We start from the raw sequence: 285,782 nt of genomic DNA, 5'->3' as shown, positions 1-285,782 counted from the left end.
GGGGACCTTGCACAGGACGTACCGGACTGGGGAGGCGCATTGGAGGCCAGATGCGTGAAGCCGGCACAGGCTCCACCAGACTGCTGACAGGCTCTTTAGGTCGAATGTTGAGCAGAACACACTTGACCAACATTTCTCTTCTCTCTCTCTCTCTTCCCCAACTTCTCCATCGCCTTCCTGGCGGGCTCTGGCTCTTCCCTCTGCTCAGCCGCCAGCTCCATGTGCCCCCCCCCAAAAAAAAATATCTTGGGGTTTCTGTGGCAGAGGCCCCCGGAGTCGTCGCTGTCCTTCCTGATCTTTATGCGAGTCCCGCCAAGGAAGGGTCTCGCATCCACTCCTGATCTCCTCCCAGGTCCAACTCACCTTCTCCTCCATGGCACGCTGCTTGGTGGGATATTCTGTCATGGTCATGTGGAAAGACGGACCAAGGCGAAGCGTGATTTGAGTTCCACATATTTATTTAAAGTGAAACTTCTAAACAAAACTATAAACAAACACCGACCGTGAACAAACGTAATGCTACATGCACTCACTCAAAACAATTTCCCACAAAGCAGGTGGGAGAAAGGGCTTCCTAAATATGATACCCAATTAGAGGCAACAATTACCAGCTGCCTCTAATTGGGAACCATACAAACCAGCCACATAGAAAATAAATTACTAGAACACCCCCCTAGAACACCCCCCTTTTCACGCTCTGACCTAAACACTCTGACCTAAACAGAACCGAGGGCTCTCTATGGTCAGGGCGTGACAGTCTGTGCCTCCACAATTTGCGGCTCCCAAGTTGCACAGCAGTCTAAGGCACTGCATCTAGAGGTGTCACTACACTCTGATTCGATTCCAGGCTGTCTCATAACCGGCCATGATTGGTAGTCCCATAGGGCGGCGCGCAATTGGCCCAGCGTTGTCCAGGTTTGGTCGGGATAGGCCGTCATTGTAAATAAGAATTTGTTCTTAACTGATTTGCCTAGCTAAATAAAGGTTAAATAAAAATAAAATAAATAAACATTTCAGGAGGCTGTGGAAGAGGAAGGAGAGGCCCTGAGGATCCTAGAGGTTCCCAACATCCCAGAGGTACCCAACGTCCTAGAGGTGCCCAACGTCCCAGAGATGCCCAATATGCTACCAGTGTGACACACTAGGACAAGGGCTAACATAAGTATGCCACTGTGTTATGGGGACTATTTCCCTTATGAGGTGGATAATGACATTTTTTATTTTATAAAAATTCAAAATATTTTTACAAAATGATAATGTACTGGTATTAAAATGGTATGAAGTGATCGAGCTAATTATATATGAAAAGGAAGATGTTAAGATAATGGGCATAATGCCAATCCAACACCTTTCTAGGATGTATGAACAGGTGCATTAGGAGTGTCTGATTAGAATGTGGTAACCTGTAACATGTAACAGCTGAGTTAAGGATTATGCTTCTATTTTACCAAACTCTCCGACGGAAGTTATTCACATACATATAATAACAGTTGGGTCTAATAGTGTTGCTGTCCTGGGGCTCTTTGTGGTCTGTTTGTGTTTGTGAACAGAGCCCTAGGACCAGCTTGCTTCGGGGCTCTTCTCCAGGTTAATTCCTCTGTAGGTGATGGCTTTGTAATGGAAGGTTTGGGAATCGCTTCCTTTTACATGGTTGGAGAATTTAACGGCTCTTTTTTTGGATTTAGATCATTCGCGGGTATCGGCCTAATTCTGCTCTGCGTGCATTATCTTTCTCTCTCTCTCTCTCTCTCTCTCTCTCTCTCTCTCTCTCTCTCTCTCTCTCTCTCTCTCTCTCTCTCTCTCTCTCTCTCTCTCTCTCTCTCTCTCTCTCTCTCTCTCTGCCCTCTGGTGGTGAGCGGTTTGTGCCTATGTTCATAGGTCAACGCTCTCTTTCAGCACGCGGGTCCCTTCAGGAGTGACAACTGGATGCGGGACTGGCGCAGGGGGGGAAACTGATAAATATGTGTTGGTAACAGGGGCTGCCGCTTTTCGCGCTGAGTGCGTTTTCGAGACTAGAGAGGTACTAGCCATTGTACCAGGATCCGTGGTCGGGAATGCTCGTGAAGATGCTGTGGAATTGGAAGATCCTCGTTTCGCACGTGTACTGCGCCAGCTTCCTTCTCTTCTGGATTATACTGGGCACGGCAGTGGTGGAAGTGATAGGGTCCCAGCAAGGGATTCCTCTCTCAGTGTGAGTGGAGGATGTCATATCTTAACATTTTAGTTACTCAATAGTTACACCACATGTTGTTGAGTTTTTCAGTTATATTTCCTGAAGTGTGTAAGCAGTAGATTTGTTACAGTAAAAATGATAAACAAGCCGAAAACATCAGCATGTAATAACAATGTAACAACAACTGCATAATACTAGTAATAAATCGTTTTTGTTATTTATTTATTAGTGTTGGTGTCCAAAAATAGACTTCTCTACACTAACCCCAAGTCTATTGCTGCTATAGATAGATCATATCTGGCATAAGAACAACAAATCAATCATATATCATCATATATGACATGTACACACTATTTAAATGTACACATGTCTTTATTTTAAACTGATTGTTGTCCTTCTTTTAATCAAAATACAGATATGTCCTAAATAACTACTATACAAAACCATGTTCATTTGTCGATGTTAACCCAGAGTGCTGTACTTTGGTCTGCATAGAGACACCACAGTCTACAATGTACAGTTTAAGGAAGGCTTTAGGCAAAAGTTTGCATCAACTTTAGCTTCATAAACTATCAATTTATAACACATCATAAACACCAAACAAACATGAATAAACCGCTACATTGAATGATATCACTTATCTACAATGTAGGTCTAGTGTATTTGACATATTGTTGATGGAGGCAAATTCAACACACCTCAAAACAATGTATTTCTTATATGAGGGTCTTGTGTTTTTTTAAGAACAGGAGTATCTTCAAGAAAATAGTTTATACTCACACCAGCTATATAACACACAAACAACTTCTAGATATCCATGGATCTATCATTTAATTTTTAGACATTTGTTTAGACATTTCTGGTGCAGTTTGTGTTTTCTTGTTATCTCAGCTGTACGTTATTAAAATGTGTGTAATGTCACAGAATGTCCAGTGTTCACCTGAACTGGTATAATAACAATATAGAAATGTTCTGTTGGTTTCCAGGGTGAAGTTATGGGCCTCAGCGTTTGGTGGAGAAATTAAATCAATTTCCGCAAAATACTCTGGATCCCAGCTGCTGCAGAAGGTATCTCTTTCTTTCCTCAATCTTAATCTCATTCCTATACACGCACACAGACACACACACAGTGTATGGTGTAATGCTGCATTTCCATCTAATGGCTGCTGACACATTTCTGTGTCCCAGCTGAATACTGATGTGTTGTGTATGAAAGGACTCAGGTGTGTGGATCAGAGGCCCATCTCTCCATCTGTGTGTGTGGGGGTGTACTGGACACAGCCCATTAACCACAGCACGGTTTCTTCTCTCATCTCATCTCCAGTTCACTCTCTGGAGTAAAGAGTTTCAACCCCAGGATATAAATGTGACAAGGAGACAAATTGAATAAGAGTGTGTTGAGTGTGATGGGCTGTGATGGGTTGGGATGGGGCGGGATGGGCTGGAGGCAATGGGTGGGGTAGAGAGAGAGTGGGGAGAAGAGAGAGAGAAAGAGAGATGGGTTTGCAGAAAAAAGCCCCTAAGTGAAAGTAAATGACCACTTGGCAGCAGCCATGTGCTCCTCAGTGTGTACAGAGGTTATGGTTTGAACACTACAGCACCTGTCTTCCAAGTGGAGACAATGTACTATACTGTATGTTGGATAGGGTTGCAAAAATGTGTAATCTTTCCAAAAATTCCCAGGTTTTCCAGAAATCCTGGTTGGAAGATTCGCAGAATCAGAAGGGAATAAGCAGAAAATTGTGAATCCTCCAACCAGGATTTCTGGAATCTTGCAAACCTAATGCTGGACCCAGAGCACTGGCTACAGTACTGTAAAAGTACAGAGTTTGTGTTATCTTGGCAATATGGGCATTTTGAAGTTTAAGCACTATTTGTACTGTAGTGAACTCACAGCATCAGAACTGAGCACTAATGTGCATACGTTATGGGAAAGTCTGAGTTAAGCAGATGGATTGATTTAAAACTTGGCCATATGGCCCTATGTGCTTACACCTGAATGTTGACAGTCATATTATTCCAACAGATTTTATGCTCCTTTTCCTTCAATTGAGCTTTAATTTTTATTTTTTTTATTTTTTATTTCACCTTTATTTAACCAGGTAGGCTAGTTGAGAACAAGTTCTCATTTGCAACTGCGACCTGGCCAAGATAAAGCATAGCAGTGTGAGCAGACAACACAGAGTTACACATGGAATAAACAATTAACAAGTCAATAACACAGTAGAAAACAAAGGGGGGAGTCTATATACAATGTGTGCAAAAGGCATGAGGAGGTAGGCAAATAATTACAATTTTGCAGATTAACACTGGAGTGATAAATGAATTAAACGCTGCATTTAAATAAAAAATTATTGCAGACTTGCAGCATTATGAAATAAGTTTGATTGAAAACCAGAGATTGTCGATGACCACAGAGAGAGGAAAACATGGGTCATAATCATTAGTGCACACCGTAATAAACTGTAGCAAAACATTTTGCAACAAAAAATATTTGGCTATGAAAATAGAGTTTTTTATTTGGACAAGTTCAGGTAGTCCCTCCCTGTTTCAGTCCGTTTGGTTCCTAGTGAATACGACCCGGATATGTTACATTCACACAGTACATATTGTACTGTATGTAAGTGGTCGGTTGTGTAATGTGATTGAGTGTGAAGTCAGTGGTGATGAGGAGATACATATCCCCATTTAGCTCTGTTCATCAGTCTCTCATTTTCTGATAATGTGGAGCTTAGCTCAGCACCAGGCTGCTGCTGCAATACTCTAACATCCAACACTGTAGCAGTATACGGGTAGTGTGTGTGCTTGTGTTTATGTGTTGGATGGGAGTGTCTGCCTACCTTTTGACTGTCTAACGTCCCCAGCTGATCTTGTGTGAGAACAGAACACTCAGAGGTAAAATGTCCCCAGCAGTTGTTTTTCTTTCTGTGTATGTAAGCACTTTCCTCATGTTCCCGTTCACAGATGCATGACTGGTGTAGGACACCTTTCATCTAATCAGCAGGCCTCTAGACCTACAGGGGCCAGTGAGGCGAGGTGTAGAGAGAGAGGCACGGCTGGATGGTTTTAGGGCTGATCATTAAGGATGATCATTAGGTGCTTTATTATGGGGAATTAGTAGATTTCCACACAGAGCTGAGCTGCTGTATGGACAACAGAACAGGAATACGGATACAGACAGGAGGCTGTGTGTGTATGTCTGTGTGACTCCTCCTCAGGCTTGGGTTCGGTCAGGCCTCATCTACACATCAGTCATTACCTTAATCAATAAACATAACCAGTTCTGTTGATGGATGGGGTTTAACCTCTCCCTGATGACTGGGGAGGGGTGGGGGGCAGGGGGAGGAAGGGAGGACAGGCGTGAAATGAACTGTTCCGAGCCACTGCCGGCCCACACTCTTCCCTTCCCTGGGTCAATTTCCCCCCATGTACTGGGATTTGTGTATGTATGTGTGTGTTCTGCTCATACATTCTCATTTCGACGCTAAACCCACCACTGGTGTGTGTGGCCAAAGAGCTCTATTTTCATGTAAACTGACCAAGGCACCGGTTCCAATCCAAGTGCAAATGCCATTTAGCAAAGACATTTATATCTGTTGGATGACATGAAAATAGAGGTCTTTGGTCACGCACATCAGTGGTGGGGTTGGTGTCGAAATGAGAATGAATGAGCAGAAAAGAACTCCAAACCTACTGTAAAATATGGTCGTGGATCTTTGATGTTATGGGGCTATTTTGCTTCCACTGGTCCTGGGGACCTTGTTACGGTCAACAGCATCATGAACTTTACCCAGTGGCCAAAACGCTGGTTGCCTCTGTCAGGAGGTTGAAACTTGGCTGCAAATGGATCTTCCACCAAGACAGTAACCCCAAGCATACATCAGAATCCACAAATCAACTCTCCGAGTAGTCTCGTCAGGTATCCCACACGTCGGCTTCTATAGCGCCGTCTCCTCCTCCTCTGACTTATTGAAGTAGAAGTCCTTGTCCAAATCAAGGTTAGTGATAGCTGTTCTGATTTCAAGAAGCTCTTTTCGTCATAGGAAACGATGGCGGAAAAATGATGTACGAAACAAGTTAGGATCAGCACAAATAAATACACAAAATAGCACCATCCCTCCAGCCCCATTCTCTCACACAGGAGGGTGCCAACTGTCAGTGACCATAGCAACAAAATAAACAAACATTATTGACATGCAAAAAATGATAACTTTCACACCATATGCATGCATAAAAATGTATTTACATGCAACAGAAATTATTTATCAAAAAATCTATTAGAAAATATTTATTTTTAATAGTTAGACATGACTCTGTTAACTGCCAGCTAGCTAGCTGGAGTGGGCAAATTGGACATTCTTGCTGAAGTACCACCACGCAGGCCACGTTTTCAACTGTGATTGGTCAACAACTACAGCGCTGCTTGAATAATAGAGCAGAATTATATTTTCTATGGCTCGGTTTAACAGCTTCCACAGGCACGAACACCGCCGAAGGGAGCAAGTAGTAGAGGTTAATGGTTCACTGTCTCAGGCAAAACCAATGAGTTGTGGCGTACTGCAGGGGAGCGTGCTTGGGCCTCTGCTGTTTTTATTGTATATTAACGTTATGAAAGGTGCTTGTTCTTGCCGTCTTTTTCTTTATGCGGATGACTCTACACTTCTGGTGTCTCACAAAGTAAAACTATGTTGGAGAGCATAGCTTAGCACAGAGCTTACTAACATTAGCAAATGGTTTGGAGATAATAAGCTATCTCTGCACTCTGAAAACTGAAGCAATTATTTCTGGATCCAGACCTAAGATGGAAGATGGCGCCAGAGGAGATGGGCGCCGTTTTAAGGTCTCCTAACCAATTGTGCTATTATGTGTTTTTTTCCGCGATATTTATAAATTATTTTGTACGTAATGTTTCTGAAACCGTATCTTACATCAGAAAAGAGCTTCTGGATATCAGGACAGTGATCACTCACCTCGGATTAGACAAAGATTTCTTCAACAACAACAACAACAACAGCAGCAAGCAGGACTCACATGATATTCTCCAAACAACCCACAGGGCAGACATCCCAATTATTTGCGAGAGGAAGCGACGCAGAGGAAGTAGAGCTGGATTGTAACGGTTTTCTTGAGTCGAAGGAGAGGCGGACCAAAATGCAGCGTGGTTTCTATTCATGGTTCTTTAATAAAGACTCTACACATGAACAAACTAACAAAACAAGAAACGTGAAAACCCAAAACAGCCCTATCTGGTGCAAACACAGAGACAGGAACAATCACCCACAAACATACAGTGAAACCCAGGCTACCTAAGTATGATTCTCAATCAGAGACAACTAATGACACCTGCCTCTGATTGAGAACCATACTAGGCCGAAACATAGAAATACCCAAATCATAGAAAAACAAACATAGACTGCCCACCCCAACTCATGCCCTGACCATACTAAATAATGACAAAACAAAGGAAATAAAGGTCAGAACATGACAGTACCTCTCCCCCCCCAAAGGTGCGGACTCCGACCGCAAAACTTTAACCTATAGGGGAGGGTCTGGGTGGGCGTCTGTCCGCGGTGGCGGCTCTGGCGCGGGACGCGGACCCCACTTCACCATCATCTTAGTCCACCTTATTGTCCGCCCCCGTGGCTTCCTAACCATGGCGACCCTTCTAAATGACCCCACTGGACAGAGGGGCAGCTCGGGACTGAGGGGCGGAAGCTCTGGACAGAGGGGCGGAAGCTCTGGACAGAGGGGTGGAAGCTCGGGACAGAGGGGCGGAAGCTCGGGACAGAGGGGCAGCTCGGGACCTGGGCTGAGGGGATCTGGCGCCTCTGGGCTGAGGGGCTCTGGCGCCTCTGGGCTGAGGGGCTCTGGCGCCTCTGGGCTGAGGGGCACTGGCAGATCCTGGCTGACTGGCGGCACTGGCAGATCCTGGCTGACTGGTGGCACTGGCAGATCCTGGCTGACTGGCGGCACTGACAGATCCTGGCTGACTGGCGGCACTGGCAGATCCTGGCTGACTGGCGGCACTGGCGGCTCCTGGCAGACTGGCGGCACAAAACAAAGGAAATAAAGGTCAGAACATGACATGGATGCCTCGTCCGGACCCGCAGAAGACAACTAGGAAAGCTGCCGTTACTGTCAATATTACTCGCCAACGTGCAATCATTGGACAATAAACTAGACGAGGTAAGATCACGAATATCCTACCAACGGGACATAAAAAACTGTAATATCCTATGTTTCACGGAATCATGGCTGAATGGATACACGCTGCACCGGCAGGATAGAACAGCACAATCTGGTAAGACGAGGGGGGGGGGCGGTCTGTGCATATTTGTAAACAACAGCTGGTGCACGAAATCTAAGGAAGTCTCTAGATTTTGCTCGCCTGAAGTTGAGTATATTGTGATAAACTGCAGGCCACACTACTTGCCTAGAGAGTTCTCAGCTATACTGTTCATGGCTGTTTATTTACCACCACAGACAGATGCTGGCACTAAGACCGCACTCAGTCAACTGTATAAGGAAATAAGCAAACAGGAAACCACTTAACCCAGAGGAGGCGCCCCTAGTGGTCGGAGACTTTAATGCAGGGAGACTTAAATCAGTTCTACCAAATCTCTATCAGCATGTTAAATGTGCAACCAGAGGGAAAAAAAATTCTAGATCACCTGTACTCCACACACAGAGACGCGTACAAAGCTCTCCTTCGCCCTCCATTTGGTAAATCCGACCACAACTCTATCCTCCTGATTCCTGCTAACAAGCCAAAATTAAAGCAGGAAGCACCAGTGACTCGGTCTATAAAAAAATGGCCAGATGAAGCAGATGCTAAACTACAGGACTGATTTGCTATCACAGACTGGAACATGTTCCGGGATTCTTCCGATGACATTAAGGAATACATCACATCAGTCACTGGCTTTATCAATAAGTGCATTGAGGACATCGTCCCCACGGTGACTGTACGTACATACCCCAACCAGAATCCGTGGATTACAGGCAACATTCGCACTGAGCTAAAGGGTAGAGCTGCCGCTTTCAAGGTGCGGGACTCTAACCCGGAAGCTTACAAGAAATCCTGCTATGCCCTGAGACAAACCATCAAACAGGTAAAGCGTCAATACAGGGCCAAGATTGAATCATACTACACCGGCTCCGATGCTCGTCGGATGTGGCAGGGCTTGCAAACTATTACAGACAACAAAGGGAAGCACAGCCGCAAGCTGCCCAGTGACACGAGCCTACCAGACGAGCTAAATCACTTCTATGCTCGCTTCGAGTCAAGTAACACTGAGGCATGCATGAGAGCATCAGCTGTTCTGGACAACTGTGTGATCACGCTCTCCGTAGCCGACGTGAGTATGACCTTCAAACAGGTCAACATACAGAAGGCTGCGGGGCCAGACGGATTACCAGGACATGTGCTCCGGGCATGTGCTGACCACCTGGCAGGTATCTTCACTGACATTTTCAACATGTCCCTGATTGAGTCTGTAATACCAACATGCTTCAAGTAGACCACCATAGTCCCTGTGCCCAAGAACTTAAAGGCAACCTGCCTAAATGACTACAGACCCGTAGCACTCACGTCCGTAGCCATGAAGTGCTTTGAAAGGCTGGTAATGGCTCACATCAACACCATTATCCCAGAAACCCTAGACCCACTCCAATTTGCATACCGTCCAAACAGATCCACAGATGACGCAATCTCTATTGCACTCCACACTGCCCTTTCCCACCTGGACCAAAGGAACACCTATGTGAGAATGCTGTTCATTGACTACAGCTCAGCGTTCAACACCATAGTACCCTCAAAGCTCATCACCAAGCTAAGGATCCTGGGACTAAACACCTCCCTCTGCAACTGGATCCTGGACTTCCTGACAGGCCGCTCCCAGGTGGTGAGGGTAGGTAGCAACACATCTGCCACGCTGATCCTCAACACTGGAGCTCCACAGGGGTGCGTGCTCAGTCCCCTCCTGTACTCCCTGTTCACCCACGACTGCATGGCCAGGCACGACTCCAACACCATCATTAAGTTTGCTGACGACACAACAGTGGTAGGCCTGATCACCGACAACGACGAGACAGCCTATGGGGAGGAGGTCAGAGACCTGGCCGGGTGGTGCCAGAATAACAACCCATCCTTCAATGTAACCAAGACTAAGGAGATGATTGTGGACTACAGGAAAAGGAGCACCGAGCACGTCCCCATTCTCATCGACAGGGCTGTATTAGAGCAGGTTGAGAGCTTCAAATTCCTTGGTGTCCACATCAACAACAAACTAGATTGGTCCAAACACACCAAGACAGTTGTGAAGAGGCCACGACAAAGCCTATTCCCCCTCAGGAAACTAAAAAGATTTAGCATGGGTCCTGAGATCCTCAAAAGGTTCTATAGCTGCAATATCGAGAACATCCTGACAGGTTGCATCACTGCCTGGTAAGGCAATTGCTCGCCCTCCGACCGCAAGGCACTTCAGAGGGTAGTGAGTACGGCCCAGTACATCACTGGGGCAAAGCTGCCTGCCATCCAGGACCTCTACACCAGGCGGTGTCAGAGGAAGGCCCTAAATATTGTCAAAGACCCCAGCCACCCCAGTCATAGACTGTTCTCTCTACTACCGCATGACAAGCGGTACCAGAGTGCCAAGTCTAGGACAAAAAGGCTTCTTAACAGTTTTGACCCCCAAGCCATAAGACTCCTGAAAAGGTAACCAATGGTTACCCGGACTATTTGCATTGTGTGCCCCCCAACCCCTCTTTTACTCTGCTGCTACTCTCTGTTTATCTTATATGCTTAATCACTTTAACTATAGATTCATGTACATACTACCTAAATTGGCCCGACCAACCAGTGCTCCCGCACATTGGCTAACCGGGCTATCTGCATTGTGTCCCACCACCCACCAACCCCTCTTTTTACGCTTCTGCTACTCTCTGTTCACGATATATGCACAGTCACTTTAACGATACCTACATGTACATACTACCCATATAGGCCTGACTACAGAATATAGCCTTGCTACTCTTTTTTCAAATGTCTTTCTACTGTTGTTTTATTTATTTACTTACCTACACACACACACACACACACGCACGCACGCACACACACACACGCACGCACGCACGCACGCACGCACGCACACACACACACCACACACACACACACACACACACACACACACACACACACACACACATACCTTTTTTTGCACCATTGGTTAGAGCCTGTAAGTAAGCATTTCACTGTAAGGTTTACACCTGTTGTATTAAGCGCATGTGACAAATCAACTTTGATTTGATTTGATTTGAAATGGTGTAGGGGAAGCTCCAGATAGCCCAGAATAAGCTGAACATGGTAGTATTGAAGGTGAGTCCACATACTCACATAGGCAGGAGCTGCTTTCAGGAACTAAACTGGCTGCCTGTTGAGGCTAGGGTGTCCCAGATTAGACTAGGTTTGGTTTACAGGAGTATTTATGGTCCTGCGTCCAGATATCTAAGTGATTACTTTCCTCGTGTTAGGGATGCACACAGTCACAGCACCAGATCAGGTGTTGCTGATGTGTGCTTATACAGGTTCAGGAGTAATGCTGGGAAAGGTACTTTCTTGTATACTGGAGCCTCAGAATGGAATGAGTTGCCTCTGCCTATAAAAACAACGTCCTCTCTGGGCAGCTTTAAACATAAAGTAAATATATGTTTGATGTCTTCTGTGCCCATATGAATAACCCCTATGATGTAACTGGAATGATGAGATAGATGTTCTTCTCTGTTTTTGTTTTATTATTTCACTGCCATACTGTGTTTAACTGTGTTCCATCTTGTCCAGCCATCTTGTGTCAAGAGGACCACAATGGAAATAAGTCCCAGACTTTATTGTGTGTTATCCTAGATTATTTTATTCATGATGATTTTATTCATATTCATGTATGGCTTTTAAGTTTTATGTGTGCTTGTTTTTTTAAATGGTCGAATTAATAAATTAAACTAAAGACCCCTCCATCTGGGTAGAATCTCACCCCCGCCTAGGCTTCATCGAAACTTAATGGGCCACCCCGGTCGCCGCATGCTGTCTGTTGGTGCCTTTATCCTCAAGGTGAGGTTTTGAAAAGTATTTAAAACAGGGCTGTCAATACTTTTTCACCCATACCTTTTTGAGAAAAACTATTGTTATTTGTTAACCAAAACTCTCTCTGAGCAATTGTATTAGTATGAAATAATATAATTTCCCTATTTTGTAGCATACATTTATTTAGCATACATTGCGCAGTATTTTAATTATTTATTTTATACAGTCATTTTTGCTCATCTTTATCAAGGGGAACCCCAGTGTGTGTCTGCGTGCGTGTGCGCGTGTGTGCGTGTGCGTGTGTGTGTGTGTGTGGGACGTGAGAGACATGCAGGTTATATTCGGATTATTATTTTGTGTGACTCTGTGTGTTTTTTGTTGTTGTGTATGTTATGTTCTATTCTCTTTGTGTGTTCTGTTGGGCTTTGTTCTGTCAGTGCAGGTGCAGTGTATCCTGCAGGCTCAGCATTATGTGAAGTGTAGTTCATTATCCAGAAGCGCCCAAGCCTGACACGTTATTATCTTTCTCCCATGCTTTGACTGCATTTCAATTACCCTCTAACCATGCGTGGCCTTCACTTCCAGGCCCGCCCACAGCCCACCCAGCAGCCAATCAGAGCCAGAGCCACAGCTTGTCAGCCAAGATAAAGCCTATCAATCATATAATAAAACAGGATACGTTTTATCATCCAATCATCTGAGGGTTGTCAGCCCTCCTCAGATACACGGGAGGGAGTGTTACACTCTGCTGGTTCCAGAGGTGCAGGGATATGAAAGCTAAGGGATTTTTCTGTGTGTGTGTGGAATTAACAGATAGAACAAAGGTTCACCTTCTCTGTTACTAAAACACAGAGCTCATTGACTTAACCCACCCAATAAAACCCATTGACATGAGATGTGTATTCGAAGTGTTCGTGTGATCCTTTGTGACACACACTCACTCTGAATTTCTCAAACACCAGCTGATGATTAATTCAGTATCAAAGTATTAGAGAGTTAAAACGTATTTTCTCTTTCATTTACAGAAATATAAAGAATTGGAAAAGTCTGTCCGAGTGGAAGAAATTGATGGCATGAAAGTGGTCAAAAATCTATCGAAGAAGATGGAGGAGATGTTCCGGAAGAAAAAGGAGGCCATTCGGGTACAAATATCGTCGTATCTTTCCTTTTGTCTCCCCTTCATTAGGCTGTGATTTCTGGAAGTAGGCCTAATTTAGACTACTGACAAGAGGAGACTTTAAATATCTAAAAATTATCAACAAAATATCTATATGTAGTATTATAATTAGTATTATCACATTTAGGAGCATATTTAGCATTTTCCTTAGGCCTATCCATGACCATGAATGAAGCTGTTATAACCAATTGTAAGCTGGTGGCCATATATATCAACGGTCAGAAATGTATATTTCGTTTATATTCCTCAAGCTTTCTGCTTGGTGTGCATTTCTATTCATAGCACAGGTTTAAATTTAAAGTTTGTCATGGATGACAATTACACTGTCGCATTTTATCCAGCAGCGGTATGCTATTTACTACGATCCCTCTCCTGCGACAGCATTCTCAAGAGACAAATATAGCCGTTGGACATTTGTATTTGGCCCGAGAGGAGAGGTGCAAGTAGCCTATTTTAATAGTTAAGCTGGTGTGAGATGATAGCGTTTATCTCGCACGGCCAGATCTCACTGCGCTGTACGGTATTACCTGCATGGTTGTAATTCTACTGTGTGGGCCCATTTGCTTGTATCAATCTCTATTTATTAGGCAGTATTTCAATGTATATTATTACAGTGCTGTAAATTGAAAAAAGGGTTTCGGTGTGAACAAATTAAAATTATTTGAAAGCGCTGCATTTCCTAGGCTTATTTCGTCAGATGCAAATGATAAAAATCCCATTCGTTGACTTATTTTGTTATTGCTTAGCCTAAAGAAAATAACTGATATCTCTCAATTGGCAACAATCAAATTGTCATTTCCAATTAACGAAATTCCGATGGTCACCAATTGACAATAGGCTGTAGGCTACCATTGCCGTGGCGAAAGCCTATTGGAAATGAAAATGAATATAAAACAATTACAATGTAGCCCAATTCGTGTTTATGATATTGATCTAGTCCTTCTGAGCCTTGCATATTTTTAGAGTGGTATGGCTACCTGTTTTGAAATTCACTTTCGTTAATAATTACTTAATTGATATGGTTTGAAATACCTTCCCATCAAAAATAGCCCTAGAGAAACATCAGTTTACATTTAGCACCTTAGAGGTTTTATCATCATTACAATTGCCTATGTCTATTGTTAACGACAGCATCTAGGTATGAAAAATAAATAAAGTTTAACTGTCACACAAGCGTTTGCTTCATGCCATAGCCTACAGCTGTTTACTGTTTGAGTTGACATGCTCGAGAGTTATTAATGACCTGTTCCAGAACGGCGATGACTACTGTAGAAGCCTAGGTGTTAAGGCGGCATTTCTTCCAAAACAAGTAGGCAAGCACCTTTGAAAGAGGGGAATATTGTATAGGTTATTGCGTGTGGTGGGTTACAGTTCTACACTGGGCCATGCTAATCAATAAATTCACTCACTGCACTGAATATTTCTGTGAGTGGCCTTGCTAGGCAGAAATATAGGCCTAGGCCTACAGTAACCTATGTGATGAGACATTTTTACCACATCATTGTTGTATGCCTATTGGTATGATTTTCATGTTGTTTTCAGAGGCAAGAGCATCCTTTGTTGGAGGCAGGTAATTGATAGGCTGAGCACAGTGCTTAGGGCTATCATTTGAAGTGGATTAGAAGAATGACCTGAGCATCACTAAATAACATCAAATCCTTTAACAGTTGATGTATAACTCTATCATTATTTGTTTTGTGAAATATCATTGAAGTGTGGAAACATTGATTGAATACTGTAAGATGTCAAAGGTCCTTGACTAGACATTCTGTCCATCCCAGCTACCATTGATTGAATACTGTAAGATGTCAAAGGTCCTTGACTAGACATTCTGTCCATCCCAGCTACCATTGATTGAATACTGTAAGATGTCAAAGGTCCTTGACTAGACATTCTGTCCATCCCAGCTACCATTGATTGAATACTGTAAGATGTCAAAGGTCCTTGACTAGACATTCTGTCCATCCCAGCTACCATTGATTGAATACTGTAAGATGTCAAAGGTCCTTGACTAGACATTCTGTCCATCCCAGCTACCATTGATTGAATACTGTAAGATGTCAAAGGTCCTTGACTAGACATTCTGTCCATCCCAGCTACCATTTACATTGCTTGGCTTGGGCTGTTCCGTGGCCAGAGCACCAGGAGTAGAGCAAACTCATGTCTCTGTGCTCCAAACAGCTATGCAGGTAGGCAGGCTGGGCCATTCCTCAGCCCTCATCTCTCTGGCCCTCTGTTACTGCAGATTCACTGCCTCGCTGCAGCAGGCTAGCTAGAACTATAGGAGCCACTGAGATGCTCTGACATTGTGTCTGGTCTTAAAATACTCTTGATCATGGGGGATGGGTTGGAGTTGAGCTGGTGTGTTGATGCTTCCCCTCTGTCCTTCTCCCTCCCTATCTCATCCCCTCCCCATATCTCTCTCTTCCCCCCCTTATGCCCCCCTCCTTCAGAGGCTGGTGGAGGCAGCAGAAGAGGCACATCTACAGCACGAGGAAAACCCAGAGCTGCAGGTGAGAGGGGCAGGGGGGATAAGATGGCACGTAGAAGACAGAGACAGTAAGAAGCATGATGTCCAGAAGAGAAAGTGAGAGATATAAAATGAGGGCTAGTCTATGACAAGGTGATAGAAGGGGTAGTCTATGACAAGGTGATAGAAAGGGGTAGTCTATGACAAGGTGATAGAAGGGGTAGTCTATGACAAGGTGATAGAAGGGGTAGTCTATGACAAGGTGATAGAAAGGGGTAGTCTATGACAAGGTGATAGAAGGGGTAGTCTATGACAAGGTGATAGAAGGGGTAGTCTATGACAAGGTGATAGAAAGGGGTAGTCTATGACAAGGTGATAGAAGGGGTAGCCTATGACAAGGTGATAGAAGGGGTAGTCTATGACAAGGTGATAGAAGGGGTAGTCTATGACAAGGTGATAGAAGGGGTAGTCTATGACAAGGTGATAGAAGGGGTAGTCTATGACAAGGTGATAGAAGGGGTAGTCTATGACAAGGTGATAGAAGGGGTAGTCTATGACAAGGTGATAGAAAGGGTAGCCTATGACAAGGTGATAGAAGGGGTAGCCTATGACAAGGTGATAGAAGGGGTAGTCTATGACAAGGTGATAGAAGGGGTAGTCTATGACAAGGTGATAGAAGGGGTAGTCTATGACAAGGTGATAGAAGGGGTAGTCTATGACAAGGTGATAGAAGGGGTAGTCTATGACAAGGTGATAGAAGGGGTTACGGACAGTATAGTGACTGTTGGCATTGACAGTGTCCTTCATGTTAATACCCTGTCACAGTGATGATACATAATTCCTCTTTAATAAGCAACGCTGCATAGAACGCCATACCATGCTGCGGCTGGTAACTCACACTGATTGTTTTTGTTTTTTAAGCGTAAGCATCATTCACAAGTAGCCTGTGAACCTGACACTGTTGAAGAGGGAGTGGCTTCAATTTCAGTAAACTGCCATTGGAAAGAACAAGATCCAAGTGTAAATTCAGCACCATGGTCAGCGCCCACTGACTGGAATCAGATTATATTACAATGCATTTATACCATTAGATATCTGCACCATTAACAATAATGAGGTACTTTTTCTTTTTCTGAATGCAATCTCGCACCCAAGGAATGCTGATGTTATCTTCTAACAAATCACGAAGCATAGTGCTATAAATAGTACGCTGATATGAAGAGTAATGCAACACAGCAAAATTATATTATTGGATGTCATGCAACAACAATCAGCTGTGTCTTTGGTTTATTTCAACTTCATACATTAAATATTCATAAATTCATCTATCCTCATACTTTATAAAATATAAGAGAATATAATATTCCCATTGTGTGTGCTGCGGTATGTGTTCAGGTGTGGTTCCCATGCCCCTGTGTGTTACAACCCAGCCCAGCGCACAGCCATTGTGCACAGCCATTGTGCACAGCCATTGTGCTCAGTAAAGGACATTATACAGCTGTTATTGCTGGATTCTTTTTCATTTTCTTTGGTGCAGTAAGCCTTCTCTTCCTATGCAGTGGAATTGCAGTAATTCTGTCACACTGAGAATATACAGGACCCTCTCCCCTCCCTCCTTCCTTCTTTCATTCCTTCTCTCCCTTTTTCCCTCTTTCTCTTCCTTCCTTCCTCCCTCCCTCACTCATTGCTCTCTCTCTCTCTCTCTCTCTCTCTCTCTCTCTCTCTCTCTCTCTCTCTCTCTCTCTCTCCAGTAGACAAAGATAAATGGAACTCTTATGCACAGTGCATTGTTCCACTTTTCTTCCTGAAGATTGGAAACTCACTCGGGCAACAAATCACTTGTCGCCACCCAGTTAATAGCTGCACTTACATCATATGAATACATTGTGATCACCCCATAGTTTGCAGGTTTCTCTGGTGATTATATTAACACATTGGAAGAATTTGGATAAGGTCATTATTACCTTTATAGAACAGAATTTTGGTAGTTTATAGTTTGAGGATAACAATCAACTACAGATTCAATGTGACGGGATGATTATGTATGTTCATTGCTGTGGTGATATTCATCTTCTTTATAACACTGCAGTTATGTAGCCCACAACACATTATTGTATTGTTTTATGATTTAAGAGCATATTGTCATTGAGCAAAAGGTTTCCTGTTTTTGGGAGTGTTATATTTAGATCTACTGTAAGCTACACATTTACAGTATAGGCCTACACGTTTACACTATATGCTAAACATGCATAATAAGCTTTATAACTAATTTTCACAGTTTTGAAGGCTATTACTGTGATTGTTAGATATTTTAGTGCATACATAACAGGGTTACTATTTTAGATAATAATTATTTACTGTTATTTAAAATGGTGACCAAATTCACCCATTTTGAATCGCTATACAGTAGCTTAAGCCGAATAATGTGCATCAATTTTTTTACATGGTAATGTAAAACATATTTCGTTCTTTCCTTTAGGCTCTATTCAGACTAGTTATTTTACAGTGAACTTGCTAAAACTTAATGCCCGCATTTTCATTGTAAAATCCTAACGCCTATTCTTTATTGTAAAAATGTAGGGTAGGCCTACTCCGCCGCCCCCGTCTCTCTAGAAAACTGTTAAAATATTTTCAGAATTGCTCATCTTTAATACAAAAATTATACAGTATACCAGATTTTTTTCTTCGATGCTCAATCTTGTCACTATGACTTGCAAAAATGGACTCTCATATAGGCTATGCTTATCAGCAAATGTAGCCAGACTTTTAAATAGTAAACTATTCTGCTGCTTACAAAACACGGTTCTCCTCTTTAACAATAAAACGTAAATTGCGGAAACCCATCGAATATACAATAAACTACAATACAACAGTGAAAATACATTATTATTTGAACATATTTTGCGGGATCTGTTATCGATAGCATATGAGCGGATACAGAGAGAGTTCACCTTGCGGTATACCATGCTGTCACACACATCACCTGCACGCCCTTGAACCCTGGTTGTATAGCCTAACACTGGTTAATGTAAAACACAGCACCGTCTTAAAATGAGACAGAGACTAGATAAGAGAGAACCCACCGTATCACGTCTTGGCGCGTGAAAAATGCATGGTGTCAAAACGGCAAGCTGTTATTAAATGATGCGTCAGAGTTTGATGTTATAAAATGATCTGATATCCTCAGGTAGAACTCTAAAGTAGCCGAATTTTTTTAATTTTAAATTTCCACTCGATACAGTGTATATAGTTTTATGTTGGTTTCAACATAAAAAATACCTAAAGAGAATCAAATTAAAGTCAAATGACTTACAACTGGAAAATAATATTATCACATGTGCCTGTATAAGTAGTGTAAATACTTGTATTCATCTACAGTAGCTCTCAACAGCTTTCTGTACTTTCTTTTTTACCACCAGTATTTGTTCAACATTTGTGTTAAGTATGTTACTATGCAGAGTAGTCTCAGTGATGTCTACAATGAGTCATTCTGGCTGCCAGAAGGTCAGTCTGAGAATCAAAGGGTTAGTATGGAGAAATTGGGCTGGACTACTCTGTCATATGTGGTACATTGACCTCCAAAGAGGTCCAGTAAGACCCACTGCAGTTCCAATTTCAAAAGGCCCTTGCACATCTGAGCTATCTTTGTTGCAGGTGCATAGTAACAGTTGAATAAGATGAGAAAAAAGAAGAAACTCGCACACTGCCCTTTAATTAGCTTTATGTAGCAAGCTCAGTCAGGCCGTGTTTAAACCAGTTATACCCATTTCACACTACTGAAACAAGCCAAGCCATGCCAAACTGTAGTCTTCCTGGCCTTGTTATGCATCCATCCCATAGTTGCTGCATGGAACCGTGCTTGGAAGGACATTGTGAAAAAATCAGGGTTGAGGGTATTAGACCCACAAGCAACTACCTATACAGCCAGCCCTGGTACGGTAGGCAGCGTCTCGCTACAGCAGTGGTGTACAGTAACCTACAGTAAGAGCCAATGGAGCGTCACGGCCGTGGAGCCGCAGTGTCCCCTGTCTGGCCTGCTCTGCTCTACACTACAGTAATAACCCTGCTGATGGTTAACGGGCCTCTCTCTCTACAGTTCTATCACTTCTGCTGAGCATGCACGTTCCTCTCCTCCCCCCTTCCTCCCCTCCTACCTTCCTCGGCCCGTCAGAGGGGCGCCCAGGCGTGGTATGAGATGTCAGGCCCTGCTTTATGGTGATGCCCGTGTGGCCTCCCCCAAGTACGCCACAGAGTCCATCACACACCCCTACTCCTCTCCCTCCCTCCCTGCCTCTCCCCAAGCCCTTCACTGGCAAACAGCGCCAGTCAGTTCAGAGCTAGGCTGCTTAGACAGAATGAAAGAGTCTCTCCTCTAAGCTGGTCCAGGGGTTCAGCACTGTGAAGAACAGGCCAATCACAAAGCAGAGTTACACTTCAGAGAAGTCTGATTGTTCTCTTAATTAACCTCATCATCCAGACAGAGAGCTGAGCAGCACAGCTCACCTCCACTGCTAGACTGCTCTAACTCTATGTGTACCATGTCTGTTCCCCAGTATGAGTACTTCAACGCGGTGCTGATCAACGAGGTGGATGAGGAGGGCAACAACGTGGAGCTGGGAGGAGAGTTTGTCCTCGAACCCAATGAACACTTCAACAACCTGTCAGTCAACCTCAGCCTCAGTGTGGTGCAGGTGCCCACCAACATGTATAACAAAGGTAGGGACACTCAGAAATCCCTGCCAATATAGTGCATAATAGTTGAAGTGTGCCGACATGGATATGGAAAAGTAGGAAATCCCCCACGTGAGGTATCATAAGAGTTCATGGTGGCAATTAAATTGTCCTTCCGGGACAATACAAATGTATTGAATTGTGTGAAAAGCAGGTTTGGGGTACATTTCATGTCAATTCAAGAAAATAATTGAATTTCCAATTTTAGAAAGTGAAACGCTCCATCTTTTTGCAGTGGTGGAAAAAGTATCCAATTGTCATACTTGAGTTTAGATACCTTAATAGAAAATGACTCAAGTAAAAGTGAAAGTCACTATTTGAGTAAAAGTAGTAGAGGGCGGGGGTAGAGGGAGGTGGGTAGAGGGCGGGGGTAGAGGGAGGTGGGTAGAGGGCGGGGGTAGAGGGAGGTGGGTAGAGGGCGGGGGTAGAGGGAGGTGGGTAGAGGGCGGGGGTAGAGGGAGCTGGGTAGAGGGCGGGGGTAGAGGGCGGAGGTAGAGGGTGGGGGTAGAGGGAGGTGGGTAGAGGGGGGTAGAGGGAGTTGGGTAGAGAGCTGGGGTAGAGTGCAGAGGGAGAGGGAGGTGGGTAGAGAGCGGGGGTAGAGGGAGGTGGGTAGAGGGAGGTGGGTAGAGGGTGGGGGTAGAGGGCGGAGGTAGAGGGTGGGGGTAGAGGGAGGTGGGTAGGGAGCGGGGGTAGAGGGAGGTGGGTAGAGAGCTGGGGTAGAGTGCAGAGGGAGAGGGAGGTAGGTAGAGAGCGGGGGTAGAGGGAGGTGGGTAGAGGGCGGGGGTAGAGGGAGGTGGGTAGAGGGCGGAGGTAGAGGGCGGGGCTAGTGGGAGGTGGGTAGAGAGCGGGGTAGAGGGCAGAGGTAGAGGGAGGTGGGTAGAGAGCAGGGGTAGAGGGCGGAGGTAGAGGGCGTGGGTAGAGGGCGGTGGGTAGAGAGCGGGGGGTAGAGGGAGGTGGGTAGAGGGAGGGGGTAGAGGGAGGGGGTAGTGAGCAGAGGTAGAGGGCGGGGGTAGAGGGAGGTGGATAGAGGGCGGGGGTAGAGGGCGGAGGTAGAGGGTGGGGGTAGAGGGAGGTGGGTAGAGAGTGGGGTAGAGGGCGGAGGTAGAGGGCAGAGGTAGAGGAGGTGGGTAGAGAGCGGGGGTAGAGGGCGGAGGTAGAGGGCGGGGGTAGAGGGAGGTGGGTAGAGAGCGGGGGTAAATGGCGGAGGTAGAGGGCGGAGGTAGAGGGAGGTGGGTAGAGAGCGGGGGTCAAGGGTGGAGGTAGAGGGCGGGGGTAGAGGGCGGTGGGTAGAGAGCGGGGGTAGAGGGAGATGGGTAGAGGGTGGGGTTAGAGGGAGGGGGTAGAGAGCGGTGGTAGAGGGTGGAGGTAGAGGGCGGGGGTAGAGGGCGGAGGTAGAGGGAGGGGGTAGAGGGAGGGGGTAGAGGGTGGAAGGGGTGGAGATATGGGTAGACAGTGGAGAAGGGATCCATAATGGCCCAAAGATAGAGAGAGCAGTCACACTACAGGCCTTTCAAAGACAATGGAGTGAGTGAGGAGAAGAGGGAAGGGTGAGGAGAGGAGAAAAGAAGGGATGGGGTTGTGTCTCTTGCAGTGACTTAATGTTCAACTGTTATTTGTTTTATAGCTCATCATGTCACCTGTCTCTGTGTAGCCCTGGGTCTCTTTTGTCTGTCTATAATGGCCTCCTCAGAGCCCCCCACCCCTCTCTGTTCTCTGCACAATGGAAGGCTATCTGAGAGCCTCAGTGTGTGTGTGTGCGCGTACGCGTGTGTGTGGAGACCATGCAGCAGAAGGATGGGAGGGCATTATTTAGTCACACTGTTTGTCCCTCCACCAGACGGGTCAATAAAAGCCAAAGGTCAACGGTCCAGCACTCCTGTGCTCAGTGTTAATGGAGATTATGACCATTATTACCTTTGTTATTACACTCTTAGAAAAAAATGGTGTTATCTACAACCTTAAAGGGTTCTTCTGCTGTCCCCATATGGGAATGAATCCTTTGAAGAACCCTTTTTAATTGCAGGTAGAACACTTTTGGGTTCTATGTAGAACCCTCTGTAGAAAGGGTTCTATCTAGAACCAAAAAGGGTTTTCCTATGGAGACAGCCCGAAGAACCCTTTTGGAATCTCAATTTCAATTTAAGGGGCTTTATTGTGAAATAAACAAAACAATTAACAATAAACATTACACTCACAAAAGATCCAATACAATAAATACATTTCAAATGTCATATTATGTCTATATACAGTGTTGTAACGATGTACAAATTGTTAAAGTACATAAGGGAAAATAAATAAACAAATATACTTTGTATTTACAATGGTGTTTGTTCTTCACTGGTTGCTCTTTTCTTGTGGCAACAGGTCACAAATCATGCTGTGATTGCACACTGTGGTATTCAATAGATATGGGAGTTGTTTTCGAATTCTTTGTGGGTCTATGTAATCTGAGAGAAATATGTGTCTCTAATTTGGCAGGAGGTTAGGAAGAGCAGCTCAGTTTCCACCTCATTTTGAAGGCAGTGGGCACATAGCCTGTCTTCTCTTTAGAGCCAGGTCTGCCTTTGGCGGCCTTTGTCAATAGCAAGGCTATGCTTTGTTCAGTCACAGTGGTCAGGTATTCTGCTGTTTTTTTTGTTGTGTAAATTCTCCCCAATGTGTCAAGTAATTATCTTTTTGTTTTCTCATGATTTGGTTGGGTCTAAATGTGTTGCTGTCCTGGGGCACTGTGGGGTGTGTTTTTGTTTGTGAACAGAGCCCCAGGACTAGCTTGCTTAGGGGACTCTTCTCCAGGTTCATTTCTCTGTACGTGATGTCTTTGTTATGGAAGGTTTGGGAATCGCTTCCTTTTAGGTGGTTGTAGAATTTAAAGGCTCTTTTCTGGATTTTGATAATTACCAGGAATTGGCCTAAATGCATTATTTGGTGTTTTACGTTGTACACAGAGGATATTTTTTGCAGAATTCTGCTGCAGAGTCTAAATTTGGTGTTCTCTCTCTCACACGGTCCCTCCTCCCCTCTCTCTGTCTCTCTCCCCTCCCTCCTCCCCCTCTATTCAATTCAATTCAGTGGGCTTTATTGGCATGGGAAACATATGTTAACATTGCCAAAACAATGTCCTCTCTATTTCTCTGTCTCTCTCTCTCTCTCTCTCTCTCTCTCTCTCTCTCTCTCTCTCTCTCTCTCTCTCTCTCTCAATTCAATTCAATTTAAGGGGCTTTATTGGCATGGGAAACATATGTTTACATTGCCAAAGCAAGTGAAATAAACAATAAAAAATGAACCGTCTCATTCTCTCTCTCTCTCTCTCTCTCTCTCTCTCTCTCTCTCTCTCTCTCTCTCTCTCTCTCTCTCTCTCTCTCTCTCTCTCTCTCTCTCTCTCTCTCTCTCTCTCTCTCTCTCTCTCTCTCTCTCTCTCTCTCTCAGATCCTGCCATAGTGAATGGGGTGTATTGGTCAGAGTCCTTGAATAAAGTGTTTGTGGATAACTTTGAAAAGATCCGTCCCTGATATGGCAGTACTTTGGCAGTGCCAAGGGCTTCTTTAGGCAGTATCCCGGTGAGTCCCGTGTGTGTGTGTGTGTGTGTGTGTGTGTGTGTGTGTGTGTGTGTGTGTGTGTGTGTGTGTGTGTGTGTGTGTGTGTGTGTGTGTGTGTGTGTGTGTGTGTGTGTGTGTGCGTGCGTGTGTGCATGCTTGTGTGGGGAGAGTGGGGGAGGGGCAAAACGCAGGAAGTAGTCATTGTAAGAAATGGGAGAAAATGAAATGGAATCACTCAAAGGGTGATTTAGCTAATGTTGTAATTTTACAGACCATCAGAGAGGATGCCAGCAGCACACTGCAACACAGTCCAGAGCTAAGGCAGAGCTAAGGGTTCATTAGAGCACCGACAGTGATCGTCAGACAGTGACCGTGCTGACTGCAGTACTATAACACCACAGATACATATATGGGAAATTAGAGGTGATACAGAAAGTGTTATTTCATATGTAATGCCCTTCATTGAATTCCCTTCACATTGCAGTCATATCATTTAAAGTCACCCACCACCAATGTGCCCTGCCTGACTGTGTGTGGATAATGTTATGCATTAGTTCCAATGAGACTAGTGTATTGTTAGTGTGTAGGACATGTAACGTAGCACTGTGCCCTTCACGGATGTGGCATCATTAGACTCCACTCTCCTCTCAACTTCTATTGAGACACACATAGCAAGGAAAGACAGACCTGCGTATTGAACCCCCATTTCTAAAGACATTTTGTAGTCTGTAGTTGGCTCCGGAATGTCTTTACACTCTGTATGACTCTGTAACGTAATGCGCTGTGTATCTAGCTGTGTCTTTCTCCTCATGGTTCCAGGGGTCAAATGGCATCCAGACGAACACGGAGTCATCGCCTTTGACTGCAGGAACAGGAAATGGTATGCTTTTTCACAATAGGTCAGCGTTAGCCAATGAGGAAACTGTTTTTCCTCTTGCTGTGTAGCCTACAATATCATGCTTTACTTGTTTGTGCAGCGTTATAGCATTATGGCAAAATCTTGATCCCTGTCATGGATTTTGTTAATGTGTTGTGTGTTGCTTTAGCGCTGCATTGATTCCAGTCAGTGTTTGCTGCATTGCAGTCAAAGGTTGGGCAGCATGTTTTGTGTTGTTATGCCACACTATATACCCCCAATAAATAAATAGATAGATAGATAGATAGATAGATAGATAGATAGATAGATAGATAGATAGATAGATAGATAGATAGATAGATAGATAGATAGATAGATAGATAGATAGATAGATAGATAGATAGATAGATAGATAGATAGATAGATAGATAGATAGATAGATAGATAGATAGATAGATAGATAGATAGATAGATAGATAGATAGATAGATAGAACTGACATTCTTATTAGTGTGTGTATACTTGTGTCATCCTTTCATGGTCAGGTACATCCAGGCAGCGACATCTCCTAAAGACGTGGTGATTCTAGTAGATGTAAGTGGCAGTATGAAGGGCCTGAGACTGACCATCGCCAGACAGACGGTATCCTCTATACTGGACACACTGGGAGACGACGACTTCTTCAACATCATCGCTGTCAGTCTGATTGAAATCACCTCTGTGTGTGTGTATGTGTGTGTGTGTGCTGGAGTGGGTTATGTGTGTTGGGAGGGGGTCTGCTTAATATATCACCCTTAGCATTTTAGCTTCTCTGTTTATATGGGGTTTCTGCTGCTAGTTTTTCTATACCGTGTTTATGATTATCCTACCTCATATCTAAAACCATATCTAGAAAATGAATAGGTATGTCTAGAATGTGTGTGTGTGTGTGTCTGTACTCTTATCGTGATATTCCACTCAAAGCTAACCCTCTCCATATGTCTGTTCACAGTACAATCAAGAGATTCACTATGTGGAGCCTTGTCTGAATGGCACACTGGTACGAGCAGACAGAAACAATAAAGCTGTAAGTTCCTCACTAACACACACATAATTGTACGTAGATCATATCAGAGGGAATGTGTTTGATTATCACTCAAATCATACTGTATGTTTACCTCTTTCCTGTTAGCATTTCCGAGAACATCTGGACAAGCTGTTTGCCAAAGGGATTGGTCTGCTGGGTGATGCTCTGACCGAAGCATTCACCATTCTAGGTGATGTAAGTTCAGCCTCTGGCTTTAACCCCCCTGAATTCATTCATTCATCCGTTCAACACAGATATTGCACAGACTAATATACAGTAATTACATGTACTCCGCCTGTGTATCCATATCACATACTAGAGCAGAGACCAAATGAAACACACAACTTTAAACAAAAATTGGTTCTCATATGTGTCTCAGACTTTGGTTTAATTCCAGAATGACTTTTTACACGATTGAACAACAAATACGTAAACACACTTGGATCCATGCCAGAGAAGTTAGAGTAGAAAGGCAATTAGTTCAGGCACAGTAGTTTTCACTTCCCAACCTAATTGAGTGATTTAAACGGAGCAGCATCAGTAAGGTGTACATACTTATTCTCAAGCTCTGAATATAGCATGTCTCTTCCCTGTCTACCATTCGAAACTCTTCGCCGCAATCCCTGCTGTCCCCCATTCCGCCCTGCAAGCACAGGCACATCTATTCTGAAGGATGATTAATGGTTGTAATTAACAGTACTGATTAATAAGGAGGATGATCAGAACACAACGCCGGTGGAGATAAAAGGTAGAGGCTCCTGGTCTTATCTCTCTGTTTTCAGGCTAGCGGTCTGTCGCACCGCTCTGCACCGGGCCCTGGGAGCACGGCTTCAACGTCTGCATTTGTCTGATTAATTAAATCTAGTGCAATGAATATGGTAATCAGGCGGCCAATAGGCTGAGTGTGAAATACATTGCTACTCTAGGCTAGGCTACCACCTTGGTGAATGGACGGGATGGATTCTAACTGGGCTATGGCCATTTTATTCTCTATACTATCCCTTAGCAGAGCAGTTCGAAGGTAGAAAGTAATTGACTAGTGGTGTATCAAGACTAGGGTTGCCTGGAGGTGTTTGTGTGTTTCTCTGCTAGAAGCAGCACTGTGGTCTGATCAAAAACACACCTTGACCATAATACTGATCACCACATGTTCCCATCATCTCCCCATTTGTCAAAACTCAAATCCTACCATGGTATCATGTATTCTACCCTGAATCTGTTCTAAACATTATGGTCTATCTGGGTGGTATATCTTTCATTTTGTGTGTAGTTCACTGTGGTGGACAGGCTTTCAATGCTGTTAGTTTGATCCAATGCTGCCTTATTTACAGTTCTCTGCCTCTGACAAACCTGCCTAGCTCTAAACCTGCTCTTAGCATTGACCATATTGTTGACAAAATACATTTAAATCATTTGCTCCATATGCTGTGTTTATATTGGTCTCTTTGACATATCTACAGTAACTCTTTAGCTTTAAGGGATGCTCTGAGCAAGGTCAACTTGTGGTAATCTGCAGTGTGTGTGGAGACCACTGTGCATGCATGTGTGAGGGCTGAGTGTGTGTCAAGAGAGACAGTCCGTGCGGTATTGTAATCCTGTGTGTGTATGTATGTCTGTCTCCACACACACTCTTACAAAACGCTGCTGCCGGTGTGTTTTGGGAGCAGAGCCATGCTCATGGTGCTCACTCCACAAAGCTCTATTTCTCCACATTCCCTCTGTCACGGGTCAATAAGCTATTTAATTACCACCATGCATCTTCTGCCATCAGATTAATGTGGGCTGTACTTCCCAGTTTATTTACAAAGAGATTATCTGTGTTTTAGTCCCTGATGGGACGCCAGTATCGGACATCATCAGACATCAGCAACGAAAACAGACATTACAGGCATGGCCAAGGGCAGAGGTGACAGGCAGCTGAGTTTCAAAGTGTACCTGAGTTCAAATACTATTTGAAATCTTTAGCATTTGCTTTAGCCTGCCTGGAGTGCCAAATGGGCAGGGTTTTTATTTCATATGACTATTATATTGCTTCCAATGTCTCATGCAAACTCAAGCCCAGGATTTGAAATGATTTCAAATCGTATATGAACCCAGGTCTGTCTTAGAGTTAGCCCAGGCCTCAAAGACAGAGATGGGATAGGATTAGAGGACTGATGAACATGCCCCGTGGATAAATGGTGCTCGTTTTTGAAGATAGTCAGCTGGCTGTCGTGAAGACCATGTGGTCCAAGGCCATCCACAAAAAAAAAGGCTTCTGAAAAGGCATTCCGTGACCCAGTAAGCAAAACTGCAAAATTCAACATCTTAATAGATGATTTTATGAATATAAACACTGTGTCATTCAAACCTTTTAAAAGCTGCACATTAGTTAAATATTATAAATCAAAGGTACGATTTGAAATCATAGCACATTTTTGATAATTTCTCCTCGCAACATTGCCATGTTACATCTCGGTTACAATTTTTACCCAAGTTCCGTTGTACATCCTTGCAGAAACATGCAAAACATATTTTTCTCAGAAGGCAGAACAGTGCTTTATTTAGGTGTCGGGACCATTCTTGTTTTGAGAGCTGTGTTAGCTAGCAAACGTTATGCTGTCTTTAGTTTTGCTAGTAGGCAAGAGCAACAATGGCCCCTCTAAGCTTAATAGAGCTCGCCAGCTTGTAGTCCTAAAACATTGTAGTCCTAAATGAGTTAAGTCTGGTTCGTACAGTCATCCCCAGGGGGGATATTAAATGGGGAAAGAATAGGGATTTGGGATAAATGGCAAAAATAAGGTCAGAGGTTAACACACTTAGGAGATCTGATACGTTTTGTTCTATGGAGGTAATACCAGTCAGTTAACATGACCTTTATGAATTATGAAGCCTTAGTGTTTTTTTATGACAAATGCTTCAAAATTCACAAAAATGTACGTTAGCTGATAATCTTTATCTCAATGAACATAACATATACGATCTCCTAAACCTGTGTTTACCGCAGACCTTGTTTTCAGCATTTATCCAAAAACACCATTCATTTACCCATAATTTGGCCAATGAACCAGGGTGGTGTAACGATGTACGCTGAGAGTCGGGAAGCAAGTTCAGGGAGTGAATACATTTAATGAATAAATGACCAAAACAGGAAAACACAAACAGCGCACCGACCTGAAACAATGACAACTGGAGAAGAAACCAAAGGGAGTGACATAAAGGAGGTGATGGAGTCCAGGCAAATGCGTGTATCGCTGGTGACAGGTGTGCGCCATAGACGAGCAGCCTGGTGACCTAGAGGCCGAGAGGGAGCACACATGACAGGTGATGTCAGTGCCTACAAAAAGACGACATTACTATTGCTCTCTATACAGCTGCCAAAAATGTCTTCACACTGTACTGTATGTGGTTAAAACATTCTCATTTCGGGGTTCATCTGGATCAATGACAGTAACACGTGTTGCTTGAGCTGATGCATGGACGAACACACGAAGAGTTCTGTGCGCCAGTGTGCAAAAAAAGTAACGAAGGTGAAACAACGTCGGAACATTGCTAGGGAAATTTCCAAGATGCTCTGTGATTTCAAAGCTAAATAATGTGCCACTTCAAGTTTTTAATGACACCGTATTCATGTTCATAACATTATCTACAAACTGTTGCTGAAATTTTACACTGCTGTTTTTGGGTCACGGAACAAGACATTTTTGGTGGGTGGCCCTCTGAATAATGGTGCAAAAGTGGTCATCATTTTCTCCATTTCCTTATTAGAAATGTTTTAAATAATCTAGTCGATAATTGTCTGTATATTTATATAAATTAATCATCTGAACTTCAATTAACCAAAATATGACTATAACTATAGTCAAGTCACGAGCCTGTATTTTTGCAATGGAAGTGCAACACAGTCCCAGACAAATCTCAACTGTTTTCCTGAATGTGTGTGTATCTGTAGTTTAACCAGACTGGGCATGGCAGTGTGTGTAGCCAGGCCATCATGCTGGTGACTGACGGGGCCACACAGATGTACGACGATGTTTTCGCCAAGTTCAACTGGCCAGACAGAAAGGTGAGAAATTGATCTCTCTCTCTCTCGTAAACATTACACTCACAAAAATTCCAAAAGAATAAAGACAGTTCAAATATGATATATACTGTGTTGTAATGATGTGCAAATAGTTAAAGTAGAAAAGGGAAAATAAATATATGTTGTATTTACAATGGTGTTTGTTCTTCACTGGTTGCCCTTTTCTTGTGGCAACAGGTCACACATCCTGCTGGTGGGATTGCACACTGTGGTATTTCACCCAATAGATATGGGAATTCATCAAAATTGGATCTGGGGAAATAGGTCTCTCTAATATGGTCATACATTTGGCAAGAGGTTATGAAGTGCAGCTCAGTTGTCACCATTTTATAGGCAGCGTGCAAATCAAACTTTATTTGTCACATGCGCTGAATACAACAGGTTTAGACATTTCTGCAAAATGTTTACTTACAAGTCCTTAACCAACAATGCAGTTCAAGAAAGAGTTAATAAAATATTGACCAAATAAACTTAAGTAAAAATAATAATAAAAGTAACACAAAATAATAACGAGGCTATATACAATGAGGAACCGGTACCGAGTCAATGTGAGGGGTACACGTTAGTCGAGGTAAGGGTTCAGGGTTCTTAGCTTAGTTAGCTACTCCAGCTTAGCTACTCCAACCTCGGCCAACAGCTCTGCCCCCCCGGCAGCTCCTCGCCCAAGCCTCTCCAGGTTCTCCTTTACCCAAATCCAGATAGCAGATGTTCTGAAAGAGCTGCAAAACCTGGACCCGTACAAATCAGCTGGGCTTGACAATCTGGACCCCCTATTTCTGAAACTTTCCGCCGCCATTGTCGCAACCCCTATTACCAGCCTGTTCAACCTCTCTTTCATATCGTCTGAGATCCCCAAGGATTGAAAGCTGCCGCAGTCATCCCCCTCTTCAAAGGGGAGACACCCTGGACCCAAACTGTTACAGACCTATATCCATCCTGCCCTGCCTATCTAAGGTCTTCGAAAGCCAAGTCAACAAACAGGTCACTGACCATCTCGAATCCCACCGTACCTTCTCCGCTGTGCAATCTGGTTTCCGAGCTGGTCACGGGTGCACCTCAGCAACACTCAAGGTACTAAACGATATCATAACCGCCATCGATAAAAGACAGTACTGTGCAGCCGTCTTCATTGACCTTGCCAAGGCTTTCGACTCTGTCAATCACCATATTCTTATCGGCAGACTCAGTAGCCTCGGTTTTTCGGATGACTGCCTTGCCTGGTTCACCAATTACTTTGCAGACAGTGTTCAGTGTGTCAAATCGGAGGGCATGCTGTCCGGTCCTCTGGCAGTCTCTATGGGGGTGCCACAGTGTTCAATTCTCGGGCCGACTCTTTTCTCTGTATATATCAATGACGTTGCTCTTGCTGCGGGCGATTCCCTGATCCACCTCTACGCAGACGACACCATTCTATATACTTTCGGCCCGTCATTGGACACTGTGCTATCTAACCTCCAAACAAGCTTCAATGCCATACAACACTCCTTCCGTGGCCTCCAACTGCTCTTAAACGCTAGTAAAACCAAATGCATGCTTTTCAACCGATCGCTGCCTGCACCCGCATGCCCGACTAGCATCACCACCCTGGATGGTTCCGACCTTGAATATGTGGACATCTATAAGTACCTAGGTGTCTGGCTAGACTGCAAACTCTCCTTCCAGACTCATATCAAACATCTCCAATCGAAAATCAAATCAAGAGTCGGCTTTCTATTCCGCAACAAAGCCTCCTTCACTCACGCCGCCAAGCTTACCCTAGTAAAACTGACTATCCTTCCGATCCTCGACTTCGGCGATGTCATCTACAAAATGGCTTCCAACACTCTACTCAGCAAACTGGATGCAGTCTATCACAGTGCCATCCGTTTTGTCACTAAAGCACCTTATACCACCCACCACTGCGACCTGTATGCTCTGGTCGGCTGGCCCTCGTTACATATTCGTCGCCAGACCCACTGGCTCCAGGTCATCTACAAGTCCATGCTAGGTAAAGCTCTGCCTTATCTCAGCTCACTGGTCACGATGGCAACACCCATCCGTAGCACGCGCTCCAGCAGGTGTATCTCACTGATCATCCCTAAAGCCAACACCTCATTTGGCCGCCTTTCGTTCCAGTACTCTGCTGCCTGTGACTGGAACGAATTGCAAAAATCGCTGAAGTTGGAGACTTTTATCTCCCTCACCAACTTCAAACATCAGCTATCTGAGCAGCTAACCGATTGCTGCTGCTGTACATAGTCTATTGGTAAATAGCCCACCCATTTTCACCTACCTCATCCCCATACTGTTTTTATTTATTTACTTGCTCTTTTGCACACCAATATCTCTACCTGTACATGACCATCTGATCATTTATCACTCCAGTGTTAATCTGCAAAATTGTAATTATTCGCCTACCTCCTCATGCCTTTTGCACACATTGTATATAGACTCCCCCCTTTGCTTTCTACTGTGTTATTGACTTGTTAATTGTTTATTCCATGTGTAACTCTGTGTTGTCTGCTCACACTGCTATGCTTTATCTTGGCCAGGTCGCAGTTGCAAATGAGAACTTGTTCTCAACTGGCCTACCTGGTTAAATAAAGGTGAAATAAAAATAAATAAAAAGTTATGAGCTTTGTGGACTACGCAGAGCTGTAGGCAATGAACAGCATTCTCACATAGGTGTTCCTTTTGTTCAGGTGGGAAAGGGCAGTGTGGAATGTGATTGAGATTGCGTCATCTGTGGATCTGTTGGGGCGGTATGCGAATTGGAGTGGATCTAGGATATCCAGGATGATGTTGTTGATGTGAGCCATGACCACTCTTTCCAAGCACTTCATGGCTACCAACGTGAATGCTACAGGCGGTAATCATTTTAGGCAGGTTATCTTCACTTCCTTGGGCACTATGGTGTTCTGCTTAAAACATGTAGGTATTACAGACTCGGTCAGGGAGAGGTTGAAAATGTCAGTGAAGACACTTGCCGGACATTTTCCACCATAATTTGCAAATAAATTCATTAAAAATCCTACAATGTGATTTTCTGGATTTTTTTTTCTCATTTTGTCTAGATATTATATGGCTGTTTGATTTTCCTTTTTGATGTTTGGAGAAAGATGTAGTTCTTATTATTCAGTTACAGCTTTTAGCACAGTAAATCTACAATTAACTGCAACATACAAGATTTCGTAAAGCCTACATTGATGACGTAAATAGTCATAATGGAGGGACTGTGGATGGACTTTCCAGCCATCCTTTAGAGGAAAGTGAGGAGAGGAATCTCATCAGGTGTTCAGTGGCATCTGTCTGTCTGACCTCCATCCACCTTAACAGATTGGTCTGGCTCAATCAGCCACTCATGCAGACAGTGAACTCTGCTCCTGCATGTGCTTTGCTAGAGGAAGAGGACTGGATGTACTCTAGAGCCTCTCTCCTCCTGTCTTCTCTGCTTATGCTGCCCCAGGCTGGTTATCTGTGCTCTAGAGCCCCTCCCTCCTTCCGTATCCACAGCCTTCTCCCTGCCTCTACTACAATCAAAATGGTTAAACCTTCCGTATCCACAGCCTTCTCCCTGCCTCTACTACAATCAAAATGGTTAAACCTTTTTTTTAAACAATTCTAATAAACGCAACAGTTTAATTTTTGTAATCCATCAGATATTGACTGAATTGTAGCACATAAAACATTTTACTGGCACGGCCAAATAATGAATGGAGTTCAGGGCTTTTGGTGGGAATTCAGGTATTACATTTATTGTAAAAACAACAACAACAACAACATATATATTCTTAAAATCCACTCATATTCTTATTGTCACAGGTATTTTTTAAATATTTTGTTAAAATGAAGAAACGTATGTGCCTCATTTGCATGATTACACCTGCACTGCCTAGATGGCTTTATTATTTACTGTTGTCACCTTCTCTTGCATAATTCAACAAGTGTCAATAGCAGACTACCCTCGGATTTAAAACATCAACACATTTGGTTCTAGATTACACCTACCTAAACATACTTTACATTGTTTGTGAGATCAAAGTATCACTATAATCAGTGTTCATTTTCGGAAGTTGCTTTCATTTCAGCGCATCTAATGTGTAAACATTTGAACTTTATTAAATGATGACTTTTCTCAATTCCACAAAGACACCCATCAAAATAAAGTTATCTTTCTTCTCTTACATGTGTCGAGGCGGTGCGTTAAATCCCCAACAAAGCTTTAGCATTCATAGATTCACTGGAAAGATATTAGCTGTGTTTGAATACTCATACTAACCTCACTGTTTTTGACATAAATTGTGTATAGAGTATGCTTATTGGTCATAGTATGGATAGAGTTAGTATGCCATAAGTTCCCAGATGTTGTACTACATTCGCCAAAATACGAAGTATACACAGTGGACATCATTTCCGTACTTATAGGGCCCATAATGCAATTCTTCAGGAAATGGGCGTGGCTTCACAACGTTTTCAGATTTGAAGAAAATGGCGGAAAATATGCAACGAGAGCGGATACAAATTCATTGCTTTAACTAATTATGACAAATGTTAAGAAAATGTTGAGCAATGTAATAAAGTAAACTTCGGCAAAAATGCATAATTAAATTGATGCAAGCAGCACATATACCACTGCTCTGGATAAAATGAAAACTTTTTAACCAGCTCTGCTAGGGTGAGTAAAATGGTCAGAGTGAGGTGTTCTCTCATTTGTGTCTGGAAGTAGCTAGCCAGTTAGCTTGGGTGCTTGACTGCTGTTGTAAGGTCAGAACGCTCAAGTCACCCTACTCCTTGGCCAGAGCATCCAGTGTGGCTCTGAACGCTCAAGTCACCCTACTCCTTGGCCAGAGCATCCAGTGTGGCTCTGAACGCTCCCAGAGCGAAATGCTCTGAATTTACAAACGGACAATCTGACAATGATCTGAATTTACAAACGGACAATCTGACAATGATCTGAATTTACAAACGGACAATCTGACAATGATCTGAATTTACAAACGGACAATCTGACAATGATCTGAATTTACAAACGGACAATCTGACAATGATCTGAATTTACAAACGGACAATCTGACAATGATCTGAATTTACAAACGGACAATCTGACAATGATCTGAATTTACAAACGGACAATCTGACAATGATCTGAATTTACAAATGCCCAGAGTGCACTCTCACTTGGCTTCCCTGGCTAAAGCAACAGACTCCCCACATGCAAAAATACTACAGTTTACAATAGAAGACTAATGTACTTCTAGAATTCTGTACTATACTCCACACTGTAGTATCCCTTGATCATGTGTAGTTGTTACTATAGAATTTTGTCATATGCTATACTACACAATGTAGTGCCCCTTGATCATGTAGTGCTTACTATATACTTTTGTAGTATATTGTAGAATACTAAACTCCACACTGTAGTATCCCTTGATCATGTGTAGTGCTTATTATATCCTTTCATAGTGTACTGTAGAATACTACAGTATTATCCGCAAAAAAACTACTAAATACTACACTAGTCAGCAAAAACACTACAGTGTCCACTGTCTGCAAAAACACTATAGTTTAACTATAGTAATACTACAGTATTTAAGTTGCATATATACCCCATCCATTCCCCTCCCCATATCCCAATTTGTGTGCCACCCATGATCAACTTACATATCAAGTATAGACCATATTGTGTTCCTCACAGGCCTACAGGTTATAGAAAATCTATCCGTTTAGACTCCAGTTCCTACCTACAGGTTATGAAAAATTTGCTATTTTTGTAATTGTCCCATAGGTTTTGTCAAGGAGAAAGCTCCCACTTCTAAAGATAAAACAAAAACACTACAGTAATGTCCACAAAACACTACAGTAAATACTATAATATAGACTATGGTTTAGCTATAGTAATACTACAGTATGTATACTAAACAGTTAATTTATATTTTCCATACATTTGGGTGAGGTTTCCCTTGCCTGGTTAGCCTCGTTTCACTGCCAAAAATACAATTAAACCAGCTAGTGTTCAGTGAAATAACAATGTCAAATACAGGTAGTGTCACGACTCCCACCGAAGGTGGCTCCTCTTCCTGTTCGTGCGGCGCTCGGCGCTCGTCGTCAGCGGTCTACTAGCTGCCACCGATCCTTTCATCCCTTTTCTGTTGGTTTTGTCTTATTGGTTACACCTGTTTCTTGTTTAGGTTTTAGTTGGGCTATTTAAGCCGGTAAGGTCTGCCTGCTCTTTGTGCGGGCTTATTTTTCCTCTGTGTATGTTTGTGGTTGTGCGATATCCTTTGTTTTTCTCCGGACTGGTTGGGTCCTGGTTTTGGGCCGGTCTTGTTCTTTCGCCTGGTGTTTGGCGTGACCATTTTCCCTGCGTCGGAATAAAACATTGTTCTTTACCCTCTGCTTCCTGCGCCTGACTCCGCACCCACTACGCATAGAGTGCATTACAGGTAGCCTAGTAAAATAATTAACATCCAATCACATTAACCATTACTCTCGTGGGAATTCCACTAACGGTCCATATGTAGCCAAACGTAGCTGCTGCTCATGTTGGTATCTGTACTGATGGCGCAAAAGCCATGACAGGGAGACATAGCGGAGTGGTAACGTGTGGGGAAGAAGTTGCTCCCAACGCCACTTGGGTACACTGCAGCATCCACCGTGAGGCTCTTGCTGCCAAGGGAATGCCTGACAGCTTGAAAGACATTTTGGACACCACAGTGAAAATGGTTAACTTTGTTAGGACCCTGAACTCTTGTGTATTTTCTGCGCTATGCAATGATATGGGCAGCGACCACGTAACGCATTTACAACATACAGAAAGAAGTGCGCTGGTTATTGACATGTTTTTTAAAAATTGAGAGACAAGCTTAAAGTTGTCTTTACTGACCATAATTTTCACTTGTCTGACCGCTTGCATGATGACGAGTTTCTCACACAACTGGCCTATCTGGGTGATGTTTTTCCTCACCAAAATGATCTGAATCTAGGATTACAGGGACTCGCCGCAACTATATTCAGTGTGCGGGACATAGAGGCTATGATTAAGAAATTGGAGCTCTTCTCTGTCTGCATTAACAAGGACAACACACAGGTCTTTCCATCATTGTATGTTTTGTGTGCAAATGAACTCAAGCTTACAGACAATGTCAAAAGTGATACAGCGAAGTACCTGAGTGAGTTGGGTGCGCAATTACGCAGGTACTTTCTTGAAACGTATGACACAAACAACTGGATTCGTTATCTCTTTTATGCCCTGTCTCCAGTTCACTTAACAATATCTGAACAAGAGAGCCTCAAAATTGCAGTTCTGTGAAAATTGAATTTAATCAGAAGCAACTGCCAGATTTTTGGGATTGGGCTGTGCTTAGAGTATCTTGCCTTGGCAAATCATGCTGTTAAGACACTGATGCCCTTTGCAACCACGTATCTATGTGAGAGTGGATTCTCAGCCCTCACTAGCATGAAAACTAAATACAGGCACAGACTGTGTGTGGAAAATTATTTAAGATAGAGACTTTCTCCAATACAACTATCAAGGCACAAGGCGAGACCCAGATGGCTGGAGTCTTACAATGTTTACTAATCCAAAGGGGTAGGGAAGAGAATGGTTGTGGACAGGCAAAAAGGTCAGTACCATACTAGAGTCTAGGAGGTACAGAGTGGCAGACAGGCTCGTGGTCAAGGCAGGCAGAATGGTCAGGCAGGCGGGTACAGAGTTCAGAAACAGGCAAGGGTCAAAACCAGGAGGACTAGAAAAAGAGAATAGCAAAAGGAGTACAGGGAAAAACACGCTGGTTGACTTGACTAAACATAGAAGACGAACTGGCACAGAGAGACAGGAAACACAGCGATAAATACACTGGGGAGAATAAGCGACACCTGGAGAGGGTGGAGACTATCACAAGAACAGGTGAAACAGATCAAGGCGTGTCAACAACCCAACATTGCAGAGTTATGTGCATCCTTTCAAGCACACCCTTCTCATTAACCTATGGTGAGTTATTCACGCTTTCTGATGAACAAATAAGGTTTGTACAGTGCCTTCAGAAAGTATTCACACCCTTTGACTTTTTCCACAATTTGTTGTGGTACAGCCTGAATTTAAAGTGGATTAAATGTTGTCACGCCCTGACCTTAGAGAGCCTTTTTTATTCTCTATTTGGTTAGGTCAGGGTGTGACTTGGGTGGACAAATTTATGTTTCTATTTCTTTGTTGGCCTAGTATGGTTCCCAATCAGAGGCAGCTGTTTATCGTTGTCTCTGATTGGGGATCATACTTAGGCAGCCCTTTTTCCCTCCTTAGAGGGTGGGATGTTGTTTTTGCATAGTTGCTGTCTAGCCCTGCAGAACTTTATGTTCGGTTTGTATTTTGTTGTTTTGTCAGAGTTCAGTATTAAAAATCATGAACACTTTCCACACTGCGCTTTGGGTATATCCAATGAACGTGACAGAAGATCCCACCACCAAAGGACCAAGCAGCGTGGCCAGGAGGAGCAGACATCCTGGACATGGGAGTTGCCCTTGGATGGTAAGGGATCCTGGATGTGGGAGGAGATCCAGGCCGGAAGGGATCGCCTTCCATGGGACCAGGCGGAGGCAGCGAGGGAGGAACAACGATGACACCGGGGTTCGCGACCACGAAGGAAGCACGAGAGGCAGCCACAAAAAAAATCCAGACCTTCAGTGCACCACCACGGCCCAGTATATCCTGCGCCGGCCATACAAACTGTGTCTCCAGTGCGCCTTCACTGCCCAGTGCGTCCTGTGCCAGCGCCCCGCACTTGCCGGGCTAGAGTGAGCATCCAGCCAGGACGGGTTGTGCCAGCTCTATGCTCCAGACCTCCAGTGCGCCTCCACGGTCCAGTATATATTGTGCCAGCTCCATGTACCCGGCCTCCAATGCGTGTCTCCAGCCTGATGTGATGATCCATGGCCCGGAGCCTCCAGTGATGATCCAAGGTCCGGAGTCTCCAGCAAGGGTCTGCAGTCCAGTCCAGCACCCAAGCTAGCTCGCTAATGTTGGCTAGCTTGCTAGCTACTTCCAGACATAAATGAGCCCAGTACATCACTGGGGCCAAGCTTCCTGCCATCCAGGACCTATATAAGGCGGTGTCATAGGAAAGTCCATTACATTGTCAGAGACTCCAGTCACCCAAGTCATAGACTGTTTTCTCTGCTACAGCCCTTCAAGCGGCACTGGTGCGCCAAGTCTAGGACCAAAAGGCTCTATAACAGCTTCTACCCCCATGCCATAAGACTGCTGAACAATTACATTGTTTTGTACACTGCTGCTACTCACTGTTTGTTATCAATGCATAGTCACTTCACCCCTACCTACATGTACAAATTACCTCAACTAACCTGTACCCCCGCACACTGACTCGGCACCGGTACCCCCTGTATATAGCCTCATTATTGTTATTTTATTGTGTTACTTTTTATTATTTTTTACTTTCGTTTTTCTGGTAAATATTTTCTTAACTCTTCTTGAACTGCACTGTTGGTTAAGGACTTGTAAGTACGCATTTCACGGTAAGGTATACACATGTTGTATTCGGCGCATGTGACAAATACAGTTTGATTTGATTTCCGCGGTCGAAAAAAGGTCAGGCACAAGCAAGGGTTTGAAACAGTTGCATTAGTAAAATGAAAGCAATCAATCCAATGAGATTTAAGTGACAGGTGGATTTGGCACTATTCAGACACAGGAAGTAGATGGCTGAAAAAGACAGATCCAAGGTGGGGCATGCGCGTTGCTAATCTATACTGCCCGAGGCCGTCTCTCCATATGGTAGATCTCCTCTCTCCTCATGTATCTATCCTTAGCCTTTCCTCTGCCTCTGCCTCTGCCCCAGACTGACTACATACGGACTAGAGTCCCTCTCCTCCTCATAGCACCAACATACTCTTCTTCCTGCTTCTGCCTCTCAGTCTCTGCCTCTGTCGCCCCAGGCTGGCTCTCTATTGGAGGGTCATTCTGGCAGGAGGCCACACTGTGACAAACGACTCGGTGAAAACTTTAAACAAGTGCAATTGAAATTAAATGGGCTGCTGTACTATTCACAGTGCAATAAAAACAACACCTTGGGGCCCTTTTGTCCAGTCCTATCAAGCATGTGTGTGTCGGCAGACTCGGCACAAAGGAGCAGTATCTGGCAGTGTAACCTCCATCCCCCCACATACCCGGAGGGGCAGTATTTGGCAGCCGTTCACTCTGAGCCGTGGCTGGCGGATGCCACAGAGAAAATTCTAACTGTCTCTTGTTTCTCTGTGCTGTCAACCTTGGTTTATACACACAGATCTAATTAAGCGCAGACATGCAGATCATATGGATGAGCAAGAAAGAGAGCAAGAGGAAGGAAACATAATGAAAATGAGAAGAGGATGCAGAAGAGGAGAGAGGAGAGCAGAGATGAAGGGAAGGGAAAGGAAAGGAAAGGAAAAGCAAGGAAAAGAAGAAAGACAGAGAGCTATACTGAGTGCTGGGTCTTTCATTGTGAGGCACAAACAGTACTGTAGTAGTCCATACATCCACCCTCTCCTCTCCTCTCTTCAGTGGTAGACTATACATCCCCCCTTCTCTCCTCTACTTTCCTCTCCTCTCCTCTACTTTCCTTTTTCCTCATCTCCACCTCTCCTCTCTTTGGTGGTAGATGATACATCACCCCTCCTCTCTAATTTCCATTCGGTAGTAGATTATACATCCACCCTCCTCTCCTCTCATCTCCTCTCCTCTCTTCGGTAGTAGATTATACATCCACCCTCCTCTCATCTCCTCTCCTCTCTTCGGTAGTAGATTATACATCCACCCTCCTCTCCTCTCCGCTCCTCTAATTTCCGTTCAGTAGTAGATTATACATCCACCCTCCTCTCCTCTCCTCTCCTCTCCTCTCCTCTCCTCTCCTCTCCTCTCCCTCTCCTCTCCTCTCCTCTCCTCTCCTCTCCTCTCCTCTCCTCTCCTCTCCTCTCCCTCTCCTCTCCTCTCCTCTCTTCGGTAGTAGATTATACATCCACCCTCCTCTCCTCTAATCTCCTCTCATCTCTTCGGTAGTAGACTATACAGTCGTGGTCAAAGGTTTTGAGAATGACACAAATATTAATTTGCTGCTTCAGTGTCTTTAGATATTTTTGTCAGATGTTACTCCATAGTAACATTCCTGTGTCTTATACTGAAGTATAATTACAAGCATTTCATAAGTATCAAAGGCTTTTATTGACAATTACATGAAGTTGATGCAAAGAGTCAATATTTTCAGTGTTGACCCTTGTTTTTCAAGACCTCTGCCATCTGCCCTGGCATGCTGTCAATTAACTTCTGGGCCACATCCTGACTGATGGCAGCCCATTCTTGCATAATCAATGCTTGGAGTTTATCAGAATGTGTGGGTTTTTGTTTGTCCACCAGCTTCTTGAGGATTGACCACAAGTTCTCAATGGGATTAAGGTCTGGGGAGTTTCCTGGCCATGGACCCAAAATATCGATGTTTTAGTTATCACTTTTGCCTTATGGCAAGGTGCTCCATCATGCTGGAAAAGGCATTGTTCATCACCAAACTGTTCCTGGATGGTTGGGAGAAGTTGCTCTCGGATGATGTGTTGGTACCATTCTTTATTCATGGCTGTGTTCTTAGGCAAAATTGTGAGTGAGCCCACTCACTTGGCTGAGAAGCAACCCCACACATGAATGGTCTCAGGATGCTTTACTGTTGGCATGACACAAGACTGATGGTAGCGTTCACCTTGTCTGCTTTTTTCCGGATGCCCCAAACAATCGGAAAGGGGATTCATCAGAGAAAATGACTTTACCCCAGTCCTCAGCAGTCCAATCCCTGCACCTTTTGCAGAATATCAGTTTGTCCCTGATGTTTTTCCTGGAGAGAAGTGGCTTCTTTGCTGCCCTTCTTGACACCAGGCCATCCTCCAAAAGTCTTCGCCTCACTGTGCGTGCAGATGCACTCACACCTGCCTGCTGCCATTCCTGAGCAAGCTCTGTACTGGTGGTGCCCCAATCACAACGCTGAATCAACTTTAGGAGATGGTCCTGGCGATTGCTGGACTTTCTTGGGCACCCTGAAGCCTTCTTCACAACAATTGAACCGCTTTCCTTGAAGTTCTTGATGATCCGATAGATGGTTGATTTAGGTGCAATCTTACTGGCAGCAATTTCCTTGCCTGTGAAGCCCTTTTTGTGCAAAGCAATGATTACGGCACATGTTTCCTTGCAGGTAACCATGGTTGACAGAGGAAGAACAATGATTCCAAGCACCACCCTCCTTTTGAAGCTTCCAGTCTGTTACTCTAACTCAATCAGCATGACTGAGTGATCTCCAGCCTTGTCCTCGTCAACACTCACACCTGTGTTAACGAGAGAATCACTGACATGATGTCAGCTGGTCCTTTTGTGGCAAGGCTGAAATGCAGTGGAAATGTTTTTTGGGGATTCAGTTCATTTGCATGGCAAAGAGGGACTTTGCAATTAATTGCGATTCATCTGATCACTCTTCATAACATTCTGGAGTATATGCAAATTGCCATCATACAAACTGAGGCAGCAGACTTTGTGAACATCTATATTTCAAAACTTTTGGCCACGACAGAGGAAGTAGACTATACATCCATCCTCTCCTCTCATATCCACTCCTCTCCTATTTGGTAGTAGTCTATACATCTATCCACCGCCCTCTTATCTCATCTCATCTCCACTCCTCTCCTCTCTTCAGTAGTAGACTATACATCTATCCACCCTCCTCTCATCTCCACTCCTCTCCTCTCTTCGGTAGTAGACTATACTTTCATCCTCCTCTCATCTCATCTCCACTCCTCTCCTCTCAGGAAAATGGAGCACCATGTGATTCCATCACTGCACATGTTTATGTATTCTCTATTTAAATCACCACACTGTAAATGGCTGATGTCCCTTTCTTCTTCAAATAGGTGCGCATATTCCCTTACCTGATTGGCCGAGAGTCTGCCTTTGCTGATAACATGAAATGGATGGCCTGTGCTAATAAAGGTTTGTCTTTTCTTAAAAATTGTATAATAACCACATACACTATGTACCAAATACACTACACAGCACATGTATACTATTACTGTGATGGTATGTTGAATGTGTAGGTATGAGTGTGTGTTGGGTAGATTGTCTGTGTGTGAATGTGTGGGCGTGGTTGGTAGATTGGCTGTGTGTGAATGTGTGAGTGTGTGTTGGGTAGATTGGCTGTGTGTGAATATCAAATCAAATGTATTTATATAGCCCTTTGTACATCAGCTGATGTCTCAAAGTGCTGTACAGAAACCCAGCCTAAAACCCCAAACAGCAAGCAATGCAGGTGTAGAAGCACGGTGGCTAGGAAAGACTCCCTAGAAAGGCCAAAACCTAGGAAGAAACCTAGAGAGGAACCAGTCTATGTGGGGTGGCCAGTCCTCTTCTGGCTGTGCCGGGTGGAGATTGTAACAGAACATGGCCAAGATGTTCAAATGTTCATAAATGACCAGCATGGTCAAATAATAATAATCACAGGCAGAACAGTTGAAACTGGAGCAGCAGCACGGCCAGGTGGACTGGGGACAGCAAGGAGTCATCATGTCAGGTAGTCCTGAGGCATGGTCCTAGGGTTCAGGTCCTCCAAGAGAGAGAAAGAAAGAGAGAAAGAGAGAATTAGAGAGAGCATACTTAAATTCACACAGGACACCGGATAGGACAGGAGAAGTACTCCAGATATAACAAACTGACCCTAGCCCCCCGACACATAAACTACTGCAGCATAAATACTGGAGGCTGAGACAGGAGGGGTCAGGAGACACTGTGGTTCCATCCGAGGACACCCCCGGACAGGGCCAAACAGGAAGGATATAATATGTGGGTGTGAGTGTGTGTTGGGTAGATTGGCTGTGCTGATGTGTGCAGAATGGAGTGTTAGTGGAGACACAGGGCTCAGGGGCCATACCTGCCTAATCCCTCTTTCTGTCAGAGACTTTCCCCGTGGCCACCTGCCGCTGATGGCTACCGTGTGCCCATGCTCCAGATGAGAGGTGAATGCTCTGGACTGGGAAAGTCACAGTCAGGAAAAGTGACCACTGTGGGATTACACAGCCCAGCTACTCTAACTTTATTCTGACACTCACAGTAACACACACTTACTGGGAAAAACCCCTAGTGTGATACATTGTGTGTGCGTGTGCACGTGCGTGCGTGTGTGTTTGTGTGTGTGTCTTTGTGTGCGTGCGTGCGTGCGTGCTTGTGTGTGTTGCCACAGGGTATTTCAGTCAGATCTCCACACTGGCTGATGTACAGGAAAATGTGATGAGGTATCTTCATGTTATGAGTCGTCCTAAAGTCATCGATCATGAACATGACACGGTCTGGACAGAAGCCTACATGGACAGCACTGGGAGTATCATAGTGAGTAGAAAAGGGCATGAGTGTACATGTGTGTACATAATGTACTGTATGTGTGCGCATGTGTATGTGCTTGTGCGTTTGTGTGTGTGTCTGTGTGTGTGTTTGTGTGTGTCTGTGTGTGTGTCCTCTCTGATCAGTCCTCTTCATGCTACACGAGGGATTCCTCATTATGAGCTTAATTCATTTGACTGGATTTTCCAATTTGACTTGTTCTGCTCTTCTGTGTGCAGAATGATGATATGCTGTCTGTCTGGCTGACTGTCTGTTGAGTGTCTGTCTGTCTGTCTGTCTGTCTGTCTGTCTGTCTGTCTGTCTGTCTGTCTGTCTGTCTGTCTGTCTGTCTGTCTGTCTGTCTGTCTGGCTGGCTGGCTGGCTGGCTGACTGTCTGTTGAGTGTCTGTCTGTCTGTCTGTCTGTCTGTCTGTCTGTCTGTCTGTCTGTCTGTCTGTCTGTCTGTCTGTCTGTCTGTTTGTCTATCTTACTTACTGACTGTCTGTCTGACTGAGTGTCTGTCTGTCTGACTGAGTGAGTGAGCGACTGTCTGTCTGTCAATCCTCATATGTCATTTTTCTGTCTCCTACAGCTCTCCCAGGCACACAAGGTAAAGCCTTTCTCTCTCTCAGTTAAATTTCAATGTAAAGGCTTTATTGGCATGGGAAACATATTGCCACGGCTAGTGAAATACAGTGGGGCAAAAAAGTATTTAGTCAGCCACCAATTGTGCAAGTTCTCCCACTTAAAAAGATGAGAGAGGCCTGTAATTTTCATCATAGGTACACTTCAACTATGACAGACAAAATGAGAAAAAAAATCCAGAAAAACACATTGTAGGATTTCTAATGAATTTATTTGCAAATTATGGTGGAAAATAAGTATTTGGTCACCTACAAACAAGCAAGATTTCTGGCTCTCACAGACCTGTAACTTCTTATTTTAAGAGGCTCCTCTGTCCTCCACTCGTTACCTGTATTAATGGCACCTGTTTGAACTTGTTATCAGTATAAAAGACACCCTGTCTACAACCTCAAACAGTCACACTCCAAACTCCACTATGGCCAAGACCAAAGAGCTGTCAAAGGACACCAGAAACAAAATTGTAGACCTGCACCAGGCTGGGAAGACTGAATCTACAATAGGTAAGCAGCTTGGTTTGAAGAAATCAACTGTGGGAGAAATTATTAGGAAATGGAAGACATACAAGACCACTGATAATCTCCCTCGATCTGGGGCTCCACGCAAGATCTCACCCCGTGGGGTCAAAATGATCACAAGAACGGTGAGCAAAAATCCCAGAACCACACGGTGGGACCTAGTGAATGACCTGCAGAGAGCTGGGACCAAAGTAACAAAGCCTACCATTAGTAACACACTACGCCACCAGGGACTGAAATCCTGCAGTGCCAGACGTGTCCCCCTGCTTAAGCCAGTACATGTCCAGGCCCGTCTGAAGTTTGCTAGAGAGCATTTGGATGATCCAGAAGAAGATTGGGAGAATGTCATATGGTCAGATGAAACCAAAATATAACTTTTTGGTAAAAACTCAACTTGTCATGTTTGGAGGACAAAGAATGCTAAGTTGCATCCAAAGAACACCATACCTACTGTGAAGCATGGGGGTGGAAACATCATGCTTTGGGCTGTTTTTCTGCAAAGGGACCATGACGACTGATCCGTGTAAAGGAAAGAATGAATGGGGCCATGGATCGTGAGATTTTGAGTGAAAACCTCCTTCCATCAGCAAGGGCATTGAAGATGAAATGTGGCTGGGTCTTTCAGCATGACAATGATCCCAAACAGACCACCCGGTCAACGAAGGAGTGACTTCGTAAGAAGCATTTCAAGGTCCTGGGGTGGCCTAGCCAGTCTCCAGATCTCAACCCCATAGAAAATCTTTGGAGGGAGTTGAAAGTCCGTGTTGCCCAGCAACAGCCCCAAAACATCATTGCTCTAGAGGAGATCTGCATGGAGGAATGGGCCAAAATACCAGCAACAGTGTGTGAAAACCTTGTGAAGACTTACAGAAAATGTTTGACCTCTGTCATTGCCAACAAAGGGTATATAACAAAGTATTGAGATAAACTTTTGTTATTGACAAAAAAATTATTTTCCACCATAATTTGCAAATAAATTCATAAAAAATCCTACAATGTGATTTTCAGGATTTTTTTTTCTCATTTTGTCTGTCATAGTTGAAGTGTACCTATGATGACAATTACAGGCCTCTCTCATATTTTTAAGCGGGAGAAACTTGCACAATTGGTGGCTGACTAAATACTTTTTTGCCCCACTGTAGATAATCAACAAAAGTGAAATAAACAATAAAAATTAACAGTAAAAACTACACTTCCAAAAGTTCCAAAACAATAAAGGCATTACAAATGTCATATTATGTCTATATACAGTGTTGTAATGATGTGCAAATAGTTAAAGTACAAAAGGGAAAATAAATATATGTTGTATTTACAATGGTGTTTGTTCTTCACTGGTCGCCCTTTTCTTGTGGCAACAGGTCACAAATCTTGCTGTTGTGATTGCACACTGTAGTATTTCACCCAATATATATGGGAGTTTATATGGGAGTTTTCAAATTCTTTGTGGGTCTGTGTAATCTGAGGGAAATATGTGTCTCTAAGATGGTCATACATTTGGCAGGAGGTTAGGAAGTGCACTCAGTTTCCACCTCATTTTGTGGGCAGTATGTACATAGCCTGTCTTCTCTTGAGAGTCTTTGGCAGCCTTTCTCAATAGCTTGCTTAGGGGCTCTTCTCCAGGTTAATTTCTCTGTAAGTGATGGCTTTGTTATGGAGGGTTTGGGAATCGCTTCCTTTTAAGTGGTTGTAGAATTTATCAGCTCTTTTCTGGGTTTTGATAATTAGCGGGTATCGTCCTAATTCTGCTCTGCATGCATTATTTCATAATTTGGTGTTTTACGTTGTACACAGAGGATATTTTTGCAAAATTCTGCATGCAGAGTCTCAATTTGTTTTTTGTACCATTTTGTGAATTCTTGGTTGGTGAGCGGATCCCAAACCTCACAACCATAACGGTTAATGGGTTCAATAACTGATTCAAGTATTTCAAATTTTATGTATGTCACATTTTATGTTCCTTTTGGTGGCATGGAAGGCCCTTCTTGCCTTGTCTCTCAGACTATTCACAGCTTTGTGGAAGTTATCTGTGGTGCTGATGTTTAGCCCGAGTTATGTATACATTTTCGTGTGCTCTAGGGCAACGGTGTCTAGATGAAATTTGTATTCGGTGTCCCAGCAACTGGCCCTTTTTTGGAACACAATTTTTTTGTCTTACTGAGATTTACAGTCAGGGCCCAAGTCTGACAGAATCTGTGCAGAAGATCCAGGTGCTGCTGCAGGCCCTCCTTGGTTGGGGACAGAAGCACCAGATCATCAGCAAACAGTAGACATAAGACTTCAGATTGTAGTAGGGTGCTGCAGACTGTTCTAGTGCCCTTGCCAATTTGTTAGTATTGTCATGTCCTGACCATAGAAAGCCTTAATTTTCTATGGTGGAGTAGGTCAGGGCGTGACTGGGGGGTGTTCTAGTTTATTATTTCTATGTGTATTCTATGTTTTCTATTTCTTTGTTGGCTGGGTATGGTTCCCAATCAGAGGCAGCTGTTTATCGTTGTCTCTGATTGGGGATCATACTGAGGCAGCCTTTTTCCATTTGTTGTTTGTTGGATCTTGTTTTTGTATTGTTGCTTTTGAGCCCTACAAGGCTGTACGTTCGTTTGTTTGGTTCTCTTTCTTGTTTTTGTTGCTGGTTCACATTCTAATAAATTATGATGAACCCAAATCACCCTGCGCCTTGGTCAACCCATTTCGACGAGCGTTACAGAAGATCCCACCAACAACGGACCAAGCAGCGTGCACTGGAGGAAAGCCAGGAACATCCTGGACATGGGATGGACATGGGATGAGATTGTGGCAGGAGACGGAAGCCTGCCATGGAAGCAGGCGACGGCAGCGAAGGAGGAACAACGACAACACCGGGGTTCACGACCACAACAGGAGCCCGAGAGACACACGGGTTGGTCGGCAAAGCCGAGGGGCGAGTCTGAGAGCGAAGAGGAATATTGGAATAGACTGAGCGAGGAGTATTGTGAGATAGTTGAAGGGAGTGATGAGGTAGAGTGGATGGTTTGATGTCTGGAGCAAGACAGTCGCCATGAAGAGTGTGGGACCAGTCAGGCACCATGTTTTGCGGAGATACGCAATGTCTGTCCAGTGCACATCCACAGCCCGGTGCCACCTGTACTGGTCCCACGCATCAGGCCTCCAGAGCTTCCGGCGACAGTTCCCAGTCCAGAGCTTCCGGTGACAGTTCCCAGTCCAGAGCTCCCAATCAGAGGCAGCTGTCTATCGTCTCTGATTGGGGATCATACTTAGGCAGCCTTTTTCCACTAGTTGTTTGTTGTATCTGCTTTTGTATTGTTGCTTTTGAGCCCTACAAGGCTGTACGTTTGTTTGTTTGTCTTCATTGTTTTTGTTGCTGGTTCACATTCGAATAAATTATGATGAACCCAAATCACGCTGCGCCTTGGTCTACCCAATTCGACGAGCGTTACACGTTATATGTTGAAGAGTGTGAGGCTTAAGCTGCATCCCTGTGTCACCCCCTGGCACTGTGGAAAGAAATTTGTGTTTTTTTCCCAATTTTAACCGCACATTTGTTTATGTACATGGATTTTACAATGTATGTTTTCCCCCAAAACCACGAACAAACAAATCAAAACAAAGGCAAAGTCTTCTCACTCTTTGTTGATTTCAAAAAAGCTTTCGACTCAATTTGGCATGGGGGTCTGCTATACAAATTGAGTCGAAAGCTTTTTTGAAATCAACAAAGAATGAGAAGACTTTGCCTTTGTTTTGATTTGTTTGTTCGTCAATTAGGGGGTGTGCAGGGTGAATACGTGGTCTGTCATACCGGAATTTGGTTAAAAGCCAATTTGACATTTTCTCAGTACATTGTTTTCGCTGAGGTAAAATCTGCTGTTAATGATAATGCAGAGGGTTTTCCTAAGGTTGCTGTTGACGCATAAACCCCGGTAGTTATTGGGGTCAAATTTGTCTACACTTTTTTGGATTGGGGTGATCAGTCATTGGTTCCAAAAACCAGGCAAGATGCCAGAGTTGAGGATTATGTTAAAGAGTTTAAGTATAACCAATTGGTCTGTATATTTTGTCATTAAATTTAGGATACCATCAACCCCACAGACCTTTTTGGGTTGGAGGGTTTGTATTTTGTCCTGTAGTTCATTCAATGTAATTGGAGAATCCAATGGGTTCTGGTAGTCTTTAATAGTTGATTCTACGATTTGTATCTGATCGTGTATATATTTTTGCTGTTTGTTCTTTGTTATAGAGCCAAAAAGATTGGATAAGTGGTTTATCCATACATCTCTGTTTTGGATAGATAACTCTTCATGCTGTTGTTTGTTTAGAGTTTTCCAATTTTCTCAGAAGTGGTTAGATTCTATGGACTCTTCAATTACATTGAGCTGATTTCTGATGTGCTACAACTTATTTTTCTGTAGTGTACAGTATTTCTGTTTTGTTTTATTGCTTCACCATAGTGAAAGTGTAGGCTCAGGTTTTCTGTGTCTCTATGTTTTTGGTTGGATAGGTTTCTCAATTTCTTTCTTAGGTTTTTGCATTCTTTGTAATCGGTCTGTGTGTAGCTGGTAAGGAGGAGTCAGGTGCAGGACAGCAGATATGAGTAATGAACGTGCTTTACTCAAGAATACAAATATATACAACACAATAAACTAGCCCACAATAACGGACCATAAACATACAAACAATCACTCACAAAAACAATGGGGGAACAGGGTTAAATAATGAACAAGTAATTGGGGGATTGAAACCAGGTGTGTAAAACAAAGACAAAACAAATGGAAAATGAAAAGTGGATCGGCGATGGCTAGAAGGCTGGTGACGTCGACCGCCGAACAAGGAGAGGGACCGACTTCGGTAGAAGTCGTGACATTCTTCATCAAAACATTTGTCATTGTTGTCAATTTTCTTAGGTTGTCTGTTTGACATTTTTAGATTTGATAGGGAAGCTGAGAGGTCAAATATACTGTTTAGGTTTTCTACTGCTGTCGTGTCTTTACTATCATTAAATGAAGACTTGTAGTTTTTATCAAAGATTGTCTGTAATTATTATTACGCGATTAGACTGATTAATCATGTAACTGTAATTAACTAGGAAGTCGGGGGCGTCAAGGAAAATGTTCAGATTACAAAGTTATAATTTTCCTAATATAACTTTTCAGATATTTTCATATCTGATCAATAGTCTTCTGAATTAATGAATTATTTATTTTACCTCACGTTAGTCTTATTCCAAACGTTGTAAATGATTGGTTATCGAACCCCGTCTTCACTATGAGTCATCCATACATCAATTGTCTTAAATCATTTATTTACTAACTAAATAATTCACAGAAATGCATAAACAAACAGTAGATAGTTACAAGGAAATGATAACGGAGTTTCCCTAATGGGATAAACTGGCATCACGGCTTGGTGTACAAAAGGGAAGTGGGGGTCGACTGAGATAAGACAACACACAGTTGATAATTATAACAATTGAAATGCTAATCCTTTGCACATGAACGCTCACTCATTTGTGAACAATTGAAATCAACATACTGTATATATTTACGCTCAGTGTGTCGTCGGGGTCTCTGTTGAAAAGTCTGTTTCTGTTGGAGAGTTTGCCCTCTCTGTCGTGGTTAGAATGGATAGTTCAGAGTGACATTCATTCATGTCGTTATGGATAGATGTTTCGGCAGTTGTCGGTCTTCACGTTCAAAGATACCGAATTCCTAGCTGCAGACTAGTAATTAATATCAAAGACTTGTTCTTATTCTGTCGGTATCGATAGTCTAAGAGTTTAAACACGTGGGATGGTTAAAAGATTCAGCAGTCTGGTCTCAAACCTTGGCCCTCTCGTTATCGAGGTAAGCTGGTCTGCAACCTTTGTCTTCTCATAATTGTGGGAAACATGGTCTGTTGAGAAATTCTCAAAGTGGGGGTTTTATTCGGGAGAGCAGAAAAAGGCTGTCTCATGACGCAGGTCCGAACTGGGCTCATGGGCGGTCCTCTGATTTAGTTAAACTCAAAAGGGAATTGGAGTTTCCTTCATTAAACAGTCCAAAATCACATTAGACAATTTCACAAACAGTATCATCTTCACTCATTCATCTTATACAACAATTAGATGTAAACCTCATATCTGAGGCTATTATATGAACAGCGTTATGGTAATGTGGCCGTATTGTCTTCCATGAGTTTCACCAAATTGTACCAAACGGACCAGTTCGTAGCTGGATTCTTCGCCGAACTTGTATACCTTCTCCAGAACATGAATTATGTTCGGTTCTCCAGTCCTGTGAGGTGGAAGAAATTCCTTTGTTCTCTATGAAAATTCACTCTGTCTCTATACTGTGGCCATGAGGAGATAATCTCCTCCAGGAATTTACGATCTCTCTCTGACCACAGCAGCCTGGGTGTAGGAGACAGGGAGAGGGGGATGGGCTTGCTGTACCCAAAGAGGGCAACGTCATGACACTGCCAAATTTACACCTTCACTATTACAGTGAAACCTTTTGTCTAGAAGGGATTGAATTTGTTGTTGCCTAATTGTTTTTTGGTAGATTTCCACACAATTTTCCTTCCATCTAAAGCACTTCTTAATATTTGTCAGTTCCTTTGGGTTTGATGCCTCATGATTGAGCATAGCTCTGTTCAAGTAGAGTTTGATTTTGCTGTGATCTGATAGGGGTGTCAGTGGACTGACTGTGAATGCTCTAAGAGACTCTGGGTTGAGGTCAGTGATAAAGTAATCTACAGTACTACTGCCAAGTGATGAGTTATAGTTGTACCTACCATAGGAGTCCCCTCAAAGCCTACCATTGACTATGTACGTACCCAGCACCTGACAGAGCTGCAGGAGTTGTGACCTGTTTTTGTTGGTTATGTTGTCATAGTTGTGTCTAGGGAGGCATATGGGGAAGGGAATGCTGTCACCTCCAGGTAGGTGTTTGTCCCCCTGTGTGCTGAGGGGGTTGGGTTCTTGTCCAGTTCTGGCATTTAGGTTGCCACAGACTAGTACATGTCCCTGGGCCTGGAAATGGTTGATCTCACCCACTAGGATGGAGAAGCTGTCATTGTTAAAGTATGGGGATTCTATTGGGGGGATATAGGTAGCACACATGAGGACATTTTTCTCTGTTGAGATAATTTCCTTATTAATTTCTTGACAGATGTAAAATGTCCCTGTTTTGACTCATTTAATAGAGTAGGTTAGGTCTGCCCTATACCAAATTAGTGGAGATGACCACTCGTGGGTTAGGTCTGCTCTATACCAAATTAGTGGAGATGACCACTCGTGGGTTAGGTCTGCTCTATACCAAATTAGTGGAGATGACCACTCGTGGGTTAGGTCTGCTCTATACCAAATTAGTGGAGATGACCACTCGTGTGTTAGGGAAAGTGGAAGAAACTTTTTCAATCACTCCTTTGAGTGTGCTGTTGCCATTTTTTGCCACAGCTGGGCATGGGCCCACTTTGTGTTTGGGAAAAAGTTTATCCTCTTGAATGGCATTTGAGTCAATTAGGCCAATCTCTGGCTTTTGTGTGTCCTCAGTGGATATGGGGGGAGCTGACAGGGGGCTGTTGGGTTGGTAGGTCCTGTGTTGTCTGTCCCATTGTGGTGTTGAGGTTGTAGTCTGGGTCTGAGTTGGGCTGTTCTGCTGGCTTGTCTTGGGGAGTGTCCTGCTCTCTGTCACACCTCAGCTTTCTGACCTCGTCCTTCAGTGCCATGTGTGCCTCTTTAAGTTCTCTCATCTCAGTCCGTAGAGCAGCCAGCTCTCTCAGACAGCCATCCATCTCCACCTTCTGCCCTCTGGGTCTTGTTCGGGGTGTTGTTGTGCTGGTCTGTTTTAAGAGTTTGTTCTGTCTGGATTGTGTGGACTAGCTCTCTGAGCTCCACCATGTCTCTCTCCAGTTCTAAGAATTTATCCCTGGAGCAGCAGTCAGTTGTGGGACCTGGGTGTGTTCAGCACTGGGGGGGGTGACTATCCTCGTCTGCAGGACAGTTTGAAGAGGTGTGATCAGACTCACTCAGGATGGGGGAGTCGTCACAGAGAGAGAGCTTTTCCTACTGTGGTCTCTATTTGATCTCGGTAAGTCCTGCTGGAACTGTATGAGGATGCCCTGCACCATTACTGTCACATTTGACTTGTACACATTTGACAGAGGTTGTTTAAATTTCCTCAATGTCTTGTATTCTGAGTTTCCACACTGGGCCAATACTCTCTCTCTTGCCATAGGGGTAGTGTGCTGTTATAGCACTGTGCCAGGCCAGGGGATGGTGGGTGTTAATATAGCACTGTGCCAGGCCAGGGGATGGTGTGTGTTAATATAGAACTGTGCCATGCCAGGGGATGGTGTGTGTTAATATAGCACTGTGCCAGGCCAGGGGATGGTGTGTGTTAATATAGCACTGTGCCAGGCCAGGGGATAGTGTGTGTTAATATAGCACTGTGCCATGCCAGGGAATGGTGTGTGTTAATATAGCACTGTGCCAGGCCAAATTAGTGGAGATGACCACTCAGGGGGTTAGGTCTGCTCTATACCAAATTAGTGGAGATGACCACTCGTGGGTTAGGTCTGCTCTATACCAAATTAGTGGAGATGACCACTCGTGGGTTAGGTCTGCTCTATACCAAATTAGTGGAGATGACCACTCGTGTGTTAGGGAAAGTGGAAGAAACTTTTTCAATCACTCCTTTGAGTGCTGTTGCCATTTTTACTGCTGGGCCCTCGGGGCATTTGTGTTAATATAGCCCTGTGGGCTATGGGGAGCTGACAGGGGGGATGTTGGGTTGGTAGGTCCTGTGTTGTCTGTCCCATTGTGGTGTTGAGGTTGTAGTCTGGGTCTGAGTTGGGCTGTTCTGCTGGCTTGTCTTGGGGAGTGTCCTGCTCTCTGTCACACCTCAGCTTTCTGACCTCGTCCTTCAGTGCCATGTGTGCCTCTTTAAGTTCTCTCATCTCAGTCCGTAGAGCAGCCAGCTCTGCTCAGACAGCACTGTCCATGGTGTGTGTCTCCACCTTCTGCCCTCTGGGTCTTGTTCCAGGGGTGTTGTTGTGCTGGTCTGTTTTAAGAGTTTGTTCTGTCTGGATCGTGTGGACTAGCACTCTCTGGTGTGTGTTAATATAGCACTCCACCATGTCTCTCTCCAGTTCTAAGAATTTATCCCTGGAGCAGCAGTCAGTTGTGGGACCTGGGTGTGTTAAGCACTGGGGGGGGATGGTGACTATCCTCGTCTGCAGGACAGTTTGAAGAGGTGTGATCAGACTCACTCCAGGATGGGGGTGTGTGTCGTCACAGAGAGAGAGCTTTTCCTACTGTGGTCTCTATTTGATCTCGGTAAGTCCTGCTGGAACTGTATGAGGATGCCCTGCACCATTACTGTCACATTTGACTTGTACACATTTGACAGAGGTTGTTTAAATTTCCTCAATGTCTTGTATTCTGAGTTTCCACACTGGGCCAATACTCTCTCTCTTGCCATAGGGGTAGTGTGCTGTTATAGCACTGTGCCAGGCCAGGGGATGGTGGGTGTTAATATAGCACTGTGCCAGGCCAGGGGATGGTGTATGTTAATATAGCACTGTGCCATGCCAGGGGATGGTGTGTGTTAATATAGCACTGTGCCAGGCCAGGGGATGGTGTGTGTTAATATAGCACTGTGCCAGGCCAGGGGATGGTGTGTGTTAATATAGCACTGTGCCATGCCAGGGGATGGTGTGTGTTAATATAGCACTGTGCCAGGCCAGGGGATGGTGTGTGTTAATATAGCACTGTGCCAGGCCAGGGGATGGTGTGTGTTAATATAACACTGTGCCATGCCAGGGGATGGTGTGTGTTAATATAGCACTGTGCCAGGCCAGGGGATGGTGTATGTTAATATAGCACTGTGCCAGGCCAGGGGATGGTGTATGTTAATATAGCACTGTGCCAGGCCAGGGGATGGTGTGTGTTAATATAGCACTGTGCCAGGCCAGTTGATGGTGTGTGTTAATATAGCACTGTGCCAGGCCAGGGGATGGTGTGTGTTAATATAGCACTGTGCCAGGCCAGGGGATGGTGTGTGTTAATATAGCACTGTGCCAGGCCAGGGGATGGTGTGTGTTAATATAGCACTGTGCCAGGCCAGGGGATGGTGTGTGTTAATATAGCACTGTGCCAGGCCAGGGGATGGTGTATGTTAATATAGCACTGTGCCAGGCCAGGGATGGTGTATGTTAATATAGCACTGTGCCAGGCCAGGGGATGGTGTGTGTTAATATAGCACTGTGCCAGGCCAGGGGATGGTGTATGTTAATATAGCACTGTGCAAGGCCAGGGGATGGTGTGTGTTAATATAGCACTGTGCCAGGCCAGGGGATGGTGTATGTTAATATAGCACTGTGCCAGGCCAGGGGATGGTGTATGTTAATATAGCACTGTGCCAGGCCAGGGGATGGTGTATGTTAATATAGCACTGTGCCAGGCCAGGGGATGGTGTATGTTAATATAGCACTGTGCCAGGCCAGGGGATGGTGTATGTTAATATAGCACTGTGCCAGGCCAGGGGATGGTGTGTGTTAATATAGCACTGTGCCAGCCAGGGGATGGTGTATGTTAATATAGCACTGTGCCAGGCCAGGGGATGGTGTATGTTAATATAGCACTGTGCCAGGCCAGGGGATGGTGTGTGTTAATATTGCACTGTGCCAGGCCAGGGGATGGTGTATGTTAATATAGCACTGTGCCAGGCCAGGGGATGGTGTATGTTAATATAGCACTGTGCCAGGCCAGGGGATGGTGTATGTTAATATAGCACTGTGCCAGGCCAGGGGATGGTGTATGTTAATATAGCACTGTGCCAGGCCAGGGGATGGTGTGGAAAATGAAGTTGCTTACGTTCCCATCTTTGTAGCAGTCAGCGGTTAAACTCTCCTGCCATTGTTGGGCTCAAATGTTTTCACACATCTGATTTTACACTTAAGTGCTAATTGAAGGTGCCACCAGGTCTGTTCTGTCCTAGCAACTCGGTAGCTTAGTATACTTATTTACTTAGCTTTATATAACACAATTACCTGGAGATGATTGTATTTTACTTTTTGGCTTGTGAAGTAGCTTCAGAGTGAGTATTACTCACTCAGTGTTGTGATGGATGGTATTTCCAGGTTCCGCTGTGTTTTTTTCTGAAGGTTTTGGTTTGGTAGAAGTTTTTTCTTGAGAGTCCTTGGTAGTAATAGTCCATTCAGGTAATTTTGTCCAAAATCAAGGTTTTAGGTCAGAAATGTAGATTTGGATTGAAGGTTTTACTGCTTAGGTTACTATCCTGTATGTCCTTCTGAAAAAATTCAAGTTTATCTACATTTATCTCTATTTCTTTCTCTTCTTTCTCTCTCTCTCTCTCTCTCTCTCTCTCACTCTCTCTCTTTCTCTCTTTCTCTCTCTCTCTTTCTCTCTCTCTCTCTCCCTCTCTCTCTCTTTCTCTCTCTGATAAAAATCAGTCTCTCTGACTAGAACTGCTTGAAACTAATTTCCTTGTCATTTAGAGATTGAATGTGTATTGTGTAAGTACATGCACACACAGTGGTGACAGAGGTGAGGGTTGGGTTGGTAGGGGGATTGTCCTCTAGAGTGTATTCTGCTGTATCTCAGCCACAGAGACTCACCATTGATCATTCTGTGGATCATTGCCTTTTATCTCCTAAAGCCTGTAATAAAACTGACATTGGAGCGGAGAGAGACAGAGAAAGAAGGAGAGGGACAGGGGAACAGGGGGACGGGGGACGGCAGACGGGGGGCAGAAGGATATCACAAGGTCATTTCCCAGAAAGATCTTGTGTCTAGCTTCTGCTGACTGCTGCAGAATATTTCCAGTGTGTCTGTACTGAACCCTTCTATTCCCTGTGTGTCTGTACTGAACCCTTCTATTCCCTGTGTGTCTGTACTGAACCCTTCTATTCCCTGTTTTTCTGTACTGAACCCTTCTATTCCCTGTGTTTCTGTACTGAACCCTTCTATTCCCTGTGTGTCTGTACTGAACCCTTCTATTCCCTGTTTTTCTGTACTGAACCCTTCTATTCCCTGTGTGTCTGTACTGAACCCTTCTATTCCCAGCGTGTCTGTATTAAGTCCTTCTATTCCTAGTGTGTCTGTACTAAACCCTTCTATTCCTAGTGTCTCTGTATTAAGCTCTTCTATTCCCAGTGTGTCTGTACTGAACACTTATATTCCCGGTGTGTCTGTACTAAACCCTTCTATTCCTAGTGTGTCTGTATTAAGCCCTGCTATTCCTAGTGTGTCTGTACTGAACATTTATATTCCCGGTGTGTCTGGACTAAACCCTTCTATTCCCTGTGTGTCTGTACTGAACCCTTCTATTCCCGGTGTGTCTGTACTAAACCCTTCTATTTCTAGTGTGTCTGTATTAAGCCCTTCTATTCCTAGTGTGTCTGTACTAAACCCTTCTATTCCAAGTGTGTCTGTATTAAGCACTTCTATTCCCATTGTGTCTATACTAAAACCTTCTATTCCCTATGTATCTGTACTGAACCCTTCTATTCCCAGTGTGTCTGTATTAAGCCCTTCTATTCCCCGTGTGTCTGTACTGAACCCTTCTAGTCCCTGTGTGTCTGTACTGCACCCTTCTATTCACAGGGTGTCTGTACTGAACCCTTCTATTCCTAGTGTGTCTGACATGAACCCTTCTATTCCCAGTTGGTCTATGCTAAACCCTTCTATTCCCAGTGTGTCTGTACTGCACCCTTCTATTCACAGGGTGTCTGTACTGAACCCTTCTATTCCTAGTGTGCCTGACATGAACCCTTCTATTCCCAGTTGGTATATGCTAAACCCTTCTAGTCCCTGTGTGTCTGTACTGCACCCTTCTATTCACAGGGTGTCTGTACTGAACCCTTCTATTCCTAGTGTGTCTGACATGAACCCTTCTATTCCCAGTTGGTCTATGCTAAACCCTTCTAGTCCCTGTGTGTCTGTACTGCACCCTTCTATTCACAGGGTGTCTGTACTGAACCCTTCTATTCCTAGTGTGTCTGACATGAACCCTTCTATTCCCAGTTGGTCTATGCTAAACCCTTCTAGTCCCTGTGTGTGTCTGTACTGCACCCTTCTATTCACAGGGTGTCTGTACTGAACCCTTCTATTCCTAGTGTGTCTGACATTAACCCTTCTATTCCCAGTTGGTCTATGCTAAACCCTTCTAGTCCCTGTGTGTCTGTACTGCACCCTTCTATTCACAGGGTGTCTGTACTGAACCCTTCTATTCCTAGTGTGTCTGACATGAACCCTTCTATTCCCAGTTGGTCTATGCTAAACCCTTCTAGTCCCTGTGTGTCTGTACTGCACCCTTCTATTCACAGGGTGTCTGTACTGAACCCTTCTATTCCCAGTGTGGGCTGCTGCTCTGGGAGGGAGAGGGTGGTCGATGGTGAAACAGTCCATTAATCATTTTGTTGAGTCAACAAGGAAACATTCTCCCACCTTAGTACCTTAGTCCCCTAGTCCCCTAGTACCATACAGAGACTACCTTAGTACCCTAGTACCCTAGTACTTTAGCTTCTGTATGGTATTGGGGTTCTAAAGTACTAGGGTACAAAGGTACCAAGGTGCTAGGGTACTAAGATAGCCTCTGTATGGTACTGGGGTACTATCTTAGTACCCTAGCACCTTGGTACCTTTGTACCCTAGTACCCTTGTACCATACAGAGACTACCTTAGTACCCTAGTACCTTAGTACCCTAATACCCCATTACCTTTGTACCCTAGTACCTTAGTACCCTAGTACCATACAGAGACTACCTTAGTACCTTAGTACCCTAATACCCTAGCACCTTTGTAGCCTAGTACCCTAGTACCTTAGTAATCCAGTACCTTAGTACCCTACACAGTTCACTACCTCTCTCCGACACATGTTCTGTACTATACATGGACACACTCTTTTTTGCAATACACATTCTATCCTGCACACAAACAGCCACATACATATACACAGTACACGCACACTCACACACACTCCCTCTCTTTTAGGCAAACTCACATTCACTCCCACACACAAATAGCCACACAATCACACCCAGTACACACAGTCACAGCTGTGTCCATGAGCCTGTGAGGGAATAACAGACCTAGTTTCAGTGAGCTCATGTCACGGATGCCTCCGGAACTTTCATTGCGCACACCTGTCCCCTATTCCCACTGATTAGTACTTGTATAAGTGTGCCCTTTGGTTTCCAATGGACTGTCCATTATTGTTACACTGTCCGTTGGTGCGTGTGAGTACCTGTGCTGTGTGTTTTGGCTTTCGTGCCCTTGTGGATTGCGCAGATGATTACGGGTCTCGTCCCGTGTGTTAATCATTGTGCGCGTGTGTTATTTATTCAAGGTGCTCCTCACTCTCTTGTTTTGGGTTTCTACCCTGTGTTTTGTTACGGATTTGTTTGGTGTCCCCGTGCCTTTACACGGCACGCCGTAATTTGGGCTTAATAAAAAAAACTATTATGCATTCCTGCATCTGTCTCCCAATCCTTCATGCCAACGTGACAGCTCAAGTGTTTACTCAAGTCACTTCTCATTCTGCTGAGCATAGCCCTGCTCTCAGCCAAACAAGAAACACTGGGGATTGCTCTAAACCGGAGCTTCACTATAAATGTACTGTAAAGCCACAAACTACGAGCAACATTAACCATAGTGTTATAGTCCAGACCTTTTCTCACTTGGAGTGAGATGTAATATGATCATTTCTTTGCTCCCTGGCACAACCCCTAGATGGGGGGTTGTAAAATGGTCCTGTTTTAAAGCTAATTTCCCACAATTCTATGCATTTTGACATGGATTTAGTTCGGGCTATGACCAGGGTGGAACAATACAAACAAATACACCACAGGTCAGGTGTATTCAGGATACTTTCAACATTAAATGAACACTCAAAATGTGATGACTTTGTTACTTTTTAGGTGGTTTGACACTTCCTTCAGACAGTAATGAGATGGGAAGGGTAGGAAGCAGGGATTGATCCCTGTTCTCAGGTTGAAAGTTATATCCAACATGTGTGGGGAGTTTTACCACTACACCAAGGCTCTGTACAGGAAGTGTTTATATTAATGGTTGATGGCAGTGGGTAAGCAAATCATAGATCGCAGTCTCCTTGTCCATAGATTGTTTTCAAGGTAAGCACACAAAGATTTTGTAATTTGGGTGAACTTTTTAAAATAGGACTGGAAGAAAGTACTGGGTGTTATTGTTTATAATGTATTTGTTATAACAATTAATTTCTCAAAATCATCCAACCTTCAAGAAAAATCTAATGAATATCAATATTCAGGTGGTTTATGTCTACTAGTTGAAGATCCTTGTCATTCTCTTACTCTCCATAGACATTATGTGATGTGTTTATGAGTTGAGTCCACCTACCATCTCTGCCTAGCTTGTGCACAATAATAAAATGTCCAAAATTATACTTGAGGCCTGGAGCATTCAATATCCAATGCTTATTTGTATGACTTATTCAAAACTGTCCATGAATGGCTGCAAAAATACATAGCCCCATATTATCCATTTTCAAAAACACAAGTAGGCTAATCAGATTACACTGGCAAAATTTACAAGAAGTGGAATCATAAAATAAGTGTGGGGAATAACAGTAGTGCTTCTACTGGCAAGCACACTAATTACCCTAGATGTTAGCCCATTGTTAAGAATGATAATTTTTCCACTGATCAGACTAAATAAAGTAAATATATAATAAAATCTCCGGAAGACAAAATTAAATGAATCTGCCTCTACGCCATAACCAAATGACTGTAATATTTATTGTCCCTCCTCTAGAATCAAACGTACACTTTGGGGTTCACAATATGTTTGACAAAATTATTTTCATAGTTACAAATCAGGTCACCCTACTAAACTTCCCTGCTAAAACATATTGTAATTTTGTTGACAACAGTGTATATAAAACAGCTACCATGCTGCTCTTTTTACAGTTTGATAAACTCAGCTGAGAACGTTCTCTCTCTCCATTCAGCTCCACTCTCCTAATCTTGAGGGGCGTTTCTTTGAAATGCACATCCAATTCCCTTGATCCCTTACATAAATAGACCAATCATATGCTTCAATGTGCCGCGGTTCACAGTTGCTGTGGTAAAACAGGACAATGATAGAGGTTCTGCTCATGATGTTAAGTTGCAGGCGCAAATGCTACGATTTCAAAAATATTTGGAGGACAGTTGAAAAGTTAACACACTGACTATACAATGGACTAATTAGAAAACTAAATACAGTATTTTTCACTGCGTGAGATATAAGAGGTGTGGCGTGTGAGTGTGACAAGAGGGTCAAATACGTGTCTCACAACCAATGCATGAGAGTTGGGAGCTCTGAGACTGTCTTCTATTTTATTTATTTTACCTTTATTTAACTAGGCAAGTCAGTTAAGAACAAATTATTATTAGGAACAGTGGGTTAACTGCCTGTTCAGGGGCAGAACGACTGAACGACTGATTTTTTACCTCAGGGATTTGTTCCTGCAACCATTCAGTTACTAGTCCAACGCTCTAACCACTAGGCTACCTGTCTCTAACCACTAGGCTACCTGTCTCTAACCACTAGGCTACCTGACTCTAACCACTAGGCTACCTGTCTCTAACCACTAGGCTACCTGTCTCTAACCACTAGGCTACCTGTCTCTAACCACTAGGCTACCTGACTCTAACCACTAGGCTACCTGTCTCTAACCACTAGGCTACCTGTCTCTAACCACTAGGCTACCTGTCTCTAACCACTAGGCTACCTGTCTCTAACCACTAGGCTACCTGTCTCTAACCACTAGGCTACCTGTCTCTAACCACTAGGCTACCTGTCTCTAACCACTAGGCTACCTGTCTCTAACCACTAGGCTACCTGTCTCTAACCACTAGGCTACCTGGCTACCTGTCTCTAACCACTAGGCTACCTGTCTCTAACCACTAGGCTACCTGTCTCTAACCACTAGGCTACCTGTCTCTAACCACTAGGCTACCTGACTCTAACCACTAGGCTACCTGACTCTAACCACTAGGCTACCTGTCTCTAACCACTAGGCTACCTGTCTCTAACCACTAGGCTACCTGTCTCTAACCACTAGGCTACCTGCCGCCCGCCAGACATGTTTATTTTGTATAAACATGTCTGTTTGGTGAAATCTATTTTGGTGAAAACTTGGCATGGATGGACATTGTTGCTTATATTCCTCTGTTGACTCAGATTAGCATTTAGCATCAGTCAGAAAGAGAATACTGTAGCCACAGCCTATGATAGTTAAAACATAAGGAATCTCAGTAGACATGGTCTCTGATACTGTGTTCTGTCTTAGTCCAGAAACAAGAAGGGCCCCAGCCTGATGACCACTGTGGCCATGCCTGTGTTCAGCACCAAGAACGAGACGGTAAGTGTGTGTGTCTTTGTGTGTGTCTGTCAGTCTGTATTTTTCTTTCTTTCTGTCCATCTGATTGTCTGTGTGATACTCATTGAGTCTGTCTCTCTCTCTGTCATTGAGTCTTGTCTGTTTCTCCTCTCCGTACAGAAGAACCAGGGTATTCTCCTCGGGGTAGTGGGCACAGACATTCCCCTACAGGAACTTATGAAGATCATCCCTAAACACCTGGTACAGTGTCTAATAACCCAAAGTTATGACGCATTGTCATTTACTGTTCTCATACACTCTACTTCATGTAATCAATTATCTCTATATTATTTGTGTGCCTTCAGCTGGGTATCCACGGTTACGCGTTTGCCATCACTAACAATGGCTACATCCTGACCCATCCAGACCTGAGGCCACTGGTAATACACTGTCTCCTAAACACACTTGTCCCCTAACCTTAACTGTAACCTTGCCGCAACATTGCATTAGCCCTAACCTGCACCTACACCTTGGACTATATAGAAAGCAGGAGAGCGGTTCATTGAATTGTTAATACATATAATGCCGCCAATGAATATGAGTGTTTTTAAAAACAGAACCAGTCTGAGTGAGTGAGCCTCCCAACTTGCTCGGTAGCAATCTATGATCCTCACCTTTTCCTTTGATATATGCATGCAGGGAGGGATACAGACCATTGATACTACTGTAGGTCTGGCTGGCCCTGGCTAACTGAGCTAACAGTAACCCTGAGGTAACCCTCCTGTCCTGTAACTGTCCTATGCATAGACTGCACCATAGACACTCACCTGTAACTGTAGACTAGACCATAGACACTTACTCTCTGGGATCCTGCTTGGGTTCCCACTGGAAACATGTTCTAGTGGATCTGTGTGTAACAGTGTCTGTGTAATATTAGCGCCCCTGTGTGGGTTTTTCTGTGTCGTAGACTGTGATGTGACTGTGGGTGGTGTATTCTGATCTTGAACCAGACTCTATTGGACTGGATGTTTTTATGTTATTGGTTGTTGAATGAACTGATCAATTAGGCGTTATTGAACTGGGGACTTCTAACCTGGTGGAACCAGCCTGATGACACTATAGCTCAACATTCTGTTTGAGCGGTCAACATTCTGCGCAGTGAGTCAGTCTGCTTGATCAGGCTAGGAGTGTTCTGATTTTGAGCAAAACAGTGTTAGTGAGGCCTTATAAAAGGTTCACTCTGAAATGTGTTTCATTTTATTATAATTTTTAAAAACTTTTACCCCTTTTTTTCCCCAATTTCATGGTATCCAATTGGTAGTTACAGTCTTGTCTCGTCATTGCAACTCCCGTACGGACTCGGGAGAGGCGAAGGTAGAGAGCCATGCGTCCTCCGAAATACAGGGAGGCCTGAAATGTGCTGTTTACACAGAACATCCACAGTGCAACCAAAATCTGAAACTGTTTCCCTCAAATGTGTGTTCCTCTGTGCCTCAGTACCAGAAGGGCCAGAAGAGGAGGAAACCCAACTACAGCAGTGTGGACCTGTCTGAGGTGGAGTGGGAGGACAAGGATGACTTTGTACGTCTAAACCCTGACATAACAAACTTTATACACACATCTGATTCCTAATACAGACAGACTGGTTTCATTTTAAATAATAATACTATTGACAGTATTCAATCCAAGGCGTGTTATATAGTAGCACACTGGACAGCCAACAAGGTGCCTTTTAAAAGCAATGTCCCAGACATTCGTGGAGATCACATTCATGGTAAACGCTGCGGATGTCGGCTCAAGCGTAAATTACCTTTAAAAGAAGCATTATCGGCTGTCCAGTGTGTTACTCTGTAACGTGCCTCTGATTGAATGCTGGTCTGATCAAACTGAACAAATATAACACCTCCTGGTGTCTAATAATGATGACACCAGAACTGCACAGACTCCTTACAGCTTGTTTTTCTGTTTCAGCTGCGTAATGCCATGGTCAACAGGAAGACGGGGACTTTCTCCATGGAAGTGAAGAAGACAGTGGACAAAGGGGTGAGACAGGAGGAGGAGGATGACCCTTACAGTTACTGTATATCAAAGACTGTGGACTGTAATAAAATCAGTGGATGAGTCCTCATGCTTCGTGCTTTCCTCTGTGCTATCAGAAACGTCTGCTGAAGATGCACAATGACTACTACTACACTGAAGTCAAGGGAACGCCCTTCAGGTTTTCGCAGTTTCCTATTTATCTTGATACATTCTCTAATGTTTAATGTACAGTGCATTCGGCAAGTATTCAGACCCCTTGACTTTTTCCACATTCAGACCCTTTGCTATGAGACTCGAAATTGAGCTCAGGTGCATCCTGTTTCCATTGATCATCCTTCAGATCAGTGATTCCCAAACTTTTTATAGTCCCATACCCCTTAAAACATTCAACCTCCAGCTACGTACCCCCTCTAGCACCAGGGTCAGCACACTCTCAAATGTTGTTTTTTGCCATCATTGTAAGCCTGCCACACACACACTATATGATACATTTATTAAACATGAGTTTGAGTTTGAGTTTTTGTCACAACCCGGCTCGTGGGAAGTAACAAAGAACTCTTATGGAACCAGGGCACAAATAATATTATAATAATAATCAATCATTTTGCTCTTTATTTAGCCATCTTACATATAAAACCTTATTTGTTCATCAGAAATGGTGAATAACTCACTACAGGTTAATGAGAAGGGTGTGCTTGAAAGGATGACATAACTCTGCAATGTTAGGTTGTATTGGAGAGAGTCTGGCTTAAATCATTTTCCACACACAGTCTGTGCCTGTATTTAGTTTTCATGCTAGTGAGGGCCGAGAATCCACTCTCACATAGGTACGTGGTTGCAAAGGGCATCAGTGTCTTAGCTGCGTGATTTGCCAAGGCAAGAAACTCTGAGCGCGGCTCAATCCAGAAATCTGTCAGTGGCTTCTGATTAAATTCAATTTTCACATAACCGCTTGTTGCAATTTCGATGAGGCTCTCTTGTTCAGATATCGTTAAATGGACTGGAGGCAGGGCATGAAAGGGATAACGAATCCAGTTGTTTGTGTAGTCCGTTACGAGAAAGTACCTGCGTAATTGCGCACCCAGCTCACTCAGCTCACTGGGGTGGCAGGGTAGCCTAGTGGTTAGAGTGTTGGACTAGTAACCGGAAGGTTGCAAGTTCGAACCCCCAAGTTGACAAGGTACCAATCTGTCATTCTGCCCCTGAACAGGCAGTTAACCTAGGCTGTCATTGAAAATAATAATTTGTTCTTAAATAAAGGTAAAATATATATATTTTTAAAACTCAAGTACTTCGCTATATCACATTTGATTTAATTTGCACACAAAAAATCATACAGTGATGGAAAGACCTGTGTGTTGTCCTTGTTAATGCAGACAGAAAAGAGCTCCAACTTCTTAATCATAGCCTCAATTTTGTCCCGCACATGGAATATAGTTGCGGAGAGTCCCTGTAATCCTAGATTCAGATCATTCAGGCGAGAAAAAACACCACCCAGATAGGCCAGTCGTGTGAGAAACTCTTCATCATGCAAGTGGTCAGACAAGTGAAAATCATGGTCAACAAAGAAAACATTAAGCTCGTCTCTCAATTTAAAAAAACATGTCAATACTTTGCCCCTTGATAACCAGTGCACTTCTGTATGTTGTAAAAGCGTTACGTGGTCGCTGCCCATATCTTTGCATAATGCTGAAAATACACGAGAGTTCAGGGGTCTTGCTTTAACAAAGTTAACCAATTTCACTGTAGTGTCCAAAATGTCTTTCAAGCTGTCAGGCATTCCCTTGGCAGCAAGAGCCTCTCGGTGGATGCTGCAGTGTACCCAAGTGGCGTTGGGAGCAACTGCTTGCACACATGTTACCACTCCACTGCGTCTCCCTGTCATGGCTTTTGCTCTATCAGTACAGATACCAACACATCTTGACCACCAAAGTCCATTTGATGTCACAAAGATGTCCAGTACTTTAAACGTATCCTCTCATGTTGTCCTGGTTTCCAGTGGTTTGAGGAAGAGGGTGTCTTCCTTAATTAACCCCCATAAACCTTAACGGACATATACCAGGAGCTGTGCCAGGCCCGTCACATCTGTTGATTCATCCAGCTGTAACGCATATAATTCATTGGCTTGTATGCAAAGCAGAAATTGTTTAAAAACATCTCCTGCCGTGTCACTGATGCATCATGAAACAGTGTTGTTTGATGAAGGCATTGTCTGTATTGTTATTTTGTGCCTTTTCCCCCAGCATTGTCCCAGCCATATCTGTGGCAGCAGGAAGAATCAAGTCCTCCACAATAGTATGGGGCTTGCCTGTCCTAGCCACTCGGTAGCTCACCATATAAGACGCTTCTAGCCCCTTGTTATTCATGGTATCTGTTGCTTTTATACTTACTACTCGAAAGTCATCTTTATTCTCGCTCAAAAAACTCCTGTGGTTTATTTTTCAAATGGTTATGTTAAGTTTCTAAATGTCTTTACAAGAGTGAAGGTTTCCTGTGAGAGTAATGGTTAATGTGATGGATGTTAATTATTTGACAAGGCCCCCTGTATTTGACATTGTGTTGTTATTTCGCTGAACACTAGATGGTTTAATTTTATTTTTGGCTGTGAAACGAAGCTACTCAGGTGAGAAAACAAACCTCACCCAAATGTTTAGCCCTGTTGGAAAATATAAAGGTACTGCTTGAAAATGTTTATTTATTTATTTATGGGAATCACATTTTTTATTTGGCATACCCCTGATGGCATTGGGAATACCTGCTTTAGTTATACAACTTGAATGGAGTCCACCTGTGGAAAATTCATTTGATTGGACATTATTTGGAAAAGAACACCTGTCTATATAAAGTCCCACTGTTGACAGTGCATGTCAGAGCTAAAACCAAGACATGAGCTTGAAGGAATTGTCTGTAGAGCTCCGAGACAAGTTTGTGTCGAGGCACGGATCTGGGGAAGGGTACCAAAAAATGTCTGCAGCATTGAAGGTCCCCAAGAAAACAGTGGCTACCATCATTCTTAATCATTCTTAAATGGAAGAAGTTTGGAACCACCAAGACTTTTCCTAGAGCTGGCCGCCCAGCCAAACGAGCAATTGGGGGAGAAGGGCCTTGGTCAGGGAGGTGACCAAGAACCCGATGGTCATTCTGACAGAGGTCTAGATTTCCTTTGTAGAGATGGGGGAACCTTCCAGAAGGACAACCATCTCTGCAGCACTCCACCAATCAGGCCTTTATGGTAGAGTGGCCAGACGGAAGCCACTCCTCAGTAAAAGGCACATGAGTTTGCCAAAAGGACATAAAGGACTCTCAGACCTTGAGAAACTCTTTGGCCTGAATGCCAAGTATCACATCTAGAGGAAACCTGGCACCAGTCCTATGGTGACGCATGGTGGTGGCAGCATCATGCTGTGGGGATGTTTTTCAGCGGCAGGGATGGGGAGACTAGTCAGGATCGAGGGAAAGATGAACGGAGCAAAGTACTGCAAGATCCTTGATGAAAACCTGTTCCAGAGCGCTCAGGACCTCAGACTGTGGCCACGGTTCAGCTTCCAACAGAACAACGACCCTAAGCTCACAGCCAAGACAACGCAGTAGTGGCTTTGGGACAAATCTCTGAATGTCTTTGAGTGGCCCAGCCAGAGCCTGGACTTGAACCCAATCAAACATCTCTGGAGAGAACTGAAAATAGCTGTGCAGCGACGCTCCCCATCCAACCTGACAGAGCTTGAGAGGATCTGCAGAGAAGAATGGGAGAAACTCCCCAAATACAGGTGTGCCAAGCTTGTAGCATCATACCCAAGAAGACTCAAGGCTGTGATTGCTGCCAAAGCTGCTTCAACAAAGTACTGAATAAGGGTCTGAATACTTATGTAAATGTGATATTTCAGTTTTTTTTTAATACATTTGCAATCGTTTCTAAAAAACAGTTTTTTCTTTGTTATTACTTGGTATTGTGTGTAGATTGATGAGGGGAAAAATGTAATCCATTTTAGAATAAGGTTGTAACGTAACAAAATGTGGAAAAAGTCAAGGTGTCTGAATACTTTCCAAATGCACTGTAGTCCGTCACTATACTGGGTTCAGGTGAGTGGAGATTTCATTCATGTTGAGCAGAGGAGAGTAGGGTGCACTATACTTCTTATCTTTTCAGTACATTTATTGATTTATCCATTTATCTTGATCAATTCTCTTGATGTTCTTCTGTGAGTTGACATGATGGGCAGGTTCAGTGAGTGAATGACATGTGAATGTAACTGTTGACTATCTCTGCGGTTCACCCTACTGTGTGTGTGTGTGTGTGTGTGTGTGTGTGTGTGTGTGTGTGTGTGTGTGTGTGTGTGTGTGTGTGTGTGTGTGTGTGTGTGTGTGTGTGTGTGTGTGTGTGTGTGTGTTTATATTATTTCTGTGTTCAGTGTCGGTGTGGCTTTGTCCAGAGGCCATGGCAAATTCTTCTTCAGAGGAAACGTCTCCGTAGAAGCAGGTAAGTGTCACTCTACTCTTGTCATTCACTCTCCCACTCCTTCTATCCTACACTCACTCAACAAACTACCAGTGCGTCATCAGTTTCACATAGGATCTGTGTATTCTGTACCTGTGGTCTGCCTTTTCATAAGGCCATGTATCAGCCCACTGAGCCTGGCCCTGCTGGAGCGGCACTGATCTGATGTTCATGTGTTTTTCAGGGCTTCATGACCTGGAACAGCCAGATGTTGCGCTGGCAGATGAATGGTAATGCAGGAGGTTATGGGTAATGTTGAGTTAAAGGCTTGAGCTTGGTCAGACAAGCATTATATACAGTGGGTATCATAAGTATTCATCCGCCTTGGATTTCTTCACATTATATTGTGTTACAAAGTGGGATTAACATTTATTTATTTATTTAAAAAATGATAATGATCAACACATCATTCTCTGTAAGGGGAAGAATTTGTATTTATTTTTATATTAATTAAAAATAAAACACTGATATATCTTGATTTGATAACTTTTCACCCCCTGAGTCAATGCATGTTAGAAACACCTTTGGCAGAGATTACAGCAGTGAGTCTTCTTGAGTAAGTCTCCAAGAGCTTTTCACACCTGGATTGTGCAAAATTCGCCCATTGTTCTTTTCAAAATTCTTCAAGCTTTGTCATGGTGTTGGCGCTCATAATGAGACAGCCATTTTCAAGTCTTGCTATAGATTTTCAAGCAGATTTCAGTCAAAACTGTAACCCTTTCACTTAGGAACATTCATTGTCTTCTTGCTAAGCAACTTCAGTGTAGATTTGGCCTGCTGTTACAGGTTATTGCTGAAAGGTGAATTTCTTTTTATCCTGAAAACTCCCCAGTCTTTGTCGATGTCAAGCATACCCATACCATGATGCAGCCACCACCATGCTTGACATTTATGCCAGAAAGTGTATTCTTTGCCATGTTTTCTTCTCTCCGGGATGACTTTAGTGGCTTGTCACATACAGGATGAATGTTTTGGAATACTTCTATTCTTCTTTTCACTCTGTCTTTAGGTCATTATTGTTGAGTCACTAAAATGTTGTTGCCTCAGTTTTCTCCCAACACAGGCTTTGAGCCGTTGTTTTAAAATCGCTAATGACCTTATTGGGGACATCCCTGAGCTCAGTTAATTTCAGGAGAACTACTCTATATGTGTGTGTTTTTTTATACATCATCCACAGGCTCAGTATAATTATTAACTTGACCATGCATAAAGAGATATTAAATGTCTTGTTCCCCATCTACCGATCACTGCCCTTCTTTGTGAGGATTTTGAAAAGTTCCCTGGTCTTTGTAGTTGAATCTGTGCTTGAAATGCAATACTTGACTGAGGGACCTTACAGATGGATGTATGGGGGACAGAGGAAGGGTTAGTCATTCTGAAATCATGTCAACTCCTATTATTTCAGTCCATGTAACTTATTATGTGATTTGTTAAGTCACATTTTACACCTGAACTAATTTAGGCTTGCTTAAACAAAGGGAGTGGATACTTATTAAATTATTATATTATTTATTACATTTTTCATTTGTAAAAATGTGTAGTATTTTTATTTTCACTTTCACATTATGGAGTATCTATGACCAAAAAAAATGACAATTAAATATATTTCCATCCCACTTTGTAACACAACAAAATGTGAAAAAATCAGAGGGCTACTGCTCTCTGTAAATCTCAGTAGGCATGTTATGTTGAGTCATGTGACATAACAGCACATGTGTCTGTTATGTTATGGCCAAAATGTTGTTACTTTTCATTAAGTGTTTGGTAGTATTTAGACAGTGTATGACTTTCTTCAGTATATATTTTTGGGGTGTGTTTCTACCTGTTCATTTGACAGGACGTACTGCAACACAGACGAGTACTATGAGCACCGTTCTCTCTCCCAGATCCAGGCTATTAAACTCTACCTGACCGGACGCAAACCACTCATCAAATGTGAGCTACACCTCACTGGGATCTATAGGTCTACTAACTATAACCCTAACCCCCAGCCTTAACCCTGTACCCTGACCCTCAGCCTTAACCCTGTACCCTGACCCTCAGCCTTAACCCTGTACCCTGACCCTCAGCCTTAACCCTGTACCCTGACCCTCAGCCTTAACCCTGTACCCTAACCATCAGCCTTAACCCTGTACCCTGACCCTCAGCCTTAACCCTATACCCTGACCCTCAGCCTTAACCCTGTACCCTGACCCTGACCCTCAGCCTTAACCCTATACTCTAACCCTCAGCCTTAACCCTATACTCTAACCCTCAGCCTTAACCCTATACCCCAACCCTCAGCCTTAACCCTATACTCTAACCCTCAGCCTTAACCCTATACTCTAACCCTCAGCCTTAACCCTATACTCTAACCCTCAGCCTTAACCCTATACCCTGACCCTCAGCCTTAACCCTATACCCTAACCCTCAGCTATACCCTAACCCTCAGCCTTAACCCTATACCCTCAGCCTTAACCCTATACACTAACTCTCAGCCTTAACCCTATACCCTAACCCTCAGCCTTAACCCTATACCCTAACCCTTAGGCTTAACCCTATACCCTAACCTTTAGGCTTAGCCCTAGCCTCAGCCTTAACCCTATACCCTAACCCTCAGCCTTAACCCTATACCCTAACCCTCAACTATACCCTAACCCTCAGCCTTAACACTATACCCTAACCCTTAGGCTTAACCCTAGCCTCAGCCTTAACCCTAACCCTATACCCTGTCTGTAGAGGACTTGGTCATGTGTTTCCTGGACTGAATATCCCATCTGCTTCAGAAGACAGGAATTAATTATAATGATGTGAGTCAAAATATAATGTACTGTTATCTGGTCATGATTGATAGTGGGGGATGACTCAGTCCTGTCTGTATAGGTTCCTGTAGTGAACCAGAACAACTCCTTTCTGTTGCAGGTGACAGGGAGCTGATCCAGGAGGTTCTGTTTGATGCTGTGGTCACAGCCCCACTGGAGGCCTACTGGACAGGCCTGGCCCTCAACAAGTCAGAGTGAGTCTTACTGACTAACTCCTAAACTGAACTAACTTCTTCTCAACTAACGTTGCCACTGTCCTGCACCTGTTGTATTACCACAGGTACTGTATGTAGCAAAGTGTCTCCTGTCATCGCCAGCGTACTGTCCTCTGTACTATGTGATGTCATGACAAATATGCAGATTATCTCCCCTTATTATATTCTTACTGTACACTTGTTTGCTTCCATCATGTCTACAGGAATTCAGATAAAGGTGTGGAGATTGCTTACCTGGGCACACGCACTGGCCTCTCTAGAACCAACCTGTTTGTTGTGCAAGAGGATCTATCCAATCAGTGAGCACTATACTGAGCATCTGATGAATTAGTGAAATTAACACTGAGACAAAGCATTACAGCAATGACTTGTAGTTTCAGCAGTGACTTGTAGTTTCTCCTTTGACTCCTTCATGACTTCCTGTGTTCCATCAGAGACTTCCTGACAGCGGAGGATAAGGAGGGGGTGTTTAACGCTGACCACTTCCCTCTGTGGTATAAGAGAGCAGCAGAGCAGGTCCCTGGCACCTTTGTCTACTCCATCCCCTTTGGAGGTAAGGAGACACTGACACTAAATGTACCTTTACTACATCCAGAAATCCCACACCCACTAAATACACCTTTACTCGACCTCAAAGTTTAACAAATGTTTTTATACGGCCATACATCCATCGCTCGTGTTTCCATTGTGTGGTTGTTGTTGCCTTTAAAATACTATTTTGTGTGTTGTGTAGTTTTTTTAAGTTGACTTTTTAATCATTCTTCAGTTTCTCTAATATATAGTAGCTCACTCTCCCCACACTCTAATGCAATACCGTCTGTAGTGCATTCTCACACTCAATAGTTATTTTTAGTTTACCTTGTTGTATGTATCTCTGCATTTCTGTGGGGATTCTGTGTCTCTGATAGGTTTGTCATAGAGACTGTGTATCTGTGTCTCTGATAGGGTATACTGTACAGCTCACCTCTCTAACTCCTGTGTGCAATTAATGTGCCTCACTTTCCCCCCACTGATAGCAAGAGAGGAGAAGTATAATCAGATCACAATAATACTGTTCCCTCTTTACTTGCTCTACCTGTTTTTATCTGCCTGTCTCTCTCTCTCCTCTCTCTCCTTTTTTCTCTCTCTTTTCTCTCTCCTCTCTCCTCTATCCTCTCTCCTCTTTCTCTCTCCTCTCTTCTCTCTCCTGTCTTCTCTCTCTCTCCTCTCTTCTCTCTCTCTCCTCTCTCTTCTCTCTCTCCTCTCTTCTCTCTCTCGCTCACTCCTCTCTCTTCTCTCTCTCCTCTCTTCTTTCTATCCCTCTCTATCTCTCTATTCTCTCTCTTCTTTCTCTTCTTTCTCCTCTCTCTCCTCTCTTCTCTCTCCTCTCTCCTCTCTCCTTTCTTCTCTCGCTCTTCTCTCTCTTCTCTCTCTCCTCTCCTCTCTCTTCTCTCTCTCTCTCTCTTCTCGCCTCTCTTCTCTCTCCTACCTTCTCTCTCTCTCCTCTCTTTTCTCTCTCTCCTCTCTTCTCTCTATTGCTCACTCCTCTCTCTTCTCTCTCCTCTCTTCTCTCTCTCTCTCCTCTCTTCTCTCTCTTCTCTTCTTTCTCCTCTCTCCTTTCTTCTCTCACTCTCTCTCTCTCTCTCTCTCTCTCGCCTCTCTTCTCTCTCCTACCTTCTCTCTCTCCTCTCTTCTCTCTCTCTCCTCTCTTTTCTCTCTCTCCTCTCTTCTCTCTATTGCTCACTCCTCTCTCTTCTCTCTCTCCTCTCTTCTCTCTCTCTTCTTTCTCCTCTCTCCTTTCTTCTCTCACTCTCTCTCTCTCCTTTTCTCTCTCTCTCTCCCTCTCCTTTTCCTCTCTCTCTCTCTCTCCTTTTCTCTCTCTCTCCTTTTCTCTCTCTCTCTCTCTCTCTCTCTCTCTCTCCTCTCTTTCTCTCTCTCTCTCTCTCTCTTTTCTCTCTCTCCTTTTCTCTCTCTCTCTTTTTCTCTCTCTCCTTTTCTCTCTCTCTCTCCTTTTCTCTCTCTCTCTCTCTCTCTCTCTCTCTCTCGCTCTCTCAAGGGGTGTTGTATTACCTGGCTGAGCTCTATTGATGTCATTATACTCTATAACTATACAGAGTGGAGTAGTGGGTTGCTCCTGTGTTAGAACCTGCTGTTTGAAAGCTGTGCGTATGGCGCCATCTTCAAGCTAGATAAGGTGTATCACTCATATTTATGTGATTTGTTCAAGGGTTGATGGACACTGAGTGTACAAAACATTAGGAACATCTGCCTTTTCAATGATATAGACTGACCAGGTGAAAGCTATGATCGCTTATTGATGTCACTTGTTAAATCCACTTCAATCAGTGTAGAAGAATGGGAGGAGACGGGTTAAAGAAGGATGTTTAAGCCTTGAGACAATATGTTGGTAATAATCATCATATTGAAGAAAACCTGGAGCACGCTCTGCCATGTTGTGTGGTCCTCCCACTACAACTCGTCGGGCTTATTAGGATACTGATAAAATAAATGAGTGGTGAAAGTGCAAGGTGATGAGCTTGATGCTCATTCCCAATAAATATCTAGGGTCTTATTTAGGTGACATTGTCGTCGATGCTTAGCTGCGGTTTGACAAATAAAAATTATCTTGATCTTTTTGTCCATAATCTCACCATGTAGGTTATATATGAGCTGAGCCCAGTGCCAATACCAGAGTAGGTACATTTGTTTTGTGAGTAAACCATCAGTAGAGTTGAAACTATGATGGAAACCCATTGTATTTTGTATTCGGTGCATGGGAACTTAACCGGAAAAGGTATTTTTATGTGCACTATGTCATCACGTAAAGCTTTTTATCTGCAACGTCAATTTGATAATAACAAAAATAATAACATCTTCCTGAATTATTATAATCACATTTTTTTTTCCTGAGTGAATACAATTGCACTAGAATTGTCATGTGTTTTTATTTTTTTTTGTATATATATATATATATATATATATACACTACTGGTCAAAAGTCAAAAGTCATCATGAAAGCCAGTTTTATCATAGCGCTTGATAGTTTTTGCGACTACACTTGAAGAAATTTAAAAAGAAATGTCCCGTATTGACTGACCTTCATGTCTTCAAATAATGATGGACTGTTGTTTCTCTTTGCTTATTTGAGCGAGTTCTTCTTGCCATAATATGGACTTGGTCTTTTACCAAATAGGGCTATCATCTGTATACCACCCCTACCTTGACACAACACAACTGATTGGCTCAAACACATTAAGAAGGAAATAAATTCCACAAATTAACTTTTAAGAAGGAACACCTGTTAATTGAAATGCATTCCAGGTGACTACCTCATGAAGCTGGTTGAGAGAATGCCAAGAGTGTGCAAAGCTGTTATCAAGGCAAATGGTTGCTATTTGAAGAATCTCAAATTTGAAATATATTTTGATTTGTTTAACACTTTTTTGGTTACTACATGATTCCATATGTATTATTTCATAGTTTTGATGTCTTCACTATTATTCTACAATGTAGAAAATAGTAAAAATAAAGAAAAACCCTTGAATGAGTAGGTGTTTGGACCGGTAGTGTTATGTGTACAGTGCCTTGCAAAAGTATTCATCCCCCTTGGTGTTTTTCCTATTTTGTTGCGTTACAACCTGTAATTTAAATGGATTTTTATTTGGATGTAATGGACATACACATAATAGTCCAAAATGGTGAAATGAAAATAATAACTTGTTTCAAAAATGTATACAAAATTAAAAACAGAAAAGTGGTGCGTGCATATGTATTCAACTAAGTGTCACATGATCTGTCACATGATCTTAGTATATATACACCTGTTCTGAAAAGCTCCAGAGTCTGCAACACCACTAAGCAAGTGGCATCATGAAGACCAAGGAGCTCTCCAAACAGGCCAGGGACAAAGTTGTGGAGAAGTACAGATCAGGGTTGGGTTATAAAAAAATATCAGAAACTTTAAACATCCCACGGAGCACTATTAAATCCATTATTAAAAAATGGAAAGAATATGGCACTACAACAAACCTGCCAAGTGAGGGCCACCCACCAAAACTCACAGACCAGGCAAGGAAGGCATTAATCAGAGAGGCAGCAAAGAGACCAAAGATAACCCTGAAGGAGCTGCAAAGCTACACAGAGGAGATTGGCGTATCTGTCCATAGGACCACTTTAAGCCGTACACTCCACAGAGCTGGGCTTAATGGAAGAGTGGCCAGAAAAAAAGCCATTGCTTAAAGAAAAAAATAAGAAAACACGTTTGGTGTTCGCCACAAAGCATGTGGGAGACTCCCCAAACATAGGGAAGAAGGTAATCTGGTCAGATGAGACTAAAATTTAGCTTTTTGTGTCACAGCCGTCGAAAGAAGTGGACCAAAGTGCAGCGTGGATAGCGTACATTTTCGTTTAATTTAAAATGTCGCCAACAAAACAACAAACAAAGAAACAACCGTGAAGCTTACAGGGCTATAGTGCCACTAACAAAAGTCAACTACCCACACTGAAAGGAGGGAAAAAGGGCTACCTAAGTCTGATTCCCAATCAGAGACAACGATAGACAGCTGTCACTGATTGAGAACCATACCCGGCCAAAACATAGAAACATAGAAAACAAAACATAGAATGCACACCAAAATCACACCCTGACCAACCCAAAATAGAGACATAAAAAGGCTCTCTCAGGTCAGGGCGTGACATTTTGGCCATCAAGGAAAACGTTATGTCTGGCGGCAAACCCAACACCTCCCATCACCCCGAGAACACCATCCATGTTTTTCATCAGCAGGGACTGGGAAACTGGTCAGAATTGAAGGAATGATGGATGGCGCTAAATACAGGGAAATTCTTGAGGGAAACCTATTTCAGTCTTCCAGAGATTTGAGACTGGGACGGAGGTTCACCTTCCAGCATGACAATGACCCTAAGCATACTGCTAAAGCAACACTCGAGTGGTTTAAGGAGAAAAATGTAAATGTCTTGGAATGGCCTAGTCAAAGCCCAGACCTCAATCCAATTGAGAATCTGTGGTATGACTTAAAAGATTGCTGTACATCAGCAGAACCCATCCAACTTGATGGAGCTGGAGCAGTTTTGCCTTGAAGAATGGGCACGTTATAGAGACGTACTCCAAGAGACTTGCAATAATTGCTGCAAAAAGTGTCTCTACAACATATTAACTTTGGGGGGTAAATAGTTATGCACGCTCAAGTTTTCTGTTTTTTTGTCTTATTTCTTGTTTGTTTCACAATAAAAAATATTGTGGATCTTCAAAGTGGTAGGCATGTTGTGTAAATCAAATGATACCAAAAAAAAAAAGTATTTTAATTCCAGGTTGTAAGGTGACAAAGTAGGAAAGTTCCAGGGGGGTGAATACTTTCGCAAGCCACTATATATGTGTATGTGTGTGTATATATATATATATATATATATATGTATATATATATATATATATATGGTATGTATTTTCTTCTTTACACCTGTGTTTTGTTAGACATGTTTGATGTAGGGAAGTAATTTGATGGAAACACATCTCTGGTGGGAAAATGTGCATGTTGTTTTTATGCAGATTTTAGAATATTCACATTAAAATCTGTTGCCAATTGGATGGAACCTAGCTACTGACAAATACTTTTTGGTCAATTTTTATGCCATTTTTTTCTGTTAAATGCCTGCTAATGTCTGTGTTCTTCTGTGTTCCTGTTTCTCCTCAGGAAATGAGAATAAGAGTGTGGTTTTGGCCAGCACCGCCATACAGCTGCTGGATGACAGGAAGTCACCCATTGTTGCATGTAAATTCACTAATCCCTAATTTAGAGTACTGTAAGGTTTTCCTGTCATAAACTTTTAACTGTCATATTTTCTATATAAATGCCCATTGAAGACATTTCAAGAGACCCCTTTATCAGAATCACCTTTATTCACCAATTACATGTACACGTAACAGGAATTACACCTGGTGAAATAGTGTTGACCACAATAAACAGAATGTACAGACAGAATATATAGATAAAGAATTGACACAATTCACATAAATTCCTCTACTAGATGTACAGTGTGCTGACAGTTCTGTTTTTCTCAAATCCACTATAGCCGTTGGGATTCAAATGAACTTGAATTTCTTTCAGAGGAAGTTCTGGACCGCTAGCAGACAGGTAGACACACACACACACACACAAATTGACTCATTCAAACTCCAGTGACATGATGTATTTATTATTGAATGAAATGATTCATCATATTGATTTGATACAGTGTGCTGCTCTGGATGGGAAGTGCACCATCAGCTGTGATAATGAGGTAAGAACAGAACAGTCCCTGTCTGAAACTCCCCTCATTCTACTTCTGGTTTCTAGGCCTCTCTCTTTTTGACTTATCTTTCCCACTTCCCGTCTGTACCGTTTCTGACCTTTCTCTGTTCCCACACGCTATTGAATTGCTGTATTATGTCCTGTGCTGATGAGGTGTATCTTCCTATCTTCTCTATTCTCAGGACATCAAGTGTTACCTCATAGACAACAACGGCTTTATTCTGGTCACAGAAGACTACTCTCAGGTACCACTTACATACACAAGACACATATGTCTGTCCCGTGGCCTGTTGCTCTCCTAGGTCTTAGTATTTGCCTTTAAATAAACCGTATTTTCTTCCTCAGACAGGGGAGTTCTTTGGTGAGGTGGAGGCTGCTGTTATGACCAAGCTGCTCCTCATTGGCTCCTTCAAGAGGTTAGAGAAGAAATAATATTACAATCATCATATCTACAATGTCTCTGTCCTAAACAGTCGAACACACACCGCCATGGCCTATACACATTGGTGCGCACACATACACACACACTAATGTCCTAGTGTCTCGTCCCTGTAGGATCAATCTGTATGACTACCAGGCTCTCTGTAGAGAGTATGCCGGCAGCAGTGACAGTGGACACTGTTTATCACATGTAAGTTCCACCCCTAAATGATTTACTAGCCTTACATCATTCAATGTTAAATCCACTTAATGCAAATGTTTAATTGATTCTCTTCCAGCCCTTCTCCATTGTGAAATGGCTCCTGACTGAACTAGTAATGTGAGAATAATACTATCACCATGATATAGTAAAATGATTAAAGATACACTGATTATCAACCACATAGAAATGGTTTGTTATATAAATGTATATTTTGAATGTGTATGTTTGTGTCTTCCTCGTCAGGTTCCTGCTGGAATTCAACCTGTACAGCTGGTGGCATGTTGACCTCTCTGTCAAAGGTCAGTATGTGTGTGTGAGCTCAAGTGTGTGCACATGCATGAATGAGTGTGCGTGTGTGTGTGTGTGAGAGAGTCATGTGTGTTTTTAGTATGTTAACATTTACATGTCTCATTTGTAGCCCAAAACTCGAGGGGAAAGACCATGTTGGTGCCATGTGATACTGAGTACCCTGCCTTTGTCTCTGAGCGTACCATCAAAGAGACCACGGGCAACATTGACTGTGAGGGCTGTGTCAGGTACTGGGAATACAGTTACCTTTGCGTTAAGCACTTATAAACTCACTTAACCTGTGTTGATAGTGTTTACAGGATCATGCCTTAGTGGGATAATATTACAAGCAGCAACTGAATTGACTCATCTCTCTCTATCTGTTTCGCTCTCTGTCTGTCTGTCTGTCTGTCTGTCTGTCTGTCTGTCTGTCTGTCTGTCTGTCTGTCTGTCTGTCTGTCTGTCTGTCTGTCTGTCTGTCTGTCTGTCTGTCTGTCTGTCTGTCTGTCTGTCTGTCTGTCTGTCTGTCTGTCTGTCTGTCTGTCTGTCTGTCTGTCTGTCTGTCTGTCTGTCTGTCTGTCGCTCTGTCTGTCTGTCTGTCCTCAGATCTTTTGTTATTCAGCAGATTCCCAGCAGTAACCTATTCATGGTTGTCGTGGACAACAAGTGTGACTGTAGCTCCACCCTTCCAGTTTCCATGGACCCCATTGAGATTATGTATATCCTTGTGAAGTTTGGGAATATTAAGTGTGTTTTTTAGTAAAAAAGGTTTTGAGTGTGTTTTTACTAGGAAGGGTTTTTGAGTGAGCTTTTGTAAGTGAACTCAAACATTTGTTTTCTGAGAACATCAACAGCTTCTGAGTTACTTCATAGTCAGAGGTATTAATACATTTCTCATACATGTAGGTCTTTTTGAAGCGTGCAATATGGTTTGTGTTTCTCATCAAGCTACAATGATGTTGCAGAAACGGACACCACAGTGTCAGTTAAATGCATATCTGAGGTTTGGTTCATCAGTATTTCCATCCTTAACCCCTCTGCACACAACGAATCTCTGAAATGTGATAGGCTGAAGTTTCAGAAGGACAGGAAGCGGCCAGAATCATGTCATCCTTTCCACCCTGAGGTACGTAGTATGTATTTTCTCTGTGATGACATGAAAATGAACATGAACACCTGTTTTTGGTTGAGTGATAATGTGACAGTTAGCACGTATGTGACCATCTGTATATTGTCTGAACCATAGATACATAGTGTATATATTAATTATAGTATCTCTGTTTTGATGCCCCCTGTGTCTGCTGCAGGAGAATGCCATGGAGTGTGGAGGAGCAGCAGGCCTGTCTGCCCCCCTCACAGGAGCACTGCTCTCCCTGCTGGCCACTCTCTTCACCAGATGACCATACCGCCGCCGAAGCCCACCACACTGGACCCAACACTGGACCCAACACTGGAGAGACTGATAGACCAGCTTTAACACATCATCAAATGCTGACAAAGCGCAGGGAGCCTCGCCAACCAGAAGAACTTGCTCATAACTAACTGAGTTGCTTATCGCTAACCAGCAGAGAAATAATGAATAAGAAGGCATTGTTCAAGATAAATAGAACACTGTTCCAAGAGGGAAACCATATGGACATCAGACTGAGAAATAAACTATGAGAAAGCATTGTGATGCAATGATGACATTCTGAGAGCATTACAGAGCAAAGAAATCAATATCCCTGTGTACTTTACCTGCACTGTAGAAAATAAGACCTATGTCAAGGTAGTTATGAAAGAACTAGAAAAAAAATGTCACCTTTTAAAAAGAGTGGTCTATCTTTACAATTGAAAAGAAACTGCTAAAAATGATAACATAGATCCGCAATTGTTTTATTTTTTGAGCTAAATATATGTAGCATTATCTTGGAGAATCTAATTCTGTATTTTGGGATATGACAGGGATCATGTGAAGTAAGAGATTACAGGATGGTTGAAGTCAATTTATTTAGCCTGCTTTTCATTTTTACAGCAGTGAACATTTCATACAGAGTAAAAAGATGCATGTGATGGATAAAAACAAACATACTTAAGTTCCATGAAAGGAATCAAGTTCAGAGCTCTGGCTACAAACTGAAATATGAGCATTTGCCTGTTTTAAGAATGTTATTGTTACCTTGACTATAACCCCTAATGCTGACCCCTAACCCTTGAACCCAAACCCCCTTCCTTTAAGAAGGCTGCTAAAAAATCTCTCTCTCTCTCTCTGTGAACGTTTGTTTTCTGAGGTACTTCATAGTGTATAAATACACAGTGAGGTAATGGGGACAAATGGGAAACACCTGGTGGGGGGTGGAGACAAGCACAAGACAGGTGAAACAGATGAAACAGATCAGAGAAAGGGTATGTAGAGAAAGGCTTGTGTTTCTAGCTCCAAGAGTAAAGTAATATCTAACAATTCACAACAATATACACTCATCTAAAAGTAAAAGAATGTAATTAAGAAATATATAATTATTAGATTGAGCAATGTTGGAGTGGCATTGACTAAAATACAGTAGAATAGAATACAGTATATACATATGAGATGAGTAAAGCAGTATGTAAACATTATTAAAGTGACTAGTGTTCCATTATTAAAGTGGCCAGTCACTCCAAGTATATGTATATAGGGCAGCAGCCTCTAAGGTGCAGGGTTGCGTAACCGGGTGGAAGCCAATTAGTGATGGCTATTTACAGTTTTTTACAATCCCTTTGGCACTAATTTCAGAATCTTGTGGTCATTTTTCAAAACTCTAGACACAAAACTCAAAACGGTCATCACTTGTTACACAGGCTGTCCAATGTTCAAAACAATGTATTGTGCATTCATATCTTTAAAGAAACCTTGCACTGGTTCAAATAACTCTTTCATCATGAAATACCATAGGAACATTAATTTAGATCACCCACACACAATATACCAATAGTTTCACTGTGTAGTTGTTCATACAATCATTAAATATTGTAGTACAAAATATGTGATACGTGTTTCATTATGGTACTACACGTAATACATCACTGTAAAATGACTAGCAAAGAGAATACTACAGACACATTGGAATCATTGAACAAAATCTGAAAGGTATTGATGAAATACAATAAAATCACAACATAGGTCAGGTCTCCTTGAATCAAAGCAAAAATTATTAGCTTCAAAAAAGAAAAACACTACAGTAAAATGTCAACTGCAGTGTTCCTCACCTGGCTTACTGTAAAAAGCAAAACAAAGGATTGATTACTGTACTTCTATATTTCCATCAAACCTGTCTTGTGGATTTGGCCAAAGGTTCTCATCAATGGATGTTTTCATTGGCCAAACATCTTGGGAAGAATCTTCGGGCAGGGTGAATCCAGGCCTGACACTGGTCTGCCGTGATGTCATTGCATACATCATCCATGGCCTGGAGAAGGGTGGCTTGTTCCTGAGGGCGCCTATCATATACCTTTCACCTCCACTTGGAGAAAAATGTCTCAATCGGGTTAAGGAAAGGAGAGTATAGGGGTAAGTACAGGGTGATAAATTGTGGATGGGCCTGAAACCGTGCTTGCACCATTTGAGCATGGTAGAACCTGACATTAACCCACGCAATGACATAGGTCACGACATCAGCTCTACAGACCCGATTTATCTCATCAAGAAGGTTACACAAGGAGAGCTGCTTTATATGATCCAATACGAGGTCTGCGTCCCACCACACCGTCTTCTGATATAGCCGCACACATGGTGATGTTGGCCCCATGTTGTCCAGGTACTTGGTTGGTTGCCCGCTGGCCAATGAGATTCCAACCTCTCCTCCTTGTCTTGGCCAGGTTGAAGCCTGCTTCATCCAAAAAGAGGAATTTGTGAAGGTTTTCATCAGCATCCAGCTCCATCACCCTCTAGAAATACATTTTGGAAAGAGAATTACAATGATGTAGAATTTTGGGGGAATTTTTCACAACAGGCATCAGGAACATACTCAGTCCTCAGTTGCTTCACTCTGTCTGCATTTCTTTCAAAAGGCACACGGTATAGCTGTTTTTCTTTCAAAAGGCACACGGTATAGCTGTTTTTCTTTCAAAAGGCACACGGTATAGCTGTTTTTCTTTCAAAAGGCACACGGTATAGCTGTTTTTCTTTCAAAAGGCACACGGTATAGCTGTTTTTCTTTCAAAAGGCACACGGTATAGCTGTTTTTCTTTCAAAAGGCACTGTTTTTCTTTCACGGTATAGCTGTTTTTCTTTCAAAGGCACACGGTATAGCTGTTTTTCAAAAGGCACAGAAGGCAAAAGGCACGGTATAGCTGTTTTTCTTTCAAAAGGCACACGGTATAGCTGTTTTTCTTTCAAAAGGCACACGGTATAGCTGTTTTTCTTTCAAAAGGCACACGGTATAGCTGTTTTTCTTTCAAAAGGCACACGGTATAGCTGTTTTTCTTTCAAAAGGTCCACGGTGTAGCTGTTTTTCTTTCAAAAGGCACACGGTATAGCTGTTTTTCTTTCAAAAGGCCCACGGTATAGCTGTTTTTCTTTCAAAAGGCACACGATATAGCTGTTTTAGAGACCCTGGTGCCTTTTCAGCATGCGTACAATAGTCGGCTAACTTATGGCTTCCACATTATTGAACATGTTGTTATTGTCCAAGATGTGCTGCTGAATTTCTGTAAGGTGAATATCATTTCTGGCCTGAACCAAATTGACCACAGCCTGCTCTTGTTGGTCAGTCAGAATTTTGCCTCTGCGTCCCCTATTTGGCCTAGTCTCAATTCTGCAGGGAAAATTACAGTAAGAACACATTTAGTCACATCACCTACTCTGTGCTCAGATTTCATTGGACACTCTTTGCTGTTGCTGCCGCTGTCTTGGTCCCTGGCCTTGTCCTCTACCACGTTCCCCCACACCTCTCAAACGATGCCCACGACCACCTCTCAGAAGGGGTGCTTGTCCCCTGACATTCGTTTGACCAATACGTCTTCCTCGTCTTCCTCCTCTCACTGCTTGACCTCTGTTGTGACCTGGATCACCTGCCGGCTCCATGTTATCACTATGTTGTGGTAGGTGGATACCACTCAGTCCACTATACAGCTCCATGTTATCACTATGTTGTTGTAGGTGGATACCACTCAGTCCACTATACAGCTCCATGTTATCACTATGTTGTGGTAGGTGGATACCACTCAGTCCACTATACAGCTCCATGTTATCACTATGTTGTGGTAGGTGGATACCACTCAGTCCACTATACAGCTCCATGTTATCACTATGTTGTTGTAGGTGGATACCACTCAGTCCACTATACAGCTCCATGTTATCACTATGTTGTGGTAGGTGGATACCACTCAGTCCACTATACAGCTCCATGTTATCACTATGTTGTGGTAGGTGGATACCACTCAGTCCACTATACAGCTCCATGTTATCACTATGTTGTGGTAGGTGGATACCACTCAGTCCACTATACAGCTCCATGTTATCACTATGTTGTGGTAGGTGGATACCACTCAGTCCACTATACAGCTCCATGTTATCACTATGTTGTGGTAGGTGAATACCACTCAGTCCACTATACAGCTCCATGTTATCACTATGTTGTGGTAGGTGGATACCACTCAGTCCACTATACAGCTCCATGTTATCACTATGTTGTGGTAGGTGGATACCACTCAGTCCACTATACAGCTCCATGTTATCACTATGTTGTGGTAGGTGGATACCACTCACTTCACTATATACTCGTACCACAATGTGAAATCAATCATCAGTAACGAGTTGTCAGTATTGGGAAAGCAATTACAAGGGCCTGCATACATACACTCACTGGCCACTTGCGTGTTAATGCAAATAGCCTGCTCCTTTGAACAGAGAATCATGTGGCTGCCTGCAACTCAACATATAGAGTATATAGAGTAGAGAGCTTTAGTTGTTGTTTGACCAAACATTAGAACGGGCAAAAGATGCGTAATCTCAGCAACTTTGACCGTTGTATGATTATTGATGCCACACATGGTGGTTTCAGCCTCTCAGAAACAGCTGCCCTCCTGGGATTTTTACACACTACAGTCTCTAGAGTTTACAGAGAATGGTGCGATAAACAAAACACATTCAGTGAGCGGCAGTTCTGTGGGCAAAAACACCTTGTTAATGAGAGAGGTCAGAGGAGAATGTCCAGACTCATTCAAGCTAACAGAAAGGCCACAAATGGTCAAATAACATCTGTTTAAAACAGTGGTGTGGAGAAGGGCATCTCTTAACGTACAACACCGTGAATAATTCAGGCTGTTGTGGAGGCAAAAGGGGGTCCTACCCAGTACTAGATAGGTGTACCTAATAAAGTGGCCAGTGAGTGTACAGTAATGTCAAACCTGAAAACATGGTCTGGAAAAGTGTTAAATGGATATTAGAATCAGTGTCTGATAAAGAATGATGATGAAACATTACATCCATAGATAATGTAGTCCAATTGGTTCATGTTCCACAGTAATTGGTGTCAATGTATCTCGTTATCCGGAAATGTTCATGATCTAAACATGGAATATTGTTCGTCAGTTTCCATAAAACTATACATTAAGAGTAATGCAACAGTTACTTATCATTTTGAGCAGCTGTATCAATTGATAGTTAGATCATTGTATTTAAATTAATAGACAGTCATCTCAGATGTAATGTGTGAATTGCATTTTGAAATGGTAACACTTTGATGTGCTGCGTCAAAGTTGTGTCATTTTGAACAGGTGATTTTAGTTCAATGAACAAATGATCTTAGCTTTATGTGTATTGTATCCAAGCAATTGGAAAAAGTGTTAGAGTTTTGAAAAATGTGCATTTTGATGATCGGATGTGAGTTTTGTGTCTAGAGTTTTGAAAAATGACATCAAGGTTCTGAAATTAGTGCCAAAGTGATTGATGGCCTTGAGATAGAAGCTGTTTTTCAGCCCCAGCTTTGATGCACCTGTACTGACCTCGCCTTCTGGATGGTAGCGGGGTGTATAGGCCTTAGCTCGTGTGGTTGATGTCCTTGATGATATTTGGTCTTCCTGTGACATTGGGTGCTGTAGGTGTCCTGGAGGGCTGGTAGTTTGCCCCCGGTGATGTTATGGTTAAACAAAGGACATCATGTGTGAGGGTATTTGTGAGACGTGTGAGACAAAGCTACAGATGATGAATTTACGTTGTTTTCAGGTGACTGTCGATTGGCTTTAACAGGGCCTGAACAACACAGAGGGAGCGTGAGTGAGTGAGTGAGTGAGTGAGTGAGTGAGTGAGTGAGTGAGTGAGTGAGTGAGTGAGTGAGTGAGTGAGTGAGTGAGTGAGTGAGTGAGTGAGTGAGTGAGTGAGTGAGTGAGTGAGTGAGTGAGTGAGTGACAGTGCATTACATCAGAACAGAAGTGAAAGTAAGAGTGTACAGCTCGGTTCTCACACTCCCAAGATGTTCTGACATACTCCTTCCTGTTTTAAGTACAACTTGAGCTATATGAATCCAATATATTATTATTAATAATGTATAAGCAGTCTGAATTAACTCACCTGTGAGCATGAATGTGATTGGTACAGAGAGAGAGAGACCTTTTATCCTCCTCGGCTGTCTGTTCACAAACAATTATTTAGACAAAGTAATATAATTATATTTGTTGTACTTATATCTTAATCTGCAGATCCCTGTGTATCCACACCAACAGGTCCTGTACATCACAGAGAGACAATGCCATGATTAAGAGGTTGTGACTGCTGGTCGGGTCATGTGTGTGTTACTTTACCAAGTTTTGCCCCAGTGCATTAATAACAGCAGAACCGAAGAAGTGAAAGCATGATGTGATAATGTCACATCACACTTCTCCTCCTGACTCAAACCACCCTGTAGACTTACAGTTCTGTTCTCACGCTACCCAGATGCTCTGACTAACACATACTTTTCTGTTAAAAGTTAGTATTGTTGATATTGAGTGACAAAGTTTTGTTGTGCTGAGGGACTCAAATTCACGTTCCAGGTCGGGAAGACATGGACAGAAGACGTTTAGTTAGAAACAGAATGGACTTACCTGAGGCCAAAAATGTGGACGGTACAGAGATGCTCAGAGAATACATCCCAGCATCCCCAGAATCCACCATGCCTCCACTGTTCACAGCTCCAATCACCAAGTTGTCTACAACAGAAACACAATGAAAAGATAATTACAACATTTGTTTGTACATGTGTGTAGTTGTGTTAGTAGTGTGGTGGTGTTGACAAGGACTTACTGGCTGTAGGTCTATGAAAAGAGAACAAAAGTGTTCTGGTACGACAAAAAGGTTCTGGTAAGACCTCGTCATGACAACACAGAACTAAAGGTTGAGATAGAAAATGCATCATAAAATATCCACATGGGGAATTCTTACCTCTGAGAATTGTTTTTCTCTGAAAAACAAAATAGGCCAAATTAATTATATTGAATATAGCCTGGTGTATATAATATGACCAAAAGGAGTTGATAGATTATCCCATGTCAAAACACATTAATATGAGAAAAGTCCATGTTTGCAAATTACCAGGAACACACCCACTCCAGAAGCCACACCCACTGCTGCCTGCCAAGCCTGCCCCAGGGTCTAGGGTTTCCATCTTCCTGGAAACCTTAGACCCCCTTCAATTCACATACACAATGTGATCAGGGTAAACTAGCCCCCCAATGTCAACCGCAGCCTTTTGTCATTCTAGGACACCTTCGGCCTGGACTGCCAGTCCTTCGTGTCTGACCAGAGGGAAGTTGACCAATAGTGACAATTCATAGGAACCATGTGCGGCCTTGCCCCTACCCAAACTTCAGGCCGCACCCAGATTCAACTCTCCCCCCAACTAGCCAATCAAACAATGTTCAGCTGAGCCAGGTCCCTAGGCCGGACTGGCACAACTACACATGGTACCCAGTCAGGCGCACTGCCGTTCCTCTGGACAGAGAAGAGGCTGCTGCTCCCCCAGCGGTTCAGGATGCTAGAGGTAAGGTGGTTGGGCCCCTAGATGGGTAGACACGTACCGGGCACAGTTGGCTAATTCAGGATAGTCAGGACGACTGTAGAGAAAGGGGGGGAGAGGGTGGCGGGGCTGGTGTGATCAGACCCACCTGCAGCGGATTAGCTAATCAGACAGGTAGCTGAGGATTGTCTGTAATTTCCTTTAAAAGCCTTGTGTTTTGTGGTGTTCGGGGCTAGGAGTTGAGCAGAGAATGTCTCTCTGTGGGGATCAGTCTCCCATGCAAGTGTCCATGTCTTGTTTGTGGTGATCGCACTGGACCAGTGTATGTGGGACGAGAAGTCTTACTGGCGAATTTGAGTGAGGAAGTGGGCGTCTGAGTTGACGACGAACTGGGGCTGTGGAGCTGCGTGGTGATTGGAGAGCAATGGACCGAGAGAGCCATTGGTATAAAGGACATCTAGGAGCTTTAGCTCCACCAAGTAAGGGATGTGATTCTTCCTATGTTCCCCTCACACTACTCTCTCTGGGCTGTTTTGCCACTCCACTAGAAGCCACTATTGTCGGCAGGTTTCCCTGCCATCTGTCTTCCTCTCGTTTAGCTATCGGTGACATCGCCAAGCAGTCTCAGACCGGGCACGTTCCAGAACAGGGAGATGTTTATTTGATTTTGTGGGGAAATGGTTCTCATCGGACCCTAGAAATCTAGAACCTTTCCCCACCCTTTCTATATGTTCTCTTGTGTGTCTTTCCCCCTCTCTATTTGTCCCATAGCAGTAGTCCTTTAGAGGGGTTGGCAGAGTAGAGCAGGGCCAAGGATGGGTCTCATATTGTGTGCAGCACCAGAGCGAGATTGTAGTACCTTTCACCATATTGTTTGCAGTGCCTTCCCTTAGAATTACCAGTGGTGGTTTTAGCATGTAAATCTTGGTGGGGCAAACCCCAAAACATGTTTTTTAGACGCATGCCAGCAAAGCCACTACACAACACAACCCTAAACAATACATTAATTTCACTATAAAAGTGAAAAACAGTGCCCACAAACTGTTAGGGCCTAAATAAAGCTGCTGTCCCAACAGCAGAACCAACACCTTACCACTGCTACACCTGGCTATCAGCGGAGCCTTGTGTGGCAGCAATACAGTTTATTCAGCCTCATTTACTGCCTTTAAAAAAAACATAGCTGATATGGCTGACTTGCTTAAACAAATGTGGCTTCTACTGACAATTGAGATGTACAAACTACGGCAGAAGGGGACGACGAGCAGATAAGAGGCAATCCGTAATTTCGATTAAGACAATGAGCGAGCTAGGACGGACATAGTCAATATGACCATTTTTTCAGCACTTTTGAAATGTACAGCGACAGAATTCAGAACATGGGCCGTTCTTACAGTGTTCTCCCTGTACACCAAGTCAGAACCATAGGATGAATTATCATTCCTTTTTTATTTACCTATGCAAGTCAGTTAAGAACAAATTCTTATTTACATTGATGGCCTATCGGGGAACAGTGAGTTGACTGCCTTGTTCAGGGGCAGAACGACACATTTTTACCTTGTCAGCTTGGGGATTCAATCCAGCAACCTTTCAGTTACTGGCCCAACGCTCTAACCACTAGGCTACCTTCTGCCCCAAAAATAAATAAAGAAATTGGGCATCTAAGCAGACAATGAAAGCGCTTACCATGGTCAATGATTACATTTATCTAAAACAGGCTATAGGCTACATGTGCACCACCAAGTCAGAAAAGTAGGTGAAATTAAGTGTGGAAAAGGGACTAAATTATTAGGGTGAGGCACATGGGCTGCTAACAGCTTACCTGCCATCTTGCTTAATACACTTAATATTACTTTCTTGGCTACAGTATACATATCTCCTGGCATATTACATAATTTATGCAGCAGCATACAAAACATTTTTGGACTCACCTTGTTTTGCTGTGCTCACCTAAACAGAAAGGTGGTGCGGCAGTCCATCATGGGAAAATGTTGTCATTAATGTCTGGCATTCTCTGGATTTTTGTTTATCCAAGACAACTGAGAACTCAGAAAAGAACAAGGTTGAATCTTGATGATATTCAGGTCAGAGCTCTAGAAAGAGGCCCGAGTTCCCGACTTGCAATTCCGAGTTGGATGACCATTCAAAAGGTATTTTCCCAGTTGGAGCAAGTTTTTTTCAGAGTTCCCAGTTGGCTTGAACTGTCAGATTTTCCGGTTCCGAGTTTCCAGTTGTTTAAAGCGCGGCAGAAGTCATGCTGGATTGACATCATGGCCAATGTTGAATGATTATCCTTTTAATCTTGGAAAAGAGATCATTAAACCCAGATTTGGGACCACACACCCAATCAACTGACAAGCAGGCTAGTGATGGCTTTGCAATGCTTGCAGTTAGCCTCTGATTCCTTCCAAACCACTCATTGTTGAATTTGCGATTTCCAACTTGCTGTGTAATGTTAATATCCAACGGCCGATGAGCACCAATACGTTTTATCTATAATTTCTCTTTATTATTTCTCTTCATATAACAAGGATTGAAAAGGATTTGCCAGTAGTGTCACGACTTCCGCCGAGGTTGGCTCTCCTGCACCTTCGGGCGGTGCTCGGCGGTCGTCGTCACCGTCCTACTAGCCACTACCGATCCCTTTTCGTGTATCTGTTGGTTTTGTCTGATTGGTTTTATCTGTGTGCTGTTTAGTTAATTAGTGTCTGTGTATATATAGTAGGTTGTCCCGCCCTTGTTTTGTGCGGGATTGTTTATTTTGTCATCTATGTCTGTCGGTGTGCCTTGTGTTCTTATTTTCTCCGGTTCGTCTTTTATCCTGTGTTGGATTGTTCACCCTGTGTGTATTTGGGTTGACCGTGTTTCTTGTTCACCAGAGAATAAACTTTCATATCGCTATCTGCTCTCTGCGCCTGATTCCACCCACCTTGAGTAGACGTGACAAGTAGATTGTCGACTTGATTCATGATGATGACTGCTAGCTTTCTAGCTAAGATTTTGCAAGTACGATGTTGAGATGCTCGGTCCAATCAAAGCTACTGTAGATATAACATGAATTGACATCATTTTATTTGTGGCCAATGACCTTGAGCCTTCTTGGACAGGCACTTCTAATGTAACTCTATGGCAGCAACCAAGGGCCTTGAATTTAGGGTGACTAGTGTCCCCATGAGTGACAGAACACAGAGCCAATCACGGCACAACTAGAGAACATTACCAACCTATACGGTCTGTATTTTCCACTGGCTGCCCCACAACCACAGAAAGCACCGAGCTAGGCTGAAACACCTACATTTTGGAGCTGCCTTACTCAAGAAATAAAAAAATACCTAGTTTGTATGAGGCTTTATTAAGTAAATTATTATTTATCGATTTTTTTACATTGTTTGCGAACTGATATGTGACACGTATTAATGCCAAAATAACATGCAAAACAGGCAATGACAGGTTGCCACTGACAATAACTATCTTGATTCAGTGTCATATCAGAACAATTCAGTGTGCAGTGTGTTGCAGTGTTACAATTGCATGCCCGCTATTTACCTGAGGGAGTCAGGGAGAGTGTAACCTACCTGAGGGAGTCAGGGGGAGGGTAACATACCTGAGGGAGTCAGGGGGTGGGTAACCTACCTGAGGGAGTCAGGGAGAGTGTAACCTACCTGAGGGAGTCAGGGAGAGTGTAACCTACCTGAGGGAGTCAGGGGGAGGGTAACCTACCTGAGGGAGTCAGGGGAGGGTAACCTACCTGAGGGAGTCAGGGAGAGTGTAACCTACCTGAGGGAGTCAGGGAGAGGGTAACCTACCTGAGGGAGTCAGGGGAGAGGGTAACCTACCTGAGGGAGTCAGGGGGAGGGTAACCTACCTGAGGGAGTCAGGGAGAGGGTAACCTACCTGAGGGAGTCAGGGAGAGGGTAACCTACCTGAGGGAGTCAGGGAGAGGGTAACCTACCTGAGGGAGTCAGGGAGAGGGTAACCTACCTGAGGGAGTCAGGGAGAGGGTAACCTACCTGAGGGAGTCAGGGGGAGGGTAACCTACCTGAGGGAGTCAGGGAGAGGGTAACCTACCTGAGGGAGTCAGGGGGAGGGTAACCTACCTATAAAAACTTACCCTGGGCATACTTACCTGTCCTGGTCTGTGTTGGGGGTGTGCTGAAAACAGTCATGTGTTGGTGGAGTATCAAGGGGCTCACCCTAAACTGTGACAATTACAGTAATTGTCAGATGCCTTAATACATTGCTCATATTAGTATTTTTGGAGGGTGAATTGGGTTTTGCTCAAATCTGGTAAATATTGTATGTGATTGAATGTATCTGAATTTTGGTTCATCTGCATTTCCATCCTTAACCCCTCTGAACACAACGAGTGTCTGAAATGTGATAGGCTGAAGTATCATATTGTCACGTTCTGACCTTTATTTCCTTTGTTTTTGTATTTATTTAGTATGGTCAGGGCGTGAGTTGCGTGGGCAGTCTATGTTTGTTTTTCTATGATTTGGGTATTTCTATGTTTCGGCCTAGTATGGTTCTCAATCAGAGGCAGGTGTCATTAGTTGTCTCTGATTGAGAATCATACTTAGGTAGCCTGGGTTGCACTGTTTGTCTGTGGGTGATTGTCTATGTTAGTGGCTTGTGTCAGCACAGGTGTCATTTGTAGCTTCACGGTCGTATTTGGTTTATTGTTTTTTTGTTACTCTTTTGTATAGTGTTCAGTGTTCTCTTTATTAAAATTCACTATGAACACATACCACGCCGCATATTGGTCCTCTGATCCTTCTCGCCTCTCCTCTTCAGATGAAGAGGCACGTCCTCTTCAGATGAAGAGGAGGAAGACCGTGACAGAATCACCCACCAACCAAGGACCAAGCGGTGTGGTAAAAGACAGCGACGTCAGCAGCAGCAGCAACAACAGCGGCCAGCAACACAGGACTCCTGGACATGGGAGGAGATACTGAACGGAGAGGGACCCTGGGCACAGGCTGGGAATATCGCCGCCCCAAAGCAGAGCTGGAGGCAGCAAAAGCTGAGCGGCGGCGATATGAGGAGGCAGCACGGCAGTGCGACAGGTACGAGAGGCAGCCCCAAAAAAAAAAATTTGGGGGGCAGACGAGGTGTGGTACTAAGTCAGGTAGCAGACCTGAGCTCACTCCTCGTGCTTATTATAAGCAGCGCATTACTGGTCAGGCACCGTGTTATGCGGTTAAGCGCACGGTGTCACCAGTACGTGCCCATAGCCCGGTGCGATATAGGGCAGCCCCGAAAGTGCCATGCGAGTGAGGGCATCGAGCCAGGGCGTATGGTGCCTGCTCAGCGGGTCTGGTCACCGGTACGCAGTTTTGGTCCAGGGTATCCTGCGCCGGCTCTGCGTGCTGTGTCTCCGGGCGCTGGGAGGGTGCAGTGTGTCCTCTGCCTGCGCTCCGCTCGTGCCGGGCAAATGTGGGAGTGGAGCCTAAGGGAGAGGTGCGTGTAGTAAGCACTAGATCTCCCATGCTTACCCACAGCCCGGTTCAACCTGTGCCTGCACTCTGGAGGGTCCGGGCTAGAGTAGTTGTCCAGCCTGGGGAAGTGGTGCCAAGGTTGCGCACCAGAGCTCCAGTGCTCCCCCACAGCCCGGTCCTTCAGGTGCCTCCTCCTAACACCAAGCCTCCTGAAGGTCTCCCCAGCCTGGTGGTTCCTGTGGCAGCACCACGCACCAGGCTGTCTCTCTGTCTCCTCCCTGCAGGTGGTCCCGCCTGCCCGGCGCCGCTGCCGGAGTCTCCCGCCTGCCCGGCGCCGCTGCCGGAGTCTCCCGCCTGCCCGGCGCCGCTGCCGGAGTCTCCCGCCTGCCCGGCGCCGCTGCCGGAGTCTCCCGCCTGCCCGGCGCCGCTGCCGGAGTCTCCCGCCTGCCCGGCGCCGCTGCCGGAGTCTCCCGCCTGCCCGGCGCCGCTGCCGGAGCCCCTCGCCTGCCCGGCGCCGGAGCCCTCGCCTGCCCGGCGCCGCTGCCGGAGCCCCTCGCCTGTCCGGCGCCGCTGCCGGAGTCCCTCAGCCCAGAGGCGCCAGAGCCCCTGCCCCTCAGCCCAGAGGCGCCAGAGCCCCTGCCCCTCTGTCCCGAGCTTCCGCCCCTCTGTCCCGAGCTGCCGCTCTGTCCATTGAGAAGAGTTGCCATGGTTAGGAAGCCACGGAGGCGGACAATGAGGCGGACTAAGACAATGGTGAATTGGGGTCCGCGTCCCGCGCCAAAGCCGCCACCGCGGACAGACGCCCACCCAGACCCTCCCCTATAGGTTAAGGTTTTGCGGCCGGAGTCCGCACCTTTGGGGGGAGGGGGTACTGTCACGTTCTGACCTTTATTTCCTTTGTTTTTGTATTTATTTAGTATGGTCAGGGCGTGAGTTGGGTGGGCAGTCTATGTTTGTTTTTCTATGATTTGGGTATTTCTATGTTTCGGCCTAGTATGGTTCTCAATCAGAGGCAGGTGTCATTAGTTGTCTCTGATTGAGAATCATACTTAGGTAGCCTGGGTTGCACTGTTTGTTTGTGGGTGATTGTCTATGTTAGTGGCTTGTGTCAGCACAGGTGTCATTTGTAGCTTCACGGTCGTATTTGGTTTATTGTTTTTTTGTTACTCTTTTGTATAGTGTTCAGTGTTCTCTTTATTAAAATTCACTATGAACACATACCACGCCGCATATTGGTCCTCTGATCCTTCTCGCCTCTCCTCTTCAGATGAAGAGGAGGAAGACCGTGACACATGTGGACAGGAAGTGACCTGACTCATGTCATCCTCTCCATCCTGCTGTGTGTGCACATCTACACTGGTGCACCTGTTTGTGTGGATAAGTGGCAGCATACAGTCCATGTACCGGTATGTGACCTGTAGACTGTCTGACTGCTGCAGGAGAATGCAGGCCTCTCTGCCCCCCTCACAGTAGCACTGACTATACCACAGAACCTGGATACAAGAGCAAGAATATCAATGTCTGTGACTACTTGTAGTCAATAACACCCAGTGTTGCCAAAGGTTGAAGTCCATTTATTCTGTTTGGTTTTTCTTTTTACAGAAGAGAGCGTTTCATACAGAGCAAAAAAAAAGCATAGAACGTTGTATTTACTGTACCTCAAAGGTTTTATAGAGGAGGGGCTTATAAAAGAGGGGGAGCCACCCCTTTGTCCTAAAAGCCACCCCCTGTCATGCCCTGACCTTAGATATCTCTGTTTTCTATATATTTTGGTTAGGTCAAGGTGTGACTAGGGTGGGTACTCTAGGTTTTTGTATGTCTAGGGGTTTATATACAGTAGGGAGAAGTATTTGATACACTGTCGATTTTGCAGGTTTTCCTACTTACAAAGCATGTAGAGGTCTGTAATTTTTTATCATAGGTACACTGCAACTGTGAGAGACGGAATCTAAAACAAAAATCCAGAAAATCACATTGTATGATTATTAAGTAATTAATATTTGGTACAGAAACCTATGTTTGCAATTACAGAGATCATACGTTTCCTGTAGTTCTTGACCAGGTTTGCACTCACTGCAGCAGGGATTTTGGCCCACTCCTCCATACAGTCCTTCTCCAGATCCTTCAGGTTTCGGGGCTGTCGCTGGGCAATACGGACTTTCAGCTCCCTCCAAAGATGATCTATTGGGTTCAGGTCTGGAGACTGGCTAGGCCACTCCAGGACCTTGAGATGCTTCTTACGGAGCCACTCCTTAGTTGCCCTGGCTGTGTGTTTCAGGTCATTGTCATGCTGGAAGACCCAGCCACGACCCATCTTCAATGCTATTACTGAGGGAAGGAGGTTGTTGGCCAAGATCTCACGATACATGGCCCCATCCATCCTCCCCTCAATACGGTGCAGTCGTCCTGTCCCCATTGCAGAAAAGCATCCCCAAATAATGATGTTTCCACCTCCGTGCTTCATGGTTGGGATGGTGTTCTTGGGGTTGTACTCATCCTTTTTCTTCCTCCAAACATGGCGAGTGGAGTTTAGACCAAAAAGCTCTTTTTGTCTCATCAGACCACATGACCTTCTCCCATTCCTCCTCTGGATCATCCAGATGGTCATTGGCAAACTTCAGACGGGCCTGGACCTGCGCTGGCTTGAGCAGGGGGACCTTGCGTGCGCTGCAGGATTTTAATCCATGACGGCGTAGTGTATTACTAATGGTTTTCTTTGAGACTGTGGTCCCAGCTCTCTTCAGGTCATTGACCAGGTCCTGCCGTGTAGTTATGGGCTGATCCCTCAACTTCCTCATGATAATTGATGCCCCACGAGGTGAGATCTTGCTTGGAGCCCCAGACCGAAGGTGATTGACCGTCATCTTGAACTTCTTCCATTTTCTAATAATTGCGCCAACAGTTGTTGCCTTCTCATCAAGCTGCTTGCCTATTGTCCTGTAGCCCATCCCAGCCTTGTGCCGGCCTACAATTTTATCCTTGATGTCCTTACTCAGCTCTCTGGTCTTGGCCATTGTGGAGAAGTTGGAGTCTGTTTGATTGAGTGTGTGGACAGGTGTCTTTTATACAGGTAACGAGTTCAAACAGGTGCAGTTAATACAGGTAATGAGTGGAGAACAGGTGGGTTCTTAAAGAAAAATGAACAGGTCTGTGAGAGCCGGAATTCTTACTGGTTGGTAGGTGATCAAATACTTATGTCATGCAATAAAATGCAAATGAATTACTTAAAAATCATACAATGTGATTTTCTGGATTTTCTGTCTCTCACAGTTGAAGTGTACCTATGATAGAAATTACAGACATCTACATGCTTTGTAAGTAGGAAAACCTGCAAAATCGGCAGTGTATCAAATACTTGTTCTCCCCACTGTATGTCTAGAGGATATGTATGTCTATATTGGCCTGATATGGTTCCCAATCAGAGACAGCTGTTTATCATTGTCTCTGATTGGGTATCATATTTAGACAGGCCTTTTTTCCCACTTTCTGGTGTGGGATCTTGACTATGTGTAGTTGCCTTTCAGCACTCTATTGTATAGCTTCACGTTTCGTTTGTTAGGTTGTTCGGTGTTCATTATTTTAATAAAGAGAATATACGTATACCACGCTGCACCTTGGTCTCCTTCATACAACGATCGTGACACCACCCCCCCCCCTCCTCCATATCTGCTGAACTCTCGTGTGCAGCGAAACAGAATGTAAACTGGCAAGATCAGAATGGTCGAATGAGGCTAATCCCCCTCCCCATTTTAGTTTGAAAATAAATTGTCATCAAAGTTATGGCACCAACACCATTTACATCTTAACTGCTCAGAGGTCATTGAACTAAAGCTAGAATGTGTCTACAACACTGCACATTGAAGGGGAGGCAGAGTAAGTTTAATTTAAACTGGGAAATTAAATAACAGGTAAATGTGGGCAAATGGGGATATTTGAGTAGCATTTAGGAAATCTATATTTTCCATTTTTATGATCTGTTGCCAACAACGTAAACATTTTAAAGTTGAAATATAATTTGTAGCCTGAAGCAACATGTATGGGAAATATAAATATGAATACTCCTGCTATAAAAAGAGGAAAAGTCTATTACATTTTCAGACTTTTCCCAAGCTTTTTTGGTACATCTAGCATCTAGCTAATAAGCATATTTTAATGTTAGTGGCAAGATTCATTTCACAAAGGAAAATGTAATATTGTTGTATATTGGGGAATTTCTGTTAATTTTCTTTAAGATACTACTCTTTTGTTCTTAATTTCAATGAATGTCACTTCATTTACCATTTGCGTTGTTGCATGGTAGCATTGTGTTAATATGCTATACATTTGTTGATATCATTTTGAAATGTCTGTATTTGTTGATTTTGATCTGACCGTTATGGAATGACACAGCTGAAAGAATAGATACACAGTAGATTTTGTGTTTACTACGAGAACAAAATCAGACAAATACTCAGGAGTATGCCACCAGACCCCTCCAAAATAAATCTACTAACACAGTAACAGATGTTTTGGATACGCTCAGTAACTTGATATGTAATAAACAAAGCACATCATGGGACAAAGAGGGTATTTGTGTGAGACATAGCTACAGACAGCCAGTGGTGTAGTTTCAGGGTGCCTGTAGAAGACTGTACAACCCATCCGGCTGGGCTGAGTTTGCTAGTTTGTCAGGGATTGAGCAGTATATGTGGTACGTATCAGTCTAGAAAAAAGAAACAGTTTCACTTTAGACCTTTAAATCTACAGTGCTGTAAAACGAATCCTCTGGGAATAGGCATATTTTATGGATGTAACACATATCTGAAACTGAAAGTCACACACATAACACAGTTGGTGATTCTACTTACTGTGTAGTTTTCCAATGACTGTCCATTCTCTTCAATAGGGCCTGTACAACACAGAGAGAGCCTGAGTGAGAATGTGTGTGCGTGCCTCCAGTTGTTGTTGTGGCTGTGTTTCTTTGCTGTGCTTGATGTCACTTTACACTTTTCCTCCAGAGTCAAACCACCCTGAAGACTTACAGCTCTGTTTCAAACACTTTCAAGATGCTCAGATTAACACATGTTCTGATGTATGTATAACTTATAATACATGCTTGCTGATATGACTACATCCAGAACTAAATCCAGGCATAAACAACTTTATGTCCTATAAAAAGCAGTATATACAGTGGGGCAAAAAAGTATTTAGTCAGCCACCAATTGTGCAAGTTCTCCCACCTAAAAAGATGAGAGAGGCCTGTAATTTTCATCATAGGTACACTTGAACTATGACAGACAAAATGAGAAAAAAAATACAGAAAATCACATTGTAGGATTTTTAATGAATTTATTTGCACAAATGGTGGCTGACTAAATACTTTTTTGCCCCACTGTATTATGAATCCAATGATTTGGTATTGGGACCAACCTGAAGGTATAGATGTGCGTGGTGCAGTGATCAGCCTATAGATCCCTGTATTCCCTGAATCGACCTGGAGGACAGAGATCCATATTATCCCTCTCTGTCTGTCTGTGTAAACAAGTATGTATCTATATCCAATGTGATTATCTGTGGTTTACTTACATCTTCATGTGCAGATACCTGCACAGGACCTTCACATCAGAGACAGATAAAGCCACAAGTAAGAGGTTGTGTGTATGCGCAAGGGTGGGGAGAGGAGCATGGGTTTATACACGGGTGGGGAGAGGAGCATGGGCTTATACAAGGGTGGGGAGAGGAGCATGGATTTATATACGGGTGGGGAGAGAAGCATGGGCTTATACAAGGGTGGTGAGAGGAGCATGGGTTTATATATGGGTGGGGAGAGGAGCATGGGCTTATACAAGGGTGGTGAGAGGAGCATGGGCTTATACAAGGGTGGGGAGAGGAGCATGGGCTTATACACGGGTGGGGAGAGGAGCATGGGCTTATACAAGGGTGGGGAGAGGAGCATGGGTATATACGGGTGGGGAGAGGAGCATGGATTTATATACGGGTGGGGAGAGGAGCATGGGCTTATACAAGGGTGGGGAGAGGAGCATGGGCTTATACACGGGTGGGGAGAGGAGCATGGGCTTATACAAGGGTGGGGAGAGGAGCATGGGCTTATACACAGGTGGGGAGAGGAGCATGGGTTTATATACGGGTGGGGAGTGGAGCATGGGCTTATACATGTGTGCGTGGGGGGGAGGGGGTATTGGGTCCATGTGTACATTACTTTGCCAAATTTGCCCCAGTGCATTAGTAACAGCAGAACAGAAGTGAAAGTAACATGTAATAATGTCACTTCACACTTCTCCTCCTTACTCAAACCATCCTGTAGACCAGGGGTTTCAAACTCATTCCATGGAGGGCCTAGTGTCTGAGGATTTTTGTTTTTGCCTTTAAATTAAGACCTAACAACCAGGTGAGGGGACTTCCTTACTAATTAGTGACCTTAATTCATCAATTATGTGAAGGGAGAAGCGAAAACCTGCAGACACCCGGTCCTCCGTGGAATAAGTTTGACACTCGTGGAATGAGTTTAATTTACAGCTCTTTTCTCATGCTACCCAGATGCTCTGACTGACACATTATTTTCGGCTTTAAGTTAATACAGTTGACATTGAGTGTGGTTATTCTGCGGATGCCGAAATCACATCTAGGGTCGGGAAGATGGGGACTGAAGACATTTTGTTATGAACAGAATGGACTCACCTGAGGGCAAAAACGTGGCTGGTACAGAGGTGATCAGACTGTATATCCCAGCTTCCCCAGAATCCATCATGGCTGCATTGCTCATGGCTCCCAACACCAAATCATCTACAACAGAAACAAAATGTAAATGTAATTACAATGTGTTTGTACATGCATGTGTGTCGTTGTGTTAGTAGTGTGGTGGTGTTTTATGTATTGTGTTTGGAACATACATTGGTTGTCATCATCCTGTCTGGCTGTAGGTCTAGAGGAAAAGAAAAGGACAACAAAAAGGTTGTGGTAAGACCTCGTCATGACAACACACAACTAAAGGTTGATAGAAACTGCATCATACTGTCAAATATCAAAAACAAGGGGAATACTTACCTCGGAGAATTGTTTTTCTCTGAAAAAAAATTACACTTAATTCATTATATTGAATATAGCCTGATCTATACAATATGACCAAAAGGAGTTGATAGATGACCCATGTCAAATGCACTTACATTAATGTGAGCAAGGTAAATGTGTTAATTATTTGTTATTTAGAATCAGAAGTACTTACTGGTGCTCCTGCAGAGACAGAAAGCGGTCAATCCCACCAGGAACACACCCACTCCAGAAACCACAGCCAGTGCTGCCTGCCAAACCTGCCCCGCTGTTTGGGAACAGTAGGAGAGGGTATTACCCAGAGTCAGTACATCAAGACTAGGTTTTAAAGACCACATTATTATTTGTCTGATACATTTGTTTGTTTTCATATGTATTTTAAAAGAAAGGTAGTCAGCTAGAGAAGGATACATACACAGAATACTTTTTGTGGAGCTTTTTCCTGTGCACATGCAAGAGAGAGAGAGCAGTCAAAGACATGATTTTTCTGTGCACATGCAAGAGAGAGAGAGCAGTCAAAGACGTGATTTTCCTGTGCACATGCAAGAGAGAGAGAGCAGTCAAAGACGTGATTTTCCTGGGTTGTATATACATATACAGTTTTTTCACACTGAGGTTGGAATAATACTGTGAAATTGTGAAAAATGTGGATAATGCACTTTCAGTGTAGGAGCTGTTTGAAAAGACTGCCTCAAATTTCAGCTTGTTTAGCTAGGTGGGTTTTTGGACTACCTAGTGACATCACCAGGCGGTGTAAGTTTAATAGACTAATAAAAAGGAGAGTTTGCCCTCTCCCTGCCAATAAGAGCTCCTCTCAGACCACTCCCAGACAGTCCTAGCAAAAGTCTTGCTTGAGAAATTATGCTAAGAAGCTATTTTGGTTTATTTCTGACAATTTTAATATAAAAAAAATCAGTAAGGTACTTAATTGTTACCCAGAAATTATTTGAGATTGAGATTTTTTTTTTAAACTGCTGCATTGGACCTTAAATGCTTAACACTCAACACAAATCAGTATAGAGTGATGACATGTTCACATCTTCTATAATGTGACAAATTGTTTGAGAAAAGTTAAAGCACTAAACAAAAATATAGTGGCCATACTCACCTTCCGTTGGACTCAGTGTGGTGTCAGTAGTCAAAGTTGAACGAACAGTCGAACCTGGCGCAATGCAAAGTCATTGGATCTGATTATACAAGAATAAAGGTATCTAACTGGGATGATTTAATCAATCAAATCAATCTCTGTTTGTAATGAGGCAAATTTGTGATGGAAAAAAGCTAGTCTATTTGTTTTAGTTCTATCTACTAACTGGATAAAGATGTCCAACACACCTGATGTAGTAGTCACTGCTGTGCTGGGGGTCAAAGGAGAGGTCAAACCTGGGGGGAAGAGAGAAGTCATATTACACAAGCAGCTATTAATATATCTATTACTCTAGTAAACCAGTTGGAGTTTTATTGAATTCATGTGTACAAAAGTATTGTAATTGCAAACTAAGCTAAACTTAGGACCTACTTACTGGTAGTTGGTCTCACTGTGATGTCAAGGGTCAAAGTAGAAGCAACAGTTGAACATGCTGGGAAGCAATATGATTACACAATAATAAATGTATTAATTATTTATTTCAATAAACAACACAACTCAGTCAGTAGAGAGGAACCGTGGATAGATGGCAGCTTTCGCGCAAAACTGAAAGCACATGACCCGATGTCACAGGAAAGCCAAAAAGATCATCAAGGACGACAACCACCTGAGCCATATCAAGAATCTGATTAAACAGCATGGTCATTACACAGGTGCACGTTGTGCTGGGGACAATAAAAAGCCACACTAAAATGTGCAGTTTTGTCACACAGCACAATGCCACAAGTGTCTCTAAGTTTTGAGGGAGCTTGCAGAGAATCTAATGTTAATTTCTCTACCTTAAGCCAACTCCACTGTCGTTTTAGAGAATGTGACAGTACGTCCAACCGGCCTCAGACCACGTGTATGGCGTTCTGTGGGTGAGCGGTTTGCTGATGTCAATGTTGTGAACAGAGTGCCCCATGGTGGCGGTCGGGTTATGGTATTTTTTAAGGCATCTGTGACCAACAGACACATATCTTTATTCCCAGTCATGTGAAATCCATAGATTAGGGCCTAATGAATGTATTTATTTAAATTGACTGATGTCCTTATATGAACTGTAATGGTTGCATATTGCACATATATTTTTGTTCAGTATAAAATCGGGAAATGAGGACTATTATTTGCACGCCCCCTCCAGAAGCCACAACTACTGCTGCCTGCCACAATTACTCAGCTGTTTGGTGACATTGGGAGAGGTCATTAGCTTCTATTCCCAGGGTCAATACTTCATCTCATGATGTGATCTCAGAAAATTTGGCATTACATGTCTCGATTGTCTCGTTTGTGTGAGAAAAACCGTTAGGTACCTAGAGAAGGATGCATACCTGTAACGCTTTCTTGACTGTTTGAAAAAACCTCACTTTCTGTGTAGCTTTGACCTCCTGTGCACATGCCAGAGAGAGACAGCTTACTAACAGTTAACACACAACACAACTTAGAATACTATGCAAAATCTAGCGGCCATACTTACCTTCAGTTGAAATCTTTGCGGTGTCAGTGGTCAAAGTAGAAAGAACATTCCAACCTTGTGCACAGAAAAGTAATTGGATCTAATTATACAAGAATAAAGGTTTCTAAATGGGATCTCAATGATTAGTTGATTAATTTAATTATCTGTGTAGTGCTATGGCAAATAAACATAACGTGCACCCAGGGGGGGGCCCCAGGACTGAGTTTGGGAAACCATGATCTAGATAAAGATGTCCAACACACCTGACGTAGGATTCACTGCTGTGCTGGGGGTCAAAGGAGAGGTCAATCCTTGTGAGAAGAGAGAACTCATATTATACAAGAGCAAATGTACATGTGTTAATGTCTAAGGTTATCCATTACGCAGAAAGAGATAATTACACTATACATTCCCTACAAATCAGATGTAAAAGTAAAAAAATCTGAAATAAAATTACAAGCATCTATGAATAGGTCTATTACTGCAAAGCCAGTCTGAGCATTAGTAAATAAATATGAGAAAAATATTTTAATTGCAAACAAAGTCAAACGTTTTGGAGGGTCAATGTAGAACTATCAGTCAAACCTGCTGGGAAGCAATAAAAGTTGATTCTGTATCTGATTACCAAAGAATAAAGGTATTAACAACACAACTCAGTCAGTAGAAAGATGGCATGTTATTGTTAAAACCTACATCCTTGAATGAATGTATAATTGGAAACTATTTGAAAAGGTAGTCTGTTGTAGGACTCACTGTTCTGCTCAGAAGCAAAGTAGAGCCAGGATCTTTTTTAATGCTGAAATGTGTTTTGCTATTATACTGTATCTTGCGACTGAAACCCACTCTGCTATAAAATAACAGCAGCGCCTCAATCATTTTTTTGTTGTTCAAATAAACAAAACAATATTTTTAGGCCTACCTGCTGTAATAGTTGTTGGATCACTGATGTGAACTTCCACCAGATCTAAAAGTACTTGGGATTTACAGTAAATACGTTTTTTAGTTTGTGGGTCAGAATGAATACAGTAATACTAAGAAGATTGATTTTACAAAGGGAAGTCAGATCATGAAGACCTGCAGCACTGATAGATTTGTATAAATCATGACTCACCTGTAAAGCTGTACCCATCACTACGTGGAGAGAGAGAGTTTGGTCCTGAGCTCACTCTGTAGTCACAGCTCACCTCCTTACTCCTCACTGACTGTAGATGTCTGATCAGATCGTCTTCGGTCACAGAGAATGTACAGTACCATTGATTGTTTTTTTGGGTTTTCTTTTTACATATCTGTGTTTTCAAGAATGGCTTATTCTTCTCTCCAATATACAGGTTACAGCTAGTGTCGTTACCAGCAAGTCCAGGAATCAAACAGGTGATGATGAAATCCTCCTCATTATGACTGGTACTAATCACTGGTTTCTGAACTGTGAAGTAGAACACACTTCTATGCATATCATTCTGTTTATTATTTTATAAGTTCCATTTTCACAACAAAACATAAAATGCAGATTTTCATAAAACATTATGGATATATGGTTTCTATAAAAATATAAAAGTATATAAATATCGTTCCTTTATTTTTATTTTTAAACCTCAGAAAAAGTTATTTTTTAAAAGCTTAAATTTACATTAGCCCAACATTAAATTACTTCACCAATCAGTGTGGTTAGAGGAGCTTGCTATGGTGAGGGCAAGCTATAGTTGTTTACATGTGCGATGGTCAGACAAGTGTAGGGCACGAGATGTGACTGAAATTTTGCAGGTGGGGAGAGAACAGGAGAGGGTGGCTTGAAGCGCTGGGCGTCTTGTTATGACATGCATTATCTGGTCAACATAATTATACCTACCAAGGAGCGGCTTCTATTGAGGAACTGAATGTCTTTGAACTTCTGAGTTTACTTAATGTTGGACCAGCGCTAGCTAGCTAACAAGCATGTGTGTGCAGAGCGGCACCAGAATTAAAAACACATCTAACCTTTTTGTAGTTAATAAATCCGATGTGAACCGTGATAACTATAGTATCCTTAATTAGCATTGAAAAAGTTAGGGCTTTTTTATTTTTTAAATGTTTTATTTCACCTTTATTTAACCAGGTAAGCAAGTTCTCATTTACAATAAGCGCCTTGTTGCGTTTTTTTTGCGTGACTGAAAAAAATGCCTGGAACGTAAAATAATGTTATTAACCGGTTCCATTGCTTTCAGCGTAACATTTCTGTTCCGGAAGAGTAAAGATCATTTTCATTCCCAGTTCTGATTCTGTTCCTCAAAAAATGTTGTTCTTTCCCGGTTTTCTGTTCTGTTCACTGAACCAGTTCTAACCCCTGATACATACCCATTAATGTGTTGTGGCTAAAATGTCAAATTTGTATTCAATCTTAGTCACATTGAAGCTACAGAGTATTCTTATGGTTGACTTCCACATCATCCTCGCGGCCTGAGCCTCTTTGTAAGGCTGAGCCAGTCTCCAGTGTACAGGTTACAGCTGCTACCATCACTGACAGACTCAGGAAGTACACAGATGACGGTGATGTCATGTCATTGACACCAATCTCTGGTTTCTTTAGTTCACTTGAGAGGAGAAAGCAGCAATATTCTGTCTATACAGTAACATAAAAAGAATAATACACACCTCTTTATAAATGACTGAAATAATGAGAAATGTATTGTTTTATGGTGCCAGCTGAAGATGTTTTAAAAAGTAATTCTGGTTACAATTAGCCAATCAGATCAGTGTATTCATTTAAATAATAATCTCCTACCCAGACTCGTAAAAGAGACAGGTTCAATGTATGTTGATGGAAAGTGTGTCTCTTCTGGGATCTCTTCAGCAGGTGAACTTTGACCTGCCTACTATAAACCACCTGCTTACCTTGAAAAGTGACTGAGACAATGTCACTGAGAGGAGATGGGATGGACCTCCCTGCAGCATAGTAGATACAGCTCACTTTGAGCTCAGTGGGCAGATCATGACCTGCCCCATATTTGTACAATAATTGCACAATCCAGGTTAAAAAAAGCTGTTATAGACTTACCCAGAGAGACTCACAGCTGTAATCGCTGCCGAAGGTGATTCTAACATGTATTGTTGACTCATGAGGTTGAATACATATCTAATCAAGTTAGTGTTTTAAATTTCATTATTTGTTTACAAATATTCACATTTTTATTCCACTTTAACATTAGAGTATTTTGTGTAGATTGTTGCCAAAAAATGCCAATTAAATCCATTTTAATCCCACTTTGTAAAACAACTAAATGTGGAATTGGTTAAGGAGAGGGAATACTTTCTGAAAGCACTGTATATCAGTTTGAAAGAAAAAAACTATAAAGTTCTATTCAAAATCAAATCAAATCAGAAAAAATAACTATTAATAACAAAATAAATATTAAATAACTAAATAACTGTTAGTAACAGAGTTTCTAAAATATGTATTTGAGGTTAACACGGTAATTAGAGATACAAAGTTGCATTTGATTTACATTGGAAAAAGATAATTTAGATTGATGGTACTGTGTAATATTATTTAGTGAAAATAGTTAACTAAATTGGAAAAACTGAAAATAGTAGCAGTTTAAATCATAATAATGATACTGACCTTGGGCTTTGATGTATTGAAAGGTATCTATAAATAATAAAATTAGTCATTATCATGCACATTTTGCCATTCTAAAAAATGAGAAGACATGAGACTGGCACAAGTCGGTAAAGTTGAATAGCCTGAAATAAACATGTAAAACTCATTCTATGGAGGGCAGAGTGTCTGCAGGGTCACTAATTAGTAGGAACTCCTGGTTGACTAGGTTGACTAGGTCTTAATTGAAAGGAAAAAACAAAAGACCAGTAGACACTCGGCCCTCTGTGGAATGAGTTTGACACCCCTGCTGTAAATGCATTCATGGCTATGTTATCAAGCAGTGGTTATTCTTATCTGAACAAAATGTACAATACTGATCTAGAAAAATAAATCAGTAAGATAATCAATGAAATAAGACACACTTATTATAGCCATGAAATTCAGAAATGTCAAGCGTTCCTAAAGTAAAAGATTAAAATATAGTAAAAGATGAAAAGAGAGAAACCTGTAGCAAAAACAGATCATGTCATTTGGATCAAAGGAATTACTCACATAGAAGGACGATGACCAAAAACAGACGACCAGCTGCCATATCAGGGATGAACATTGTAATTATACAGAGTGTTTCAGACTGTAAGTATGATTTCACAAGGTAGGGTGTATGTGACTGAGACAGTGGGAGTGTTTGAATGGAGAAGTAGATGTGGAGCATGTGCACAGGAAAACCACAGAGAGCAAAAACCAGGCTCATGCAGCAAGTGTGGGCAAATGTTGCAGAGGACATGGCATCTGAACAATCAGAATAATGTCTCAGTCATATACACTGTGAACAAAACATTAAGAACACCTGCTCTTTCCATGACATAGACTGACCAGGTGAATGCTTTGATCCCTTATTGATGTCACTTGTTAAATACAGTACAATTCAATCAGTGTAGATGAAAGGGAGGAACAATTTTTTTTTAAGACAATTGAGACAAGGATTGTGTATGTGTGCAAATCCGAGGGTGAATGGGCAAGACAAAATATTTAAGTGCCTTTGAACAGGATATGGCTCACATCAACATCATCATCCCGGAAACCCTAGACCCACTACAATTCACATACCGCCCCAACAGATCCACAGATAACGCAATCTCAATCACACTCCACACTGCCCTTTCCCACTTGGACAAAAGGAACACCTATGTGAGAATGCTGTTCATTGACTACAGCTCAGCGTTCAACACCATAGTTCCCACAAAGCTCATCACTAAGCTAAGAACCCTGGGACTAAACACCTCCCTCTGCAACTGAATCCTGGACTTCCTGATGGACTGCCCCTAGGTGGTAAGGGTAGGCAACAACACATCTGCCACGCTGATCCTCAACAGTGGGGCCCCTAAGGGGTGTGTGCTTAAACTTTTCCTGTACACCCTGTTTACCCATGACTGCTTGGCCAAGCACGACCAACATCATCATTAAGTTTGCTGACACCGACAGCGATGAGACAGCCTTTCGGGAAGGAGGTCAGAGACCTGGAGGTGTGGTGCCAGGACAACAACCTCTTCCTCAATGTGAGCAAGACAAAGGAGCTGATCGTGGACTACAGGAAAAGGAGGGCCGAACAGGCCCCCATTAACATCGACAGGGCAGTAGTGGAGCAGGTCGAGAGTTTCAAGTTCGTTGGTGTCACCAACAAACTATCATGGTCCAAACTCACCAAGACAGTCGTGAAGAGGGCAAAACAACACATTTTCCCCCTCAGGAGACTGACAAGATTTAGCATGGGCCCCCAGACCTTCTAAAAGTTCTACAGCTGCACCATTGAGAGCACTGACTGGTTGCAGCACCGCCTGGTATGGCAACTGCTCGGCATCCGACCGTAAGGCGCTACAGAGGGTAGTGCGTATGGCCCAGTACATCACTGGGACCAAGCTTCCCGCAATCCAGGACCAATATACTTGGCGGTGTCAGAGGAAGGCCCAAAAAATTGTTAGAGACTCCAGTCACCCAAGTCATAGACTGTTCTCTTTGCTACAGCACAGCAAGCGGTACCAGAGTGCCAAGTCTCGGTCCAAAAGGCTCCTTAACAGATATACCCCCAAGCCATAAGACTGCTGAACAATGAATAAAATTGCCACCCAGTGTATTTACATTGACCCCCCAAAAAAAAAACAGTCTCTTAAGTGTAACGCCTTGATCACACCGACAGCGTCTTTACATCAATGCTGCATAACATTTTGTGCAGCAATGCAACTATACTGAATGCATGTACCTACACAGGTGTTGCAGACGGTCGCATGCGGTTGTTGGACACATTGAGGGAATAATCATTTTCGCAGTATCCTCAAAACAGTGCCTTTTTGACACAACTGCTGACAGCTACAGGGACATAAACACAAAAAATGCTGCTTGGAGACAAGTATCCACGATAGTAGGATTGCCAGGTCAGTATAGTAGTAAGCTTGTTCTCCAGTACCTTCGGAAATATTCAGGCCCCTTGACTTTTCCCACATTTTGTTACAGCCTTATTCTAAAAGTGATTAAATTGTTTTTTCCCCTCATCAATCTACACACAATACCTCATAATGATAAAGCAAAACATTAAAAAAACAGAACTATGACATTTACATATAGTTGAAGTTTGCATACTCCTTAGCCAAATACATTTAAACTCAGTTTTTCACAATTCCTGACATTTGATCCTAGTAAAAATTCCCTGTCTTATGTCAGTTAGGATCACCACTTTATTTTAAGAATGTGAAATGTCAGAATAATAGCAGAGAGAATGATTTCAGCTTTAATTTCTTTCATCACATTCCCAGTGGGTCAGAAGTTTACATACACTCGATTAGTATTTGGTAGCATTGTCTTTAAATTGTTTGACTTGGGTCAAACGTTTTGGGTAGCCTTCCACAAACTTCCTACAATAGGTTGGGTGAATTTTGGCCCATTCCTCCTGACAGAGCTAGTGTAACCAGAGATGGCAGGGTAGCCTATTGGTTAGAGTGTTGGACTAATAACCAAAAGGTTGCAAGTTCAAATCCCCGAGCTGACAAGGTACAAATCTGTTCTTCTGCCCATGTTCCTAGGCCGTCATTGAAAATAAGAATTTGTTCTTAACTGACTTGCCTAGTTAAAAAAACTGAGTCAGGCCTCCTTGCTCGCACACACTTTATCAATTCTGCCCACAAATTTTCAATATGATTGAGGTCAGGGCTTTGTGATGGCCACTTCAATACCTTGACTTTGTTGTCCTTTTAAGCCATTGTGCCACAACTTTGGAAGTATGCTTGGGGTCATTGTGCATTTGGAAGACCCATTTGCAACCAAGCTTTACCTTCCTAACTGATGTCTTGAGATGTTGCTTCAATATATCCACCAAATTTTCCTCACTCATGATGCCATCTATTTTGTGAAGTGCACCAGTCCCTCCAGCAGTAAAGCACCCCACAACATGATGCTGCCACCCCCGTTCTTCGCGGTTGGGATGGGGTTCTTCGGCTTTTTCCTCCAAACATAACGATGGTCATTATGGCCAACAGTTCTATTTTTGTTTCATCAGACCAGAGGACATTTCTCCAAAAAGTACAATCTTTGTCCCCATGTGCAGTTGAAAACCAAAGTCTGGCTTTTTTATGGCGGTTTTGGAGCAGTGGCTTCTTCCTTGCTGAGCGGCCTTTCAGGTTATGTCGATATAGGACTCGTTTTACTGTGGATATAGATACTTTTGTACCTGTTTCCTCCAGCACCTTCACAAGGTCCTTTGCTGTTCTGGGATTGATTTGCACTTTCCGCACCAAAGTACGTTCATCTCTAGGAGACAGAACGCGTCTCCTTCTTGAGCGATATGACGGCTGCGTTTATACTTGCGTACTGTTGTTTGTACAGATGAATGTGGTACCTTCAGACATTTGCAAATTGCTCTGGATGAACCAGACTTGTGGAGGTCTACAATTTATTTACGAGGTCTTGGCTGATTTCTTTTGATTTTTCAAAGTACTGAGTAAAGGATCTGAATACTTGTGAATAAATGTGATATTGCCGTTTTTTATTTTGTATAAATTTGCCAAAAATTCTAAACCTGTTTTTGTGTTTAATACATTTTAAAATAAGGCTGTAAGGTAACAAAATGTGAAGGGGTCTGAATACTTTCCGAATGCACTGTATATCTAATATCAATCAATTACGGTATCAAAGGCTTTAAAAGTCATTTGAATTTTCCTTACTCTAGACAAATTGCCAGGCATTCAATTGGGCTGATGGACTCCCGGTAGTTGGTATCCATCCGGGCGATCCTGTCTCCAACCATCTGGAGCAGGTGATGGAACTGGCTTCGGTCCAGACAAAAGTAGCTTTGGAATTCCTTTGCAAACAGTCAAAGCTCTTGAATGAGACGGTGGAACTCCCCTGCCTGCTTTTGGGACTTCAACCATCCCTGGACCCATACAGACCAGCGCTTTCGGGGGGGGCTGGTCCCAGTCCAACAGCACAATCAAGACCAGCTTGCACAACATTGGTCTCATTGTTGAAAGAGCCTACTCTCAACTATCTTGACTATTTATTATTGTAATTTCCTCCAACTATGCATTTTTAAGGTAAATTATATTATAGGCTGTCACAAATGTGTAGATATCATCGAATAAATAATGTTTTTTACTTTGTAAATCATTTTTATAAAAAATTCTAGAGTCACACTTTTTAAAAATTGTGTAATCCCACAATATTTTTTACTAGATATGTGTGCAGTTCAACATTCACAGTTTGCTACTTTCTGTCAAGTCTAGGCATACAATTTGATGCATTCGTTCGATGCATATGTTTGATAAATCCAACAAATGGACCACACAGAATGCATTGCAACTGCCGCTGCAAGGCAAACGCAACGTTGCATTGGAAATGAATGTACTTCTGGTGTAACCAAAGCGCAATGACTCAGTCCGTGTGATCTAGGTGTAACGTCTTCATCACACCTATCGTGTTATTATGCAAAATGGTGTGCAACATCCTCTGGATACGTGTGCAACAAAAGTTCAACATTCACCTTCTGCTACCATTTCCTTCAAGCCGTCTAAGCATACAGTTCGATAAATCCAACATATGCACCACACAGAACACACTGCAACTGCCTCCACAACACAATGCTGCAAGGCAAATGCAGTGTTCCATTAGAAAGTAATGTACTTCTGGTGTACCAAAATGCAATAACAGTCAGTATGATCGAAGCATAAATGTTTTCATATTTTATTTATGTTTGTTGAATCGTGTTTAATATGCCAGAGCAGTAAATGTAAGCAGCTGATCAGAGCAAATAAAGGAAAGGATGCAAAGAAGGAACAGAGGCGGGGAAAGGAATCGACTTCACACTAGTGGGATGTGTCCTTAGTGGTAGCCTACCTAATAACTGTGAGCACCTGTTTGATGAACCACGTGGTTTGCGGCTGAGTTGTTTGGAGTGCATAAAATTGGAATCCAATCCGCTTTTAAAGGTGAGAAAATAGGCGTTCTGTTTTTAAGTTAATTTAAGATTTATCGTTAGAAAATGGCACCTAAAAAAACGGTAGCCTCTGAAAAAGGAATCGCATCTTCTGAATCACCCAATAAAGATGAGAAAGTGTCGGGAAAAGCTAAATCCGGTTTGTAACCCATGTGTTGTTTTGGCCAATAAGGGTATCCTAATATTTTGTTAGTTTACGGTTATAAATTGTTCTTTTTCATTTGGTTAGAGTCCAGCAAAGCACCTGATGTGGCAAGGAAAACCCACCTTCATCCACCAACGATGATAATGGTCAAAGAAGCGCTGAAGGAATTGGACTCTCGAAAGGGTGTTTCCTCGCAGGCCATTCGTAGTTACATAACAGAGAAATATCCATCTTTGGACCAGGTGAGGTTGAAGTACATGATGCGCAAGGCCCTGAACAAAGGAATCGAGAGCGGGGTATTAGCGAGGCCACCTAACTCCACTGCAAGCGGCGCACAGGGGAGGTTTCGGGTAAGTGACCCATACCTATATATTTTTTTGTTAGAATAATTAACTAGGACTACAGATGTCAACCAATTACTGTCCTGTGTGGTAGCGTACCTGCCAAATGTGCCTATTGGATTTGGTACCACCGTTTGAATGCACATTTGAGCATCAGTGTTTATTATACAAGTTGTTACATCAAAACATTGCGTTGAATATGGGTTTGCTGTTTCTAAAATGTAGTGCGTCGTCACCCTCCCTTTCCAGCTTGCAGTCAGGGGTAAATTGAAGGAGCCCAAGCTTAAGGCCACTGAGAACACTGATCCCAATGTGGTGAAGGCCTCCAAGGCTGGAGCCAAGAAGACCAAAGAGAAGGAAGCAGGTAAACTGAATCTATTGTGATCATAGTCCTTAGGTTTAAACATAACCCTATCTGCCCAATTGGTTGGGATAATTGTTGCTTATTGAGCAACACATTGCAATGGAGGGCTGGGAATTGCCAGGAACCTTGTGAGGAGTTATCACGATACTTAAGTGCTGATGTTCCAAACCCAGATAATGAGCCGACTTATGAAATTGCATGGGGACTGTGTAGTCTGGAGCACGTTTGCACATTGGGAAGATGTCGGTGAGACATCAGAATAATGTTTGTCTAACTGATGTATAAACAATGTAGAGTGAAGAATTTAGGGATTCTAAATGAATCGGCAGGACTTTGGGCAGATGTATTTGTGCTATCTGGGAGCATATTGCTCACTAATGTCTGCTGTAGAACATTAGAAATTAGTTTTAATCAGCCATGGAAATGTGCTGAAACCTATTGGTTCACTAATTAAACAGATGGTGCACAAGCTATAGGATGAACGATGCGCTACCTAGAGATTTTTTTATTTTATTTTTTTTACAAATTGCTACTTTGAGTCTAGGTATTGGTATAATATCGCAGTAACTTTTCTTGGTCAGAACAATGCTCATTCATGACTTGTATTCGTATCTCACTTCTCCTTTTTGTGGTGTCCATGATTGCATGTCGCTCCATTTACATCACTAGTTTCTGAGAGAACTACAGCCAAAAAGGAGAAGACTTCAGAGGCAAGTTTTTTTTTTTCTTCTTATGACTATTGACATAGTTCAAGTGGTTTTGGTGGGTAAGCAGTTTATGTACCTTGGTCATAATGGGTACTGTTCCGTTTGGGCTTTATCATGGCAAAATGTTAGCTCTAATCAATGGGTGATTGTATGGCAAATCTGACAGTCAATTTCATGTTCAAGGATGCAAAACCCAAGAAGGCTCCTGGTGGCTCCAAGGTGGCCCCTACGAAGAAGCCCAAGGCGACGAGGCCTGCAGTGGAAGGAGGGGCTGAGGACCAGCCCAAAGCACTGAAGACTACCAAAGCAGCCAAGAAGGGCGAGGGGGCAGCCAAGAAGGGCGAGGGGGCAGCCAAGAAGGGCGAGGGGGCAGCCAAGAAGGGCGAGGGGGCAGCCAAGAAGGGCGAGGGGGCAGCCAAGAAGGGCGAGGGGGCAGCCAAGAAGGGCGAGGGGGCAGCCAAGAAGGGCGAGGGGGCAGCCAAGAAGGGCGAGGGGGCAGCCAAGAAGGGCGAGGGGGCAGCCAAGAAGGGCGAGGGGGCAGCCAAGAAGGGCGAGGGGGCAGCCAAGAAGGGCGAGGGGGCAGCCAAGAAGGGCGAGGGGGCTCCTGCTGCTAGAACCACAGGGAAACGAGGCAAGAAGGGAGCAGCTGAGTGACTGATCTCCTTTCATCCAAATGTGGGTTTTAAAGATTCACTGTTTTTGAATAAAGCTTCTTTTTTGAAGTTGTTGCGGTATCCTTTAGTGTAGACCTGCATACTAAACTCAGCAACAAAAATGTCCTCACTGTCAAGTGTTTGTTTTCAGGAAACTTAACATGTGTAAATATTTACACGTGGTCTGCCACTGCGAGGACGATCAGCTGTCCGACCTGTAGCGCTGTCTTAGGCGTCTCACAGTACAGACATTGCAATTTATTGCCCTGGCCACATCTGCAGTCCTCAACCCTCCTTGCAGCATGCCTAAGGCACATTCACGCAGATGAGCAGGGACCCTGGGTATCTTTGTCTTTCAGTCTGTCGAAAGGCCTCTTTTTAGTGTCACGTTTTCATAATTGTGACCTTAATTGCCCACCGTCTGTAAGCTGTTAGTGTCTTAACGACCGTTCCACATTCATGGGAAAGTGTTTAAACCCTTTACAATGATCTGTGACGGTATTTGGATTTTTATGAATTATCTTTGAAAGACTACTGAAAAAGGAACGTTTCTTTTTTGGCTGAGTTTTACCTCAGCAAAAAAAAATGGATTTGAGTCTCCCCTGGGAAATTAAAATCTACCAACGATTGTTGTACCTGATAATTCAGGGGGGCAACGGTGTGCCATATGAACACCTCCGAGCGGCAGGGTTTGTATTAATGTATCCCCCCTTCTAAAACCAGTTGCGCCCCTGTGATAATTCATTGCACCCACCTGGTGTCCCAGGTCTAAATCTGTCCTTTATAGGGCATGGGGGCCCACTTTTTTTAATGACTCAAACTTGTATCAGTGCAATCTTTAAATGCTTGTGGCAGTTGAAACAACTCTTGGGGGGCTGGAGAAATTAACCACTCAAATTGACTGAGGCTGTAGTTCTACATTTCCAAAGATTGGGGTAAAACAAGCTTTCGAATAGGCATTGTAAATAGCCTTAACTGAGTTACATTGGAGTACAGTAGTTGAAATAGGGGCATTTAAGTTCATGAGTCCAAAATTGGTATAGCCATTTAGACCTGTTCGGCAGAGGTAGCCTCTTCTGCTAGGTGAATTGCATTACTAGTACATCCTGTTTGACATTTGATGCCAAAGTGGGTTCTCCCAGCCTTGGATTAGCACTGCACTATCCTTAATCTGAGTGGTTATACAAGGTTGGTGTTCGCTCTTGAGGATTAACGATACATTTGCCATGGGTTATTAGAAGTGTATGGGTCATAAGTGAACAAAATGCACCTCTTCTCCACTTCAGCTTGTCCACAAGGGTGTGCAAGGACACATTGAGCTTAAACTGATCATACCAAATGTTCTGTGGGGTACTCCAACCATAGCCTTACCCATTGAGCACCTCGACAGCTCAATCATTTCCAATAGTATGCATTAAATGGTAGGTGAATGTTGCACATCCAGATGCTGTGTACCATTTTGGGCAGTGACACTTGGTGTGGTTCTTTTTTCCTTGGAAGTTTGATCAAATTCTCTAGTCAGCCAGGAGATCTATAAAACAGTGCTGTGAACCTGGATTTGAGAAAGGAAACAGACATCAACCAGTCCATCTTTAATTTTTAAAAAAAGTCCTATTTTTTGTCACTAATAGAAATGGTATGGAAGCACAGTCTGAGCATTTTTACAGCTCTTCAAGTATGTTCATCATCTCTGCAGGGGGCAGGACCAACAGGGCTGAGCATATTCCGACTCAGCGTCCTTATCCAATCAGGCCCATCATTGCGTTATCCAGAAAGATGTCCACAACAGTTAGTCTATCAATCCTCCCAGAAAGACAAGCAGACTGGGGTGATTGAGAAGAGAGACATCGGAGTAAGAAAAAGAGATTTTAGGCTTAGAAAAAGACAACACTAGCCATGTGGATCAGCAAAATGCCAGCTGTTCATTATCCAAATCCAGCCACGAGAAAGCCCTCAATCATCTGCATTAATGATAGCAATATCAAGAAACAAATTCAATACCACTTGAATCAATTCTAATGCAATAAACATCTTCCACCTGTAAACAAATTCACTCCTTGGAGAGAGAAAGGTATCCTGGCTCCTCCTTTCCACTAAGCCACTACAGTTGCATCAGAGGCAATGCATGGGTTAGTTAGTCCCCTCTCGTCCCGCCAGGCCCTGCGTCACCATCCCTGATTGTTATGAGAGCCCCGCACCTCTGTTGTCGTTCATTGAGGCCCCCCTGCAGATCAACTCGGGGACAACAGGAAGCGGTCTAAGTACTGGGAGATGACCTCCCAGTTCCTCCAGAGGAAGGCGAGGAGGACAACAAGGAGCAGCGTTGAGAAGGTGCGGCTACGCGTCTTCATCAAGGGCACCACGCAGTTGGCCACAGTGGAGACGAACACCAGGAGCACGGCCATGACGGCTAGCAGCACGTTGATGAGCTTTCCCAGCAAGGTGCGGGCCGTGGCGTTCTCCAGGCCTTCTAGCTGGACCACCTGCTGCTGCTGCTGCTGCAGCTCCATCTTGGAGATCCGCGTCTGGCATGCCTCCAACGCCTCCTACAGGGGGAGGGGAGAGACAGGGTTATCAGACGGCCATGGTTCACACATTGTGGAATGTCAACAACACACTTTGTCACAAACATGGCTAGACATAACTACAGTACCACATACGGGGGGTGTCATTGAGAAGACCATGGATCACCGTGGTGACATGGTACAGTAGACAACTACTGTAGCATGATAATAAAACAAAAAATGTCCCAGACTAAGAATACGCTTTGGGTTCACTGGAGACGCACTGTTGAGGCCCTTTGGAGCTGAAAGTCAAATATAATCATTCCATAATCCTTCTTTCAAGTACTGGAGAAACAACCTACCTGAATGTCTCTAGCTCTCTCGTAGGACTGATAGGCGATCTTCTCCTCCATGCTGGCCAGCTCCTGCTTCAGGTTGAGGATCTCATTTTGGTGGAGCTCTGTTAAGTCGTTGAGCTGCTCCTCCAGACGCTCACACCTAGAGACGCACAGAGGTCAGGTACCGATCACACACGCTTCCTTTCATAAAGGTGGAGATGTTTTCTGTTGATGAGTGAGAATAATACATTCTTTTGAACGTAAAAAGTGTTTAATAACAAGACTGATTTGCAATTATGAGCGATTTGAGCAAGTGCTGAGTTCAGGGAAGGGTGGTAAATACATACAGATTTCAGGTTATCACATAAGTATTAGTGACAGTCCGTGTCCTTTGTAAATGAGGACTCAGTAAAGTGTATGTAGTACCTGCGAGGTTGTGTGTGGCAGTGACTGGTTACCTGTATCTCTCCTCCTGCAGGGCCTGTATGATCATGGTGTAGTCTCTCTGGTAGTGACTCTTCAGGCTGTTGAACGACTCATCCAGCCGACCCTGGTTGTCCCGGAGCTCCTGAACCTCGTGGAGCAGCGTGTCCAAGCTCAATGACTGGCCGGGGTCCAGGGTGTTAAGACCCTTAGAGCTGGGCGGGCCCCCGGGGACGCTGTTGACCCCTGCCGAGCCAGAGCTGGCACTAGAGCAGTCATCCTCACTGCCGTACTTTGGGCTGGAAGCCCCCCCCAGACCGTGACCATCCTCCTGGGGTTCGTCGAGGGAGTCCCTCAGGGACGAAATGTTGTCGGCGCTGCCAAACTTGTTGCGGATGAGGGAGGCGATCTCTCGGGGCTTGGACACCACGGCCCCAGCTGCAGAGTGAGTGGCGTGGGAGAAGCTGGAGAGGCCACCGGTCACCTGTAGGGAAGGACAGATAGATACTAACTGGGGTGGGACTAAAGTGTGAATTAAAGGAGATTTTGACCACAGCATTGTTGAATACTTGTTCGTGATTGGCTAGAAGGGCTCTAGAATGGACATTAAAACCAGATAACAGGTCCGTTTGAAAATATAAAATCAGGACACCTTGCAATGATGAATTTCTCTAGTCCTTACGCAAGTGGCGCTATGCTGTCAAATCCTCCCATGTTTCTAGTTTTACCATCTGTTTTCAGCATCAGGTATTTCTTTATTTGAATATATGCAATCTCCTCGTAATTAACATTTCTAGCTATGCCAGGCAAAATCTAGCACCATCAGCTCATTGTTATCTTAATGGATGTTGATAGAAAACATCTTAAATAAATGCAAATGCAGCTACTTTCTTGTTATTCTGGCTGCAGAGGTCATGCCTGTGTTAGCCAGCGAGCATGGCAACAGACCATATAGAATGAACAACTGGGTTGAGTCCCTAGCATTTAAAAGATAAGTAAATAAACAAAAAAAGGTATTTCTACCGGTAAATGTGTGCTTTTGTATCGTTTTCTTTGGAAACTGTGGTATAAGCGGGATAAACACCTCTGTTATGTACATTACATTGGAAAAATTTACTCTGCAAAGTCATCCATTATTTCCAAGATAATCTACAGAATGTCTGTGTTTATCCCTTACTTAATGGACAGGGACATAGATATACTAGATCTGGGTTCAAATATTTTTAGCGATTCCTTTAGTCTGCCTGGAGTGCCAGATAGGCCAGGTATGATGTTTTGCAACTATTCTAATGGTTCCATTGTGTCAATCAAGCCCAGCTAAAGTATTATAAATTATTTCAAATAGTCATTTTGAACCCAGGTCTGAGAGATATGTATTCTACATGTGTTCTATAGGACTCTGTTAGAAGCTGTGTACTGCTAACCACTCTGCAAAGAAGTCAAGGACAGGTGGCTAAGACCAGACAAATTGTACATTTGTGGTGGTACTACTCACATTAGCAGATGCAGTGGCGCACTACACTGGCAGGAATTAGTATGGCAGTGGTGAAAAATACATGAGATGACTAACAAAACAGCTCACAGGGAAAGTAAATGTGATTAAAAATGTTCAGCCCTGACCTTGGCGCCCACGTCCTTGAGGCCTTGGTGCATGTCTCGGAGCACATCTTTGGGCTGACGGGGGATCCCGTTGTGCTCCACCTCTTTCAGCTTGCGCTGATAGCGCTCCAACTTCCTCTGCAGCTGCTGGATGGTCTGGGCTGATTTCTGGTTCTTCTTCTCAAACACCTGTTTAATGCGGGCACTCTGCTGCTTGTCTGCGTTGTTAGCTAGCTTCAGGTACTCTGCCACATTGTCGTCTCTGGCCCTCTGCTCGAGTTTGATTTGCTCTGTGAGCTTGAGTATCTTCTGCTGCAGCTGGGCGATGGCCTGTTTTGTGCGTTGGGGGTCTGGGGTGCTGTCCACCGAGTCCAGCCCGTAGCTGTCGGCTCCATAGGAAATAGCGTTGGGCGATATGGCCGGGCCAGAGCCGTCCAGACGATCCAGCTGACCAAGGAAAGGGAGAGTGTAATGAGGAAGAGAAGATAAAGGGAAGATGGAAATAAGAGAACAGAGACTGACGTGTGAGATTGAGGGAGAGTGTAAAAATAACTAAATTGAACTGGAAGGGGAAGGCCTATTATATCAACAGGGGCAATATTGAGTTTCATCATTTCATAAACTATCATGATCATTCGGCTGCAAAACAGTTACCACAAGCTTCCTCCAGTTGCTATGGCCACTATTTGATGTGGTGAAGAAACTTGTCTTCATCCTACATCAGACCTTTATGTATATGAAACTATAGCACTAACATAATAAACCAGCCAATACCAACAACCTATAATCATAAGGTTACCTGTTACCTACCATTATACTCAGACTGGTTTCCTATAATGTGTAAAACAGCTGGGCCATACCTTTCATATATGAACGCAGAGGAATCCATGTGTATAATCTGAGCAGTAATCCATCAGACAGGGATGCCATAAAGACTGTGTGCCACCTCATACATAACTCTGAAGAAGCTTAATGCTCAACCAGAAAAATTAAATGTTAGTGCCTTAAAGTATTCACACCCCGACAACTTATTCCACATTTTGTTGTGCTACAGCCTACATTCAAAATGTATTAAATAAAAACAAATGTCTCACCTGTCTACACACAATACCCCATTATTACAATGTGATAACATCATTTTCAAAACATTTTTTGTAGAAGCACCTTTGGCGGAGATTACAGCTGAGAGTCTAAGAGCTGGGTAAATCTAAGAGCTTTACACACCTGGATTGTACAATATTTGTCAATTATGATTTTTTTAATTATTTAAGCTCTCATTGATTGTTGCTAGACAGCCATTTTAAAGTCTTGTTATAGATTTTCAAGATAATTTATGTCAAAACTGTAACTAGGCCACTCAGGAACATTTAATGTCTTGGTAAGCAACTCCAGTGTAGATTTGGTTATTGTCCTGCTGAAAGGTGAATTGTGTCTGTTTTCTGTGTCTGTTGGAAAGCAGACTGAACAAAGTTTCTATAATTTTGCCTGTGCTTATATCTGTATTCCATTTATTTGTATCCTAAATAACTCCCTAGTTCTTACCGATAACAAGCATACCAATAACATGAAGCAGCCACCACAAGGCTTGAAAATATGTCGAGTGGTACTCAGTGATGTGTTTGCCCCAAACATAACGCTTTGTACTCATGACAAAAAGTTAATTTCTTTGCCACATGTTTTGCAATATTACTTAAGTGCTTTGTTGCAAACAGGATGCTTGTTTGGGCTTCCTTTTCACACGGTATTTAGGTTAGTATTGTGGAATAACTACAATGCTGTTGATCCATCCTCAGTTCTCACATCACAACCATTAAAAACTCTGTTTCAAAATCACAATTGGCCTCATGGTGAAATCCTTGAGCAGTTCCCTTCCTCTCCGGCAACCGAGTTAGGAAGGACTCTGTATTTTTTTTGTAGTAACACCACCCAAAGCCTAATTAATAACTTCACCATGCTCAAAGGGATATTCAGCATCTGTTTGTTTTTTTAACACATCTTCATTGACATTTTTAGTGAGGCATTGAAAAACCTGGTGTTTGAATCTGTGCTTGAAATTCACTAATCGATGAAGATAATTGTATGTATAGGGTACACCGATGTGGTTGTTATTAAAACAATAATGTTAACCACTTTTATTGAACACTGAATGAGTCCATGCAACTTATGTAACTTGTTAAGCACATTTGTATTCCTACACTTATTTAGGCTTGGCATAAAGGGTTTGAATACTTGTTGACAAGACATTTCAACTTTACATTTTTTATTAATTTCTAAAATGTTATACAAACAAAATTCCACTTTGACATTATGGGGTATTGTGTGTAGATCAGTGACACATTTAAATGTAATAATTTTTAAATGCAGGCTGTAACAAAATGTGGAAAAAGTAAAGGGGTGTGAATACTTTCTGAAGGCACTATGTTCTCAAATCAATTTGCTATAAACAGATTCTGGAATGGCAGTGTTAGAGGTCAGAAGAGAATTAACTTTGTGCAGAGAGGGATTCTGTGCTGTTCTTGGGAGTTGGGAAAGAAGTAGGCCACCACAGTGGGGTTGCGAGTACACCCCCCTTTCCATCACTGTCAGCTCAGACAGCTTGTGTAAGAGGCAGTGGACAGGACAGTTGTTGCTCTTTCTAAGAATGACAGACTGTCGACTGAGTCCCTCAACCACAGCCATGTCTCGATGCTAGTTAGACCCTAGTCCGATAGCTGCTCTTGTAAGGACAGTTCATTGCAGTACACACAGGGTGATCACTGTCTGTTGGTGCAACAGACAGCTTAGCCTTATCCATCTAACAGTCAGATTCATACCAGTACTTCTCAAAAGGCTTGGTGGTGTCATCAAGCATTGTGAGAACTGCCAGGGATATGCACTGTGCTTGATTGGTATACCTCAGACACAATGAGGCACCAGCTTTACTAGTTGTCTAGGAGTTCAACGCTCAATTTTAACAATGTAAAGGATTTGATCATTTACCTGCTACAAGTCAGTATTCAATCAGTGTACTACACATTTCAATGCATTTGAGAAATTTCAGTGAGGAACATTTTAGATCTTGGGGGCTATAGAACAGTGTCAATGATGTAAAGTTTGAGCTCGTTTTGGCCTGCAAGGCAAGTGTTCTCTGGCTGACCTGAAGTACACTTAGAGGCAGCCACAGGCCACAGCTAAATATAGAAAAGCTTAGAGCACATAGTCACCTACGCACACACACAATATTTCTCTCTCTGACCTATCAGCACTGACAGCTCCTTTCACTCCATCAAAGAACATCCAGAGGACGGCAAACCAGTTGGCCGAAATCTGACCAATTTAATCTAACAGCACAAGAAGTCATGAATCTTCTGTTTCTCTAGTAGTAGCAGCTTCTTAAATTTACACTACCGTTCAAAAGTTCAGGGTCACTTAGAAATGTCCTTGTTTTTGAAAGAAAAGCCATTTCTTTTGTCCATTTAAAATATCAAATTGATCAGAAATACTATGTAGACATTCTGCATGACTATTGTAGCTGGAAACGGCTGATTTTTTTATGGAATATCACAGTCGTACAGAGGCCTATTATCAGCAACCATCACTCCTGTGTTCCAATGGCACATTGTGTTAGCTAATCCAAGTTTCTAATTGATCATTAGAAAACCCTTTTGCATTGATGTTATTAGCACAGCTGAAAACTGTTGTTCTGATTAAAGAAGTAATAAAACTGGCCTTCTTTAGACTAGTTGAATATCTGGAGGATCAGCATGTGTGGGTTCGATTACAGGCTCAAAATGGCCAGAAACAAATAACTTTCTTCTGAAACACAGTTAATTCTTGTTCTGAGAAATGAAGGCTGTTCCATGCGAGAAATTGAAGATCTCGTACAACGCTGTGTACTACTCCCTTCACAGAACAGCGCAAACTGTCTCTAACCAGAATAGAAAGAGTGTGAAGCCCTGGTGCATAACTGAGCAAGAGGACAAGTACATTAGTGTCTAGTTAGAGAAACAGATGCCTCACAAGTCCTCAACTGGCAGCTTTATTAAATAGTACCCGCAAAACACCAGTCTCAACGTCAACAGTGAAGAGGCGACTCCGGGATGCTGGCCTTCTAGTGACCCCAAACTTTTGAACTAGTGTAGGACAAAAAGCTTTGCAGTGGCTTGTCTGTCCCAGTGAGTAGGTCCCCTAGTTTAATCTTACACAGTCAGTCTACTCAGTGGAGTGGTACCCGGATGTGAGCAGCATGTCGGTTGGGGTTAAACTCACCTGGTCAGGCTCCTCAGTGGAGTGGTACCCGGATGTGAGCAGCATGTCGGCCAGGGTGGGGCTGGTGAGCGTGTCCGTGGTGGAGGAGGAGCGCGGGCGGCCATCCTGCAGCAGCAGCATCACCTCCTGGGTACTCCTCCGGTGGATCTGGGGGCTGCCTTTCTGGAGGGGGTCCCCAGTCCCCCCAGTCTTGCTGCGGCGGCTCTGCAGGCTGGTCCCTCGCTTTATCATTGGGGGCGCGCTTCTGATCTGCTGCAGAACGCGGCTCAGAGCTGCAGGGGGAGCGGAGGAAGTAGCGTGGGGATCAGAGTCCGGACCGGGGGCGGCAAAGTCCCCAACCTCTGTACCCCCACCGTCCGGGGGCTCAGGGGCGGGCCCACCCCCACCCATAGAGACGGAGGTGGCGGCGTCATGCGGGGAGACAGACGAGCGGCGGCGCTGCGGCTGGAAAAGCTGCTTCAGGCCGTGGCCCAGCGCGCCCATGTTTTCCAGTGCATTATGGGTGATTTTGGACAGGCCGTGCTCTGACTCAGACGCCCTTCGGCCCACCTCCGGCTCCTCAGGACTCTGCTCACTGCTAGCCTGATCCATCAGGGGGCGCCAGGCTGACGCTCAGCCACAGGGTCACAGGGCCAACACTGGGGGTGCGAGGGTCTAGCTACGTCCCGACGCCACACCCCCTCTCAGATGCAGCTACAAAGCCGGGAAGCAGGGGGGATGGCACTGGGCCCTGTGCACATGCATGCATCTGCGGATTGGCTCAAAGTCATGCTCGTCTAACACAAGAAGGAAAATAAAATGGATTATGACATGCAGCAGTGAGTGGACAGGACAAAAAAAGTAGCAGAATTAAAACTGATTACACAAAGGAGCAGACAGTCGTACTAGGGTCGGCTTTGAGACTTGAGTTATTAGTTGAGTCAAATTGTTCGTTTTTTTATGTCCAAATATTCTTAATGGAAATTAATAGTAAATGTTCTCAGAGAAATCCATAGAAGCCAAATAATGTCTGATATGTCTAAACCCACTTACAAAATAAATCTACTGCACAAGCCTAATCTACAGCAATGATGGGTGTCATGCTAAACATTTTATATAATTTAAAAAAAATTAAATTACATTTCTGAAATGGGGTTCATTGTACAGTTTCCATAGATACACTAAAGTGCCACAGTGACCGTATCAAATTGCAAATTGTGGTTCCCTGGTCAGGCAGAGGCAAACAAACATTGCCTTAATTATTCACTCAGACAGTAGGCCTAAGTGACACTCAGACCGTCCTTTTACATTGTCGCCTAATATAAGACACAGCATTTCAGAAACAATTTCTTTACCAAATGTGTGAAAGAAACCATATATCCTTTTAGGATTTCAAATTAGTTAAAAATTATTGTAGCTAAATAATATGAAAAGGATGGTGAGTGAGCACTAAAATATTAATTAATATAGTTTTATCAGGTGGTCTTATCTGCCAGAAGCACCCAGAGTTGCACCATGTTGTCCCTGTAGAGAGCTTTGGCCTCAGAATAAAACATGGAGTTGTTAGCGGGGCTGTCTATGGCTAATCTACAGCGTCTGAGAGCTGAGTTCATGGAGAGCACATTATATAAAGACTCTCTTTCACTTATCAACAGCATAGAAAGATTGAAAGAGAGAGGGACATAAAGGGAGGGAGAGAGATATGGAGGATGAAAGCGAGAGGGAAAAGGAAACAGTTGGCAAGAAAGAGAGGAGAAATGGAGCGAGAAAAAAAGCTTACCATCCGTCCAGCTTCTCTTCTGACTCACAGCTCAGGGTTGGCTGCTGCGGAGGAGGTGGTCAACATGAGAGGAAAATCACTATCAAATTGGAACAAACGAAGAGATACAAATAAATTATGCTGGTATGGCAGCACACTGACTCACGCTCAAATCAGCCATGTATAAACTGCACAGAACAGTGTGTGCACAAACACACACTGAGGCTATTCAGTTACTTCTAAAATGTATTCTAGAAGAAGGAGCAGCCCTTATCTTCATTGCCCAGTGCACACTCAAAATGTGAAACTATGACATGAATATGTGTGGAACACCTAACAGTGATGACTCCATCCAGATTACTCAGAGAGCAGAGCAGTAGAGGTCTCTGATGCATTGATGCATCATGAGTGGTACAGTAAATAACGTAAGTAAATGAGGGACACAAAGCTTGAGAGACACTGACTAGCAGACAATGTCAATAACCTAATAGTGTCTTTCATGTAGTGAGCTAAGAGCCTGTTGCTTAGAGTCACTGGCAGCATCCCAAATGACACCCTATTCCTTACAATAGTGCACTACCTTTTCCAGCATTTGGGCTCTGGTCAAAAGTAGTGCACTATATAGGAAATTAGGCTGCTGTTTGGCACACACACACACAGTGCCCGTCAGTGCCCCTCAACCCCACCAATTACTGGCCTGTGGCAGCATTTGCCTAATCAGCACAAAACTAAGAAAGGTGAAAAATTCAGTCACCACCAGTTTACTGGCACCACTGACAACCCCCTACCCACACAAGCCCCCCTACCGCCCCTACTCACTCTGAAATGATGATACACCTGTATTTCCCTCACATTAGGAGGTTGTGCTATGCAGGAACAGCATAGAGAAAACACTACTAGCATGGAGGGAAAGTATCCCAAATGGATAGGAGAGATTCTCAAATGAAGCAATGTCCCTTCCTCATAACTATAACACTAATCCTGTAACATTAACCCAACACTGGTTTACCACTATGGCTAATCTCACCCACAGAGAAACTATTCAAACCCTTGCTCTAACTAACAACTGACCTAAAACAAAGTGTCAACAGTCATATCAGCATCCTCCTCGTCTGTCACTGAAAGTCCCCTAATGTGTTTGCCCTTTCCCCTCCTCCTCATTTCACCCCATGTTCGACTGAAAGGTATGGCCATCTATAGGCTATGTGCAGGCCCGATTTCAATGAGGGGACACTGTGGCCAACAGTTGAGCAGATACACAGCGACATGCATGTTCCACACACAGTGACATCCATGTGGCACACACACAGAGACGTGTATGTTCCATTGTGTCCTGAAGGTAATACAGAGCGATAAGTGAGTCTAACGGTGTTGTTCATACATTATTAAGCAGACAAACATAGGAGTGACTCAGCACAGATATTGTGTGTCACTGTCAACAAGCAGGCACATCCAACATATCCAAAAACACTATAGATAAAACACCTGTGCCACAAGCAGAAAGGCTAATGGAACACAAGGCCTAATGCTATAATATCAGACTACCTACCACCACAGATGCAGTCCAACATGCATATCCACAGCTAAGTACATAGATATGCATAGTAGCAAACATTCACAGTGACACACACACACCATGACACACCATGACACCCAGTCGCTCTTCCTCCTCTAGTGCGCTACATTTTCTGATTTAAGAGGGTTGGCCAACACTCGCTTACCACTCTCCCCCGCCGCCTCGAGCATTCAGCCTTCCAAGGTCACACCAGTGTGCGTATGTCTACAGTCTATACTGCCTGTGCCTACATAGATAAGATACTGCATGCAAATGTATCTACCACATCTGTACTTGTGTCCATTCACTGTAACAGTCTACTTTCACACGGCATCTACAGCAAGGCCCAGCAAGATGACATCTTAAAGATTGAATCCGCAATAGGGGGGAAAGCGCCCCTGTCCACCCCAGCACCTCTTATTATTTTGTGGACCTAATGGAGGCGAGATGCTTCGAGCAACACAGTACATATTCTGCTATTCTATCGCGTATGCAATGTCGTCAGAGGGTAAAAAAAAAACAGAGTTTGTTGTTTGCAGTAACTTCTTTGTTGTAATATCCCAAAAGGACATGGCAGTTTCACCATTAATGATTCCAGCTTTAAAGGGGAAGGGAAACACTAGGCTTTACACCTGTTTAGTGTTAGTGGATTGAATACAACTTGTTGCATTGCTATAGGTCCTAAAAAGTGTTTCCATTCCCCTTCAATGTGCTGTGTCAGCCTGCTGATTATTGATCTTCTGATCTATTTTTTCCACTGTTCATCTACCATAAGCTATTCTTCATTCTGATGAAAGTCAACATGGCTGAAACATTAATGCCACTTTCAACAATGTTAGGATCAACAAAAAAATTGAACTCAGGAGCTGCCTTCTTTCCTCATCTACTATAAGGCAAAGAAATTCCCTCCTTTTTGACAAGAGATAGGCAAAATGATATGCAGTATAATAGCCAGTTGACTCTTTCCTAAAGCAAATTGTTTGGCGAGCTACTGGGACACATGCCTTACGTTCCAGTCATCAGCAGGCCTATTAGGATTTCTCTGCATAAGAAAAGGCTAAATATTCCAGGGAAGTTTTCAAAACTGCTCTTTCCAAAATAAAAGACGTGGGATGTCCTTTCCTCTTCAGTCAACGGTATCCAGTGATGTTTAGGAATATCACATGCTGCAATGGAAAGAGTGGCGAAATGTCAGGTTTCCAAAATCACCAGGGGTATAAAGATAAACATTTACCATTAAGACCATGGTTTGTCCATTGACTTTAGATGATCTGACTGGTAAATGTGATCTTTAAGCTTTTGACAAACTCACCGCAGTTCAACACTGTACTTTCAGACTCAACTCAAATACATGCGATTCGCTCATTTAATGTGTGGTTTATCAAGACTCAATACAGTATGCGCTCCAGATTCAATAAGCTATTACACTGTATATCATTCTGGCTAATCCAGTGAGCTGTCATGAAAACTAGGACCAAACAGGTGCAAACTCTGAACTGGGACAAGCAAACCATTGCCAACTGTCTCCTCTGAGTAGCTTACAGAGCCTTCAGAAAGTATTCATACTCAATACTTATTGATTCAAGACATTTCAGCTTTTGATTCGTAATTAAAGTGTACACATTTTGAAAAACAATTCCACTTTGACATTATGGGGTATTGTGTGTAGGCCAGTGACACAAAATCTAAATTGAATCCATTTTTAAAAATCAGGCTGTAACAACAAAAATGTGGAAAAAGTCAAGGTGTGTGAATACTTTCTCAAGGCACTGTATGTCTGGGAGCGTGATATTTCTTAGATAATCAAGATCACTTTATTGGTCAATTGCGCATAAGGTAAACAAAATGTGACTTCCGCTTTTAACCCAACCCCATGTGAAAGACACACATACACTGGTTTCGGGAGATGCAGGGAGCTGCCGCGCCCGGGGAGGAATCGTTGTGTAACTAGCTAATGTTAGTTAGAGTGATGTGACTGATAGATTTTCCAAAATGTGTGAGGTGCGTTTGTTTTTACAATAGGAGGCAGTTGACTTCGAGCCTAACAGAGCTGTTAGCTCAATTAATCTGATAAACGTTAAATCAGACATACATGTATATATAATGACAACAATACTGAATAGACACTTATTTTAACTTAATACATCAATAAAATCTATTTAGTCTCAAATAAATAATGAAACATGTTCAATTTGGTTTATGTAATGCAAAAACAAAGTGTTGAAGAAAGTAAAAGTGCAATATGTGCCATTTAAAAACACCTAACGTTTAAGTTCCTTGCTCAGAACATGAGAACATATGAAAGCTGGTGGTTCCTTTTAAAATGAGTCTTCAATATTCCCAGTTAAGAAGTTTTAGGTTGTAGTTATTATAGGACTCTCTCTCTATACCATTAGTATTTCATATTCCTTTGACTGTTGGATATTCTTATAGGCACTATAGTATTGTCAGCCTAATCTCGGGAGTTGATAGGCTTGAAGTCATAAAACAGCACAATGCTTGAAGCACATCAAAGAGCTGCTGGCAAATGCAGGAAAGTGCTGTTTGAATGAATGCTTACGAGCCTGCTGCTGCCTACCACCGCTCAGTCAGACTGCTCTATCAAATATCAAATCGTAGACTTAATTATAATATAACACACAGAAATACGAGCCCTAGGTCATTAATATGGTCAAATCCGGAAACGATCATTTCGAAAACAAAACATTTATTCTTTGTGAAATACGGAACCGTACCGTATTTTATCTAATGGGTGGCATCCATAAGTCTAAATATTCCTGTTACATTGCACAACCTTCAATGTTATGTCATAATTATGTCAAATTCTGACAAATTAGTTCGCAACGATCCAGGAGGCCCAAACTGCTGCATATACCCTGACTCTGTGTGCAATGAACGCAAGAGAAGTGACACAATTTCCCTTGTTTTATATGGCCTGCTAACCTGGATTTAACTAAATATTGCAGGTTTAATAAAATATACTTCTGTGTATTGATTTTAATAAAGGTATTGATGTTCATGGTTATGTATATTCGTGCAACGATTGTGCTTTTTTCGTAAATGCGCTTTGTAAAATCATCCCCAGTTTGGCGAAGTTGGCTGTCTTTGTTAGGAATAAATGGTCTTCACACAGTTTGCAATGAGCCAGGCGGCCCAAACTGCTGCATATACTGACTGTTGCACAGCACCAGAATTGACACAGCACGAGAATTGACACAATTTTCCTAACTGAAAGAAATTCACGTTAGCAGGCAATATTAACTAAATATGCAGGTTTAAAAATATATACTTGTGTATTGATTTTAAGAAAGGCGTTGATGTTTATGGTTAGGTACACATTGGTGCAAAGATGGTGCTTTTTTCACGAATGCGCTTGTTAAATCACCCGTTTGGCAAAGTAGGCTATGATTCAATTATAAATTAACAGGCACCGCATCGATTGTATGCAATGCAGGACAAGCTAGATAAACTCGTAATTTCCTCAATCATGTGTAGTTAAAAAAAACTTCTTAAGGCTAGGGGGCAGTATTTTGATGTCCTGATGAAAAGCGTGCTCAAAGTAAAGTGCCTGCTACTCAAGCCCAGAAGCTAGGATTTGCATATTATTAGTAGATTTTGATAGAAAACACTGAAGTTTCTAAAAACTGTTTGAATAATGTCTGAGTATAACAGAACTGATTTGGCAGGCGAAACCCCGAGCACAATCCATCAAGGGAATTTTGTTGTTGTTGAGGTCAATGTGTTTTCTATTAGTTTTCTATGGGAAGCTCTTTTTAATAGGAATTTGCTTGCGGTTCCTATGGCTTCCACTAGATCAACAGTCTTTAGAAATTGGTTGATGTTTTTCTTTTGAGAAATGAAGAAGTAGTCCTGTTATTTCCATGTGTCACTCAGAGGGACTCAAGTCTTTTGGTGCGTGCGGGCCTGGAACGTGCTTCACTTTGTTTTCGTCCGGTATTGAACACAGTTTATCCCGTCTTAAAAATTGTATTGATTATTTATATTTTAGGATACCTAGGGTTGGATTAGGAAAGTTGTTTGAAACGTTTGGACCAAGTTTACAGGTAACTTCGATACTTTGTAGGCATGTTGGGCGAGTTGAAACAGAGTTGGGCGAGTTGAAATGCTTGCTTGCACCTTACCTTGGCTCCTTGCTGCACTCGCATAACAGGTAGTCAGCCTGCTTCGCAGTCTCCTCGTGGAGTGCAATATAAATCGGCCATAGTCGGTGTCCAAAAATGCAGATTACCGATTGTTATGAAAACTTGAAGCCGGCCCTAATTAAATCGGCCATTCCGATTAAATCGGTCGACCTCTAGTAAGAATGCTATTCATCAACTACAGCGCAGCCTTCAACACCCTAGTGTCCTCCAAGCTCGTCACTAAGCTCAGGGACTCGGGTATGAACCCCTCCCCGTGCAACTGGATCCTGAACTCCCAACCCCAAATGGTGAAGGTAGGCAACAAGACCTCCCCCACGCTGACCCTCAACACAGGGGCCCACAGGGGTGTGCTCAGCCCGCTCCTGTACTCCCTGTTCACCCATGACTGTATGGCCATGCACGTCTCCAAGTCAAATTATCACATTTGCTGACGACAACAGTGGTAGGCCTGATTACCAACAACGATGAGACTAGAAGGCGGAGACAGTACAGGTGCATCCAAGCTGGGACCGAGAGACTGAGAAACAGCTTTCATCTCCAGGCCATCAGACTGTTAAACAGTCACCACTAGCCGGCCTCCGCTCACTACTTTAGAGATTGCTGCTCTATATACATAGTCATTGAACACTGGACAATAAATGTTTAGATACTCTTTAACCAACTTTAAAATGTATAGTGCCTTCGGAAAGTATCAGGCCCCTTGACTTTTTTCACATTTTGTTAGTTTACTGTTTTAGTCTAGAATGGATTAAATAAATAAATTCTCAATCTACACACAATACCCCATAATGACAAAGCGAAAACAGATTTAGACATTTTTGCAAATTTTTTACTAAATAAAAAACAGAAATACCTTATTTACATTCAGACCCTTTGTTATGAGACCCGAAATTGAGCTCAGGTGCATCCTGTTTCCATTGATCATCCTTGATGTTTCTACAACTTGATTGGGGTCCACCTGTGGTAAATTCAATTGATTGGACATGATTTGGAAAGGCACACGCCTATATTTTCTGGGATCTGACATTGCTCCTTCTGATATTTCTGGATTATATGTGTATAGTTTATTTTATTATTGCTAGGTATTACTGCACTGTTGGATCTAGAAACAAGTATTTTGCTGCACCTGCAATAACATAAACAAAACTGTGTATGCGACCAATAAAACTTTCATTTGATTTAAGCTCCTTTATTGTTCAATGCAGACATGCCATTCCATAATGGCTGCTGTGGCTACTGATAGCTAGCATGATGACAAAAATACCAGTTTTCTGGGAAAACAAGCAGTACTTCAATATTTTTTGATGGAGCAGGGTGGATAAAGGTCATATTTGGAGTAGTGGCATATCCCATCCATGCATTGAGGTATGTTTTCAGACCCATATCTCACGCCGGCTCCATGGTGTCTTAAAGTAACCACGATTGCGTTCTGAACCCAGTGTAACTCAGCGTAAAGGTAAGCTCGGTATCTTTTGGCAAGCATTGAAAATAAGTTGTGCAGCTATCAGTAGTCAGTGGCCAAACAAAACCACCATCAATATCAGAATGAGCCCGCTAACGTAAACTCACGTAAACTCGTACATCGCCTTGGTCCGTACAATTGCCCTTATTTTAGCGCCCCCAAAACGTAATACTTCCAGATCAACTGTAATGTCAATACCATTGTAAAGTACAATTTCTCCCCTTTCCAACAGAATCAATTACACGACCTAAACACTGCCCGTTTCCGCATAATTCAAGCAGGCAATGAGCCCCGTCAGGCCTTTTTAAAAATGGCGGGTGGGGAAGCGAAACTAATGTGTGATAGTGAGACGGGGAGATGTGTGGGAAAATTGCTTTTTTTCACTCGATCTGTCCAACTTATCACCTCTAAAATGTCAATAAAACACTATGAAGAGTTTATATAATGTGTCATTACATACCTATTTGAAGGTTTGTCAAATTTGAGTCAGGTTTTTAGGGCAGTGCTAAAGTGATCTTAGAAATAAACAGCGGCTTTGAGAATGATGATTGCATGCAATGATGAAAAAAAATGACTAGGTATCCCCCTTACTGTCCATTTCTTGTTTTTAAAGGATGAGAGTAGTGCTACACCTGGTGGAGAGAGATTGTAAGACAGAAATAGTTGCTTTATGAGTGCTGAACGTTAGTTACATCGAGATGTGTCATGTCCTGAGGGTCCGTTTTTTAAACTTTCCTCCAATACTATAGAGCCATTACCATGTCGATCAACGCTTGAATAGAAACCTAGTTCACACCGCCGATTTTGACGTCAACATAGTCCCATTGGTTTTCTTTGTAGCCTCGTTTGAATGTTGCGGTTGCGCACATTTGTACGGAATGGGGTGAGTTTACGTTAGCTGGCTGGTTAGTTAGCGTGTGTGGATTTGAATCGCCAATGTTACATCCACTAGCACTACTGCGTACAGGCCAAATTAAAATGAAAACCCGACAATTGACAAATACCATGAAAAAAATGCACAACTCCTTTTTGTCTGTTGCATATTGTGCATGGCTAATGATCTCACAGACATGCTGAAAACATTGACCCACCTGGTGTGTGTACGCTGTAGTTTTTGACAGTGGATTTACACCGCAGCACATCCCGACGATGCGCCACCGGCTGAGTGGCTTTCGTGTTACTCCCTACCTGGCAGACCCTCACACTACACATAATAACTTCAACATTACTTAGCAAGCTAATTACTTAGCCACGATTAATAGATAACTCGTTAGTTTAATGACAATGTAGGTAACATGTGCTCACTGGAAATGTGATCATGGAGGGGGTGATCACATTTGAATGCTGTATGACACACCCAAGCAAGCCGTGTAGCTAGCTAGCCATCCCATGCCCAGACAGTAAAGTAATCGTAAATTGCTTGCACTCAGACAGCAACACTAACAAGCTACAGGCTATCTGGCTTAGCTAATGCTAGCGAGATAGAACAGGTTGGTTGGGGGTAACGTTAGCCAGCTAACATTAGCTAACTACCACATCGAGCTAGCATCAGGTTGAACACAAGTTCATAAACAATACCTCTTTAGGAAATATACTACAAACATAGACGTTCTTCACACCACAATGACACTATAGTTCGTAAATCAAACTATATGATATATTGTGCATGTACAGGCTTCAACTTACATAGGCGCTGAGAGGATTGTGCTGATGATGCCAGTTCATTTCTCCGGATGGAACAGCATTGCCACGATGACGTCAAAGAGCGTGTTCAAGAAATCTTCTTCGGACAACAACCCCAAAAAGTGGATTGCCGCCACAAACTGGATGGGGTTGAAAAAACAAGGTAAAAATAATTTTTTTTTTTAGGCAAATCCATTAAGAACAAATTATTATTTACAATGACGGCCAAACTCGACCCACGCTGGGCCAATTGTGCCCCGCCCTATGGGACTACCAATCACGGCCGGTCGTGATACAGCCTGGAATCAAACCAGGGTGTCTGTAGTGACGCCTCGAGCACTGAGATGCAATGTTAGACCGCTGCGCCACTGGAGAGCCTGACAAGTCTGTCTCTCGTGATCTTCACAGCGTTCACTTGACACAGCACTCTCTACATTAGTTTGGATATTTCAAATGGATTCTTCAAGATTGGTAATGCATCAACTGCTTCTCATTAACAAACTGTACTCCCACAAGGTAAAAAGGGACATTGTCAACACTGAACACTACTTTCCTCCAGTTAAAATAATGGTCATAATGCCAACCCAGAGATTGTGATAGTGGGGCACTTATCTACAGTATGATATATAAACAGGTGCATTATAAGTGTTTAATTAGGATGTTGTGACCTGTAACACCCAAGTAAATTATTATGCTTGCATTTTTACCAAACTCTCCGACGTGAGTTATTCACATATACAAAATTTCATGGTGTCAGAGAAATGAACCCAAAGAGGATAAAGTATATGGACAATGTAATCACTGACGGATAAATGCAAACAAGTGGAACAAATGAGCGAGGATGAAGAGCCTGCAATGTCTCAGTCAAATTCAGGTGCCTATCTTCTCTGGGGACTGTGGTCTAAATACCTAACAGCACTTTCTGCTCCACCCATTTCATTGGTCCCAAGAAATACACTGTAAGCCTATACATGACTTATTATTATAATAGAGGGAACTACTCCAGGCCAGCATCCCAGAGTTGCCTTTTCACTGTTGACATTGAGACTGGTGTTTTGCGGATACTATTTAATGATGCTGCCAGTTGAGGACTTGTGAGGTCTAGTTTGAGAAACAGACACACTCTAATGTACTTGTTCTCTTGCTTAGTTGTGCACCGGGCCTCCCACTCTTTCTTTTCTGGTTAGAGACAGTTTGCACTGTAATGTGAAGGGAGTAGTACACGGCGTTGTACCAGATGGCAATTTCTCGCATGGAATAGCCTTCATTTCTCAAAACAAGAATAGACTGACGAGTTTCTGAAGAAATTTCTTAATTTATTATATATACACTGCTCAAAAAAATAAAGGGAACACTAAAATAACACATCCTAGATCTAAAGGAATGAAATATTCTTAAATACTGTTTTCTTTAAATAGTTGAATGTGCTGACAACAATATCACACAAAAATGATCAATGGAAATCAAATATCAACCCATGGAGGTCTGGATTTGGAGTCACACTCAAAATTAAAGTGGAAAACCACACTACAGGCTGATCCAACTTTGATGTAATGGCCTTAAAACAAGTCAAAAATGAAGCTCAGTAGTGTGTGTGGCCTCCACGTGCCTGTATTTTTTATTTATTTTACCTTTATTTAACCAGGCAAGTCAGTTAAGAACAAATTCTTATTTGCAATGACGGCCTAGGAACAGTGGGTTAACTGCCTGTCCGGTGGCAGAACGACAGATTTGTACCTTGTCAGCTCGGGGGTTTGAACTTGCAACCTTCGGGCTACAAGTCCAATGCTCTAACCACTAGGCTACCCTGCCATATGACCTCCGGGCACCACTGGGCATGCTCCTGATGAGGTGGCGGATGGTCTCCTGAGGGATCTCCTCCCAGACCTGGACTAAAGCATACGCCAACTCCTGGACAGTCTGTGGTGCAACGTGGCGTTGGTGGATGGAGCGAGACATGATGTCCCAGATGTGCTCAATTGGATTCAGGTCTGGGGAACGGGCGGGCCAGTCCATAGCATCAATGCCTTCCTCTTGCAGGAACTGCTGACATACTCCAGCCACATGAGTTCCAGCATTGTCTTACATTAGGAGGAACACAGGGCCACCCGCACCAGCATATGGTCTCACAAATGGTCTGAGGATCTCATCTCGGTACCTAATGGCAGTCAGGCTACCTCTGGCGAGCACATGGAGGGCTGTCCGGCCCCCCAAAGAAATGCCACCCCCCACCATGACTGACCCACCACCAAACCGGTCATGCTGGAGGATGTTGCAGGCAGCAGAACGTTCTCCATGGTGTCTCCAGACTGTCACATGTGCTCAGCGTGAACCTGCTTTCATCTGTGAAGAGCACAAGTCGCCAGTGACGAATTTGCCAATCTTGGTGTTCTCTGGCAAATGCCAAACATCCTGCACGATGTTGGGCTGTAAGCACAACCCCCACCTGTGGACGTCGGGCCCTCATACCACCCTCATGGAGTCTGTTTCTGACCGTTTGAGCAGACACATGCACATTTGTGGCCTTCTGGAGGTCATTTTGCAGGGCTCTGGCAGTGCTCCTCCTGATCCTCCTTGCAAAAAGGCAGAGGTAGCGGTCCTGCTGCTGGGCTGTTGCCCTCCTACGGCTTCCTCCACGTCTCCTGATGTACTGGCCTGTCTCCTGGTAGCGCCTCCATGCTCTGGACACTACACGGACAGACACAGCAAACCTTCTTGCCACAACTCGCATTGATGTTCCATCCTGGATGAGCTGCACTACCTGAGCCACTTGTGTGGGTTGTAGACTCCGTCTCATGCTACCACTAGAGTGAAAGCACCGGCAGCATTCAAAAGTGACCAAAACATCAGCCAGGAAGCATAGGGACTGAGAAGTGGTCTGTGGTCACCACCTGCAGAACAACTCCTTTATTGGGGGTGTCTTGCTAATTGCCTATAATTTCCACCTGTTGTCTATTCCATTTACACAACAGCATGTGACATTTGTCAATCAGGGTTGCTTCCTAAGTGGACAGTTTGATTTCACAGAAGTATGATTGACTTGGAGTTACATTGTGTTGTTTAACTGTTCCCTTTATTTTTTATATAGGGAACTAGTGGATATATGGAGGCTTAAATATCCTGACCAAGTGAAATATACATGGCGGAGGCTTAATCAAGCTAGTCATCTTGACTACTTTATGTCATTCTCTGTGGCACCAAAAGCAAAAAATAATGTTGATAGGGTACAGAATGCGGTCGGACCATGAGATAATTGGCATATACAAGGACTTACACTTACTGACTTTCCATGTGGGTGAGGGTTTTGTTAATTTAATCACAGCTAATTTTTTTCTATTAAATGTAAAATTTAACAGCTATACAGAAATAAATTTTTTTTTTACTAGGCAAGTCAGTTAAGAACAAATTCTTATTTTCAATGACGGCCTAGGAACAGCGGGTTAACACCAGATTTTTCATCTTGTCAGCTCGACGATTCGGTCATGCAACCTTTCGGTTACTAGTCCAACGCTCTAAGCACTAGGCTACCTGCTGCCCCTAGAAGGCCAAATTACAGAGGAGTGGCACATCGGTCTAAAATACTGCATCACTGTGCAAGAGGCGTCACTGCAGTACCTGGTTCGAATCCTAGCTGCATCACATCCAGCCGTGATTGGGAGTCCCATAGGGAGGTGCACAATTGGCCCAGCATCGTCCGGGTTTGGCCAGTGCAGGATTTTTGTAAATAAGATCGTTTTTTTAACTGACTTGCCTAGTTAAATAAAAAATGTAATTGATGCAATTAATGCCGGTAAGTCCTGGAAAACTCCAGGGCTGGATGGCATACCAGTTAGGTAAACTTTTTTTTTTTGCACATACTCAATTAGCTTTAACCGCTCCTATGTAAATGGTAGACAAGGCCTTACAGTTGTGTTCTGATGTAAAATGTATAGTGCATAGAATTAAAGGTATTGTCAGATATTATTCATTATAATCACTTTTCTTTTTTACACGGACAATACCTTGGAGATAAAGATAAGTACTGGAAACAATCGAACACTATGAAAAATCTGGGAAACCAGGCTGGCGATGCATAGCTGATTTTGAAAAGGCTTTTGATTAAGTATGATATAAATATCTGGAACAATGAGAATCTCTTATAAAAATGGGTTGAAGTCATGTATAGTAAACCTAGGTGTAAAATAGTAAATAATGGCTACTTCAGTTTTAAACTGTCGAGGAGTAAAACAAGGTTGTCCACTATCGGCATATTTATTATGGCCATGTGAAATGTTAGCAATTAATCAGATCCAACAATAAAGGGGTTAAAAATCCAGGGCTTAAAAACAAAGATGTCATTGTACGCTGATGATTCATTTTCTTTTAAATCCACAATATGGATCCCTCCACAGCCTCTAGATACTTTTTCTATCCTCTGGTTGTAATGCAAATGATACTACATATTGGATCACACACAAAAAAAAACCTTTACATTACTGTGTAGTATACCAATAAAAGGATCAACAAAATGGAGTCGTGGTCAGCTTTCGGAAAAGCTGACCACGACTCCATTTTGTTGATCCCTGCCTACAGACAGAAACTAAAACAAGAAGCTCCCACGCTGAGGTCTGTTCAACGCTGGTCTGACCAAGCTGACTCCACACTCCAAGACTGCTTCCATCACGTGGACTGGGAGATGTTTCGTATTGCGTCAGACAACAACATTGACGAATACGCTGATTCGGTGTGCGCGTTCATTAGAACGTACGTTGAAGATGTCATTCCCATAGCAACGATTAAAACATTCCCTAACCAGAAACCGTGGATTGATGGCAGCATTCGTGTGAAACTGAAAGCGCGAACCACTGCTTTTAATCAGGGCAAGGTGTCTGGTGACATGACTGAATACAAACAGTGCAGCTATTCCCTCCGCAAGGCTATTAAACAAGCTAAGCGTCAGTACAGAGACAAAGTAGAATCTCAATTCAACGGCTCAGACACAAGAGGCATGTGGCAGGGTCTACAGTCAATCACGGACTACAGGAAGAAATCCAGCCCAGTCACGGACCAGGATGTCTTGCTCCCAGGCAGACTAAATAACTTTTTTGCCCGCTTTGAGGACAATACAGTGCCACGGCCTGCAACGAAAACATGCGGTCTCTCCTTCACTGCAGCCGAGGTGAGTAAGACATTTAAACGTGTTAACCCTCGCAAGGCTGCAGGCCCAGACGGCATCCCCAGCCGCACCCTCAGAGCATGCGCAGACCAGCTGGCCGGTGTGTTTACGGACATATTCAATCAATCCCTAAACCAGTCTGCTGTTCCCACATGCTTCAAGAGGGCCACCATTGTTCCTGTTCCCAAGAAAGCTAAGGTAACTGAGCTAAACGACTACCACCCCGTAGCACTCACATCCGTCATCATGAAGTGCTTTGAGAGACTAGTCAAGGACCATATCACCTCCACCCTACCTGACACCCTAGACCCACTCCAATTTGCTTACCGCACAAATAGGTCCACAGACGATGCAATCTCAACCACACTGCCCTAACCCATCTGGACAAGAGGAATACCTATGTGAGAATGCTGTTCATCGACTACAGCTCGGCATTCAACACCATAGTACCCTCCAAGCTCGTCATCAAGCTCGAGACCCTGGGTCTCGACCCCGCCCTGTGCAACTGGGTACTGGACTTCCTGACGGGCCGCCCCCAGGTGGTGAGGGTAGGCAACAACATCTCCCCCCCGCTGATCCTCAACACTGGGGCCCCACAAGGGTGCGTTCTGAGCCCTCTCCTGTACTCCCTGTTCACCCACGACTGCGTGGCCATGCACGCCTCCAACTCAATCATCAAGTTTGCGGACGACACAACAGTGGTAGGCTTGATTACCAACAACGACGAGACGGCCTACAGGGAGGAGGTGAGGGCCCTCGGAGTGTGGTGTCAGGAAAATAACCTCACACTCAACGTCAACAAAACTAAGGAGATGATTGTGGACTTCAGGAAACGGCAGAGGGAACACCCCCCTATCCACATCGATGGAACAGTAGTGGAGAGGGTAGCAAGTTAAGTTCCTCGGCATACACATCACAGACAAACTGAATTGGTCCACTCACACAGACAGCATCGTGAAGAAGGCGCAGCAGCGCCTCTTCAACCTCAGGAGGCTGAAGAAATTCGGCTTGTCACCAAAAGCACACAAACTTCTACAGATGCACAATCGAGAGCATCCTGGCGGGCTGTATCACCGCCTGGTACGGCAACTGCTCCGCCCTCAACCGTAAGGCTCTCCAGAGGGTAGTGAGGTCTGCACAACGCATCACCGGGGGCAAACTACCTGCCCTCCAGGACACCTACACCACCCGATGTTACAGGAAGGCCATAAAGATCAAGGACATCAACCACCCGAGCCACTGCCTGTTTACCCCGCTATCATCCAGAAGGCGACGTCAGTACAGGTGCATCAAAGCTGGGACCGAGAGACTGAAAAACCGCTTCTATCTCAAGGCCATCAGACTGTTAAACAGCCACCACTACCATTGAGTGGCTGCTGCCAACACACTGCCAACACACTGACACAACTCCAGCCACTTTAATAATGGGAATTGATGGGAAATGTAAATATATCACTAGCCACTTTAAACAATGCTACCTTATATGTTACTTACCCTACATTATTCATCTCATATGCATACGTAGATACTGTACTCTATATCATCGACTGCATCCTTATGTAATACATGTATCACTAGCCACTTTAACTATGCCACTTTGTTTACATACTCATCTCATGTATATACTGTACTCGATATCAGCTACAGTATCTTGCCTATGCTGCTCTGTACCATCACTCATATATCCTTATGTACATATTCTTTATCCCCTTACACTGTGTATAAGACAGTAGTTTTGGAATTGTTAGATTACTTGTTGGTTATTACTGCATTGTCTGAACTAGAAGCACAAGCATTTCGCTACACTCGCATTAACATCTGCTAACCATGTGTATGTGACAAATAAAATTTGATGTGGAGAATAGTATATATATATATATATATCTCTTGATATAAATTCTCACACCAATGCATTTTAATAGAAATTTGCAAAAATATAGATCTTGCTCTCATGGGGAAAAAAATCATCCTGATTAACTTAATCATATCCCAGTTGCCCTATTTGCTTATGGTCTTGCCTACACCTAGTGAACAGTTATTTAAATTATGAGGAAAAAACATTTTATTTGGAACGGCAAGCCAGACAATGCAACAGGCCTATTTATATAATTAATTGAGGGCAGAAATGATTAAATAAAGCATTAGACCTCAAATGCATTCATACAAAAGTTATACTTAAAGCCGAACTGGATCTCAAGCAAATTAGTAATAATTTCTCACCCCATGTTTAAGAATGGCCTTTTAACCTTTATTCAAATTACAACCACATTTATTTGAAACTGAAATTCTCCCAAATATCACTATTTTTAAAACAAGCCATAGAAAGTTAGTTGCAATTTAAATTTATTCCACCAGGAAAAAAAGGAACATATTAATACAACAAATATTGTGGTTATACTAAATATTTATATTAAAATATTTTTATAAAGCTATATCAATATATGAAAATGTCTGCTCTACCCAAAATTACAACCAACTAATTGCAGCATTGCCGCAAAAAGATGGAGGGAAAATGTAAGGAACTTACGTCGGCCCTGCATTGAAGACCAGAAGGGGTGACACCACCCCTGATCTTAATGGATTTTGCTAGTCTATCCTGCTAGTTCCCTGGCCAACAGTACCACTGTTCCAACTGTCAAGTAAAAACAAACTCAAGCAGTACATTTAGTGAATTTATTTTACACTTCACAAGTAATGTCTGGAAACTGTAGATTCCACCTGTTGAAAGTAGTGTGATTAAACTTCAATTGTAATTGCAAATAGTACATTATATATTTAAACTTAATTACATTTGTGATAATTATGCCTTACCATAAGTTACTCCCTAGGCCCTTGATAATGATATGGCACCGTTCCATAATAGGGTGGGAACAGAGCAGAAGCATACGGATTCCAGCTGCGAACCATCGGATACTGGTCATATTGCATGAAGGGCTGCTTGGGTTGGGCCTGGGGTGTGGTGCCAGGGATAGTGCTAGCAGTTACTGAAGGAGTGGCTGACTTTTGACGGTAGGAGGAATCTGAGTAATGATATTTCTGGGGGCTATTCTGGTTATCCAGTTGGCTGGCTATGGGGGGTGCTCTTGGGACAGAGCGTTGAGGGAAAAACCCTGCGAAATTGTATTGTGGGAACTGGTAACTCAGTGGGACCTGAGGGTATCCTTTAGGTGGCATATGCAGGGCCTGATTTGTTTGTTTAGGTGTGGTAGTGGAAGCTGATGGGAAATAAGGTTGAGGGAAATGTGTAGTAAAATGGTACGGGTAAAACATTTTGAAGTCAGGCATTTGTGGGACCTGTGGGTATCCTTTAGGTGGCATATGCAGGGCTTGGGTGGCAAGTTGAGGAGAATGTGTGTGTTTAGGTGAGGTAGTGGGGGCTGATGTTGGGAAATAGCGTTGAGGGGGATACGGTGAATGGTACGGGTAAAACGGGTGGAATTCAGGTGTTTGTGGGACCTGGGTGACAGGTTGAGGGGATTGTGTGTGTTTAGGTGAGGTAGTGGGGGCTGATGTTGGGAAATAGCGTTGTTGAGGGGGATACGGTGAATGGTACGGGTAAAATTCAGGTGTTTGTGGGACCTGGGTGACAGGTTGAGGGGATTGTGTGTGTTTAGGTGAGGTAGTGGGGGCTGATGTTGGGAAATAGCGTTGTTGAGGGGATACGGTGAATGGTACGGGTAAAACGGGTGAAATTCAGGTGTTTGTGGGACCTGGGTGACAGGTTGAGGGGATTGTGTGTGTTTAGGTGAGGTAGTGGGGCTGATGTTGGGAAATAGCGTTGTTGAGGGGGATACGGTGAATGGTACGGGTAAAACGGGTGGAATTCAGGTGTTTGTGGGACCTGGGTGACAGGTTGAGGGGATTGTGTGTGTTTAGGTGAGGTAGTGGGGGCTGATGTTGGGAAATAGCGTTGAGGGGGATATGGAGGAAAATGGTATGGGTAAAACGGGTGGAATTGAGGTGTTTGTGGGACCTGGGGGTCTGCTTTAGGTGGCATATGCAGGACCTGGGTGACAGGTTGAGGGGATTGTGTGTGTTTAGGTGAGGTAGTGGGGGCTGATGTTGGGAAATAGCGTTGAGGGGGATATGGAGGAAAATGGTATGGGTAAAACGGGTGGAATTGAGGTGTTTGTGGGACCTGGGGGTCTCCTTTACGTGGCATATGCATGGCTTGGCTAGAAGGTTTAGGGGAATGTGTTTGTTTAGACATGGTAGTGGCTGCTGTTGGGGACGAGGGTGGTTGGGGGGGATACGGAGGGAAATGGTACTGGGACAACTGGTAGAACAGAGGGTATCCAGACGTAACAGGTTCAGTTGGAGGGAGGCCTGCAGGGCAGGAGAGGGTGAGCTCCCCAGCACCCGAGAGCATGAAAAGCAAACGCTCATCATCCTGAATTTAAAAAATAAAAAAAGTACAAAAGTCAGGAAATTACCCCCCCCCAAAAAAAGTGACCATTTGATCACTTTCATGACCACAAGATGACATTAAGAACTACCTCCAACTCCACACAGGGTCCTGTGTATGGTGCAGTGATCACCACTCCTCCAAAGAATGTCTCAATAGTTAAGCCACATTGCTGGGTGATTGCGAGAAGTGGCTCCCATATACCAGACACTGAAAAACAATCAGTGTGAGCAACAGAAAAGACTGTAGGCATACACCAGTCTACTGTCAACCATTCAGAAATTAATTACTTTTGGATCAGCATTCATCCACCATAGGTTCAAATGAATACATTTCATATGCCCAAATACACAGTGCCTTGCGAAAGTATTCGCCTCCCCTTGAACTTTGCGACCTTTTGCCACATTTCAGGGTTCAAACAAAGATATAAAACTGTATTTTTTTGTGAAGAAACAATTGGGACACAATCATGAAGTGGAACGACATTCATTGGATATTTCAAACTTTAACAAATCAAAAACTGAAAAATTGGGCGTGCAAAATTATTCAGCCCCTTTACTTTCAGTGCAGCAAACTCTCCAGAAGTTCAGTGAGGATCTCTGAATGATCCAATGTTGACCTAAATGACTAATGATAAATACAATCCACCTGTGTGTAATCAAGTCTCCGTATAAATGCACCTGCACTGTGATAGTCTCAGAGGTCCGTTAAAAGCTCAGAGAGCATCATGAAGAACAAGGAACACACCAAGCAGGTCCGAGATACTGTTGTGAAGAAGTCTAAAGCCGGATTTGGATACAAAAAGATTTCCCAAGCTTTAAACATCCCAAGGAGCACTGTGCAAGCGATAATATTGAAATGGAAGGAGTATCAGACCACTGCAAATCTACCAAGACATGGCCGTCCCTCTAAACTTTCAGCTCATACAACGAGAAGACTGATCAGAGATGCAGCCAAGAGGCCCATGATCACTCTGGATGAACTGCAGAGATCTACAGCTGAGGTGGGAGACTCTGTCCATAGGACAACAATGAGTCGTATATTGCGCAAATCTGGCCTTTATGGAAGAGTGGCAAGAAGAAAGCCATTTCTTAAAGATATCCATAAAAAAAGTGTCGTTTAAAGTTTGCCACAAGCCACCTGGGAGACAAACATGTGGAAGAAGGTGCTCTGGTCAGATGAAACCAAAATTGAACTTTTTGGCAACAATGCAAAACGTTATGTTTGGCGTAAAAGCAACACAGCTCATCACCCTGACCACACCATCCCCACTGTCAAACATGGTGGTGGCAGCATCATGGTTTGGGCCTGCTTTTCTTCAGCAGGGACAGGGAAGATGGTTAAAATTGATGGGAAGATGGATGGAGCCAAATACAGGACCATTCTGGAAGAAAACCTGATGGAGTATGCAAAAGACCTGAGACTGGGTCGGAGATTTGTCTTCCAACAAGACAATGATCCAAAACAGAAAGCAAAATCTACAATGGAATGGTTCAAAAATAAACATATCCAGGTGTTAGAATGGCCAAGTCAAAGTCCAGACCTGAATCCAATCGAGAATCTGTGGAAAGAACTGAACTGCTGTTCACAAATGCTCTCCATCCAACCTCACTGAGCTCGAGCTGTTTTGCAAGGAGGAATGGGAAAAAATTTCAGTCTCTCGATGTGCAAAACTGATAGAGACATACCCCAAGCGACTTACAGCTGTAATCGCAGCAAAAGGTGGCGCTACAAAGTATTAACTTAAGGGGGCTGAATAATTTTGCACGCCCAATTTCAGTTTTTGATTTGTTAAAAAAGTTTGAAATATCCAATAAATGTCGTTCCACTTCATGATTGTGTCCCACTTGTTGATTCTTCACAAAAAATAGTTTTATATCTTTATGTTTGAAGCCTGAAATGTGGCAAAAGGTCGCAAAGTTCAAGGGGGCCGAATACTTTCGCAAGGCACTGTACCATGTGCACTGAAACAATGTCAAAAAATTACCCACCTTTGACTTGAAGAGCATTTGCTGCCATGGAAAGCTTCACCACCATGCCAGATAAATAGCAGGAGACAGAGGGAGGAGGGGGTGGTGCAACAGGACAAGACATGGTCATGGGTGCCCCCCACAGACGGAGTGGCAGAACATAGTTACCCCCCTGTATGAAGGAAAACAGTATCATGATGCAACCCATGTAAATGTGCTTTAATAGCCAACATGAATAGAGGCTCAAATCAACATTTAGCAGTACAAGATTATTCAAGAGTTCATTTTAATTTTTTAGTAAGGGAAAGCCTCCATGGAGGAAATATCACCTCTTGAGTGACATGGCAGCCTTGGTATGGTGCGACAAAAAACACATCCCTGCGTGACCGCTTCACAGAGAAGCCACAGTGAGTTGGCATTCGGGACAGGGGAAGAACAGGAGACCCATCACCTGCACAAGACATAAATACCTCAGGCTAAACCAACTCATATAGGGCTACGCAACCTACATGCATAAGCAGCATCAGTGTTTAATATTTTTCTTACTTAGTGGGCACATTCTACTTACCGCCGTCGACCAGAAAATGTGGAGCTCTTCCCCCTTTGACCCGAAGAGTCATTGTTTCATTGCTACACTGTACTGATGGCCCCATGTGCTGGAGTTTAGCATCCAACTTGTGCCATTCTGGGAGAGGGAATGAATAAACAGGATTTGCAAAGGCTCAAACATGTGCCACCTTTAAGGGGCAATCTGGGATTCAAAAGGGCTCTAACATTTTAGTCCTCCATTCAGCAAAACAGAAGTCTGAAGTCTGGCCAGTTGCAGGGGGTCCATCTGAATTTAGAAAACACAGCCTTTAAACTAAATGTTGTGGTCCATGAAGTAGTCCAACAGTGAACACAGCCATCTTACCCCTTTCAAATCACCAATTGAGACACTTTGGGGTGGAACCACCTGCCACATGTTAGGACATACACCCATTTCAAGCAACGAGAAGACCAGATGAGGTGTACACATTGGATTACAAATACATTTTTTTGCAGACATCTAAAATCCAAACAGACACCCTGCAACTGGAGACATTTGAGAACATTAACACAGAACGTGTTGTATCGCACACATGTAACTACCAGTATAAAATGGTCAAATGTGTTGGTTAAATCACATTAGCTGGTGTTACAATCTGTAGCTAGAATGGGGCTAAACCAATGTATCCACTAAGTCAGAGTTCAGCTGTGGATGCAAAGACTGACCAACGATGTGTTGAAGCAATATAGCATTTCACTATTAAGTTACCGCTACATGATTTACAAACTGGGAAAAAATGGAGGCCTGATGGCTTACCTTGTGTTGCAGGCTGTCCAGCCCGATTACCAGCCTCAAATGCAAGAGATCCGTTTTGAGTCTTGATGGGGTCAGAAGCGGCGGATTCATCATTGGTTACTTCGAAACCTACCCTTCTCAGTTGGACCAATTTATTGCCAACTACAAGCCTCCCGGATCGGACAATCGTCGGATGAATTTTGGCATTTGGTATTGAAATGCTTGCGTCTGGAATCTGGCCATAGCAAGGGGTTAACACAGAGCTAATCGTTGCCATCACCGTAAAATACAATATAGGATGTTTACGCGACATCACATCTCTAATCGTTTTTCGCATGGTGATACACACAAAAGTCTGTGCAATTGCGCTAATACGCGAGTTCACTGAGGTCTCTGGTAGAAGTTGCCCCAAATTTAAACGGCTTGCTTAATTGAAAGACCAATCAGAATTTAGCTCGGCTGGTGACATTTTTTACACTACTTATTAGCGTTCCCGGTTAAGTTGCAGATAGAAATGCAGGCCAATTGAGGTGCCGGTGCCGTCGCGACCCGTCATTCAGGGCAGGTGGGGCTGAGCCCCACATATTATTTTTTTGGGAGGGCTTGCCTGTTTTGAATGTTATTTTGGCATTAATACATGTCACATAACAGTTTGCAAACATTTAAAATATATATATATTGTAATGACACAGCAGGGAGCAGGTCTCGAACCCTCGACCTTCGAGCCCGAGGTCCGGCGCGCTATCGACTGTGCAGCAAAAGCATGCTCGTGCGGCAGGGTCGATTTCCGCGGTTATAAACCCAGGGTTGTTACAATATATATATATATATATCATTTAGTTAATAAAGACGCATACAAATATGGTCTCTTCTTTGTTTTCTTGAGAAAGGCAGCTCCAAAATGCAGGTTTTCAGCCTAGCTCAGTGCTTTTTGTGGTGGGGCAAGCCAGCAGAAAATACAGAGCGTTGTGCCGTGATTGCCTCAGAGTTCTGTCACTCATGGGGACTTCACATCACTGCGAAGTGTAAGAGGAGACATTGAAAATTCTAGCCCTTCGGCTGCTGCCATAGAAGTGCCCATCCAAGATGGCTCAAGGTCATTGACCACAGATAAAATTAAGTCAAATCATGTTATATGTACATTAGCTTAAATTGAGCTGATCATGTCAACATCATACTTTCAAAATCTTAGCTAGCAGTCATCATCATGAATCAAGTTTACAATCTACTGGCAAATCCTTTTTAATCCTTGTCATATGACGAGAAATAATGAAGAGAAATTATAGATAAGACATATTGGTGCTCATCGGACATTACACGTGCTAAACAAATAGTTATTGACTATAAAGTATGTCTGTTCACAGTGCCTTTCTCTATCGTTCTTGACTCACAGAACCTCCTGAAGCACTGTTAGCTGGTCTAAATCAATCAGAGGCTAGTTAATCAATTAGTATGGCACATCAACTTTTGATTTTTAACTATGATTGTTATTGTGTCCTCTTTATGTAGGCTATCTTTCCAGTTATAGACTGTACGAACTGTTAATCTCTGCTCTTATTAGAGCAGGGATATAAACTAGCCTATATAATAAACCACAATAATTGCAATAACACTCAGGAGTCAGGATTTAATGTTTTATTTTTTTAATCAGAAACATAACATGATATATACAGTGGGGCAAAAAAGTATTTAGTCAGCCACCAATTGTGCAAGTTTTCCCACTTAAAAATATGAGAGAGGCCTGTAATTTTCATCATAGGCACACTTCAACTATGACAGACAAAATGAGAAAAAAAATTCCAGAAAATCACATTGTAGGATTTTTAATGAATTAATTTGCAAATTATGGTGGAAAATAAGTATTTGGTCAATAACAAAAGTTTATCTCAATACTTTGTTATATACACTTTGTTGGCAATGACAGAGGTCAAACGTTTTCTGTAAGTCTTCACAAGGTTTTCACACACTGTTGCTGGTATTTTGGCCCATTCCTCCATGCAGATCTCCTCTAGAGCAGTGATGTTTTGGGGCTGTTGCTGGGCAACACGGACTTTCAACTTCTCCAAAGATTTTCTATGGGGTTGAGATCTGGAGACTGGCTAGGCCACTCCAGGACCTTGAAATGCTTCTTACGAAGCCACTCCTTCATTGCCCAGGCGGTGTGTTTGGGATCATTGTCATGCTGAAAGACCCAGCCACGTTTCATCTTCAATGCCCTTGCTGATGGAAGGAGGTTTTCACTCAAAATCTCACGATACATAGCCCCATTCATTCTTTCCTTTACACGGATCAGTCGTCCTGGTCCCTTTGCAGAAAAACAGCCCCAAAGCATGATGTTTCCACCCTCATGCTTCACAGTAGGTATGGTGTTCTTTGGATGCAACTCGGCATTCTTTGTCCTCCAAACACGAAGAGTTGAGTTTTTACCAAAAAGTTCTATTTTGGTTTGATCTGACCATATGACATTCTCCCAATCTTCTTCTGGATCATCCAAATGCTCTCTAGCAAACTTCAGACAGGCCTGGACATGTACTGGCTTAAGCAGGGGGACATGTCTGGCACTGCAGGATTTGAGTCCCTGGCGGCGTAGTGTGTTACTGATGGTAGGCTTTGTTACTTTGGTCCCAGCTCTCTGCAGGTCATTCACTAGGTCCCCCCGTGTGGTTCTGGGATTTTTGCTCACCGTTCTTGTGATCATTTTGACCCCACGGGGTGAGATCTTGTGTGGAGCCCCAGATCGAGGGAGATTATCAGTGGTCTTGTATGTCTTCCATTTCCTAATAATTGCTCCCACAGTTGATTTCTTCAAACCAAGCTGCTTACCTATTGCAGATTCAGTCTTCCCAGCCTGGTGCAGGTCTACAATTTTGTTTCTGGTATCCTTTGACAGCTCTTTGGTCTTGACCATAGTGGAGTTTGGAGTGTGACTGTTTGAGGTTGTGGACAGGTGTCTTTTATACTGATAACAAGTTCAAACAGGTGCCATTAATCCAGGTAACGAGTGGAGGACAGAGGAGCCTCTTAAAGAAGAAGTTACAGGTCTGTGAGAGCCAGAAATCTTGCTTGTTTGTAGGTGACCAAATACTTATTTTCCACCATAATTTGCAAATAAATTCATTAAAAATCCTACAATGTGATTTTCTGGATTTTTTTTCTCATTTTGTCTGTCATAGTTGAAGTGTACCTATGATGAAAATTACAGGCCTCTCTCATCTTTTTAAGTGGGCGAACTTGCACAATTGGTGCCTGACTAAATACTTTTTTGCCCCACTGTATGGTCAACTTAGTTTTATTCATCATTGTGTCACATTGTCCACTGAAATTATTAATACAATTGTAAAATCATCCCAATGAACATTACTCCATACCGGAAAAAAAACAAAAAAACATTTGATCTTGATCATGTATTTCTATTTCATGAAAATAATGAAGAGAGAATTGTTCAAGTAAAGTCAGTGTATATAACAAAAAGATCTAAAAAATAATACAGAATATTTTTGTATCTTTGAAATAACCTAGCCAATTGCCAATCATCTACTACACTAGTTGTCCCATGGGGATTCTAACATAGCATATTTTGACTTTATTCAAAGCAAACAAGTGGAGAACTTGTGTGGAGCAGTTCCCTTGTCAACAGTGTGGATTGGAAGTACTGATGTGAAGTGACATGGGCATTGGCTGAGGTGATGAGGTGAAGATGTCAGCTTATAGGTCTGTAACGTTTATGGGGCGGCAGATAGCCTAGTGGTTAGAGTGTTGGGCCAGTAACTGAAAGGCTGCCCCTGAACAGGGCAGTTAACCCAATTCTCCTTGGTAGGCCATAATTGTAAATAAGAATTTGTTCTTAAAAGACTTGCCTAGTTAAATAAAAAATAAAAAAGTCACTGCTGCCCATACTGGACCCTCCTGAGTGACCCCTGGCTCATTCACCTTGTCTGGAACCATAGACATGTGTACATCATTGGAACTTCCTCCTCTTGGTGCTCAGGGGTTGGAGATGGCTGAAGGATCTGATCAGAAGCCTGCAATGACTGAATGAGCCTCTGGCTTTGGCTGTGGTTGCTCCTTGGCTCTGAAATTGTCAGGAGTTGCAGCATCCAGCCATAGCCACCAGAGGTGTGAGAGATGGTTGTGATCTCACTGTCCTGCAGTGAGAGGTCAGCTCCAGCTTGGTGTGTCCAGGAAGAAGGGGGTGGGGCTGTGAAGTGACTGCCCACCCCTAGCAGGTGTCCATGGTCATGATGGAGCACGTTGTCGATGCGGAGGTTGATTGTGACAGAGGACACATGTCGAACTCTATGAAGGAGAGGATGCTCACTGCCACAGTAGGGGAGAGATGCTGCTGGCAGTGGGTCCTCCTCCACCCTTATGATGACATGGTTTCTCAGACTGTCTGTGGTGGTGGAGGGGGGTCATCATAGACACGGCATATGGAGCTGCTTTCGAGTGATGCTGCCCAACGCAGTTGTTTGGCATGAGCTCCACCCAGGGGCCCAGGCCCAGCACACAGGGGCCTCCATTCAGGTTCTGATGTGTTATGGTGCCAAACACACCATAGAGGACAGGGAGCGCAGGCCAGAGCTTACCCTTGTCTGACCAGAGTCAGAGAGAGCAAGAGAGTGTGAAATTATTATCTCAGTTCATGATACAGTAGGCCTAAGCATCGTTACACTAAGATACATTAATAGACACTAAGCACTACAAAAATGGTTATTTACCATTTTTTTAAGTGTTGATCGATTGTTTTGTTCACGTCAGGGGATGATGCTTCCAACGACTCAGTTGTTTGTATGTCAGGAATGGATTGAGTTTGTTCCCTGTCTGAAGAAAAAAGAAAAAGCACATGGAAGAGGAAATGCTTAGATGTTTTGTGAACAATTATAATAAAACTAAATAAGATTGTGTTGTTAACTGCTTTACTCTCAGTTACCTGTTTGAAACTGTTCTGTCACAATGGCAGATGACAAGGAGGAGGAGTGGGACTGTTTTGCACATATGTTGCTTCTTAAAGGAACCATTGAGTCAATCACAAAAAGGTCTTCCTCATTCTCCTCCAGTGCGCTGAGCCCTTCTTCGGCAGTGGCCTCTGTAATTGTGGGTTTGGGAGATTGGTGGAAGCTGTGAATGAGTTTGGATAAATAAAAATAGCAAGTGTCGAGTTCACAGTTAGCTCCATTTGTTCAGAGATCTCTACAGTAGAATACTCAGGTTCAAGTTTGAGTCCACTGTCTTCGTTACCTATGGGAGACAATCTATTCTAGATCTGTTACCTATGGGATACAAATCTATTCTAGATCTTGCTATAAGTGTGATCTTGGCTTGTGAACGTACGTCCTCTCACATTTGTGAGCCAACTGGTTCTGCTGTGCTGACACTTTCTTGGGTCTGTTTTTGGGGCAAAGGAGGGAGTGGGGGAGAAGTTGGGGCGGAGGAGTGCACATCAAGTTCCCCTGCTTTATTCTCCTCTTTTCCAGGCACAGAAATTAAGTGTGCTGGCTGGTGGCTTGGTCTCTTGTTTACCTTCTATTATAAACACGTCTCCAGGTTCACTGCCATCCATACACTCTTCACTGCCATATGATGTGCCAATCAATGCCCTAGCTAAGTCCTCCATACTGGTCATCTTGTTTCCTGCCACCTGCATCCTGCCGGTGGGCAGAAGGATGTCTGTCCCTGGCTGTTGTATTGTGGTGAGCTTAGGGGCTGTTGTGCCCATGTTGGAGCTGGTGCTGAGGGGGTTGGAGAATGCCAGGAATGGGGCATGTTCAGAGTTGCTGGATGAGGGTGCGGTAGAGGTAGTCTTGATAATGTTACCAGATGAGCAGTGAAGCAGTACAGCCAGCACCAGGGAGGAACAAACAAGCCATCCCATTGCTCTTAGTAGCAATCACACCCTGCCGAACAAATGAAAAAATGAGTGGGGTGGCAAGCTGCTACAGGGTGTAGCAGCAGGAAGGCAGAGCACTCCATTTTGGACAAAGTGGATGTGTCCGAATACCCATATGTGCGTCCTAAATGTTTACCTTGTCAGCTCAGGGATTCAATCTAGCAACCTTTCGATTACTGGCCCAACACTAACTACTAGGCATCCTGCCTCCCCAGATATGGGGATGCGCTACCGAAATCAACGTAATCGCCCATGACACATTCTCATTATGCGGAAATATGTTTTGTAGTATGTGAATTTTAAAAAATCGAGTATGGTTTAAAATGCCAGGATGTTACACTCATTTCGGCTCTTCAACTAGTATAATTCGATGCACACTTAACAAGAATCAAGGGAAGACCCAGACGCGTCGAATTGACAATGGTTTAATATTCCAACAGGGGCAGGCAATAGACAGGTCAAGGCAGGCAAGGGTCAGTAAACCAGAGGTGGGGCAACGGTATCGGACGGCAGGCATGCTTAGGGTAGGCCGAAGGTCAACAATCCAGAGGTGGGGCAAACATACAGCCAGAGGTCAACAATCCAGAGGTGGGGCAAAGGTCGGCAGGCAGGCAGAGGTCAACAATCCAGAGAGGGGGCAAAGGTCGGCAGGCAGGGTCAGGCAGAGTGGTCGGGCAGGCGGGCTCAGTGTCAGGACAGGCAAGGGTCAAAACCAGGAGAGTAAGAAAAAGAGCAACTGTGAAACTCAGGCGCTGAGAACAAAAAATCTGGTTGACTAGACAAACAAGACGAACTGGCAACGGACAAACAGAGAACACAGGTATAAATACACAGGGGTTAATAGGGAAGATGGGCGACACCTGGAGGGGCGTGGAGACAATCACAAGGACAGGTGAAACAGATCAGGGTGTGACAACTTTTCCACAATGCATTGGAAGAGGTGCGCTGCGAGTGATTGGCCCTAGTTCTCTTCAAGTAGCCAAACAACAAAACAGGACCTGGTTTCCTGATAGCAGTGAAATGTAGGCTTATAAGTGTTTTAAAGCTACAATATGTAGGTTTTTGGGTGACCCGACCAAATTCACACAGAAATGTATGTTAAAGATCTGTCATTCTCATTGAAAGCAAATCTAAGAAGTGAGAGATCTGTTCTATGTAAGCTATTTCTATGCTTCCCGTTTTTGAGTCTTTTACATTCAGTTTTGTACACCAGCTTCAAACAGCTGAAAATGCAATATTTTTGGTTAGGGAAAATATATTTCACAGCGGTTTAGATGGTACAATGATTCTCTACACAATGACTGCTTGTTTTCTGACATAAACTGAAATTAGGCAAACTATTAGAATTTCAGCAACCAGGAAATGGGGGAGCGATTTCTGCGTATTGCATCTTTAATGATGCATCTTTCCTACAATGGCCGAAGATCTTTCCTTAACATTATAATTATTTCACAATACTGAGAGATATTAACAGCTACGGCTGTAAATATTTAGGCAGTTTATTCTAATGCTTACCCAATAAAAATGTCTCTAAATCACTGATGTGGCACATCATTGCGCACATGTTAGGCTTCACATCATGAAATATGTTGAGACAAATCAAACAGTTGCCTATAAGTAGAAAAATAGAACAATTGATTGAACAGGAAATGTATTTCATATGATTGAAATAGGGCTGACTGTTTATATTTTAATGTGGTCATCTCGGTTTTCATTTGAGCATCTTTTTATACGTCGCTTTTTTGTATAAATTGCAAAGACATCGGCAACTTCATATTTGTCGTCAGCTTTGTTCTGAAGTTATCACAGTCACAGAGAGACGGCTAAACCATGCGATTCGTCGAGATATTCTGTGTGTAAAGTGACTCGAGAGGGCAAAAAAGCACTACCCACAGATTACACTACGGAGTGAGACATGGTTCAATGTGCCATTAAATCAGCACAATCAAACTTGTTCTTTTTTTCCATTTGCTGTCATGGTTAGAGCGTTGGACTAGTAACCGAAAGGTTGCAAGATCGAATCCCCGAGCTGACAGGGTAAAAATCTGTCATTCTGCCCCTGAACAGCTAGACTACCTATTTCATTATTGAATTTATGGATCAAGTCTTAGCAGTCATTCGGATCTCATTCCCAATGATCGGTACTTTAGTTTATTATGATGTACAGCGATTCTGAATTTGCAATGCACCCGATGGTCAATGTTTTTCTGTGCAATACCCTTTTGATGTGAACATTTGGAAAGTTTTTGTGAGAATTAGGCAATTTGATTTAATTTATATACAGTACCAGTCAAAAGTTTGGACACACCTACTCATTTCAGGGTTTTGCTGTATTTTGTACTATTTTCTACATTGTAGAATAATAGTGAAGACATCAGAACTATGAAATAACACATATAGAATCATGTAGTAACCAAAAATGGTTCAATAAATCAAAATATATGTTTAATTTGAGTTTCTTCAAAGTAGCCACCCTTTGCCTTGATGACAGCTTTGCACACTCTTGGCATTCTCTCAACCAGCTTCATGAGCGAGTCACCTGGAATGCATTTCAATTAACACGTGTGCCTTGTTGAATGTTCATTTGTAGAATCTCTTTACTTCTTAATGCGTTTGAGCCAATCAGTTGTGTTGTGACAAGGTAGGGGTGGTATACAGAATATAGTCCTATTTGTTCAAAAAAACAAATACATATTATGGCAAGAACAGCTTAAATAAGCAAAGAGGAAAGACAGTCCTTCATTACTTTAAGACATGAAGGTCAGTCAATGCGGAAAATTTAAATTACTTTGAAAGTTTCAAGTGCAGTCACAAAAACCATCAATCACTATGATGAAACTGGCTCTCATGAGGACCGCCACGGGAAAGGAAAACCCAGAGTTACCTCTGCTGCAGAGGATAAGTTCATTAGAGTTAACTGCACCTCAGATTGCAGCCCAAATAAATGCTTCACTGAATTCAATAAACAGACACATATCAGGCACTCCTCTATTCAGAGGAGACCGCATGAATCAGGCCTTCATGGTCGAATTGCTGCAAAGAAACCACGACTAAAGGACACCAATAGGAAGAAGAGACTTGCTTGGGTCAAGAAACACGAGACAGGTGGAAATCTGTCCTTTGGTCTGATGAGTCCAAATCATCGCATTTAACCATTGTAACGGTTTTGACTTGAGGTTATTATTTATAGGGGTGCCAGGTAGGTTGTGCCTACCAGAGAAAACATTAGTTTCTCCTTTTAGTTTGGGTGGGGATGAGTCCCATCTGGTCCGTCAAGTCTACACCAATACAAAGGACTTATGTAAAAGTCAGGATGGAAATAAACTTTTCATAAACCCTTAAAACATTGGAAAGAACTTCAAAAACAACTATATTCTTTTGCGTGGGTTGTATTAGCAACAACAATGATTACACACATATAATAATATCACAATGAGTTCTGGTTCCTCCAGAAATGTCCTGTACCTCGGGCCTAAATAGAGTCCAGCCCGGTAAAGGAGTTCAGTGAACTCAAGTGACTTTTGTCACGCAATGTTTGTCCGTTCATTCCGTGTAGCGTAAACCCAGTATTAAACATACAATCAATATAACAATTATTTTACCACAGAACTTTAAAGCGTATCAACTCTTACTAAGTCCTCAACTACAACTAACTACATAAATCAAAGTATACATCGCATCAAAACAAATGAAATACCGTATACAAAAAGGTGGTAGTCAGTCGGTCAGTCAGACAATCCAATCCGCCAATAGATCTCCAGCGGAGAAAGGCCACGAAGAACGGAGAGGTGTAGTCCATGGACGCAAAGAGTGGATCCGATCCTGGGTAAACTCTCTTAGGCTACAAAACACACGTTTAACGGCAACAAAACAAACGGAATAGAGAAGCTTCGGCACTGAGGGTTGAACACATCCTCATTCACGTCTCCATCACAACCCCACTTTTGCGCAGCTGATGCTGGCTATTTAATTGGGAATTAAAGGGAAAGCGCCCTATTGGAAGGAGCTGCACTGAGACGTTCAGAATAATTCAGGGCCGTCACACACCCCCTCCCCTGGAAAAAGCCGACCATTGCCCTGGAAGGCACATCTTGGTCGGGGAAACCGAGAAAGGTCTCATCGCTTTCCTCTACAAAAATATTCATGACTTTTTGGAGCTCACGCTCCTCAGCTGAAGGATCACAGGCCTTAAGGTGTGAGACTTCTGAGTCTGGGAATCCAAGAAAAGTCTCCTCACTTTCCTCTTCAAAGATATCCAGGACCTTGCGGCGCTCAATCGCCTCAATTCCTCAGCCGAGGGGTAACAGGCCTTAAGGCGTGAGACATGGACAACGCGCATATCTTCACCTGTGTCCTCTTTCACCACTCGGTAGTTCAAAGGGCCCATCTGCTCCACAATCCTATATGGTCCTTGCCATTTAGGAGCGAGCTTGGCAGAGAAGAATTGTTCAGCTTTCGAGTAAGGATGAGAGCGAAGCCACACCCGATCACGAAGCTGGAACTGCATGTCTCGTCTGTTCTTATCATAATTTCTCTTCTGCTTGAGTCGAGCCTGGATCGTGTTCTTTGAGACAAGAGCTCTCAAGTCGTGGAGATGGACTACCTGGTCATAGCAAGCAGCGTCTGGAGTAAGCTGCTGGGGCTGTAGCACCATATCCAAGGGTCCTCGGAGAGGACGACTTAGGTTCAGCTCTGCAGGTGTGACTCCAGTGGACTCTTGCACAGCAGAATTCAGGGCAAATCGAAACTCGTGAAGGTGCTTGTCCCAGTGTTTGTGCTGGGTCCCTACATAGGAAGCAATCATTGTCTTCAAGGTTCGATTTACTCTCTCAGTGAGATTGGTCTGTGGGTGATAGGCTGTGGTCAACTTCTGTCTCAGGTTCCATCTTTGGCAGGTCTCCTCAAAGAGATCAGAGACAAATTGGGAACCTCGATCAGACAGGATGTAATCAGGCACTCCCCAGCGAGTCAGGATCTCTTTCGTAAGGATGTTAGAGACGGTCCTTGCTGTGGCCTGACGCAGGGAAAATAGCTCCACCCACTTTGAATAATAATCAACAAAAACAAGCATGTACACATTCTGATTGGAGCTTCTAGGAAATGGACCCATCAAATCCACTCCTAACATTTCCCAAGGTCGGGTAACCACCGTTTGCTGCAACTTGCCAGCAGGCTTTCTACCTTCTGGTTTGTACATTTGACAAACCTGACAGTTTCGGATGTGCGACTTCACATCCATGCCCAGATTTGGCCAGTACAGTAACGCTTGCAACCGCTTGTAGGTTTTGAACCTGCCCAAATGACCAGCTAATGGGTCTTCATGGAAATGTTGAAGCAGTTGAAGGCGTAGAGTTTCAGGTATGTACATTTGGTAGAGTGTTCTGTGAGGTAGTTGTACAACACGGTAGACTTTGTCTTCAATGATGGTCAGCTTTGTGGTAGGATTGACCATCTTTTCTCCATCTTCCAGGATAGTCTGGTACAAAGCCTGTACTTCTGGATCATCCTGTTGGGCTTTCCATATGGCCTCATCAGAGATGGGAAAGTCCGTTTTGGGCGAGTCTCGACTGCTTGACAGGACAGTAGCACATGTAAGAGGAGGGCCACCGTTATCACAAGCAGGAGCTCTGGACAAGGCATCTGGAACAGTGTTGTATTTTCCTTTCCTGTATTCTACTGCAAAGGTGAACTCTTGCAACCGTAGAGCCCATCTTATGAGTCTGGTACTTGGTTTGTTGGTCTTGAACACCCACACAAGGGAGGAATGGTCAGTGACCACAATGAAGTGTCTTCCCTCCAGGTAGTACCTCCACTTTTCCAAAGCCCAGACAACTGCAAGGCACTCTTGCTCGGTTGTGGAGTAGTTCCGTTCTGCTCCATTCAATGTCCGACTGGCGAACGCTAGCACTTCTTCAGTGCCAAGTCCAGTCTGTTGGACTAGGACAGCACCAAGTCCAACATCACTTGCATCAGTGTAAACAACAAAAGGGCAATCAAAGTTGGGATGACCTAAAATGGGAGGTGTGACGAGGTGTCGTTTCAGGGTTTCAAAGGAGGTCTGGCACTCTGCCGTCCATTGGAATTTCACTCCTTTTCGCTTCAACGCGTTGAGGGGTTCTGCCACCTGGGAGAAGTTCGACACAAACCGATGGTACCATCCAGCCATACCAAGGAACCGTTGAAGGGCCTTGAGTGTGGTTGGCACAGGGAAGTCTTGTACAGCCTTCGTCTTTTCAGGATCCACATGAATGCCGTCAAAAGACACAATATGCCCAAGGAACTTCAGGGAGGTTTGGCAGAAGTTGCTCTTCTTCATATTCAAGGTCAGACCAGCTTCTCTTAGCTTGTCCAACACTGCTTGAAGATCTTGAAAGTGTCTTTCTCTGTTCTGAGAGTAGATAATTATATCGTCCAGGTAGACGAAACAGATCTTCCCTTTGAGCTCACCTAACGCAATCTCCATGAGTCTTTGGAAAGTGGCAGGGGCATTCTTTAATCCAAAGGGCATCACCTTAAAGGAAAACAAGCCCTCAGCACAGACAAAAGCAAGGTGACTGGGAATATGGTGAATACAAACAGTGTAGTTATTACCCCCGTAAGGCAATCACGGACTACAAAGGGAAAACTAGACACATTGCGGACACCAACGTCTTGCTTCCAGACAAGCTAAACACCTTCTTCGCTCCCTTTGAGGATAACACAGTACCACCAATGCGGCACGCTACCAAGGACTGTGGGCTCTCCTTCTCCGTGGCCAACGTGAGTAAGATGTTTAAGCGTGTTAACCCTCGCAAGGCTGCCGGCCCAGACGGCATCCCGCCCTATCCCATCTGGACAAGAGGAATACCTATGTAAGAATGCTGTCCATTGGCTATAGCTCAGCATTCAACACCATAGTACCCTCCATGCTCATCATTAAGCACAGGGCCCTGGTCTGAACCGCCCCCTGTGCAACTGGGTCCTGGACTTCCTGATGGGCCGCCCCCCAGGTGGTGAAGGTAAGAAACATCACCTCCACTTTGCTGATCTTCAACACAGAGGCCCCACAAGGGTGCGTGCTCAGCCCCTTCCTGTACTTCCTGTTCACCCATGACTACATGGCCACGCATGCCTCCAACTCAATCTTCAAGTTTGCAGACGGCACAACAGTAGTAGGCCTGATTACCGACAATGACGAGATAGCCTACAGGAAGGAGGGGAGGACCCTGGGAGAGTGGTGCCAGGAAAAATAACCTCTCACTCAACGTCAACAAACAAAGGAGCTGATCATGGACTTGAAGAAATTTGTCTTGGCCCCTTAAACCCTCACAAAACACTCACAAACTTTTAGAGGTGCATAATTGAGAGCATCCTGTTGGGCTGTATCACCACCTGGTACGGAAACGGCACCGCCCACAACTGCAGGGCTCTCCAGAGGGTGGTGTGGTCTGCCCAACGCATCACCGGGGGCAAACTACCTGCCCTCCAGGACACCTACAGCACCCGATGTCACGGGAAGGCCAAAAACATCATCAAGGATATTAACCACCCAAGCCATAGCCTATTTACCCCGCTATCATCGAGAAGGCGAGGTCAGTACAGGTGTATCAAAGCTGGGAGCGAGAGACTGAAAAACAGCTTCTATCTCAAGGCCATCAGACTGTTAAATAGCCATCACTAGCCGGCTTCCATCCGATTACGTAACGATAGTTACCCGAGTTGTAACTCCAGTTTCATGAGTGGAGTGGAGCCCCATAGGGGAGCTCTGTTCCTAGTGGTTCACCCTGCTGCCAAAGCAGCAACTAACCTGATAGAAAATTATGCACACACCTGTAGCCAATGGACGCTTCCCCTCAATTAGTCTCCCCAAAAAATATCTTCAGCCGGACTGGGGATTGGCAGGGCTTTAAGTCCTATCAAATCAAATCAAATCAAATGTATTTATATAGCCCTTCGTACATCAGCTTATATCTCAAAGTGCTGTACAGAAACCCAGCCTAAAACCCCAAACAGCAAGCAATGCAGGTGTAGAAGCACGGTGGCTAGGAAAAACTCCCTAGAAAGGCCAAAACCTAGGAAGAAACCTAGAGAGGAACCAGGCTATGTGGGGTGGCCAGTCCTCTTCTGGCTGTGCCGGGTGGAGATTATAACAGAACATGGTCAAGATGTTCAAATGTTCATAAATGACCAGCATGGTCGAATAATAATAAGGCAGAACAGTTGAAACTGGAGCAGCAGCACAGTCAGGTGGACTGGGGACAGCAAGGAGTCATCATGTCAGGTATTCCTGGGGCATGGTCCTAGGGCTCAGGTCCTCCGAGAGAGAGAAAGAAAGAGAGAATTAGAGAGAGCATATGTGGGATGGCCAGTCCTCTTCTGGCTGTGCCGGGTGGAGATTATAACAGAACATGGCCAAGATGTTCAAATGTTCATAAATGCATGGTCGAATAATAATAAGGCAGAACAGTTGAAACTGGAGCAGCAGCACGGCCAGATGGACTGGGGACAGCAAGGAGTCATCATGTCAGGTAGTCCTGGGGCATGGTCCTAGGGCTCAGGTCCTCCGAGAGAGAGAAAGAGAGAAGGAGAGAATTAGAGAACGCACACTTAGATTCACACAGGACACCGAATAGGACAGGAGAAGTACTCCAGATATAACAAACTGACCCTAGCCCCCCGACACAAACTACTGCAGCATAAATACTGGAGGCTGAGACAGGAGGGGTCAAGTCCTATGGGGCTTCGCATCACTCAAAGAACTGGAGCTACAACTCCGGTAATTATTGTTCTATATCGTGGAGCTCCGCCCCATAGGGGAGCTCTGCTCCTAGTGGTTTAAGGCGGAGTGCAACTCTCCAAAATGTACTCCCTGCCAAGCCTAACACTTCCCACCAAGTGAAAAGGTCAGCCCAGCCATGGCTGCTACCAAGTCCCACAGTACTTTGTCACAATATACATTGTCCTCAGTACAATCCACCCCACTCAGTTCAGAGACATAGTCAATGGCTAGTGGGCAGATAAAGAGAATATGAGCCATACTAATCTGAAACAGCAGATAGATGATGCTTCAATATCCTGTCAATATTCAATGATTGGTCTCATAGCATTGTAATACTAGTTACAGAAACAATTTCCTTCATCCTTCCGCCCAAACATAGTCATAGACTTGTGGGCAGGTTAGAATACATGACCTTTACTGTTCTGATCCCTCAGTGAGGAGTCATGTCACGTAGAGTGACTAACAGTAAAAAGCGGACCTGAAGGAAACTAGTCCATAGGTCCTGCATTTTCTCCACTTAGTTCAAGTCTTCCCATCAGCTATGCTGAGTACAGACTGAACCATGGTCATACTGATTTCTCAGTAAATCCGCCACACTCAATCTAGAGGCCAAGCCAATGATTTGTGGGCAGATAGACAGAACATGGGCCTAGCAGATAGATGATACCTCAATATCCCATCAATATTCAATGACCGGTCTAATAGTAGTGTAATACAAGTTACATAACTATTTCCTTACGCCCCAACTCAGTGATACACTGGTGGGCGGGTCAAAAAACACATATTCTCTACTGTACTGAATATCAGTCAGGAGACATGTGACATATGTCTCTCTCTCAATAGAAAAGAGTGGGTCTAATCGGAACCATATCCAATGGCCCTTCATCTTTTCCTCCTGGTTCAAGTCCTTCCATCAGCCACCCTTACAGACTGAGCCAGAGAGTTAGAAAACTTATCCAAAAGGTAGAAATTGATCAAAGGTGACGGTGACGACCATGACACCATCTTTGCGAACCAAGGATGATTAACAGCCTCACAGTTCTCACACGGGCTAACAGTGGGAGAATGCAGGACAGCGCTGGAAATGTGTACAGGAGAACCTTCGGCCACAGCTGGCGCAAAAGCGTCCGTCCCTAGTGGCGGTTCGTCCTGGGCTCGAAGAGAGAACCAGACTCGCATTGCCAGTCCATGCGTGTGATGTGAATAGGTCCACCTCGGCTCTCCCGAACCGTTCCCATATTTGGAGAACAATGTCAGGATGCAGGTGACATTCGTCATCTCAGGGACCCCCTCGAGATATGAGGTCTGCTCCGACGTTCTGATAGCCTGGAATGTGTGCTGCACTCAATGAACTAAGGTGCTTGGTAGCCTACAGACATAATTCCTCTGCCAGCCGGTGGAGTGCAGGAGACCTGACTCCTCCTTGGCAATTTATGTAGGCTACTGTGGTTCGGTTGTTTCCGACCAGACCAGAACATCGTGACCCTGCAGGGTAGGCGCGAAGTGGGTCAGAACCAGTAGAACTGTCTCCAACTCTAGTAGGTTGATGTGACGTCCCGAGGGAGGCCACACAACTCCGATCGCCCAAGTCTGACATGTCCTTCCCCATCCAGTCAGACAAGCGTCTGTAAATACTGGAGTGTAGGAGGACACTCTGCCTATTGGGACCTATTGCGTCAGAACGCACGGGTCCCTCCAATAGTTCAGGTCTGCTCTGAGCGAAAGGGGAATAACCAACAACTGACGACAATGCCGCACTGGGTCTGGTCATAGTTGGGCGAACCATCGCTGTGTTTTGTGCATGTGCAGAAGTCCCATCGGAACCATGGAGTTGGCAGACGACATGAGACCCAAGAGTGTCATGACCGAATGCGCCCGTCATTATGTTATTCGGAAGAAACCTTCGTAGGGCTAGCAACAGGGCAGCCTGTCGAGGATACGAAATTCGAGCCTTCATAGTCACAGTATCTAGCTGCAATCCCAAGTAAACAATCCGATGACTGGGCCAAGGTGTGCTCTTTTCCAAATTCACAGCAAACCCCAGAATTGTGAGATGAATCACCGTCTGTGTCGTGTGTTATCGCCATATTTTTCCATATTCTGTTCCAGTTAAAAGGTTGTTTATATATATTTACATCTGTGGACTATATTTTTTTAATGGCTAGCTCAGAATATAAGCTTTCCAAAAGTTGTTTATATATTATAAAGATCAGTCCTTCTTGATGTTTTTTAATTACCCATCTACACACAGTACCCCATAATGATAAAGTGAAGACAACTTCTTAGACATTTTTACTCATTTATTAAAAAAGAAATACAGAAATATCTCATTTACATAAGTATTCACACCCCTGAATCAATACTTTGTAGAAGCACCATTGGCAGCAATTACAGCTGTGAGTCTTTCTGGAAAAATCTCGCCTGGATTGTGCAGCATTTGCCCATTATTCTTTTAAAAATTCTTCAAGCTCTGTCAAATTGGTGGTTGTGTCACACACTGATCTGTTTCACCCGTCTTTGTGATTGTCTACACCCCCTCCAGGTGTTGCCCATCTTCCCAATTATGCCCAGTATATTTATACTGGGCATATACCTGTGTTCTCTGTTTGTCTGTTGCCAGTTTGTTTGTTTCGCAACGTTTGTTCCCCTGGGTCTGTCTGGTCTTGCGCCTGTTTTCTAGTCCTTCTCTTTTCTTTTTTTTTACCGTTCTGCCTGCCGTTCTATACCTCTGCCCCACCTCACTGGATTATTGACCCCTGCCTACCCTGACCCTGCCTGCCGTTCTATACCTCTGCCCCACCTCACTGGATTATTGACCCCTGCCTACCCTGACCCTGCCTGCCGTTCTATACCTCTGCCCCACCTCACTGGATTATTGACCCCTGCCTACCCTGACCCTGCCTGCTGTTCTGGACCTTTTGCACCCTCTCTGGATTATTGACCCCTGCCTGCCCTGACCCTGCCTGCTGTTCTGGACCTTTTGCACCCTCTCTGGATTATTGACCCCTGCCTGCCCTGACCCTGCCTGCTGTTCTGGACCTTTTGCACCCTCTCTGGATTATTGACCCCTGCCTGCCCTGACCCTGCCTGCTGTTCTGGACCTTTTGCACCCTCTCTGGATTACTGACCTCTGCCTGCCTTTGCTCTGTAGTTTGCCTGCCCTGTACTAGAAATAAACATTTGTTGTCACGTTCTGCCCTTAGTTCCTTTGTTTTGTCTTTGTTTTAGTATGGTAGGGGTGTGAGTTGGGGTGGGAAGTCTAGGTGCGTTTTCTATGATTTGGTATTTCTGTGTTTGGCCTGGTATGGTTCTCAATCAGATGCAGGTGTCGTTAGTTGTCTCTGATTGAGAATCATACTTAGGTAGCCTTTTCCCACCTGTGTTTCGTGGGTGATTGTTTTCTGTTATGTACAGTGGAGTAGACTATCACAGTGCAGGTGCATTTATACGGAGACTTGATTACACACAGGTGGATTGTATTTATCATCATTAGTCATTTAGGTCAACATTGGATCATTCAGAGATCCTCACTGAACTTCTGGAGAGAGTTTGCTGCACTGAAAGTAAAGGGGCTGAATCATTTTGCACGCCCAATTTTTCAGTTTTTGATTTGTTAAAAAAGTTTGAAATATCCAATAAATGTTGTTCCACTTCATGATTGTGTCCCACTTGTTGTTGATTCTTCACAAAAAAATACAGTTTTATATATTTATGAACTTATCCTCCTTTATGTTTTATGTTTGAAGCCTGAAATGTGGCAAAAGGTCGCAAAGTTCAAGGGGGCCGAATACTTTCGCAAGGCACTGTATGTCACCTTTCAGAACTGTTTCATTTAGTTTCTCCATTGTTATTTTGTTTAGTGTTCTTGGATTAATAAATACAGTATATGATGAACACGTACCACGCTACACTTTGGTCCTCGCCTCATTCCAACGACGATCGTGACAGAACCACCCACCAACCAAGGACCAAGCAGCGTGGTAACGGGCAGCGGCCAAAATCGCAAGACTCCTGGACATGGGAGGAGATTTTGGACGGCAAGGGACCCACGAAACACAGGTGGGTACAGGCTGGGGAATATCCAGTCCATATCCAGTGCGCCTCCACGGTCCGGTCTATCCTGTGCCTCCTCCACGCACCAGGCCTCCGGTGGCAGCCCCCCGCACCAGGCTGTCTCTCCGTCTCCTCCCTACAGGTGCTCCTGCCTGTCCAGTGTTGCCAGAGTCTCCCTCCTGTCCAGCACTGCCAGAGTCTCCCTCCTGTCCAGCACTGCCAGAGTCTCCCTCCTGTCCAGCGCTGCCAGAGCCGCCCGTCTGTCCTGAGCTGCCAGAGCTGCCCGTCTGTCAGGATCTGCCAGAGCCGTCCGTCTGTCAGGAGCTGCCAGAGCCGCCCGTCAGTCAGGAGCTGCCAGAGCCGCCCGTCAGTCAGGAGCTGCCAGAGCCGCCCGTCAGTCAGGAGCTGCCAGAGCCGCCCGTCAGTCAGGAGCTGCCAGAGCCGCCCGTCAGTCAGGAGCTGCCAGAGCCGTCCATCAGCCAGGAGCTGCCAGAATCGACCTTCACTCCGGCGCTGTCGGAGTTGCCCTTCACGCCGGGGCTGCCAGAATCTCCCGTCCATTCGGGACCCGTTGCTAGGGTCCTCAGTCCGAGGTCGGCGGCGAGGGTCGCCACGCCAAGGGCGCCACTTAAGTGGGCCGAGACTATAATGGAGCGGGGTCCACGTCCCGCGCCAGAGCCGCCACCGCGGACAGAAAGCCACCCAGACCCTCCTCTATAGGTTCAGGTTTTGCGGCCGGTGGGCAGTCTAGGTGCGTTTTCTATGATTTGGTATTTCTGTGTTTGGCCTGGTATAGTTCTCAATCAGAGGCAGGTGTCGTTAGTTGTCTCTGATTGAGAATCATACTTAGGTAGCCTTTTCCCACCTGTGTTTCGTGGGTGATTATTTTCTGTTATGTGTATGTCACCTTTCAGAACTGTTTAGTTTAGTTTCTCCTTTGTTATTTTGTTTAGTGTTCTCGGTTTAATAAATATATGATGAACACTTACCACGCTGCGCTTTGGTACTCACCTCATTCCAACGACGATCGTGACATTTGTTTTATCGGCACTGTCTGCATCTGGGTCATACCTGAAACCTGATATGTTGACCATTGCTAGACAACCATTTTCAGGTCTTGCCATAGATTTTCAAGCAGATTTAAGTCAAAACTGTTAACTCGGCCACTCCGGAACATTCACTGTCTTCTTGGTAAGCAACTCCAGTGTAGATTTGGCCTTGTGTTTTAGGTTATTGTCCTGCTGAAAGGTGAAGTCATCTCCCAGTGTCTGGTGGAAAGCAGACTGAACCAGGTTTTCCTCTAAGATTTTGCCTGTGCTTAGCTCTATTCTGTTTCTTTTTATCATGGAAAAACTCCAGTCCTTAACAATTGCAAGCATACCCATAACACGACGCATCCACCATTATGCTTGAAAATATGGAGAGTGGTACTCTTTAATATGTTGTATTGGATTTGCAACAAATGTAACGGATGTGAAATGGCTAGCTAGTTAGCGGTTCGTGCCCGGGTATGGGCGAGGGGACGGTCTAAAGTTATACTGTTACACAAACGTAACACTTTGTATTCAGGACAAAAAGGGAATTGCTTTGACACATTTTTGTATAGTATTACTTTAGTGCCTTGCAAACAGAATGCATATTTTGTAATCATTTTATTCTGCACAGGCTTCCTCCTTTTCACTCTATCAATTAGGTCAGTATTATGGAGTACCTACAATGTTGTTGATCCACCCTCAGTTGTCTCCTATCACAGCCATTAAACTAACTGTTTTAAAGTACTATTGTCCTCATGGTGAAATCTCTGAGCGGTTTCCTTCCTCTCCGGCAACTGGGTTAGGAATGACGCCTGTATCTTTGTAGTGACTGGGTGTAATTAATAACTTCACCATGCAAAGGGATATTCAATGTCTGCTTTTTTTTACCCATCTACCAATAGGTGCCTTTCTTTGCGAGGCATTGGAAAACCTCCCTGGTCTTTGGTTGAATCTCTGTCTGAAATTCACTGCTCAACTGAGGGACCTTTAATTGTATGTTTGGGGTACAGAGATGAGGTGGTCATTCAAAAATCATGTTAATAAACACTTATTTCACACAGTGAGTACATGCAACTTACTTTGACTTGTTGCATATCTTGCATATCTTTACTCCTGAACTTATTTAGGCTTGCCATAACAAAGGGTTTGAATACTTATTGGCTCAAAACATTAATTTGTAAACATTTTGAAAAACTTAATTCCACTTTGACATTGAGATATTGTGTATAGGCCAGTGACAATAAAATAACAGAACCAAATGTGGAAAAAAGTAAGAGTGAATACTTTCTGAAGGCACTGTAGGTAATGTGGTTTCCAGAGTTTAATAACACTACTTTGTCAGGGTGAACAGCTGCTGTTGATTAAGTATCAGCTTGTAAAGCTGTGAGCTGGGGGTAATGTGTCAAACAGCTTCCCTGCTGATCATTAATCTGCATTTCCAAGTGTGTCTGTGTGTGTGAGTGAGAGAGAGACATGTGACATGCAAGCATGCTTACACTTGTGGGTGAACTAGGCAAAAATACAACATCCTACAGCTGCAAGCAGTCTGATCTCTGAGAGTTTGGAGGTGTGCCCTTTTTGTCACGTGCCTGTCTGTTTCCTTAACTTTGTCCCAAGCTAAATATCCTCCTGTCTTATGTATCTTCATATAATTTACTATGGTCTATCTGTTATCAAATTAAAAGTTGAAAATATTACCTTTTAAATTGGCAAAAATTAGCAAAACTTACACCGTTTTATTAAGATACTTCACACACTCTTTTCCTCTCTGCACTTGCAGCGTCTCTACCTCAATGCATGGTATGCCTGATCTGTTCTCTGAGAACATTTAGACATAATTCCTCTTTCAGTAACTTTAAGGCAAAGTAACAGATGCTTCAATAAACCAATTTAATTTCCATCAAAAGCAATAAAAAAGGCTGCTCTTTCAATATATACCTCTGATCCTTTAGACTTCTGCTTCACATTTGTCGTGTTGTTGGGTTAACACACTGGCTTTCCCTTTTCTCCCATTGGTCTCATGGGTCAAGTGTAGCCATTTTGTAGTTGTCCTGTTTGCACTGAGTGGATCTGTTATAGTGATGCTCAGTCTCTCCTCTACATACCTTATCACACTGTGTTCTGTAATCTCATCAGTCAAGGATTACTTTAAGATCATTAGAGTGGCGCAAAGATACCAGCAGTGCATGAGGACAGTAGAGAAAAAACACACACACAGACACACCTCACAGACACAAAGATTTACAAATGCATAGAGGAAATCAGTTAGAATAGGAATAGGTGGATGTGTGTATTCTGGTAGATGTGTGTATTGTGTAAGTGTGTGTATTGTGTAGGTGTGTACAACATACCTATTGTTTTGACGCCAAGTTCATGGATTATTGCCAGTATGCTGGGACTAACCTCAGGCAGACACTCAGCTAAGGAGGACAGGTGGTACTGTCAACCGACAAACACAGACTAGCCTACAAAGAACTTAAGATACATTTTTATACAGTGACATACACAAAACACATTCATGTAACTAACATGTTACAGTAAGTGATGAGGATTACTATAATATGTAAATAGGTTTAGGTCAATCGTAATATACACCGGACAAAGTCTTCTGTGAAGTCGAAACGTAGTGTATTTGGGTGCAAGAATAAAGCACTTGGAGCAGCAATAGTCTATGTGAGGGCCTCTCATTCATTCCACAATTGTAACATAATGTCATGTGTTGTGTATGCTGTCAACAAGTCATAACAGGTTGTCATGTATTGTACAGCTTGGGATCAATCCTACCTCTCATCATACACACCTCATATGAATTTACCTTTGTATGAGGGGTGTTGTGTGTGTGTTTGTGTGTGTGTGTGTACCCTATTATTAGATGAGATGCGGTGTATAAGAAGTGTTCTGGGGAAGAGAGTGATCCTCATATCCACTGGACAGCCTTCCATGAGATCACAGAGGCTAGAGGAGAGACCGTGGGAATTAACTCTTTCCCGTCCATTGTTACTGCAAGGTACTAGACACACGCAACACATCTCTTCTGGTCCACCTTAAGAGAGCAGAGAGGCAGCCTGTTGTGGGGAGAGCCTCACCAGCACATGCCTGGCTCTTTAAGGCAGACTGGGGCAGTTGTATTCCTGTTTAAAGGCACATACACACACAAAAGTGTAAACATTAAGACGGACCTTGAATATTAACTTCTGAACAAAATTAACCTTTACTTAGAAAACAGGGTGCAAGGGTCAAAATGAGGTTTCCTTAAACGTAACAGTCAGTTTAACACTCACTTTTACATTAAAACATTAGGAATTAATATATGGATGTTTTTTTGCCCAACAATAGGCCAACTGAGAAAATGTTATTGTAGCCTGTGTTTGTTTTTTAATTAACTTTTTTTTGTTTTGCCATTTCAAACAGTGCTTTAGGAACCAGGGTTGTATTCGATCCTTGAAAGGTATTTGGTAAGTTTCAGAATGTACAGTGAAAAAACAAAGATAGATGTGATTCATATCAAATATTTCATTGTCATTCCACAACTTCCTGATTCTTTGAACATAATAAAATATAATAGTCCTATAATTTAATAATTTAATTGAACCTCATAGACAAGCATCCTTTCTGCTACTAGCATGCATGCCTTAATCGTGACCCTTTCCAAGCGAGTACTCGCGAGAATACGTGCCCATTTGAACTGAATGTAAAATGGCGCCTTCCAACAACTGTGTAGGAAGTATTGAAAGAAAAGTGCTAATTATTAATAGAATATACAAAAGCTGGGCCTAAGAGGACCTTCAAGACACATAATTTAAATAGTAACAGATAAGACCGTTAGATCAGAATACAAGGGATATGGGTGGGAGTTATTATATCTCAGCGTCTGTACCACAACACTACTAGCGCCCGTGCAATGCACCTTGGGAGTCCTGTTCGCGTACATCTGCCAGATACATGTGGACGCGGGGGCGAGCTGTTCTCGAAATCAGGTGCTGCGGGGGTATCACCGTCCAAATCTACAGAAAATGCAGATAATTAATAGTTTGAATAATTACAAGGCATGTCCAAATATATTTACAATGCATTATCACAACACACTCATTGACTGTATAGACACAAACAGTTTAATCTTATCAGTGTCTGTTGACATATTTATTTAATTGAAATACGAACCTTTACAGTCAAATGTATTTCTTGCAATAAGAAAATAGTTCGCTGGACTGGCACCAATTTAGGGTCCCCTGGTCTCTCGGGTGCACGCCATGCTCGTTCCCGTAAAAATGAAATGTGTTGTTGCCAATGACTGTATATGGTTGTTGCCTCGCCTTTACAAGTGGAATTTACGGTAAAGGATCTCCGACTCCTCGCCATGTCTGATGCGGCCGTAGCTTGTCAGCAGTCCGGGATTCACGTTGTTCCACCGGGCTTACTTCCGTAGTTTTCTATGTATCGATTAAATAATGTTCTCTTAATAGTAACATTTTACAGTTAGACACATTTTCCATAAACGCTCGGAATTGTATTGGATAAACTTGTACGCGAGCCAAATTCTTCGTGTGGATTTCCCACTATTCGAAACGAGGGTAAATATCTCAGAAATAAGCACACGTCACGTAGCTGGCTAGCAAGCTAGTTAGCTAATTGTGATATTGTTTAGTTGGCTAGCTAACTGTTAAATTTAAATTATTGCAATTCAATGCACGCTATACAATGAATACTAACAAATGGCATGTGGAAAGCAAATGACTTGGGGTTTATCGAATTACTTTTGAACGCCGTGCCTTGGCTGAACCGAGGGGTTTTGGTTTTTATTTAAGGTAGCATGGGAAGATGTACTGCTAGCTAGTTAGCTAGCCAGACAACGTTAGCAACTAGTTAGCTAGGTATTGTTGTAGAATGCTTTGCAGAAGTTGCACGTATGTTTATCACTCAAGTACACTATTTTTCAAATGTTAACTTCATTCAGATTGTGGGATTTTAGTAGTTAAACTAGGCAGCATGAATATAATTAATATAAGAAAAAGCCATGTGATAAATGGCTAAGGATGCACAGAGGCTGGTGGCTCTTTACACTGCCCCTGTAGTAAATGTAGCTAGCAAGCAAATCTTAGCATCATGATGATAATAATACTATCATATTTTTTCAAAGACAAATAATGAATACCACAACGGCCCAATGCAGTATACAGAACATAGTGCCAAGTGTTCAGATGGCGGAATAATTGGTTCAAAGTTCATCATAGAAAGGGGTTTGCCAGTGCACTTTGCCCTAATTGGCTTTACTTCCCCCTCTAATACAGCTCGCCAAAACACGGAAATTAGTCACCTCTGGTTCGTTTATCAATCCCAATGGGGAAAATGAATTGGGAATTAATAGGGTTTTGGAATAAACCCCCAAAATAAGGTCTGAGGTTAACGCAGGCTTAGGGGATCTTATACGCTTTGTTCTATGAGATAATCAGTCAGTTAACATGGCATTTATGAGCTTTAAAAAAATATATATATTACATAAATGCATCAGAATCCACAAAGTGGCGTTAGCTGATTTAAGATGATCTCATAGAATAAAACGCCTCTATTTACCAGAACTTATTTTCAGCATTTATCTCCATAGGCTATGAACCACGGTGGAGTTAGTGCCTACAAAAAGATACCATTACTATTTCTCTCTATGCAAACCGTTGTGTACCTGGGCCTTTAAATATCTAATAGACACTGGGGCTCATTCAGCCGGACAGAATGTTTTGGAACCTGTTCATGACATTTGTCTGTAATGTTCGAGGCTACTGAACGTGGCACTGAAGTGTGTGAGGTTGTATTGGTGACTGTGGCTGCAGTCTATTGACACCAGAGTTAAAGGATGTGATATTGCTGCCCAGTTCTTGACCTGTGATGCTGGACATGTGTGTTAACTATATCCTTTCTTTCCCCACCAGGTGCTGTGGAGGGCAGAGTGAATTGTCATGAACGAGCCCGTAGAGAGCGGTGTGGTCTCATTTGACGAATACGTACGTCAGAAGGCCCGCAGTGTGCCCCAGCACCGTATGAAGGAGTTCCTGGAGTCTCTGGCCAACAAGGGCCCTGAGACGCTGCAGGACTTCAGACAGCAGGGCGATGCCGCCACTACCACCACCATGGTTTACCAGCAGGGGGGCAACTGTGTATACACAGACAGCACAGAGGTAGCTGGCTCACTGCTGGAGCTGGCCTGTCCGGTAAGAGGAGAGACCTCCTTACGTGGTTCCTTCAGTAGTTCCGTTCTTTTGAATACACCTCAGGCTGCCGAGTGCCCTTTGACCTTATCTAGTCTAGTCTATATATGTAAAAAAAAAAAAAAAAAAAAAAAAAACGGATCCAATTGACCAAATTGATAGTAAAGCCCAACTCATCCTTCAACACTGGCAGCACCTATCTTATTGTCACTATCATTGCTACTTTTACTCTGCGATTGATTAATTCTCCTGTGGCTCAACAGGTGCAGGTGACCTCTGCACAGATCTCACCCCAGATGGCTTCTGGTGTGCACCAGGGGTCTGAACAGCTGATACAAGTACAGGTGAGACCTTCCCTCACTCACCCTACCTATTACACTATAAGCAGTGTTTACACTCAATTATTCTCCAGACTGGACCGATAGGCCTCTTTATTGACATCCAGGGCCTGTAACCAAAATGTTCAAATGAAAATACAGTGGTCAGGGAAACACAGAACCCCACCACCCTCAGACATGTGGCATGTGATGGATGGTGGTGCCCTGTGCATTCTCATTCTCTGATCAGGTGCAGATCCAGGGGCAGCAGGATCAGACGGTGGACCTCCAGGGCATTCCCACAGCAGCCCAGCTGGTCCAGCAAGGAGACCTCACAGAGGAGCAGCACCAACAGGTGCACACACACACACACCATGCTGCATTATTAAATACACACCCACCCCATCCATGTACTCTCCTCACCCAGTAAGTGTATACACCATGCTCAGGTGTTTGTTCTGTCTCGTTCAGATCCAGGCCCAGTTGGTGGCAGCAGTGTCAGGCGGTCAACAAATCCAGCATATTCAACTACAAGGGGGTCAGCAAATTCAGCTCCAAGGAGGTCAACACATCCAGCTTCAAGGGGACTTACAGGGCGGTCAACAAATCCAGCTGCCGGGCGGTCAACAAATCCAGCTACCTTGCGGTCAACAAATCCAACTGCCAGGCGGTCAACAAATCCAACTGCAAGGTGGGCAACAAATCCAGCACATTCAGCTACCAGGCGGTCAACAAATTCAACTACAGGGAGGCCAGCAGATCCAGATCCAGACGGTGGAGGCCATGTCTCCTCAGCAGCAGCAGGGCTCTCCCCGAGAGCCAGAGAGGAGAGCTGGTGTCCTCCAACCTGCCAAGAAGCGCAAGATGGATGTCCCCATCCAGGTGTCCTATGCCCTCCCTCAGAGCCAGCAGGGCCAGCAGGTGGTTCTGGCCCTCCCACAAGGGCAGGGGCAGCAGCAGCAGTACTTGTCCATCCGGCCAGACCTGCTCACTGTGGACAGCACCCACTTGTACAGCACCACGGGTACCATCACAGGCCCTGCCGGGGAGACCTGGACCATCCCTGTGTACTCTGGGGGGCAGCAAGGGGGCGTGCATCATATTGCCATTCCCCAGGAGGCATACAGCACGATGCAGGTGTCCTCCAGTCACCACGACAACAAGGACAATGGAGTGGCCCACTCTTTATCGTCGGGTGCCTTGTCCGTCCAGTCGGGTGGCACCGTGTCGGTGTCCGGGACGACGAATGAGGAAGTGGTGCAGACGCTGTTCCCAACGCAGTTCATGAACGGGAACATTCACTGCCCAGTGGTGGTGCAGACGGTGGGCGGGGCTTACAATAGCACGCAGCAGCTTCACATCTGGGACCCCCAGCAGCAGCAGGAACACCAGGAGCACCAGCTCCACCTACAGGTCAGAACAGGACCTTCACCTCTTGGGTGACCCTGACTTTGTCCTTGCCTCCGATTTCAAGGTTTTCCACAACATTAATGTAGATTTGTGCTTTGACATATGTTGGATTAATCAATAATTAACATGTTGGACTGTTAGATTATGTTGTAGATTAAGTCAGTACTCTCCCCCAGTTAAGCAGGATATGATTATTTAAATTAATGAACACCTATTCCCTGTCTCCAGTTTTATGTCCCCTGTGCTGTCTTTCTCCCCTTGGAGGCATTTTAGGAAATATTTAATTCCCTGCACCACAAATGAGCGAAGCATGTAGTGTGCATGTTTCTCTTCTAACGTTTCACTTCTAATGTGTCCCCCTGCAGGGTCACGTGGAGTCAGAGTCCCAGGTGGAAGCCCCCCAGGAGCTACTGATGCCCATCTCCCTGAAGCCTGAGGAGGGCCTGGATGTGTGGCGCCTCTGGGTCCAGCGCAAGAACGCAGAGCTGGACAAGGACGAGCAGAACAAGCTGGCGCCCATTGGACGTGAGTGTCAACAAACTCATTAAATTGCCTTCGCCAAGTATGTGAACTTCTCATCCACTCTCTCCTCCCTTCCTGTCTCTCTCTCCTGCATCTGTCTTTCTCTTGTAGGTTTGTAGGTTCTTAATTCTGAATATGTCAATGAATGTTCTATTAGTCAGAGTTTGGATAAAAGTGTCTTCTAAATTACCATATTTATTTTCTCTCTCTTTGTGCAGGTCGGCAGGCCCTGCGCTTCCAGGAGGACCTGGTGTCGAGTGCGGTGGCTGAGCTCAACGTGGCTCTGGCTCTCATGACCCAGGAGGCCCAGGGGCTGGAGGGAGAATGTTTTGAGCCTGATGCCCTCTACTACATCTTCCTGTGTATACAGAAGGTATGCATACCACATGACCAGTGGCGTGTAAATCTTGGTGGGGCAAACATAATTTTTTGTTGTTGTTGATGAATGCCAACAAAGCCACTAGACAATACATTAATTGCACTATAACAGTGACAAACGCTGTGCACAAACTGTTAGGGCCTACATAAAGCTGTTCCAACAGCAGTCCTAACAGCAGTCCAAAAAAAACCTGTTAATTCAACCGTTTACTGCCTTTAAAAAAACATAGCTGATGGGGGGGGGGACAAGGTTGTGTCATGACGTCCGTGATCTTCAGGTCTGTTCTAGAAAGAGGCTTGAGTTCCCAAGTTTGACAAACGTTCAAAACTTATTTTCCCAGTCAGAGCTTGTTTCTTTCAGTTCAGAGTCCCCAGTTGTCTTGAACTCCCTGAAGTCTGAGATTTCCGAGTTTCCAGTTGTTTCGAACGCGGTAGAAGTCATGCTAGATTGACAGCATAGCCAATGTTTAATGTTTATCTTTTTTAAGCTTGGAAAACAAACCCTTAAACCCAGACTTGGACCACACACCCACTCTACTGAATAACAGGCTAGTGATTGCTTTGCAATGCTTACAGTAGGCCATTGATTCCTTCCAAAGCACTCATTGTTGAATTTGTGACGTGTAATGTTTGTCTAATGGCTGATGAGCACCAATATGTTTTGTCTATAATTTCTCTTCAGATGACAAGGATTGAACAGGGTTTGCCAGTAGACTTGATTAATGATGATGCTTTCTTAGCTAAGATTCTGAAAGTATGATGTTGACATGATCGGTCAAATTAAAGCTATGGTACATATAATGTGATTTGATGTAATTTTATCTGTAGCCATTGACCTTGAGCCTTCTTGGGTGAGCACTTCTAATGTAACTATATGGCAGCACCCAAGGGGTTTGAATTTTTGAGCTCTCCCATAGATTTTGCGGTGACGTAGTGTCCCCATGAGTGACAGAACACTCCATATTTTCCACTGGCTGCCCCACCACCAGTGAAAGCACTGAGCTAGGCTGAAACGCCTGCATTTTGGAGCTGCCTCCCGCAAAAAATAGACAGTGTTTGTATGTGGCTTTATAAACTCAATGATTACTATAATTTTTTACATTGTTTGCAAACTGATATGTGACACGTATTAATGCCAAAATAACAGTGGGTCTTTGCCCCACCTGCGACCTGGCTTTGTCTTGGCCAGGTCGCAGTTGCAAATGAGAACTTGTTCTCAACTAGCCTACCTGGTTAAATAAAGGTGAAATAAAATAAATTTTAAAAAAAACACACATGGTACAAGATACTGACTGAAATGTATTACGGTTGATAAGAGGTTGTATTTCTGCTTGCAGTACCTCTTTGAAAACGGACGGGTGGATGATATCTTCTCTGACCAGTACTACACACGCTTCTCCCAGTGGTTACACAAAGCCCTGGATGAGTGGAGGCCCAGCATCCATCCACTAGGTAAGAGCCACAGCGTTTGTCTTTTGTGTTTCTGTGTGTAATTGCAAGAGAGAGTACAGGTAAAAGCCTGCTGAAGGCCTGAGGGTGGAACTGTAAAAGCACTTTGGAACATTGATTGTTCTGTGCACAGTCTGATATCTTTTTGTTAAGTGCAAAATAAACTCACAATTCTGTTGTGTATTTTCGCTACTTCCATACCTGAGTACATTTCTGTGCAGAATGCAGTGGTCTCATTAGAGGAGAGTGTATTGTGATTGGCTGCTCTCTCCTCCCAGGGTACATCATTCCCAGTCACGTGACAGAGGAGATGCTGTGGGAGTGTAAACAACTAGGAGCCCATTCACCAGCCACGCTGCTTACCACACTCATGTTCTTCAACACTAAGTGAGTCTCACACACTTACATTTTAGTCATCAACCAGAAGCTCTGGGCGATTTACAGTTAGTGCATTCATCTTAAGATCGCTAGGTCGGACAACTACATATCACAGTCATAGTAAGTACATTTGACCTCAGAAGCTATCAGCAAAGTCAGAGGTAGTAGGAGTAAGAAAGTAAAGTGTTAGTTCAAGAAAGGTCAAGAGGGGGTGCGAGGGTTGGTTCCACCATTGTAGTGTCAGGACAGAGACGAGCTTGGAGAGCCAGGAGACCAGAGGTGGCAGAACGGAGTACTTGGGTTGGGGATATAGGGTTTTAGCATAGCCTTGAGGTAGGGAGGGGCAGTTCCTCTTGCTGCTCTATAGGCAAGTACCATGGACTTGTAGTGGATGTGAGCTTCGACTGGAAGCCAGTAGAGTGTGCGGGGGAGCGGGGTAACATGGGAGAACTTGGGAAGGTTGAACACCAGGCGGAATGCAGCATTCTGGATAAGTTGCATGGGTTTGATGGCACAAGCGGGGAGGTCAGCCATCAACAAGTTGCAGTAGACCAGACGGGAGATGACAAGTGCCTTGATTAGGACCTGTGCCAATTCCTGTGTGAGGTAGGGTTTTACTCTATAGATGTTGTAGAATATGTAGGAGTGGGTCAATGCTTTGATGTTTGCAGAGAATGGCAGAGTGTTTAGGGTCATGCCAGAGTTCTTTGCACTCTGGAAGGGGGACATGTGGCGTTGTCAACTGTGATGGAGAGGTATTGGCCTTCCCTGTGGGAAAGAGCATCTCCGTCTTATCGAAGTTGACCTTGAGGTGGTGGGCCGACATCCAAGCTGAGATATCTCAGGCACGCAGAAATGCGTGTCGCCACCTGGGTGTCAGAAGGGGGGAAGCAGAAAAGTAGTGTCATCCGCATAACAATGATAGGAGAGACCATTTGAGGATATGACAGAGCCGAGTGACTTTGTGTATAGAGAGGGTGTAGAACCGAGCCCTGGGGGACACCAGTATTGAGAGTATGTGGTGCAGACACAGTTCCTTTCCATGTCACCTGGTAGGAGCGGCATGCCAGGTAGGATGCAATCCAAGTTTGTACAGAGCCTGAGACACCCAGCCCTGAGAGGGTGGAGAGGAGGATCTGATGGTTCACTGTGTCAAAGGCAGCGGAAAAGATCTAGGAGGATGCTGACAGAGGAGAGAGAGTCAGCTTTGGCAGGGCAGAAAGCCTCTGACACAGAGTAATCTCGGTTGATAGACCCGTCTTGAAGCCTGACTGGTTAGGGTCAATAAGATCATTCTGAGAGAGGTTGGTCAGAGGCAACACGCGTTTTGGAAAGAAAGAAAGAAGGGATGCCGCAGGGTTGCAAACTAGTCACCTTAAGGCGAAATTTGCCATTTTGAAACCAAAATGAAAAGCATGACGGGTGAGAAGGTGATGAAGCGTCCTTCATGAGCTGTAACCGAAAAACAACTGGCATTTGGAAAGTTTGAGGTCAGGGAGAAAGTGTGGTGGAACAAGTACTAGTATTGTTAACGTTACTTAACAATGCTATCTTGCTAGCTGGATCGAATTCTCCATTATCTAACCAGCGAAATGTTGAGCAACATTGGTCAAGTAATTGAGTTTATGGTGTGACAATTTGTTGGCTAATAAAGTCAGACAGCTAACGTTAGCTAGCTAATGTTACAGCTAGTGTTGCACCGATATGACATTTTTGGCCGATACCAATATTTCCCTTGAAAAAAAACGATACCGATAACCAATATTTAAAAATTTTGCGGACTTTTAGCAATCTAGTACATTTAAATAGGTAACACGTGGACGCAGCGGTCTAAGGCACGGCATCTCAGTGCAAGAGGCGTCACTACAGACACTGGTTCGAATCCAGGCTGTTTCACATGCGGATGTGATTGGGAGTCCCATAGGTTGGTGCACAATTGGCCCAATGTCGTCTGGGTTTGGCCGGGCTAGGCCGTCATTGTAAATAAGAATTTGTTCTTAACTGACTTGCCAAGTTAAAGGTAAAGAAACAAACATGCAAAGTGTAGCTAGGCCAGGCTTAAGCTGGATGACAGAGGTGAAAGGAACACCACACACTTTCCCTCTTTCTCACTTTTCCAATACAGTGGATAAAAGGGGTATGCCAGGTGTACTCTGCCTGAGAGATCAATTATGCCAGCAAAGGGTCTCCTGCTCTGCTACTGGCACATTGTAGAACAGATGCCAACAGGCACCAACAGGCAGGAAGTGTACAATGTAATAACCTGCACTGTAGCCCAAAGATATTTGCTTTTGTGTTGAACTTGACAGTACAATTTGTGTGTGTGTGTGAGTGAGGGGGGATAATTAAATGTTTTACTCGTTGAACATTATTTTTGCACACATGTAACCTTGTGCACTTGATCGATATCTACTATAGTGGACACTATAATAGAGCAAAAATAGAATGCCTGTTTGTTTAATTCTGTTTCTACTTAAAGATGTTTTTTTCCCAAGTGCAATTTTTAGATGTGTGTGTGGTCACAAGCGTTCTATTATAAAGGCTGTCATGGCTAACTGCAATATTAGTGTATTGTTTTTTTTTTCCTCAAGACTTGAGTGTCGTTTGCAGTAAAGTCTAGGCAACAAATAATATTGGATTGCAGATGCCTCACCAGTCCTCAACTGGCAGCTTCATTAAATAGTACCTGCAAAACACCAGTCTCAACAGTGAAGAGGCGACTCCGGGATGCTGGCCTTCAGGGCAGTTCCTCTGTTCTTTTGGACGTCTTAAACTTTTATTTTTATTGGCCAGTCTGAGATGTATTTTTCTTTGCAACTCTTCCTTGAAGGCCAGCATTCTGGAGTCTGTTGTTTTCCTGACACCACACTATGAGTGCCCTCACCTCCTCCCTGTAGTCTCGTCATTGTTGGTGATCAAGCCTACTACTGTTGTATTGTCTGCAAACTTGATGATTGAGTTGGAGGCATGCATGGCCAGGTGGTCATGGGTGAACAGGAGGGGGCTGAGCACGCACCCTTGTGGGGCCCCAGTGTTGAGGATCATCGAAGTGGAAATGTTGTTTCCTACCTTCACCACCTGGGGACGGCCCGTCAGGAAGTCCAGGACCCAATTGCACAGGGTGGAGTTGAGACCCAGGGCCTCAAGCTTAATAGTGAGCTTGGAGGGGACTAGGGTGTTGAATGCTGAGCTGTAGTCTAAACAGTATTCTTGTCCAGATGGGCTAGGGCAGTGTGCATTATGATGGCGATTGCATCGTCTGTGGACTTATTGGGGCAGTATGTAAATTGGAGTGGGTCTAGGGTGTAAGGTGGAGGTGATATGATCCTTGACTAGTCTCTCAAAGCACTTCATGATAACAGAAGTCATTGCTACGGGGCGATACATTTAGTTCATTTACCAAAGCCTTCTTGTGACGAGACCACTGCTGAGAAAACAAGGGAGACTGAAGTACTAATTGCCTTGCAAAGGTGAAGAGCACAACTCCTGATACTAATTTCTGACTGGGAAGACAGGCGGCACTTAAAGTAGATGGCCCTAGCTAGCAAAAAGACAGTAGTAAACAACAACCAATTAAGACGAATGATACTTATCACTCCTGGAGATGTATCCTGGAGATATCAGGAGTCCTCTAGCTATAGAATGAAGCACATGCACACAATCATCTGGACACATGATTCTGAAACCAATATTCCTGGTTGCTCACTACCCCAACATATGCTCACATATTTTTTTCTCTCTGGTGCTGTCATTGTACTTTCTTAGCCAGAAGGTAATTGAAATGTATATAGGTTAGTGGCTGTTTTTATTTCCGCAGGTTAATTGAAGTGATTGTGTGTGTGAGAAAGAGGGGGGGGGGTTGGGAGGTTTCAGATGTTCATACCGTTCCTGGACCATACAGGGTATATGGTATTACCATCGGTGTTCACAAGGGGTGCTATTTCTTTCCAAACGTTGGGGGCCGAACAAATGCTAATAATTACTAGCGAAATCCCATAGCGGACTCTAGCTAAAAGCTAACAAGTGCAAGTGAACATAAACTAATTGCAAGGACAGACAACCCAGCTCATATACAATGATCTTTAAAGGCTACGAACAGTTTGCTGCACACACACAAACATTAGACAGCAGGGATCTTGATCTGTGATGAATTGATTCTCTGCTGTGACCAAGAAGTTTGATCTTGCCATCGAGCCACAGCTAGCAAGTTAGCAAAATGCATAGCTGGAGTCCTGAGCTGGAGAGAATTTATTTCTTTATAGTTAATAGCAGTGGCGTAGCACACATCCACACAAGGCTGTGTCGGGGACATAGCTTCGGGGGGGGTTTGAAAGTCATACTATTCGGTATTTCAAAAAACCTTGGTATATACGATATATTGCTCAAGCCTGGTGTTTGTGTTTTGGTATTAAACAAACCTATCTGCGTTAGGTATTTCCATCTGACGACGGTAGAGCAGCACTTGAAGGTGGCCTTCTCCAAGGTGCTGAGACACACCAAGAAGAACCCGTCCAACCCCAAGGACAAGAGCACCAGTATCCGCTATCTGAAGGGCTATGGCCCTTTGGGGACACACCATGCTGGGCAGAAAGGTGAGATCTTCTCTTACTTCATGTCAAGGAAAATTAATCTTCTTATATTGTAGTCAGACCTGATTTCCATATACCCAGTCACTGAGTGACTTGTATTAGTCAGCTTTGTGTTTCATACATTTAAAACTTTCCCTTTGGGGCTAATTCATTGGGCCTCTATGATTTCCCCGAGTTTGGTAACATTATGAATTCCATATGCCCCATCACTACTGGCTGGTTCTAACCTCTTTGTTACTTGATTTGCAGTGACTGATGACATGTATGAGGAGCAGGCTGAGGATCCTGAGAACCCGCTGCGATGCCCCATTAAACTGTATGACTTTTACCTCTTCAAATGGTGAGTAATGCCCCCCATTCTCAGTACATTTCTAGTAGCTAAGAGGATGTAATTTCACAGGGTGATGTTTTCCTTGGTGTTAAAAGGATAAAAAAATACACAACGACACATTCATCTTCTACTGGAATGCCCTTTTCTATGCATTTCTAATGATCAAATCAACTGTTTATTTTTGTACTCCTACATTTTTCAACTTAGGAGCACATCTACTACTTGAAAAAAATGTTAGCATATAGCCCTGCAACAACAAATCACCTGTCTCTCTCAGTCCCCAGAGTGCTAAGGGGCGTAACGACGCGTACTACCTGACGCCAGAGCCTGTCGTGGTGCCAAACAGTCCCATATGGTACTCCACTCAGCCAATCACAAGTGAGCAGGTGGAGCACATGCTCACACGCATCATCATGGTGCGAGAGATCCAGGAGACCATCGCCATGTCTTCGGTCAACATGCACTGAGCCGGGAGGGGAGGAGGAACCGAAGCACACTCTTCACTCCGAAATCAGCCCTTCTCTAGCGTTCCTCTTTGTTGTACCTCCTTCACTCAGTGTCTAACTCTAAGGACCTCCAGTGGCCTCAGTCTCTACCCATCACACCTTTCAACCACAGGAGTGGGGGAGTGACAGTGTTTACAGAGTGGATTTATGGGCCTTTTTTAAGTACAGTACCATGTGTTTATTCATCCAATGACAATTATGTCACCCTCAATGCCCAGTCCAGAATGACTGATGTTGTTTTTCCACATGTGTCACCCACCACTTCACATAAACCCCTCACTTCACCATAATGTTTTTTCCTGGACTGACGAGACCAATGGATTTTGACCAACTCAGCAAATCAGAGCTCCTCGTCTACTCTTGTAGGCCACTGCAGCCCCCCAATAAAACTGAAGTAGGCAGAAATGGATGGTGAAATATTGGGACTAATTCAGTCTTAAATATATTATACACATGTAACTCTTTTACCACACGGACCTCTTTCCTCCAAGCTCTCAGGTCCCAGACATGGCAGGATAACCTACAGACATTTAATAGGACCTCTGCTCACTTTTTTTCTTTTTATATATATAAATATATATTGGCATTTATGATCTCCTGTATGTATTGATATTATGGTGGTGTTGGAGGCTAAAGAAAGCCCATGTTTTCAAATATGCCTTTTGTACTGTGTGATTTGAGATGCATTATGTATGTCAAGCCTTGGCTCTGATGTTGAACAGTTCACAATACAGTAGGTTATATGTTGCCGTCTTCACACATGACTGGGATGTAATGGTAATAAACCGGGCTACTAATTAGTGATTTGAAGTAGTAGTGAGATCTAAACCCTATTTTCTCTCATACGAGATCCTCTGGTAGAAAAAAAGTCCACAGAATAACAGAAGGGACAAATGTAGGATCTGGTTTTGTCAATGTACACCGTGAAGTGATGTCACTTGCCTTGCCAGAACTATTTGTTTATCAGAATTGGTACTGTGCAATGTCTCTCAGGTGGGTAGAGTTTGCACTGATATTTCAATGAATACCATTTTACAGGTCTGTATGACAGTAAATTAATTTACTGTTTAAACAAATCTGCATAGATGCTGTTAGGTCATCCTAACCTCCAGTCTGCTGTCCCAGGGGGAGGCACGTTATGAAGAAATGGTCCTATCATGTGAAATTAGGGAAAAAATGGTTTTGTTTATTTTATTTGCCACACAGTTAATTCCCAGTCCAGGTACAAACTTAAACCATTAGGCCAAGGGTCCCTTGAAGTGATGCTGCTCCATATTTCATAAGCAAGAAGCAAGTCTTCTGTATCCTGTCTGCACTGCGCTGAAGCATCATTCATCTGGAATCGGGATCTGCAGTCGTCGCAAAGTGCTGGTGAAATACTTTGGCAGGGGGCAAGACACCGTAATGTCACTCTGACCTTTGAACTCTGGCAGTGTCACCTGACGGGCATGCAGGTGGAGAGGCAGATAACGCGCCTTGCTCTGTTCAAGTCCCAGCCTCCGCAACACACCATCTGGCAGTTTCTAAAGTAAAAAAAAGTTTTTAAAAACAATGCCCATCAATCACTGGCACCAAAGAGGTCTAAATGCTAGGCTACCTTGTTGTAAAGCTTCTACATTGTGAAGTCTGGAGATGCTCGTTTGCCTTACCTGAGGTGCCAGTTTTGTCCAGTGGGAGTATTTGTGGTCTCCGAGGATAGGAGATCCCAGAGCGTATGCCATATGGACCCTCAACTGGTGCTTCACCCCTAGAAGCACAAGAGGGTGGACGGGGCAAGAGAGAGGGAACAGCTTTCTATGAAGGTTCAAAGTTATTGGTGCTACTATAACATGGTGCATAGTATCCTCTAGGACCTAGGTTAATCTGTGTTATTAGCATGTGGTAGACCCCCCTCAACAACATGACTGAAATCAATTCTAAAAGCTTGAGCAAGATAGTGTTTAATTTGAAAACAGCATAACATTTTGCAGTCATGTTATATAGCAATCTTTTGAGATGTGCAGGGTGACTGCAAAAACCAACAACTTGGAACGACCCCAGAGTCAGCTTCAGTAGTGTCTACCTGTGATAGGCTGGAGCTCAACCAGGCTGCAGCCGTTGCTGCTGTCCAGGACACGGTACTGAGTCACGGCACCCTGGGCCTGCCGATTGGCCCGCACTTTGGTCACTCCCTCGCCCCCGTCACTCACCCTGTACACAGGACTCAGGCCCATCTGAGAAGGGTTATGGGTAGTTAGGTTCGGTGTATATAAGACTGTCAAGCTAAAAACCTCAAGGACAGCACAGTATACTGAAAGCCACCAATACAAATGAGAGGAAAGACTGACTGGATGACAATACTGGTCATAATGACTAGAATTTAACAGAACTATTGGCAGCACTGGTTAAGAAGTTTGAGAGATATGACAAAATATTACGCTACCTTGAAGTGAGGCTGAGCCCCTGTGACCTCTCTCTCTATGACGGGAATGTCAATCACTCCCTCAGAGGGAACAGGCACGCCCACAGCAACAACCCTGCATGGGGAATAGGGAGAATGGAAGATGATTGAAAGTAACGAAACAAGAATGTAGCATGATGTTGAAAGGCGTGAATCAAGCTCTATAACCCTTGCGTCCAGATTAAGACATTACCGCTGCTCCAAGGGGAAGTTCCATTGGGGGAGCAGTAATGTCTTATTAATGGCAGGGTCATTGCAATAGCTTTATGGCATATTCTATGTTAATTTGCTGCCCTCAATTGATGGTTTTGAAATGTGAATGATGTGCTGCCTTGATCCTTATTTGAAACTAAATCCACACCAATATTTCCTCTCCACTTGGTGGTTTTTGTGAAGATTTTGTACATAGTCCAGTGCTTCCTCAGTCCTTGCCAGCAGGAGGGTCCCTGTCGTCTCCTTGTCTAATCCAAGGCAGACATGCAGCCGAGACCCAGCCCTTATTCCATCCACCATCTTGGCAAGGATTGGAAGCACGTCTGAGATGTTGTTTTTGTTGCTTGACCCATCTAAGAGGAAGAATATGGGATTTAAATCACTGTGGATTTGACCACTGCTCTAGCACAGATGTGTGTTCTTGAAGGGACATTAAAAAGAACAGACTTATTCCTCACGTTATCTTTAATTGTGTGTTTGACTCAATACAGCACTTCATACACCTTACCTTGAACAGAAACTCCATAGGGTTTATTAACGACGGCGAGCTCTGGATGTGGGAGGATCAGACCTCTGTGAAGGTGCTTTGCAAGAACGTTGGGGTGAACATTCTGTAGCTGCTGAGTGAACTGTCGCAGCTCGATGACCCTCTTTTGCAGTTGGGACACTGGCACCGACGGATTAAGGACAGCCGCGTCTGACCCACCACCAGTTGCATTTCCTTTCAGTTTCTCCTGGCGAATTTTGCGTGCAAGGTCGATGGCTCTCAGATTCGGTCTCTTGTCAGAGTCAGACACTGGTGGTGGTTCCTCTCGTCTCGGGACAGAAGCATATGCTCGCGTGAGCAAGGATGCTACTCCCCTTGATATGTGACAAATACTGCCTGTTTTCCCTGAGCGAATTGCCGCTTTACATGCCCTTATAACATCATTATTACAAGCCAATGTAACCGTCCTATAGCTGTTCATGATAACTAGCTACTTTGAAGATTGTTAAATCTCATGTCGTTCTGAAGCTGAAAACACTGGAGTGCACCATTAGGGTTACTGTCACCGGAAATTACGTAAATTGACTTCCTTTTTTTCAGATTCGCTACCACAAGACTTCCGGGAATGCTTGTAAAGCAGACCAGTCCGCGGTTTGAGAAGTCAGGAAGAAGATGAACAATTATTCCTTAGTTGTTCATTTTCTCGAAATCTAAAGGTATAACCTAGATTCGAGCCAAGGTCTTGAGTATTTAAACATGTTATTACTCCAACCTCGTGAAAGTGACAGGGGGGGATTTCTAGCTTTCTCCAATAGAAAGCAAACACAAGTGTTGTCCACGCCTCCCGTATACGGAGAAAACCTTGCCCGACACATGTGGGTGCAAAGGACACTGTCTACCGGTTGTCCCTGCCTCCCCCTGGGACAGCAGACTGGATGTTAGGAGGACACAGTTTGCAAACGAACTAGCTAGTTAGCGACACGGTGTACATACATTGGGATGGGGAGTGATTCAGGCTTGAATTCAGTTTAGGCAACAATACCACCGTGTGGCTGTCAACTACCATTGAACGTGTTACCAACGCCGTACTAACGTCTGCGTGTTACTGTTATGAAAGTCAAAGGCATAGTTTATATTCAATTCAAGGGGCTTTATTGACATGAGAAACATATGTTAACATTGCCAAAGCAAGTGAGATAGATAATATACAAAAGTGAAATAAGCAGTAAAAATGAACAGTAAACATTACACTCACATAAGTTCCAAAATAATAAAGACAGTACAAATGTCATATTATGTATATATACAGTGTTGTAACGATGTACAAATGGTTAAAGTACAAAAGGGAAAATAAATAAGCACAAATATGGGTTATATTTACAATGGTGTTTGTTCTTCACTGGTTGACCTTTTCTCGTGGCAACAGGTCACAAATCTTGCTGCTGTGATGGCACACTGTGTTATTTCACTCAGTAGATATGTGATATATCTAAATTGGGTTTGTTTTCTAATTCTTTGTGGATCTGTGAAATCGGAGGGAAATATGTGCCTCTAATATGGCCATACATTGTGCAGGAGGTTAGGAAGTGCAGCTCAGTTTCTACCTACTTTTGTGGGCAGTGTCTTCTCTTCTCTTGAGAGCCAGGTCTGCCTACGGTGGCCTTTCTCAATAGCAAGGCTATGCTCACTGAGTCTGTACATAGTCAAAGCTTTCCTTAAATTTGGGTTAGTCACAGTGGTCAGGTATTCTGCCACTGTGTACTCTCTGTTTAGGGCCAAATAGCATTCTAGTTTGCTCTGTTTTTTTTGTTAATTCTTTCCAATGTGTCAAGTAATTATCTTTTTGTTTTCTCATGATTTGGTTGGGTCTAGTTGTGTTGCTGTCCTGGGGCTCTGTGGGGTGTGTTTGTGAACAGAGCACCAGGACCAGCTTGCTTAGGGAACACTTCTCCAGGTTCATCTCTCTGTAGGTGATGGCTTTGTTATGGAAGGTTTGGGAATTGCTTTTACGTGGTTGTAGAATTTAACGTCTCTTTTAACGTCTCTTTTCTGGATTTTGAGCGGGTATCGGCCTAATTCTGCTCTGCGTGCATTATTTGGTGATCTACGTTGTACATGGAGAAAACTTTTGCAGAATTCTGCATGCAGAGTCTCAATTTGGTGTTTGTCCCATTTTGTGAATTCATGGTTGGTGAGTGGACCCCAGACCTCACAACCATAAAGGGCAATGGGTTCTATGACTGATTCAAGTATTTTTTAGCCAGATCCTAATTGGTATGTTGAATTTTATGTTCCTTTTGATGGCATAGAATGCCCTTCTTGCCTTGTCTCTCAGATCGTTCACAGCTTTGTGGAAGTTACCTGTGGCGCTGATGTTTAGGCCAAGGTATGTATAGTTTTTTGTGTGCTCAAGGGCAACGGTGTCTAAGATGGAATATATTTATATTAATTAAAAAGGTGCATAATTTATATTTATATTAATTAAATCTCAACCATAAATGTTATCATTTACAGTTTTTCACGTGCAAGCCGATATTCCGATGTAGACCACATTGAGCTATAGTGTGTAGCCTATAGCTTGTGTATTTCCTGTTATCACAGTCTAGAAAATATAATACCCAATAGGTAATGTGGCTTCCCTCAATGCCTCATTTTCTTCTTCTTCTTCTTCTTCTTCTTCTGTGGGTTTTATGGCAGACTACACCCAAAAATATGTATTACTGCTACCAACTGGATGGGGTTGGAAAAAAACAAGGTAAAAGTAAAACCCGTACGTGACAGGGAAAACTAACTTAATCCACCCAAAATAAAACAATAAAAAAACACATTGACAAAACCAAAACACCAAAACTCCCAATTCTTCCTTCAAATCTCCCTATCTCCCTTCTCAGGTTCTATGACCTGAGAAGATGGTACAGCTTGTGACAATACTCCATGCAACTTCTCCGCTGAGAAGTCTTTCAGTCCCAGGAACCATTCCGCCGCATCCACAATGATATCTATTTTCCTGGACTTCCTCTCCACCTTGGCAGTGCCATCAATCACCATAGCTATAAAGACCACATTCTTAACCTTTATTTAACTAGTCAAGTCATTTAATAACAAATTCTTATTTTCAATGACAGCGGGTTAACTGCCTAGGAACAGTGGGTTAACTGCCTTGTTCAGGGGCAGAACGACATATTTTCACCTTGTCAGCTCGGGGATTCAATCTTGTAACCTTACGGTTACTAGTCCAATGCTCTAACCACTAGGCGACCTGTCGCCCCACGTATCTGTGTCCTGCTGTTGAATGGCAACCCCTGCAGCCTTCAGTGAAGGCCTATCCACCACCATGGACTCTTCAAAAGCACCATTCGAACCCTCAATCCTTTTAACAGTCGCTGCATATGAAATTCTCTGGACTGCCCTGACTTTGGCCACCTCATTCTCAAACACCCTTGTTGGGCATTCCCACCACTATTGCAATATGTCACATTTGTATCACTTTTAAAACACATCCTCAACACCTCATGGGATGGTATGTTATCTTATCTCGCTGTATGCAGATCTAAACGTTAGCCAATCACAGACTGTGTTGTTTCCAGTTCCCAGTACACCAGAAAATCAATACGAGTTGTGTCCGTTACTTTCAGTCGTAGAGACGAGTTCATAAGATTTCCCAGAGGGTGCGTGCTATTCGGAATCCTTGGGATTAAATATTTAGGCCTATTGTGTTAAGGAACATGTGGATTATTTGAAAACATTTACTTTTTGCTGAGTTGATAACGTATTGTCGAAGGCACGTAGGCAATATTATGTACTGTGTTGATAGTGTAGTAGGCTAGTGTACAAAATTAACTACTATTCCCTGAGGGAAGGAAACAAGGTACAACATACAACTTTGGTTGAAGACCTAAAATAATGCCTGACAACCAATTAAATCATAACGGTATCCTATTATAGTGTGGCTGCAGGGGTAGCCTATTCTACAATAATGTAACTATGTGCTAGTATTATTTATTTAATTTATCAATTAAATTGTGAATGGGTATGCTACTTCATTCAATGATTATGGTATTGTACAAGGTAGATACAGGAGTAGCCAATAGTCAACAATAATAACATAATTGAATGTGCTATAGTTAAACAATAAGGCACGAGGGGGTGTGGTATATGGCCAATATACCATGGCTAAGGGCTGTTCTTATGCACGACGCATCACAGAGTGCCTGGATACAGCACTTAGCAGTGGTATATTGGCCATATATCACAAACGCCCGAGGTGCCTTATTGCTATTATAAACTGGTTACCAACATAATTAGGGCATTAAAAATACATGTTTTATTATGCCTGTGGTATACAGTCTGATATACCACGGCTGTCAGCCAGTCAGCATTCAGGGCTTGAACCACCCAGTTTATAATATAATTTATTTAATTGATGAATGAAATTGTAAGTGGAGATGTGTTGGCTACTTCATTCAGTGAATACTGCATGTCTTGCTATCTCTGGGAGTATGTTAATGACAGCTTTTCAGCTGTTGAACTATGGCAATGTCGAACTAATTTCTAAATCTTTTTATTTTAGTCAAGAAGATGTGATGAGCCAGATCAACCATTCAGCTTCAATGCAGCTGTTCAACCCACCACTGCCACTGCTCTCCTTCCACAAGTAACCACATCCTCTTATCCTGTTCAACTCATTTGCCACCACACTGAAAAGGACTGTATTTACATACCCTTGTGCCCATCTCAGTGCAGCATCCATCCAAGGCCCCAGCTGGATGCCTAAAATGTGAAAAATGTAATCAAGATGCTACAATACTGTGTGTGTGTGTGAGCAAAGGTTGGCGAAAACCTTCAAAGGTGGTGGTGCTATGTTGTGGGTTATCTTGAATACCAGGCAGATGTTTGAGTACAGAATTAAATGGTGTAAACTGAACAGGTTGAACTTGTTGAGTACACTCTTCGAAAAAGGGGTTCCAACAGGGGTGTTTGGCTGTCACCAAAGGAGAGCCCTTTTTGGTTCCAGGTAGAAGTCTTTGGTTCCATAAAGAACCCTTTTGAGTTCCATGTAGAACCAACCCTCTGTGGAATGGAACCCAAAAGGTTTCTACCTAGACACCAAAGGAGTTCTACCTGGAACCAAAAAGTGTTCTTCAAAGGGTTATCATATGGGGATAGCGGAATAATCCTTTTAGGTTCTAGATAGCACCTTTTTTTGTAGGAGTGTAGGCATATATTGAAGTGGTGGTTCTACGGTTTTCTGTAAAAAAAAATGTAATGGTTAATTGGTGGTGGTGGTAAGTTAAGATAATCAGAAATACCATGAAATATCCCCACTTTTAGCACACATTTGCAAGCAGGCAAAGTAGACTATTTCTACAGTATATACAGTTAATGGGTGTTTGGATACTAATGTTGATTTTGCACTGTGTGGATGTTGTCAGTGTTGTTGCTCTCTCCATGTCACCGGTGGATGACACGTTTATCTCGGGATCATTGGATATGACCATACGACTCTGGGACCTGCACTCTCCCAACTGTCAGGTGAGTAAGAGAGTCCTGTCATTTTGCTCTTCAGATGAGCATAGGAAAAAAAGACAAATCAAATCAAATACATTTTTATTTGTCACATGCGCCAAATACAAGAGGTGAAGACCTTACCGTGAAATGCTTACTTACAAGCCCTTAACCAACAATGCGGTAAAGAAATGAGAGTTAATAAAATATTGACCAAATAAAATAAAATGTAATCAGGCTATATACAGGGGGTACCGGTACCCTTCAATGTCCGGGGGTACAGGTGAGTGTAAAAACAATGGGGGGGTTGTCAATGTAAATAGTCCGGGTGGCGATTTGATTAATTGTTCAGCATTCTTATGGCTTGGAGACATAACCTGTTAAGGAGCCCTTTGGACCTAGACTTGACGCTCTAGTATCGCTTGCCGTGTGGTACCAGAGAGAACAGTCTATGACTTCAGTGACTGGAGTCTTTGATAATTTTTGGGCCTTCCTCTGACACCTCCTAGTATATAGGTCCTGGATGACAGGAAGCTTGGCCCCAGTGATGTACTGGGCCGTACACACTACCCTCTGTAGCGCCTTACGGTCGAATGCCAAGCAGATGCCATACCAGGTGGTGATGCAACCGGTCAGGATGCTCTCGATGGTGCAGCTGTATAACTTTTTGAGGATCTGGGAAACATGTTGTCGTGCCCTCTTCACGACTGTCTTAGTGTGTTTGGACCATGATAGTTTGTTGGTGATGTGGACACCAATAACTTGAAACTCTCCACCCGCTCCACTACTGCCCCGTCGATGTGAATGGGGGTCTATTCGACCCTCCTTTTCCTGTAGTACACAATCAGCTCCTTTGTCTTGCTCCCGTTGAGGGAGAAGTGTTTGCCCTGGCACCACACTGCCAGGTCTCTGACCTCCTCCCTATAGGCTGTCTCAATGTTGTCAGTGATCAGGCCTACCTACCACTGTTGTGTCGTCAACAAACTTAATGATGGTGTTGGAGTCATGCCTGGCCGTGCAGTCATGAGTGAACAGGGTGTACAGGAGGGGACTGAGCACGCACCCCTGAGGGGCCCCTGTGCTGAGGATCAGTGTGGCAGATGTGTTGTTGCTTACCCTTAGCACCTGGGGGCCCGGCAGGAAATCAAATCAAATCAAATTTGTATTTGTCACATACACATGGTTAACAGATGTTAATGCGAGTGTAGCGAAATGCTTGTGCTTCTAGTTCCGACAATGCAGTAATAACGAACAAGTAATCTAACTAACAATTCCAAAAAACGACTGTCTTATACACAGTGTAAGGGGATAAAGAATATGTACATAAGGATATATGAATGAGTGATGGTACAGAGCAGCATAGGCAAGATACAGTAGATGATATCGAGTACAGTATATACATATGAGATGAGTATGTAAACCAAGTGGCATAGTTAAAGTGGCTAGTGATACATGTATTACATAAGGATGCAGTCAATGATATAGAGTACAGTATATACGTATGCATATGAGATGAATAATGTAGGAAGTCCAGGATGAAGTTGCAGAGGGAGGTGTTTAGTCCCAGGGTCCTTAGCTTAGTGATGAGCTTTGAAGGCACTATGGTTTTGATGCGCTGAGCTGTAGTCAATGAACAGCATTCTCACATAGGTGTTCCTTTTGTCCATGTGGGAAAGTGTGGAGTGCGATTGATATTGGGTCATCTGTGGATCTGTTGGGGCGGTATGCGAATTGGATTGGGTGTAGGGTTTTCAGGATGATGGTGTTGATGTGAGCCATGACCAGCCTTGCAAAGCACTTCATGGCTACCGACGTGAGTGCTACGGAGCGGTAGTCATGTAGGCAGGATACCTTTGCTTTCTTGGGCACAGGGACTATGGTGGTCTGCTCTACCAATGGGGGCGCTGTTCACATCCAAGATGCATTCAATGGAGCTTTGCTGCACATTTTCTAAGTGAGAGAACTGTTATCACACTGCACTGATGGACCTAATGTACATATTCACACACAGATCTACTAATATGCAAATAGCTCACACCATGTATTATCTCTAGTAAATACATAGTTATTTTCTGACTGGCTGCATCTTGACATGTGTCTCTCCTGTGTGTTATGTAGGGCTACAACAACATTTCACTCGAGGCCTGCTGCTTCACCCCAGACTCAAAGTTTGTCATGATTGGTGAGCCCAGCACCTCCAAGTCCCAACATTAGAACTTGGCAAACTAGGCTGTCTTACCCAGCCCTCCCTGATCCACGGAAATCTAATATCAGAACAACTCAACACAATTTCAAGTCTGACGCTCAAGACAATTCTAGGGTCACCCAAATCAATTTGCCATTTGACCCAATTAGCTGATATTATTACTATCTGAACTCCAATAAGTCCAGAGGTTTGTATAACTATTTTCCCCCAATCCATCATCAATAACCACCTAACTAACCCTCAGAGAGTGCGATGAAAATAGCTGTTTTGGATGGGAAGCATTCTTTACTAATCAACACACTGCAGTTGAATTTAAATACATGTTTGCCAGCGCCTGCTCCAATATAGTGAGACACACACACAAACACTTTCATCAGCCAAACACTCACTCACTCAGACACGGGTACATTGTCTTTCACTGGCCCCTGCCAACCTCTACCCCCATGCTCTCTGTTTCTCTCTTTGCAGGCGTCTTGGCTTCCCAGTGTAGGAGACTGATAAAGGAGTGGGGCCACAGAGAAATTGTCATCATCATTACCCAGCATGCCTTTCTCCTTTCCTGTTGCTCTGAGTATGCAAATGCTTAACACTGAACTCTTAATGGCTCCAGATAAAATTGTATGCACACTAAGGCATTGGTGAAAGGGATTCCAATGTCGATTATCCCTGAGGAGAGCTGTCACTCTATACACTGATTGATTTGCCAAATAGGGAAGGTTACATAAGGGGAGCACTAGAGCTGTGGTTAGTTATTACTATTGTCCACCTGTGGCCTGCAGATAAGTTGAGATACATTTTTATAAGAGTAGAGAAGACCTGAGGTGTACTACTGCCAAAAACTTGTTTAGATATCTTGTTTTTTTTACTGTGAATCTGAGCAAACTGCCACATAATGTTAATAAGTAGAGAGTTATGTATGAACTTGTAACTTTTTGATACAATGACAAACTTCAATCAAGTGTTAATTTGACCTGCTGATACATGTTTTATTGGGAATTCAATGTTAGTGTTTTTTGTACGGTTTATTCTGAAAGTATTCAAATGTTTTAATGTCTACTTTTTATGTCCTTAAACTCTGGTGTTTTTCATTGGTGTGTGCATTCGTGTGTGCGTGCACATAAAGTGTATCTGTGTGTATAGTAGAGAGGGGGCCTCTGTTGAATAATGTATAGAACCTTGGAGCTTACTGAATTATGGATGATCCCATCACAGGTAACCTCACAGGTACACACTCATCTTTCTCTCACCACCTATGTGTGTGGGTGTGTGTGTGTCTTTCTGTCTCTATCTTTCTCTCATACACACAGTCACAATCAGACATATTGCTAATGAAAGAGCTTTGTTCAGAGTTTTTGTACCTGGCTATTGTTTCGTACTGACCATTAAAAAAAACACCATTCCTGCCCCTATGACATAATGCTTTGTAGACCTACGCCTGTGTGTAATATCATAAGCCTATAGTCTACCTATAGCCTACTTTACCATTTAATGTTTAGTTAACAATTATTCTGGGATATGGAAATAGATAGCTTTTACATCAAAAGGTATCTGAGATTTATCAGTCAAGGGAAACAATGGTTCTCTCTCACATATTAAACGGGGTCTAATTACATTACAGTCTGTAGCCTACCAAAGGTGCAGTGTCGAAACTTTGGGATTAGCTTCATGCGGGGTGTCGCATTTCTGTGACTAGGTGGCTGGAATTTGAGATCTCTGCTGCGTCTGTGTGTGTTGAACCGATCCGGTTCACGACGTGCATGAGTGATAGATAATATGTCATTGCTGATGACACAGGGACAGACATCCCACAAAAGATAGAGACCCAAGGACAATATATTTCAGCTGCGGAGTTCTGAAAGATAACGTGTCTACTGCGCCTGCGTTGCCACTTTGTCGCGGTGTATAGAAGCGCGTCGTTGGAGAGGTCCCACTCCCGTCAAGCGCTGTAAAGTGGTTGTCATTGATACACGAATAATTTTAGAGCAGTCGTTAAGGTGGCATATCCACTGACAGCCGCGTTATTACTCACCTGCAACAGTGCCACAGGTCAGGTTTCACGCGTTAGGAATTCCCCAAGTCAACCTTGGGGCTTTTATGTCACTTACGCTGAAGTTGGTTTAGGCCGAACTGCCTGCTGCCAGTACGGAGGATCTAACTGAGCAGCAACAGAGAGGGATAGAGACACGTAGAGACTCACTCTAGAAGGCTACCTTGGAGGAGAGGATTTTGAAGCAGAAATCTTACTGCCAAAGGATGTCGCACCAGACTGGAATCCATGGTAAATGTCCTCTTGGGTAGGCCTAGCCGCGCATGATATCATTGGAACGAATGATAGCTAGTGTTGTATTGTATAGAGGGGGAAAGTGATTCTTATCAATTACCAGTGCTCTCTCTTTACCCTGTGCCATTGTGCGTAAAAGCTCTCCAATCGTGTAGGCCTACCGATCCGTTCTAAGTTTTAAGAATTTGGTGTTGCAACCAAATTCGGGACATTCTGCGACACAACACTGTAATTTGATGTGATGTAACGTGATGGTAATTCATTCTTACTTTAACGGGAATGTTATGCCAGCTCGTGGTATTCAGATGGTGAGTGACACCTCGGGGCGCAGTCTGTGTGAATACGCGTATGGAGCCTCTAATCTTACTCACATAATCATCTTCATTGGAGTCTATATAATACCACACGTATAAACATTTAGTCCCATATAGAACCATTAATTTTTCTCCCATATGAGGGATATAATGTGAAACATTATTTGTCACTTTCCTAAAAGCATTGAACAGTTGGGATATTTCAAACCCTATACTTGTATCATATGTACTGTATCTATGGGAATGTGTGTTTAGTTTATGACTATGTGCGTATGTTTCAGCATGTGAGTAACTGGAGCTTGGGGCGGAAGCATATACATCTCCTCTCTCTCACTTATCTCACCTGATCCTACATCATTTATGAGACTGCTGCTGTGTTTGGTAACCATGGTGAGAGAGGGGAGGCGTACAGAAAATCTTATTATTAAAGAGAGGGAAACTCACTTCGTGTAATAACCCAAATTATGGGCTCAGTCCATTCGAAAGAGAACGACTTTCCCCAACCGGTATCAATTGTTCTGGGATCAGTTTGTTGTGTATAGACTCTATTCACTCAGTGTCAGCTGTACAGTATCTCTGTGATCCCTGTCTATGTCACTTAAGGCGATACCGTGAGTGCCTGGCAAGGGATCAGATTTTCTCCCCGGTGTCTCAAGTTCTTACTGCCTCATCTCTCTCTCTCGCTCTCTTTCTTTCTCTCTCTCCATCTTCCTCTCCTCTCTCTCCCCGTCTCCCTCTCTCTCTTTTGCTTCCTTTCGCCCTTTCTCTTGATCTATCTCTGTTTCTACACCTCCCTTTCTCTTTCTGTCTCCCTCTCCACCCCCCACCCCTCTCTCTCCCTCTCTTTCTCCCTTTCTCTATATCTCTCTCCACCTCCCTTTCTCTATATCTCTCTCCACCTCCCTATCTCTTTCTCTCCGTCTCCCTATACCTCTCTCTGTCTCCCTCTCTCTGCCCCCCCCCTCCTCATATCTCTCTCTTGTCTACCATACCATTGTAGCATCGGATGAACTGAAGGACTTCCTGGCCAGGGTGAGGGGAGGGACCATCAGAATAGCAAAGATTGTCATCAGAGATGGTAAGTATGGGTGATGTATGTACACAGTATGTGAAGTCTAGAACCAAAACTGAGTAAAGAGTACCTGTTTATCTACCAATTGGCTGATCTTCTAAACCTGATCCACTGGAGACTGGCAACTATTGAAATGTGAGGACTGTGCTCAAAGAGGAGAGTTTGATATGAGTATTTCTCTGTCCGTCTTCCAGAGGAACTGGTGCTAGGCGCATACAGAGAACCTGCAAAGAGCTGGGACAAGGACTATGATCACTTCCTCCTTCCTCTGCTGGTGGCTCAGGAGCCCTGCTACATCCTGTACCGCCTCGACTCCCAGAATGCACAGGGCTATGAATGGATCTTCATCGCTTGGTCACCTGATCAATCACCAGTACGTAAATACTAAGACCAAACATCTCTATTTGCAGTCAACATTGAATAACATTATGCAAGCTTGCAATACTATACAAATCACCAGAACAAAATGACAGTTGTGTTTTATTGTCACATACACCGGAGAGGTGCAGTGAAATGTGTTGTTTTACAAGGTCAGCCATTGTATTACAGCTCCCATGGAGCAAATTAGTGTTAAGTGCCGTGCTCAAAATCGACAGATTTTTCATCTCGTCTGCTCAAGTATTCAACAGCAACCTTTCATTTACTGGCCCAACGCTCTAACCGCTAGGCTACCTGCAACGCTCTAACCGCTAGGCTACCTGCAACGCTCTAACCGCTAGGCTACCTGCAACGCTCTAACCGCTAGGCTACCTGCAACGCTCTAACCGCTAGGCTACCTGCAACGCTCTAACCGCTAGGCTACCTGCAACGCTCTAACCGCTAGGCTACCTGCAACGCTCTAACCGCTAGGCTACCTGCAACGCTCTAACCGCTAGGCTACCTGCAACGCTCTAACCGCTAGGCTACCTGCAATGCTCTAACCGCTAGGCTACCTGCAATGCTCTAACCGCTAGGCTACCTGCAACGCTCTAACCGCTAGGCTACCTGCAATGCTCTAACCGCTAGGCTACCTACAATGCTCTAACCGCTAGGCTACCTGCAATGCTCTAACCGCTAGGCTACCTGCAATGCTCTAACCGCTACCTGCAATGGCTACCTGCAATGCTCTAACCGCTAGGCTACCTGCCATGCTCTAACCGCTAGGCTACCTGCCATGCTCTAACCGCTAGGCTACCTGCCATGCTCTAACCGCTAGGCTACCTGCCATGCTCTAACCGCTAGGCTACCTGCCTCGATCATGCATACAGTTTATACACATTTTCTGTAAAACATGCACATGCAATGCACTACCCAGTGTTTGGTGTCTTTCCTCATCCGCTATGCCCCCTGTAGGTGAGGGAGAAGATGGTCTACGCTGCCACCCGTGCCACATTAAAGAAGGAGTTTGGCGGAGGCCACATCAAGGATGAGATGTTTGGCACAGTTGAGGTCTGTGGTCTGGAATCATCAAATCCAAAACACTTTTATTTGACTTTGGTTTACCTAACTTGTGGGTTAACCCTATCAATCCCTGGCCTTTGAAATAACTCCCTTCTCCCCCCTTTATTTTCTGCATATTGGAACATTTGACTCACTCCACAGCATACAAAAGTTTCTACTCTGTTCAGGAGGTCCAGGGCCAGGGGTTAAGATGCTTACTAGACAACACCCACCCCAGTCCACAAAGTAGAGCAAAGTTCCACATTCTATTTGGGTAGACTAGACACAAGAGGGCAGTTGATGAAGGAGGGTTTAAATGAGGTCTTGACCTCATTAGGTCAGAAGATTATCATGTGAAGACACTACAGTCAGTGACTGATGTCACCCAGTTGCCTTTTCTGTCTATATATCAGCCTCCAATCAGTCGAATCACTGTGATTGACAGCTCATGGTAACAGCTGATCACAACCCTTCCTCAGTGGCCTTATCTACCTCCTTACATATGTAGGATCTTAATCTGTTGCAGGACAACATTCCGGCAATGCAGGAAATGTAAAACTTATTGTGTATTTGCATTTTAAAAGGCTTCTGAAGTTTATCATTTCCACTTTGAAATTCCCCCTACGAAACATGTATCAACCCCTACAAAAATGTCCATTATCATAATCCACATAATAATTCACATTTTCTGTTGCTGTAAGATTATTTTCATGCTGTGGGAAACTGGCTCAAATGAAGAGTTAAGATGATGTGTGATAAATTGGATAGGAGCCCTCTTTTTGTGAATAAAGTATGTTGGGCTTGTTCAGCGAATCACTTCCTGGTTTCTATGTCCACAGGAAGACCTGTGTTTCCAGGGGTACCTGCGTCACATGTCCTCCTGCTCCTCCCCTGCACCTCTCACAGTAGCGGAGCAGGAGTTGCAGCGAATAAAAATCACAGAGGTAAAGCAAAGGGGAGTGACTGTGCTATATATCCACCAATTAGTATATTATTTTCAGTGCATATTACAAACATATATGATGAAAAGCTACTACTGTGAGATAATGTATCTTGTTATACCTTTGTATGATGTGTACTACATATTGTCATCCATATGTGTTTGTGTCTCTGTAATGTGCCATCAAGGACAAGGTTGTATGGGTAAGCTAGGGTTCTTCTCTCAGTATTCTCACGTGTGTATTTTGTATCTGTGTGTGTATGTGTGTGTGTGTCTGAGCATCTGGTTCAGGTGTATGTAGGCAATGAGTGCAAGTATGTGTGCAAACTGTGTGTGTGTGCATGTGTGTGAGAGAAAAAAGAGAGAAAGAGATCAAACATTGTTTGTCCATTATATGCCCACAGGATGAGCGTAGAAGGTTAAGCAACACTCCTAGAGGACGAGCAAAGGTTTGTCCCGCCCTCTCATTTTCAACTCTGTACCAAAGACCTTTAAAAGTGGCACTCCAGTCTCCTTTTCAATTCATTTAACAAAAGGCACATCTCAATAGGTGGTCCAGGTAAGTCATGACATTGCACATGTGGGGGGGTGGGCCTTTCCTCTTTTGTTCTCTATTGCTCCTTTATTGTTCCTGAAGCAAGGGGGAGGCCGATGACATCACGACTTCCCATCAGACCAACTCCTTGAATGCCCTACTCCTTGAACTTTGCAGTTATGTCAAAAAAACACTATTTAGCTCAAAACATATTTTTCTACCCTTTAGTGTGCATACTTTATTGTATTTTCAACAGTAAAAGTTCAAAATCCTCTGGAGGATGTCTTTAAAAAGAGGCTTGCTCCTCATCTTTAAGCTACATTTTATAACTATGTTTTCTAGAGGTCTACCAATTCTGATTTTTCAACACCAATACCGATACAGATTATTGGAGGACCAGAAAAAGCCGATACCGATTAATCATCTGATTTTTATATATATATATATATTTGTAATGATGACAATTACAACAATACCGAATGAACAATGAACATTTTTTATTTTATTTTAAATAAAAGTCTCAAATAAATAATTAAACATGTTCAGTTTGGTTTAAATAATACCAAAACATAGTGTTGGAGAAGAAAGTAAAAGTGCAATATGTGCCATGTAAAAAAGCTAACGTTTAAGTTCCTTGCTCAGAACATGAGAACATATGAAAGCTGGTGGTTCCTTTTAACATGAGTCTTCAATATTCCCAGTTAAGAAGTTTTAGGTTGTAGTTATTATAAGAATTATAGGACTATTTCCCTATACCATTTGCATTTCATATACCTTGACTATTGGATGTTCTTATAGGCACTATAAGTATTGCCAGTCTAATCTCGGGAGTTAATAGGCTTGAAGTCATAAACAGCGCAGTGCTTCAAGCAAAACGCAGGAAAGTGCTGTTTGAATGAATGCTTATGAGCCTGCTGCTGCCTACCACCACCCAGTCAGACTGCTCTATCAAATATCAAATTATAGACTTAATTATAATATAATAAACACACAGAAATACGAGCCTTAGGTCATTAATATGGTCAAATCCGGAAATGATAATTTCGAAAACAAAACGTTTATTCTTTCAGTGAAATACGGAACTGTTCCGTATTTTATCGAACGGGTGGCATCCCTAAGTCTAAATATTGCTGTTACATTGCACAACCTTCAATGTTATGTCATAATTATGTACAATTCTGGCAAATTAATTACGGTCTTTGTTAGGAAGAAATGGTCTTCACACAGTTCGCAGCAAGCCAGGTGGCCCAAACTGCTGCATATTCCCTGACTCTGCTTGCACAGAACGCAAGAGAAGTGTCACAATTTCCCTAGTTAATATTGCCTGCTAACACGCATTTATTTTAACTAGATATGCAGGTTTAAAAACATATACTTCTGTTTATTGATTTTAAGAAAGGCATTGATGTTCATGGTTAGGTACATTTGTGCAACGATTGTGCTTTTTTCATGAATGTGCTTTTGTTAAATCATCACCTGTTTGGCGAAGTTGAAGTAGGCTGTGATTAGATGGTAAATTAACAGGCACCGCTTTGATTATATGCAACGCAGGACAAGCTAGTTATGGTTGATGATATTACTAGGTTAACTAGTGATTGTTAAGATTGATTGTTTTTTTATAAGTTTAATGCTAGCTAGCAACTTACCGTGGCTCCTTGCAGCCACAAGGTCCTTTTGATGCTGCACTCGCGTAACAGGTGGTCAGCCTGCAACACAGTCTCCTCGTGGATTGCAATGTAATCGGCCATAATCAGCATCCAAAAATGTAGATTACTGATTGTTATGAAAACTTGAAATCGGACATAATTGGTCAGCCTCTACTGTATTCACCTGCATCACTTTATTGATTTGTGTAGTTGATAACAACTTTTCCATCTGCAGTACCTTGTTCCTTATAGTTTATGTAGGAATACATTATTGATGTGTGTTATGCAGAGACTGTGGTTTTATGGCTATATGTCGGCCCCTACAGGTGACAATGGAGTTTGGTTTGGACAAAAGGCACCAGGCTCTTACAGGCCTGGTGTTCCCTCTACAGGAGGAGGCCAAACGCGCTCTGCAGCAACTCAAGCAGAAACGTATCAACTACATACAGCTGGTGAGCAGGCCTCACGTAACAAGCATACAAAACAAAGTTAAACAAAACATGCAACAAACATTCTCTATCTCTTGCTCACACACAGGTACGCACAAGCACACACACACACACACACACACACACACACACACACACACACACACACACACACTCAGTATACACACACTCAGTATTGTGATTTTTGTGTGTGTCTCAGAAGTTGGACACAGAGAAAGAGACAGTCGAGCTGGTCCACACCAACCCCACAGAGACTCGTGAGCTTCCCTACAGAATCCCTACTGACACACCCAGATACCACTTCTTCATCTTCAAACACTCCCACCAAGGACAGCAACAGGAGGCTCTGGGTCAGTATCACACACATGAACACACATATACACACATGCACAGGCACGCACGTGCACACACACACACACACACACACACACACACACACACACACACACACACACACACACACACACACACACACACACACACATTATACTCAATTGAAGGTTATAGAATCTCTCATAATCCTTCTCTCTCTCTCTCTCTCTCTCTCTCTCTCAGTGTTCATCTACTCCATGCCAGGGTATAGCTGTAGCATTAAGGAGCGGATGTTGTACTCTAGCTGTAAGAACCCCCTACTGGATGAGGTGGAGAGAGACTACCGTCTAGACATCGCCAAAAAGGTTCAACAATTACACAACCTCCAAGTTACCCATCTTTAATGTACATTATAATATCAGACTGTCATATCACAGTGTGCTTGTATACTGAGCTTGATCTTTTCCAACCATGTTCCTTCTTTCTCCCTCTTCCCTTTTTCTCTCGCATGCGGTGTGGGTGTGTGTATTTGTGTTGATGTGTGTGTGTGTGTGCGCATGTGTGTGTACAGATTGAGATTGACGGTGGGGAGGGGCTGACGGAGGAGTTTCTGTATGAGGAGGTCCATCCCATTGAACACACTCTGAAGCAGGTGTTCGCCAAGCCACGTGGGCCAGGGGGGAAGAGGGGTAACAAGCGCCTCGTCAAGGGGTCCGGAGAGAACGGGGAAGAGAGCTAGAGAGTGACAGGAACAGACTCACACCCAAACCTCCACGTATAACCTGGCCTCTTTCTCCTCAACTGTCTGTTTCTTACCTTGTGGATCTGATAGTGCTTATTTTAAGATAAAGCAACCTCTCAAGGCCTATTTTTTATGTTATGCAACATTACTTGTATGTTCCCTTTTTCCACTCTGTCCATCATTTCACCATCAGTGCCCTGGTGCCCATACTAAAAGACACATCACCTCGCCCTTCCCCGAAAGGACTGATCACAGTGAGATGAAGGTTCAATCAGATACAGGTTGAATCATGTCAGGATGCTCATTATTTTACATCATCTTCCAATAAATAAAAAATGATGTATATTTCATTTGTCTTCTGTTTTTACTAAATGTTCGGGTAATAGGGGATACAAGGGACGATCAAGTGTTAAATAAAATAATGTGTGTGAATGTGTGTTTGTACATACCACAGTGATAATCTGAATGAGGTCAAATTATGTCTGAGAAATATTTTTTTGAATGAAATATCGTTGATGTATATCGTCGAAATATCGTTGATTGTTTGTCCTGTAAAACAGAACATGTAAATTAAAGAAGTAAAATTGGAGATGTATTTGTTTGTAAACACTCATTTAAACAATTAATAGGTTTACAAACGGTAATCACAAGGTTAAAGAATCAACAGTAGCCTATGAAACATTATGAGGGAAGGCGGAGCATTATAAGGGGGAGGCTCAGTCAGCTAAGGTCAATTTCAGTCAGCTTTCCTGGAAAGTGCTCTACTAAGAAGTCATCCGCTGCGCATTAGGCGGCGCTGGTGATGCCAGCTGAGCCTCTTCCATACCTCTGGCGCGAGGCTGAAAAGGAAACTCGAGCACGCGCCGGAGCAAATCGAAACGCAGCGCAGTTCCGCGAAACAGGGTGCGCACTGGGCAGACGCGGCCCCTGACGCTGCGGCGCTGAAATACAAAGCCATTCTTGGAATTAGATTCCTAGAACTTCCGTCAACCCGCAACACTGAATTTACAAGAGAGTGGTTTTCTCACCGTCTTTCCTTAGAATGGAATAAGAACAGTGTCTGGTGAGCGGATTACTCCGCTGGACTTCACCCTCTATCTTTTCGGAGATTGAAACTGACACGTTGGATATTTTATAGTTATGACCAAAATAAATTAGGATTATTTTACATTTTGAAAAAAATCTGAAAAGTCTATTTAGTTATTGAGATTACTTTTGTTTTTCGGATTATTGGCGCCATGACAACGTCAACTCAGTGACTATTCCTACAATATATAATAATCACTGGCTTTATTGGATAATTGTATAAACATACATGCCAAAATGTTTAAACTGGATTCATATTCATTATGATTTATTGTGTTCAAAGGTAAGTTGAATTTGTTGTTTGCACAATTAGGCTACATGCACTCATTTTAATTTCACAATTTGGCTGTGCTGAGAAAATCAAATGTAGCCACGTTTGACATCACATGTTGGAAATTAAGGAACATTCAGCAGAGTTTATTCGTTGTGTACCAGACAGTGTCGAACAAAGCCAGGAGAATGAAATGTTTAGGATTTATATGAGTTCATATTCGAAGATTATAATTTAGGCCTATAGTCGAAAAATGTCTGCCTGTGACAGTTGTAGCCTAGGCTGAAAGTTTGAATGTGGATGGATTTTTTCTCCATGCAAAATGGAAGGTATTTCTTGCCAAGAATTCATCATGGGATTTGACCTTACCATTATATATTGTTTGTATATCATATATGTAATAATAATAGGTTAGCAATAATCCTGGATCCTAAACGTTTTGTTAAAGGTTATTATGGTTTATTTTCTTAGGTGTTGTCACGTGCTTCACTAAGGCAGTAATTTATCTTATAACTTGTCCTTGTTGTAAAAAGTATATGGGTAAAACGAAGCGCGAACTAAAAGTAAGAATCTCTGAGCATTGTAGCACCTATTAGGTGCAAAAACTCGACGTATCCAGTTGCGGGCCATTTTTCGGAAGCAAACCACTCTCTATTTTGTGCCTTTGCTATATCGGTATCCCTAGGAGAGGGGGTGACCTTGACAATTTATTGTTAAATCGAGAGGCCGCCTGTGTCGTTAATTTAAAGACCCATTCGGTCTCAACGTAAGAGTTTGATCTGAAGCCATTCTTGGGATTCTTATGTTTTTGCTATCCATTGTAAATCATGTTTGTAGGCCTATGTAACCAAATTGTATCTATGATCATATGTTATCCATTCATGCTTTTTTATGTTCTATTTATATGTGTAAATCAACCAATGAAATTAAGCCAAAGCCGACCATGATTACAGACCCTTTCAAACTCTATCAACTAGTGACCTGCAGTGTTTGTCATTACACCCTGATGAAGACATCAAGGCTGTTGTTGGTTATTAATTTGGTTATTCAATTATTGCATCTGAGTGCCTAGAGTGTGGTGCTTTCCTTTTCTTTTTCACTACACATGGTTAAGTCAAAGTTGATGAAGAAAGGAGGAAAACCATCTTCTTTACACATTCCCCACATATGTTATTTATGTTATAGCAGCATCAGTGCCTTCAGGCCTCTGCTGACAGTTTAACAAAGTGCCTCCTAAGGGTTCATATACCACCATTTGCCAAGTTATTGAAGACTATTTATGTAGTATGATATTCACAGATTTTCACCAATCACGATTTTCCCTAAACATTAAACACAAAGCAAGCTGCATGAGCACTTTTTCCACCCTCCCCTTTACCTTATATGACAACATTGTGGGGTGGAAATCACAATCCTTTTGCCACCCCTAGATGTGACATATGTTTCTGTCTCCATAGCAACTACTGTGTTATAGCCTATCCAATCCAGGCACAAAATTATAGATTCTTTCCTCCTACTTCAGGGCTCTGTTGCGAGGGCCACCTTCAGATATGATTGCCAGGATGATGAGCAGCATGCAGCAGAATGATGGTGAGAGAGGAGATTTGTGTTGTCAGAACCCGACTGCCCCTCTCTGTGACCCTACAGAGGACCTCTGCTGCATCACCACCACCTTCCAGAACCTGCAGAACTCAGGTATGCCTACTAGCACCCCCCTTATGTGTATGTGTGTATGTTTATATATGTGTTTGTGTGTATGTTTATATGTGTGTATGTTTATATGTGTGTATGTGTATGTTTATATGTGTGTATGTGTGTATGTTTATACGTGTAAGCATGTGTGTATGTTTATATGTGTGTATGTGTATATATGTGTATGTTTATATGTGTGTATGTTTATATGTGTGTATGTGCGTATGTTTATATGTTTAAGCATGTGTGTGTGTTTCAGCGTTAAAGTCTGCATGTATAATATGGGACACAATAGTAACATGTGGGTCTGTTTCTGGCTCCAGGTTGGTACTGGGGGTCCATTTCAGCCAGAGAGGCTCGAGACGCTCTCCTGAAGGTGTCAGTGGGAACCTTCCTGGTACGCGACAGCAGCCACCCTCTCTACATGCTGACCCTGTCAGTGAAGACAGCCTGTGGCCCCACCAATGTACGCATAGAGTACAGTGGGGGTCGCTTCCGGCTGGATTCCAGCTCCCCAGGCCCCCCTCACTTGCTGTCCTTCCCTGATGTCTGCAGCCTGGTGCAACACTACGTTGGCTCAGGCCAGACACAACAGGGCAAGAGAGTGGAGTCAGAGGGCCCTTCAAAACCTAATGCCAAACCCAGCCCTTCCCAGCCCTCAGCGAAGGACAATGCAGTACTGCTCAAGCTGATGCGTCCCCTGCCACAGGCCTTCCCCTCTCTCCAGCACCTCACACGCCTCACCATCAACTGCCAAATCGACTGCATTGACCAGCTGCCCCTGCCACGCCCACTGGTGCACTACCTGCAGGACTACCCTTTCCAGGTATGAGGGTCCTTTGGCAGCCATCCCTGCCCAAGGAAGGGCACACAGCAGGCCCAGGGACCTCCCAGTGAGGGTTAAAGGTTAGGACCTTATGCTTACACCCCCCTATCCACATCGATGGGACAGTAGTGGAGAGGGTAGTAAGTTTTAAGTTCCTCGGCGTACACATCACAGACAAACTGAATTGGTCCACCCACACAGACAGCATCGTGAAGAAGGCGCAGCAGCGCCTCTTCAACTTCAGGAGGCTGAAGAAATTCGGCTTGTCACCAAAAGCACTCACAAACTTCTACAGATGCACAATCGAGAGCATCCTGTCGGGCTGTATCACCGCCTGGTACGTCAACTGCTCCGCCCACAACCGTAAGGCTCCCCAGAGGGTAGTGAGGTCTGCACAACGCATCACCGGGGACAAACTACCTGCCCTCCAGGACACCTACACCACCCGATGTCACAGGAAGGCCATAAAGATCATCAAGGACAACAACCACCCGAGCCACTGCCTGTTCACCCCGCTATCATCCAGAAGGCGAGGTCAGTACAAGTGCATCAAAGCTGGGACCGAGAGACTGAAAAACAGCTTCTATCTCAAGGCCATCAGACTGTTAAACAGCCACCGCTAACATTGAGTGGCTGCTGCCAACACACTGACTCAACTCCTGCCTCTTTAATAATGGGAATGGATGGGAATTGATGTAAAATATATCACTAGCCACTTTAAACAATGCTACTTAATATAATGTTTACATACCCTACATTATTCATCTCATATGTATACGTATATACTGTACTCTATATCATCTACTGCATCTTTATGTAATACATGTATCACTAGCCACTTTAAACTATGCCACTTTGTTTACATACCCTACATTACTCATCTCATATGTATATACTGTACTCGATACCATCTACTGCATCTTGCCTATGCCGCTCTGTACCATCACTCATTCATATATCTTATGTACATATTCTTTATCCCTTTACACTTGTGTGTATAAACTAGTCGTTTTGGAATTGTTAGTTAGATTACTCGTTGGTTATTACTGCATTGTCGGAACTAGAAGCACAAGCATTTCGCTACACTCGCATTAACATCTGCTAACCATGTGTATGTGACAAATAAATTTGATTTGATTTTTTATTTATTTATAGGGTCAGAGATAGCCTCTGACTCAGCTCAGCTGGACAGTGGAGAGTGGAAACAAAGTGCAGTGTTGCCTTTGGAAGAGTAGGACTTTAAAGTCTCACTGGGACTTGGGCTGCTCGTACAGACATCCATGAACCGGACACCATTTATACTGTTTACTTTAATATTAATATAATTACATTATATGGATTTTGTGTCTATTGTTTCAAATAAATCTCTTTTATAGTGAAAAAAATAATGTCTCTTCTACATCTTTTGTCTGACCCATAATCTATTGTAAACCGTCACTAACAGACTATTACAGAGTAGCAGTAGCCAGGAAAAAAGATACATTTCTTCAGCAGGAATGAACAGGAATTTTAGGTATAATAATAAGTAAACCGTTCTTACACTTTGCTGCTGTACTCCCTGTCATCTTTCACAGATGAAAGGATGCTGGTGAAAAAAACGGAGTGATCTTCATATTGTACGATTTGAATTATTTATCAAAAATCTATGTGTTTTGTGTAAACAGGTTTCGTAAACAGTCACATGGGAAATTACTAGCATTAAGCCTGTTGCTGGGAGCATTTCAATGGAACATTACGCCTGAGTTGGTTTCCAAGAGGGGAATTTGACTAGTGCTAAGAAAGCCTCTTGTCAGGATTAGAGCCAGAGCACTGGTCATTAATACACGAACAGAGGACAGAGTGTACACACACACAAACACACACAAACACACACAGAGGGGCACACACACACACACACACAAAGAGGGGCAAACAAACACACACACAGAGAGGGGCATACAATCACACACACACAGAGGGGCATACAATCACACACACACAGAGAGGGGCATACAAACACACACACACACAGAGGGGCATACAAACACACACACACACATAAAAACAGACACACATACAAACACATGTACACACACACATAGCATTGTGAAGCATTACAGACAGACTGAACTTATTGTCATCCATTGTTTAGCGAGCTGTTTCCAATCATTCAAAATGAGTTGTCTATCACATCTTTTGTATGTATGCTATGGTACCAATGATGTACGGTGCATTCGGAAAGTATTCAGACCCTTTCACTTTTTCCACATATTGCTATGTTACAGCTTTATTCTAAAATGTCTAAAATCATTTTTTTCTCATCAATCTACACACAATACCCCATAATGACAAAGTGAAAACAGGCTTTTAGAAATGTTTGCAAATGTATAAATAATAAAAACAGAAATACCTTATTTACATAGGTATTCAAACTCCTTGCTGTGAGACTCGAAATGTGTAGGTGTATTTGTATTCATTAGGGATCCACATTTGCTGTTGCGAAAGCCGGAGGAACTCTTCCTGGGGTCCAAACACATTAAAGCACCCATTCCAATTTGCAAACCGCCCCAACAGATCCACAGATGATGCAATCTTCATTGCACTCCACACTGCCATTTCACACCTGGACAAAAGGAACACCTATGTGAGAATGGTATTCATTGACAACAACTCAGCGTTCAACACCATAGTGCCCTCAAAGCTCATCACTAAGCTAAGGACCCTGGGACTAAACACCTCCCTCTGCAACTGGATCCTGGACTTCCTGACCGGCCGCCCCCAGGTGGTAAGGGTAGGTAACAGCACATCCGCCACGCTGATCCTCAACACGGGGGCCCCTCAGCGGTGCGTGCTCAGTCCCCTCCTGTACTCTCTGTTCACTCATGACTGCACGGCCAGGCACGACTCCAACACCATAATTTCATTAAGTTTGCCGATGACACAACAGTGGAAGGCCTGATCACCGACAACAATGAGACAGCCTATAAGGAAGAGGTCAGAGACCTGGCAGTGGTTCAAGGACAACAACCTCTCCCTCATGGCAAAAATTATTCTCCCTCAGGAGACTGAAAATATTTGGCATGGGTCCTCAGATCCTCAAAAGGTTTTTTCAGCTGCACCATTGCGAGCATCCTGATGGGTTGCATCACTGCCTGGTACGACAACTGCTCCGTCTCCGACCGCAAGGCACTACAGAGGGTAGTGCGTGAACGGCCCAGCACATCACCGGAGCCAAACTTCCTGCCATTCAGGACCTCTATACCAGGCAGTGCCAGGTCCTAAAAATTGTCAAAGACTCCAGCCACCCTAGTCATAGACTGTTCTCTCTGCTACCGCACAACAAGCGGTACCGGAGTGCCAAGTCTAGGTCCAAGAGGCTTCTAAACAGCTTCTTCCCCCAAGCCATAAGATTCCTGAACAGCTAATCAAATGGCCAGACTATTTGCATTGCCATCTTCTTCTACACTGCTGCTACTCTCTGTTATTATCTATTCAAAGTCACTTTAATAACTCTACCTACCTGTGCATATTACTTCAAGTACCTTGTGCACACGCATGGGGCGGCAAGTAGCCGAGTGGTTAGAGCATTGGGTCATTAACAAAAAGGTTACTAGATCGAATCACCGAGCTCACAAGGTAAAAATCTGTCCTGCTCCTGAACAAGGCAGTTAACCCACTGTTCCTAGGCCTTTATTATAAATAAGAATGTGTTCTTAACTGACTTGCCTAGTGTAATAAAGGTCAAATAAAAATGTACTCTGTACTTATATCCTCTGTATATAGCCCTGCTATTGTTTTTTACTGCTGCTCTTTAATTATTTGTTATTCTTATCTCTTACTCTTGTTTACGTATTTTCTTAAAACTGCATTGTTGGTTATGTGTAACCAATGTGAAATGGCTAGCTTGTTAGCGGTGGTGCGCGCTAATAGCGTTTAAATCGGGTGAAGTTCGCTCTGAGACCTGAAGTAGTTGTTCTGCAAGGGCTGAGGCTTTTGTGGAGTGATGGGTAACCATGCTTTGAGGGTGGCTGTTGTTGATGTGTGCAGAGGGTCCCTGGTTCGAGCCCAGGTAGGGGTGAGGAGAGGGACGGAAGCTATATTGTAACACATGTACTCTTATAATCTCCACCCAACACAGCCAGAAGAGGGCTTGCCACTCCTCAGAGCCTGGTTTCTTCCTAGGTTACTGCCTTCCTAAGGAGTTTTTCCTAGCCACCGTGCCTCTATATCTGAATTTCTTGCTGTTTGTGGTTTAAGGCTGGGTTTCTGTATTAGGACTTTGTGACATCTGCTGATGTAAAAAGGGCTTTATAAAAAAAGGTGATTGATAGAAGGTCTTTTACTCTAGCCAAATATTGGAGTAAAGGAGCCTAACATTACGCTTTAATCCAAGGACCTTACATGTTCTGTTTAAAGGGAGAATTGGCTCTGGAAGCCAAAACATCCGAATACTCCTTCATAGAGACTGGACGGGATTGGCGTTTGGCGTTTGGGTGGGGTGTAGTGTGGGGGGGATGGGTCTAGGGCTTCACAGGACTAATAAAATAATAACCTCCCGTACAGTAGGTGGCGGTGTACCCACCTTAAACGTAGGATGCGATCCGCCAACCCAATCTCAAAGAAGACAAAGCCTTTGTCCACTGATTGAGGTGTAATGTAATGGAACTGAGAGTCATGATCAAGGGCTTTTTTATGTTATTTAACTAGGCAAGTCAGTTAACCCCAGCCAAACCTGGACGACGCTGGGACAATTGTGCCCCGCCCTATGGTACTCCCAATCACGGCCAGATGTGATACAGCCTGGATTCGAACCAGGGTCTGTATGAGATGAGTGAGATGCAGTGCCTTAGACCGCTGCGCCACTCGGGCTACCTTTACTCATTTCTTAGCAGGGACTTTTAGCAGGGACGTTTATACTCGATCAGTGCAATTATCATTCATCATAATGATCAATTAACTATGATCATTATTATTAATAATTATTAATTATTTGAGAATCAATTCATTTTCTGGTGTTTTTGCCAAGGTCCATCTAGAGATATATCTTTCTTGTGACAAATAAACTCACCGTTGCAGTCTGAACGATGGGGTGAAATAGGGCATCTCTGTTGAAGCCATGTTCGGAACTGTGTGGCTTCAGTCAGTGTCCATAAAGAGGGAGGAAACCCTGACTGTACACAGACTTTGCTGTCCGGGTCATCAAAGATTTTTCAGTTACCACCCGTCCTACGCAGTCCGAGTCAAGCACCTCCTCCTCGCGGTCTGTTTCAGAGCGCCCCCTCAAACACGGTTGGGAGCTACTAGTCTAACACAAGCTAACTAGTCAAGCGTGAGACCGAGACATTATCAAGAAAACAACAAACTAGCTAGCTATCTATTGGCCAGGTAAGCCTAATTGGATTACAGGAATGTTGCCAATACAACTCAGAAACCAATAATGCAGTAGTATAGCTAACTAACATAGTTAACCAGGTCTAAATGTATTTTCCTCTTCAACCTTGCCAGTTAGAAAGCTAGCCACCCCATCACTTCCGCATCTGCTAGGCTAATCTAATACGCTAGCAAGCTATCGTTGGCAAATTAGTTATTTTCACAAAGATAACGTTAACTAGTAAGTTAGCTAGTGTTGTTTACGTGGTATTCGTGCCCTGCAATATCAGACATGACCGGATCAATTAATAACACGTGTTGACTAGCTACGAGCGAGCAACTTTTATTTCGTGTTGAGCTAGCTAGCTAGAACTAGCTAAGCTATCTAACGTTATTTGTTAGTAAAGTTAGTTAGCTGGGTAACAACCCTTCTGTTAGTTGCCTAGCTAGTTGCTACCATGCAGTGTTGTCATGGGTTGCTGCCATGCTATGTTGTCGTCTTAGGTTTTTCTTTATTTAGTGTTGTTTTTTTCCTATATTTGTACTTTTAATCCCCGTCCCCGCAGGAGGCCTTTTGGTAGACCGTAATTGTAAATAAGAATTTGGTTCTTAACTGACTTGCCTAGTTTAATTCATTAACTTTTTATTTATCTTGTGGCTAATCAAGTAGGTAAGCCAGTAAATTAGCTACGTTTGCTGCACCGTTAGCGAGCAAAAATAGCCTACTGTTGTGAGGAGGGGATAGATAATACTGTAATGAAACAGCAGGGAGCAGGTCTCGACCTGAGGTCCGGCGCGCCATCGACTGTGCCGCAAAAGCATGCTCGAACAGCAGAGTCGATTTCCGCGCCTATAAACCCAGGGTCGTTACAATATATTAGCTTGCTCGTTATCTTGTTTTGATATCCCACTCAGTTAGCTAGCTACTTTAGCTGCGTCAACTACTGTTATTCTGATTGACATTCAAATATGCACAATCGATACATTTTGATCTGAGACTTATGTTCCTGAATGAATTAAAATAATCCTTATCTGAAAAGTATCCTTAGTGTATTCATAACATTAGACAGTCTAGCTGTGTTGTTCCAGATCACAAATCCTACAGGAGGCCTATTTGATCATATGAATTAATCAATGATTTTGACAAATTCATATTTTGAAGCGAGAGCTGTCCCTTTATTTCATCCCGTTATTTCATTTCAAAATACAGTTCCACCACTGCTACAAAGATAGCTACGGCTAACATATACCCTGATCATTACATTACATGGCCAAAAGTACGTGGACACCTGCTCATCTAACATCTCACTCCAAAATCTTGGGCATTAATATGACGTTGGTCCCCCGTTTGCTGCTATAACAGCTTCTGCTCTTTTTGGAAGGCTTTCCACTAGATGTTGGAACATTGCTGGAAGGACTTGCTTCCATTCAGCCACAAGATCATTAGTGAGGTTGGGCACTGATGTTGGGGCGATTAGGCCTGGCTCGCAGTCAGTGTTCCAGTTTATCCCAAAGGTGTTTTGATGGGGTTGAGGTCAGGGCTCTGTGCAGGCCAGTCAAGTTCTTCCACACTGATCTCGACAAACCATTTCTATATTGACCTCACTTTGTGCACAGGGGCATTAATGCTGAAACAGGAAAGGGACTTCCCCAAACTGTTACCACATGTGGAAGCACAGAATCGTCTAGAATGTCATTATATGCTGTGGTGTTTAGATTTCCCTTCACTGGAACTACGGGGCCTAGCCCGAACCAGGAAAAACAGCCCCAGACCATTATTCCTCATCCACCAAACTTTACAGTTGGCACTATGCATTGGGGCAGGTAGTGCTCTCCTGGCATCCGCCAAACCCAGATTCGTCCGTTGGACTGCCAGATGTTGAAGCGTGATTCGTCACTCCAGAGAACACATTCCCACTGCTCCGAAGTCCAATGGCGGCGAGCTTTACACCACTCCAGCCGAGGCTTGGCATTGTGCATGGTGATCTTAGTTTTGTGTGTGGCTGCTCGGCCATGGAAACCCATTTCATGAAGTTCCTGACTATCAGGTCTTGTGCTGACGTTGCTTCCAGAGGCCGTTTGGAAGTCGGTAGTGAGTGTTACAACAGAAGACAGACAATTTTTATGTGCTTCTGCACTCGGCGGTCCTGTTCTGTGAGCTTGTGTGGCCTACCACTTTGCGTCTAAGCCGTTGTTGCTCCTAGAAGTTTCCACTTCACAGTAACAGCACTTACAGTTAACGCGGGCAGCTCTAGCAGTGCAGACATTTTTAGAACTGACTGTTGGAAAGGTGGCATCCTATGACAGTGCCACGTTGAAAGTCACAGTTCTTCAGTAAGGCCATTCTACTGCCAATGTTTGTCTATGGATATTGCATGGCTGCGTGCTTGATTTTATACACCTGTCAGCAACGGGTGTGGCTGAAATGGCCAAATCCACTCATTTTAATGGGTGTACACATACTTTTGTGTATATATAGTGTAGCTAAGCGTCATTGGAAGGTGTCATCTGTAGGGGGAGTTTTGTTAAGAGCAATAACGTTCAGACTGAACATCAACATACCGCTTGAGGTATGGTTTTGGAAGTATAAGATCCTTTCATATTGGCAAAAATAAATTGATACACACCTTTTTATAGTGTTAGGGTTCCCACATGGCCATATCTCCATGTTATAGCGCTTGTTTTATGGAAAACAGATGGAAGACAGTGCTAATTAGCTATATGTGTCCCCGAACACTTGTGTGTAAACAGAAGACAAACTTGTTCTCACTGAAAAATACTGTCTGCTGCAACTTAAAATTTGTAAAATGATTTTGATATGAAATGAAAGTAGGGGTGTTTATGTTTCTAGAACTGTGCTGCAATTGAGAATCGTTTCAATATGGAGTATTTGGCTGTTTTGGCTATCGGAGTCAATTCTCCCTTTTTAACAAAACATGTAAGATCCTTGGACAAAAGAGTAACAATTCATCCAACATTGGGCTACCCACTACATAGCTCTCAAACCCTTCTCTCCATTGGGTTTTCAGCGGTTAGCTATAATTTCAACACTGCGTTAGCAATGTCAATAATGGAGGTCGACCGATTATGATTTTTCAATACCGATTATTGGAAGACCAAAAAAAAAGCCGATACCGATTAATCGGCAGTTGTTTATATATATATTTGTAATAATGACAATTACGACAATACTGAATGAACAATGAACACTTATTTTAACTTAATATAATAGCTAAATCAATTTAGTCTCAAATAAATAATGAAACATAAATAATGCAAAAACACAGTTGGAGAAGAAATTAAAAGTGCAATATGTGCCATGTTAAAAAAAGCTTAAGTTCCTTGCTCAGAACATGAGAACATATGAAAGTTGGTGGTTCCTTTTAACATGAGTCTTCAATATTCCCAGTTAAGAAGTTTTAGGTTGTAGTTATTATTTGACTATTTCTCTCACTACTATTTGTATTTCATATACCTTTTGACTATTGGATGTTCTTATAGGCACTATAGTATTGCCTGCCTAATCTCGGGAGTTGATAGGCTTGTCATAAACAGTGCATCAAGCATTGCAAAGAGCTGCTGGCAAACGCAGGAAAGTGCTGTTTGAATGAATGCCTACGAGCCTGCTGCTACCTACCACCGCTCAGTCAGACTGTTCTATCAAATATCAAATCATAGACTTAATTATAATATAATAAACACACAGAAGTACGAGCCTTAGGTCAGTAATATGGTCAAATCCGGAAACTATCATTTGAAAACAAAACGTTAATTCTTTCAGTGAAATACGGAACCGTTCCGTATTTTATTGAACGGATGGCATCCCTAAGTCCTAAATATTGCTGTTAAATTGCACAACCTTCAATGTTATGTCATAATTATGTAAAATTCTGGCAAATTAATTACGGTCATTGTTAGGAAGAAATGGTCTTCACACAGTTCGCAACGAGCCAGGTGGCCCAAACTGCTGCATATTCCCTGACTGCTTGCACAGAATGCAAGAGAAGTGACACAATTTCCCTAGTTAATATTGCCTGCTAACATTAATTTATTTTAACAAAATATGCAGGTTTAAAAAAATATACTTGTGTATTGATTCTAAGAAAGACATTGATGTTCATGGTTAGGTACATTGGTGCCATGATTGTGCTTTTTTCGCGAATGTGCTTTTGTTAAATCATCACCTGTTTGGCGAGGTTGAAGTAGGCTGTGATTAGATGGTAAATTAACAGGCACCACTTTGATTATATGCAACGCAGGACAAGCTAGTTATGGTTGATGATATTACTAGGTTAACTAGTGATAATGTTAAGATTGATTGTTTTTTTATAAGCTAAGTTTTTAATGCTAGCTAGCAACTTACCGTGGCTCCTTGTAGCCACAAGGTCCTTTTGATGCTGCACTCGCATAACAGGTGGTCAGCCTGCAACGCAGTCTCCTCGTGGATTGACATGTAATCGGCCAAATTCGGCGTCCAAAAATGCATATTACTGATGGTTGAAAACACGAAATCGTCCCTAATTAATTGGCCATGCCGAATCGGTCGACCTCTAGTCAATAACCATCGCTTTGAAAACAGTTCTGAAAACATTTTCCCAATTTAAAAAAAGTACCACATAAAATTTAGGCGCACCAGAAAATACTTTTTTTGATTGAGATACAGGCTAAAGGAATTCTTGCTACTTTTGAAGCACATGTTGTGCCCTAGAAACTAATATACTGTAAATAAGTCAGTTGTGGAATATTAGGTTTCTATATTGTGTAAAAGCTCTTGTCCTATTTTTTAAAAATGTATTGTTAACTAGGCATGTCTGTTTAAGAACAAATTCTTATTTACAATGATGGCCTACACCAGCCAAACCCGAACATGACGCTGGGCCAATTGTGCGCCACCCTATCGGACTCTCAATCACGGCCGGTTGTGATACAGCCTGGATTCGAACCAGGGACTGTAGTGATGCCTCAAGCACTGAGATGCAGTGCTTTAGACCGCTGCGCCACTCGGGATGCACTTACTATAATGTTAGCAGATTGGCACATATCCATACACTGTGTGCTTCCAGTTGAAGGACTACACTTCCTCATGCTTACACACAGGAGCACAGGTGGTCTCTTCTGTCTGTTTTCAGTAAACATGTTATGTAACATGGAGATATGATCACGTGGGAACACTAACCCTATAAAGGTGTGTAATAATTTAACCTTTTTTATGTTCATTATGTTTCCAAAACCGTACCGCAAGCAATGCGTGTTAGCATTTTGAGTGCATCCCGAGGCTCTTAACAAGTCCCCCAGGAAGAAGATACCTTCATCTATATGCACTCTAAGGGAGTTGGTGCCTATGAATGGGCTACAGCTAACATACTGTAACTATTAACTATGTAATATGAGGCCCATGCAGGACTTGAAAACATCTGTTGCCAGTACCATCCATGCTCCAACTCTTTGATCTGTAATGTATTTATGTCTGTCTCAACATTCTCTCTCGTTTGTTCAGTCATGGCAGCAATCCGAAAGAAACTGGTCATAGTGGGAGACGGAGCGTGCGGGAAGACCTGTCTGCTCATCGTATTCAGTAAAGACCAGTTCCCAGAGGTCTACGTGCCCACTGTCTTCGAGAACTATGTCGCTGACATTGAGGTCGACAGCAAACAGGTAATGTCTTCTCCCTTTCTTTTTTTCAACCTGTATTTCTCTTGCTGTAAATTACATTTATCATACAAAGCAGGACGATCAATGAGAATTACCCAAATTAAAATCTGCCAACAGTCACCACTGGCTCCTCCCAATTTGCAACCTCACTCAAGGCTTGCCCAAGTTGGTAAGCGCCAATAGTGGCAGACAATGTTGGCAGATTTCACATTTTGTTTCAATTGATTTTTCTAAGCAGTAAGTTGCCCAGCTGTGTGTAATTATGTCGTATTGCTGACTTTTCCTATGATTAAATGTGGATTGGCCATTCTGCATCATGCCTCTTCATTGTTTCATAATAGGTCAGATACACAGTATTTATCTGGGAAGTTGGGCACAGTTGGTTGATGTCTCTTGAAATCCTTTGTCAGGTTGAGTTGGCACTATGGGATACAGCAGGCCAGGAGGACTATGATAGGCTCCGTCCCCTCTCTTACCCAGATACTGATGTTATCCTCATGTGCTTCTCCATTGATAGCCCCGACAGTTTGGGTGAGTATTTATGTCGCTACGCGTACAGACACCCACACATACCAATTCTGTCAGACATCAATACAACTGTGCAGACTTATACACATTCACTTTTGTGACACCGGGTCTTGTTTTTGTGACAGAGCTTTGACAGAATCGCAAAGCACACTTACACCCACAATCAGAGGACTTTTACCTGGACAGTAGGGCTGGGTGATATGGCCAAAATCTCATATCCCGATAACGGGATATGAGAGGCCTATTTCTTATTACATTTTTAATTATACTCAACAAATAAAAAGGTACTTACTCATATTTGATTATTTTATTTAGAACCTGGGCAAATTTTAAATTATGAATGTATAAAATCTAAAAGTAAATAGAAAACAATTAAACTATAGTTGCAAGGCCTAAAAAATAAATATATATATATATATATATATATATATATATATACATACTTATACACTTTTGGGGGCTTGCCTGTTTTGCATGTTATTTTGGCATTAATACGTGTCACATATCAATTTGCATTTGGGACCTAGGGTCGAGTTGGGGTGGGGCATGTCTTTGCAGATGTAAGTTGGAAAGGCAGCTGTTATCTCCTTCCATCTTCGTGATTCTTTGCTATATGGTGTGCCGCGGGCAAAAGCCTCTTGTAACGTCTGAGTCGGGGGTTTGTTTTGAGCACTCAACTGTACCTTTTTGGGTTTCATCCATAGACTTTCTACGGAACTGTTTCACATGATTCTTGCGTAGGTGGTAAAAGAGGTTAGTGGTGTTTGAGCCTGTTGTCGAGACCGACCTGCGCCATATTTTGCAGAGGACGGTTTTCTGGTCTGTCAGACTTTTCATACCCAAACCACGTCCATGCGACCTAAGTTGCCCCTCTTTTATGTACGAGCTCCGTGTCTCCGTGCTCTGTGCCACGTTCACAGAGTGTGATTTGCGACACAATGAAATAAACGCTAGAAAATCGTCTATCGTTTCATATTATGCTCTATCGTCACACGATATATATCGCCCAGCCCTACTGGACAGCCTTGATTAGTATGCTGAAGAAGTTTGCTCTCGCTAACTCCTACTGGCCTTGACTCCTGCCCTTCCCACTTGTTTAGAAAACATCCCGGAGAAGTGGACTCCAGAAGTCAAACACTTCTGCCCTAACGTTCCCATTATCCTAGTGGGCAACAAAAAGGACCTGCGTAACGACGAGCACACCCGCAGAGAGCTAGCCAAGATGAAGCAGGTACAGTCAGTCTCTCTCAATCTCTCACACACAATTTTCAGAAGATCAATATGTGGCTTTCCTGACTCCACATTCTGACCCCCCCCACCCCTCTCAGGAGCCTGTGAAGCCAGAGGAGGGGCGTGACATGGCGAACCGGATCAGTGCCTTCGGCTACATGGAGTGCTCCGCAAAGAGCAAGGATGGGGTGAGGGAAGTGTTTGAGATGGCCACGAGGGCGGCGCTACAGGCCCGGCGGGGGAAGCAGAGACATAAATGCCTCCTACTGTAAAAGGAGGGAAGGCGTGAGGGACACGGCCTCCCACTGGGTACAAGGGGAACGATGGAAGATAAGAAATTAGGTCTATTCCCCCCTTCGCCCCAAAAAAGACTGTGCTCACCAGTTTTTACAAAAGGTGTAATGCTTTTAATTTTCTGTCTTAAAGCAAAACAAGTTAAATAGTCATGGTTTTGTCAGTATTCAATGTTGATGATGGGGGTTATGGAAATGCTTTTTTGTACTTGTACATGAGTGAATCTGCCATATCAACATTTCCCTTGTGAACCTGTACGGCCATGTAACTGATGTAGTCAGCCAGAGGTGTGTGTAATCATTAGTCCAAAACGTTTTGCAATGGAAACTTCATTTCTAATGGACAAATTCAGGTCGGTCCCTCCCCGCTTTTGATCTGTTTGGTTCCTAGTGAATACACCCCAGGGGATCTATTGTTGTGTCATACCTGCCAATTAAGTGCTTGAGCCCTGCCCACTGAACTGAGGAACATTTCCACAGCCAATCAGGGAGGGGTACCTATACACTGTGACCCATAGTCTTTATGATTATTTTGTAATTTTTGATTTATGCACAGGCATAAAATTGTTGAAATAAATGTGCTTCATATAAAACCCCATGTGCATCTATTCATAAAAACCCACATGGACAATTTTTGAACACTTAGTTTAACACGTATGGAAATGTATATGTGTGTATTAACTAACTTTAAGATTCTTGAGACAGTTAATGGGAACTGGATGATGGCAGATGTTAATACAGATACAAGCAAAATACATATGGTAAATGTTTGTTTTAAATTATTTGTAAAAGATCATTTGCCATTGCAAAGAAGAAAAACGAGTTCTGCTTCCATAATCTGTCCGTACTGAGTTCCCAGCACTCAAGACAAATAGGTCTTAGATTCTAGGTCTTTGGTGTGATTGCCGGACTTGGTAAACACTACTGTTTCAACGTGCAAATCTAGCTTTTTGTAACGTACTGTGTGCTTTACTTTTTACATCGTTGGATCGTACCACGCCTCACATTATGCCCATTTTCACTATATTTACATTCCTGAGGGGTCTGTCATTAGACTATGGCACAGTCTACTAGGAGTGTTTGGTAAAATGAGGTGACAAGACAATGGATCTCACATGATTATCATGCAAGAACTGGAGAGCTGGGGCTGTATTTATGAAGTATCTCTGAGTAGGAGTGCTGATCTACTATCACAGCCATTGCAATCAGCCCCACAGCCACCAGGGAGCGATAGAAGATCCAGCCAGAGGTGATGGTGAGCAGGAAGACACACAGGACGAAGAGCTGACCGGCTGTCAGAATAGGGGCCCAATCCACTGTGGATAAATTAACAAAAGACATGATTGTAACTCTTCATTGTAAGGGGTCCTTATTACAGTGTAATTACACTAACAAGTGTTGTAGTTAACTGTGACAACTCATAGTTACATTGTAATATGTAACTGCTTGTAATTGTGATATGTAACTTGTGGGGTTTGCTCTTCAAAAGTTTAAAATGTACTTTGATTATATTATTAAAATAGTCAAATCATTTTGAATTCCCATCGATAGTCAGATTTGGTCAGTAGTTATGTGGTTGTGGTCTGTAGTTGTGTTTTTGTGGTCACTAGATGTGGTTAGCAGTAGTGTGGTTGTGGTCAGTAGCTGTGTGGTTGTGGTCAGTAGCTGTGGTTGTGGTCACTAGTTGTGTGGTTGTGGTCAGTAGTTGTGGTCAAAAGTTGAGTGGTTGTGGTCACTAGATGTGTGCTTGTGGTCACTAGATGTGTAGTTGGGGTCACTAGATGAGTGGTCAGAATTTGTGTGGTTGTGGTCAGTTGTGTGCTTCTGGTCAGCAGTTGTGATCAGTAGTTGTGTGGATCTAGTCTGTAGTTATGGTTCAGTTGTTGAATGGTCAATATTTGTGTTGTTTGGGTCTGTAATTGTGGTTATTCTCTTCACTCATAATGTTTGCTCTCTGTGTCTTAATATCCTAGCAATATTTTTTTTCTAACTTGTTGGGTTAGTGGTCCAAATGGCTGTTGTATGGAAAATAATTTATCTGCTGGCTTCTGACATGATTTACAGCAGCTAGAAAGAGAGAAGGCGATTGGTTACTAAAACGGATCTTAGTTCTAGATTGGTACACACGATTTCTTAACCGATTTCGGATTTGACAAGCAGAGAATTCGGGGAAGATTTCATACCTTGTAACATTTTTCTCTAACTTGTTGTGTTAGTGGTGAAAACTTCTGTTTTTTGGGGAAAAGTTGGAAGAAGATGTGGTAATGCAGTTACTAAAACAGCTGTAGCGTAAGATCCCTAGTGAATATTTTGATTCCGCGACCAGATATGAATAGCAGAGAAGTAGACGGATATTCCATCTAATTTAAACGGTGTAGGAGGAATAGAGTGCTAAAGAACATCTAAGATGAGGCTCTTGCTTTGCAAGCCCCACAATTACAGCAGTGTAACAATGAATGCTTGTTACCATGCTTGTTACAAATGAGCAGGTTTCCACTAAATTCACTGACTTAGTATTTCACTTCTAATTATCATAATACAAAATCCCCATCGAAATACAGCAATTTATAATAGAGATGTATTTTTTTGCTTGGGCTACGTCTCAATCCACTGCATCCTCCTATGTCGCCCTTCCGTATCTGCAGGGAAAGGTGGCACAGCTAGAGTGGTGTTTGCCAGACCATGAGACATCCCCTAAAATCGGTCTTCTCATGAAAACGTCTGTACCATCCGAACAGCCTACAAACTATTATGGAAAGATGGAGACTCACGTTTTGTTCTATAACCCCCACAAGCATCACGGGACAGTACAGCCGATCTGCCAACTTCTGTCTGTAGCATCCAAACAGGTTGAGCTACACACTAATATGATCCCTCTATGGAAAGGTGAGCCTGTAATGTACATGTCAGTTGTTTTGCTCTGAGCACAAGAATCACAAAACTAATCTGTACCAATTTAAAAAATGAATGGAAGTATGGAGACAGTTTAGCGCCTAAAATAAGGGGTTAAATACCAAAAACACACAAAGGTTTCCTGATCTTTCTTATAACACTCAGATATAGGACAGACACCTCAGAACAAACTTAACTGTGAGTCAGGATCATTCTTGTAGTGTTATCCTGTGTGTGTTTGTTAAGGTCAGCTGGTTAAAATGCTGGTGTACACCGAGGTAACTCTGCATCGGGACTTTAAGTTGTTGGAGGGAAGCTATGTGTACAGGGCTAGTAAAGTCCACAAAGTCTCTTCAACCGAGGATGAGGCCTTAGCTTCAGGTAACACACATCCATCAAAATAACCAATATTTGTAACTTACAAATTCTTTGTTTCAGATTCATCAACCGATTCCCACATAGCAGTCAAAGTAATCTCAAATTGATTATCTTGATTTTAAATACATAATGTCATTCAAAGTCTCATGCTGTGGATGTAACATGGTGTGTGTTACAGATCTGATGGGGCTGTTTGACAAGCACAGGTTCAGGAAGCTGCTCCTGTTCATCCTGAACTTTGAGGAGGGAGACCTGCCTACCCACCAGGACATGGACCCCAACAGGACCAGCATGAGAGAGTTGTTCCGCCGGTTCGACCTGGGACCAGACATCATGGAATTCCCTGGCCATGTCTTGGCCCTGTACCGCAATGACAAGTCAGTACAAATGTTAAACAGACAGAAAAACAGACAGGAACACACACACACACATATTCTCTAAAGTATATGCCTCAACAGAATATAAATTGAAGCCAAGATGCAAACTTTTCGAATCTCCATGATCGTGTGCCTGCCTTCACAGCTACTTGGACCAGCCGTGCATCCAGACCATAAGACGGCTCAAGCTGTATTCTGAGTTTATGGCTCGCTAAAACTGCAGTCCCTACCTCTTTCCATTGTGTGGGCTAGGGTAACTACCGAAGGGCTTTGCCAGGTAATACACACACACACACATGCAGGCGCTCAAGAATGCATTAATACATTAACATCAAGTGTTTTTATGATGGTGTTGTATATGTCCCCAAAGTAACCTCACTATTCCTGTGTGTCTCATGTTAAGTGCATGGAGGGACCTACATGTTAAACAGAAAGGTGGAAGAGATTGTGATGGACAAGGGCAAAGGGGTAGCAGTGAAATCTGAAGGAGCCGTGAGTGGTTGGTGAACTTAGAGAGTGGATAAGAGAGAAAGAGTGTTGAAGAGGGAATTAATGGATGAATGAAGTGAGAAGTGGTAGTGCATGAATTACAGGAAAGTGGGCTGAATGTCAGTAGGGTAAATTAGTAGAAGTAGAACCTAATATTTCTCTCTATCAAGCTGTTTCGCTGTAAACAACTGATCTAGGCTGGGTTTCTGTACAGCACTTAGAGATATCAGTTGATGTAAGAAGGGCTATATAAATACATTTGATCTCTCACCCCAACTACGTGCTGGGTGAAGAAGGTGGGCCAGGTTACACAGGTCATCTGTTCACTGAATCATCCAATCAAATACACCCATGATGCCAACTCATCATCCCTCAAGCAAAGTCCACAGGAAATCAGGTATGGCACAAGAAATACACTAGAAGTTAGACAAAGGAATACCCCAAATACCAAACAGGTTAAATGTGAATACAATATGTTAGACTTGGGATTAATCATAACTTGACCCTATTTGTTTTTTAGACATCTATGTATGGTGTACTACGCTCACAACATGGTGTCATCGGGGATGTATATCGCCATGGTGAGCACCACTGTAGAGACCAGTAACCCAGAGAAGTAAGTGCAGCCTGGGATGGAACTGCTGGAGCCCATTCATCAGAGGTAAGTTCTACACAACCATGGCCTAAGGTGGTCTAGCAGTCTTAGCTACAGCCCCCGGCACAAATGTTTGCAGTGTTGGCATACATTTGAATCCGGCTACTGCCCTTTGACACAACCTCTCTATAGCTTTCTCCACTGTCATCCTCTATCTGTTCAATAGAGTCAGCAAATATCCTTAAAAGTATATATTTTTTTTTAAGAAAAAAGTTTCACTCAACCTACTGTTACATCCAGAGTCATATGTACAGTATATTGTAATGACACACAACCAATTTCACACACAAAAAAATACACTAAAGAATTAATGTGATTGGTTTACAGATTTGTTTCTGTCAGCAACATGATGGTCCCTATTGATGATGGAAGGAAATGTCAGATAAGGGGCTACCTTCAATATAATGTATTGTCCTTAACCCCACACCTAGTGACCTAGCAAAGAGGTTCAGATCTTTTGGTGTTCGAGTCAGGTTTCAGGTCCTGGTCGGGGATACTCCCTTAATTCGATACACGTTAAGGACTTGGAATAGAGAAGCATGGGAACTCTCCTGAAAGAAAGGGGGTAGTGTATCGACCTTAAGCCAATACCTAGCAACCTTGTTGCGAGGTTTGGATCTCTTGGTGTAACTGCTAAGGGGTTGACAGTCGCTGGACCTGGGTTCAAGCTCCGGTCGAGGATACCCACCGAATTCACTATAATATATCAAAATTGTTTCATTATTCTCGGCCATTGAGTTGTACCATGATTACAAATTGTGGAGACTCCGGTGTTGTTCATTTTGATCCCATCTCCCTTGTTCAGATCTTTGTGTCTCGCTCCTATGACGCCACGACACACTTTGAGACTGAGTGTGAGGACATCAGGGATTTGCAACACAGGATGAGAATTCATCTTTGGTGACTTGTGCAGAAACTGTGATGATGGTGACGTGATGAGGACAAAAGGGCGTTCCTCCCATTTTGAACGTTGGTGCGATTCCCACTTGGGTCTCCTATACAAAAATGTATGCACACGCTTGGACAAAAGCGTCTGCAAAATGGCAAATATTACAAAAATATTATATTGCGGTTGTCTGTCATGTCTTTGTGTTTTTTAAGCAGCCCTTAGATTGACCTTGTGTATCTCCCAGAATTCCCTGCTTGACAGCTACTGTATGTCATTGTAAATGTTCCATTTATCATGTGGTAGATGCTCTTCTACTCTCTTTGATGGTATCGAGACTGGAGAGTGGCACGCTAAATAATTTCCTGTTGATTTAATACCCTGTCTAATAAACACCACACTTAATTTGACTGTGGCCTGTGCATCATTATAGAGTATAGAGACAAAGTGGAGTCATAATTCAACAGCTCAGACACAAGATTAATATGGCAGGGTCTACAGACGATCATGGACTACAAAGGGAAAACCAGCCACTTTGTGGACGCCGACATCTTACTTCCGGACAAGCTACACACGTTCTTCGCTCGCTATGAGGATAACACAGTACCACCAATGCGGCCCGCGGTACTAGGCGGCTTCCACCCGGATATTTAACCCTGCACCTTACAGGCTGCTGCTCCATATACATAGACTTGAAATCATTGGCCACTTAATAATGGAACACTATTCACTTTAATGTTTACATGTTTTTGCTTTACTCATCTCATATGTATATACTGTATTTTAGTCTAAGCCACTCCAACATTGCTCTTCTTAATTTGTATATATTTCTTAATTCCATTCTTTTACTTTTAGGTTGTGTGTATTGTTGTGAATGGTTAGATATTACTGCACTGTTGGAGCTAGAAACGCAGGCATTCCGCGACACCCGCAATAACATCTGCTTAACATGTGTTTGTGACAAATAAAATTTGATTTATATTCTTCCGAGTTTAGTGTATTAGGAGAGTATGTGATTGCGTGTGAATTAATGGTTGAATGAATGAATGGCCATGTGTTTGTGTGGTGAAGCAAAACTAAATAGATGATTAGTTGATACACGTATCCTGCAGATTATCTCTGAGAAGAACAAAGCCAGTGGAATTGCGTTGTATTGTGAGACAGATAGAGAAATGGGTGGTTCGGAGTGGTAAGGGTAGAAGATAGACAATGACATTAAAGAGGTTAATCCAAATGAAGGACAATCACCTTGGGTATATCCCATATGCTCTCACTCACTGAATTATTGATATGAATCAATGTCTTTCTGTTCCATTTAGTACATTTCTCCTGATAATCAGCAAACGGTGCTCAATGACGTGAACATGTCAACATTACTCATTATCTTCAACACATGCAATTAAATAGATACAAAAAAACTATTTGTTGTAGATATTGTTTATTGCTTCAATGGTAACATGCCACATGTATTTACAATGATACAGATAAAAACCACTATAAAACACCCCCTCCAAATCATATCCTCCAATGCTCAGAAATACATAATTGCCAACACACTCCACTTCTCTTTTTCATTTTCATCTTCCCGTACACACACACACACACAAACTTCTAGAAATGTCTCACTCTGTTCACATAAAACCATGATACAACCTTCGAGCAAGGAGAGTGCAATTGCAAAAAACATACAGCAATTCAGCACCTGAATAAGGACAGATTGATCCAGATCATGCATCCTAGAGTGGTGAACAAACATCCTCTTTTCCATCAAATCCCTCTTTTCCAAAAATACCTCATGATGTTGTTGTTGCTAGGCTACTCTAGCTCTGTGCTGATTGGAGGAAGAATCAGACCAGCTGCCACCACTCACCTTTCACTGCTCAGGAAGTTGCACAAGCATTTGGCTGAGGAAGGAGAAGGGATGAGTGTCAGAGAGAAGAAAAATGCAAATTATAGCTGCCCTACACATTCTATAGGCAGGGGCTGCCCATGTCTGTGTATGGATGGAGAGCTTTCCAGAGCTGTGGTGGCACACAGTAACTTACTGTGAGAGAAATCTCTTAACAAGAGGATATTCTAAACCAGGCTTGGGTAAACATGTCTATAGATGCTCATGTACTGAAATATATTGCACAACCACACATCCCTAATACTGTAGACAGATGTCAGTTGATGTCAGGTGTCCCTACTGTGTCCTGCACCTCCACAGTGATGCCTTTGCTCCTGAGAAGGGCCAGGATTTTGGGATCAAGCAAATCTGACCCCCTGTATCCAGGACCAGAACCTCTGTGGACACATATCATTCATGAGACAAATCATGACCATACAGACATACACTATAGCCATAACTCTGAAGTGGAATTCACAAAAACATTTGAAGTATGAACTTTCAACTATTTATAACAAATGACCTATAATTCACTGTCTTTATTTTGTCGGTATATGCCAGGAAAATGCAAGATGCAAAGACAGAAGTACATGAGGTTGTGTATTTATACATTTGAGTATCACATTTTTTGTCTATCATAATTTGTGTCATCTTGATTGAAGTATAATTCAATTACAGTACCAGTCAAAAGTTTGGACACCTACTCATTCAAGGGTTTATCTTTATTTGTACTATTTTCAACATTGTGGAATAATAGTGAAGACAACAAAATGATAAAATAACACATATGGAATCATGTAGTAACCAAAAAATGTGTTAAACAAATCAAAATATATTTGAGATTCTTCAAGGTAGCCACCCTTTGCCTTGATGACAGCTTTGCATACTCTTGGCATTCTCTCAACCAGTTTCACCTGGAATGCTTTTCCAACAGTGTTGAAGGAGTTCCCACATATGCTGAGCACTTGTTGGCTGCTTTTCCTTCACTCTGAGGTCCAACTCATCCCAAACCATCTCAATTGGGTTGAGGTCAGGTAATTGTGGAGGTCAGGTCATCTGATGCAGCACTCCATCACTCTCCTTCTTGATCAAATAGCCCTTACACAACCTGGAGGTGTGTTTTGGGTCATTGTCCTGGTGAAAAATAAATGATAGCCCCACTAAGCGCAAACCAGATGGGATGGCATATTGCTGCAGAATGCTGTGGCAGAGAAAAACCCTGGAATGAGTAGGTGTGTCCAAACTTTTGACTAGTACTGTGTCGCACCAATTCGAGGTTCCAGCACGTGAAGAAGGACCATGCCCTCGACACTGATGTCTTTATAGCTGCCAACCTGCAGGGGGCGACATATGGAAAGCTAAAAGGACATTCAACATAATAAATACACTGTTAAATCTCATATTCAACTCATCACTACTCAGCTCTCTCTCACACAGCACTCAACAGTATTACAGGAAGCAGGTAAACTAAAGCTGAAGATAGATTTTTTTTAAATAGAACAGTCATAAAGGTTGACTTCTGGTGAGGATTAGAGCAAAGGTCGAACACAACATGGATTAGAGCAAAGGTCGAACACAACATGGGGACCAGTACTGAAAAAGTATGGAAATTTATCCACTCACTACTGTATGTCGCTCTGGATAAGAGCGTCTGCTAAATTATTTAAATTTAAAAATCTAAGTGTATATTTTGCATTTGTGAAATTATTTTGATGTGATATGAAAGTAAAGGGCTTTATGTTTCTAGAACATTATCGCAATTCAGAATCGATTCACATTTAGATGGAGAATTGGCTGTTTTGGCCGCCAGAGCAAGTCTACTTCTGAAAATAACATATAAGGTCCTTTGACCTCAAGGAATAATGGTAGACTGCTTAAGAGTACACCTTGGGCTAGTCCGTCCCCAGTGCAGCTGTAAGCAAGCATAGGGTTGGAATCTACTCCGGCTAGGATGATAGGCTGATGTGGGATAGGGACATCAGACCTGTATACAGGGCTCAACTGTAAAAAGTTGGTCTCAGCATGACTCTCTGTCAAAATAAAGGTTCATATATATATTTTTTTTATTTCACCTTTATTTAACCAGGTAGACCAGTTGAAAACAAGTTCTCATAATAATAAAGATGTCTAAAAAGACGTGGCAAACTAAGATATTAGGATTCACTTTGAATTTTGGACAGATTATATTAAATGGGGATCTCACATGTAGCAAGACGTAATAACAATAGATCTGGCATTGGCAATAGCCTTGTCTGGCTGAAATGTCTCAAGTAGCAAGACAGTTTGAAACTAGCATTTTTGCTAACTAGCTTGCTTCCAGGGGGCAGAGATGTCAAGTTGTGCAGCTAACGTTAGTTAGCACTAAAGCTTAGTGTATTTTCTGAATAGTCAGTGCTTTACCTTGTGAACGCAGGGGGTGTGAAAATCTCTGGAGATACAGTCTCGCATACATCGCGACAGACATGTTGTTGACAGTTACTTACCTAATGTCGATGGGAACTCATTTTGTGTAGCACAAAGTGTGATACTTCCGTTTGAGTACTTCCGGTGATTTTATTACGGACATGATCTTATGTAAATAGATTGTAGCAATCAGTGATTAATTCAATCAAAAGATAGGTTTCCATCCAATTGGCGACAGATTTTCATGTAAATGTTCTCAAATCCGCATAAAGAAAATATGGGCATTTTCCCTCCAGCGGTTTGTTTCCACCAAACTGACTTATTGCAGAGAAAAAACAGTGCGTGGTAGTGCACACAAAATGTAATGTAAGCAAATGCGCTGACTCTGGTCTTGATTTGCGCTCAAACCAACAGCTCGCCGATACTTTGCGGGTAGGATATTCTACTCTATATGTTGACCTTATTATGGATAAAAACAATAATATTTGTATTTGTCAAACGGCAGTAAAGCATCGATCATCATGTCACCAGAAGAAGACCCTCGATATATTGGAAAGGAGTATTAAGCTCATTGCGTGCACTTTCAAGACCTTGTGAAACTCATCATAATTTACTTAATCTGTTGCCTCATAAACTGCGTAAATTTCCCGAGTCCTAGTGGGTGGACCACACCGGATCGCGTGACTCCCAAATTTGCTTCGATATTATGGTTATTATATCACTATTTGCGCATAAAGTCATATCCACCGCCATTTCTCGCATAATACATTTTACCGACGCAAAAATATCTCACCATGTCCAATGAACTAATTATCTTTTGGCATTTATACAATTGTACCGAAACTTCCTGTTTTTATCAAAGCTGTCCTGATTTTTTAAAACAGTATAACTTTTACTGGCATCAATCTGTGGATGGAAACGTGGTTAAGGCAGAATTTGGAGGGATGATAGTTTGCAAGTGGTAAAATGAAGCAGTTCGGCCGGAGGAGGTGTGGTATATTGCTAATATACAATAAAGGAAGTTCTTAAGCACCACACAACGCGGAGTGCCTGCATACAGCCCTAAAAGGCTCTACATGGTCAACCCGGCTTCTGCATTAGCCATGCAGCATTTACAGTGATATGGCCTCTGCAGAAGTCATGGGATTCATACTTCTTGCGTTTCCCAGAGGAGCACAGAGCTGTTTCTGTTTATACAGGACATCCTGTCCTCACCTCACAGCATGGACTGTGAAGCAACACAAATATAGGCACAGACACATGCATACACACGATAACATACGCACTATACACACATACACATGGATGTGGTGGTGGTGGAGTAGGGACCTGAGGGCACACAGTGTGTTGTGAAATCTATGAATGTATTGTAGTGTTTTTAAAATAGTTAAAACTGCCTTCATTTTGCTGGACCCCAGGAAGATTAGCTGCTGCCAAGGCAATGGGGACAAATAATAAATACAAATACCTACTTTCAAACAATCATGTCAATGTGGAGCTGTATGAAGCCCTCCACAGGCAGTTAGGAAAGCTAAGGCTAGCTTTTTCAAACAGAAATCCTGTCGTACAAACTCAAAAAGTTCTGGGACACTGTAAAGTCCATGGAGAATAAGAGCACCTCCTCCCAGCTGCCCACTGCTCTGAGGTTAGGAAACACTGTTACCACCGATAAATCCACTGTAATTGAGAATTTCAATAAGCATTTCTCTACGGCTGGCCATGCTTTCCACCTGTCTACCCCTACCCCGGTCAACTGCCAGGCACCCTCAACAGCAACCCGCCAAAGCCCCCACCATTTCTCCTTCACCCAAATCCAGATAGCTGATGTTCTGAAAGAGCGGCAAAATCTGGACCCCTATAAATCAGCCGGGCTAGACAATCTGGACCCTCTCTTTCTAAAATGATCTGCCGAAATTGTTGCAACCCCTATTACTAGCCTGTTCAACCTCTCTTTCGTATAGTCTGAGATTCCCAAAGATTGGAAAGCTGCCGCGGTCGTCCCCCTCTTCAAAGGGGGTGACACTCTAGACCCAAACTATTAGAGGCCTATATCTATCCCACCCTGTCTTTCTAAGGTCTTCGAAAGCCAAGTTAACAAACAGATTATCGACCATTCTGAATCCCACCGTACCTTCTCCGCTATGCAATCTGGTTTCAGAGCTTGTCATGGGTGCACCTCAGCCACGCTCAAGGTCCTAAACGATATCTTAACTGCCATCGATAAGAGACATTACTGTGCAGCTGTAATCATCGACCTGGCCAAGGCTTTCAACTCTGTCAATCACCACATTGTTATTGGCAGACTCGACAGCCTTGGTTTCTCTAATGATTGCCTCGCCTGGTTTACCAACTACTTCTCTGATAGAGTTCAGTGTGTCAAATCGGAGGGCCTGTTGTTCGGACCTCTGGCAGTCACAGGATTCAATTCTCAGGCTGACTCTCTTCTTCTCTATATACATCAATGATGTCACTCTTGCTGCTGGTGATTCTCTGATCCACCTCTACACAGACGACACCATTCTGTATACTTCTGGCCCCTCTTTGGACACTGTGTTAACTAACCTCCAGACGAGCATCAATGCCATACAACTCTCCTTCCGTGGCCTCCAACTGCTCTTAAATGCAAGTAAAACTAAATGCATGCTATTCAATCGGTCACTGCCCGCCCGTCCAGCATCACTACTCTGGACGGCTCTGACTTAGAATACGTGGACAACTACAAATACCTAGGTGTCTGGTTAGACTGTAATCTCTCCTTCCAGACTCACATTAAGCATCTCCAGTCCAAAATTAAATCTAGAATCGGCTTCCTATATCGCAACAAAGCATCCTTCACTCATGCTGCCAAACATACCCTTGTAAAACTGACCATCCTACCGATCCTCGACTTTGGCGATGTCATCTATAAAATAGCTTCCAACACTCTACTCAACAAATTGGATGCAGTCTATCACAGTGCCATCCGTTTTGCCACCAAAGCCCCATACACTACCCACCACTGCGACCTGTACGCTCTCGTTGGTTGGCCCTCGCTTCATACTCGTCACCAAACCTACTGGCTACAGGTTATCTACAAGTCTCTGCTAGCTAAGGCCCCGCCTTGTATCAGCTCACTGGTCACCATAGCAGCACCCACTCATAGCACGCGCTCCAGCAGGTATATTTCACTGGTCACCCCCAAAGCCAATTCCTCCTTTGGTCGCTTTTCCTTCCAGTTCTCTGCTGCCAATGACTGGAACGAACTGCAAAAATCACTGAAGCTGGAGACTCATATCTCCCTCACTAGCTTTAAGCACCAGCTGTCAGAGCAGCTCACAGATCACAGCACCTGTACATAGCCCATCTGTAAACAGCCCATCCAACTACCTCATCCCCATACTGTATTTATTTATTTATCTTGCTCCTTTGCACCCTAGTATCTCTACTTGCACAGTCATCTTCTGCACATCTACCACTCCAGTGTTTTAATTGCTAAATTGTAATTACTTCGCCACCATGGCCTATTTATTGCCTTAACTCCCTTATCTTACCTCATTTGCACTCACTGTATATAGACTTTTTTTCCTACTCTATTATTGACTGTATGTTTTGTTTATTCCCCTGTGTAACTCTGTGTTGTTGTACGTGTCAAATTGCTATGCTTTATCTTGGCCAGGTCGCAGTTGCAAATGAGAACTTGTTCTCAACTAGCCTACCTGGTTAAATAAAGGTGAAAAAATAATAATAATAACATTGTTACACAATTTAATGGCGCACAGCAATGTGGTATGGAGCTCAAGGTAAGGACCTCTGGCCTCTGCATGCCTCTGGGGGCATCACACCATCCAACCATTTTCGGATCAAGCATAAATTGGCTCTTAGCTGTGGTATATTGGTCATATACCACAAACCCCCAATACATAATAAACACATTTTTAAAAAAGTAGATATTTACATTAATCTGGCAATAGTTTCCAATACGGACATAATTATGGCCCTATATCTGATACACATGTGAAGCAAGCTTGCATTAACAGTTGTCTATATATATTGGATTTATATTGCAAACAAAAATGCAAGTATAAAGATTGGACAACAACAAGCCTCCTCCGTCAGCTCTGTCATTGATTATTTTGCCTGAATAACAAAGGGGCGTGCCCTCTACTGTGGGACAAGCGAGAGTCGCAAGTTGTAGTACATTGTAAATAGAAAGCAGGAGAATCATTCGCCCATGTCGTAAATATACATTACAAATGATATTCGACTGAGTACATGTAATAATTAGCTAATTGTGTGTTTGCTGAAACAATCATATATGTGTTTTTGAGGAATTACAAGGGATTTAAAGCAGAAGAAATAGCTATGTATCGGTCTCTGTATGCCTTCCGATCTGCGGAGCCCAACTCGCTCCACTTCGGGTCCGGCGAGAGCTTTCTGATCCTGGAACGCAGCAACAAACACTGGTGGCTCGGCTCACGCTGCAGTTCGGGCGAGACAGGCTACGTTCCCGCGTCTTACATCGAAAGGATTCAGGTATGTTTAACCATGGTTTCTTAACTTTCTTGATTAGTGAAAGTGGAACGTGGATTTTGACAAGTATTCCATGCTAGCTTGTTAGCATGATAAAAGAGAGTGGACCAGTCAGTCAAAGAATTGAACGATCGGGAGAGGTTCAATTGCTGCGTTGCATTCCAATAGACCTGACTTCAGCTACTTTTGTGACTTTCTTTCACGTGACAGTCCTACGTGAACTGGAGACAAGCTCTGCTGCATTGCCTGTCTTTTGCTAATTTGTTTCTACAGGCTTTTAGCTGCATATTAAAAGTATTTTACATATTCATCACGACACTTATATGTGGACGTTTACATGCAAACAAAAATATTTTTTCAGAATAAACCCAAATGGTCTAATGAGAGCGGCTCAGAGAGTCATGCCAAATTCGCAATGCCAGCTGGGTCTGTACGGCAGGGGTAGTTGGGACATAAGCCAAAATGCATGAAAAATGTGGCGACGCATCTGTTATTTGTGTCGCGTCTAAAATCTCGTGACTGATGATGAGATTAGAGAAAATACAATACGCACATAGGATACATTGCTTTTAATCACATAACACCAATAAAAACTGTAATCTAATGTTTCACGTTTTCTATGGGGAGAGTTCAGTTAGAAGAGCTATGCATAGTTTGTGACATCTCAGGCCTTTCAGATTAATGCCAGCATCCCATATTCCATACAGCTACACAGCTGGATGCTCCAATGCACTCTTATTTTAGTCAATGAGTTCACAGTGTGAACTGCATGAGTGTGTTTTGCTGACTTGGTGAAGTGAAACCACGCTCTGGATATTCAGATTTTCTGTCTAACTGTGTCCCTGCCTGGGCCTTGTAGGTGAGGTCAGGCCAGGTTTTTGTCTGTATCTGGACTGCGTTGGTTGGCGTGTTACTGTTCAGAGCGTTTGATTTTGGGTTAGATAACTGTGCTGTCCTAGTTTTTTCTGACTGGAGTCCCATTTTGCCCTCTAGACAAATGTTTTTTTTTTTTGTTGACTTGTTTCGTAATAATTAATGCTGATGTTGAATATTTAACTCTCTCTCTCTCTCTGCCCTTCTCTCCTCTTTCTCTCTCTCTCTGCTCTCCTTTTCTCTGTGCCCCAGGCTCCAGAGCAGGATGAGGTTTTACAGTCTATCGACCGGGCCATCGAAGGGATCCATAACTTGGCCATGAAGAACGGGGGCAAATACAACCTGGAGCAGCGAGACATGCTACAGTGAGTGCAACATTAACACACACACAGACACACACTGATGTGTAGAATCCTCACGCTACAGTTCCCTGATTGGTGCTGATTCCTCATCATCATAGGGTGGCAAGTAGCCTATAGGTTAGAGCGAAAGGTTGCTGGTTTGAATACCAGAGCCGACAAGGTGAAAAATGTGCCGATGTGCCCTTGAGCAAGTCACGTAACCCTAATTTGCTCCAGGGGTGCCGTAATACTATGGCTGACCCTGTAAAACAACATATTTCACAGCACCTAACCAGTGTATGTGACAATAAATACAAATAAACCTGCATTGTTTCTCTCTGATCAGTTATCTTCATATGCTGCATCTGAAATGACCCCCTATTCATTACATAGGCTAGTGCACTACTTTATTAGGAATACATTACATTTCAGACATAGTTATTGTCTCTCTCTTTGCGTCTGGAACAGGAAGTTGATCCATCACAGGAAGGAGACCCTGTCAAGGCGAAGTCCAACTCCATCCAGTCCTAAGCAGGGCCTGTCCTCCTCTACCAGCGAACTGTCCCTCAGCCACACCCCTCAACCACCCAATGGGATCAGCCGCACAATGTCAGAGAGTACCGACAATGTGCAGGGGCTTTACCAGGTCTTGGATAGAGACTTGCATTCATTCACACCAAAATAAGAATGCATGATAGTCCATTTCATGATGGTCCATTTTTTTTGAGGAGGCTGAGACATATAACTGATATCCTGATACTTACTCTGATTTACTGTTATGTCTTGCAGGTGCCTCCTCAGCCCCGTCGTGCAGCACCCATAACTCCGCCTCCTCCTGAGAAACTAAGAGCCAGCCGACACCCAGGTGACTGTCTCATCGTCACCATGGAGACACAGCTACTCATCTTCTCTCCACACACATCTTCTTTCCACTCACAGACACACACACACACACACACACTACTCATGTCATCTACTGTAACTTCTACTCTATTCTCTCTCGCTCCTCCTTATTCTTCCTCATTCTCTCTGTCTCAGCAGAGTCATCCATTCCTCCTCCTACTGGCCCCGCCCCTGCTGCAGGGACTGGCCTGTCCCCCTCTGTCAGCTCTGCCTCCCTGGACTCTGGATCCTCCCACTCTGTGGTGTCCTCTGATGTCAGCCTTCCAAGCGTTGCCAGCACCCCGCCCCCAGTGCCAAGCCGTGTGAAGCCCCCACCCCCTCCTCCAGACGACCTACCTCCCTCTGACCCCTCTCCCCAGCCAGATCCCTCAAAGAAGGGCCCCACACCCCAACCTCAGCCCACTCACCCACCACAGCCCAGCACTGAGGACCAATCAGAAACCGACTGGCCTCTTGCCCCGCCCTCTGTCGCTGAAAGCCCCCCCGGCAGCCCCACTTACTCAGAGCCTGTGCCCGGGACAACTGGGGCGGAGCTTATCGAGCTGGTGAGGAGGAACACGGGCCTGAGTTACGATCTGTCTCGGGTAGCGGTGGGTGTGGTCGTGGGTCACCTGCAAACTACCTTACCACAAGCCTCATCTGCCTTAGAGAAAGTCCTCCTCTCATTGGTAGAGAGCAAGGTCAGTTACATAATCGTCTAGTTGCAGAATGTCAACTTACTTGCTCCAATACACAGTATTTCATGGTATAACCTCAACCTTTAGAAAGTTAAGCTGTTATACGTGCACATTATACTTGTACATAACAGGAAAGTCTGCAAATTAAAATGCCCTTTATACCAATTATAACAGTGACAATGTTTCGATCCGATGTGGATCTTCGTCAGGTCGAACCGATTCCAGTGCACATATCAACCCAGACTTCTCCCTGTAGGATCAGAGTTCGGCGTTGCCACAGGGACAAGTGTGTCACGATGAACAGCGCCTGGAGGTCATCTTAGGCGACCTTGCCCGTCACTTTGACGACTCTCAGCAGCGCAGCTGGGCCCTTCACGAAGACCACTCTCTCATTGCATGTTACCTGGAGGAGCTGCTGAAGATACTGGTGAGATATGTGCACTCAGGGAAAGTTGACTCAGGACTGACACCTGGGTTGAATTCAGTAGACGCCAAACGGAAGACAACGGACTGAAATTGGGAGGGACTGCCTGAATGTGTCCAATAAGAAATGCTTGTCTTTGTTTTCCGTTGCAAAATGTTTTGCTATGGTGTGCACTAATGAATACGACCCTGGACAAAGTGATTCCTCGATAGATGTGATAGTATTACCACTGAGACCTTTGGTAACTGTTGAATCTAAGGAAGATGGTGTTTGTGTCCCCAGACGGATGCAGATCCAGAGGTGTGTAAGAAGATGTGCAGGGCCAACCACTCAGAGCCAGTGCTGTCACTAGTGACCTATTACCAGATGGTAAGATATTCTACATGTTTCTCACTACCAGACCCTATGTTACCCTGTCATCCTGTTTCCCACCCAAGAGATCCACAATGTAAACAATATTTTATCATTGCATTATTTTTAAATGTGTTGTTTGTGGTATGAATCAACTTAATTATCATAGATGAGTGATGTTTCACCGGCATGTTGTAAATGCATAGTTGCATAGTAACAGTCTTACTTCACGTGTCACTGTGCAGGAACACCGAGTGTCTCTACGCCTGCTGTTGCTCAAGGTGTTTGGGGCGATGTGTAGCCTGGACTCTGCCCTTATCTCCACCCTCCTCAACTCCATCCTGCCCATGGAGCTGGCCAGAGACCTGCAGACAGACACACAGGGTGAGAAGGCCTCCTCTATCACTTCTTTTTCTCTCTCTTTCTCTCTCAATTCAATTTCAATTTAAGGGCCTTCATTGGCATGGGAAACATGTTTACATTGCCAAAGCAAGTTAAATAGAGAATAAACAAAAGTGAAATAAATGATAAAAAATTAACAATCAACATTACACGCACAACTTCCAAAAGAATAAAGACATTTCAAATGTCATATTATGTATATATACAGTGTTGTAATGATGTGCAAATAGTTAAAGTACAAAAGGGAAAATAAATAAACATAAATATAGGTTGTATTTACGATGGTGTTTGTTCTTCACTGGTTGCCCTTTTCTTGTGGCAACAGGTCACAAATCTTTCTGCTGTGATGGCACACTGTGGTATTTCACCCAATACATATGGAAGTTTATCAAAATTGGATTTGGTTTTTGAATTCTTTGGGGGTCTGTGTAATCTGAGGGAATTATGTGTCTCTAATATGGTCATACATTTGGCAGGAGGTTAGGAAGTGCAGCTCAGTTTCCACCTCAGGCTATGTGCACACTGCCCACAAAATATCTTCCCTTGAGCATCTCTCTCCTCTTCTCTCTTTGTGACCTCCGTCTCCTTCCTCATGTCTTTCTGTTTCAGTCTCTTTTATTTAGCATCTCTGTACCCCTCTATATCTCTTTCATGAATGTTTATGTGTCTGTGTTTTAACTCTCCCCAGAACATCAGAAGATGTGCTACACAGCCTTGGTCCTGACTATGATCTTCTCTATGGGGGAGCAGGTGCCCTATCACCACTATGGTATGAACAATATTAAATAGGACCACTATGTTGCTTTAGAATACTTACAAACTGCCATCACACTATCGATCAATATGTTCAAACTCAAAGCTGAAAATGTATCTGTCTCTCTCTCTCGCTGTCTATCTCTCCGTCCACAGAGCACTTAAACGCTAGTTTTGTTCAGTTCCTGCTAGATGTGGTTGAGGACGGTCTTCCCTCTGACACCACAGAGCAGCTCCCTGACCTCTGTGTCAATCTCATCCTGGCCTTTAACCTGCACCTCATAGGTGAGAGGACACAGGCTTTAGACAGAACATACACCTTTTATTTTAACAGTTGTCTTCACCACTCTTAAAGGGGTACTTCACCACTCTTTAACTTCATATTCATAGTCTGTAGCTCCATACCAGTTCAATGTGAAAACAGTGGTTTTCTGTGTCCTATAATTAATCAATATGAGGTTAAAAAGTGGTGAAGGGGAATGTTCCCTATTGACTGCTTTTATGTATTATGGCAAAGGGGACCCAATAACGCTTGGGTCCCCTTTGAGTGTTTTAAATTACTTGCTCTTTGTGTGTTTTACCTGTGAGGTGTGGTATTTGTGCTAATGTTGTTGTTTCAAGGTGTGCATGTTCTTTCTTGCTCTCAGTGCCTAGCAGCAACGTGATAATGCAGACTGTAGTCAAGAAGAATGTGAAGATCTTCTCTGAGAAAATAGTGCTTCTACTAAACAGAGGAGGTGAGACACACACCTTTGTTTACATCGACGATATTCAATACGATACAGTGTGAATCCATTCCAAGTTCTTTGCTGTTTGTTTTCGGTTTCTTCTTTCTATGCTTCTTTTTTTCACTTTTCTCTCTGTCTACACCCTCTTACTTGTTATTTCTCTCCTCTCTCCAGATGACCCTGTGTGTGTCTTTAAACATGCTCCCCCTGCCCCACACTCAGTACTTAAGTTCCTGCAGGATGTCTTTGCCAGCCGAGACTCTTCAGACATCTTCTACCGCACGGACATGATGGTAATGATAGACATCGCTGTTCGATGCATCTCTGACCTCTCACCTGGGGACAAGGTGAGACTGATATGCACGCGCACACACCACACTTCCCATTGGCCAGGCAGCCTGGGACTTAAGCATGGCTGAGTCTTATGTTTAGCCTGATAAATGCATCCTCAAAAGGAAAGTGAAGGTGAACTGTATAATGATTGTGCTTGCTAATGGGTTCACATTCTCGCTCTCTCTCTTATTCCCCCCCAGTTGAGGATGGAGTACCTCTCCCTCATGCACTCCATCATACGCTCCACAGACTACCTGGAGCACCTGCACCGCCTCTCCGACCTGCAGGGCGCACTGCAAAGGATTCTGAGAGAGGAGGATAACTCTGGAGCGGACGAGGGCGGGGCCACAGCTAAACAGATGGATAAGCTAATAGTGCAGGAGATGTACAAGGAATTCCCTCAGATCAGCGAGAGCTAGGAGGACTGAATATGACAGTGGTGATGTGCACTCATCCAGTAGTCTGCTCCTTGATACTGAGAGATGGTGCTGAGGAACTTCCTAGGATTAAGAAAGGACTGTAGACCGCTACTTAGTTTCTGAGATAACATACTGTTACAATTGACTTGAACCATCCATCATAAGGGCTAAAGCCCTTATGATGTAATCCCTTGTACTGAGGGGCCATACTACAGTGTTTTATGTAGGGCCTTGTAACCCTGGTACTAGTGTACTGTATTCTGTAGAACAGTGGTTCTCAATCTTGGTCCAGGGACCCAAAGGGGTGCACTTTTTAGATTTTGCCTTAGTACTACACAGCTGATTCAAATGATCAGCTCATCATCAAGGTTTGATGATTTGAATCAGGTGTGTAGTACTAAGGCAAAAACTAAAATATGCACTCTTTTGGTTCCCCGGACCAAGATTGAGAACCACTGCTGTAGACCACTTCTTTATCACTCATTCTTATTCCTCATCACATGGCATGGCCTCACAGTATGTTCAATGAAATGAAAAGACAAATGAGCTAATACGCTGATAACAAAACATTCTGGGCCGGTTTCCTGAACACAGATTAAGCCTAGTTCTCCAAACTAAAATGCATGCTCAGTTGAGAATCTCCATTGACTATGCTTAATCTGTGTCTGGAAAACAATCCCTCTCTCAACAAGACATTCTAGGCTTTGAAGTTACTTTTAAAACTCACAATTTATTGCAATGGCAATGCTGCTATGTGGTGAACCTCAATATCTATGGCTGTGATTGTCTGACTGAGCACTACTTGTTACCTTGCTTTCTGCCCTACACTTTATCTATAGTAACCTCCTCTCTAGGCATGGCTAACCTATGACATGCCCTAAATTCTTCCCAACAAGGCCGCTCCTACTCTGCTCTGCTGCTTGTGCTGTAGATGGAACATAACAGCACTGTAATAACAAGGCTGTACCAAGTAACAACAAGCTGTAACACGTTGCTTCAACATACTAAGCCTTGACTAACTTCGTATATGGTTATGGCTCTGTGAAAGGGAATGGTGTTTCCACTGGTAGGTATTTATTAGTACGAAATAATAAGGGATTGATATGTTTCGATTGTTCAGTATTACTTTAACTGCAGTCTGGGGTTAACTAAGTGACTTGTCACCAAATGCGATTGATTGCTTTTCCCTGAACATTTTGGCACGAAATCTCTCTGTTATCAGTCCCATCCTTAAAATGGCACTCCACTCTGCCCCCTACTGTATAATCCAACCCCTTAATATAGTACCCCTGAGAATCACTGTACAAGACACAAAGGACATCTTAGTTTCCACCCATTTTGCAGGACACACACATCCAGTTTTTCACATTGCAAGTCTCACTCTCTTAATGACTTCTCTAAATCACTGTCTCCCACTCTATCAAAGCTTGTTCTCCCTTGTATCATAGGTTATTTTTACTCAGCTCTGTTAGAGCTAATAGTGGAAGCGTTTCTGTGGCAAAATGTTCTAGTGACCATCATGATACACATATGCTGTACCCTTTAGCACACTTAGTGTTTACATATTTAAACATGGGATATACCAGAGTGTACTCTGTGATATGTGTTTTTATTATCCTGTGTTTATGCATAAAGCTATGCATGTGTCTGTGTCTATGTATGTCTATGTATATTTTTGTAAGTGTGTGAGAAGGTGTATGTGTATGGTTTCCTGTTGTTTAATCATTGTCCTTTGGACTTATTTTGTCCCTTAAAGCCCCCACTGTGTTATAGTAATAAAATCAATTTATCTATTTTCCCAATTAAATATATTTGAAATGGTTGTTCAGAGAGAGGCGATGGTAAGAAAGTGTATTTTCTTAATGTTTATAATCTACTAATAAACAAACATCTCAATTAATGGTGGTCCAGTTTTGTGTGTGTGTGTGTGTGTGTATGTATATGTGTGCTGTACTTGTTTTGAATTGAAATAATATTTGTTTTATGGAGGGGCATCCTTCGCAATACCCAGTATTTTAATTTGAAATAGTATTTGTAGAAGTATGTTGAAGAATTGCATTAAAATTCTTCCAGTAGTGTATGTTTACAAATAATATGGAGAGTTTATGGTAGAACTCTAAATTTAAGAGGGACCAAAGCAAACGTGTAACCCTTTACTCGGTCCGGGCACATGTATGGGTGAAATGCTTCCACCACTGCATTGCTTGCTGTTTGGGGTTTTAGGCTGGGTTTCTGTACAGCACTTTGTGACATCAGCTGATGTAAGGCTATTCATAAAGTAGGGCTTTATGAATAAATGTGATTAAGTCCGTACTGGACAAAACACGACGGTGGATGTCAAGAAAATATATCGACCTCTCATTTGAACCGATAGTGGTGACACGGACCGGTTAGCTAGCTCGTTATTTCCCCCAAATAGCTGCTGGTCGTAAAGACGCAACATTTTGTGTTTATTTTCTTGTTAGCTAACTGTCTTTTCTTGAACAGAAACCATGTCTAAATAGCAGGCGATAAACCCAGGGAATAACTTATTCGCTGGGTGCTTTGGTGGTGTCTGCTTGGTCTTCGCTAGATAAGTTAATAACAAAGTAGCTAACGTTAACTGCTAATATCTTGCCTCGCGAACCTAACTTTCAGTGGTCTCTGCTGCAGGTAGTATTCCTAGCAAAGTAATCAATACAAATGTATATTTAGAGATGTATAATTGGTTACTGGATGTTAGTGTCCTTGTTCTTTACATTTCATAGAACTCATGACAGGGACTGTCAGTTTACACAATGAGCGATTCACTGAGCTGTAGTATTGTGCAGTTTGCGAACGAGTCATTATTCGTTTTTTTCCGAGTGACTCCTTCATTTTAGTCGTAAATTTGACCTGCTGGCCAACCTGGTGTCGGAGCATTTCGTATGTTATGTATTAATTTGTGGGTGTGCATCACCCATTTCGTATGGTATGTTAAGAATTACCAGTTACAAATGTACAAAATGTACTATATGTTACGAATTTGCTAAATGCATGATCATAGATGCATGATCATAGCAAAGTACATAAAAGCCCTTTTACAAAATTCAGTTTGGACATTTGGAACAGTTGGCAGGATAAAGTCCTGTGAATGAAGAGAGTACCCACCACATTTATGAACAATAAAAATGCCCAAATAAAATGGAGGTAAAGCCAAAATGGCTTTGTAAATAAAGGTATACCAGTGACTGAGCCTAACAGTGACTAGAGAAGGCCGGCCAACCCTTGTATATAAAGTGCAGTGGTGAGAAAGGGCTTTGCAGTTTAAAATAAATCTCAATGCTCCATGGTAAAGGGTGTCAATTGATCTCAAACACTGAGCAGAAGCATTCATATATAAAATAGCCCCATAGTCTAGTAAAGGCATAAATGTAGCTGATACTAGCCTCCTTTTGTCTTCAAAAGAAAAACGCCTTATTCCTAAAATAAAATCCCAACTTCAGCTTACATTTTTTTGTAAGTTGTTTGAATATGCAATTTAAAAGAGAGGCCAACATCAATTAAAATTCCAAGATATTTATGAGGTTACAGTCTCAATCTCATTGCCCTGACAGGTAGTAATAGGTGAAAGGTTTAGAGATCTATTTCTTGCTTTAGAAAACACCATTACATTTAGTTTTGTCACTATTGAGGATAAGCTTCAATTGACACAAGGTATGTTGAACAGTATAAAAAGCAGTTTGCAAGTTTTGGAAAGCTTTTGTGAGAGACGAGGCACAACAATAAATAACAGTATCATCAGCATAAAAGTGAAGTTGTGCATTTTGCACATTTTTATCTAAATTATTTATATAAATAGTGAATAAGAGGGGACTGAGTACAGTGCCCTGGGGCACTCCATTACAGACAGACAATTTAACAGACATGAGCCCATGAAATTGAGTTTTTTATTTTATTTCAGGCAGGGTAGCCTAGTGGTTAGAGTGTTGGACTAGTAACCGAAAGGTTGCAAGTTCAAATCCCCAAGCCGACAAAGTACAAATCTGTTGTTCTGCCCCTGAACAGGCAGTTAACCCACTGTTCCTAGGCTGTCATTGAAAATAAGAATTTGTTCTTAACTGACTTGCCTAGTTAAATAAAGGTAAAATAATAAAATTATTTAACCAGGTAGGCAAGTTGAGAACAAGTTCTCATTTACAATTGCGACCTGGCTAAGATAAAGTAAAGCAGTTCGACACAGAGTTACATGGAGTAAAACAAACAAACATACAGTCAATAATACAGTAGAAAAATAAGTCTATATACAATGTGAGCAAATGAGGTGAGATAAGGGAGGTAAAGGCAAAAAAAGGCCATGGTGGCGAAGTAAATACAATATAGCAAGTAAAACACTGGAATGATTGATTTGCAGTGGAAGAATGTGCAAAGTAGAGATAGAAATAATGGGGCGCAAAGGAGCAAAATAAATACAGTAGGGGAAGAGGTAGTTGTGTACAGGTGCAGTAATCTGTGAGCTGCTCTGACAGTTGGTGCTTAAAGCTAGTGAGGGAGATAAGTGTTTCCAGTTTCAGAGATTCTCGTAGTTCATTCCAGTCATTGGCAGCAGAGAACTGGAAGGAGAGGCGGCCAAAGGAAGAATTAGTTTTGGGGGTGACCAGAGAGATAAACCTGCTGGAGCGCGTGCTACAGGTGGGTGCTGCTATGGTGACCAGCGAGCTGAGATAAGGGGGGACTTTACCTAGCAGGGTCTTGTAGATGACCTGGAGCCAGCGGGTTTGGTGACGAGTATGAAGCGAGGGCCAGCCAACGAGAGCGTACAGGTCGCAGTGGTGTGTAGTATATGGGGCTTTGGTGACAAAACGGATGGCACTGTGATAGACTGCATCCAATTTATTGAGTAGGGTATTGGAGGCTATTTTGTAAATGATATCGCCAAAGTCAAGGATCGGTAGGATGGTCAGTTTTACGAGGGTATGTTTGGCAGCATGAGTGAAGGATGCTTTGTTTTGCGAAATAGGAAGCCAATTCTAGATTTAACTTTGTTTTGGAGATGCTTAATGTGAGTCTGGAAGGAGAGTTTACAGTCTAACCAGACACCTAGGTATTTATAGTTGTCCACGTATTCTAAGTCTGTCCAGAACCGTCGAGAGTAGTGATGCTGGATAGGCAGGCAGGTGCGGGCAGTGATTGGTTGAAGAGCATGCATTTAGTTTTACTTGCATTTAAGAGCAGTTGTAGCCCACGGAAGGAGAGTTGTATGGCATTGAAGCTCGTATGGAGGTTAGTTAACACAGTGTCCAAAAAGGTCCGGAAGTATACAGAATGGTGCCGTCTGCGTAGAGGTGGATCAAAGACTCACCAGCAGCAAGAGCGACATCATTGATGTATGCAGAGAAGAGTCGGCCCAAGAATTGAATCCTGTAGCACCCCCATAGAGACTGCCAGAGGTCCAGACAACAGGCCCTCCGATTTGACACACTGAACTCTATCAGAGAAGTAGATGGTGAACCAGGCAAGGCAGTCATTTGAGAAACCAAGGCTGTTGAGTCTGCCAATAAGAATGTGGTGATTGACAGAGTCTAAAGCCTTGGCCAGGTCGATGAATATGGCTGCACAGTACTGTCTCTTATCGATGGCGGTTATGATATCGTTTAGGACCTTGAGTGTGGCTGAGGTGCACCCATGACCAGTTCTGAAACTGGGATTCGAAATGATCGGTAGTCTGTTTGTTCGCTTGGCTTTCGAAGACCTTAGAAAGACAGGGTAGGATAGATATAGGTCTGTAGCAGTTTGGGTCTAGAGTGTCTCCCCCTTTGAAGAGGGGGATGACCGTGGCAGCTTTCCAATCTTTGGGAATCTCAGACGATACGAAAGAGAGGCTGGTAATAGGGGTTGCAACAATTTCGGCAGATAATTTTAGAAAGAGAGGGTCCAGATTGTCTAGCATATGTACATATGTATACATGCTGTGTGGCTCACATTAGGCTGTTGTGTCTTTTGAAAGTGACATCAAATATGCATGTCAGTCGGACAGGTCCATAGAAATACTGTATACTATAAAATAGTTGATAACGCTCCCCTTCCCAGAAATGAATGACTGTAATAGCCTACTTCAGACCACAGATAGAGCACCTTGCGTCAACGTCCGATACACAATTGGCCTAGGTTAGACTGGCATGAACTACATTTGATCTGAAGGTTTTGACAACCTAGTATACCCGGTCAATACTTTCCGATACACTGCTTCTAGTCTAAATGGGGAAACCGGTAGCCCTGTCAATGAACCAGTCGACGTGGACGGGGGTGGGGTAAAGGATGGTGGGTATCGCCGGGGGGGGGCAGAACCGCGCTGTGTGCATTTATCAAAGTAGGCCATGCATTATGTCAAACCTTAACTCCTCTTCAAAAGGCTACAATGCAATGAGGTCGGTAGATTGGTTAAAAATGTATTTGTTTGATAGCTGTCATTGGGAGTTTTTAGTAAATGTATTTGTTTGACATTTAACCTACTTTGAGATTTGCCATGGCTGCTGATCATTGATCTGGCTCTCTTTATCCTCACAAAGTCTTGGCAACATTGGGGGATGGATGCATTTTATATTGGACAGACACTGAAGGTTATATTCAAATGCTATTGTACTTTTAATACTCAGGCTATTTAGCATTCTTTATGAGTTCTTAGATTTTACAAATCCCTGGTCTTGGAAACTCTTGATTGGCATAGAGTTCTATGATTTTCTTAGGCCTATTGCTATGGATTAGGCAGATAGTTTAATTCAAAATTGTATTTTTAAACTTGTTATTAAAGATAATTTATAGGCTCGGCCTATCATAGTTCTGTGATGAGCATCGAGATACCTGCTGGCTTGATGGATTTGCTGCAAGGATACACTGTGGAGGTACTACGGCGCCGACCGCCAGATTTGGTTGAATTTGCAATCCAATATTTCACGTGTCTACAAGACAGCCGAAAACACGACAGGCATGTCAAAGAAAGCTTAGCCGATTCTACGCGGGAAGGAGTGGCTTTTGATAGTATTTCAGTTGAATCAAATGAAGATGAAGACTCTGATGATGCCTATAGTGAGTGACATTTTTATCTCTATTTGGCCACTATTTTTGCAATATTCTTCATGATTTGATTATTAAATCTATTTTAAAAGATTTTCTCCTCTGTATTTTTATTATAACCTTTTTACTCTAAATTATACAAACCTTTTTAACTCTCTTTTCTAACTCTCACTTTTAAGTCTATTTAAAACAAAATAATACAAGTTTGTTTGTGGGTATCTCTGCCTCTTGATAAATCGGTTTCTGTGCCCTGACAATAAGTGATGAGAGAAAATTAGAGAGAAGAATCTGGTATGGTAGTAGGGGGATGGTCATGCACTGTAAGCTAAAGTGTGTCAATGGATCCATAAGAACAACTAATGATGTTCAGTGGGACCAACTTAATATCTGGTGCTGAAACATTTCTCTCTCTCGATAGTGCCCCCCTCCAACCCTAATAAATACAGTCGCAGAGCATCTGGTGAGTGTCATCCTTTGGTTTTGCATCCATTATATGCTGTGTATGAACTTGTGTGTTAGTTACAACATTCCCTTTGAGTGTATTTGTTTGTCCCCAGTGTGTGTCACAGTCATTTTGCTCCCCCAGTCTGTGCAGAGGCCTATAACCCAGACGATGATGAGGATGAGGACTTTGAGTCGCGGGTGGTACACTCCAAATCAGACGAGCAGCGTCGCAGACTCCAGGACGCCTGCCGAGACATTCTACTGTTCAAAACTCTCGACCAGGTAGAGTATTGTATGTAGTCCTGTAAGGGAGTGCGTAACTGGTGGCAGGGAAGTCTGGCGCAGGAGAGCAAAACTGGATAATCAACGGATCAGTTTTATTCATAAAACCACAGGTAACCAGAACAACAAACAAATGGGTACAAAACCCGTTGCGCACCAGAGAAAACGTGCACATGCACTTACAATAAACAATTCCGCACAAAGACATGGGCTAGAAGACCGGCGACGCCGAGCGCCACCCGAACAAGGAGAGGTACCGACCTTGACCGTCTCCAGCTGTGCGCCGACACCAGCCTCGGGGACGACCCAGAGGGCGCATGGCAATCCGGAGAAGATGGAACTCCTGCAGCATTGAAGGGTCCAACACGTCCTCGACCGGAACCCAGCACCTCTCCTCCGGACTGTACCCCTCCCACTCCACGAGGTACTGAATGCTCCTCGCCCAAGGCCTCAAATCCAGTATGGAGAGAACGGAGTACGCCGGGGCCCCCTCGATGTCCAGAGGGGGCGGAGGAACCTCCCGCACCTCAGACTCCTGGAGTGGACCTGCCACCACCGGCCTGAGGAGAGACACATGGAACGAGGGGTTAATACGGTAATCGGGGGGAAGCTGTAACCTGTAACAAACCTCGTTCACTCTCCTCAGGACTTTAAATGGCCCCACAAACCGCGGGCCCAGCTTCCGGCAGGGCAGGTTTCGGGTCGAGACCCAGACCCGGTCCCCCGGTGTGAACACGGGGGCCTCACTGCGGTGACGGTCTGTGCTGTTTTTCTGGCGCAGCACGGCCCGCTGAAGATGAGCATGGGCAGCTTCCCATGTCTCCTCCGCACGCCTGAACCAGTCGACCACCGCAGGAACCTCGGTCTGACTCTGATGCCAAGGCGCCAGAACCGGCTAGTACCCCAGTACGCACTGGAAGGGGGAGCGGTTAGTGGAGGAGTGGCGGAGCGAGTTCTGTGCCATCTCGGCCCAGGGCACGAACGCCGCCCACTCCCCCGGCCGGTCCTGGCAATAAGACCACAGAAACCTGCCCACATCCTGGTTTACTCTCTCCACCTGCCCATTACTCTCGAGCCGAACAAGCACCCTGCGCACCAGGGACACATGTTCAGCCTGCCCGTGCAGGTCCCTGAAAATCTCGTCTACAAACGCTTGGAAGATTGATGGCGCATTCATCAACCCGTACGGCATGACGAGATACTCATAGTGCCCTGAGGTGGTATTGAAACCCGTCTTCCACTCGTCTCCCCCCCGTCTCCCCCCCGACCGACAAAATTCCAGGGCGAACTCCTGGGCGCTCCTCGTCCCCTGTCTCAGATGGAAGAGCCGCTCACCCGCCGCTCTACCCTCGGGCGGGTGGTCGAAGACTGCCTGGAAGCGGCGGGTGAACTCCTCAAAATGGTACAACGCCGCATCTCCCTCTCCCCACACGGCGTTGGCCCACTCCAGGGCTTTCCCAGAGAGGCACGAGACGAGGGCGGACACCCTCTCACGGCCCGAAGGAGCCGGGTGGACGGTTGCCAGGTATAGGACGAGCTGCAACAGGAACCCCTGGCAGCCTGCAGCAGTCCTGTCATATTCCCGGGGAAAGGCGAGACGAATTCCACAGGGACCAGGACCTGTCTCTCCCAGCTGTCCATTGTTTGGACAACGCGGTCCATGGCGGTGCCAAGATGGTGGAGCATCGCCGCGTGCTCCCGGACGTGCTCCTCTACCCCTATACCAGAGGCACCTGCTCCTGCTGACTCCATTAGCGGTGCGGAATTCTGTAAGGGAATGCGTGGCTTGTGGCAGGGAAGTCAGGTGCAGGAGAGCAAAACTGGGTAATCAACGGAGCAGTTTTATTTTAAAAAACACTGGTAACCAGAACCACAAACAAATGGGTACAAAACCTGTCACGCACCAGAGAAAACGTGCACATGCACTTACAATAAACAATTCCGCACAAAGACATGGGGGGTACAGAGGGTTAAATACACAACATGTAATGAGGGAAATTGAGACCAGGTGTGTGAGAAGACAAGACAAAACAAATGGAAAATGAAAAGTGGATCGATGATGGCTAGAAGACCAGTGACGCCGACCGTCGAGAGCCGCCCGAACAAGGAGAGGAACCGACTTCGGCGGAAGTCGTGACAAGTCCTTGTAAGCCACTGAGAGTCATTAATTCTAACTCAGTGAGAGTAACTTGTAAGTTAAAAGTAATTGCACTTACTCTTTTATCTTTTTATCTTTTGTTCGGTTATGAACTCAACAAGCCCCCTCTCAATAGAGACAATACACATTAGAGATTGTATGGATTCATTTGTGTGATACTTGCTGGGTGTCCCAGTTTAGTATGCAAACACACACATGGTCCTCTTCTAATGTGTGACTGTTGTTTCTCTCCTTCAGGAGCAGTTCTCAGAGGTTCTGGATGGCATGTTTGAGGTGTTGGTCAAACCACAGGAGCACATCATAAACCAGGGGGAGGATGGAGACAACTTCTATGTCATAGAGCGGTGTGTGTGTGTGTGTGTGTGTGTGTGTGTGTGTGTGTGTGTGTGTGTGTGTGTGTGTGTGTGTGTGTGTGTGTGTGTGTGTGTGTGTGTGTGTGTGTGTGTGTGTGTGTGTGTGTGTGTGTGTGTGTGTGTGTGAATCTATCATTTTTTTCTGTTTGAGGAGCATTAGGCCTAATCATGTGAATATGATGTTCTTTGATTCCTCTGGTGTCCTGTGTACCTCTCTTTGTCTGCTGTAGGGGTGTGTACGACATTGTTGTGCTGATTGATGGAGTTGGAAAGTGTGTGGGGAAGTATGACAATAAGGGCAGTTTCGGGGAGCTGGCTCTCATGTACAACACCCCACGCGCTGCCACTATCATGGCCACCCAGGAGGGGGCACTGTGGGGATTGGTGAGTCACAGTAGTGTGTGTGTGTGTTTAATGTGTATCTATGAGAGATGAGTTGTAACCTTTATGTGAATGTTTTAGGATCGGGCCACATTCCATAGACTCATAGTGAAGAACAATGCCAAGAAGAGAAAGATGTATGAAGCCTTCATTGAGTGTGTACCCCTTCTAAAGTCTCTCGAGGTGTGTGAAAAAATCCAGAAAATCACATTGTAGGATTTTTAATGAATTTATTTGCAAATTATGGTGGAAAATAAGTATTTGGTCACCTACAAACAAGCAAGATTTCTGGCTCTCACAGACCTGTAACTTCTTCTTTAAGAGGCTCCTCTGTCCTCCACTCGTTACCTGGATTAATGGCACCTGTTTGAACTTGTTATCAGTATAAAAGACACCTGTCCACAACCTCAAACAGTCACACTCCAAACTCCACTATGGCCAAGACCAAAGAGCTGTCAAAGGACACCAGAAACAAAATTGTAGACCTGCACCAGGCTGGGAAGACTGAATCTGCAATAGGTAAGCAGCTTGGTTTGAAGAAATCAACTGTGGGAGCAATTATTAGGAAATGGAAGACATACAAGACCACTGATAATCTCCCTCGATCTGGGGCTCCACGCAAGATCTCACCCCGTGGGGTCAAAATGATCACAAGAACGGTGAGCAAAAATCCCAGAACCACACGGGAGGACCTAGTGAATGACCTGCAGAGAGCTGGGACCAAAGTAACAAAGCCTACCATCAGTAACACACTACGCCGCCAAGTCCCCCTGCTTAAGTCAGTACATGTCCAGGCCCGTCTGAAGTTTGCTAGAGAGCATTTGGATGATCCAGAAGAAGATTGGGAGAATGTCATATGGTCAGATGAAACCAAAATAGAACTTTTTGGTAAAAACTCAACTCGTTGTGTTTGGAGGACAAAGAATGCTGAGTTGCATCCAAAGAACACCATACCAACTGTGAAGCATGGGGGTGGAAACATCATGCTTTGGGGCTGTTTTTCTGCAAAGGGACCAGGACGACTGATCCGTGTAAAGAAAAGAATGAATGGGGCCATGTATCGTGAGATTTTGAGTGAAAACCTGCTTCCATCAGCAAGGGCATTGAAGATGAAACGTGGCTGGGTCTTTCAGCATGACAATGATCCCAAACATCCTGCCCGGGCAACGAAGGAGTGGCTTCGTAAGAAGCATTTCAAGGTCCTGGAGTGGCCTAGCCAGTCTCCAGATCTCAACCCCATAGAAAATCTTTGGAGGGAGTTGAAAGTCCGTGTTGCCCAGCAACAGCCCCAAAACATCACTACTCTAGAGGAGATCTGCATGGAGGAATACCAGCAACAGTGTGTGAAAACCTTGTGAAGACTTACAGAAAACGTTTGACCTCTGTCATTGCCAACGAAGGGTATATAACAAAGTATTGAGATAAACTTTTGTTATTGACCAAATACTTATTTTCCACGATAATTTGCAAATAAATTCATAAAAAATCCTACAATGTGATTTTCTGGATTTTCTTTTCTCATTTTGTCTGTCATAGTTGAAGTGTACCTATGATGAAAATTACAGGCCTCTCTCATATTTTTAAGTGGGAGAACTTGCACAATTGGTGGCTGACTAAATACTTTTTTTGCCCCACTGTATGTCTGTTTTATTTGACCACAGAATTGTTTTTGTGTCCTTTACAATCAAAATTGTACTGTGTATTCAAAGTACAACATAAGAGAAGGTACATGAGAGGCTCACATTGTAAACAATCCTCACTCAGAATGCATGTAAAGTTTGATGTATACTTTTATCACACCTTCTGTCCTCGTCTTTTCCTCAGCTCTCTGAGAGGATGAAAATTGTTGATGTCGTGGGAATGAGAGCGTTCAAAGATGAGGAGTGCATCATAACACAGGTATTATGGCTTTTTATTGTACAGTTCATCTAAGATTATTCTTTACTTTGAACCACTGCTTCTTCTACTGCTTTTCTACACTTTTAGGGGGAGAAGGCAGATTGTTTCTACATCGTGGAGTCGGGCCAGGTGAAGATCATGATAATAAGCAAAGTAGGTGTACATGTTTTGCTCTTCACTTGGGTGTGTGTTAGACCTACTCTATAAATAAAGACGTTGCTGTGGGTACCTGCTGCAAGGAACTGACTGTACTGAATGTATGCATCTAGCATCATTGGAATGTGGTACAACAGACTCAGCTGTATGTCTCCCTACCTAGACTAAAGTAGGACAGCTGGACAATGCAGAGGTGGAGATTGCACGCTGCTCTAGAGGCCAATACTTCGGAGAGCTGGCTCTGGTCACCAACAAACCACGTGCAGCATCCGTCTATGCTGTAGGGGACACCAAGTGCTTGGGTACGTTGTACAGTGAGCATCAACAGTGAGCTTCAAAAGTATTGGTACAGTGACACATTGTTTGTTGTTTTGTTTCTATACTCCAGCATTTTGGATTTGAAATGATACAATGACTATGGGGTTAAAGTGCACACTGTCAGATTTCATTTGAAGGTATTTTCATCCATATCAGAAGAACCATCTATAAATAAGAGCACTTTTTGTACATAGTTTTTAGGGCACCAAAAGTACTGGGACAAATTCACTTATATGTGTATTAAAGTAGTCAAAAGTTTGGTATTTGGTCCCATTTTCCTAGCATGCAATGAAGCTCATGACTCTACAAACTTGTTGGATGCAAGTTTTGGTTGTGCCTAATAGAAATTAATGGTAAATAATGTATTGTGTCATTTTAGAGTCACTTTTATTGTAAATAACAATAGAATGTTTCTAAACACTGCTACATTCATGTGGATGTTACCATGATTGCGGATAATCCTGAGCGAATCGTGAATAATGATGAGTTAGAAAGTTACAGACGCACAAATATCATACCCCCAAAACATGCTAACCTCTCACCATTACAATAACTGTCTCTCCGTCTCTAAAGCAGTCAGAAATGAATAGATCAGGGAGTGTATTCAAGCAGGGGGGAATTCTGACCTGAGTTAAGTGCACGTAAATGGAACGCAATTCCCTTTTAATGTACTTCTCTCTTTATGCGTACTCTGTATTCTGACCTTGAATTTAAGCATGAGAATAGCATGCTATTCACCCGCTATTCGTTCGTGGTGATCTAAGAAATGAAGTTGTGACGGAAGTGTGTTTACTGATACGCCATATTCTGACCTTGACTTAATTTCCTCATAATTCCACCACCTTTACACGTGAGTAAACCATGAATACGGTTGAGCAAACCTGCCAGTTCCAAGTAGAAAAAGCATCTACTTTCTTTATTTCTGCAACGGTTTTAGATGATTTTTCCTTATGATCCCTGGAGACGAATGTGAAACCAGTCATATGGAAGCAAACTAAAAATCATATCAACATAATCAAATCAAATCCAATTTTATTTGTCACATACACATGGTTAGCAGATGTTAATGCGAGTGTAGCGAAATGCTTGTGCTTCTAGTTCCGACAATGCAGTAATAACCAACAAGTAATCTAACTAACAATTCCAAAACTACTGTCTTATACACAGTGTAAGGGGATAAAGAATATGTACATAAGGATATATGAATGAGTGACGGTACAGAGCAGCATAGGCAAGATACAGTAGATGGTATCGAGTACAGTATATACATCTTAGATGAGTATGTAAACAAAGTGGCATAGTTAAAGTGGCTAGTGATACATGTATTACATAAGGATGCAGTCGATGATATAGAGTACAGTATGTACGTATGCATATGAGATGAATAATGTAGGGTAAGTAACATTATATAAGGTAGCATTGTTTAAAGTGGCTAGTGATATATTTACATAATTTCCCATCAATTCCCATTATTAAAGTGGCTGGAGTTGAGTCAGTGTCAGTGTCAGTGTGTTGGCAGCAGCCACTCAATGTTAGTGGTGGCTGTTTAACAGTCTGATGGCCTTGAGATAGAAGCTGTTTTTCAGTCTCTTGGTCCCAGCTTTGATGCACCTGTACTGACCTCGCCTTCTGGATGATAGCGGGGTGAACAGGCAGTGGCTCGGGTGGTTGATGTCCTTGATGATCTTTATGGCCTTCCTGTAACATCGGGTGGTGTAGGTGTCCTGGAGGGCAGGTAGTTTGCCCCCGGTGATGCGTTGTGCAGACCTCACTACCCTCTGGAGAGCCTTACGGTTGTGGGCGGAGCAGTTGCCGTACCAGGCGGTGATACAGCCCGCCAGGATGCTCTCGATTGTGCATCTGTAGAAGTTTGTGAGTGCTTTTGGTGACAAGCCGAATTTCTTCAGCCTCCTGAGTTTGAAGAGGCGCTGCTGCGCCTTTATTTTCCTGACACCACACTCCGAGGGCCCTCACCTCCTCCCTGTAGGCCATCTCGTCGTTGTTGGTAATCAAGCCTACCACTGTTGTGTCGTCCGCAAACTTGATGATTGAGATGGAGGCGTGCGTGGCCACGCAGTCGTGGGTGAACAGGGAGTACAGGAGAGGGCTCAGAACGCAGCCTTGTGGGGCCCCAGTGTTGAGGATCAGCGGGGTGGAGATGTTGTTGCCTACCCTCACCACCTGGGGGCGGCCCGTCAGGAAGTCCAGTACCCAGTTGCACAGGGCGGGGTCGAGACCCAGGGTCTCGAGCTTGATGACGAGCTTGGAGGGCACTATGGTGTTGAATGCCGAGCTGTAGTCGATGAACAGCATTCTCACATAGGTATTCCTCTTGTCCAGATGGGTTAGGGCAGTGTGCAGTGTGGTTGAGATTGCATCGTCTGTGGACCTATTTGGGCGGTAAGCAAATTGGAGTGGGTCTAGGGTGTCAGGTAGGGTGGAGGTGATATGGTCCTTGACTAGTCTCTCAAAGCACTTCATGATGACGGAAGTGAGTGCTACGGGCGGTAGTCGTTTAGCTCAGTTACCTTAGCTTTCTTGGGAACAGGAACAATGGTGGCCCTCTTGAAGCATGTGGGAACAGCAGACTGGTATAGGGATTGATTGAATATGTCCATAAACACACCGGCCAGCTGGTCTGCGCATGCTCTGAGGGCGCGGCTGGGGATGCCGTCTGGGCCTGCAGCCTTGCGAGGGTTAACACGTTTAAATGTCTTACTCACCTCGGCTGCAGTGAAGGAGAGTCCGCATGTTTTCGTTGCAGGCCGTGTCAGTGGCACTGTATTGTCCTCAAAGCAGGCAAAAAAGTTATTTAGTCTGCCTGGGAGCAAGACATCCTGGTCCGTGACTGGGCTGGATTTCTTCTTGTAGTCCGTGATTGACTGTAGACCCTGCCACATGCCTCTTGTGTCTGAGCCGTTGAATTGAGATTCTACTTTGTCTCTGTACTGACGCTTAGCTTGTTTGATAGCCTTGTGGAGGGAATAGCTGCACTGTTTGTGTTCGGTCATGTTACCAGTCACCTTGCCCTGATTAAAAGCAGTGGTTTGCGCTTTCAGTTTCACGCGAATGCTGCCATCAATCCACGGTTTCTGGTTAGGGAATGTTTTAATCGTTGCTATGGGAACGACATCTTCAACGCACGTTCTAATGAACTCGCACACCGAATCAGCGTATTCGTCAATATTGTTATCTGACGCAATACGAAACATATCCCAGTCCACGTGATGGAAGCAGTCTTGGAGTGTGGAGTCAGCTTGGTCGGACCAGCGTTGGACAGACCTCAGCGTGGGAGCCTCTTGTTTTAGTTTCTGTCTGTAGGCAGGGATCAACTAAATGGAGTCGTGGTCAGCTTTTCCGAAAGGAGGGCGGGGCAGGGCCTTATATGCGTTGTGGAAGTTAGAGTAACAATGATCCAAGGTTTTTCCACCCCTGGTTGCGCAATCGATATGCTGATAAAATTTAGGGAGTCTTGTTTTCAGATTAGCCTTGTTAAAATCCCCAGCTACAATGAATGCAGCCTCCGGATAAATGGATTGGTGCAAATGACATGTATTGCGGACCCTTTCCCACAGTGAAGTAGGCTATAAATATCTGTGCCGTTATTCAGAATTGTAATTGTTTGTCCCCCGATGATGTCGCAACGCAGATGCTCGTTGGCGCGCACGAGCAGTGTGGGTGCAATAATTGAATAACATATATTCCTACATTTATTTTGCTATGCTTGCGCACCCGAGCGGTATGGTCAGCCTGTAACATGCTGACCGGACACGTCGCCTGCGTTGCAAAATAAATTAAGGAGCATATGTTATTCAATTATTGCCAACGAGCGTCTGCGTTGCCAAGGGCTAAAATAGAAGTCATTCCTATTTCTGACGCAGATCGTGCTGCAAGTCCTGCCTTCACCATATAAATTCAAAGATCAAAAAGCCTGGAAGGTGAAGAGATGACTAGAAATGATTCGGTTGACAGTTTTATGTGTGGATGAATTGTCGGAGTAGAGGACCTTGTGCATTTGATGTAAAATAACAACTCAATGTTTATATCCCAGGACAAATTAGCTAGCAACAGCAAGCTAGCTAAATAAGACAAATTAGTTAGCATGTGCAAGCTAGCTAGCTAAATTGCCATACATGTTTAATGCTTTTCGACCTGTCCCCAAATTAATGTAATTGGTTCAGTTTGTTTTGATATTTTAACCTGCATGTCGTGATCGTATTTGGTGTGTGGGGGTCAAAATAAATATATGCACAATGGCGCACGCACGCAGCCAGTTTGGGTTCCTTGTAAATGTCTAACATGCTGACCAGGCTGCTCACACGCGTGCGCCATCGCACGCATGTTGATTTTGTCCACCCACACCAGAAGCGATCAGGATATGCTGGTTGAAATATCAAAACGAACTCTGAACGAACTATATTAATTTGGGGACATGTCGAAAAGCATTAAACATTTATGGCAATTTAGCTAGCTTGCTTGCTGTTGCTAGCCAATTTGTCCTGGGATATAAACATTAGGTTGTTATTTGACCTGAAATGCACAAGTTCCTCTACTCTGACAATCAGATAAAAAGGTAAACCAAGTTCGTTTCTAGTCATCTCTCCTCCTTCAGGCTTCTTCTTTGGACTTTATATGGCGTTTGGCAACCAACTTTAAGGTGCATTACCACCACCAACTGGACTGGAGTGTGGACCTCAGTTCATCTTTCAATCACCCACGTGGTTATATGCTCCTTAAAAACCAATGAGATGAGAGAGGTGGGACTTGCAGCGCATCAAGTGTCACAAATAGAACCAAGTTCTATTTTAGCACCTGGCAACGCAAACACTCATTGATGCTCGAAAGCATTGTGGGTACAATGATTGAATAACATGTATGTGTACATTTATTTTGCAACGCGAGCGGTGTGATCAACATGTAAGACGTTGGGGGGCTAACATATGGAATTGTTTTAAGTTAGTCATACCATGGATCATTTAGCTAGTCAAAAAGCAAATCTTAAGGAATAAGGTTTTGAAGTGTCTGTCCAATATCTAGGAGATACAAGAAAGCTCAGGAAATATTTGTGTTTGTTTGGCACATATTTAACCCTTTATTTTTAATGGCACAAAACTATTTCCATACTTCTATTAATTTGTGTGGGTTAACTTCAGACAAGTCCTGTGAAACTTATGGGGTCGTAGAGCAAAACGGTGGCTAATATTTAACATGATAGAAATAGGAAACAAAAAATGTGGGTAGCCTATAATTAAGACATTCGAAAGTGCCCATCTCTGGAAGTTAAAAGGCCATACAATTTAAATTCTACATAATTGCACAGCATTTCATAAACTTGACTGTGGGAAAGTTGATATGATGATATGCTTCAGTATGCTGCCAATATGACGGGTTTCACATTTGTCTCCAGCGATTTTAAGGTAAAATAAAGGCTATCTAAAACAAGTGTCATTTATATTTGCAATTCTGTTATCCAAACAGATTACTCATTTACCTAGCTCTTATCAAATTGTAAATTACAGTGCATGGAGAATGCTGTTATTTCTATTGGAAAACAATTAAGTAGATGCTTTTTCCACATGAAACAGGTAGGTTGGCGAGACCTTAATAGGTTCCTTGCGTGTAAAGGTGGTGGAATTATGAGGGAATTAAATCAAGGTCAGAATATGGTGTATCTGTAGACATGCCTACGCCACACCTTCATTTATTCAATCTCCACCCAAAATGAATTGCAGGTGAATAGCATGCTATTCTCATGAAATTCAAGGTCAGAATACACAGAGAGATAAGTGCATAAAAAGGGAATTCCATTCCATTTACGCACGCTTAACTCAGGTTGGAATGAATAAAGGCCCAGAAGATCAGTTTGGGTCTGTTTAGCTTTATCGGCTTTTTATTGTTTGACTTGACTTGCACTCCCTCCTTTTTTCTCTTTCCTCCTACACCCCCGCCCCCCAGTAATAGACATTCAAGCGTTTGAGCGTTTGCTGGGTTCCTGTAAGGAGATTATGAAGAGGAACATTTCCCAATACGAGAACCAGCTGGTAGCTCTGTTTGGTTCTAGTGTAGATTTGAAACATTAAAGTATAATTGTAAGAAACAGCACACTAACACAATCCCACAGAGTGCTTCCTAAACACATACTAGCTTTACATACTTACAAGATATTTGTTGACATTTAATTGTAGAATCTACTGGACCTGATTTAATAACTGATATCAACGTTACAATGTGAACTGTCTCAAATTAATTTGATCATTTTGTTTACATGTAGTATTTTCCTTGTTTGACTATTGTGGAAGTATCTGTATTGTTTACCGTGTTGACTTGGCAATTGTTCATGCATGTTAGCCCAATTTATTGATAATTCTAGCCCAATAGCTCCCTCACAAACAGATGCTGTTTTATGTACTGAAATTGCCTTGAGGTCAAAGGTCCATCAATCAAATATTAATATGTGCTTTGATATGGAAATACTTTTCATCTGCAAATGGGGAGATTTCATAAATGTAATCCCTGGTCAAAATGTTATCAATAAAGTAAATAGAAGTTGGTATTACGCAATGATTTCTGCAGTTTAAACTGTGCTGTGTTACTGATGTGCTGGGTGGCACTGGAGTTGATTGAACTTCAGGTGGTGTGAAAGCCAAGTGTCGGTGGGTAAGGGCTTGGACCAAAGTGTTACTGTTATGTAACTATTCTGTGATTAGCTATACAATTCCAATACACAAGTCACCCCTTTGGTAGACAGTATCAGTGATGAAATCCTATCAAACTATAGAATGTTACCATAATGGAATGCATTTGCAAACGGGCAAGTTGGATAGGCGGAGTTTGCACATTTTAGACAGTTCCATTGGTCCTTAACTGAAATCACCCACCCGGGTCATGCAAAACGAACTGGCTGACTGAAGGGGGGGAAAAAAATAAATCACATAATCCACTACCGCATCCTATCAATATGTTACATAAACCTAACCCAGCTGTTAGGGATGCAGAAGTAGACTTCAACTGCACTGCAACAGAATATACATCCCCAGCAAAAAAAAAAATGTTAGTAGAAAACTCAGATTATATTTACACAATGTTCAAATATTTATTTCAAACAGACAGCATCTCAAAGAGAAACAAGAAAAAAAAAACATCCAGATGAAAGAGCTCATGACTGTTTTAGTTTTCTGGATTAACTTTTTATTTGAGTAACAAAATGTGAAGTGCCCTCAGCAAACTCCACACAAGTATTCCAACCTGCTGTGTCACAACTATTTACACCACAAAGGGATTTCCCTCAGTCCTTCCTTACACCCCCAATTAATTCATCCTTGTATTTCCATGGTTGGATGGAAGTCTCTTGGTGTCAAGTTGTCCCAAGTTCTACTTTGTCAGTTTTAAATATTTAAAATATTTACAGAGTCCAGTATTCCAAAAACTCTTAAATCCCACTGTTGGTCGTATAATGCGGAAACAGATGGAAGGGAACAGCCTTGTCTTGTTTAAGTAGAGAAATGGAACAGAGCTGGTGGAATCAAAAGGGGTTTGTTAGGCTGATACAGTCCTCTCTACAAGATCTCAGTGCATCCCAAATGGCACCCTATCCCCATACGGTGCATTACTTTTGACCAGGGCCCAAAGTAGTGCACCATATAAGAAATAGGATGCCATTTGAGACGTGCCCTAAAAGTTTTGAAAGTTCCTTCTTCCTCTATGGGAAAGGCTGAACAATGAAATTTGTTTGTACATAATCACTGTACTTAAAAACACCTTGAAATGTCTATTTTTGCCATTGTTTAATGGCTTCCATGATCCTTTCTTATGAAGAATTTTAAAAATGAACATAAATCATTAAAATTATGAAGAATAAAAGGCCACCCACGAAGTCACTCATTCTTCTTATTCATCAAACATCAACATTTTTTCTTCAAAGTAACTCCCTACGTAAAAATAAAACTCCCCAATAAATACAAATACAGCAGAGATATAGGGTTCTGGTGTAGTCCATCCCTGAGCTCGCTCTTTTGAGAAGGACAAAAATACCAGACAGGTGTGGAGAAAAAAAAGAAAAGACATGACTTGGAAAAAGTTTGAATAGCACGTTATTCCCAAATGTTCCCAGTGTCTCCAGGAGCAAAGATCCTGCCATTCCTCTTGTTTCCTGAGGCTCAACTTGGTGTACATCCACTAATAAGAAGATGTGGTTCCTTTTCCCCTCTGGAGGGGGGTGGGTTGTTACACAGAGGTGATGACAATCATGAGGTGAGGGGAGATATTGGAGATCCGGTTGAGGAGGTCAGGGGCTAGCCGGGATAAGTGGCTCTCTGAAAACTCACATGGTGGAAATATCTGCAACACATAGGCAGGCTGGAGAAGAGAGATAAAAATGGATCAGTTGAAAGACTATGCGATCTAAAGACCGCTCCAAAATGTAAAACATAACATTTAATTTGTACAGTGGGGCAAAAAAGTATTTAGTCAGCCACCAGTTGTGCAAGTTCTCCCACTTAAAAAGATGAGCCCTGTAATTTATCATAGGTACACTTCAACTATGACAGACAAAATGAGAAAAAAAATCCAGAAAATCACATTGTAGGATTTTTTATGAATTTATTTGCAAATTAAGGTGGAAAATAAGTATTTGATCAATAACAAAAGTTTCTCAATACTTTGTTATATACCCTTTGTTGGCAATGACAGAGGTCAAACGTTTTCTGTAAGTTTTCACAAGGTTTTCACACACTGTTGCTGGTATTTTGGCCCATTCCTCCATGCAGATCTCCTCTAGAGCAATGATGTTTTGGGGCTGTTGCTGGGCAACACGGACTTTCAACTCCCTCCAAAGATTTTCTATGGGTTTGAGATCTGGAGACTGCCTAGGCCACTCCAGGACCTTGAAATGCTTCTTACGAAGCCGCTCCTTCGTTGCCCGGGCGGTGTGTTTGGGATCATTGTCATGCTGAAAGACCCAGCCACGTTTCATCTTCAATGCCCTTGCTGATGGAAGCAGGTTTTCACTCAAAATCTCACGATACATGGCCCCATTCATTCTTTCCTTTACACGGATCAGTCGTCCTGGTCCCTTTGCAGAAAAACAGCCCCAAAGCATGTTTCCACCCCCATGTTTCACAGTAGGTATGGTGTTCTTTGGATGCAACTCAGCATTCTTTGTCCTCCAAACACAACGAGTTGAGTTTTTACCAAAAAGTTATATTTTGGTTTCATCTGACCATATGACATTCTCCCAATCTTCTCCTGGATCATCCAAATGCTCTCTAGCAAACTTCAGACGGGCCTGGACATGTACTGGCTTAAGCAGGGGGACACGTCTGGCACAGCAGGATTTGAGTCCCTGGCGGCGTAGTGTGTTACTGATGGTAGGCTTTGTTACTTTGGTCCCAGCTCTCTGCAGGTCATTCACTAGGTCCCCCCGTGTGGTTCTGGGATTTTTGCTCACCGTTTGTTCTTGTGATCATTTTGACCCCACGGGGTGAGATCTTGCGTGGAGCCCCAGATCGAGGGAGATTATCAGTGGTCTTGTATGTCTTCCATTTCCTAATAATTGCTCCCACAGTTGATTTCTTCAAACCAAGCTGCTTACCTATTGCAGATTCAGTCTTCCCAGCCTGGTGCAGGTCTACAATTTTGTTTCTGGTGTCCTTTGACAGCTCTTTGGTCTTGGCCATAGTGGAGTTTGGAGTGTGACTGTTTGAGGTTGTGGACAGGTGTCTTTTATACTGATAACAAGTTCAAACAGGTGCCATTAATACAGGTAACGACTGGAGGACAGAGGAGCCTCTTAAAATAAGAAGTTACAGGTCTGTGAGAGCCAGACATCTTGCTTGTTTGTAGGTGACCAAATAGTTATTTTCCACCATAATTTGCAAACAAATTCATTTAAAATCCTACAATGTGATTTTCTGGATTTTTTTCTCTCATTTTGTCTGTCATAGTTGAAGTGTACCTATGATGAAAATTACAGGCCTCTCATCGTTTTAAGTGGGAGAACTTGCACAATTGGTGGCTGACTAAATACTTTTTTCCCCACACTGTATGTAAATGTGAAGTTATCAAAAACCAGGCTAAATGTTTGCAAAAACAGACAGACATCTACAGTAACAAACAAGCAGAGAGACTCACCTGATTGGAGCCTGGGTTGGGGACATTGATGATGCCTGCAGCCAGCTTGGCCTGCAAGTAGTTTATGAAAGCGGTCCTTAGGGCCTGGGTCTGATTCAGGACATCGTCCTGGTCCCGTCCACAAGGCAGAGCTAGCAGGAGACAGAACTCACTCTCCCCCTGCAGAAAACAGAAAAAAAAAACACATTAAAACAGACATGTGATGTACATGAACTTGAGAATTTCTTCCTTAAAATTGAATTGGTCGCATTCACTACCAAAAGTAAGTGGACACCTGTTAGCGGGATCTCAGCCCAAAGAGGATTTAAGCATGAAACATACATCTCTGCCTTATTTTTCCCAGGAGAGTTCTTTATTCCTGTCTGTGCAATGTACTGAGAACCCAGCTGGCTATATGGACAGGGACAGTATATCCGGAGAGAGCCATGATTCCGTATTTCAGAGTGTTACTTTATTGTCCAGGGACTGAACATTAGCGAGTAATATACTTGGAAGCGGTATGAACAAATGCTCCAATTCAGGAATGTTAGTGCCGCTCTAATATCCAAAAGTTATTTCCGGCTGTATGTGATAGTGCAAAGGACGTTCTGAGCTAATAATGTGAGAAATAACACAAAAAAAATGTACACTAAAGTTGCTTATGAGCCATGAACAGGGCGACCATGTCTATCGGCGCCATCTCGCCAGTCCTTAATGATTGGACCATTACTTTAGTTACCGAGTGACTAGTTTAGTGACTAGGTTAGTGAACAGTGCTCCTCATCAAGTAGCATCCACTCACTTGCTGTTTGCATCCACTTACACTGGGCCAAGTTAACACAATTTAGGATGGACTCATCCTCATGATAGGGAAACTAACTTACCGTCATTCTTCTAGCCACACCATCCAGTTGTGATGCCTCAAGTCTCATTCTCTGGACGATCCGAAGCAGCGCTCCTCCCTCTGGTAAGGGCAGCGATCGTAGAGCCAATGCTTTGTTGCCACAGACAAAATGCAACTGGACAGCAGCTTGGTCATTCTTCAGTGCTAGCAGCCCTTGCCACACTATCGGGTACTTCTGCTCAAACAGAAAATAAAACAGTGATGCAAAATGCTATTTATTTTTGTAAATATTTAAAATATAAAAACAAAAATCCTGTTCAGTTGTCATTCTGGTTTTACTGTCTCTAATTCGCTGTCTGTTCCCCATTTCCATAAATCCTTAAGTGACTCACCGTGAGCAGCTGCACCATGTTGACAGGTTGGTGTCCAACTTGTTTCACCTTGCCATCAGCTTGTGACTGGCTGGGGTCTGTACCCTGAGGCCCAGAAGAGTGATTTTAGTATAAACAAGTTGTTTTTCCAAACATCATTCAAGACACTACCCCATGATCATTATCAAAATTGTGCAGAGATACAGTACACTGAATAGTGTTTAACTCACTAAGGCAGAAGTGATGTTGATAGGTGCCTGGTTGACCCCAAAAGAAGTCTCTGGGATCTGGGAATGGACGGCCCGGGTGTTGCTGTACATTCCTGGATACTCTGAGAAGGAAGCTCCGGTCCCTGATGGCAGCAACTGCACCCTTTGTGGGGACGCCATGGCGGCCATAGATGGCCGAATCCCCATCATCCCATCCTTCAGAGGAGAGTGTGGGCTCTTGACCTCCTGTGGCTTTGTGCCATCCTTCTCAGAAACACCTTTAGTCAGCAGATGTGCCCTGGGGGACAGGGACAATGTGATATTGGTAGATGTCGAAGAGGGGGGGACAGTCTCTTGGATGTGTCCCTGGTGTGGTTCTGAGGCAGAGCGCTCTCCCTGCGGGTGGTGCATGAGCACACGCATGTCCCTGGGTGACATGTACGGGTCCAGCTGTAGCCCACTACGTAGAGCTCCGCGGGGATCCACCTGCATAGTCTCTGGTTTCAGCTGAGGGGCAGATGGTCTCCCTGTGGCCTGATGGAAGCGTCTGGCATCCTCTTGCTCTCCCTCGTGGCCCCTTACATTCCCAGGGTTAACCTTGAGGACCATGTCTCTGCCTACCGCCTGGGGCGAGGTGGGACATTGCTGGAGAGGACCAGACCAGGGAGAGGCAAGAGGGTCTCCATGCATCCCAAAACTCATCACAGAGAGGGGTGGTGTGTTCACCCTGACCTCTCCTTGGACAAGGTGCCCCATGGGGATTGCTTGGGAGACACGATGGGGTGACATCCTGCCAATGCCACTGTGAGCACTGTGAGGTTGCATGATAACAGACTGCTCAGGGTGGTGGACACTGGTGACATACTGCTGCATGGCGGGAAGGCCAGAGGGCAGCATCCCAGGGAGGCCTTTCGGAGAGGAGCCGCCAATGGGAGAGGACACTTTAGTGAACGGAGAGTGTGGGTGGCCTGACTTGCGAGGAGAACGGGGCTCCTGTTTGACCCCACTGAGATGTGATGGAGTTCTGTCAGTGGCCGAGCCGGAAACAAAGCCTACGTGGTTGCCAGCCGGAGAGGGCAAGTGGGGGCTCATTGCAGGACTTATGGCAGAGTTCCAAGATGGTTTACTCCCATCAGCAGTCATAGCATCAGCCCCATCCACTTTTTTTGGATGCTTCAATAACATTGTGAACTCTGGATGATGGTAACCCATCACTTGTGGACTACTAACCGTCTGCTGGAGCCTCTTCACAACTCCTTGAGGCCCTGATGGGTAGGGAGATTCTAACTTTTCCATACCAGTGTTTTCTTGTTTAATAGCAGACACAGGTTGTTGCGTCTTAGGATGCCCATGGTCTGTCTGCATTTGAGGACACTTTGGAGTGTTTGACTGGGAGTGGGTATACATCTCCTGTTTTATTTGGGGCATGGACACAAGCTGCTGAGATTCCATGTCAACTGCAGTAGCTGGTGGGATCTGGCTGATTTTGGCACTGATCCTCTGTGGTCCCTCCTTGATCTGCCCTGAGTGACTCAGCACCACCACTCCCTCTGAGGTATTCACCCTTAGACCTGGGATAGAGCCCGTACCCAGACCGGAGCTCTCAACCAAGTACCTCCCAGCACTTCCACCCTCCTCACCAACTGATGGTCCATGGTACAGACTACTGTCCCTGTCCTCCATGCTGGGCGGCCTGTATGCCTGCTTGGGAAGTGGCATGTCCACACAGGGATTTCTGTCAACCGACATATTAACTTTCTCCATGTCGGGTGGATTGCAAACACGACTGATAACAGAAGTGGCAGTGGAGGCGATAACAGAAATCACAGACTTCGACTCAGGGGATGGTAGTGAGGCTGGGGGCCGGACTACAGGCTGAGCTGGATGAGATGGTAGCCTGTTGTCATTTAGAGGGGCCTTACTAGGTACAACAACCATTGGAGTATTACTATCAGAAGGATGTGGAGGATCCCTAAGGGACGAGGTGCCCTGATTGGAAGGAACAGTACTACTGCATGGGACTGGGAGTGAAACATTTTTGTGCTTCATGAGAATCCTACGCAAGTCACTGATGTTGTGATCAGTCTCCATGTGCTCAGTGTCAAGGGGAAGTCCTGGGTTCTCTACGGGAGCTGCTGATGCTCTAGGAGAGGAAGGGACAATTGCATCCTTGGACTGGTTGAGCCAATCTGGTGGGGAAACTGGGATCCTGATTGGCTGTGTGGTTCTGATGTTTGGCCGGGTTGGGGGTGGAGAAAGTGAGGGTGAGATGCACTCCGGTGGTGGTGGTTGTGTATGAGGCTTGGTGAGAGTGGGACTTTTGGTTGTGGGGCAGACAGGTTTCAGATGTTTAGGTGGAGGTTGCTCTGCAGGGGCTGGAGGCAACTTTGATTCTTTAGGCATGTCTGTAGTCTTGGGAGCCAAATGTGCCGTTTCAGGCTTCCAAGAGGTGGCTGTAATGACACCAGCAACTGTAGATGAGGGAATACTTTCTGGAACAGGCTGTTCGTTGGAGGGTGTGCTGTCTGATGTGATAACAGGGGTGTTCTCCGGTTCTAATGAACTTTCTTTTACAGCATCCTTTTTGTTAGACTTTTGGCTCTTAGACCGCTTTGGTGTTTTAGCTCTGCCCTTAGCACCTTTCCTGGGTGTGGTTGGGAAAAAGGACTCCCCCTGAACAGGAGATATGTTAGTCACAGGTTCAGCTCCCTTGGTCGGCTGGATGAAGGTTGGAATCTCTAGATCTGAATCCACAACAGCACTATTTACCGGCTCTTGAGGCAGAGGGACGGCTATATCCTCACCCATAATGGAATCAATTGCAGCAGCAAGTTCATACTCACTAGCAGGATTGGCTGGTTTGTCTTCCTCAGTCTCAATTTTTAATTCTGCAGGTGGTTGGGCAGGTGGAGTGGGTGGCTCAGCTGGGAGGGTTGGGTCTGTCAGTTTAGCAATGTTCTCCACAGCTTGCTCCAGCTCCTGTTCCTGTTGTAGCAACGTTTTAGGATCTATTGGAGGCTTATTCTCTGATGTCACCCCATCTTTATCCTCGTTGCTAGAACTCACATCTTGTCCTGGACTAGACTCTAATAATAATGGGTCATTAGTAGGTTCGCCTGGTTTAGTCTTTTTAGAAGAATCATCCTGATTTCCGGGTTCTTCATCCCCCATTTGAAGTAAATCTTTCACCTCAGTGACATTTAGTCTGATCTTGAGGTTCTTGAGGACAGGAGATTTTGGAATCCGTGTCAAGCGTGGGGCTTTTCCTCTCCCACTCTTCTCCAAAACAGGCTGTTCTTCCATGACTGGAGGTTCAGTCTCTTTCTCACCTAATTTAGTTCCACTGGCTTTCTCGGCAATAGCGTCAATTTTCTGCCCGTCTTGATCTCTTGATTTCTCTGTTCCTAGTTGTTGCTTGACATTCTCTTTTTTTGTCACAACTGGCACCACAGAATCTTCTTTACATGAGACAGTGGAATCTGGCATGGCCAAATTGTCCTCCTCTGTAAAATCTATCGGTTGAGCAACATCTTCAGGGGGCTCAGTTTTTCCCCCCTTCCTACTGGATCCAGTCACTGTGGGTGTGGGTAACTGACTTGCCAACACTTTATGACCATGAGGAGAATGTCTGCTTTTTGACACTTTTGAGATTCTTTCACTACTCTCTGATTCATTGGAGTCCGTATCCTTGGTCTCCATTTTTGATCTATCCCCTTTAGCTGTTAACATGTCCTCTCCTTTTTGACGATTCTTAGGAGGACGTCCCCGCCTTGAGGTGATAGGTGCAAGTGAATCCTGTTCTAATGGTTGCTGAGGGGCAGCTTCTTTGTCTCCACCTCGCTTTCGTGCAGAACGTGGTGACTCAGTTACATCCTTTCCAGCCCCCTTAGTGGCATCTTCCTCAACTGGGGTGGCATATACAGATTTCACATTTCTACGTCTTGCTCTTCCAACATATATACTTTGCTCTGTGCCATGCTCGGGGTCTGCACCATGTATGGGAGACTTGCCTGTGGATTTGGAATCCAAGCTTCCCTTCAAAGACTCCGCTCTAGGGGATGATGCACGCTTTGTGCGTTCACTCTTGCGTGTAAGTGGTTTCTCTGAACTATTTGCTGAAACCAAAGGAGTCAGTGGGACTTGAGTAGGAGACTTACTCTTTTTGTTCTTGGACTTCTGTGGTGAAATTGACTCATCCCTGGTTTCATTATCAACAAGCACCTGTATCTGATTAAGATCAAGTTTCTTTTCCACCTCTGTATGAGTGTCTGTATCTTCAGTGTTGGTATCCTCTTTTGACATCTCATCAACAAGGTTAGGTGGTGTGGAACTTCTCAATTCAGGTGGTAATTCAGGAGGTGCCAGCTCAAGCTCAGAACGACTCAATAACGTTTTATGAATATGGCAATCACTGTTGGAAGACTGCTCAGGGGTCAATGTTTTAATATCCTGAGCTATATCTTTAGATTTCTCTTCACTAGGGAATCTTTTAACTTTTCTCACCAAACGAATGGGCTCGGGGGCTACTAAATTAACAGAAGCAGGGGGAGACATCGAATGGGGAGACATTTGCGGGAGGGGAGGGAGCTGTTCATTTTTTATGTTTTCTTCTTTAGTCAAAGGTTCTAGAGCAGCTGGCTCTAGGGATGGAGTAAACATGACACGTGTTTCCACTGGTGGAGACATCTCTTTGGGTGGAAGGAGTGGAGATATCTGCTTGGGTGGAGACATCTGCTTGGGTGGAAGGGGTGGAGACATCTGCTTGGGTCGAGACATCTCCTTGGGCATAAGTGGGGGCTGGGAAATCATGTCCTCAGCTGGGCTAATAGGTTTAATCTCTGGATCCATGACAGGTTCTGAGGTTTTAGGTAACTGCAGAGGTTGCTGTTCTGCCTCAGGTGACTTCTCCACCCTATTGTCATCTATGGAATCTGCCTTTTTCACATCCGGTAGCGGTTGGTCTTTCTGCTGTTGAAGCCGTGTGAACTCCAAAAAGCGGCTATGGAAGAGGACAACTGGTTCTGTGTCAGGCTGCCCGTCTGCCGGGCCTTGCTGACCAGTTTGCTGACCCTGACTCTGCTCAGGGTCCTCATGCTTTCGCTCAAGGTGCTGAAGACGTCTTGAGTCCTGCTCAAATATCGAGCTGTGAAGGAAACGTGAGGCAAACAGTTCCCTGCGTTCATGTTCCTCTGGCTTGGGCTTGGGCTCTTCCTTCCGGTCATCTAGTTTGTCTTCAGACCCACTACTGCGAATTTTCTTCTTCTTCATGTACCAAGAGGGTGTAGGTCGAGGTGCTGACTCAACCTTTTCAGTATCTTTCCTACTGCGTAAACCAGCAAAGTGTGAATCATAGTCCAAGAAAGACCAGTTGTCCTCCCTAGAGGAGGACAGAGACTTTGCTCGCTCTAGCAGGGCCTTGGTATCTGGTGTGATGGTTTGGTCAAGTGCAAAGGAGTAGAACTTCATCCTTTCCAAGGTGGCAAGCTTAGGGTCTGAAAATCTGTCCACTCTCTGCCTGTCAGACAAAGGTACCGAAGTAGAGGGCATAGGAGAGTGTGGTTTGTTCTCTCTATCCTCCTCAGAATCGGATCGTACTTCCCCAGGCTCCAAATCATGCACAATTCCGTACTCCAAACGCTTGCGATGGTGTGGATTTTTTGCAATGCCTCTTGAGAAGTTTAAGTCGGGTAAAAAATCTTGCTTGACTCTGCTTTCCCAACGTTTTTCCCGCTCTTCCTCACTAATTTGTAAAGGAGTGTTTGACTTGGACATTTGCATTGTATGTGTCCTTTTGACTGCCAGCTCCAGGTCTGGGTGGCTTTTATCCTCCGTTTTAACCTCCCTGAGGTGTGAAGATACCGCAAAGTCCTCTTCAGCATGATGAGAAAAGTGTTGCAAGCCTGGAGATGCAGTGTTGTTCCACTCAGGATCTTCAGCACGACGAGAGAAGTGTTGCAAGCCTGGAGATGCAGTGTTGTTCCACTCAGGATCTTCACTCTTTTGCCGGAAGCTCCTGTAGACACGGTCCCCCCTCTTGGCACTAATATCTGCATCAAATTGCTCTAGTTTCTTGAGTTTATGAGATGGGAAATTATCTGTGACGTCTTGAGGTGGCTTGCCCACTTCATGTACCAGACTGCGGTGTTCAAGATCCTCCCTTTCTAAGTCTTGTGGACTTCCTGGTTTTTCTTGTTTGTCTGGCTCTTGGAGCTGTTGGTGAAGTCTCCTCTGCTCCATCTGTTTGCGGTAACTCTGGGAGAGGTCAATATCCAGAGGCTCTTCCTTGACACCCGTGTCATTGTCCAGTGCACCATATTTGAAAGGGCTTGGTGGATCTTGATCTCTTGCATTATCCTGATCCATGTTCCCATCGTGGGAGAACCTTCTAGACATGCTGTGGCATTTTGAGTCTATAGGGTCCATGCTCCCCTCGGGCAGAGCTTCCTGTCCTCTCATTACAGGATCCTGACTACCAGGAAACACCAGCCTCTCCGTTTTGGATCTTGAATCCCTCCGCTGGGAGTCTTTTTGTTGAGCCTTATTGTCGCCATCCGTCTCTTTTGAAAAGGCAGTGCTTGCTCCAAAGTCTGGGGGTTGACTCCCATCCTCCAGCCTTCTCCTCTTCTGCCGAATGGTCCTCCCACTGGCATCTCCAAAGCGCCTCTTTCTCGCAGCCAGCCGATCAGAATCCAGTGATGGATCTTTCCCATCATTTCCAGTGTCAGACTTTTGGTGTTTCTTGGATCGTGTTTTAACATCCTTGTCTGCGATCTCACCTTTCCCTGACTCAAGTCTCTCACTTTTTACAGGCTCATGGCGAGAGGTTGTCGCTGTCAGATCTGAAGGAGGAGGGTCATTGTCACCTTTATATATCTGTCTCTCAAGGCTGTCTTGGTCCGACACCTTTCCCCTTCCAGAGCCTCCATCCAGGCTGGGATCTAGCTTGGTCTCAGATGGTGGGATGCCAGGAGATTGCACCTTTCCTTTCCTTGATTTACTCTTCTCCCCTTTTTCTTTGTCACCTTTCTCCTTTCGTCTTCCCCGCTTGCTTTTCTCAGCCCCAGCTCCACGCTCAGGTTCAACCAAGTGGGCGTCTTTTTCCAACCTCTCACTCTTAGAGCTGGCTCCATGTTCCAATGGAGGAGCCTTGTCAGCCTTGTCAAAGCGTGGTGGTGAGAGTGAGCTGCAACTACCACTTCGCTCAGAGGACTGGCTGTAGACCTGTCGCTCTGGGTCTCTGGGAGCACGCTCAGATGGTGAAGGGGAGGCAGAAGGGGTGATCGGGCGCCGTGGATGAGACGGGCTCCACCTGACTCGGTCTGCCTCAAAGCGCTCCCGCTCCCTTTCTCGCTCCCTCTGGATGTATGTATATTTCCGAATGTCCTGCTCAAAAGGATCTCGATAATCCCTGAACTCCCGAGGGTCCTCATGATAGCGTGGGTCAAAGTGTTCTCCCTGGTAATGCTCCAACTCCGAATACCGCTCACGGCTGCGGGCGGGGTAGTCTCTGTGAGGGTCTTCGGGGTAAATGGTGCCAGGGGTGCGTACATTCTCAAAGTAAGCTCTTTCTGCTGAGAACTCATGGTATGGAGGTCTTGGTCGTTCCTCCCTGTAAAGCAGGGGGTTGTGGAATAGGAGGGGAATTTTTTTAAAAGTGAGAACCAATAAGTACACCAGAAAACAAGTAGTTCAAAGTATTCACTCCATTCATCTCACATTACAAATGTGAACCTTACCTTCTTTCAGTTGGAATTTCATAGAAGTCTCTAATGTCTTGCCCCGAGGCCTGCATAGAGCGATAAAAAGCCATCTGACTCTCTTGGCTGGCAAAATCCACCTGCAAATAAACAAATTAGCTCCCTTCATCTGGTTTACTGTTAAAATGTCAGTCACTGATTGATTAATGAAACATATTTATTCATACTTTTATTTTGTTGCCTCCAATCTTCCAGCCTTTGGTCTCCCTGACAGCTGCCTGTGCAAAATCTGTGTTGTTATACAAGATGAGAGCCATCCCCTTCAACCTGTCAAACACCACCTAAAAGAAGAAAAGCAGAAATCTTGTTGAGAACAACTTCTCTAATATAGTATCAAAAATGTCAGATTCCAAGAACATTGGGGAGGGAAAAAAGGGTAGACCTTGACTACATGTCCATAGCGGCAGAAGTGGCGTGTGAGATATTGCTCTGTGATGTTGGAAGCCAAACCGTCCAGCCAAACACATGTTGTGGGCATACTCTTTCCAAAACCCAGCTGCAAAGGAGACCAAAAACACAGGATGTAAAAACATTGACAATAATAATAATAATTGCAGAGGGTAGTTCTGTATCACTGAACTCAATTCATTTTGTACCAACATGGATAACTAGAGGTAAGGGCAATATAGATTTATGAATAATACCTTGAGCCGGTTGCTCCCTAAATACTCTCCATCCATCTTCTTTATAGCTTTGCAGACACTGGCAATATCAGAATACTGCACAAAGGCATATTGAGGAATACCATTGACTTTTTTAATGTCAATATCCTGTATGAGGGATGACAAAATTAATAAATATTTAAAAGAAAACAGGCAATTCTCTGGCATTTTTTTTTTTTTTAGAAGAGATATTTAACTTGCACAACCCATCAGTGTGCAGTAACATACATACCACAATCTCTCCAAAGCGCTGGAAGATATCAAGGAGCTGTTGGTAACTGGTGGTCTTCTCCAAGTTGCCGATAAACAGGGTCCTTGTGGCCTTGGGGTGGAATTCATCAATCCGTCCATCTAATGGCCTGAATTCATTCTCGCTCTCAGTTTCTGAGGGAAAGACTTCTATTACAATCACTAAACAAGACAATAGAAGTACACTCAACAGTATGTGAATGACCGCTCATTACAACTCCATTAGGATTTAAGGCCCAAGCTCAAATAATGAAAGAATTACAGATGTTACATTACGACACTAAAAAGTTTCATACCAGGGCCGTTCCAGACAGAAACCTCGATCATCATGCCGAAAAAAAGCTTTCCTTTGGAGACGTTGAGGGCTTTCTCTTGGTCTTCCTGCTGCCTGAAGAACACCAGACCATATCGGTCCTCTGAGGCCCCGTGGATCTGCACAGATGTCACTTTGCCATGTTTCTTGAACTCATGGAACAGTCCATCTTTCAAACTTGTGTCTGGCAGGGGAAATGGACAGTTAATTGATGCTTGATATGGGTCATGTAGCTGCATCGTGAGGGACAAAATCAAATGTAGGTCAAGGTGGAGAATGGGGATGCTTTGATTAGCTACCTCTACAGCTGAACATGTAGACACGAAATGGCAGAGGATTACGCTATTTATTGGTGACCCCCTTCATAATGCCATGGTGCCCAGCAAAGTGTAACCAGAATGTCAAGGTGCACAGCAAAGTCCAGACAGACTGCATGTTTATGAGTATGCTGCTAGGTATTGGTACTTGGTACTCACCTGTGGAACGCACTGGTAGGTTCTGGACCCTGATGCCAAAGCTTCTGCGTGGCTCATCACCTTCCATCACCATGGAACAGGGCTGAGAGGGAGGTGCATGTGTAGCAGAGGACTGAACAGAGCGTGCACGAGACCCTTCACTTGAACTGCTGTTTGAGTCGCTGCTGCCAAACGGACAAATGTGAGGAAAGAGAGGGGGTAATGTTCAGAGGGTCTTCAGCTAACTTGACTAAATAAAAGGGTACATTTGTATGCATCAAGTCAGCGATACTCTCTCCATAATCCTAGAGTCAAGCAGGATATTTTACAACTGGATTAGTGGAATATGTTCCCTTATCTTGCTACATTCTCTACAACATAGGCTAATTGACTGATGTGTGCTCCATCCATACAAACAATAACATCCACACCATCACAAAAGCACATCCTACCTGCCACTGCCAGTGCTGCTGGTGCTGCTGACAGAATCAGAGCTAGAGGACCTACTGCGGGACCTAGAGCACGGACCTCTTTCTGGGGAGAGGGGGGCTCTTTTGGGGGAATGGGGGGCTTTGGGTGTTTGTCCCGTGGTCCTTTGCGGGGAGGGGTGTCGAGACTGTGAGGAATGAGATGATCGACTGCGGCGGTGATGGTAAGTCCTGTCAACACGACGCCCCCTGTCATCTCGATAGGGGTCGCGGCGTGCAGCACTAGACAAGGTGAAGGGATCTCCTCGGATCCTGGACTCAAAATGAGGCTCTGGGGTTTCAAAGCTCCCACCCATTGCACTGCTACTTCCAGGGCCAGGGCTAACTCCAGCTGCAAACATGGTGCGATCACGGTAATAGTCTGCGTTGTAGTGGCGCTGTCTATCAAAAGTGCCAGTGCGCTCATGGTGTCCATAGGGGCTGTGATCATATGCACGCTCCCGGGTCTCTGAGCTGGTGGAAGACACAGGCAAAGGATGGATGGATAGGGGAGAGAGACAGAGTAGATATAGAGAGGGCGAGTGTTAGTGTGACTCCAAAAATACAGATTAGTTCCAACAAACAATGAAGTTTAAAATAGGCAGTGCACTGTTAAAATGTCAACTTAAATACACACAAACAGGGACCCCGCTGAACACGGGTCTATGAAGATACAGGCCAATCATTTGCGATTCCAGTAGAAGCAATAGAATACACGAGGGGCATTTGGTCAATTCAAACTTATTTCATTTCAAACTACGCATTTCTCTAGTATAGGCTACTTATCGTAATGAACGATACCAGCAAAATTCCTGCGATAACTGATTGGTGTCAATAACTTTCTATTTATCGTCCCAGCTCTAGCATAGAGTAAGGTAACCCTGGGATAGGTTTAGTTTCATAAGGGCCATGCTTGAGACTCAAAAATGCATGAACACACATTGTGAGAATTTCTTTGTTGGCCAAACGTAACACAACCGCATCTGTGAAACTATTGAACTCCATCATTTGCATTTATTCCAATTATCTAGAAGCTGTGTCATATCACATTTGTCAGAATGAGCAAGTGAGTTCCTACTGAGATCAAATACAATTTCTGAATTAAGTAAGAACAGTGGGTCTTGGCAGTTGAGGGAAATCCTGGTGGACCTGCTAGATCTTAACTAGTCTATATTAAGCCACCTAGTAACTAAGAGAAAAAGCAAGAAAGGGAGAGAGAGACAGAAAAAGTGACAGAAAAGAAAAAGAGAGCAAGGAAGAGAAAGAAAAACAAGCCCTCTGGCCCAAGCAGCTGCATATTTTCTCTCTAAAAGCTCTAACAATTAGTGCAGGAGACGAGGAAAGAGACGCAGTGGGCAGGACAATACCAACCTTTTCCAAAAGCAGTAACCGAACCTATAATCCCAAATACAATCTAGGTCGTCAGAATTGTGTGAGCCGGAATAAAAAAATAAAAAATCATTTGGATTAAAAAAAATAAAAAACTTGAGCAAAAAGGTTATTTTGTCTTCATGTGTATAGAGTCTGCTGTTCGAGTAGAACACTGGGCAGGGTAGGCATCTTAGGTATAATCCACCATCTCTTAATCTCTTCGTTTGATGTAAAAAGAAAGAAAACAACCAAAGAAATTGATTTTTTATGACAACGATTGATACAGGTTTCTTTTGAAAAAAAAAAAAAACATGAGTCACACTTAAGGGCATAGCGGTGCATTTCAAAAGTGACACTAGAGGACAGGATAGACTGAAAACATATCCAACTTGCTAGAAAAAAGGAACAAGTCTGAGTTGTCTGCATATTACTGTCCAAAATAGAGCTCTGTATTATTCCTCTTCAAAACTAGCAATCCAGTTTGCATACCCTCCAGTAAAAAAACAGTATCTTCTCTCACCATAATGCACAGAATAATCCTAGTCCACTGCAACGTAATTAATTCCTTAAAATAGCACTATTACATATCCCAAGGGGAAAATAGACAAGTCTACTCCCATCACTGTGTAGATGACATCTTCAGGCTTCATTCGGTTTTCTTTGAAAATGCAGACGTTTCTGTTCTTTGTTAGTAACCCCAAATACTGATGCTGAGAGGATATACAGCTAAATCCACACTGAAGCAGAGTAATCCAACAAAAGAAGTGCGGTTACACCTGTGTACATCCTATACCCAACATCCTTACATCCAATGTGGGGGTTACTTCCATGAGGCAGGTACATCCATAATGCATGTCTTCAGTTGTCTTCATGGCCATCGCTCTCTGAAAAATATTCCAATGGAATTTCTAGATAGGTGTTCTGTTACTCCTCAGTTTCTCTTTAGTTCCTTTTGATATAAACTCCATACTAAATTACAATTATACCCTGTAAAATGTAAATTCCCTTGTCTGAAAATGATCAACTAGCTGTGAATGATGCATTGATGGGGCCCTGTGATGACAACTAGCCAACTTACATCCTTACGATGGCAACTTACATCCCTTGGTCCATGATGTTATTTAAATCCAGACGAATAGCAGATATCCTTGGTTTGGAGACTTCCAGAAAAATGCTTTCTGCCCAGCAGTGGAAAGGTGGTGAGGAAAAAACGACAATCCTCCCTGTCTTCTCTGATGAATAGTCCATAGGTGAATAAACCTGCCTGAATATAATTCTCAAGAAAATATAGGGGTATTTAATCCATCCAGGCACCGATTTACTTCCAAAGAACGACGATCCCAGGTAAATCGCGGTTAGAATCCATGGTTTGTAAAATAAAAATATCCGAAAACTCACCAGGATAAAATCCAACAAATGTGATATCCAAACTCACCAGGATATTCCCCACAGGTGTAATATCCAACGTGAAAGCAGGATACGTCTCACATAATAAATCCAAAATTTTGAATAATACTTCATACATCCATACCTCTTTAATGACCAATAGATTAGCATAAACAATTAACTTAGACCCAGGAAAAAAAGGCCAGGTCTGTGCGGATGGTAAAGGGATTGTTCCCTAGGTTACCTTTATGTAAAACTGTAAGGAATCTATTGCCCTTGATTTATTAATAACCCAACAATGAAATTATGTTATTGCGGGATAAAATATATATATATTTTTACTGACACCACGATCCCCCAGTACTTCAGAGGGAGACTATGTCCACTTACCAGTCTCTTATCCGTTCATACCGCCCCTCTCTGGTGTGGAGGGACACTGGGGGGCCAAACACTGGACCCACTGCCCCCCTAGAGAATCCTGAAACATCCCGCCCGTGACTGCTCGAAGGGGGGTTGTCATCAAGGCCCCGAACAGCACTAGGGACAGACCCAGGTTCGTTGTAGTCAGTGCGCAGGTCTCTGTCCCCCATCTTGTTGACAGCATTGTGAGCCTTCTGTGCACTTTTGATATCCACAAAATCCACAAAGGCTGCCACGCCGCCCTCCGACCCTCGCTTCCGCAGGACCTTGACACTCTCGACACGTCCATAGCTGAGGAGCAAGAACAATGAGAGAAAATATGTCACACTATTGAGATACTATGTACACGTCCATTCAGACTTATGATAAGCACAATAATATAAAAGCTAGCCTAGTAGCTAGATTTTTAAACAGCAAAGAAAGCACAGGAGCACAATTTTGCCTGGCAGCCAATTAGTCAAATTAGCATTAAAGGGAAAATCCACTCATTAAATATATATGTGTGTGTGAGTGTGTGTGTGTGATATTAAACTTTCAAGAAGCAGAGTCACCGGCATGATGATGTGGCCGGTGACACTTTACTTCTTTAAAGTCCAATATCTTGAAAACTTGACTGCTGACATGCAAAGCATTGGGACTCTATCAACAGTGGACAAAGAAAAAACCCCACAAAAACAATACTTTTGAGTGGACTTTCCCTTTAAAAATGGAGGCCCAAGCATTTTGGTGCCTTTCTGTAGTGAACTTTTAAAAAATAAAATTACTTTTCTCAACTTAAAGTTGTTCTATTCCTTTACTAAATCATCTTACATAGAATATGAGGGTCAGTGGAACCTATAAATTACAATTATGCTTTAATAGGAATCTATTATTAGTGTGAAAATAGGGTGTTCTGCTGTTATTTTGAAGTCACTGAAAAAATGCCAAGAACTCAAATGTTGGTTCTTCAAGAGTTGCACACTTTCACTGAAACACTAGATCCATGTGTTGGTGTACACAGTGCTCATGTTCACTGAATCTGGCATTTGGCTGAAAGCCAGTTCAAAGAACCTAACGTTAGGCTCAAAGTAGTTGATTACGATGTAAATAGTTTCAAATAACGTATTATAACCGCAAGAAAGTAGCTACCTCCTTGCCACTTTAAAGCATTAGAATATTGAGTGATCCAATAACGTTACCTGGCACACGCTTAAGGATCGAGCAGAGAGATTGATAATTATGGTAGCCACTTTTCGGACCATATGAACCGCTAAACATTGCAGTTAAGGCGTGATGAATTATGCATTGAACGAGCGATAGAATCAAGAAGCCCATATGTTACACGAGGGCTTTCATCGTGTTAGCACGTTGATGAACTCGCCGCCAGGCAATCAAACCCGATATCGTCCGCTAGGTAATTATGGCAGCTAACGAAGCTAGCAGTAGCATCGGAGGAACGTGGAGAAACCATGCATTTAGCGATAAAGTTAGATGACTTCGCATTATTCAGTAATCCGACTAATGATTAACACATAGCCCCTACTAAACATAACTAGTAGATGTGTTACCACATCCTTCAATCATAAAATTTGCTTCCTAACTAGTATGTTAGCTATATTTCTGCTAGCTTGCTGAACTAGTTACCAAGGCATTAACTGATGTAGCTAGCGACGTCGTTAACGTATATCAAGTGAGCAAACGACAAAATGGTAGCTAGTTAGCTGACAAGCTAGCATGCAGTGACATTTCAGCTTGCTGGATTCCAATAAATTGTGAAATTCTGGTATGTTGTGTGTTTGTTAAAAAATATCACGGGGGGGGAAATCTTAAACAACAGAGACCATTTGGTGTTGTATCTTGAAGATGGCTAACGTTAGCTAGCTCAGATAGCTAGCTATTGGACACAGAGCGCGCTGCCTCTCCTCTTGCGTAACTTACCGTTTAAAATGTTCGACAATTTTCTCCTCTCGAACATGTTCGGGTAAATTTCCCACCCAAAGGTGCCTGGTTTCCCGAACCATCATGTACGTTACTTTCCCCCTTCATACACATATGCTCTAGCAAGTTTTGATCTCCGCCGGTCGGGAAGTCCGCCTTACAAAATGAACGACGAGTGATTCCGTGTAAAAAATTTTTTTTTTTTTATCTTGGCCTAGTAAGCTCGGTTCCAATGCCTCCGAATGTGTGTGTGTGTTCTTCCCTGTGACGACGGCTTCGTTTCTCATGATTTGCGCGCTCCCGAGATCATGCGACATCTATTCGAGAGCAATTTTCCGTGCTTTTTACATTTCATAATAATGTAGCAGTCCTTTGACTTTGCATTATAAAACACATCTATGCAGCATCAGAGGTTGTAATTAATCGAGAAGTCATCCTGACTTCGTTACTATGTTGCTTGAGGATGATCTGTGATTATATGCTCCCCAAAATGGCTTATTCCAAGGCAACCCTGTGCTGACAAGGTATGGCACGATCTTTGCCTGCAGTGAATTGACAGGATAAGCGTAATTCTTCCCAAATCAAAGAACCTTTGTATTTGTATAATTGCTTTGTGAATATTCTATTTAAATGGAGGTTGGTTAAGCAAGTAATCTTTGTAGGTCTAAATCATGGAGGTTTTAATGACACCTCTACTGTGTGTGCTCTGATATTGCATAGCACACCATGTCCACCCCTATCATTGTTTATGTTCTCAGAACTATACAGCCCCTGGGTTTATTCCCCTTGCACAGATCCTGTTTTCCTTGCATATGCCTATAATTTATTTAATTATTGAATTAGCATGTGTGTTGTGTTCCCTTGAGGAAATTATGCATAAAGCCATACAAAGAACATGCTTGTCTGAAAAAAGCTTGATGACATGGATAGAGGCAGAGCAGCGCAAAGCAATACTGTATAATATTTGTTTATTTTGTCATATGAAAGGCTATATTGAGAATGGACACGCAGCACTGAGCACTACATAATATTCTAAGAATGCATACCACAAAATACTTAGGACACCTGTTTTTTCCTTGACATAGACCAACCAGGTGAATCCAGGCAAATATTTTTGATGCATTTACTAGTGTGGGTTAAAAACTAGTTCAAAAGTATCAAGTATGAAATAAGTATAGGAGGCAATTGACAAACATTTATTGCTACATAAGGGATAATTGCAAATAATTTTTAAATACTGTGATTAAGAAAGTGTGTGACATTTAAAGTCCAATTACTTATTCCCATGACGCAGAATTAAGAAGACCTGTCTTCTCTCCTAGTTTCATAGATAGTTCTCCTTTACAATCCAATCAGGACTGTTGACTTTCAGCTTGCTTCTACATTGGCTCCACTGCACATTTGGATGTCTGTGCTGTGAGCTCTGGCTCAGTCCCATCCTGGTTCCTGCCTGGGCCCATATTCAGTGTCTCAGAGTAGGAAAGCTGATCTAGGATCAGGTCTGCCCTTTGTATAAAAGCTTATTAATCTAAAAGGCCAAACTGATTCTAGATCAGCACTCCTTTTCTGAGACGCTTTATTAATAAGGGCCCTGGTTCTGAGTTCAGTATTAGAGCTGGGCAGACTGAACCGTGGTCAGGTGACAACATAGAGAATGATAGAGACCTCTAGTGGCAAAAAGGCCATTTTAGCATGAGCAGCGCTATTGAGGACATCCACCATTTTAATGTAGTCAACTGGGTGGGACTTCCAACTTCGTTGGCTGATCCCTCTTGGTGACCCTGTTGGAGTCATGTGCAACAGGATCATCAGGAGGGATCAGCCAATCGTGAAGAAGAAAATTGAATACTTCAAAATGGAGATAATCTCAAAGGGGCGGCAGGGCATCCTAGTGTTTAGCGCATTGGACTAGTAACCGGAAGGTTGCAAGTTCAAACCCCCGAGCTGACAAGGTACAAATCTGTCGTTCTGCCCCTGAACAGGCAGTTGTTCCTAGGCCGTCATTGAAAATAAGAATTTGTTCTTAACTGACTTGCCTAGTTAAATAAAAATAAAATTCCCATGCTGTCACAGATGACCATAATGGCATTGATACAATGATGAGGCCTCTTTACATCTCTATGGGTGACAAGACTTACACAGCACCCTCCCATCCAGTGGATGGCAGCCATGGTCGATTGGCTCTGGGGGAGAGCTGGGTACTGCAGACCTGAATATTGGGTGAATAAAATGGAAAAAGCTGTGAGATCCAGATGCCACAGCCAAAGTTTCCTCTGTGAAAAAGAAAGTTATTATATTTATTATATATTTATGTATTCTGTTCTAACATTCTATTTTAGATGTTTGAACTGTGATTGTGAAGGACCCAATCCCCAGTAATTATTGTGCTGATTGAGATCGGCACACACATATAGCAAACACCCATAGTACGCTATCATATTTAGAGCATTTCTCTTGTTCCTGAACTGTACCTCACATCGATAGCAGTCGACGTGAAAGGAGCGTCCCAGGCACTCCACGGTGTAGCTGTCTATGCCATCCTCTCTTGGAATGATCAGCTGCTGGCAGGCACTACACTGGGGAGCGTATTTCCTTCACCAGACAAATCAGAGCGAGCATAGTGTTTCATCATTGTGAATTAATTATCAAATATTTTTAATTACAACAACATCAACCCCATTTAGTAGCTCTCATCAAGTGATCCTGATATATGAGTGTGTCAGAACTTGGAACAGAAGATGGAGATTTGTGTAGCTATCTGTGTGCCTGTAGTAATCCTGGAGGCAATACACTTCACCAACCTCTCCCTGAGCAAAGCTCTGCTCTCCAATTGGTTGGCTGCATGTTGCACAGATAAAGCAAAGTGGGTGGTAAGCTCTTTCCAGTGCACGGATTATCTGGTCTTTGATAACTTCCCCACACGCCCAGCAAAGTTCCAAACTGGCCTGAAGGAAAGAAAGTAGTTTATCATCGTTTATTGTCTTCATCATCATAAAGACAAAGGATCTTAGTTTGAGCCAGTTTATTACAGCAGGAGGGAAAATCAAGTCAGAAATTTCAGAAGACCGTAACCTTAATTATAATCACCATATTTACTTCACAAACAGTAAATATACTAGTTGACACCTACTGTACTGACACTCACTCAGCAGTAGTTTGGAAAGGGTATGGAGACTGGACACGCAGCGACCAAGACCCTGCTGCTGATGGAGATCACACATACTGACTCAAGGTAGTTGGGGAATGGGTGGGGGAGCTGGACAATAATAGGCTAATGATTCCACTACCTCTATGATGAAGACATCTCAAAGTGGAAATTACAAACTTCAGAAGCCTTTTTAAACCTCAAATTATACTATATGTTTTTCATTTCCTGGAAAAGTTATCCTGCAACTTGGTGATCAATTTAAGATCCTATATCTTAAAGTCATCATCCACTATATTTCTTGTTCCTTCCCAGAAGTGTCTTCTTACCCAGCCTAGTCTCATGGACTAGACGTAACATAGTAAATGTAAATCCGTGACCCTCAAATTAATTTAATATGATATGTTTGGCATGGTTACATAGGACAGAAGGTTACTTAAGGTAAAAATGAATGGGTGGGCATAAGGTGAATGTCTAGCAACCCAAAGGTTGCAATCTCATCGTGGACAACTTTAGCATTTTAGCTAATTAGCAACTTTGGAACTACTTACTACTTTTAACTACTTAGCATGTTAGCCAACCCTTCCACTAACCCTAACCTTAACCTTTTAACCTAACTCCTAAACTTAAACACAACCTTAACCCCTAGCCTTGCTAACAGTCACCTAGCTAACGTTAACATTAGCCACATAGCTAACTTTGATGTACAAATAGCAATCCATAACATATTGTATGATATGAAATTTGTAGCATATGATACAAATTGTAATTTGTAACATATCATACGAAATGGATGATAGACAATCACAAATGAATACATACCATAGAAAACATAACACATCAAACTAATTGGAGTGTCCTGGATTTACATTTACTATGTTACGTCTACACCTGAGTCCAGGTTGTCATACCTGGTAGCAGTCCTTACAGAATGGTATTCCTGCCTTGTTATAGTACAGTTTACCAGCCAGAGGGATATGGCACTGGAAGCAACTGGCATGGTATGTCCTGTTCAGAGCCTCGATGGCAGTTTCACTCAGGACCACAGCAGGGTTCAAGTTACACATTTACGTTTAGGTGTGCTCCAAGTCGATATCTCTGTCAATTTAACAGATGCTAAATATATGCCCTTTACAATCTGCTACTGTAATCTGCTACTGTAAATGTAATATATTATTATTATATTATAGTTCTTATGCGGTGTACCTGTCACGAATTCTACCGAAGTCAGCCCCTCTCCTTGTTCGGGCGGCGTTCAGCGATCGACGTCACCGGCTTTCTAGCCATCGCCGCTCCATTTTTCGCATATCCATTTGTCTTGTTTCCATACACACTTGGTTTTCATTTCCCCATTAAGCTACTTATATTTAACCCTCTGTTTCCCATGTTTTGTGTAATTGTTTTCATGTTAGGTGGTGTTAGTTTACACGCTCTACTTTTATGTGCATTTGATTTATGTAGTGCTCTCGGTTTTTGGAA

At 43.4% G+C, this 285,782-nt stretch overlaps 13 protein-coding genes, 3 long non-coding RNA genes and 1 pseudogene across 39 annotated transcripts; 10 read left to right on the top strand and 7 right to left on the bottom strand.

The window, feature by feature from the left end:
* The first annotated feature begins 13,279 nt into the window (after positions 1 to 13,279).
* LOC112255324 (voltage-dependent calcium channel subunit alpha-2/delta-3-like) lies at positions 13,280 to 80,541 on the top strand. Its single transcript, XM_042323722.1, is given in 34 exon segments — positions 13,280 to 13,393; positions 15,882 to 15,941; positions 20,452 to 20,614; positions 24,056 to 24,118; positions 24,121 to 24,186; positions 24,985 to 25,045; positions 25,566 to 25,716; positions 26,012 to 26,086; positions 26,192 to 26,281; positions 30,018 to 30,131; positions 43,059 to 43,137; positions 44,381 to 44,526; positions 62,995 to 63,054; positions 63,193 to 63,273; positions 63,378 to 63,452; positions 64,510 to 64,593; positions 64,984 to 65,055; positions 65,169 to 65,230; positions 69,462 to 69,529; positions 69,732 to 69,777; positions 71,385 to 71,482; positions 72,449 to 72,542; positions 72,767 to 72,862; positions 72,998 to 73,116; positions 78,254 to 78,331; positions 78,633 to 78,694; positions 78,795 to 78,839; positions 79,033 to 79,095; positions 79,196 to 79,266; positions 79,406 to 79,481; positions 79,570 to 79,610; positions 79,737 to 79,792; positions 79,912 to 80,029; positions 80,388 to 80,541. Coding segments are annotated over 34 exon segments (2,856 nt in total). The 5' UTR covers positions 13,280 to 13,324.
* Positions 80,542 to 83,132: 2,591 nt separating this feature from the next.
* Positions 83,133 to 89,683, bottom strand: LOC112254908. Of its 2 annotated transcripts, XR_002954213.2 has the most exons (4): positions 88,159 to 89,683; positions 87,822 to 87,926; positions 86,745 to 87,464; positions 83,133 to 83,684 (listed from the first exon to the last, which is right to left on the bottom strand). It is a non-coding gene; the product is annotated as an uncharacterized LOC112254908 (long non-coding RNA). The 2 variants fall into 2 exon arrangements; XR_006083796.1 differs by having other exon boundaries at positions 86,745 to 87,926.
* An 8,886-nt stretch (positions 89,684 to 98,569) lies between these two features.
* On the bottom strand, positions 98,570 to 108,038 carry LOC112254881. Of its 11 annotated transcripts, none has more exons than XM_024427833.2 (20): positions 107,923 to 108,038; positions 107,392 to 107,418; positions 105,145 to 105,219; positions 104,908 to 105,021; positions 104,716 to 104,769; positions 104,060 to 104,107; positions 103,818 to 103,871; positions 103,672 to 103,728; positions 102,738 to 102,794; positions 102,550 to 102,597; positions 102,323 to 102,376; positions 101,630 to 101,656; positions 101,390 to 101,482; positions 101,212 to 101,230; positions 101,058 to 101,089; positions 100,846 to 100,950; positions 99,733 to 99,761; positions 99,577 to 99,640; positions 99,015 to 99,055; positions 98,570 to 98,869 (listed from the first exon to the last, which is right to left on the bottom strand). In XM_024427833.2, the coding sequence occupies exons 1-20, from the start codon at positions 107,975 to 107,977 to the stop codon at positions 98,777 to 98,779; spliced, it is 1,146 nt and encodes a 381-aa protein (XP_024283601.1). In that variant the 5' UTR covers positions 107,978 to 108,038; the 3' UTR covers positions 98,570 to 98,776. The 11 variants fall into 11 exon arrangements, with proteins under 11 accessions (XP_024283601.1, XP_042180607.1, XP_024283594.1 ...); XM_042324673.1 differs by having other exon boundaries at positions 104,716 to 104,760; XM_024427826.2 differs by having other exon boundaries at positions 104,908 to 105,219.
* A 4,664-nt stretch (positions 108,039 to 112,702) lies between these two features.
* LOC112255323 (protein B4) lies at positions 112,703 to 115,128 on the top strand. Of its 2 annotated transcripts, none has more exons than XM_042324669.1 (5): positions 112,703 to 112,841; positions 113,079 to 113,344; positions 113,585 to 113,699; positions 114,369 to 114,409; positions 114,590 to 115,128. In XM_042324669.1, exons 2-5 carry the CDS (start codon positions 113,132 to 113,134, stop codon positions 115,058 to 115,060), a joined length of 840 nt encoding a protein of 279 aa, XP_042180603.1. In that variant the 5' UTR covers positions 112,703 to 112,841; positions 113,079 to 113,131; the 3' UTR covers positions 115,061 to 115,128. The 2 variants fall into 2 exon arrangements, with proteins under 2 accessions (XP_042180603.1, XP_024284099.2); XM_024428331.2 differs by lacking the exon at positions 112,703 to 112,841 and adding an exon at positions 112,849 to 112,988.
* A 1,508-nt stretch (positions 115,129 to 116,636) lies between these two features.
* LOC112254878 (transmembrane and coiled-coil domains protein 1) lies at positions 116,637 to 134,933 on the bottom strand. 4 transcript variants are annotated; one of them, XM_024427818.2, is made up of 7 exons: positions 134,776 to 134,933; positions 125,931 to 126,009; positions 124,172 to 124,947; positions 119,945 to 120,370; positions 118,360 to 118,808; positions 117,926 to 118,061; positions 116,637 to 117,605 (listed from the first exon to the last, which is right to left on the bottom strand). In XM_024427818.2, the coding sequence occupies exons 3-7, from the start codon at positions 124,760 to 124,762 to the stop codon at positions 117,291 to 117,293; spliced, it is 1,917 nt and encodes a 638-aa protein (XP_024283586.1). In that variant the 5' UTR covers positions 124,763 to 124,947; positions 125,931 to 126,009; positions 134,776 to 134,933; the 3' UTR covers positions 116,637 to 117,290. The 4 variants fall into 4 exon arrangements, with proteins under 4 accessions (XP_024283586.1, XP_024283589.1, XP_024283588.1 ...); XM_024427821.2 differs by having other exon boundaries at positions 124,172 to 124,443; XM_024427820.2 differs by having other exon boundaries at positions 125,931 to 125,974; positions 134,776 to 134,920.
* An 8,604-nt stretch (positions 134,934 to 143,537) lies between these two features.
* LOC112254891 lies at positions 143,538 to 148,039 on the bottom strand. The gene is made up of 7 exons (XM_042323720.1): positions 147,648 to 148,039; positions 146,871 to 146,987; positions 146,632 to 146,753; positions 146,324 to 146,474; positions 144,424 to 144,542; positions 143,934 to 144,317; positions 143,538 to 143,768 (listed from the first exon to the last, which is right to left on the bottom strand). The coding sequence occupies exons 1-7, from the start codon at positions 147,961 to 147,963 to the stop codon at positions 143,538 to 143,540; spliced, it is 1,440 nt and encodes a 479-aa protein (XP_042179654.1). The 5' UTR covers positions 147,964 to 148,039.
* Positions 148,040 to 169,234: 21,195 nt separating this feature from the next.
* Positions 169,235 to 171,662, bottom strand: LOC112254906. The gene is made up of 3 exons (XR_002954211.2): positions 171,520 to 171,662; positions 171,266 to 171,362; positions 169,235 to 170,489 (listed from the first exon to the last, which is right to left on the bottom strand). It is a non-coding gene; the product is annotated as an uncharacterized LOC112254906 (long non-coding RNA).
* LOC112254875 (transcriptional regulator QRICH1) lies at positions 171,076 to 184,242 on the top strand. Of its 4 annotated transcripts, none has more exons than XM_024427812.2 (12): positions 171,076 to 171,335; positions 173,283 to 173,561; positions 173,822 to 173,902; positions 174,126 to 174,230; positions 174,347 to 175,288; positions 175,651 to 175,810; positions 176,026 to 176,180; positions 177,523 to 177,637; positions 177,913 to 178,021; positions 182,444 to 182,604; positions 182,851 to 182,941; positions 183,210 to 184,242. In XM_024427812.2, exons 2-12 carry the CDS (start codon positions 173,310 to 173,312, stop codon positions 183,397 to 183,399), a joined length of 2,361 nt encoding a protein of 786 aa, XP_024283580.1. In that variant the 5' UTR covers positions 171,076 to 171,335; positions 173,283 to 173,309; the 3' UTR covers positions 183,400 to 184,242. The 4 variants fall into 4 exon arrangements, with proteins under 4 accessions (XP_024283580.1, XP_024283578.1, XP_024283579.1 ...); XM_024427810.2 differs by having other exon boundaries at positions 171,273 to 171,404; XM_024427811.2 differs by lacking the exon at positions 171,076 to 171,335 and adding an exon at positions 171,592 to 171,691.
* A 373-nt stretch (positions 184,243 to 184,615) lies between these two features.
* LOC112254884 (mitochondrial RNA pseudouridine synthase rpusd4) lies at positions 184,616 to 187,172 on the bottom strand. The gene is made up of 6 exons (XM_024427838.2): positions 186,600 to 187,172; positions 186,240 to 186,444; positions 185,861 to 185,954; positions 185,501 to 185,651; positions 185,088 to 185,185; positions 184,616 to 184,961 (listed from the first exon to the last, which is right to left on the bottom strand). The coding sequence occupies exons 1-6, from the start codon at positions 187,057 to 187,059 to the stop codon at positions 184,767 to 184,769; spliced, it is 1,203 nt and encodes a 400-aa protein (XP_024283606.1). The 5' UTR covers positions 187,060 to 187,172; the 3' UTR covers positions 184,616 to 184,766.
* Positions 187,173 to 196,077: 8,905 nt separating this feature from the next.
* On the top strand, positions 196,078 to 204,374 carry LOC112254901 (twinfilin-2-like). Of its 2 annotated transcripts, XM_042324667.1 has the most exons (11): positions 196,078 to 196,567; positions 197,885 to 197,962; positions 198,151 to 198,329; positions 199,289 to 199,384; positions 200,215 to 200,319; positions 200,504 to 200,518; positions 200,720 to 200,764; positions 202,823 to 202,948; positions 203,145 to 203,295; positions 203,501 to 203,622; positions 203,829 to 204,374. In XM_042324667.1, the coding sequence occupies exons 1-11, from the start codon at positions 196,543 to 196,545 to the stop codon at positions 203,994 to 203,996; spliced, it is 1,110 nt and encodes a 369-aa protein (XP_042180601.1). In that variant the 5' UTR covers positions 196,078 to 196,542; the 3' UTR covers positions 203,997 to 204,374. The 2 variants fall into 2 exon arrangements, with proteins under 2 accessions (XP_042180601.1, XP_042180602.1); XM_042324668.1 differs by lacking the exon at positions 200,504 to 200,518 and having other exon boundaries at positions 196,079 to 196,567; positions 203,829 to 204,373.
* A 419-nt stretch (positions 204,375 to 204,793) lies between these two features.
* Positions 204,794 to 208,071, top strand: LOC112254893 (cytokine-inducible SH2-containing protein). The gene is made up of 3 exons (XM_024427857.2): positions 204,794 to 205,368; positions 206,879 to 207,051; positions 207,372 to 208,071. Exons 1-3 carry the CDS (start codon positions 205,349 to 205,351, stop codon positions 207,878 to 207,880), a joined length of 702 nt encoding a protein of 233 aa, XP_024283625.1. The 5' UTR covers positions 204,794 to 205,348; the 3' UTR covers positions 207,881 to 208,071.
* A 4,977-nt stretch (positions 208,072 to 213,048) lies between these two features.
* On the top strand, positions 213,049 to 221,519 carry LOC112254897 (transforming protein RhoA). The gene is made up of 5 exons (XM_024427860.2): positions 213,049 to 213,238; positions 218,721 to 218,878; positions 219,286 to 219,406; positions 220,504 to 220,634; positions 220,732 to 221,519. The coding sequence occupies exons 2-5, from the start codon at positions 218,723 to 218,725 to the stop codon at positions 220,903 to 220,905; spliced, it is 582 nt and encodes a 193-aa protein (XP_024283628.1). The 5' UTR covers positions 213,049 to 213,238; positions 218,721 to 218,722; the 3' UTR covers positions 220,906 to 221,519.
* Positions 221,520 to 221,656: 137 nt separating this feature from the next.
* On the top strand, positions 221,657 to 224,854 carry LOC112255322 (annotated as a pseudogene).
* Positions 224,855 to 225,465: 611 nt separating this feature from the next.
* Positions 225,466 to 227,013, top strand: LOC112254904. The gene is made up of 2 exons (XR_002954210.1): positions 225,466 to 225,723; positions 226,523 to 227,013. It is a non-coding gene; the product is annotated as an uncharacterized LOC112254904 (long non-coding RNA).
* Positions 227,014 to 234,620: 7,607 nt separating this feature from the next.
* On the top strand, positions 234,621 to 243,507 carry LOC112254876 (NCK-interacting protein with SH3 domain). 2 transcript variants are annotated; one of them, XM_024427815.2, is made up of 13 exons: positions 234,621 to 235,406; positions 236,529 to 236,641; positions 237,086 to 237,263; positions 237,407 to 237,482; positions 237,659 to 238,200; positions 238,454 to 238,624; positions 238,904 to 238,990; positions 239,218 to 239,356; positions 240,063 to 240,143; positions 240,284 to 240,412; positions 240,775 to 240,864; positions 241,030 to 241,202; positions 241,389 to 243,507. In XM_024427815.2, exons 1-13 carry the CDS (start codon positions 235,236 to 235,238, stop codon positions 241,605 to 241,607), a joined length of 2,169 nt encoding a protein of 722 aa, XP_024283583.1. In that variant the 5' UTR covers positions 234,621 to 235,235; the 3' UTR covers positions 241,608 to 243,507. The 2 variants fall into 2 exon arrangements, with proteins under 2 accessions (XP_024283583.1, XP_024283582.1); XM_024427814.1 differs by having other exon boundaries at positions 234,622 to 235,406; positions 237,656 to 238,200.
* Positions 243,508 to 247,930: 4,423 nt separating this feature from the next.
* Positions 247,931 to 261,233, top strand: LOC112254902 (cAMP-dependent protein kinase type II-alpha regulatory subunit-like). Its single transcript, XM_042324666.1, has 10 exons — positions 247,931 to 248,651; positions 249,058 to 249,099; positions 249,226 to 249,365; positions 251,761 to 251,867; positions 252,107 to 252,260; positions 252,339 to 252,440; positions 254,082 to 254,156; positions 254,244 to 254,309; positions 254,476 to 254,614; positions 260,586 to 261,233. The coding sequence occupies exons 1-10, from the start codon at positions 248,411 to 248,413 to the stop codon at positions 260,708 to 260,710; spliced, it is 1,191 nt and encodes a 396-aa protein (XP_042180600.1). The 5' UTR covers positions 247,931 to 248,410; the 3' UTR covers positions 260,711 to 261,233.
* Positions 261,234 to 261,709: 476 nt separating this feature from the next.
* On the bottom strand, positions 261,710 to 281,452 carry LOC112254872 (msx2-interacting protein). Of its 4 annotated transcripts, none has more exons than XM_024427797.2 (15): positions 281,159 to 281,452; positions 279,212 to 279,532; positions 276,050 to 276,538; positions 275,619 to 275,782; positions 275,126 to 275,326; positions 274,813 to 274,976; positions 274,563 to 274,688; positions 274,301 to 274,414; positions 274,086 to 274,199; positions 273,898 to 273,998; positions 266,183 to 273,770; positions 265,974 to 266,057; positions 265,622 to 265,816; positions 264,759 to 264,917; positions 261,710 to 262,985 (listed from the first exon to the last, which is right to left on the bottom strand). In XM_024427797.2, the coding sequence occupies exons 1-15, from the start codon at positions 281,242 to 281,244 to the stop codon at positions 262,854 to 262,856; spliced, it is 10,038 nt and encodes a 3,345-aa protein (XP_024283565.1). In that variant the 5' UTR covers positions 281,245 to 281,452; the 3' UTR covers positions 261,710 to 262,853. The 4 variants fall into 4 exon arrangements, with proteins under 4 accessions (XP_024283565.1, XP_024283566.1, XP_024283567.1 ...); XM_024427798.2 differs by having other exon boundaries at positions 275,619 to 275,779; XM_024427799.2 differs by having other exon boundaries at positions 274,813 to 274,964; positions 281,159 to 281,451.
* Between the last annotated feature and the right edge of the window lie 4,330 nt (positions 281,453 to 285,782).

Source organism: Oncorhynchus tshawytscha, linkage group LG07 (assembly GCF_018296145.1).
Source record: "Oncorhynchus tshawytscha isolate Ot180627B linkage group LG07, Otsh_v2.0, whole genome shotgun sequence".
Lineage (NCBI taxonomy): Eukaryota > Metazoa > Chordata > Actinopteri > Salmoniformes > Salmonidae > Oncorhynchus > Oncorhynchus tshawytscha.
The sequence above is the reverse complement of the archived record's forward strand: the minus strand, read 5'-3'. Positions and strand labels throughout refer to the sequence as shown.

What these genes read in the sequence shown, in the direction of transcription:
- LOC112254881 (XM_024427826.2), bottom strand. Translation starts at nt 107,977, where the DNA reads ATGTTCATCCCTGATATGGCAGCTGGTCGTCTGTTTTTGGTCATCGTC. An exon ending in AGCAGTGAATCCTACGTCAG is followed by an intron (nt 103,872 to 104,059) that starts GTGTGTTGGACA and finishes TCTGTGCACAAG; the next exon opens with GTTGGAATGTTCTTTCTACT. An exon ending in ACAGGATGATGACAACCAAT is followed by an intron (nt 100,951 to 101,057) that starts GTATGTTCCAAA and finishes TTTCTGTTGTAG; the next exon opens with ATGATTTGGTGTTGGGAGCC.
- LOC112255323 (XM_024428331.2), top strand. Translation starts at nt 112,895, where the DNA reads ATGGCACCTAAAAAAACGGTAGCCTCTGAAAAAGGAATCGCATCTTCT. An exon ending in GTCGGGAAAAGCTAAATCCG is followed by an intron (nt 112,989 to 113,078) that starts GTTTGTAACCCA and finishes TCATTTGGTTAG; the next exon opens with AGTCCAGCAAAGCACCTGAT. An exon ending in GCGCACAGGGGAGGTTTCGG is followed by an intron (nt 113,345 to 113,584) that starts GTAAGTGACCCA and finishes CTCCCTTTCCAG; the next exon opens with CTTGCAGTCAGGGGTAAATT.
- LOC112254878 (XM_024427818.2), bottom strand. Translation starts at nt 124,762, where the DNA reads ATGGATCAGGCTAGCAGTGAGCAGAGTCCTGAGGAGCCGGAGGTGGGC. An exon ending in CTGCAGGAGGAGAGATACAG is followed by an intron (nt 118,062 to 118,359) that starts GTAACCAGTCAC and finishes GTGCGTCTCTAG; the next exon opens with GTGTGAGCGTCTGGAGGAGC. An exon ending in AGAGAGCTAGAGACATTCAG is followed by an intron (nt 117,606 to 117,925) that starts GTAGGTTGTTTC and finishes CTCCCCCTGTAG; the next exon opens with GAGGCGTTGGAGGCATGCCA.
- LOC112254891 (XM_042323720.1), bottom strand. Translation starts at nt 147,963, where the DNA reads ATGCGAAAAACGATTAGAGATGTGATGTCGCGTAAACATCCTATATTG. An exon ending in GACCCTGTGTGGAGTTGGAG is followed by an intron (nt 144,318 to 144,423) that starts GTAGTTCTTAAT and finishes TTTTAAATTCAG; the next exon opens with GATGATGAGCGTTTGCTTTT. An exon ending in CCCCTCAACCTGTCACCCAG is followed by an intron (nt 143,769 to 143,933) that starts GTCCTGCATATG and finishes CCTGTCACCCAG; the next exon opens with GTCCCACAAACACCTGAATT.
- LOC112254875 (XM_024427812.2), top strand. Translation starts at nt 173,310, where the DNA reads ATGAACGAGCCCGTAGAGAGCGGTGTGGTCTCATTTGACGAATACGTA. An exon ending in AACAGCTGATACAAGTACAG is followed by an intron (nt 173,903 to 174,125) that starts GTGAGACCTTCC and finishes TTCTCTGATCAG; the next exon opens with GTGCAGATCCAGGGGCAGCA. An exon ending in ACACCATGCTGGGCAGAAAG is followed by an intron (nt 182,605 to 182,850) that starts GTGAGATCTTCT and finishes CTTGATTTGCAG; the next exon opens with TGACTGATGACATGTATGAG.
- LOC112254884 (XM_024427838.2), bottom strand. Translation starts at nt 187,059, where the DNA reads ATGAACAGCTATAGGACGGTTACATTGGCTTGTAATAATGATGTTATA. An exon ending in CAAGTGGAGAGGAAATATTG is followed by an intron (nt 185,955 to 186,239) that starts GTGTGGATTTAG and finishes TTCCCCATGCAG; the next exon opens with GGTTGTTGCTGTGGGCGTGC. An exon ending in GGGCTCAGCCTCACTTCAAG is followed by an intron (nt 185,652 to 185,860) that starts GTAGCGTAATAT and finishes AACCCTTCTCAG; the next exon opens with ATGGGCCTGAGTCCTGTGTA.
- LOC112254901 (XM_042324667.1), top strand. Translation starts at nt 196,543, where the DNA reads ATGTCGCACCAGACTGGAATCCATG. An exon ending in GCACCAGACTGGAATCCATG is followed by an intron (nt 196,568 to 197,884) that starts GTAAATGTCCTC and finishes ATACCATTGTAG; the next exon opens with CATCGGATGAACTGAAGGAC. An exon ending in CTCCTAGAGGACGAGCAAAG is followed by an intron (nt 200,765 to 202,822) that starts GTTTGTCCCGCC and finishes CGGCCCCTACAG; the next exon opens with GTGACAATGGAGTTTGGTTT.
- LOC112254893 (XM_024427857.2), top strand. Translation starts at nt 205,349, where the DNA reads ATGATTTATTGTGTTCAAAG. An exon ending in ATGATTTATTGTGTTCAAAG is followed by an intron (nt 205,369 to 206,878) that starts GTAAGTTGAATT and finishes CTCCTACTTCAG; the next exon opens with GGCTCTGTTGCGAGGGCCAC. An exon ending in CCAGAACCTGCAGAACTCAG is followed by an intron (nt 207,052 to 207,371) that starts GTATGCCTACTA and finishes TTCTGGCTCCAG; the next exon opens with GTTGGTACTGGGGGTCCATT.
- LOC112254897 (XM_024427860.2), top strand. Translation starts at nt 218,723, where the DNA reads ATGGCAGCAATCCGAAAGAAACTGGTCATAGTGGGAGACGGAGCGTGC. An exon ending in TTGAGGTCGACAGCAAACAG is followed by an intron (nt 218,879 to 219,285) that starts GTAATGTCTTCT and finishes ATCCTTTGTCAG; the next exon opens with GTTGAGTTGGCACTATGGGA. An exon ending in AGCTAGCCAAGATGAAGCAG is followed by an intron (nt 220,635 to 220,731) that starts GTACAGTCAGTC and finishes CACCCCTCTCAG; the next exon opens with GAGCCTGTGAAGCCAGAGGA.
- LOC112254876 (XM_024427814.1), top strand. Translation starts at nt 235,236, where the DNA reads ATGTATCGGTCTCTGTATGCCTTCCGATCTGCGGAGCCCAACTCGCTC. An exon ending in CCTGCAGACAGACACACAGG is followed by an intron (nt 239,357 to 240,062) that starts GTGAGAAGGCCT and finishes AACTCTCCCCAG; the next exon opens with AACATCAGAAGATGTGCTAC. An exon ending in CTTTAACCTGCACCTCATAG is followed by an intron (nt 240,413 to 240,774) that starts GTGAGAGGACAC and finishes TCTTGCTCTCAG; the next exon opens with TGCCTAGCAGCAACGTGATA.
- LOC112254902 (XM_042324666.1), top strand. Translation starts at nt 248,411, where the DNA reads ATGAGCATCGAGATACCTGCTGGCTTGATGGATTTGCTGCAAGGATAC. An exon ending in TGTTCAAAACTCTCGACCAG is followed by an intron (nt 249,366 to 251,760) that starts GTAGAGTATTGT and finishes TCTCTCCTTCAG; the next exon opens with GAGCAGTTCTCAGAGGTTCT. An exon ending in AGGGGGCACTGTGGGGATTG is followed by an intron (nt 252,261 to 252,338) that starts GTGAGTCACAGT and finishes TGAATGTTTTAG; the next exon opens with GATCGGGCCACATTCCATAG.
- LOC112254872 (XM_024427797.2), bottom strand. Translation starts at nt 281,244, where the DNA reads ATGATGGTTCGGGAAACCAGGCACCTTTGGGTGGGAAATTTACCCGAA. An exon ending in CCTACCAGTGCGTTCCACAG is followed by an intron (nt 275,327 to 275,618) that starts GTGAGTACCAAG and finishes TTCCCCTGCCAG; the next exon opens with ACACAAGTTTGAAAGATGGA. An exon ending in TAGGGAGCAACCGGCTCAAG is followed by an intron (nt 274,415 to 274,562) that starts GTATTATTCATA and finishes TCTCCTTTGCAG; the next exon opens with CTGGGTTTTGGAAAGAGTAT.